Consider the following 221171-nt stretch of genomic DNA (forward strand, 5'->3'; position numbering starts at 1 on the left):
GAAACTGAAAACCCAGAAAAAGTGGCTAACTCATGTGCAAATGTAACTGTGACAAATGCCTCGGTTTATTGGAGAATAAATTAGTATTCCTGACACATCAGTACCTCCCACTGCATTTTACAAGTGAGACACTTCAGTGGTGTTATGTGTAAATAATACAAAATAACTTGCTTACACGAGCAGACATCATTTTATTCCTTCCTCCCACTTGCCAATGCTTGTCACGCTCAGCTTCATTCACTTTAATTAAAAGACCGTGAACTCATTAAAGGGAGATGACAGAGAAATAGAGGATCCCATGATGGAATTCACAATGGGTGTAAGCAAAGCTAATAGTCTCTTCCTCGTGAAAAAGCAAGCTACTAATACAATCAGCAAAGATTACGCTTTGTTTGCTGTCCTCAGGATTTTAGGTCACAAAGCATATTGCTCCCTGAATGCTAAAGCTGACCCTTGGGCTAAAAAAGTGAAAAATGAATGGAAGAAATTGGTTTGTTGTTTCCTCCCTTCTCTTGGATCTAAAGTAATGAATGCTGAACAGACAGCAAAACAAATAATACATTCTTGGAATGGAGCAACAAGAATCCTCCTAAAAATAGAATAGGAATGAATCTGGAAGACCCAAATCTTTCTGAAGGCATGAACAAAGAAAACTAATCAGTCACACTTTTCCAGTTGCTGCCAGCCGCGGTATCCAAGTGAAGGCAATATCCCATGTCACTACTCTCTCCATCTGGTCTGTACAAAGAGACACTGCTGTTCAGTCTTCCTGTTTTGCACCTTTCTCATAAGCTGACTTTCCAAGATTGGTAGAAAAGGGTCCATCGCATTTCAGATAGATTGTGAGGTAATATTTTTGTCTTCCCAAGAAAAATTCATGGCAACTGTATTCATATCAGTTGAAGAAAGAGAAAAAGGATGTCAGGAGAAACAGTTTCTGAGATTATATACTGAGGTATTATTTTGGGAATAGTAAATTACAGCAAAAGTTCCGAAAGAGGGAACATGTTCCCTTTATCTTCTTCCACTTTGCAGAGCTATACCACTCTTTGCACCTTTGAAGCTCGTGTAAGGTACTGCATCAGGCATTATTAGATCTTGTGAGACAGCGATTTTTCATTAAGAAGCTGGTGAGGCACTGGCACAGGTTCCCATATAAGTTGTGGATGTCCCATCCCTGAAAGTGTTCAAGGCCAGGTTGGATGGGGCCCTGAGCAACCTGGTCTAGTGGAAGGTGTCCCTGCCCATGGCACTGGGATTGGAACTAGATGAACATTAAGGTCCCTTCCAATCCAAACCATTCTATGATCCTGTGGAGAGCAATGTCTCCAACAGATAAAACTCTTTCTCCAATGGCATAAGTTCAAGCTTTCTGCTTTATAACAACATTAACTTATTTTATTCTCTTTTTTATTATCTTTCTGTTTTTCTTTAATAATATATTGAATTTACCATGAGCAATTAGGCTTTGACTGATTTTGGCAGGTGTCCCAACTCATTGCAAATATTTTGTTGTTGTGGTTTAGGCCCAGCCAGACATCAAGCCCCATGCAGTGTCATCTTACCACACTCACAAATCAGAGTTCTTGTATTCCAAAGGGAGCTGCTCTTTGATGATCCTAGGACTGTCCCAGGTTCTTCTGTTTTCTGGGGGAAGGAGAGGCTCTATCTTAGAATTACACAGCTTGGACCCAAGCTGAAGCTTACAGTGAAGAAGAAACAAAACCTAATAGACCTAACAGAGGGCTGGCCTGTAGGATGCAGTCCTCCCACAGGCTTTTGCCTGATTTTCCATCATATTTTTGACAATCTATGGTCAGCTTAGTCTGCTAATTTATTTAGCAGACTAATTTATTTAGTTTAAATTTATACAATTTAAACAGAATACTTTAAAACAGTGTCCTTAAAATCATTCCTTTGTTTGAGATGCAAAACATTGACAGGTATTTCTAAATAGGTTTTCACCCTTCACAGAAAAGGAGCTATAGCTCCTAGTCAGCATTTGAGCCAGCTCCATCTGTGGTGGCAGCAAAAAGCTGCAGTTCAAGTGTCCCAGAAACATATTTATGGGGAGCAAAGGTTGTACCTGTGGCTATTGGAGTTTTTAGAGGCACAAAAGACTAAATAGAAACTGAAAAGACCATTCAGGTCTCCACACTGGGCCAGAATTCAGTGTTTTCCTGAGATGAGTTTAAAAACATTCAGTGATCAGGTCATGTGGTGGAGATATGCAAACTCTTTAGGCAACCTATTTCAGTTTTAACTACATTATTTGTTAGAAAGTCTTTTCTAATACCTAACTTTAAGTTTTCCTTTTTGCTATTTAAAGTTATTACTTTCCTCTCATCCCCAGTTGATATGGAGGATACTTTATTGCCTTATTTCTTACAGCAAACATTCAGAGATATAAAGACTGCTATCATTTCTCCTTCATCCCTCCTCTTCCCTTAGCTCAACAACCCCAAATGTTTCAGTCTTTCTACATAGTTCACACTCTCCAGACCTCATGGGCTTTTCTCATCCCCTTTTAATTTTCCTCTGTACTTTCTCAATTAATATGCATCACTCTTGAAAACAAAGCCTAGAATGGGATATTATACACCAAGTACAGCGTTACAAGTGATACTCCAAAATTTTTTTTGCTTTAGTTCTATCAGTAATAATAATAAAAAAAGAGAGTAGATCATCTGAGCATCGAGTAACTGCAAGTTTTTCCTAAAGAGCTCACAAATAAACATGGCACAGTGACATGAGCAAGAAATAGCATTTAAAAAATTTTATTAACCAAAAATAGCAACACAGTGCAATAATTCTTAATAGATGCTACATACTTTACTTGTAACAGTAAACCTAAACTGAAGGTAGTGAGGAAGGCACTTCGGGGCTCCATAATTCAGAATCTGAGAAAAAGTATGTTTGGTTACATACTGTATATATATCCCATAATTGTTAAAGCATAAGGCCACTTGCTAAGGGGAATGGTACATCCCTATCCAAAGTGAACATATCACAGAAATATCAATGTTTTTGGCTGAGCTCCAAGCCATGGCACCTGTCCAAACTGATCCATCTTTTATGGACCAGTATGTACTACCTATCAAGTCAAATAAACTATGATCTAATCAAACCAGATACAATGACCATATAATAAAAGAAATCACCTATCAAATCAGACACTGAATGAGTATAAAGATATTTCCAAGAGGGACAGAAATTATTTTGCTGTGGCAGATGTCCAACTCCACTATTTGTCTTTTGTTCTAATCTTAAGGAAAGCTTCACCTGCTTTATTGAAAATCTTGCAAGGTTAGGCTTGAGTTGATGGAAAAAAATCCTTTTTGTAATCTTTTGTGCAATGAAAAATGCTTTTCACTCCATTTGAAAAAGTCTTCCATAAAGCAAGATGGTGAGGTTTATAACAGAAAGATGTTGTTTTTCCATGAGTAGTTGTAGACAGCACTAAGATGCCTTCATGTTCTCTTCTCTAGGCTGAGTAATCCCAGGTCTCTCAGCATATTCTTATGAACCCCATGTTCCAGTCCCTCAGGTATCTTACAAACCTTCTGCAGATCTTGCCCTGCTCCATTATGTCCACATCCTTCTTCTACTGGGGATCCCCAAACTGGATGAAGTAGTGCAGAAGTTGTCTCACAAGTGCAGAATAGAGGGGACAGATCATTTCCTCCAACCTTTTCATACACTCTTCAAGTACAGCTCATGACATGGTTTGACAGAGCCCTACGTCTTTTGCGCACAGAGGATTCCTTTTAGCCTTGCCTTTCAAAGAAGATCCCCATTTTCTTTCCTACTCTTTACTTACACACAGTTTCTCCTTGAAGATTTAGGGAATAAATCCCATCACAGGAAAGCCAGTTTGATTAGTTGTTTTTGAATTCAGTCTTGAGCAGTTTCTCTTACTGAATTTACCATTAACTGTTAATAAACTCATAATTTCCATAAAGAGAACAATAAGGGACAAATCTCTTTCCTATAGGAAGAGATGAGACAGAGGAGAGCATCTGTAACAGACTTCACTCATAAACCACAGTAGAGCTACATTAAGTTTCTTCATACTGAGTACTTTTGATGTTTTATGTTTGTTTAATGATACTAATTTATGAACCACAAAACCTCTGGCTTGCTCTCCAGTAAATCAAGTCCAGTCTTGCTTCTCATCTCGGGAACAGAAGCAGAGAGGTTTCATGTAATCTCAAACACAAATAATTTATTCAAGAGAAAACGTGTATGGAGCTTTTTATTTTAACTTGTCAACAGGAAACATCTAATACCATCTGAAAGCTGATTACAGAAAGACATCAAAACTCTCACTTTCTTGGGTCTCAGCTGCACAGACATGAACATGGCATTAAGCAACAGCCTAAAGCAACAGCCTTTGTCATAGCATTATGTAAGTACATACCTAAAGATAAGGACAAAGTGTTTCACATTTCCCTTTCAGGCAGAGATGGACCAGGGTGAGAGATACTTTCGGACCCAGATTTTATCCACCTTGAAGTTTCAAGGTGCTTTGGATTGGAAATTACAAATGAGCCTGTCATATTTTTTCAAACCATTTTGCAAGACTTGTTTAGATCTTGTTTAGGTATGTTCATTTATATCCAAGACTTTGACACTTAGAGCCTGTCCATTCACACTACTCATGTAATTTGCTTTAGACATGGAAAACATTTTTGCAGAGATCAAAGTTTTTTGTAGATTATTTCTGAAAAAGAAAAGGTATAGATCAATTATGCTGTTTGCTGTAACATTTGCACACCTCTCCCAGAGTCTGGCAGGTATTTATTGTGACATTTTAGGGGCTGTGGTGCTGAACATTCAAATATTTAAATTTAACCATTTACTGATGTAGAAACTGGAAAATACGTCTTTACCCCCTTAGTTGGTGCTATAGCTACTGAATACTGAGTTTAGTCCTTCATCACTTGGTCTCTTGATGGCAGTGAAGGGACTCCATGAGAAAGAGAAGGAATAGTCTGGTCCCCAGTAAACCATTCATGATGATCAGGAAACTCTCCAAGGAGAGGCATAATATGTGCTTACTCTGGCAGCAGAGGAAGTATGAGTACTTTAGGTGGTTTTCAGGGAAAAGAAGGTACTGCTGCTGTTTCATGTAGTATTTTATCTGGCAGGCATGGGCTGAAACAAGAGTTTGAGCCCTGTGACTGAGACAGATGGCCACAGAAATGCCTAGCTTGTGAGTCTGCACAGCAACTGGATGGACATGCCTACATTGTCAAAATGAAGGTGGCTCTTCCTCTGTCCAGAAGGAGATATTTAGGGAATCTACAACAAAGACAGACATTCAAGCATTTGTAGAAACTAAGCAGTGTTTTAAAGGTGTAAGACATTGGGCATAGGATCATATCAGCTAGTTTTATGTCCAAATCTGTCTTTTTCCATCTTTTTTAGAGTCTCCCAAATACTAAATTAGATTATTTTTGACAGTTATTTGCTATACTTCCTCCTCAACATGATACATGAAAGAGGGTAGATTTAGGTTAGATATAAAGAAGAAGTTCTCTACTGTGAGGCTGGTGAAGCACTGACATAGGTTGCCCAGAGAAGTTGTGGATGCCCCATTCCTGGAAGTGTTCAAGGCCAGGTTGGATGGGGCTTTGAGCAACCTGATCATGTAAAGGTACCCCTGCCCATAGCAGAGGAGTTGGAACTAGATGAACATTAAGGTCCCTTCCAATCCAAACCATTCTATGATTCTATGTAAAGAGAAAATCTACAGAGATGGAGGGAGCACAATAGGGTGCCTGATCACGGTCAAGTAGTAGGAATATGGCCCTGTAGGCCATGGGTTCTGTGGTCACACTAAGGACTGGTGCTATATTTTATGGGACAGCCCCTCAGATCTCCTGAGTTGGTTACATCTGAAGTCCTCAGAGCAAGACACTAGTGCCTCAGAGCAGGGGACTCCAGGCATTCCTTAAATGGCTGGACCAAGTATTACTGAAGATGAATGTACACACCTACTTCAGGGGGAAATTGGGTTATTATTGTTCTTAAAGCATTTTGGAGGAACAGATTATCATAAATACTTCTTTTTTAAGTGACTAGAATATTGGAATTTGGAAAGGTAGGAGGGGGCAGTCATTCATTTAATGAATATTATATGCACTACATATTCTCACATACTTAAAAATGACAATTTTGAAATATGTACCCCAAATCAGCTACATTGGCAAATAAAATTTAAATGAAATTCAGGGTTTTGAAAATGTAATAACATGAATATATATGCCTACATAGTATATTGTATAAAATATATATAATATTTTATACATTATATAATATATTATATATATTTTATACGAAATATAACATATATAAAATATAAAGTTTATATTCTACACATTTATATTTTATATTATTTTATGCATTTCTTGGAAAGGTGATAAATTATCTTGTGCTTCCACCGTCCAAGAATTCAGGTCCTCTTTTTGGTGTCTCAGGTAGACGTCTTTAAATCCTTGATTTCTTCTAGAAAATAGGACACGATAAACAAGTGGACTTGTTTAATGTACCAGTGCAATTTTTGAAGTAGGAATTCTGTTCAGGAAGACCCAAAGCTGAGAGCCTTTTAACGAAAAGTGTCCTGGAGATACAGATTTGAGATACTGTCAGGTTTAACAACCCAGCTTTCATCACTTGTCAAATGCTGTTGTAGGGAAGTCCATTTAGAAATGTCATGTGGTAGAGCAGCTGTATAGGACTACACTGGATGTCAGACCCTGTTTCATTTACTGTCTTTCCTCAAAGTCCTCATTAGGGGACTACAGTGACAATCTTCTAGCATTGTAATTCTAGGTATTAAGAGGTATTTATGTATCCAAATTAAATATTTTTATTCTGTGTCAGATGAGAATTGTACATTTTACAAACTGCAATTCAAAATAGCATTTACTGCAACTTCATTACTGAATCCTAAGTGGAATCGCTACATCCTGAAAAAAAAACAGTGCACGCAAGAAAAGTAGCAGGAGTGAATGTATATTTTTGTCATACCTGGCAGGTCTAAATAATCATCATGCAGTCAGGACATGATCTGATTCCATTTCTTATTTTTCCATGAGACTTACAGAGAAAGTGTTGTTTTCTGCACTACCAAAAGCTCAGTCTCACAACAGTGTGCACCATTCTTGCCCTGGTTGTTATTGGTGTTTGTTCTGGGTGCTTCCAGTGAAGGGTTTGAATAACACCCTGGCACCATGTAAACAGAACTGTTCTACTTCCTCTAGTGGTTTTAATTCAGTTGGAGAGGCTGCTCAGTACACCATAGCAGGTTGCTGGTAGCGGGATTTAAGGCAGTTGTCTCTGTCTCCCCTTCCCAGATAGTTACAAATACTCACATCTTTGTCAAACAGCCTTTTCAATACCACTTCTAAAAGTTAATTCTGGATACTGCCCATATTCTAAAAGCACTTCGGTGGTTTTGATGCTGATTTTCTTGTATTTCTGAACACACTAAACTTAGCAAGCTTCATTTGGGATTGGATATAGCAGAAGTGCTTAATGAGTAGGAATATATCACTTGTTATATGCCAAATTCTGTTACATTCTGCTTCCTATAAAAGAAAAAAACAAGTGTCAGAAGCCTGTAGTGGTTTCTTTTTGAACACCACAAGTTTGCCAATCATTATTAAAATTGAGAGAGCAAAGATTTTCTCAATCTGCCCAAAACCAGAGAGTTTTTCAGAATAACTTCCCTCCTTCCTTCCTTCCTTCCTTTCTTCCTTCCTCCCTCCCTCCCTCTCTCCCTCCTTCTCTCCTTCTCTCCCTCCCTCTCTCCCTGCCTGCCTGCCTGCCTTTCCTTCTTCCTATCCCAGTAATGCAGTTTCATTCCCTAGTATTAAAACAAACACAAATAGAAAGTGCACTACCTTCTCTTCATGGCTTGAGGGGCGTCATTAGTTTATTACAGATGTTGCAAATTAACCTTCTACCCCAATACAGCCAGCTGTGGTTTTACACTGTGCAACTTCAGCGTGATATTATTTGCTTTCCAAAATCCAGGACATTTTCTAAAGTAAATTATCATCTTGGTTGTATCATCATGTATTGGGAAACCTTTATGAGTGTTTATGAAAGGGGCAGGAAATGAGAGGTAAAATTGTCTCTGTTTTAGAACAGTTTATAGTTTATCTAAATTTCCTGGCCTTGAGGAGTTTAGTGTCTCTAATTCAGCATTGCAATAAAGTTAATTGCCTTGGATATTCTTTTTAATGTGAAAGTAATTCTCAGACAAATATAGCTATTAAGAGACCTTGTATTACTGGGTTCATGGGTATATCCACAGTGCCTGAAAATCTTAGGCGTGGGCTGGGTGTCTAATGCACCAGCCAAGGTTCACACAGCCTATATGTGGTCTGCCAGGCTGGTATTTCCCACATCACATTCAGCACTCCTGGTTCTCTGCTTGTACGGATTGGGAGCCCTCCCAACTCACTTTTTTCCGGAGGACCCACTGATGAAAGGGCAGGGAAAGAGGTAATGGCTAGTGCTATCTGGTTTGTGCCATCTTGGAGGTTTATGCAGGATTCCACAAAGGCACACCAGTACATGGGCAGCAGTACCATGCTCCCTCCTCTACCATTACAGCACTGCACAGAGAGCAAAATGCCTTCCCCACTTTGCAAAGCTGACAGGCTGAGTATCTTGGGAACAGATTTTAATATTTACTTGCTATTACTCCATCCACAGATTACTCTTCTCTGGGGAACTGTCATCAAGCCTTTAATGCAATATTCAAGCTCATTAACAGCCTGTGTAGACAGTGCAAAAGAAAGAGGTCAGAACCGAATGTTTGAGTGTATGATGTCTGCACCTGAGGAAAAATGCAATAACCAGAAAATATCCACTCTCAGAAACAGTCTGCTTGTTAACAGGAGCCACGCTTATGGCACAAACAAAACATAAATGAATATATTCTACATTTTAAACGGCAAACCCCAAAGCAGAATTTTTTAGCCAGAAAGCAAAAGAAAGCCAAACTCTTTATGAAGTCTGATAGAGACAGCTATTGCTATCAAAGACATGCAGTAAAAACTAAACTAGAAGAGTAATGACCATGGACAGCACTATAAAACTTCCAGACAGACAAACAGATAATACCTTACAGATAAGGGACAAAAGGGCAAAAACCTATTTTAAGGTAAGAAAGAAGGGGTAAAAAACCTCCAGAGAAATTATAACAAAATACTAAATAAGTAAATATAATAAATCAGTCAACTAAAGTCACAGGTCATAGTTTTGCCCCTACAGCATAAATCTGCCTTATGTGACACCAGTTAACTAATTCTTTCAACCTGACAAGATCACAGAATTAGAAGAGATCTCAAAGGACCCTCTCCTCTACCCTACTGTGTAATGCAATCACTTTGATAGAAGGTTCTTCAGTCTGTTTTAAACTCGTCCTATCATCAAAATTTCATATCCTTCCTATGAAATCCTTCTGTTTCAGTGGCCCCACCACAAAGATGGCTAAAGCCTATCTTCCCTGTGGCAATTTAACCACATATTCCTCATCCTGTTCAAAACCATCATGGAGAACAGACTGTCCTTCTGTAGTGGGTTTACATGGAAAGGTTTTGACAGCAGGATCTCTGGTGTCTGTGAGGAGACACCAGGAGCTATCCCCACATCAGACGCAGCCACTTCCTGCAGGCACCAGTGGACCTGCCAAAGCTCAGCCAAAACTGAGCCCATCAACAATGCTAGTGGGTGCCTCTGTGATAACTTATTTAAGAAAGGCTGAAAAATGCTGTGCAGCAGCTGTGAGAAGGTGTTGTGAGAAAATATGAGAGAAGCAGCCCCACAGCTCCACAGGTCAGTGAAGAAGGCAGGGAGAAGGTGCTCCCTGCAGGGCAGAGATTCCCCTGCAGCACGTGGTAAAGACCATGGTGAAGGAAATTGTCTCCCTGTAGCCTGTGGAGGACCACGGTGGTGCAGAAACTCACACTGAAACTGTACCTCTGGGAGGGACCCCCAATGGAGCAGGGAAACAAAATGAGGAGAAAGGAGCATCAGAGATGAAAGATTGTAAACTGACCACATCCCCATTTCTATCCCCCTGTGCATCTCAGGGGAGAGGCAGAAGAGCTGTACTGAAGCTGAGCCTGGTAAGAACAAGTAGGAGAGAGCAGAGGGTAATTTTAGTTTTGTCTTTTCTTCTCACTATCTCAATCTATTTTTAATTGACAATAAATTAAATTAATCCTCAGTCAAGACTGGTTTTGCCCATGACAGTGATTGCTAAGCAATCTCTCTGTCTTTATCTCAGCTCACAAGCTTTTTCATCTTATTCTCTCACCCATCCTATTGAAAAGGGAGAGTAAGAGAATGGCTTGGTGGTCATCTGGCAGACAGTCAAGGTCAATCTCCCACATCTCCTTTAGAGAATGTTATTACATCATTTTCTAGACCAGAGGTACAGTATCTATCCTCTTCAATCTTAAATGAAGTGAATTTTAACTAAAGGTAGCTTTAGAAATATAGAAAACCATGAGCAATAAGAATTATAGATGACCTAAGCTTTTCCTTAGAATTATTTAGCTTAAGTAAAGCTTATCAGAAAGAGAAGACCAGGATAAAACTCTTCAGAAGCAAGAGATAACTAGAATTTTCCAGACACACAGTGAGCTTGATTACAAATAGCAACATTATTAGACCCACTTATCATACATAAACTAGAACAGTTTTATGTTACTGGTATGGTAAGCAGGAAGAGCTTCCTTTTCAAACAGTGTTCCTTGGGAGCTGAATTCATGATTAGATGGCTGGACACAGAAATTATTGGGGCTTCTCAGAAGCTTTAGTTTTTGGATGGCAGGGAAGTTAGCAGAGTTTTCAACTCAGATGTACTAACCATTATTTAGTGATTCCTAAAACACATAACTTTCTAAATTCCTTGCTTTTAATTACTTTTTATCATCCTAATTTGTACACATTAATTTATTAATGTATTGTATCCTACTGTTTTTCCCTTTTTCAAATTGGAGATTTAAGATAAGGTTGGTGGGTTTTTTTACACATCAAAGGCTTAAAAGCCCAGTTTTGAGGGTAAGTCTCCTTGAATTCTGCTGCTTCCCACTTCATAGCAGGGAATCAATACTCTTCTTCACTGTCACTTCTTTAAACTAAGTAGATCCCATTGGTCTATTTCTTGGATGACAACACTGAAAAGTGAATAATGTATTTGAGTTGAATCTTTACCAATGAAGGGTATACTGGAAGAAATTATTTCACATATCTTTGAAGTTTTACTCTTGACAATACATCCTAGGATGACAATTCCAATTTTTGTAATGATATGACATGGTTGACCAAAGACCAGTTTATGACCTTACTTGACCAGAGTTTTTTCTTCAAAGCTGTTGAAGAAAGTTGCTCCCCATCCTGTATCACTAGGGATGATTAATCCCACTTACGTATCATGTCTTTGGATAATTTTAATTTCATTCTAGCTTCCTTTTAATTTCATCCTATTTTTAAGTCCACTTTCAAATTTTCCAGTAACATTTTTGAACTCTATTTTTATAATCAGAAGAATTTCTGTCCTTGGTTTAGTGACATCTCCAATTTTAATTTAAGAATTAATTAGTAGAAACTATAAACCATCATCATTACCACATTACAAGATGAATCATGGTTTGCAGTCCCTGAAAAGAATCAAGATTTCATGTCATGCCACTTCTAAGTTGTAATGAAGGTCACACACTTTGGACTGGTGCAATAGGAAGCTGTTTCTTTGGTGTCTCAGGCTACCCAAGGGTCTAGCATGTGCAAAGGTCTGTCTTTTTACCCCAGAGTAACATGCAAATGAGACCAAAAGATAGGAGTTTAGTCTTGATTCTATTCACCGTTCATGTTATTGTGGGTTTTTATGTTTTTAATTATTGTATTACTATATTATTACTATTTATATTATTCCATTGCCCAGTAAATTAAGTTTGCTATTAACAGATGGATTTGATTCACCAGGCATGCATTAAATTAAGCAGGGAATTCACAAAATCGCACACATGATCACAGAATATTCTGAGTTGGAAAGCACTGACAAGGATCATCAAGTCAACTCTTAAGGGAATGGGGTCCTTTCAGGGCTCTGTCTGCCCTTTTCATTACATGATAAATGGAGTTATTTCTAAAAATGGTTTTACAAGTTTTGTCCATAATGCATATTTCAGTCGCTAAGTTATTCAGCAATATGGAAAAAATCAGTTGTTGTTCAGACTTCTGAAAGTAAAGGCCTATTGATTAATACAGAAGTTCTGGATGGATTTGGAGTGGCTCAGATTCTGTGTCCAGTCCAACAGGGCTTGTGCTTGCCCATGTGGGCTCCTCTATGCTACTGGAACCCATTTGCCAGCAGAGTGAGAGCTCATGAGAACATTTTTCTACATGGGGGATGCCGTATGCCTGTAAGATCCAGAGCTGTTGGCAGGAAGGAGCAGATTCAGATTTGGATTTCAGCTTTAAAAACAGAAACCTATATAATTTGATGCAAAGATACTGATCTCATCATTCTTCTTTGAAGTAATTTGAAATAATTTTGGAGCTAATTTCTGTGCATAGAAAGATTTTCAGGAGTGGTGTTGTCTGTGCATTAAAAAGATTACACCATAGGGCCATAATCCCAAAAAGCCTTGTATCTTTGCTTTACTGTTATGGCCTCAATGGAATTAACAAGGATATTTACATAATTAAAGTCGAGTGCATGAAAACAACCTCTTGGTATCAGAACCAAAAGTTAAATATACAAAGAGGGGCAAGAGGAGATAATCATGTTTTTAAGCATATTGCACCTGAAATAATTAGCATATTTTCTGCATTTTCTCTTTTTCTGAGTGACAGAACTTGACATTTAACTGGGTTTTAAGAGAAAAGTGAGACAGGAAGTAAGGATGGTACCAAAACCCTGGGGTCCCTGGAGCCCCTTGTTCCCAAGAATCAGCTTTCAGGAAAGCTGATCTTTCCATCAGACTATAAACAAAAATTCTTTTAGAATTTTGCTTGAGTTTTTTTTTTCAGGACTGAGCTACTAATACAGCTAGGCATAATTGTATTAAGTCATGTGCTTACATTTTTGTTCAAAGAGAATTTTATGAATTTGAACGCTAAAGAAATCCAGGGTAGGGAAAGCCAACTCTGAGCTGCAGACCTGATTTTGGGCTGCTTCTGCCCTCTTGTGACCATTGTGACATGTTTTCTGCAGTTCTTTGCTGCGCAAATACACCACATTTATTCTTGTTCACGCTCTCAACTCTTCCCAAAACAGGCTGCCAGCGTGCCAGCAGGTGGCTGTGGCTACACAAGCAGAGACCTCCCCCATGCCTGGGCTTCCTGCCCAGAGGAAAGCGGAAGCCTTTGGCCCTATAAATTTACTTAGAAGAGGAAGGCGCGGGGGGGAGGAGGGGGACACACAATCAAAAACCCCAAACTCACCTCATAAAACAGATTTCTGGTAACTTTGGTTTTCTTCAGCTGCAAAATAGAGGGTTTGCATTATAATATAATAATAATGAAAATAATAACGGAGGAATTGTAATGCAATGTAATATAACACAATATAATGGTTGCCTCTGCAGATACCCTGTGAGAGTGGTGCTGTGCAGGGTCTCCTTGCTAATGTTGCTTATATTAAAGCAACTTTCAAACACAGTATGGTTTAACAGACATGTCCTTAAATATCACAAAGCTTGGAGCCCAGATAAGCCACTCAGTTGTGATTCATTCCAGTGAGCTTCCATTACCATTTTTGAATATGTGTCTGCTCAAAAAACATCAGAGATTTGCTGCTTGCACCATCTTTCTCCCCAGCACTTATAGGGAGAGGCTCTTTAACTCCTTGGGCTCTGGGCCAAAGCCCTCAGGCACATACAGAGTTGCTGAAGTGAGATAGATTGCAAGGCCACACCATAACAGCCTCAGAACATCACATATATACACACACATTTCACATTTACCACCCCACGCAGCCCCCCCTTTTTGTCCCTTACACACCTGCTTTCATGTATATTAGCATAATCTATCAGAACACAGACTATTTATAAAATATTGATGATTCTCTCTACACAGAAAGTGGGAAAGTAAAAAGTGGAATTTTTTCCTCAGGTAGAATTTCATTATTTTTTTCATGATTGTTGGAAAAAATCATTTCTCTTGTTCTAATTTACAAAAGTGTAAATTTTTGAAAGCAAGACAGGTTTTTTACATTGCAAGTTGGTAATGTCAGGGTCCTTATGTAAGGTCCTGCCCTCCAAATTTTAAATATATTGTTCAAAACTCAGTAATGATAATAATACACAATGATTTTTTTATTATCATATGAACTTCTCCAGAGCCACTATAAACCAGGAATTCCTTAGTGATCTGCAAGTCACATTACCAAAATCCTTTCTGCATGATAATACCATGGAGAATGAGAGTTTAGACAGGGAAGGGGAAAGCTCAGCCATTCCAGCATCACAACCTTCAGGAGCAGGGAAAACATTCATGGGGGTCATTAAAGAAGCTGTGATTGGCACAAACAGGTATTGTGATGTGCATGAGATGTGCTCACCACATGTGGCAAACAGCCATCCTTTTGTGACTTCTGCAGGTACTTGAACACGAACCCTGTTCCATTTTTCCTCCTAATATCTGAAATTATTACAGACATTAATGTGAAGGATTTTGCTTTGAGTTTGAAATACCAGCATTTTTATCCTGGCTGTTCATACAGGAATTGTGTACTAATTGTGTTATTCATACAGCATAGTTCACTGCAGCTAGGCAAGCGTATGGTCTATATTTTGGCTGTGCCTTAAAACAAGTATAATTATTGTTTTATAGTGAGTTTTCATAATTATTAAAATTTTAAATTCATCTCCATAACAAATTTTACTCCCAAGGTGCATTATCATGTGTCTCTGCAAACAAAGAGAGGGTAGCCGAGGGGCTGATGGCTGCTCCCTCTCATTTCGGGCCCTTCCCTCCAGCCCTGGATCACGAGCTCCCTCATCCACCTCCAATGCACCTGGATGGCACTCTGGCATCAGCTGGGTGCTCTGCAGGATTCCTTTAGCACCAGCAGATGTCCCTACCATGTAAGAAATCACCATTCAGATAATCACCTTAGAGGAGAAAACCCTTATTTTTTGGATCAACTGGAGTAGTGTTTCCAAAATGGGAAGAAATACGAGAAGCATCCTTCCTGCCTGCCTCTCTCCCACCCTCTCCCTCTCTCCCCGAGCACAGCCTGTGACAGAACAGAGATGGTTTGTGTGGACAAGAGTACAGGCTGTCACAGCTTTCCAGCATTTCTGTAACACAGTTACTACTACTGCTCTTGTCACATGTGATCCAACAGAAATGGATATGGGAGAATATTCTGATGAAACCTTAGAATGTGATGGTGACCATGAGATACTTTGCAAAGAAAAGTAACCTGGTGCTCTACCTGCCTTCATTGGTGACTCTGGGAGTGTGTGTTGCTACTCCACTGGGAATTTCCATGCACAGCATCTTCCCTTGATCCTCGATCCTCGGAATAAGCCTTAAAGTCCAGATGCACGGGGTGAGTGCAGAGATCCTTCCAGCCCTGTGGCCTCTTCCCGAGTCCCCAGTAGCAAATGTTTGAGGAAGGAATATAATAATACAGAAATACAAAATAATCTTTTCTCCTTCCTATCCTCCCAGATTCCAATTCTCAGTAAAGCCTTTCCTATGCCTTCAGAGATGCCCTTTCTGTGGCTTTTTATATTTCTCTATTACAAAAGAAATATTTGAAACTACTATCTTTAACTGACCTGTGCAGTGCCACACCATAGGTATCGGTGGATTTAGTGAAATAACATATATTCAGTACTGATGGGATTTATTAAGTTTCCTGTTCTCAGCTCTGCTCCTCTTTTCCCTGTGAATTATGGCAGGACAGATATGTACATCCAGGTCATGGGAAAGATTCCAGAAGATGATGAAAATAAAATAGAGGGAACAGCCAAGAGTTTCCTACCTGGGTTAGCTGCTGCATCGAACAGTGACTGTCTACCAGAGCTGGATTTTTCCTCTCAGCCCAGACCCACCTGCTCATCCCCTCTCCCTGCTGGAGCTCTTGGTGTTCACACAAAAAATAGTCACATTCCAAGTTGATGGGGCAGAAACTTCAACCTTTTCTAGCATGAAGAAAAGACTGCTGAAGCACTAAGGTGTCTCTTAAATATGAGATCTTTTGCAGGTTCCTTCAAATGTTTGCTTCTCTATTCCTGATTTCCATATTAATTTATTTCTATATGCCTATCTCCAACTCCTTCTTTCAAAACCATTGATAAAACTCATTGCTAATGCACACCCTACATATCTACATTTTGAAATTTGGACATAATTTATCACATCATGTTCCAAATATAAATCTTACTACCATGAAATTATTATTTTATTATAAGAGCTTTCTACAGTGTTTCTACCAAAATATTTACACTTAAAAATACCCTGCTGCAAAGTTACTATTAATAGACCCAGTGTTTTTAGATGTGAAAGACACATTAGATCACTGAATCTGGCAGTTATAAAATACATTTACTCATGTGAGGGCTTAAAAGGAAAGTAGGTTTTAATTTAATAGCACACAAGTGAAGCAGAGACATTTAGAAATAAATCATAATAAAAAGTTGTATTCTCTGAAATGATCATAGTGAAGGATACCTGTAGTTCTGTGGACACTCTGTCCAGTGCCAACTGGAGGCATCATTTGATGCTGGACACTGTTTCTCTTCTTTGCCAAACAAGTTAATAGGTAAATAGAAATGCACAGCCTATGGATACCTTTACTGTAATGTGCCTATCTGAATGACTCCCAGCTGCCCCTCCCAGCTGCCCTTAAGCAGACAATAATTCCTTGAGGGAATGAGATGCCTCATGGTAAGCACATCACTGCTTCCCTGGACTAATCCAGAGTTGTTCTGTTTGCAACACTTAGCACTGCTCCAAGAGAAAATTGAGACAAGCAGGTTTAAATTCACTTGGAACTCACATCCCAGTGGTAAAGGGCTCTAAAACAAGATAGAGAAGAAAGAAAGAACGTGGGATGCTTTAGTGAATTTCTACTTCTTCAGGATCTAACATATTTCTTCTGTTGTTTAGGCTTTTAGAAGTGCTTCCAGACCACAGTATTCCTTTGGGTGCTGTAATGGCATTTATGGAGGCCAGAAGGAAACTTCAATGTATAAAACTTTCAGCAAGGGTGTTTTAAAACCTAGAATGATTTTGTGCCATATGAAAAGAGTATCATAGGAAAAATCAAGACATTTTCCTAAAGAGGGCTAAACTTGTAAACCAGAAAATGTCATCTTTATTTCTTGACATTGATATATTGCCGAAACATTGACAGAAACAAAGTAGCTGCAAACTGGCTTTCCAATAAATCCAAGATATAGTTGCAGTTTAGTGTAGCAAATCCCCAGACAAAGGCTCAGCAATGAGACACTTTGGAAACAACATCCCTTAAATGTTTTAAGCATGTCCTCAATACTCACTCTATAAAGAAATCAAACAGGCAGAAAAATAAAAAGCAGCACAAGAAGAAAATCAGAAAATCAAGGGGTTTTTTAGCTGAAGTCATTATAAAGAAAATTTTCACTGCAGAATTCCCGTCAGACACACAGATAGCAAAATGCGTACAACTGTGTGCTAATCACAGCAGCATCCAGAAGGAATGTCATACACCAGGAAAAGCCCTCTGCTCATGTCAAAGGGAACAGAGATGTTGGAGTCCTGCTGAGCAAGTAACAGCCCTTTCTGGAGTCTTTCAATTTTAGTTTAATTTTGAGTCTCAGTGATTGGGACATACAGAAACAAAACTTTCTCTTAATCACAGTCAGGGACCTCAGGGAAACTCAAAGATCTGTCAAAGACAAATGTAAAAAAAAATTAGGAGCTGGGTTTCCAATAGATGTGTATTATTATATCGTATGGATAAATTTTGCAAGGGCAGCCTGCCAAATGAAGGTCCCCACTGTACTAAGAGCTCAGGAGCAACAGAAGTCAAGAGAATCCATGTGAGAGAGAGGCTTTATTAATGGCACAGCTGCAGGACAGAGCTGGCATCTTATTAGGTACTCCTAGTCCCATCATGAAATAGGAAACTGTAATGTTCATGCAGCTACTTGTTTTGTGTTGCTGCGGCTAAGGGAAAAGAAAACGTGTGGGTGGATTGTCTGGTGGATGCATATTGCAACTGAGATAAAAATTCTGATTAAATATTTAGACTTAGGGAAAACAAAGGTGATTTGGGACATAAACTGAGCTGTGTTCTTGATTAACAAGGAAATGTTAATGCTTCCTTCAACGAGTAGATGGCAGCAGTACCATTTTCTGCTTAAATACTCTCCTGTAGACTGTGCTTTTGTAATAGGTGGACAGAGAAGAATGAAAGTCCCTGTTCAGGAACAGGCAGCTGGAGGCAAACAAAAGAGGGAACACAAATAAATGTAGTTCCTCTAGCAAATTCAGCTCAAGGAACTCATAATATTGCTATTTGGTACATAAACAAACATCCATGAAACAAAAACATTTTTTCTCCCAAATAGGACTTAATTATCTTCTGCGCATGAAAAGAATGAATTCTGCCTCGGGTCTGTCAAAAATATTCTGGCCATTATGAATCTATATGGAGCCAAGAAGAACACATACAGTGCTTGCATAATAGAGGCAATAATCAGGCTGTGTGCTCTTTTGTTTCCATTACAGTGTATAGCTTTGCCTAGACCAAAGGTAAGAACATGTCTGGCATGCACGAGTCTGTGCATAGCATTGCAACAGTTCTGATAGTTCTGTGGATTTCTGTGGCAGAATGATAATTATTTATTTGATATTCAACCAGATTTGAGAATTTGTTTTCCCATTCTGTCTCCAAAGGTTGTCTCCACTCTCTACATGTGAATGCTTTTTCTGCTTTAACAGCCAAGAAATAAGTAGCCTTCGGGGGTTGGAAGCCTGACTGCTGTCTCCCTCAGAATTTGGAGGACTGAAGCTCTGACTCCTGTCTCCAGCTGTCAGCCCTGTTACACACAGCAGAGAGGAACAGATGAAGGCCAGATAACAACTGGAAGGATCTGCCTGTATTAATCCAGCAAAAAGCAGCAATGTTTTTGGTTGTTTAGAAAGTTTGAGTATCATGGTTTATGAGTATGGACGTAGTAACACAATGGCTCAATATTGGAGCTAACTACCTTCATAGTGCCTAAGTGGCTGAGGTTGGGGGCTGTATGCCAAAGAGTGGCTTTCAATTGGAAAACTGCTGTGCTGGAGTCGCCAGCACACAGCAGCTCAGTTTACCTTCTCCCGCTGTGTGCAACAGTAGTGGTGTGCAGGCACAAGGAGATGTGACACAACTTCCAAAGCTCACTCCAGATCATGGTGTCCAAGACTGTGGCTTAGATTTCTCTTGTATCACATTTACATTCATATGTAAAGACGTCCTTCCTTTAATTTATATCATAAGCAAGTCCCTGGAACATAGACACAACAGTTTTTGGGAAAGCAGTTTGGGAGAGAGACATTTGGAAGATTAGAAGCCAAATAGACAAGAAGAGATACACTGGGAGATACACTGGGAGTCTGAGGAAGAAGCAGCTTTCAACAACCAGCTAACCTAGGACACAGGGCAGATATATGCACTTTTCACAAGGGAGGGGATATGTCCTGGGTACCAGTGAAGGATAAGGAAGGACAGGGCTTTTGATGAAACCTGCAAAAGGTAACTGGGGGGAAGGCAGTATTAACAATTGCTGCAAGAAGAGCACAGTACCAGTCTTAATGTGCTTAAAGCATAAAAATTTTGCTTGAGAGAGCATGCATTTCATTTTAAGATGAATCAGTGTTGTTTTAGGTGATTCAGTTCTGCCTGTGCTGTTCTGGGTTTGACATGAGACATTTTCAGTAAGTTGTTCAATATGAAGTTTTGTTTTCATTCTTCCTATAGAAAGAAAAAGAAAACTGTGATTGCAAAAAGTGACACTTGTGTATAAAACAATCTTGTGATCTGTTGAGCATGCTGTTTTCTGTACCTAGATCAGCTGAAACAAACCAAGGGCTCCTTTGGACAGTGTAATGCTTAGGAAAAGTTTTCTGTGGTTCTTTCACTTGAGGCTTATATCTCAGACCTCATTTTACACTCCTAAATACGAAATCTGGAAAATGTTAAATTCGATCATATGAATGTAGACAAGGAAATTTCTATGATGCTAAAATGTTGCTTATACCCTGAATATTTAGCTAAAGAAAGAAGTGATCCAAGAAGTCTCTTTGAAAAATTAGAATAAATGAAAAGGCAGAAATCCAAAGTAAAGCATGAAGAGTGTTAAAAAAGGTTTACTTGAACAGGTCAAGGTGAAATATGACAGAAAATCAGGAAGGAGAGATGCTGACTGTATAGATTACTTTTCATTTTTTTATAAGGGTATTAACTGTTGTGTCTTTTGATTCAGCCATTCTTATTTATACATACAGAAAGTCTTATGTAGATTGATATACTGCCAGAAGTCTACAGGTATAGACCATACAGGTCTATACATACAGGTATAGAGTTAGCCCATATGAGCTTACAGATAGACAGTGGTTTGGCTGGGTGGAGAGCAATACCAATACATCCACTGGGAATGGGAAGGACTTGCTACATGAACAGGGGCATGGGGAAATTTGAGGCACAATGCATGCCATACTTGTTTCCTTTTATTTTTTATCTAGTAAAGAATGACTAAATGTAGTTAATCAGGATTGCTCTGAGGTTTGCAAATGGCATTTTCCTACATTATCCCTATTAAATTTTTCTCCACTTTTTTTTTTGAGAAAGAATTCTGCAGAGTGAAACTAAAATTACCAAAGATTTAGCACATGAACAGCCCAGACATACCAAAAGATAGAAGCAGATGGTTTGTTCATAAATATGTAAGAGGATTCCCATCCTTTCTTTCTTAATAGTTTGTTTAATTTTTTCTTCCTATGTTTATAACAGAAATGGGGAAGTACTCACCAGTGCTTAAATTAAATCTAACAAAAAAGGTGTTATCACAACCATTCAGCATCCACTGATGCCAGGCTATGGTTTAAGGCTGACCTTACCTGGCCTTAGTAGTGGAATCATTTAAGGATTAATGAAAGGCTGTCTTGTCACACAGGAGGAGGGGAAGCTGGTCAGTATTTTGTGCAAATCAGTGCTTTCACCCATCATTTTACCACACATCAGCCTAATCAATTTTATCAGTCTTATATATGCTTATCCTGGGCCACACACAAGGTAAGCAGTTGCCTCAGGACTAACAAAGGATACCATGTTTGAGCTTGCCAGAGTTCTTTCCCAGTGCTAAAAGTTTCTGTTGTAAATCAGGCATAGCAGTGACATCTCAGACTGAACAATGCCTTCAATTTGTTAATGGACTTCCGGACTGCATGGTGTTAGCAAAGTCATGGAGGTTTCAGTGATTTAGTGAAGATAATGATAGTCAAAAAGGTAAGAGACTCATAGTTGCCCTTTTGCTCACAACTCTGAATTCAGATTAGAAATCACAAAGGCAAAGCTTTTCCATCATTACCTCTTTCCCAGAATTTCAATTTCTGCTTAAAAAAACCTTACTGCATCATGTTTTAGTTCATCTTAATCAAAAATACAGCATCAATGCATGACATGCTTACCAACTGGAGCCATGCATTTGGTAGGGCATGAAGAGGTGAAATTCATACTGAAAGGATGTCTACCATAGTAATATTAACAGAACAGCCTGAACACTGCAGGCATCACTATAATCTAGAAGAAAATAGTGGAATACACAGAAAGATGCCTGGTGAGTTTCAGATGAGAGTGGCTGAGCAAAAATGGGTGCAGCAAAAGGGGTATCTGGCAGGGAGGGGCAGAGACTTTGATTTCTGGAGGGACCTAGTTTGGTGTTACTTGATATCCACAAATGCAAACTGTTGAAAAATTTGCTAGTCTTCAAGTTTGTAACAGTCCACTTAACATCCATTTATTGAATATAGATCCTGCAGGTCTGCCTGAAACATTACAGCTCTTTGGTACCATCCATCTGGAAATGATCACTTCCAATTCAGGTCAGGAAGGCACTCCTGTTCCTTTTAAGGTCTGCCCCTAAAGCCCACCATGCTCATCCTTCCTCCTTTCTTCCACACACTCTTTACACATTTGTATTTACTTCCCCCTGCATGAAACCATACTATTTAAGTACTGTTTGCAGTACTCAGAGATTTGAAATACAATGATGGTAAATTATTTAGCAAACAATTAGAGGAAGGAGTGCAAACAGAGCCACTAATTTCCAAAAGTATCTTTAATCGCTTGCTTCAGGCTCAGAACCCCAAGCAAATATTAAGATAATTAATCGTTGTCAACTTGTCAGTCACATCAAAAGCACCTTCAGTCAATTATGCAAACGTGTCCCTCATACTTCAGAAGGTGTGAGCACAGCTATCTGCTGTTTCTGTCAAGGTCACACTGAATTCACAACACTTTTCCCATAGTGTAGAAGTTCAAATCTATTCTGATGGTTCCTTTAGGATTTTCAAGCCTTTGTTCAGCAATCGTTATCAATGAATGAAACACTTGCTTTATATCTCCAGTGAGTACTTCAAATATAACCTTTGAATAACCTCCAGTAATTGGTTGACAGATGACATACATGTGAGTTTGGATGTAAAAATTGTTCTAACAAAATCCAGACAAGCACAGAGACATAGAATTCATGATCAAAAAGGCAAACCAAGGCACCTTTCCAGAAGGCAGCTGTTCCCATGTTATGTTTTTCAGAAAAGATTTTAGCTTATAGAATTTAGGAGTACCTTATCACTTGATAGCAACATATCATGCCTTCAGTAACTACTTGAAGCATTAAATATAACTGCAAATTGCTAGTGTTGGGGCTCCTTGGGATTCCTGACATCCTGTGAGATGTGCTTTCCCCCACCCCGTTTGAGCAATAACCACCAGTGGGTGTGGTGATGGCTGCATCCAGCTTACTTTGGACTCTGGGGGTGGATGGCAACATGGTAGCCAAGGGCTGTCTGGAATGGTGACCCAGACGTCTTGTTGGTGTGCAAATATGACTATAAGTCACTTATTTTACTCTATAAATAGCGGGTAGCCCAGGGCCCACTGATCTCTTCTATATGGCAGCAGGCTGCCTGCCAGCAGCAGGCTGTTCTCCTTTAACAGGAACACCTCCCAAGATCACTACTCAAGCTTGAGAGATCCCTTCCCACAACAGATCCTCACTAAGTGATTAATAGCATGATGAACTTTGACATCTTAGCTAAGTGGTATAAAGGATTGATTGTGCACACACATAATCCTTTAGACATAAACTGTTGACCAAGTCAGGACTAGGAGTAGGATCCAGCTGCACCTAGATTCTTCTCTGAGAACAGTTTTAGAAAGCAAGAAGGTCTATTCTGAACCCCATGACTCAATGGGAGGGTCTCCCTGACAGTTTTGTCTGACCCTGTTCTCTCTGTAGTAAATAATCAAGTGTACCTTGCCATCGAATCTTGTCAAATCACTGTCATTTCCCGTTGAACATTTGCTCACAACTTTGTATGGTTGCTTCTGTCTTACGAGTCAAGCGCATTGCTCCATGCAAGACACATGCATATCAATCAATCAATCAATCTATCTGTCTATCTATCTATCTATCTACCTATCTATCTATCTGAGAAAAAAACCAGAAGCAATGTTGTTGGAAGTACAACAACATCCCCACTGGGAGAGCACTCTCTGGGAGGAGTGCAACTCCAAAGACCCATCTCCATTTTGGTACATCCTCATAAACCTCCCAGGAGGCAGCAAGTAACTAAACTTGTTCCTTTACTGTCAGTTTTGCTAACTTAAAGCTATAAACCCACTTTAGGTCTTTTGCTGGGCATTGTTGAGCACTACATGTTTGTACGTAACAATTGTTGCTTTTAAATACAATGTAAGTGTGGTTTAATGCATTTCTGTGGGATTTCATTCTGACTTCTTAGTGAAGGAAAGCAGCATTTTCAAGATGGAGCTGTACAGTTTGTCTTCTGGCACAGGACTTGACACAAATCCTGGCATCATTATTTGCATGTGGAGTGCTTCATGTATTAGTGCTAAATATAAAGACAGGCACAGAGTGCCTTACTACCTTTCTCAAGGAGAGCATGTCCGTGTGGCTGCTGCATAAATACTGTGACCTACAAATGGAGAGTGCAAGGATTAGGTTTCCCAAAAAATTAGGTTCACAAAACTTATTTTAGCATTACTTTGGCTGTATTTATCACATGAAATCCTCAACCTCCAATGCTCAGGCACTTCTAGCATTCCAATGGCCAGCTTTATGCGTTCAGACTTGTCTCTGATCAACTCATTTTCTACCTCTAACAGAAGGAATTAAAAAAAAAAAACAAAAATAAAAAAAAAAAAACCTTAAAGCATCTAAGTTTAAGTACCTCAGAGCTGCTTCACAGGGCTCTGAAATGATTCTGTATTTGCTAACCCTGGAGCAGGAGGCATTGGGAAGCAGAGTATGGCCTCCCCTCACTGCCAGCCCATCAGGCTGGGGAGAGTCGGCAGCATATTTGAGGGTTCCTGGGCCTCACTTGCCTGGTCCTCTGGCAATGTGTTGGCTTAAGCCTCTTTTTGCTCAGGACCTCTGCACTGCACTACAAGGAAGCCCAGCCCTAGGAGTGCAACTTTGGAGACTCAGTTGTGTTCTGTTTGCTTACTTTTGTGAGTCTCGCTAGAATGCTTTGCAGTTGCATCCTCAGAGCCTGGAGGCCATCCAAAAGAAAACAGCATTGAACCTAAACTCCTTTTGGGCTCTGGAGCTGATGCTGCATTTTGGGAGCTAGCTCAGGCCATTTGCAATGAATGGCCATTTTATGCCCTGGAGCAGATTTACTGTGGGATTCCTTTCTCAGGATGAGAAACTGCCACGGTTTTAAACAAGGGGACACATCTCTTTGGTGTCTGTATGCTTCTAACATCAAGAATGGCAAGGGCTCTCTAGAGACAGGTTTCACTGTACATTAACTTTTGCAGTGTGTCAGCTTTACGGTGCAGTTGGAGAAGTCACTATCCGAGCTCAAGGTGTTAGGACAAAGCATACCAATAAGATAATAGAATTTTCTGGATTAGCTAACATGAGCCAGAAATCTGGGTTGACTCTTCTCTGCTAAAGTCATCCTGCATGTTTACAGGTCACAACAGCTTAAAAGGCTGGGGTGGCCACTCACATAGCCATCAAGAGGTGCATTTGGCCCAGAGACAAGTTGGAGCTCCCTGTCGCTGGACAGCAGCAGAGGCAGCAGCTGGGACAGATGGAAAGTCATGCTTTGAGGTTAACGCTGATCCATGAGAAATAGTTTTGCACATACCGCAGCACAGTCAAGTAGTTTTGAAACTTTCTAAGAGATTAGAGAAAAGATCAAGAACAAAACTGAGTTTCCAACACATGAGGGACAGTAGGCTGGCTTAGGATGCTCAACAGAGAGGTTGGATCCATACTCTTATGTGACTGTGGCATGCAATTTCAGAAATAGTGTTTTTCCACACTGAAACTGCATATCTGACCTACAAGTTATACAAAGCAAAGTAGGTAGCACTGTCATCACTGGCAGAAAAGGACTAACCAGGAGGCTGGAGAGAGAAAGACACTGAGCAAAGTCAGCTCAGACAGTAGATATCATGGGAAAGGAGTTCAGCTGCCTAAAAACCTGAACTGGAAGCACCATTTCTCCAATAATCTCAGAAAATAGGGGCAAAAAAGGGTTTAAGGCTGCTTGTGACTTACAGTGAAGAGATGATCATTTTATTTTAGTTTGTTAGCCTTTGAAGAAGCAAGAAAGCTGTTATCACTGTAGGGCCAGGCTACCGACTTGGGATCTCACTGTAGTCCTCTAGCAGATAAAGTGGAGTATTGCCTAAACATTGTATAATCTGGTACTCCAGTAAAAAGATGACCTCCTGTGAAAAGAATTTATTGCCAGATTACTGCTCAATGAGACCTCATTCTTCATATGTGTTCTTACATGTGTTCTGTATTCACTAAGAAAATTGCTGCAGTTGGATGAGCCCTCAAAAATTGTCTTTGTGCCTTTTTTCACTGTCCAAAGAAGGGGACATTTTTAAAACAAGTGTATCTCAGAAAGTATTTAATATAGAACATTACTCTTCAAGACTGCACATGCATCATTCCGCACTATTGAGTGGCTACTTCCCACTCTTGTGTGCAGGCTTCAACAGTCATTTCTGTTTAGGTCATGCACTTAAATTACATTTACATTGTCCTGTGAAGAGAAGGGATTTTGTAAGGGCACTGAAATCTGCTATGCTTGCTCTTACTTTCTTAATGCAGCCAGAATGGTATAAGGAACATCAGTGTACACTAAGTTTAATTTGTATTAAGGTGTCCATCTTCCTCAGAGGAAAAGATAGATTACTCTAATATGCACAGTTTTGTAATAACAAGATGTCTCACCTAAAATTGTAGCTTAGTTGATAGATTGGTTAGAAAGAATTATTCCCATGTAGATTCTAACATTGTATTTTAATAAATGTTTTAAATAAAGGGAAGACTACTTCTCATGCAGTTTTGCTTTGTTCTAATGAAATATTTACCATGCTGTAATTGCAGTCCATCCCTCAGGCAGAAGGATACTGCCAGCCATGTAATAAATATTCTACTATGCCTCAGCTAGCCTTTTTGAAAAAGAACTTCTCTTGGTAGGTAACAGTTGTTTGATAATTGTTTGTTCTGAGATGACCACTAAGGAATTAGTTCATTAAATGGATTTTAGAAACAGCAGGGGTATAAGATTCATCACATCTCATCACATTTAGCTATTCATTTATATATTCAAAAAACTTTACTAACTATTCCTCACAGAGGAGAAACAAACCACATGAGTCAAATCACCAGGTTACTTCTGAACTGCAAAAGTACTTCATAAAATCACTTCCAAAAAATACAGGAAGCTCTTCTGAAAAACCAAACCAAACCAAACCAACCAAAAAAAACCCTAAAAACCAACCAAAAAAACCCAACCAACAACTCCCCCAAAAAACCCACAACTCTCTCCCAAAAAAACAATACCTCCCAAAAAAAAACCCACAAAAAAACCCCAAAGAAACAAACAAACAAACAAACAAAAACCACCAAAAAAGACCAGGAAAGCTAGAGAGGGCAAACGTGCAGAACTAGATCCTCCCCCACTGCCATAGCTCTGCTACTCGACTTTAATCAGCTGGCACAAAATTTAATCTAATAATAACAAAGGGCATCAAAACAGGCCTGAGTGTAGTTCCACACTTGAAATTCTGTAGTCAGTGTCCAAGGACAAGGATAGTGCACTCATTTTTGAGTCACTTCCACAGATCATTCTCACCTCTTTGGCCACTGCTGCCATCTTCCACTAGTGCTGAAATGGGCCCAGCATCTTCAGAGTCATGTCAATATTGATTTCAGTTTACATAAACCACCTGTAAGTATTCCTGTAAAACCAAGTTACTTGCAATAGTGGAAATCCTTGTAACGCTATAGAGAAGACAGAAAACCTCACAAGAACTCCCATACTGCTTCCTACCTCTATTACTGATCACAGTTTCTCTGTCGTGGGAAAAAACATGGTGGCAACAGGCAGGGAGAGAACATGCAGCAGGAGCAAGAGTGAAGCTGTTCATTTCTCTCAGTTCCCTCTCTTATTCTCTGCCTTTCCTTTCTGGGTTTTGATCTAATACTTCGATCTGACAAATGGAAAAGAACAGAGGATCGCCAGGAGGTAGCAATAAATATGCAGCAGTACTTTCCTGCCTTTAGTTTTCACCTTCATTCATAGTAGAAAAATTGCCTCAACATATTCTTCCTTACAGAATGGGGAGGAGGACACTTTATGCCAAACAGAGATGTATTTGTTTCCTCTTAAAAGAAAAGATCAGCCTCTTACTTCTGTATTCAGAAGCATGTATTTACAGAGTTGTTACATCGCCTACAACCAGACTTTAAATATTTATTGCTTGTGTGGTTTAAAAATAATGCAATCAGATGACAGGCAATCTTCCACAGATTCTCCCTCTGACAATATTTCAAGCCATGGGGGAAAGCCAGTAAGCTGGCTGGCAGCTTACTCCACAGGCAGCTCTACAGGGCCAGATCCTGCTTGGATGCTGGGTTCCTCCACAACTGGGAGAGGAACACAAGCCTAAGAAGCCCAGTGCTTCGCATCTCACAGAAAAGATCCATAGGCTCCCAAACCAAAAGAGGGGAAAAGGATCAACAGGATAATAATTTTCAGTTTTGAATACTCTTGATGTGCCCCACAGAGGGCTGGCTGGGTAGGGTAGGGCTTTTGGACTGCAGAGCCTGTACCAGCCAGCTGCCAGCCCCCACATCTCCCTGTATTTCCATGAAGGAGACATCCTGACCATCAATGAAGACAGAAGTCAGAAAGAAAGGGAAACATTCAGCTGCCCAGACTAATCCCCCAACTTGACAAATATTTTTCTGTCCAGGAACAGCCACCAGTGTCACTGCAATAGGAAGCAATATCACAGGAATCTGCAGCATGTCTCAAAGGACCATACAACACTTTCAAACAGCTTGTGTGTCACCAATGCTCAACATTCACTTTCAGGAAAACACTGCTGTATTCATCCGAATTAGAACTGCTGCTAAAACAGGCTAAGTCGTAGGGACCAATCAAACCTTCCCCCAAACACAGACTAGCTGTACAGTGTGGGCTTCCTCCACAGTCAAGTACCATCTGGGAACTGTGGAATACTTTCTGCTGATTTTGTTAACTTTACGGAAGATGGAGTCAAATGCAAAATTCACTTCAAAAGTTTCAACTAAAAATACTAACAAGCTTTTAGATCAAGGCTTCTAGCTTCTAGTCATCTTTGTGGGAAATGGCAACACTTAACTTTTCTGTTTGTTGTGATTCAACTACACCTCAAACTTAGCTCTGTAAGGATGTTCAGTCTCTACTGAATTATCCACAGTGCATGCTGCATTGTACAAGCATCTTTCTGAAGTGGAAGCTCTGAACCAGACCGTTAAACACAGGAAATTTATCTTTTTTTTTAATAAGTACCTGCAGAAAAGTGTAGATGAGTAAGTAACATCTTAATATATATGATGTCAGGAAGCTTTTGTGCTACTAATTTGATCATTCCTCTTGTGACTGTAGATAAGAAAAGTTTATTTTATTTTTTGCCTCATGTCTTGGTAAGTTCAACAGTTTTTCCAATTTTCCTTGTCTGGGTCCTGCAGTTATGGAAGTCCTGATTTACTTTCATATAGAGGGAGATCTTTTTGTGCAGCACATGGGTTGCCAGAGGCTTGTTGGCTTATTCCAGGAAAGATGAAGTCATTACCTGGAATACTCTGTAAATACAAAGAGATGAGATCCAAGCACATCATTCTTCTCACACATGGGTGGAGACAGACCAGCTGAAGTTACTATGAAAAGAGTATAAACAACTCTCTTAGCAGTGATGCAGCACTCAAGACTCACATCCCTAGCTGTAACTATAGGGATACTGAAATAAATGTCAGAATTGCTAAAGGCCTCTCCTGCCCTAACAAAGGACAGGAAAAGTTACATTTTCCAATGCATTTTCACTCTTACAAAACATGCAAGAATGCAGAAGTGTTATTTATGGCTTTTAAAAGGCTAGAACAAGCAAAATGTTGGCAACAACTCTGCACAGAAAGAGTCAAACCCATGTTATGAGGTAGCCATAGAGAATGGAAATAAAAACCTTTCTTTAAAGGAACAATATCAAAACATCTTGATTTCCCAGACACTGCAAAAGAAGAAACCACAAAAGAAAAAGTTATATGCTTCAAAGCACATCGGCTAAACACAAGCCAAAATCAAAAACACTCAAGAGGAAAGTAAATTTTAACATCTCTTGTAAATGAAAGGCTAAACCAGGCAGCAAACAAAGGTTGAGAAGAGCAATGAAAAACTTGAAATAATGCCAATTAGATGGCAGGGAGAGAGGACAAGGGGAGATGGCCAGCAGTGAGCATCCTGTGCCCAGAAAACATGCTGGGAAAATGCCAGAAACAAGTGGCAGCTGGGATTTTCATTCTGCTTAAACTAGTTTCATTCCTTGAGAGACTCTATTGTGCTGAACTGGATTATTTCAGTTTTACTCCTGAGAGTAGGGGCATTCTCAAAAACTCTTTGTACTTCTGACAGAAAGCTGGTATGCCTTAATTTGCCCAGTTTTTTCAGATGTTGGTTTAATGGCACTGGATCTAGGTGAGATAAGGGGGTTCACAGACTTGGCCAGAGCTGCCCTCATGCCTTTGCTCTGGTGGTATCCCAGCCTGGACAGAGCAGACCCCCTCCCACTTGCTATCCACCACATGCTCAGAGGGCAGCCACTGCAGGAGACTCCAATGGCACATGCTCATTTACATGAGGAAAAGCCAAAGATTTTAATGAGTTAAACTCATATGCAACAGCAGTAAGTATATTAATAGCTAAAAGTAACACTGTAGTTTACTGCAGGAAGATTTCCTCTCTCCTTCATGTCCAAGGCTTTATTTCACAGGAGAGCCATGGGCTGCTTTCACCTTGCATGAGTAAACTGTATCATCAGAGAATAACTTTAACAACTTATGTTTCCAGAAAAGTTAGAGCTCTCTTCTCATGGGTAATGGGTAAAAGAGAACCAAAACCCCCTAGAAAAGTCCCATGCCTTGTCTAAGATACAACCTTTCTCCTGATGGCAAAGGTAAATCCTATCATCTTTTACTTCTGTTTGGACAAAACAGTTTGCTTTCTTCCTACTCCAAAGAATTCAGTAGTCCTTTGTCTCAGGTTTATCCCTGTGGAGATGAAGGAACAGGGAGAAACAGGCCCTTGTCCCTTCCTCAGCTGCCCCCATAGACCTCCAGCTACCACGCCACACTTCCAGCTCTCCTCCTCTGAGACCACTTCTCTGTGTTTGCACTTTGAAACCGGCTTTATACATCTTGTTTTCCCAAGCAGCCCTTGCTACCTCAGTGTACAGGTTTCAGCAGCATCTCAGCTCTGTCCCTGATGTGGCTGCCCTTCCCCAGGCTGCCCTTGCCAAGCAGGGTGCTCATGTGGCAGGTTCCTGTTTAAGCAGTTGTCTGTCTCCCTATAGTCAGGGGAGGGCCAGGGCCAGCACAGCAGATCCCAAAGCTGAAGCATCTCTGGCTCTGGCCTGACCAGGAGCTTCGGCCTCAGATACAGGTGTAGGATGGAGTTGTGCAACAGAACATATAATTTTCATCACAGAATACCTTCAGACTGTTGTCTCCAACTCAGATTGCTTTTAAGGGCAGCCGCACTCACTGTAGTGTTCTTCAAGGGCTTCCCACTGCCAAAACAGCCAATGACATTGCATGATGATGTACCCAGAAAGGACAATGACAAACAAATCTAGTCCCAGATGAAACACAAAGAAAAATTAATTAAACATGGGTATAAAAATAATTACATGCTACATAAAGACACATGCAAACTGACATTTTACAGATGACTCATACTTCCTTGCTTTTTTCCAGTGTTTCCTTGAAGCCTGCCCTTAGTCATCTTGAGGAAAGTGTATTTGCTTATGGAGCCATCTGCCTTCATTAAGAGCACTTGCCTGATTCCAGATCCTCTTTACCACCAGCATGACCACATCTGCTGTAACAGAGCACGTAAGATCTCAAGATCATCCACAGATCTGCCTGTGTCTTCCAGAGTTTTTCCAATACCCTGAAACAAAAAACAACTCAAAACCCATAGAGAATCACAAACAGACAGATTTATAGGACAGCAGCTTCTTTACAGACTGCTGCAAATGTTCGATTAGATTAGCTGTGACCTTGTGAGCATGAAATCAGCTTGATCACCATCACTAGTTCTGTAAGTAGAGACTAACACTGCGGGAAAAATGGGATTGTACCAAACAATAAACCAAAGTGATGTCTTTTTTCTAAGTAGCTTTATCAAAAATCTCAGAGGCCTCATTATAACAGACTCTGACATCCCCACCCCTCAGCTCTTTCTCTATTAACCAAAGTGTGTAAGGAAGGAATTTTAGAACTCCTTGCAATGCAGCACTCATTACATCATTGCAGTCACAGACCGTGAATACTCATCTTCCTTTGGGGCTTACAGCATTTCACCAGGGGCTCTGATGGCTGAACTTCAATTGTAGTAGGTTGACCCTGGCCAGACACCAGGTACCCACTAAAGCTGCTCTCCCACTCTCTCTCTGCAACTGGACAGAGGACAGAGAGAAAAAAAAACAGCTAAGAATTAATGAGTAGAGATAAGAGCTGGGAAAGGTCAGTGGATGATTACCTTCACGGGCAAAACAAGACTCCAAGTGGGGATAATACTTATATTTATTACTAACAGGATAAGAGCCAAAGAGTGAGAAATAAAACAGTCTTAAAAACATCTTCTCCCACCCCTCCTTCCTTCCATGTTCTCCTTCCTCTCCCCCAGCTGTTCAGGGGGAAGGGGAATGGGGGTTGTGGTCAGTTGTTGTTTCTGCTGCTGCTCAGAGAGAGGAGTCCTTCCCCTGCTCCAGTGGGGTCCCTCCCACTGGAGACAGTCCTTGATGGACCTCTCCAACATGAGTCCATCCCTTGGGCAGCAGCTCTTCCCAAACTACTGTCCCGTGGGTCACTCCTCCACAGGGTGCAGTCCTTCATGAATGAGCTGTACTGATGTGGGTCTCCCACAAGGGCCACAAGTCCTATCCGGGAAAAACCTACTCCAGTGTGGGCTCACAGCATTTCACCAGGGGCTCTGATGGCTGCACGTCAGTTCAAGGGATTCTGGTAGCTTTTACCACCCTGCAGAGTCCTCTCTGTAGCCACCCTGGTACTGTGTCTCCCTCTCTAGCCTTTTTTGTTCCCAGACAGAAGAGCTGTGGTGAGGGGTAACTGTAGTACCATTACAAGGTGTGGATGTATTTCTGGCAAGCTTGAAATAAGGGAAGGAACAGAGCTGGTAGAAAGAGCAAAACATGCCAGGTATGGAATAACACCCCACAGCTGATTTGGCTGCGGGAAACGATGATGCTCAACACAGCTGGTGCCATTGGGGGCTGAAATGGGACCAGAAGATAAAATAGGGCCTTGGGCAAATAAGAGGTGTTCAATTTAAATCTAAGGCACATAAAGCAGAGAGAGGTAGCAATTTAAGCATGACTGTTTAGCTGTGATGTTTTGTAAGAAATCAACAAGGCTGATGTTAATAGCCAGGAAACCAGGAGAAGGGAGTTGCAGAAAGTAGGAGAGGGACTGAGAGGGAAATGAATGAGTGCTCTGGGACATTTTTTCCCTTCTTCTATTTCAGAGAAATACTTCTTTCAAGTTGTAATAACCTCCCTGAAAAGCAAATTGGACTGAATGCTTTAGTGCAGCTACAGGATGCTGCCCTGCTCCACTGAAGCACTTAAGCACATACTTACTTTCAAGCTTATGGGCAACCCAGAAAGCCAACAGGACTATGCACTTTCTTGGAGAGAAATATGAATATAAATGCTCTGCTGGATTCAGACCTGGAAGCTAGATTCTGCCTTCAGCTTCAGTCATGTAACTTCAATAAAGGCTGGACTGACAGCTGGGAAATACCACCCTGTGTATACATGAATGTAATGAAAAAAACCTTACCAAAGGAAAGCCACTGAATTGAACTAATACATTTAACTTTTATGTAATAAAGTTATAATTTTTAAAGGTAGTTTTCAAAGAGCTCTTGAATATGTCCTGTACATCCTTCTTCTGCCACTCTTCAGGAAATCATATACATCTAAATGTACAATCTAAAAAATACTTATTTCTTACAAGGATCTATACATTTTGTTCTGTGTAGCTTGAATTGGTTGACACAAACAGATCTCTTTTATTTTTACAGCTGGATTATTTAATTTCTTTTCTTAAAACTACTTCTCAGCAATGACATATCAACAGTTGTATCACACAAGGCTTGACAAGTAAAAAGACACACAGAAGGAAGAAACCATCTGGTTGAAAGGAAGACTATCCATCCTCTGTACAGGGGACAAGACTATAAATAAAAAATTACTGATCTGAAAAAATATTGGAAAGTACCAGACAGACTGTTTTACTGTTAGCCACACTTCAGTACATCCTCCTGCAAACCCAGCATGGGCTAATGGAGAAAAACTCTGCATGACTATTGATTTCTTTATTTAGTTTCCAGGTAGTGGAATTACAGCACAAGGATCACTGTTTTCAGCTGTTTTGCTTTATTCTGTGAAGTGACCAAAAGGTATACGAAATTTTTGAGCTCATTTGGCAATTACAGAGATGTCTCAGAACCAAAACTAATTCTGAGCTGGTATTAATTATAGTGTTTTAATAACATGAGATTTTGACCATCTTCAGGTTTCATGTCATCAAAACAACCCTAATGCTAATTTTGTGAGGACCCTTTCTTTTCAGGTAAGCAACAGTGTTTGAATCAATTCAAATTACTAACCTCTACCCATGAAGGTCAAAGAGGTTGTAACCCCCCTGACAAACAATGCTGGAAAACTGGTAACAACAAATTAGAAGGAGGCTGAGGTACTTAACAACTCTTCTGTGTCAGTCTTCAATGGCAACCTCTTTTCCCACACCTCTTGAGCGGATGGACAGCAGGATGGGGGCTGGGGGAGCAAAGTCCCTCACACTGTAAGAGAAGATCAGGTTTGTGACCACCTGAGTAACCTGAATGTATGCAAGTCTATGGGACCTGATCGGATGCATCCCAGAATCCTGAGGGAATTGGCTGATGTAGTTGCCAAACAATATATCATTAGATTGCATAGGAAGAAATTCTTTACTGTGAGGGTGGTGAACCACTGGCACGGGTTGCCCAGAGAAGCTGTGGATGCTCAATCCCTGCAAGTGTAGAAGGCAGGGTTGGATGGGGCTCTGATGTGGCCTAATGGAAGGTATCCCTGCTTACGGCAGGGGGGGTTGGAACTAGATGACTTTTAAGATCCTTTCCAACTCAAACCATTCTATGATTCTATTGTGATTATTAGTATTTTATTTCATTTAGTGTCTCATATGATGGGAGTATTCCAGAAGTTACATGAAGGATTTTTGTGCACTCCAGGCACTGTGGATGAAACATGCTACTACTGTAATTCTTACACCATGTCATGAAAGTCACAAGTCAAATAGGACTCATGACTTAAAAGCCAAGCTGTACTTAAAAATTATCCCTAAACGATCCAAGAACTTAAACCAAATAGAAACAAATTTTAGACAAGAGTATCAGCTGGATTCCCAGACCTTCACCTGTGGTCATCCCACCCACACAGTCACATGGAGGTGGCAGGAGTCTGGGAAATACAGATGCAGAAACCCTGTCCCTTTTCAAACTCTACCAAGAAGTAAGACAGCTCCTATGAGTACCAATTAAGGACTTTGGGGTTGTCTAGTTTGCAGAAAGGGAGGACGAGGGGAGATCTCATTGCTCTCTTCAGCTTCCTGAGGAGGGAAAGTAGAGAGGGAAGTGCTGAGCTCTTCTCCCCAGGGTCCAGTGATAGATGGCCTGGGAATGGGTCAAAGCTGCACGAGGCAGACATGTCATTAGGGAACACTTTATCAAGAGGGTGGTCTGGAACAGGCCTGAAACAGGCTTCCTAGGGAGGTGGTTGATGTCACAAAACTGTCAGCATTTAAGAGGCATTTGAAAAGTGCCTTTAATAATGTCTTCTAGTTTTTGGACAGCTCAGTTGGACTAGATGGTTGCTGTAGGTCCCTTCCGACTGAAGTATTCTAGTCTAGTCTAAACTAGTCTAGTCTATAGGAAAATACACATACAGGAAGACATGGAGAGTAGGAAACTGCAGCATCACACAACATCCTCAGAGGCGTCAGCATGGTCCCATTCAGGAAGACACCTTTTCGGTCCACTCGAGTCAGACAAGTGGTGACTTCTGGGAACGAGGATGACATCAGGTGCTGCCAAGGGCCCTCCAAAGCTCATGAGACCCACTTCTCTAAAAAAATGTGTTTTGAGGAAAGACATTCAGGACCACCATAAGAATTCACTGTCTGCTTTTCTGTTTTATAATACACATTGCTTTATTTTTCCTTCTTCAGCATGGCATTAAAAAACCCAGCCAAACAACAACAACAACAAAAACCAACCAACCAAACAGAAACAAACCACTGACAAACAAAGATGTGACAAATTTTTCTTCTGGGAAGCATGAAATGGGGAGCTCTGGTACCCATGGATGATAGATAAACTCCATGGAAGAATGAGGTGGCCACTGATTGCAGCAGGACTTCAGTGCTGAAGATAAACCTTTCAAAGCCCGTAGACACCCCAGCCATTGTTCTCTGATGCCCTGGGTTTTGCCATAGTCACTCTCACCACAGCAAGGCCATCAGAGCATGGGAAAAACGTGCATGCTCCCCTCACTCCCCCCGAGAGCACAAGGGATAACATGGCCAACAGCCAGGCATGGGGAAGAGGAGGCTGTGTGCTTGCACGCTTAATTTTGTACCTCTGAAGACTTGCTACAGTCTTGTCAACAGCCTCTCCATTCCACCTCTCCTTAGTGCTCCCAAACTCATGGGAGAAGCAGTCTGACGCACAAGTTATGTGGTGAGGGGTGGTCTCAGTTTATGAAAGATTTATGAGTGACCAAAAAACCCACAAAACAAAAGGCGTGGGGGGGAAAAAAAGCATTCATTGCTGAATAGTCTTGAATACTCTGCTGATTGACATAGCAAGTTTTATAAGCCAACTTTCAGCCTCCTGCAGCCAGCATTGCCTCTTGCTGAGAAGTTCTGTTGTCTGTGGGACAGCGTTTCCAGGGTGGATCAATGTTGGAGGGGAAGCAAGGTTGGGGAGGTTCCAGCTGCCTGTATACAGGCTCTGGTTTGGGCTCCATATCTAGGGCTTGCCCATCTCAGGGAGGAAACCATGATGCTGGAGTTAAAGCACAAGAGCTATGAGGTTTATTGCTGTACCTGAGAGGTATCATCTATTTTTGTGAAATTAAGTGGAGAAACAGGAAAATATAATGGAAGAAATCAAAGAGCATTAAGAATCTTTATTTGATACCTTCTACCACATACAAGGACTACTGATGATTGAGAGAGTTCATCTGAACATTGTAATCCAGGTGATTTTCAGTGAGCAAGTGATAATTCAACAAAATGTCAGGGGTTTTTTCTCTACAGAATTTCTTTGATGCCAATGAAAATTCATACAGGAAATGGGTGGGCAAAGGATTACAGTTTTTTGGAACTGAGTTTTGATTTTAATCTGAACCAATTTTTCAGTCTGAAATTAATTTTTCTATTAAAAAGAAAAACCACCCAAATGTCGATATGTTTAAAACTTATAAAACCAAATTGCAACAAAAAAATTGTTTGTAAATGCCATTCTGTGATGGTCTCTGAACGTCCGAAGTTTTTCTTCAGCTCAGGTCAAAAACCATTGCAAAGAATAATAAATACTGAGTGGGTAGAAAAAGCATTTTCTTAGCATCTCTGATGATAGGAAGTCACACCAATGGGAGGAAAGCCCCAAGTTAGTGTGTTTTAACACCCAAACACAACAGCAACAGTTTTGCATTGAGTGGTACCAGTGTTTGGTTATTGCCTTGATAATAGCTTTGGTGGTATTTTATGCCTTTGCACCAATGAAACCAGACATGTTAGCAATGGTGATATTTCAAATTTTGTAAAGTTAATTACCTGATTATTATTGCCTTTCATGAAGTGTACAGGGCACTGGGTCCTTGGGCTCTCAGGGTACACCAAGGGCTGCTGCCCCATGGGGGAAGGTCAGCCAGGAGCTGAGCACTGTCTGTGGTCATCAGATTTTTTGCTTTGCTCTGTAAATTGCAAATATAGTGCAATGCAATGCTTCAAGGAGTTTCACAGCTGGACTCTTTTTTTTCTAGGAATAAAAGAATTTAATATTGTTCTCAGCATCATATCAGGGTCACTTGGGCCATATGAACAGGCTCAAGAAATAAGACTCCTTCTTTTGTGTAAATGGCTGTATACTTTCAACGTAAACTTGTAGTGAGGCTTGTATAATTGTACAGTGCTCTAGGATGTGGTATATTTCTCTTCTTGATCTTTAAAACAGGAGATGGGTATATATTAGGAAGAGGCTTGTAAAACTTTAAAAGCAGCAAAGGATGCAAAATCCATTTGCTGGTGTTTGCACAGCTTAGTGAAACTCTACATAAATATTATTATACAATCAAATAGTGTGTTGACTGATGGTAAAACATATAAAGGAAAATGTTAAACATTCAGCACTGACATTTTTTAAAGCTGTTTAGGGAAATGCTTCGTTTCTGATAGAAGATGTAGATTGAATAATCCTCCATCGTCTTTAGTCTTTCATTGGTTAGGCAGGCCTTAGCATCATTCTCATCAATCACACAGTCTGAAACAAATCAGCTGAAAATAAGGTCAATGAGGCAAAGAGAAATAGCTCGTTGTACAGGAAATTTCCTATTTTCTCCTGTCTGATTAGTTGCATTTTTGCTACAGCCAAGTTGTCAGCTCTCAACTAATGCCCCAAACTGCAAATACATATTCATATGCATATTAACTGTAAAGGAACTTAGCCCCTTAGTCTGAGTTATGTACATGCATAGTCTTAGCAGAGTGAGCTTCTAAATTATGGCCTGGTGTGTGTTACGCAATGTCAGCAAAGATGTAATGAATGATAGTTGTGGGGTCTCACTTTTGAGTTTGAATCTGCTAAAAATGCATATGTCTAACATTGTTTTCTTTTTGTAAATGCAAAAATTTCATATGCTTCTCAATTTGCTGACATTTGTTTGAATATACACAGATCTAAATGATGAAACCTTGTCCCATAGAATTCCTTTAGACTCCAGAAATAATGCTATCAAATTATAAAAATGCTGCTAACAGTTTGTACTGGATGCAAAGAAAACCACTTGTCCTGCTCACAAGTAAAGATTAATAAAACATTGACAATATAATCTTCACTCTTTCCTTTTGCATCCAGTACTAATGCTTTTGCATTAGCCATCGTTATTACAGAAACAAGAATAGTATCTGCAAAACTAAAATTGAATTGCTTGGTAAAGAGGAAAAAAAAAAGCAGCACATTAAAATTTGAAAACATATATAGTAAATTTTAATTGATATTTTAAATTGACAAAGCCAGAATTATTTATAAAGCCTTTCCCATTAAGTTTGCAGGAAGTAAAGGCGAGAAATCATGCCCTGCTACACAAACATTTTATTACATTTACCCACCACCAATGTCAATCCACCATTATACCATTGGTCCTCAAGAAGGTAAGTATTGTGGAAAGCAGCCAGCCTCATCTGCACTGTCTCTGGTACCCGTGGCTTCCATATGGTGTGTCTTGCTAAGGCTGGTCCCTTAATGCCTTGCTGCCAGAGACTAACAATGCCTGAGACTTGTTATGGTGAGGTCTTAACGATTAAGATATCAGGACCTTTAATATGTTCCTGAAAACTTGGCTCTAGGAGCTGTTTGAGCATAGCAAGGTCTCAGCATCACAAAACAAGTCTTCCTGAACAGTGACTGAGCCTGTGGAGAAGCTGGAGTCCAGGCAACTAACTTGCATTTCCCAGACTATGCGGGATGATGGGGAGAAAAAAGGTTCCCATCAGTGCTCCAGGCAGGTGATGTTGTCATTGTCATCAGGAAATGGATGCTCCTGCTGCTATTTCTGCTGCGTAAGAAGGACTTTGTCCCTTATTCTAGGAGACTAGGGAAGCCCAAAGCTGTTTACTTCACTCAGGTGGAAGGAAGCTCTGCAACTGCCACAAGCGGGTCAGAGTGGTGCAAGGATCACCTTCACCTGAATTTGGACTGGTTGCAGAAGAAAGGATCCTGGTGAGCATAGCTAAGCACCTCCTATGAACAAGGCAGGATGTCCTTTTCCTTTCACTCTACAGAGCTTACTTGGGATCCAGGCTTTTGTACAAAATCCTGCAGTATGGGCCAGCTGCAGCCCAGAGCGACTCCCTCACTGTCATGATGCTCTGTCAGTGTGAGACCACACACGGAGGGTGGTGTGCTGTGTGCCATGCCCAGGGCACTGCACAGGCGTGTTTCAGGAGGAACAGGCACCTCTCCAGGAAATGGCTACATTATGTAAAGTTGTTTCATTTGAAACAGGGTTTTCAGCCCTACAAATTGCCTTCAGCATCTGAGTCCCCAGGTGAAATGCAAGTAAGCAAACCTAATGCTTAAGGCAAGGAAAGTCTTATTGGACACCAGATGGTTCATATGTAGATAAAGGCATATGGATGCATGTGGGATTTCAACCTGGCGGGGAAGGTTCCGCGCTGAACAGGTTTTGTTTCTCTTGGATCAATGGTGGGGAAGAAAACCTTCGCTGAGTCTATAAGACCCTTTGGGAGGAGCCTCCAAAACACACAGCCAGGCATGGAATCAGTACAGGTTCTGCAGGGTGTCTGCAGCATATCTGGCATATCTGCTGGAAATAAAAGTGAACAGCACCTTTTGTTGTTGTTGATTGTGTAAAGTACTATTCCATAAATTTGTAAGTCTTTGTAAACCCGTGCATTCTGTTCCAAACAAGACAAAGCCTCTCTGTAAACAAGAGGTGCTTACATGTATGTGCAGTGTTGCAGAGTTGCCAAACACTACTCTTGGGAAGGAAGCCAGACACTCAGAGGCCTGGTCAGTGTTTTTCTTGGAAGATTGCTGCTAAAACATTTTCAATGAGGTTCTTTCTTTGAATGAGACATATTCCAGAAAACTTCTAAGGAACAATAACATTTTTTCTCCAAAATCTTGGCTATATAGAAACAAAGTACTCCAGCCAAGCCTCAAACTAATTAGTAATTTCTGCAGTGTTACCTCCCTGGAGTTTTAATTCAGTTAATTTTTGTCCCTGTTGCCCACTCTGGGCTCTGTGTGTGCCATAATTCACACTGAAATGTGTGAATGAAACTCTGACTCAGAAGCAATGAGACTTTCTGACACAGATGAGACCTCGGGGCATTTGGAGTGAGCTCCAGGATACAGATTAATATAATATATGGAAATACAGGAAACATGGATTTAAAAAAAGCTTCATACTAAAGTTTCGTCATCATGTAACTGAAGCTTTCTTTTGTATTTGGATGCCTGTTGAATCAAAATTTTACCTGTGGGACAGGGGAGGGATGGGTCTGGGAATTCAACTAAAGTATCTCCTAGATTATCAGACAGTAACAAGATGGTGATTACTGACTGTCCTTAAAATAATAAAACTCAGCCCCATAGTAGACCTTTGCACCACAATGAACCCAAACAGCTGCTTCCAGAGGCTGCCAGGCTGGGTACATGTTAAAACTCTCCTAAGGCACAATGAGCTGTGCACTGCTACAGAGGTGCAGGTGGAAGGAGCAGAAGGTAAATGACTGAAAGGACTGCCCTGACAGCCAGCACACAGGATGGTACATTCCTGCATGAAGATGTGGTTCCTGAGATGTTGTTTTCAGTAGCAGTTGTAGGAATCAGAGAAGACAGTAGAAGCCTGTATGTCTGCTTTCTCCTCACTTCGTTGCATGCATAACATGATTTAAATATTTTCATCTTCTTCCTTCTTAAGAGTCTTCTGTACCCACCAACCAACACACCAGACACTAGCAAGGAGAATGTCACCTTCCTGTCACCTCGGGAAAATATTTTTCGTTCCCATAATACAAACCATCAAAAACTAAATAGGATAATTTAAAAATACAATCATATTCTTAGTTGACTGAAGCAAAAGGTGATGCTTTAATAGCTTATTAAGATATTGGATATTAATTTCCTTCTACTCAAATGCAAACATGGACGTTCCTGTCACCACTAATGGACTAATATTTTATATTAATTTTTTTTTTTTGGAAACTATTTGCATCACCTACAAATCAAGCCAAAAATGAAACTACCAGATTTTTCCTTGCCAAAGCAGATTTACCATTCAGCACCTGTAATGACAAGTTTTATTCATCTGTTTATACAGCAGTTACCGACTGTAATGTATCCATGATATGTATGTTACCTTGTTGAATATTTCTTACAGGTGTATGCTGAAAACTGCTCACATAAAAAAAGCATGAGGGTAATTTGGCTTCAGCTGGCACTCAGCCAAGAACAGGCCTGCCCACAGCTGCCTGGGTAGGCACACCTTCAGATCTTTGTATAAAATATTCCTCTTCCACAGTCATTCTTGAAAACATACTTGTCCCATATCAGTGTTCATGAATACCAAATAAAAGGTAAAGAAATTGCCCTCGAAGGAAACTCCTCATTTTTATTTAACTGAATACTTAATGAATCTACTTAAGAACTTGCTCCAGGATATTTCTAGAACTATCTGTGAACAGAAATCTGTAAAATTAAAATATTAAGTGTTAAACTTTTTATAGAATGGGATAAACCTTCCTTCCTCTTTCAGAGGAATAAAAGTCATATGGCAAAGCACATAGCATGTGACTGCTGCTGGTGAAGTGTGAACATGCTGCCTGCATCAAGACTAGTATGCAAAATAAAACAGAGTAAACATGAAGTCCTTAGGCTTTTTATCCTCCAGTTCAGTTTATTTGGGCTCTTTGCAGTGGGAGTCTTGGTGAAGGTTCTAGCCCATGTCTGAATGAGTGCAACTGTGATGAGCGGCAAAACTTCCTACTTTACTTTGGTGGGTGAGGTGTTCTGTATTGTTTTACAATGCAGAGCTTTAATTTGTAATATTAATAGAAGCTCTTAATGAAATTTGATTCATTAAGCATCTTCAAGCCCACAAGAGGATGACAGGTCATCATTTGATGCAGAGAGAGGCAAAGAAATATCTGGCATGAGAGCTCATCTCTTGACTCAGACACTGCCCTTTCCAGGCTTCCCCTCTAGAAGATGAGTACGAGCCTCAGGCAGATTGCTGCAGTGTTTGCTGGAGGAGGAGGAGAGGTTCAAGAGGAATATCTGCAGAGAGGATCCTGCCAGGCAAGAGGCAGGCTGGAGATAGACAGGTGCCTGGAGCATGTGCAGGTGTGCTCTGGGGCATGAGCGCCAACACCATTGCCACAGGCTGTGCACAGCAGTGGTTTAAACAGAAGAAAAAATGCCAAGTGGAGGAAAATATATTTTAGCTATCAGGATGATCAGAGTGAGCTATTTCCTTAGAATTATCAATAAATAACTATAAGTTCAAAACCAAGATCACCCTCACTCAGCTGCACTAAATGGTGCCATTACCGTTTCTTGCCCTCTCTGAGATCTGCAGCTCTACCAGCACCATAGAAACACAAATACTTCCTCAGCTATGCTGGTATGCATGCCACTGTCTTTCTGCACCATTCCCTGTTTTCAATCTCTGCTCATTTTTTCACCTCTCTCATCATGTCATGCTTTCATTAACATGAGATTATTTTTACTCTTTTTTCCCTTCAGTCTTCATACTGGATTTACTGACCTTTTCCCTTCTCCTAATGGCTTTGTTATTGAATGTATGATACCACAACAGACTGAACACCTCTCTTTATAAGAGGTGCCCCTCAGGGTTTTCCAAGCTTGCTTTTATATCCTGCAATGAAATTCTGTATTTTTGAGACCATTCCTAGCCCCTTGAAACTGCTGGAAAACTTATTACTGATTCCTGAGGGACATGACTGATCACTAAAATCAATGATACTTTAGGATCAAACATTTTACAGCTCCAGCTGACTTCAACAGTAATCCTCCTTGTGCATCTGAGGATGCAATCCAAACCACAAGTCAGTAAACAATTAATTGACCTATTTTTTAAGAAGATATGTCAGAGTTAATGGGCAATGTACTTAGGCAGCTTGAGGCAGAATTGAGGTCTCATAATTTTAATGCTTTGTATATTTATAAGTACTGAACTCTGAAGAAAAATGTTGAGCATCATCATTGCACATTCCTGTCAAAAACACAAGTCAGAGAATTTCACTGCACCAACCTCAGTTAAAGCACATGTCAGAAAAGCGAAAAGAGTTAATGATCCTCACATTTAAAATACAACTCTGTATTTACAGTCTGGATTTCCCTTAAACCCCTTACTATAGGCTCTCTAAATTTCTCTTTTCAACTGTAGAAACCTCTACTGGCTTCTCTCAGCATAAGTACTTAGAGAACGTGACCAGATTTTGAAAGCCATAAATTCTATGAATTTCGTAATATTTTCTGAGACTCCTCAATATTCCTTTCATTTGCTTTTTCTTTTTTTAAGTAGAGCCTTCTTTCTGCAACCAGTCTCCAAAGGTCACCTTACAATGTTTTGCTATTTCCCGTATTAAGCAGCAATGCTTTTCAGCTGACATTCCAACTTCAAGTCATGCATATGAGCATGATGTGAGCTTGCTTCAGACCAAGTGAGAGGGCTGCAAACAAGACTGCTGTATAATTGCTGAGAAAAACAACATCCATTGTCAAAAGGGGCACTTCATCAAACAAAATTTAGCTGCATGAATACAAGTGTCTCCAAATGTTTGGTTCATGCTAAAAATATAGCACATTTATTAAAAATATATATTTATAAACATTGGTATGAACAGACACAGATGTTAAGCAAAAGAGAAAGGAAAAATAACCATGTAATGTATTTCTCCCAACATTTTATCAGGTTTAGGCAGACCTTGCTCAATGGAATTGTTTTTTTCATGATTGCACCATATGTTCATTCTAAATAAAAGGCTTGTCAGATCCAATGTAAGTAAAAGCAAAAACCAAGAGAAAAAAACCATTTGACCTAACAGACACGTGATCTGTGCTATGAAGCTATCTCTGAGTTCAGTCTTTGCGGGTATACAGCAAACATTTCTAATTATATATAGTGTACAGTTTCTTTATTTTCTTTTTTTTCTTTCTATTTTTTCTTTTTTTTTTTTTTTTTAAATTGTGTTAAAACAACATATCCCTGGTGGATTTCTTCAAAGCTACAGCTTACATAACTGCAGTCATTCTCCCCCAAACTGAAAACCAAACCGAAAGGGAGAGGGCAGGATAGAAGAGTTAAGCTTATTACTGTGTGAAAAAGTCTTGTTAAATTAATTGTGCTTCAGTCTTCGCTGCCTGCAGGCAGTGCTTTTATGATGTGTTAATATAATACAGAGTCAATTCTGATTAAAGAACTTGTCAATAGTCAGCAATGTTTGTTGTCATTCTTAATGGCCATTTTATCTGGTCTATTTGCATGCCTTCTAGTTTACAACGTTGTGTAAATATACACAAAAATGATCACAATGAGGTTCAGAATTGTCCCAATAATTCCAAGCATTGCCAAGATGGTTTCTTCTTTGCTTTCCTTTTCTTGACTCCCTTTATCTTCTTCATTTCCACTAGTGATTACCATCTTGGTGGCCAGTTTCTTTATCGTCCCCTTCAGGATAACCTAGATTTAGGAACAAAAACATCAAAATGGGTTGTTAGTTTGAGTTTCCAAACTCATATGAGTAGTGGAGCCAGTTGCCGAATTTTTGCCCAGTGACACATGGGGTTGATAGTTTTACTAGCTATTTAGTAAATGCTTAATTAAAATCATAGTTCAGCTAGCCTGTAGTGTACTTATAACCCTCCACAACACCCTCTGCTTAAGTGACAGTAATCATTCCTAACACACATAACTCATCTGCAGTGTCGTTGTAAAACTGGTTAGAAGTGTACTGACAAGGTGTGACTCCACTGGCATCAGTGGGGGTTTTGCCTGCACTGAGACTGCAGGAGACCATCTTGTCACATTGTGGAGACCCCAAATTTACACTTCAGTACCAAGAAGCGAGTAAGAGAAATAAAACTAGAAAGACCTTGTTTCTTTTCAATAGGAAATCACCAAAGACAAAGGCATTTTGTCTCCTGACGAGAAGGCAGCAGTGACTTCCTAATAAATAATTCAAAATAAAAGCAAAACCAAAATAACATCCATCTTGGCTTTTATTTTCCTCATTCTTAATGTACGATGAAAAGTTACTTGCAGTGCAGTGAGCTGAAATGTATCGATCTGCCTGCAGGGAGAAAACAGCCATTTCCCAAGCAGCAACCCTAGCCTCTGAACTGCTTAAAAAAAGAAGATTCCTCAAATGTGGGATGAGACCTTACTCCCAGCACAGCTGCAACCACAAACAAAGAAGCTTCCTTGGTCTTCCAGCCATGGGTAAACATCTGGTTGTTTGGATAAATTCTATGTATCTGTGTTTATCTACTGCAAATTTTAATCACATGGGCAAACCAGAGTGTCCCAGAAAACTGAGAAAGGTTGGCTGATTTCCCAATGCCTACTGATCTGCCAACATCTGGGTTCAGGCAATGTCCTGCTGTTGTCTCCCAAGCTATAAACCATCTCTGCTGTAGAAAGCACTGGTCAGATGTAGGAAAAGAATGCTCTCCTAGAGCTCCTGCCTATAAGGAGGGATTTGGTTTGGTCCTTTAGTGGACCCTCATTCCTCCCTCCACTAACTCACGGAGCAAAACCACTAGATCCCGTGCAGTGTATATACTGAGTGGTGATGGCACCCTGAGAACAGGCCACCACCTCTGTTGTCACATGTCCTCTCCAGCTCATATCACCAGAGGGGAGCCCTGACCTGCAGTTCCTCCAAGCTCCAGTGCTGCGCAGTCATGGAGCAGCAACCAGAGTTCTGAAAGGATGGAAAGGACTGGGAGAGGTGAGGAAGTCTTGCAATGGAGAAACTGAGAGGAAAAACAAAGAATCCAGGCAAAACAACCTGTATTTTGTCATATCTGCAAGTTGTTCATATATAGGACAGTGAGTAACTGCTGGCAACTTCTTAGGAGTGGTGGAATCAGAGCAGGTGCAAGTGACTAGTGGTAAGGCAGAAGTGGGGCTCTGCAGAGGTGCCACTGGCCTTTGCACTTACACTTGCATTAGCATTTATGTGTTTTATCTTATTGTAACCAAGGAATTCAGGGGGAAAAAAGAACAAGGGAGTCAGTAACCGTAGGGAACCCACAGCAGACAAGAGTCAGTGGGAGCAGGGGGCACCAGGTAGAGTGGTACTGCATCAAACATCAAAGCATGCTCATTCACCGGGTCTTGGGATAACCTGCCCCAGGAGAGCAAAGTTTCAGAGGCACCAGGTGCCTCCCAGGGATACTGGTTCCTGCTGCCCCTCTTCAGGTTTCCTTCCAACCCTTGGAAACTCCCTGGAACACAATTCCTTCAGATACAGCCACCTGCAACTCCTGCAGGACCTACCTCTTCTAGCAGCAGAAGGGTTTGTCATATTTACCCCCAGCTAGTGTCCAGAGGAGGGCTTGGCTGCACCTGGCTGCCTCCCTATCTTATTAATTGCAACTGTGCAGTCAATCATATCTTAACAAGCAACTTGTGTCTGGGAAGTCACAGGAGAATTCCTACCAAAGCCATTTACAATAATGTCACAACCCAAGCACATCCACTCCATGCAGCATCAGACCACAAACCCACATCCCAAGATATGACACGCAGCCATTACTTCACCCACAGAGCCATGAGTCATTTGGATATTGTGTTCTTTTCCCCTTCAGTAAATGGAGGTTTTCCCTCTGGCCAACTGTTTGCATTTCACCGTTTATTTGAGAAATCAACTGGGATTACAAATATAGTCTGATAAAAACCCCAGGCCTGGAATGCAAGGATTTGAGGGGAGAGTAAAGTTCTTTCTGGCTGGTTCCCACAAGAGTTGAACATTCTTAATTCAACACTCCAGTTCCCATAGAAATATGGTCACACCCAAGCCCTTCTGTATAATATATTTCTCTACATCCCATGGTTTCCTGTTCAAATCAACACAAACTCACAGGAGTGGTGCAGAGCCCCAGCTGGGGTGGCTTTGCACATGCACTGCAGCTGCTGGCACTCTTAACTTTGGTATGGTGACCTTGCACCACATGCACTGGGCAATCCTATTTCTAGGATTACTGTGAGCAGAGGCAGCATGGGGGTTCAGACAGCATCTGAACCCCTGTCTTTTTTTCTTAAGTAACACAAACTGCAGCATGAAGTTAGTGTCAAACTCTTTCTTGCAGAACACTAGATCCTAAAATTAACATAAATCTAAAAAGTACCTGAATAATTCACAAAGAAAGAAAACATATCAAAGGCTATTAGATACAAAGACAAAGCCTCTGGCTTAAGAAATCCTTGAGTTGTGAATTTTTTGGAAGCTCAAAAACTATTCTGGGGAAGTACCACCGCATCCTTGCCTTGTTATTAAAGTCTTTCTCAGGCACCCATTACTGGCTAATGGGAAAAGTGGGGGTCCTTAGGCTTCATGATCTCTGTTCTGAGGTTGTACAATCACTTTTTTCCTCTTTGCAAGCTGTGTTTATTAGCAAGGAAATACTGGGTGGTTTCAAATTTAAACACTACCAACACTAATTGAACTGCCAGAACATTTCTGTCCCACTAAGGGACACTTAATTCCCCACTTAACTGAGGGAGAAGGTCCTCAGTGTGATGCAGTGAAATATGGACAGAGAAGCTGGTGGCTGAAACATGATGAACATAAAGGATCAGCAAAGAGGCATCAGTAGCTGAGAGTTTATACGTGGGCTGATGCACAGTGTGATTTGTCAGAGGTCATCTCTGTGTGCCTATGTGCTGTGTTTGGCTCGGGTTATGATGCAGCCTGGGACAGCATGAAACTACACCCAAAGATGTGCTCCAGGAGGTCTTTGTGCACTATGAAAACTTCAGTCCATGACAGTAGGTTTCCACACAGAAGCTGGTGTGAATTAAAACCCCCAAAACATGTGCTTTGTGGGTATTGGCACCACTCGTTTCTCTGGAGAGATTGGTCCAGAGGGTCCACACTACTCTCTATTTTATACATTGCCTAAACTACAAGAGGGAGTACAAAATGGCTTGGTATAAGAGGAGTTTAACATTCAAACAGAACATGACTGAGACCAAATACAATTATATTAATACTTTACCAAATATAGCATGGCTGAAATCAAGGTAAGCATTGACTTTGAACTGTGAAGAGACCAAAATCAAAATTACTTCTCCATATGTAAGGACTGACCTTGGGAGAAGAGGAGCACCCTCCTAATGGCTGACTCAAGTCTTTAACCTTCACAGATCTTACGCTCAGAGCGGTATTCTGACTGGCTGGGGTTTGTGGGTGTTTTTTGCTATTGGGGAAATACTTGCTGTCAGTTTTAGTATAATTACCCCAATTAAGAAGATAAAAAGTCATCTGGCTTTCTGGGTACCTTTTCTCAGCCTTTATTATTCTTTTCCGGAAATTGATTTCATTTCTTTGACATTATTTAATATTTTTATGATTCTTATGACACATTTTTCCTTTTATATTTTTCTGGTGGTACTTCATGCTTGTCAGAAACATTCCTTTTGGTTACTCAGAACTGCTGCTAGAACTGCTGAGATAGGAGGTCTAGAGAGCACTAGATTTACCTTTTTTTTAAATAACTATACTTTAAAATTACTACCTCATTAGGAAAGTGCTTACCTACCACATCAAAATTAATGTCTTTCCTACTTCATTTTGTAAGATTCATCATTAATCTAACATCAGCCTTTTGAAAATATATGTATTCCAAAAAGCTATCCATTAAAAGATGGATATTCCATGTATTCTGCATTATACAGGGAGACGAGGACAGTTCAGTGATTAGGACACTCCTTGCACTATTCATGTCCTTGCACTACTGCTGACTTCTATATCTCTAGAAAATCCAATTAGTCTCTCTGCCTCAGTTTCTCGTCTATGGGATTCTTTGAAGAACAGACTGTTCAGTCTATGGTAGAAAATGATCCATAATAAAAATGAGGTCCCAGAAAGACTTCTAAAAGAGGGAGATGCTAACATGAAAAGTTTCAAACCCAACTGTGCTATAAAATACACCTGCTATCCCAGATCTGTGGGCCCTGCTGCACATCACTGCCATTGCAAAGAGTCCAGTAAACTGGCAAAAGCATTTCTAGCAAAAGATCCTTTTTGTGTCTCTTCACTCTCAGTGTGACTGATCTAAAGGTGATGGCTTGATGGCAGGGCTTTGGAAAAGGCAGCAGCAAGTGCACATCTGTGAATTTACTGCAGTATGTTTGTCACATCGAAGATACAAAGCACATCCCTCACAAAGTACCTGCCCTGACATATCTGACAGCTTTTGAATATGCTGGCACCTTGACTTGATCTTGAAAAAGTTTTGTAATCTTAAATCATTTCTCTTCTAAGTCATTATTTATAAGCTCCCTGAAGAGGCTGTGAGTGCAGGGCTCAGCCAGTAGAATCTGAGCTCCTGGGAAGTCAGAAGAGAGGAGGATGGTCCAGGCTCTGCCAGGGGCCCTCAGCACTGCCCCTGATCAGCCCCATGCTGTCATGTAATGTCTGGCACCTTGAAAAACAAGAATGGAAACTTCTGAAAAGCTCACAGGGTCAGATGCTCAGCAGCATCTCTCTCCCAAGTTCAGCTCAGACACCTACATTTACACCAGCTGAGGATCTGGCTCCTTGTTTTCAATCTACCTTGAATATCAGTGAGCGCAAATTTTGTATTCTTAATCCATAATCACAGACAATCACCAGCCAAATTGTTTTGATATTTAAACTTGTTTACAGTCCCCAGGCTATTAGTTGTGATGACACATTAAGAGATAAGAGAGCTTTAATTTTCTGAGGATAGTTCCACCCTCTGGGGATAAGAAAATGCAGTGGAAACTTGTTTTGATTAGCAAACTGAAGAGGGCACAGAAATCAGACTAAGTGGAGTGTGAGTTCAGGTGCTGCTGGAGTTGACACCTTCCCTTATCTCACAAAGAGGTGCTCGAATTACCAAACAGCGAGGAGAGGCTTCTCGAGGATTTAATCCCACTTTAACATCATGGCCAAGTGCAGTTTTTTTCCTTTCTTCCTAACAAGTAACCTCATTTTCCTCCAAGGGCAAACTTGGGTATTTGGGTGCTTGGCTCCTGAATAGTCCCCAAGCAAGATGCTGAGCAGGGCAGTTAAGTGCTATTGCTCGTGATGTGAGGGAGGAAGGTGCACTTGGCACACACATTTGTGCTCGTTTGCAGTTCTTTTTCTAGGGATTAGATTGGCGTAGTCTCACTTCTGTGATGACTTTGTATCCACTTCTGATCCTTGTGCTGTTTTGACTGGACAAGTCCTCTCCTAAACTCTAGTAATGCAGGATGTTGTCAGCTATCAGTCAAGATCCTGCTCAGGGAAGTGCTGGCAGGTGCAGGGACACACATTTGCATTTATTTTTAGAGTTGGATTTCAGGGAACTGAAAGGCACCATCTAAATGCAAGATAAGGCCAAGAGAAGCTCTGGGGCCATAAGAAGCTTGACTAAGAGCTCATTCAGACACAGCAGCATGCACAGGTAGTGCACAGTATGTATGAATAGCAGATGAATTGAAGTGGAATTAGCATAAACTGATAAACAGTAGAAATTAGTATACCCATGAAAAGCAAAGACCTGCCATAAGAGAAGGGAGAGGGAAAAAAAGGAAGGGTGCCCAGGGAGAGGTCTTTCATTAGAGATAAAAAGATCAGAAAGAGCAGGAATGAGAGCCAGGTTCAATAACACAGCCCAGGAGCGAGCAGAGACCAGTGCCTAAAGCGAAGAGATGTCTCAGTGGAGAGAGGACACAAGCACTTATGTAGTCCTCAAGCAGGAAAATAAACCCACATCAGCCTGCTGCTATGCTGCAGGTTTTAGTCAGTGGGAAATTCTTGCTATTTATAGCTCTACAGTTGGTATATTTCCAAAGGTCTCAGCAATGTGAGACCCCCACTAGAATAAAGGGAAGCACTCAGCAGCAAAGAGGTTACTCTGAGAGGGTAGAATTCAAATAAGTAGTGTATTACAGGGCTCATCCTGCTCTCCACCTTGGGTTTGATCCAGTTTGTTCTGGCAGCTCTTTTTGTCCCCCAGGGCAGCTCAGAACTCAGTGGAGGCATAGGACTTGCAGCCAGTTTTACAGCTTCACCTTCCTTCTCCTCATTTATGTCCCTGGGACCACTCTCAGCCCTGAAACGCTCAGGATACCTAAGCTCTATTGTAAAGAAACTAGATATGTTCAATACAAATATCCTTATTGTAGAAACAGAGCTCTGTAGCAGAATAATGATCCTCAAGCACCAGGGAGTTATTATAGACCCTTCCTGCCTCTGTGCAGGCAGTGCTTTGGTTCCTCCACCTACGCCAAAGCCTTCCCACATCAGGATTCATAAGGCTTCACGAGTCCTAGTTTGTGAAAGAAACAAACCTGACTGAAGTGAGAATAAGTCACCCTTTAACCCATAGTCCTCTCCCCTTTCATATGACATGCACTGTGAAGAAAGAATTGTTATTGATCAAAATTAAGTATTTTTAAAACACAGCTTGAAGTATTTATGTTTAAAAGCCAAAATTTAACAAATACAGAGATTATTAATTTTCTGGTTGGACCTAAAGAATGGTTACATTTCAATATATTTCTGTTTGGTTTAGATTGGCCTATTTTGTTCACAACCCATTTTCCTCATACACAGCCCTGTGCTTGTTGCTTGGTGCTAGTGCTCAGAAGCAGATATGTTTGACTCTCAGTGGTACTGTAGCACACACTTGCCTTTTTCCTCCTTTCAAATACTCATTATTTCTTTTCAGACCCTTAGACTTCCACAGTAAAAGTTGTGCAAGTATTGCTCAGTTTGGCTAGAAAAAAGTCAGATGGGCCAAATTCTACTTCTATTTACTGCTCATATAGAGGAAAATTAAATCCTGGCTTGTTGGAAGGTAATGACAATGTTCTCTCACATTCACTGAAATCAGAGTTCATGGGTTGCCTCTCACAAAGGTGGAAATAAGAAAGTCTGTAAGCTGAATAGATACAAAAGTTGGTTGAGGAAATGAAAAACAAGGAACTTCATCCCAAGAGTAGTCAGGAGTTAGAGAATGAATAAAGTTATTTTTAGTAGCAGCTTATTCTTTGACTTTGGTACCTGATTGTTGTATTTTTATTTTGGGATTTTGCAATCCAGGCTCTTCTATAAACCTGTCCCCACAGTATCCTCTAGCAAAGAGGTCAAAAGAGAATTAGGGGACTTCTGAAAAACTATCCACTTGTTATTTCAACTTGTTTCTTCATTCCTCATTATGCAATTTGAGAAACAGTGAATAATTGGTTTTTATTCTTCAGGTCACCCAGAATGGTGTAAGTCTCTTACTATGTCCCTCTAGCCATCTTTTTTCCAAGACTCAAAAATCCCCATCTGTCTAGTTGTTTCCTCATACAGAAGCTATTCCATGTTTTTGGTTATATTCTTGCCATTCTCTCTGACTTTCGTAGTTATGCAAAGGGTTTTTGAAGCAACAAATGGCAAAACCTTTCTGGGCTTCTGGAATTAATGTAGAATCTGTGTGCTGAAGATGCATTGTCCTTACTCCAAAGATTTTGTCATTTATACATGTCAAGGTTGACAGAAAGGACACTTTTCATTCAAAGATTATTAAAAAAAAAAAAAAGAGAAAAAAAGGCTAATATCTCTCCCTCCCACACATGCGAAATTATGATAGAATAAAGATTTGAAGTTTGAAGAAGAATTCTCTTAGTCTTTTGCCCATCTTTCCTGAGGTTAACAGAACAGAATAATAAAAAAACTATATTGAGCACACCTCGATGCTGACAAATTCAGTTTAAAAACAAACAAACAAACCAAAACAAAAGAGAAAACCAACCAACCAACTAAAAAAACCCCACAAAAAACCTGTAGAAACCTTAAAATTTGCAATTTTTTTTTCCAGATAACAGTTTTTTCTGCTGAAAAAGCTATGTGGAAGAATGAGATGCTAAAATATCTCCATCATGTCAGGGCTCAACACCTATTTTTCTATTTCAAGGGCATCTCCAGGGTTCTCTTTTAGAAGCAAAAATACATTGAAGCCTTGTACAAGGAAAAAATGCAATATCCAAGTCTCAGAGTAAGACAGGTCTCCGTTATCTGCCAGAAGGCACATAACCTCTGTCATAAGCAATTTGAAGATCTGCCCTCAGCGCTGCACGTTGGAATGGAAACCGAGCTGCTTCAAAGACATTTAAGAAATATTAAGAGAAGGAAAAGTGACACAAATTTATATTAATTTGTTGCTATATAATATCTCTAAGTTCAGCCAAGGCCAGGAGACAACGTGGTGTGTAATGGATCAAACTACCTTAACCTCAGATGTGACCCCTCCCTACAAAACAAACGTACACCAGAAGAGCATTCAGAAGCCTGAGGGATATAACATTAGAGCTTCCCCAGAAAGGAGCTGTTAGTGTGTGGGGAAAAAAACAATTTATAAAATCTAAAATCTCCACTTTTAATTCCATCTATATCTTTATTCCAAAATTAATTGTTAATTATGGCTACATTAAGGGATGCTGCAAATAATTCAAGCCAACTGATGCTTTCTGATTTAGGAAAGCTGTGTTCAGGGTTTTTTTTTATAACTTTCTAAAATTTTAAGTGTTTGGTCTGAAATTATACATGCCAGCCCTTTGTCCCAGAAAAAATATTTTGTAGGAAAAAATCCCCCAGTTTTGCTCTTTATAAGAATGATGCTTGGAAACCAATTGTTTTATCTGCATAAAAATCTGACAACCATTTCTGTGAAATACTGAAGTATCTTTACTTTGAATCAAGGACTGCATTCTCAATTTTATTGTGGCTGAGATGGCTTGATGTAAGTGCTGAAGGTGGGTTTGTGCATCTGAAAATACATTTCTTTTTAAGTGATCAGTTTTGTAAAAGACATTACCTCTCTTGTAATTTACCTCTCTTGTAATTTCTTTTCCTGTTTAATTACTCTCTTAGCTCAATGTATCTTTGCAGCACTCCAGTAGGTTGAAATGACAAGATGAAAATCTGAACAGCAAAAGGGTTTGATTTTGATTTTAAAAATAAATTCTTTGGGTTTTTTATAATTAATCTACTGTCCAAAAATACCACAGTTAAAGGTGATCCAGAAAGAATTCAGCCTCCTTTTGTTCATATGTTGTTAGCTAGGCTTTAACAAAGCTCTGAATTTCAGCTTCAGTCAAAACACCGTACATTTGCCATAGAAGAGGAGGGAAAAAAAAGCTTTTGCTCATAGGATGCTTCAATTTTTTTTTTTTTTTTTTTTTTTTCAGAATTTAAATGTGTCAGAAGAATCTGAGAAGAGGAGCAGCATTTTTTGTCTGCAGGTGTGAGACACTGTTCTGAGGAACAGGACAAGTTGTTCACACCATGTTTTTCAAACCTACCACCCTGTTCTGTGTTTCTGGGAGCCTGCCTTGGGCATCGAGGATAGAATATCTGAAAGTGGCAACTACTGGCCAGTAGTGTAAGAAAAGCTAATGGGAGTTGAAGCATGGGCTGCCAGGTCCTCAAAAAAATTGCATCAGGCCCCCACAATTATGAATACTTGTAATCTTGCTCTTTTTTGCCTTAGGTTGCCATCTGTAATAGGGAGTAATGATACTCAGAATTGCTATTAAGATGTTGTAAATGGAAATTAGTCAGTGTTTGCATGTGGCAAGGACCTGCACGGTGGAACACCCTGGAATGCCCCAGCAGGAAATAATTTTGTCTTCACAGCAGAGTATGGACTATGCATTGAAAATAAAATCAAATATTGAACTCACAAACTGTGTCATCTATTATGCGCACCAAGTGAGACAGATCCTGGGCAAAAATAGCCTATGACTGATGCACCTATGCAAGGTGGCAAATTAATGGAGTAGAGACAATTTTGCTTACAGCATTTCTTAGCTTCAAGTGCTGAGCTGTGCAACCTTGATAATGTTCTTTTCGCATACTGTTTTGTGTGTAATTATTACCTGTATCAGCCCAAATTTAAAAATAGATCACTTCTCTATTGAATGCCTCTTTTAGGACATAGTTGCAGCTGACTCTTAAAGGTTCCAATAACCTGCAACTCATGCTGAAGGCTACTGGCACTGTCACAACAACGCCATCCAAACTCTGAAAATTTCAAAGCCTCTTTCAAAGCCCTGAGATGAGCACTCCAAAAATGGAGGCAGCTGAAAATCCCTTGCCACTTTTAAAATACTAGACATAATAAGATAAAATAACAGATGATTTGAGGGAGAAACTAGTTTCTAAAACAAAGTTATCGAAGTAGGGTAACACTCCAGGCAACCAACTCCCACACCTTTTATCATCATCCTTAGTCATTTATATTGGAGCAGCATGCAGCAACCCCTGCTGACGTCTGGGCTAGAAACCAGACACAGATAGCAAGAGTGATACCTAGCCCAAGCAGCTTACAAAATTACAACAGTAAGAAGCATGGGAAAGGGAGGGAGGAAGAACAGAAGGTTGAAGTGGGTTGCTGAAGGTCGATTTGCACAAACCAGGCACAGCTGGGAGAGCCAGGGCCTTGATCCATGGGAGCAGCTGCCTCTCTGGCGCCTGCTCTGAGCAAGCAGGGCATGAGAGATGGCAGCTCAACTTGTGCAGGTGCCCTGCTCCTGGGGAAATAAGCTGGTTGTGCCAGGAGTAACATATTTGGGAAAACACAAGAGTGAGATGACACATGTCCTCTTCAGGGCTTGGGGTGGCAGAGCAGAGAAGTGGGATTTGGGAGTGAAAAGGTCACGAACTCAGCAAATGCTCTGGCAAGGCCATTAGAATGGGCAATGAAAAAAGGAGCATGGAAGAGCTGGTTTTCCTAACCCTTGTGCGCTGGCACATTGCTATAGCAAGTATTTGCTGTTGGGAATTGCAGCTATCACAGAGTCACAGAATGGCTGAGGTTTGAAGTGACCTCTGCAGGTCACTTGATCCAACCCCCTACTCATTCAGGGTCACCTACAGCCACTAGCTCAGGACCATGTCCAGACAGTTTTTCAGTATCTCAAAGAACGGAGACTTCACAACCTCTCTGTGCAACATGTTCTCCTGCTCAGTCACCCTCAGTTACATGCTGCTTCCTGGGGTGCAGAGCTTTCCATTGTTTGGAAAACGATGTCACCTGGCATATGGAGCAAAGCCACAAAGCCACTTGGATTCTTTTTTTTTTTTTTTTTTGCCTATGGCTTATTCTTATTCTCTTTAAAAAGATACAACAGATATGGTTATGGATCTGGAGAGATTATTTGCATATGTCTTCCAACTCTATACAGTATGCCTAACAACCCATGTTCTTCCTCTCTCTGTAGTGGGTACTGTACTATATAAGGAACATATTTTGATAGCTAATGTAATACAACATACACATCATGTTGCCTCAAGGTCATGGTAAATCGTATCTGTTTATATGATACATCTTGACATACTCTAATGTAGTGCCAGTAATTTAAAACAGTGACCATATAAAATGTGACTAAGACCAAGAACATAGCTTGAAATTTCACTGACTTTTTTGCATTAAGAGTATTCGCTAGCATTTTGGTAATTCTTCATAAGGATTTAGGGAAAAGAATGTACATATTGCTACATTCTTCTTCAATGGACACCAAGACAAGTTCCATTCACAAAACCTTGAGTAAAATTACTGCTGAAAGGAAAGCTGATCTAGATTTATTCCCCCAGAAAAGAGCCAAATTTCATCCTGATTTTTTTTAAACATATAATGAATTCATTAAGAATATCACCTGCAATAAAAAGGCTGCTAACAATAAATAAAATATTCATAGTATCTGAATTATGCAAAATTGGTCACTGGAAATTATTGTGTGTAAGTCCCAGAACCCTTAGAGAGCACTGAGTCCCACTGAACTAGTGTGATAATTAAAAAAGCAACAGCTTGCCTAGAAACAGTAGATTGGATAATGTTTCTTTCAACTTTATTTTCAAAGCAAAGTGTTTATCTGTTATGAATTGTAGCCCAAGATATTCTGCACATGTTTAGACCGACCCAGGTTTAATTCTAGCAGCTGTCATACCATCCCTATAGGACCCATGCTTTCTCCATTAAAACACTTTTCTCACATTTGTAAAGTATCCATTTGGCTCCGCTTGTATTTTTAAAGTCAAATGATCCTCTAGGGAGATGTTTAACCATTTCTTTCCCTTTCATGCTCTAAGCCAGCATCAAGGAGTGGTGGGATGAGCTGACTGAGAGAAATGAGAATAAGAGTAATAAAAAAAAGCTTATGATCATGGACTATGTAAAACCCATGGAAGATGGAAACACTGCTCTTCAGGCTCTGATGAGGGAAAGGACTTTCCTCACGAAGCAAAGTTGGGAAATGAACACTAATCTTAGCAGAGACATTCAGGTGTTTTCAGTTCATGACATTTAAGGAAATTCTAATGAATAGAAAAAAAAACAGATTTAAAAAAAATAAAAAAAGAAAAAGACACTAAGACACTCAGGCCAAACTTCTCCAAAAGCTAGTTGAGGGCTAATTTAAAAGACTGAACTAAATATTAATTCAGGTTAACCTGAAAATGGTGATTATACTCTAAGAGAATATCTTGATTTCTTCACTATGTAACAAAGAAATGGAAGGCTGCTGGATGGACAAAACTCAGTGCTGCTTCAATTCTGGACTGAGAGAAGACACATTCTAGTGAATACTCACACTGGTAAACATAATTAACCTATTCAAAGATACAAGAGCATTCTTAGATATTATGATTTCAAAAACTATCTCTAATGTAAATTAAACAGGCAGTTGTACTGATTAATGTTAGAGGTGAAAGGAAAAAGACTACATGACTGAAAAATTGAATGTGCAAAGTTCTTTAAAATACAATCTCTCTACTACCCATCCAGAAAACCTGAGGCAGAGCAAGATGAAAAACTTTATCTAAATTCATGAAGCTGCCCACTGAAGCTCCAGAGAACCAAACTCTTTTTCTCAGTTTCCAGATCAGCACCCTGTTCTTCGGACCACATTGTCTCTCTGAACCGTATGGTTTAAACCGATGCAGCTCAGCTTCAGTTTATACTGGTTGAATTCTTGCAGCATAAGCTTTTTAAGAAGTCACTTTGCAGCACCAACAATTTAATTCAGCTTAAGAGACACACAGAAATAGAAACAGTAAAATGTCTTTTGACCTTTGCTGTTGGCTGCAATCAAACCCATGCAACAAAGAGAGCAGAGCAGAAATGCTGGACATACGTTCAACATGAAAAAAAATGTTTGGGGCACTGAAGAAAACATTCAGAAACAATTCATCATGCTGATAATATTATTCCCATAAGGCTGAAAGGGTCAGTGTCATGTTAGATTATGCATTGTACAAGTGCCAGCTATAGAAGAAGACCCACCCACAGGCCCTACACTATTGGGTAGAAGGTCACTAAACACCAGCAATTGATCTGTGGCTCTAGAGACTCCGAGCAGGGGCACAAAAAAAACATCAAATAAAATGTACAGGTTTCTTTTTGCTATTATACAGACTATTTTGCTAAAGAAGATGACTAAAGCACTAATAATGACATTGTCCTATCAATACTATGTTAATCAATGCCAATAATAGATGAAAATTATTTAACACAACTCAGAAAAACATTCTTAAACTAAATTCCTCTCTATTTCCTCCTGGTACAAAAACAGCCTTCCAAAGATTTCTCTTTGTTCAAAGTCATTTTTCTCCAAAGACTTCCTAGCTGGTTAATTGCTTTCACAACAGCCTGTCTTAACTTAAGAACTCAAGGTAAGTCCTACTTTTCTTATCTTATCAGTCCTTAGCTCTTCCCAGATATCACCAACACAGGTAGCACATCTGACCCATATTCTCATAGCACTGGGATTTTGGGTCAGAGGTCACCCTCTAAACGACTCTTTTTTATGCTGACACTGAAAGCCATGTCGTGCGTGCCACGAGTCCAACAGGAGACAGCCTTTTGTCACCCATATGCTTTTTCTGTTGAGTTTGGAATGGGCATCACCTCAGTGAGATGGCAGACCTGGCTCTGCATCTCCAGAAGCCTTTCAAGCTGCTGTCTGAGATTTGAACTATCCTTCTCAATTCTTTAGAACTCTAGATGCCAAGCACACTCCAATAATTCACATAGAAACTCTGCACAGTGACTGGTGACTGAAATGCAGCCAGCTCTGGAGTGAAGCACAGGTAGTTACAAACCAAAGAGCTATGCCAAAAGGTCAGAAGGAGAGGAAGGGATGAAGATTATTCTCTGAAGACAAAGAATATGGCAAATTTAGACTGGGAAATATCTTGCTCCATGAATCAAAAGACATAAGCTCTCTTTGCAAAAAAATGGGGAGCCTAAAAGCTCATAACTCTACATTAGTAAAGCAATTATATTAGCTTTCCTGTATTTAAAAACCCAAGACAAAACTTTAATGCTTCTGGCTTTGCTTTTTAAATAGAAACTGAAAGTTACACTAGACAAACTCCAATTTAAAATCTCAGCCGGCCTGACAGCTGTGTTGACAAAGAAAGCTTTTTCCACAGTACCTAGTTTGTGGATTGATTTTAATAATGGACATTTTCTTCCTACAGATCCAATATTTATATTCCTTTTGTTATTTTGAAAACTCTCTGGGGACACATAAATCTAACTGTATCATAATTACACTTATCTTTGTTTCATACCTGTAATCAGATTAGGACCTATGGCAGAAGCCATAGGAAAACTGGTCAATCTATTCTGCATGGATAAGGGAGACTCCAGGTATTTTTCCGAAAGGATAATCTATTTTATGGAGAATAAATAAACTTTGTCAATTTTTCAGGAAGATAATGTTTTGTCAGGAGCATTTTTTTGGCTTATTTCTGAAAGAAAACATTCAGAGGACTCCTGAGTCTTTCTTCTCAAGTTCATGTCTCTCTTTCTTCCAGTTGCTCCCAAATCCTTCTTCCTTTCCGCAGTCCTTGCTTCCCTGGAGCTTGCAGCACTGCTGAAGCTCATTGTGCTTAGCAGGGGTAGAAAGGAAGAGTGATGTAGGCTGGTTGAGTCCTTCCAAGAGAAAACTTAGGGTTGTACAGCTCATAGCTACATTCAAACCCCCACAAAAATCCAAGAATCAGGCTTTTTATGGAAACCCACTGGCAGTGTTTTACTTCGAATACCACTGCTTCTTGGACTACAAATGTCAAAAGCGTATCTGTAGTGATGCGCTGCTGCAGGCTGGCTTTGGGAAACCCTTCATAAAAATCTGTCAGTGAGGCTGGGTAACTTCCCTCCTCTGATGAAGTCATCCATTCTGATCACAGCTACACTCTTCACTCTCCCTGGGGCTAAAGTAAACATTACTGAGGAGAAAATGTGCATGACTTACAAATACACAGCACTTCACGACATGCAAGTACTTGCAAATATTTAAGAACAGAATAGCTTTCTCATAGGTATCTGCATGTACACGATGCTCAACCAGCATGATGACTTTGCTACCCTCAGGACACTGCACAGCCAGTTAAGAACAAACTATTCTATATTGCACTTGCAATCATAATTTTGTTGGATGCTGTTGCCTATCTCAGGAAGGATGGTTAAGTGGCCAAAGCACTGGGTGGGGACTGGAGAGGTAGGGCCTCTGGGGTCCCAGGGGCACTTTCACAAGCACAGGGACACCCTTTGCAGTTGGGAAGTCGGTCAGCATGAATAACCCTGCCTCTGAGAAACTGTGTCTCTGTCCTCCCTGCACATTAGCACTCTCTCCCCAGTTATATGCTGCTGGGACTATGTTGTGCAGAGCTGCTAAACATTTCATTAAAGCACATGATTCCCATCTTGTCAAAGCACTGTATGGGCTGCCTCTCTCTCAGTGTTGCCAGGTGGTAATTGCCAACCAGGAAAACAGGGATTTGCAAAAATTACTGTGCTTTATAGATGGTGCATTGCCCTCTCTCAAGAGCCATAATTCCTCTGTTAGCACATGTATCTGTTGCCTTCCTTCTGTTTTCTTGTTCCTGATTTCTTGTAAATGCTAATTTTGATTTTTTTTCCTATGTCATTTTGCTGTCAAAACTGTAAACACTAGAATATTACTAGGCATCCTGTCAAAGGAAGATTTACAGATGTTTGGTCTTCATTATTTTTTAAAATTTTACACTTTTTTTTTTTTAACAGCACAATAAACAAGGTATTTAAAACCTCCCAAACACGGCTTATAAATTCATCCTGTTCCAGCTTGCAGTCATTTATAAATGACATCAGCTATTTCTCTGCTACAGTTACAGGACTGCTGCACACATAACTGTGCTGGAGGTAACTCCCACAGAGACAGGTGGGAGCAGAAGTAAAAGGGCCTGCACCCCTCATAAGGAGCAGCTACCTGAAACCACACCCATGGGATGCACTCCAAAGCCCGTGCCCTACCATCCTTCCTCCTTTTGCTTAATCCAGCTTGATCAATACCAGCTGGGTACATTTATACAGATTGTGTAGTGCAAGTGTAAACAAAGACCCAAAATGGAGCTGTGCTGTCATTTTACAGGGAGAAAGAAGAAATCAGTTCCTTTCATTATCAGTCATTTTCATAGAGTTTTGTGGCTGACAAACAGGCTGCTTGAGAAAAACTAAACAAGAAGTGTGCTAAACCTTGGAGATACCCCATTGTGGAGCAGCTCTTATACCAGTGGAGATGTGTCTGCAAAGGCATTGTGCAGAGGCACAGAGATATGCCCTGAACATTTGCTGAAGAAGTATGTGGCAGGTAAATATCTGAAGCAGAAAAGGAGTGGAAAATAACTTTCAGGTAAAGAAACAAAGTCCAAAGCCACAGTATGTTCTTATTTTCTTCGGCAGCAACTTGTATCAGTAGGTGTGATGAAACCAGCCAGTGATGTGAACCAGCTGTGGAAGAAAGCAGTGGCACAATTCTCACTGACATCACCAGGTACCGGATTAGGCTTCAAAAGCAAAAGTTGCCCAGATGAGCAATAGTGATAGGAAAAAAATATACTTTTTAATAACTTAATCACCTGAATTGCTAACATATGTGTTGATGCCATATCCCTGTGTCAGTCCCTGAAAATGACCCACGTAGTAGGTTATCAGCTCCAGTAACCTCAAAGAGGAGTACATGACAGTGAAGGTTCACAACAAATCCCTTTATTTTATCTGTCCTACTCTTGAATAGTAACAGGTTGTACCAAGAACAGCCCCTGCATCATGCTGCAGCATCCCTTTCTAGTTTAGGTATTAAAGCAAAAGTACAGTTAACCCAAAGAGACATCAGTAAAGATCAGTGGCAAATTATCTGTTCTGCAAAAGGCATCAAAGATAAGTACTAATCATTAATACCAAAAATCAGCATAAAAATCCACATGTAATTCTGATAACTGGGACCAAGTATGTGGTAAAGCAGCCAGGGAAATTAGTTACTGTCTTTTTGGCATTTTATGTGCTTGCAGAATTAATTTTAGAAGTTCACTTAGGATTGAATTCTCTAGAAGAGGCTCCTTCTCTTATCATTTGTATGTACCCTGTCAGACTGACCATCTCAATAACTGATATTAGCTGCAATCTATTTGATAAGCACAACACAAAAAGTCTCCCAAATTTTAAGCACAACTTCCTCTTGGGTAGGGTTCACATTCTCAGAGGAGCTTGTTCTGAGCCTTGCAGCTGTTCTGAGCACCTGCATCTCTTGCAGGTGCAGCAGGGCCAAATCCTGACAACTGCTCACAAAAGCAGCTTCTGCTGCTGCCTCTTGCTCATAGCCAAGGAGAGTAGAGAGCTCTGCTCTGCCTCACTGCTTTCCATGGGTCCTTCAGGACTTGAGTTACACATGTGGTATAATAGATCCAAGAGGTTTCCTTTGAGCTCATGGTCCTGTACAAGCATAAATCAATGTCTGTATTGTATTCTATGTGAAAAGCACCAGTTTTGCATATTAGCTTTATCACTCTATCAGTAAGCTAGAAGTAGTAAGGCTAAATCCTGAGAGGGTTAAGCCAGTCAAACTACATCAGTGAACACTGCCTGAAAGTGTAGACATTGTTTGGCATATATCTTAAACTGTCAGGAAGAGCAGCCAGTGAGCAATGCAGTACTTGACCTGTCAGCATGATACAGATCATTTACATAGCTTTTTACAAACATTAACAGATTAATCCTCACCTTGGGACACACAAGCAAGGTTCAGTAGCCCTGACAAACAGATCTGGAAGCTAACTCGCACAGTGGTTGTAACCTGATTTCCAGGACAACCCAGCACCTTTACATCTTGTAAAAGCAGAGTAAGAGGGGATGGGATGTTATACCTCCAGACCAGGAGAAAAAGAAGTGTGAAGCAGATAGAAGCTTTGGCCCAGCCTCTTGAGTCTGTGAGGAAGTGGGGCTGTGGGGACTTTCTTAAGTGCTCTATCCTGGCTCGTCTTCAATTCACACCAGCTGTGACAGTCACAAGTAGGATGGAAGCTCTCACCCCGGCACTGAGGACACAGGCCCGTTCATGTGCAAAGCACTGCATTTCACGCCCAAAGTGTAAAGCAAACCAAGCAGCTGAAGTGGAAAAGTCCTACCTGATAGCAATTTCCTTGCCCAAACAGCTATTCAAAGCATCTCAACTCATCTCAATGGGATCTGTTTCTAAAAGCGGTAGCAGTCATCACATGAGTGAAAACTGAATACTGAGCACAGAGCTTGGGCTTTGCATTGAGGAGCAGGGAGGATCTGTGATGGATACAACCCACAAGATCATACTGACAAAGAGACCTAGACACAAAGTGGGACATGGACATGGACATGGCCCATGAGGCCATTCTGGCTATTTTATTTAATTACCTGAGAGACTTCATTTGTGCACACATCATTTATGCAGCTGAGAGGTCTGGTCTTAGTAGTATCACCAGGGACTGAGGAGCTGTCCATAAGCCACAGGGGGACTGGGAGATCAGGTCCCTGGTGAGGCAGGACAGGATGTGATCCCACAGGTGTGACTCTTCACAGGAGGGGCATATGCATGTGTGCAGTGCAGGGGTGAGAGGCCCAGTTTATACACACGTGCAATGAATGGATGTACCCAGGTACACTGTCACGAGGTTTAGCCATGGATGTCCACGTGGACAGGAATAGACAGAAAAAGGATCAATGGAAGATGTATCTGTACAGGCATCTTCTAGAGAAGTGTGGGCAAGGAGGACATGACACAAGATTTTTTAAATATACAGTATTTCTTGTGTTGTAACTTGGTAAAAAGTTTTAACCGATGTCAGGAAGGTTTCTATTTTATGAAGGAAATTGCTTATTGATCCTGTCTGTTTCCATCATTTTCACACTGTACTATTCACATGCTTAACCTGCAGCGATCCAGAAAAGTTGTTTCTCTCTTCATGCGCGACTTGACTTCAGCAAGGAGATGCTGCACCTCCATGTGAGGCTCCAGCAAAGGCAGGTGGGTAGGAAGAAGTTGTGAGGTAAGGCACACTAGTGTTCCTGATGTTAAAATCCCTGTGATGCCTATTTAGTGTGCCTTTTTTAAGTCGTAAATTTACTGAAAGCCAGATGAGAGATCACAAGTCAATTTGGAGATAAATTCAGCAACACTATTGTCCCATTATACATGGTCTACTTTTGGGTTTTTGGGGGGTTTTCGGTGATGCTTTTGATCTAACTCCTCTTGTGAAACATTGCAGATGTGATTTGTGGTCTTCTACTAGTTTATTAAAATTCAATGAGGATGGAGCAGATATTCTGTGGGCCCTTCTTCATTAAACATCCATCAAATGGTTTTCAGAGTGGGGCCAATGACTAGACCAAAAAATAACAGTGATTCCTTAAAATACCATTTGAAAGCACATGAAGAGATGCAGAATTTAAGAAATAACAATTAGGAACAAAAGTAATAGAACAACCCTTTCTTATTCACCCCTGATGTGCTAGTGATGTTAAAAATACAGAACAAGGTACATCACATTACACAGCCAGGGTGTTCCCAGTAATATGACACATTAAAACATGCTGAGCATTACCTTAAGTAATATCAAAGATGCTGTTACCTTTATACTGAGTCAACAATACCTCAGAATGGCTCCAAAGGAGCAGGTACAATATACATTGTCATACATTTCCACAGCAGTGTTTTTTCAGAAGTTGTCCAGCTGTGCCAAGCTTCAGAGCATTTTGGTACAATATAAAACACTTGCTATGGAATGAAGCCACAGGAACTCAAACCAAATATGACATCACCAAAATGCTTCCTTAAAGGAAAGTTTTGTTTTCCAGCTTTCATTAATACAATACATATAGAGAACAAGTACTGTGTTCAGCAGCACAGAAACAATATTGTCCTAAGGCCCTTTGTGCTCATCCATTAAGAGCCACTTTCAGGAATGCTTTAAAAGCCTTTCCAAAATCCTACCTTCTCCTGCTAAGTATTTTATAGTACTTCTCTACTCAGTGAAAAGTTACATTTACTGTGAATACCTGAACAAAAACCTTTTACCAAGTTAAAGTTTTTATTTAGACACAAGGTAAAAAAGGAATTCCAATAATACACAAGTGACAGGTCTTAAACAGTCTTGTCATCAGCTTTCCCAGTCAAAAAGTTACATGGTTTTGTTTTCAAACATTAGCTTTGTCTTCCCTAAAGGAAAGTTTCTGGCGTTCTTATCATAGTTCAGTGAAATCTCACTTTGCAGACACTTTTGCGAGGTTCTGGGATGTGTCAAAGGAAAGTCCTAATTTTTCTCATGAAATATATCCCAGTTTCACATGGAGGAGAAAGTGATGCTTTTCAACATCTAAAGACATATGCATAAAATGATAAGTCACAAATTTTCAGAAGTCAGAAGTTAAGAATATGGACTGCATTGTATCCTCTGGGGCTCTTACAATGAATGAAATCCATTATTTATTCTTCATTGTTTATGTTGATGGACTTCAGTTGTTCTCCAATATTTCTTAGCCAAATAAAACCCACTTTACCTGTCAAAGTTCAGTAATTACCCAACTACAATAATTAGATTTAGTTTCCTGACCTATTAATGTTTTAGGAAATATGCAAATATTATAAATCCTGTGCTCAGATCCTCAAAGGTATTTGGATACCTTACTCCCTCTGATTTAAAAAATAACTAGGAGTCCTGTGATATGTTACGTTCTTAAACACCAGCATGTGGTGTTCAAGGTTACATGGAAAAAAATTGTCAGCTTAACTAGAAAAGACTTTTAGGTCTTCTTTTATGTTATTTACAGATAACATTAGTTTAGGAGGGAGAGCTGAGGTAGACTGGGGACAGCCCTGTGCACCATCACTGTGGATGAAGTTGGAGTGCAGGTTATCCTCCCAGCTGCTCTGAGTTCTGTCCACTGGAGAACAGTATTTTGAAGCAAGTTATGTAATTGCTCACTATAAAGGAGTATGTATTGACTAAAGCATTCCTTTCTAACATTTTTCCATTGTAAGCCAGTAAAAAGTTCATGTCAGAAAAAGTAAAAGTGCATACTTGATGCAGTAGGGTGCATTTTATGTTCTCTTCTTAACAATTCTCAGGAATAAAACCCAAGTGAGATGAGATTTCCAATGAAAGTACTGTTTTTAATCAGACTTTCATATTCTTCAACATTAATATGTCATTGGGTAATTGGGTAAGTATAGTACCTGTCAGCATCCAGAGGTATGTAACACCTGGAGCTGCACAAATAGACCAAAGTGAAGCAGATACCACTTCAGCTTCTGGGATATTCTGCTACAGAACTCATTCCAAAACCCTGGAACATTTGCAAAAAGCTATTTTTCCTGCTTGACATGTACAAAATTTTTCTGAGTTTGTATTAAGATGCCAAGTCAGATTTTTTTTCCCAACTTCAGATGTAATTTTAGCAGCTAAGTACTTCCTGTAGAAACCATATTTTCCTTTTTCATAAAGAGGATAAAAAACCAAAAAGATTACCTTGGACAGAGGAGGCATATCAGGGTTAAGAAGAATCACCATTAGGTTATATATTGTCTTTTTCATCTATTTTCCCCACAATTGCTGGATTCATACTGACCTGTGTGAATTCATCATCAGTCTTTTTATGTTTTCAGTGGAATTTTTTCTGTGTTGAAATTTGATTAATTTACCAAGAGCCTTCAAAACCACTACATAGCCCCACAGCTGTCCCTAAACCCTGACAGCATAAGCAGATACACATGTATATCCCCCAGAACCTGTATGGCATGTTTAGGATATTTCTATTAAGTAATTTTCTGTTTAATATAAGATCTACTTCCCCTGTGTAGTAAAGCAATTACATAATTAATGGTTACATTCAAACAGAATGGCTCAGGAGAGAAAAAGGAATTTTTAGGACAACTGGAAAGGAAGTACGCATCAGTAATTCCCTTTCACATTTGATACTTCAACTAGTATTAACTTAAAAGTCCAAATGCAAGTCATTAAGCAAAAAAAATGAACAAAATGAAGAGCAACCTTGCAGGGACAGTGATGAACTGAGAATAAGGACATTTGGGTTCAATTCCGAACTCTTCCCTTGGTAGTATAGCTTTGGGCAGTTTTCTTTGTTCGTCAGTTCCTTATCTATTTAATAAGGATATTAATACTCGATTAATTCTACTCCTTGCCTGCATGCCTTTTGAAGGCCTCTTGAAGGTTTTTGTAGTAGAAAGCACTACTTCTGGTATCTGTAAAACTCAGCAAAATAGAGGCCTGCTTTTTGTTGAAGACAAGAAGAATTAAAGGAGGGAAATGCCCTCAGAGATTATGTCTACCATAGATGTGGTGAGAACTGCTGTTCAGTATCAGTAATATGGGGCTATGCAATATGTAGTGCTAAAGATAACCCTTCAGAAAGCTTCTGATTAAAGAACTGACTCATGAGAGCCAATAAATATTGGGACAGCTATAAAAGATCTAGTTATAAAATTTACAACAAAACATTTCACTTCAAAAAGAGAAATAAAGTGTTGCAAAATTTAACCGAGAAAAACGGACAAGCAGATATCAGTACAATTTCTTGTAACAAGTGAAAGTCTGATTAAAAATTTTAAAAGGAAGTGTTGTGTCACTTTTAAATCAGTATTTACAAACATATAGATTTTTAGATATTTTAATTTTTTAAAAACTTTATCCCTCTTCCATTTTTTATCCTGGTTTACGAAAAACACATATGCTGATCTATGGAAATTACTTGACCAATAAATATTCCTTCTATGGACATTAACATTTAAAAACCCAAAACTTAAAGACCAATTTGGGGGTTGTTTTGGGGCTTTTTGCAAGCCTTTCAAAAGTCAGGTTTTTGCTGGATCTTGAATGAAGACAGCTCAAGGCATTCCAAGTACAGGAACTGCTTATGTGCTATATTTTTAAAACACATTTATCTTGACTAGAAATAGTTGCTGCAAGTGTTGAGAGTATTTCCACTGCTCAGTGTAACTTCCCTGACAATGCAAATGGTTCAAGCTCTAATTCACATAGTTTATCTAAAGAAACAGTTCAATGGACTGAAATGAAATGCAGGTGTTCTCAGCATCAAACCTTTATTGAATAGTATCTTAAAAGAAAAGGAAATTACTAATTTTACTTGCTTTAGAATTGAAAGAGAAAGCTAAATGCAGGTGTTGTGCAAGTGTTTAAATTATTTAAAATGCAGCTAAAGAAAGAGTTTTAAGTCACAGCAATTCATTGACAAAAATATATGATAAAGACAATGGACATCCGGTATCAGGTAAAATCTTCTCTCTCAAAATAACAAGCTCTTTAGAAAAGAATCCACTATTCTTGCTATGTATATTATAGGGATAAAAGAAACAAATGTACATATTGCTGCATTAGTGTACTGGTACATATTAAAGGCTATCATACTTGCTTTTCTTAATATTTTTCTTTCTTTCATAATGCACAACCTAGTGCAAAAAAAAATCCTTTGCACTGTATTCTGAAAAGGAACTATTCTTTACAAATAACAATGAATGAAATGTTACTTGTTATGTAATATATATCCTAATAATATAGACATTTATAAGCATGCAAAATTGCACAGGGAAATAAAATCCAGATGATTTTATCCTTCCTATTTGAATATATATCTATATTCTGTAGGAAGTTTACTATAATTACGATTTCATATTGCATTTCTATACCCTAAAGATAAGCATATTCCTGGATCAACTAAAGAGCTAAACATCATGTATTATCCAAAAAATGAACCTATTTAATGTAGTAAAAAGCTTGGTAAATATCCTTGAACCCAATAATAGTGAGTACTTTTATAAGATCAGTGATGTTTTAAATGAACTATTTTTTTTAATGGGTTCCTGGAAAAATTGACAATACCTAGTAGCAATGTTAATACTGTCAGAAAAATAATAAGGCAATGAATGATTCCAGTAAGAACGCTGCACTTCGATTTGGAGGCCACTAATAAAGGTAAAGTTTTGCATATTCTGACAATTTTTCACTAACAGTGTGTCTGTACAGTTGCTTGATCTTTAAGAATGTAATTAACCTATTTTTCTCGGCCTAATTACAAGGCAAAAAGAATCGCATAGGTAAAAGGAAAAATTATTTTGTTTAGAAGGGAAATACAAATTATGCCTGAAGCCTAATAAATCTGTTACTATGACAATCAAAGATCCTGGTCTTATAAAATTTTTCAGAATTTATTCACATGAGTAGTTCTCACTCATTGTGCTAGTTTTGACCTCTCCTATCCTGAGTGACCACCATAAGAGATGGAGCCCGAAGTCATGGACTAAATGAACTCAGTGGACATTTTGTGTGCATTTCTGGACATTTTACAAGGGTGGTCCATAGAGTAAGGGATTTATATCTGCATATTAAATATAAAGATGGGAAGGAGGATGGTGGTTAATGAGGATGTATTGAATAGTGTACGACCTCAGCATGATGTAAATAGTATAGAATGAGGAGTGGAGAATGGGCTGGCTTTGGCTGGGATAGAGTTAATTTTCTTTCTAGTAGTTAATATAAAGCTATGTTTGGCACTTGAAACAGTATTTATAATACAGAGATGTTTTGGTTCTTGCTGAGTGCTTCCACAGAGCCAAAGCCTTTGCTGCTTCTCATTCCACCCCACTAGCAAGTGCGATGGGGGTGCACAAGGAATTGGGAGGGAATACAGCTGGGAGAGCTGACCCCAACTGACCCAAGGGATATTCTGTACCACATGGTGTCATACTCAGAATATAAATGGGATGAAGAAAAAGGAAAAGGTGGGAGAGGAATGTTCACAATTATGTCATTTGTCTTCCCAAGTAACTGTGATACATGATGCCACCCAGCTTTCCTGGAGATAGCTGAACACCTGCCTGCCCATGGGGAGTGGTGACTGAATTCCCTGTTTTGCTTTGCTTGTGTGCATGTGGCTTTTGCTTCACCTATTAAACAGTCTGTGTCTCAACATATGAGTTTTCTGACTTTTCTGATTCTCTCTCCCGTCCCACCAGGGGGAAGTGAGTGAGCAGCCATGAGGTGCTTAGTTACCAGCTGGAGTTAAACAATAACATTCACGTGAGTTGTCCCATTGATTGACACAGAACTGCTGGTGTGAGGAGAGGTTTGCAATGGGAGACTTGAATTTAGGATGCAGTCCTTGTTCACATAGTGATCTGAGGGAATGACTTCCACAAGCAAGAGATTCTTTCTAACACTGCAAGTGACATTTATGGTTGTGTTGTCCTTCCTCAGTTTTGCTTATTTGCTCTTACACTAGAATGTAATATTTCAGATAGTAAAATACACAAAATATCTACTTTGATGCACACATCAAAGGTTTTGAACCTTTACTTGTAAAATCAAGGCTGATTCCTCTGAACCCTACTGAAATACTGTCACAGTATGGAATTGTGTTAGTTATCTCTGTTTCCTCCTGTTGCAGTGATTTGAAGAAGCTGCATTACTATTCTCTCTTTAAAAACTGCCTTATGGAATCTTTCATCATATAAGGAGGAGATTTGTTGGGAACTATCACAAAATTACATCTTTTTGAATACTATTTAAGCTCTGATTCTTGTTCATGAGTCCTGCTGTGGCCTGGCCTTTTTACTTTGGCTCTTTTCATCCTTCTCACCCTCAAAACCTGCTACCAGGAACCCATCACCTCCATACCCAGCTGGACAGCCTGTGACAACTGGCACACAAACCTGTTCCTGTTCCATTTCCAACCCCATTAAAAGCAGCCAGATTTGTGAGGGGTTACCCTCAGAGCAGGGGCAGGCCCTTACCACAGTTTACCCCTCAAGAACCACTCAACTTTTTGTCTTCCAAACTCAGTGATCAACCAAGATGTGTAAGAAAATATATATATTTCACATCATGACTTTCTCATCGTTTAGTCTACCCTAATTTTTGAAACAGAGATCCAAGTAAACCAGGTTTTCTGGAAAATAAATCTGCTCTTCCATCTCAGTACATTCACTGTATAATTCCTGATCAGCTTGGCAATTTTTTGACAAAGACCCTAAATTTTTGTAGGTTGGGTTGTTAGTTAATAATATCTCCTTTCATCCAGGAAGATGAAACCATATTACACCTGTTAGTGAAAAATATCTTGCAACACTCAGTGAAGCCATTTCTAGTAATTCTCAACACTACTCTAATATGTGACAAAAATTACTGGATATGAGAACATCCCATACAGGGTTTGCTTATTTTATGAGCTGGATCATAATTCACAGTGGTAGTTTTTTGGCTTTCTGACGTGTGTAAGAGGATCTGCCTCTCACTGTATCTAAAACACAGATCCAAGTCTGCATTTGATATTTGTTTCCCATGGAAACAAAATAGAGTAAATCTTTGGTACCTGCCAATATTGCAGACATTCAAAACTGTTCTATAGCCTTCATTTGCTCAGATAAATATTATTCAGGACTATTCTTACATTGATATGGAATTTATTTTACCTTCCATTTTTGCCTTCTAGCGGTCAGTGCACAACTGAGGTGTGGGGAAGGTATAGCACCATGACCCCAGAGAAACAGACAGAGCAAGAGAAAGGGGAGGTAGGAGGAGGGGAATGGAGGGAGGGAGGGAAAAAAGAAAGAGAAATGTCAAAGCAAATTCCTAAACATCCTCTTTAGCATGAAAATATGTACAATACAGCTACAGATGTTCCAGTCCGAGGGCAAATGATAGCACAGGTGGGCACAAACACACACACACACACACACACACACACAGAGTCACAAAGCAAGGGAGAAAGACAGAAATGATCTTACATAGCTGCTGCAGTAATCAGGACACTTGCTGCTGGAAACAACCATACAAACAACCATTCTTTTGTTACCTTTCTACATTTTTTTCAATTTTCATTTCACTATTGCTATTATTTTATACCTCTTCACCGTATCAGAAAGATGGTTATTATTAAAAAGAAGGAAAAAGGCCTTACCATGCAGTGCATCAGGAAGAGATGAGAAGCACAGAGCATGCTGCAGAGATTAAGCTCAGCATGGCATTCAGATATCCTTTGGAACTGAAGAAAATTGTCCAACCCATTCTTCCTAACAAAGCGGACAAGTTTTCTCTAGGCTTGAATTTTTCACCAGAAGTCAGATCCTTATAGTGCATTATATTTTCTTCTTCAGGAGATATATTTCCTCCAGTTAAGTTTCAGCTCCGTAATGCCATTTCCAATCAGCTCTAAGAAGTTCTTCATTCCCAGATTCGTGGTGTCATCAGACGGACTCCAAAGAAAATTAAAGAAAGAAAGAAAAAACAGAAAATAATACCTTACCAAAGCCCTGAAATTACTATGCTGAAAATGAGAAAATATGAAAAAACCACAACACCCCCCCAATTGTTCTATTATCTAAGTGTTTCACAACAATTAATACTACCTCTTTGGTCTCATATATCCAGTGCTGATGATTTGTAATAAACGGAGAGGCAAAAACTTTCCCAATTCACACATGATGCATTTTCATTGCTGCTGCTCAACTGTGTACTACCAAACAACCCTTTTCATCCTGAGACATCTTTTAAACTGTCTGACAAAAACATCAGCTATCCCCTTCCCTTCCCTTCCCAAAGAACATAAATATTAGAATTTCTAGAGAAGTATTGGAGGTTTGACAAATAACCCAAAAATACAAATCAAATCTAAAACCAAAACCCTCAAAGCAGAAGGTTTCTTGAGCAAGACGGTACTTTGCCTGAAGGATTTGGGGACACACGCACTAAATATCATAGGGAAGGAGAGAGGGGGAAAGAATGATGGCTAATGGAGTGTTTGGAGAAGATGGGGTGGGACCAAATGGGTGTCAGGTGGGAGTGGGATCCTGAGTCACCCTCAGCCTCCTGCCTGCTCGCTGACAGCAGCTCGGGCTTCCCCTGCACTTTCTGCAAAGCATATTAATTGATTCTGGTTGCTGAGCAACTAACTCTGGGGAACCACATCGACGGCTCCGGCTCCAGCACAGCTTCAGCAGCAGCAGCAGGGCGAGGGGATTGTCTCCTCCGCCTCTCTCCTCCTCTCGGGATCGGTCAGCCTACCCAGGATGTCCTTAGCTGCCCTGCAGGGAAGCTTTGCGAGGAAAAGGAAAAAACCCCCACTAGGGCAGCAGAGAGAGGGGGTGGGATGCTCCCCCAGTCTGCGCGGCACCGGCAGGACTCGGGCGAGCAGCCCTCCTTCACGCTGACAGCACCGCTGCAGCCCCGGGGGCATCTCCCCGCTGCCGCCCTGCGTGGGGTGCCCGGCCAGGGGGGCCGGTGTAGCCAAGGGAAACCCAAACAGGTATGTCGAAAGGTAGGTGAGCCAGGGTGGTGCAGCTTCTGTCTGAAAAGCAAACATCATCTGCAAAGATGTTAAAATGGCAAGAAAGTTCCACGGTTATCGTAGAATCATAAAATATCCTATTCTGGAAGGGACCCACAAAGATGATCAAAGTCCATCTCCTGGCCCTGCATAGGACAGCCCCAAGAATCACACCATATGCCCAAGAGTGTTGTCTAAATGCTTCCTGAACTCTGTCAGGCTTGGTACTGTGACCACTTTTCTGGGGAGCCTGTTCCAGTGCTCAGCCACCCTCTGGGTGAATCCAACCTAAACCTCCCCTGACACAGCTTCATGCCATTCTCCTGGGTCCTATGTGAGTTTCCAGTTGCAGCTGTGGTCACTTATGTTCTGTCCCTGCAATAACAGAAATTGTATTGCTTATTCCTTACCTCTTTATCCTGTTGCACTTCAGACAGAGCAGACACTTGTCTGGTTGAAAGGGCGCACACTAAACCAGAGCCACCATCCAGAGGAATTGCCCAGGTGTCTGACAGATACTGAAAAATGGAGCTCTCTGACATAACCTTTTAATTGCTTTAACTGATGTGTGTAAGTTCCACGTAAAAGAGAAGCAGCAATGAGGCCATTTAGTTTTGGCCCACAAATGAAGTAACTAGAGCTGGCTTAAAGGGGTTTCTCCTAGAGAACCCTGACTGATGGCCCCATAGGAGTGACACAGAGGATTTCTGCAAGGTTGACACTGAGGGGATGGATTCTGAACAGGGCTGGACCTCTGTAATTTGTGGCAGGGCTTCTACTGACTTCTGTGGCTCTAGAGTCTGAAGGAAATACCCAAAACACAACAGTGTCTGAAACATGACATTTCTCTTGCGCTGTTGTTCTGTATAAATCCTTAGTCAGATCATGGCGTTTGTTCAGCACTGACTAAGCTGTCTTTCCATTGCACAGGTAAGATGTAAGAAATAAAAAGACCTAAAGATTTCTCTCCCCGTGACCTGGCAGTAAGTGCAATATCAGATCTTGGCCAAACTGCTCAAGCATGATTACTGTCAAAGACCTGAGCTAGATCAGCTCTTTATTCTGTTATAGTGATAGGACAAGTTAAAGGGCAAGGCCCTGAGAACTGCCTTAGCTTGCAGTCACACAGCAGAATTATCTAATTCTCCCCTTGAAGAACTCCAACCTGTATCTCATAAGCCCTATCTAAATGGCAAACACCAGGTCTTTGTGAAAAGGGGACAGGTTATCTTTAGGAAGACAGTAACTTTTCTGACAGTAGCTTAGCTGCACCACACTCTGTTTTCATGCTTTATAAAGGAAGATCTACAGTTTAGCCTCATTTTCTTAGCAAAGCCAGATGCTTCACATATATTCAAAGCTCAGGAAGGACCATTAGATCCTGTTAGCAGAGCTGCTCTGTGAAACAGATTGCAGAACATATTCAGTTCATCCAATATATTTATTGATATGAACATATACTGGGAATTCCTAATCCTCCAAATACAACATACAGAGAAATATGGGAACATTTAGACTGAGGGAACAAAGAGAGGTGGAACAGATTGCAGAACATATTCAGTTCATCCAATATGTTTATTGATATGAACATATACTGGGAATTCCTAATCCTCCAAATACAACATACAGAGAAATATGGGAACATTTAGACTGAGGGAACAAAGAGAGGTGGAGAGATTTCCTAAATACTTACAAAGGAATTACTGAGTCTACATGAACTTATTTCACCATACACATAGTAAAGAAAGATTTGTTTTAGCATGATAAGCTGTAGTTGTTTTATCTTTTCCACTATTACTCCTTTACATTCTTGCCGATGCCTGTTTTTATCCCCAACAGTACAATCTTTAAAAGAGTGACAACAAAGTATTAATATTTTAATGTGCTTTTTTTGTACTTTATTTTTTACAAGGCAGAATACTAAACAGTATTGAAGCTCTCTGTAGTGGAGGAAATATCATTAAAAGTGCTAGGGAAGGGAGTTGAAGGGCAAAGCAATAAAACAAAACAACCACAGAAAGAAAGCAAGTAACCAACAGGTGATTTCAGAATGAAAGCAAACTAGCATGTAAGAAGGAGCTATCAGATTATTAAAAATATTTTAGGAGAGGTAAGTTTGGAGATGTCAAAATTTGAGCAGCTTTTTACTTTTTTTTATTTTTAAATTCAAAGTTGCTTAGATAAAATTCAGTCTCTTACAGAAAACAAGTACAGTATCTCCCTTTCACTTACACAAGACTTGAATTTAATCTCATATAAATGCTTTTTATTATGCATTGAAAAGGCTGACTAATGCACTCATTCCGTTCCTATTCCATTTTCTATTTATCTTTTCTCTTCCCACCTTTATATCCTTTCAATAGTAGCATTATCCTCTCTGAGAAAATGAGTGTCCTGTGAGCCTAAGGACCAGAGCAAGCTAGGACCCAGTCAGCCTTCGTTCCCTAGCCCTAGTGTTTGGTACAGCTGGTGTCCCATGAAAACCATGTTGGTTAGTGCAGCTGAATCAGGCAGGCAGCATTCCTCCATGTTCCAGCCCTCCAGCCAGATAGGCCCCACACTACCGGACCCTGGGCATCAAAACAACAGGGATGTGCAACCAGCCATGGCAACCGGTTGGGCAGAAGCCCATTTCAGATCTTAGACTGCCTCCTCTGTATTGCTGAGACCTGATAGCAAGAGAAAGCCCCCAGACAAATGGGAAGAAAAAAGACCCTTCTCTCAATATGTTCTAGTCCAGAGTGTAGGGGAGGGCCAAGTGGAAGGATGACACTTGAAGAAGGCAAGTGAGTGCTGTAGCAAGCGCGAAGTGGTGGCCCAGGCCAGGGAAACAGTGCCTTTCTCTGGCCGTGAGTGCATATCTGTGCCGCAGGGATGGAGGGCAGTCAGGATGGGTGGGCTCCCTACTCTGCTGAGCAATTACTCTACACCAGCCTGATGCAGAGCAGAGGGGACTTGGAAGAGATTTTCAGACTTTAAGAAGCTGAAGCAGAAAAATCTCCCAGGAATCTCCCTGCAAAAGTCGGGAGCAGGGAAGATAAGGGAACTTGAAGCAGAGGTGGACCAGCATTACTCCTTGTGTGTTCAGACCACCTCAGGAGCCCCGCTGTCATCAGGAGATGCCTTCCCACAGGGCAGCACAGAGGCCACTGTGAGGACTGTGAACTGAGTGACATGGGACACCTTCTCCCCAGTTCACACAGCTGCCCGCCCCGGTACAGCCTGGAGACCAGAAGTAACTGAAACAACTTGTTTACCAAAACAAGCCTTCATCACAACCATAGTTTAATACTACAAAGACCATCACTTTACTCCTTGCAAGCCACACCTTTTCCAGTATCTGTGATTTGATAACTGAATTAGATTTTTGAAAGTAGTATTGTATGTAAAGGATACAGTATAAATGCAAAGATGTGCCCAGATTATGAAAATTCTTTAACATATGAAATTAAAGGTATAATTCAATTATGAACCAATTTTTGATTAAAAACTTGTGAAAATGATTTACAAATATATTTTCTGGGTATGTTTCTCACTTTGACCCTTCAATATCCTGTGTCTCAATTACTATTCAGTCAATTACAACACAAACAACTGAATTGATTTCTTGCTGTTTTAGTTTAAATGCCATAATACATGCAGGAGAATCAGAACTTCAGTGAGGGCATTTCCAGATCATCAGCACTTAATTGAAAAATCTAAACATAAGCAATAGACCTTAATACAAAAAAAGTATCCCAAGTATGACAGAGGATGTACATGTAGTTCCATCTATCTGCAGTATATTTAGCATCCCTAAAAACTATTTCTAACATATTTAAAATAAAGTATTACTGTAACATTTATTTTCAGTATTCTATATGGCAACTGGTCTTATTCCTTTCTAGTTTCCATCAGTGCAAATCAGACTAGAATACCATAGTTGTCAAAAACTTGCAACAGTAAGAAAATAGTGCATGGTAAATAAATGGTAAGAAAAGCTAGTAAAATGGAAAACATTTCAGATTCATTGTTCTCTTTCTTTTTAAATAAATTCTGTTTTACTACAACTTAACCACCAACTGACTAGAGAGTGATAAAAAGTTACAGCTTGTGTTTGATAATTTTACAGTTTGTTCATATTTTCATAAGTTAGTCTGAAATAAATATTAGTGGATATGATTGGAATTTCATTTATAGAAAAGTAAACCTCCTACATTCACTGGTTTCAATGAAATCACCCTTAATTTACGTCCATGTAGCCAGTACAATTGATTGCAATACTAATTGTCCATTGCAGAGTTAGCTTCAGTTTAAATTTGTTATGTACAGGTAATGTAGCACTGCTTTCTGACATCATTCTAATGCTAAAAATAGCATTTAAATACATCTACATCAAAAATTGATAGTAGACAGCCATTTGCACTGCAGAAAATACATACACTAAGTATTTTTCTTCTTCAGGAAAAGAAAACCTGGTTTGAAATTAACTTCTCAGCACACAAAAGAAATATAAATGCATAATATCAACTGATTTAAAAATTGATATCTTGACATAAACTTCCATTTTGTATAAGCAATGTGCAGTGGCAGTTGCATTTTTGGGGGGAGTCGTTGATACTGAACACAAGTGACATTTCAAAACATATGGTTTTATCCTACTTCTCTGACCTAGGTAGAAAAACACTCCCTGATTTCTATGTGAAGAGGGCTGAGCTCTTAGTCTTGGGGGACTACTACAGTTTCAGACAGAAACCGCTTAGCCTATTGCACCAAATAGAGGCAGACTTGCACCTCTAATGCTGCTTAAATAGACTAGTCCCTTTCGTACATAGAACCACTCCAGAAGACAGGTACTATTTTCTGAGAGGCAGTGATGTGTTTGCAGTGTCTGTATTGGAACTGGAATCTCATTAGAAAAACAGTAATCTTGCTGTACAGCCGTGTAGTAAGATAGGACATACAACGCATGAATTCACTGAATCCCAGGGGTGATCATCTGCCTGAAATTCTTTTCTAGATAAACATGTTCACACGTGGTAAAAAAAGCTCTCAAGCAGCAACAGTTATTACTGCTGAATAAATATTCACATTATTTCTCAACAGGCAATATACCCACTGGGCAAAAAAATTATAGTATGCTAATGAAGGATTAGACAGACTTCGGCTAAATTAGTCCTACTACAGTTCTGTTAAGCTCCTAGGTGTGTATTACATGACATTACTATTTAATACCATAGAACAAAAATTTCTCTCTCTCCCCTCATTTTTTTTCTTCTTTTTTTTGTCCCCTTTCTTCTCTTTTTTTTTTCTTTCCTTTTCATAGAAAGGGTGGAGATTTCCTTTCCTGATTTAACTGCCAAGCATTAAGAAAAGTAATGTAACCTGAATATTCCAATGATTCACACCTAGGCCTTTTAATTACTGCATCATACACAGGATGCTGCTCCAATGAATATTGCACAGCAGCCAAAATAGTCCTAAGCATTATTCAATACTCCAAAATGCAGAGTATGGGTGTTGCCATGATACTGCACAGTACTAGAAGAAACACGCTTTGAGGAATTTGACAGAAGCCAGATTTAAGTAACTGCTGGCATTTCTATTCTGAGTATAGCTGGTCTCCAGAATACCAGTATTCTGACTGGTAAAACCTTTCAAATGCCTGTTTAGTCTTTGCTTCACAACAGATTCATCAGCCAGCTTGGTTTTCTTTTTGCCACTAGCAGAGGTACCTTTGTAAGCATCTTTCTGGTGAAAGTCCCTGGGAATAACTCAGAAAGTCCCTGAAGATTGACAGAGAATGCCCCTTAGCTGAGGGGAAGAAAACTCCAGCCATCCTCTGCCAGGCTCTTTTAAATCCTTCTGAAATACTCACTCTGTTGATTATATTTTGAAAGCTTTACTGGTGAATAAAGCTTCCTCAGATTCCTCAGAGCCAAATGATAACAGCAAAATATACAAATATATATCCACAGCGTACTCTGAGGTATCGTCTTTCAAAAAACCCCAGCAAAACAAGACAAATCAAACCCAGCCCGAACATGTTAACTCTTTATGATATATCTATTTCTAAAATATCTCAATTGCTTTTAGGCTTTTCCTTGGTGCTGGTCTCTAATTAATTAATCACAGTGTTTGCACATCTTGAATGCTTTGTTTTAATGTCTCACTCCCTTCTGTGGATTTCTCTGCTGTGAGATTTTAATGAGAGCCATTTCTCATGTTTTTATGCAGAATTACTATACAGAGGAGAAAGTGATAATAACTCAGTCTTCTGTTAATTACACTTCTAATTATTCTTAGAAGTTTATTTATAATCATGTCTGCCAGCAGGATTTGTTTCAATTATCATAGCCAGATTGGAAATGGAGCTTAAATTAATTCTTTCTGTAAACAACCATATTTTAAAACAAGCAAGCAAGAAGTATTAATATTTATTTTTTAACTCAAAATGCTCCATTCTCTGATTGCTATTCTTGTAAAAAAATCTTAGAGAATCATGTAAAATCTTTGTCCTTCAATAACTAATAATACATAAGCTAGCAAATGTTCTCAGAGGACACAAAAAAACTTAATTAAGACAAAACCTATTTATGGTTAAAGGGTCTTTTTTTTTTTTTCTAAATGGTAATCAGTGCTTTTATGTTAAAAGTCTTCAAATAGAAAGCCTCACCTCTAGAGGCATAGCAGTGCCATTACTCAAAGAGAATAAGTGTTCTTTCAAGGGTGAAAGGGAAAGAAATATCTATTTTTGATGCTGTTAGATTCCCACTTGCAAGCCAGGAAACCCCTTGTTTACCACAGTGTTTCTACAATAATGCAGACCTCATCTGATAAGTAAGCTGCCAAAAGATCTCAGTTCAGGAAATCATGTTTTCAGGGAAAAACTGATCAAAAAAATCTTCAGAAAGTACAATCCTATACACGTTATTTCATTTATCATATGGAATAATGTTGTTTTAACCAGAGGAATCAACCCAGAAGTAATTATAGGAGGATAAAACCAGTTATTTCACTATGCACAGATGATTGACATACACATCATCTTCCAATAGTATATAAATGTATAAAAGTTGCATACATTTAGGGATTAATTTCGAGTGAGATCCAGATCTCAGCTATGGAAAGAAATAATAGTTATTGTATAGGTAGAAGGTTTGTAACCTGACAGATAGAAAATGACTATGTGCAATAGTGCATGTTTAAAATTTAAGAAATACAGTTTGCCTTCATATCAAACACATTTCCCTTTGACACCAGCCCCCTGCAAGCCCCTTTCCCCTCACCAAAACAGTGGAAGAGAAGCCTGTGAGACTTACCTGTTTGCCTTACAAGAGATGAAGTTTTTAAGCATCAAAGTTCTCGTGACAATCAGCCGCTAGCACTTAGCTTACGTGAAAATAATTACATTCTCCCATCTTTTAGATTTCTTAGTAAGTGAAAGCTAGAGATGGATGCCAGCAGCCTTGTTAAAATATCACTGTAATCCGTTCAAACTCTGGAGATCGCTCAGAAAACCAAGTCATAAACGTGCAGTGTCTATAGCTTCACAAGCAGCTCAGCATTATCCAGGTGTGTACCCATCTTCCTTTTCCAATATTGTACTTTAGAGAGCACTCTACCTATCTTCATTTGAGTAGAAAGAACACAGTTGTTGAAAGTAAATTCTATGTGAACAGAAGTGTTCTACATTTTTAGGTTTTCTCACATCAAATAGTTATTATTTTAGGAAAGGAGACACCCTTTCGGTTTTTTGGTTGTTGCTGTTTCCTTGTATATCAAAAAAGGAAAAAAAAAAGCTTCAAATAGAGAAGCAAGAAGCAAAGAAAAGGATATAGCAGTTCAAGAAGCAGCAGGCAAGGATGGGTGTCTTGTGATTGCTTTGAGTTAATACTCCTCAGGGGGAGATGAAAAAAGCACAAATACAGCAAAATCTGTCTTACAGAGTAAAAATCTGTTGTATAAGCCAGTCTCTGGCAAAGTAAAACAGCATGTGCATTTACTCCATTAATTTCTAGCATGCCAGTGTGCAAAGGAAATTAGAAGCTTTCTGTTTATTAGTAGCAAACAGGTAGGAAGGAGGAAAGAAAATTCAGGATATGTAACTAGTGTAATTGTTTCTGCTCTCCTGAGAAACGTATCAGATCTATCGAAGCTGTGTGTGTGAAAGCAGTATTTATCAGCACCACAGAACGTTTTATCATTGCCAGTATTTTCTGGAGCATATGTGGAAGGTGCACATTTAATAATTCTGCATCCCCTAGATGCTAATAGCATGTTTGTGACTGCTCTTTCTATAGCTTAAACATGCCTCTAGACTCTCTGAAAAATATGACTATGAAAGCTGTTACAAGAATCATAAGTGCTGAACACTTTGGAGTAACTGACCCAATTACTGGCACCAAGCAATGAGAACTTCAGCCTAACAACCTTAATTCAAATCCCACTAAAGCCCATGAAAGTAGATTTTGAGAGGCTGTGAATAAGGACCTTTGCCAGCTGGCTCCTGTGTCCCTGGGCACCATAACACAGCTAAATCACAAAGTCACCAAAAACAACTTGGAAGGAGCTGATTGAAACGCTGCTCTGACCTGAAGCTCTCCTGGATGTAACAGGAGGATGCTGGGTCTGAATTTGCTCACATAATGTATGCAGCACAAACACATGCCTGTTCCCTTCAAGGCCAAAATGAAAACAGTCCATTTATTTGTATGATGAGTCCAGTCACAGGCCAAAATGCCACTGAGCCAAATGCTATTCAAGCATAAAACAAAGAAACTCCTCAGCTACATGAATTTACTGTCCAGCTGTCACCTTTCATACTTTCCACACATACATCCCACCTGCAGTGCCACCAAATCTTGCAGAGCACGGGGTTCTTGACTTTAAAGCTTTCTAGTTATTAACCCTGCCATACTTTGGGTCATTTGCCCCCAGAGCAGAGTTTGATCTAGCCCTTTCCAATCAGTGAAAACATCACATTTAAGAAAAAAAAATTAACCCCAATTTCCATTACTCCAGTTATTAGAGTGGCTGAAGTCAATGAGCATCTCAGCGATACACTGAAAATATGAAAAATGGAAAAAAAAACCCCAGGACCATGTTTCATATTCAAGCTTTGAGGAACTGCACATGCCAGAAGCAGCAAATCCCACATCCTTAGCACAGAACAAATCATTGATAGCTCAGGGCTTTGCCTCAAAATACCGCAGCACTTACTTTGCATATTCCCTTCTTTGCTATATCCACAATTCTGCATTCTGCTGCAATGCAAGTATCCTAAGCTTACATGTTCATGGAAAACCCCTGTCCCTTTGAGGAAGCTTTGGCTGCTGATCTTTTTGTAGGGGAAGCATTTGCTCATATGTTCCTAAGCATTAGATATGCTGCCAACTCCCTTTCTATGTCTGATGCCCAGGCAGAAGGCAAATACTCTTTCTAGATGTACAGCAACCCCACTGCCCCTGGAACAGCCACAGATAGGAAGGTGAGAACACAGATTTTTTGGCATTGCAGAGAAAATCCCAGCCTGCCACTCAGTCCAGCAACTTTCAGTGACATCTTGAGTTGTTCCAATTCCGTTCAGACCCCTCTAGACCCCTATGAAAATTTTTCTCTCCCTTGTTCACTCCTCCATTTTGTTGGGTGTTTGAGTCTTCCCACTGGCACAGGGCTGCTTTCCAACCCAACCTTTGACAGAGAACCACATGCAGCACCCCTGCAAAAAAAAGCAATAAAGCACTTGCACCATCTATTGCAGGATACGTGAGCAAACAGCACTTCCACCCAAAAAGAAGCTGCCACTGCCACTGATGCAGCATGCAGTGCTTTTTGCACACCAACATAGATTTCCCACTATGGTAGCCTGAACTGCAGATGAAGGACTACTCTAGCATTGTCACTGCAATAAACTCTTTGGTGTTATGTGGCAGAAATCTCAATGCACAGCCTGTTTTGAGCTCACATTTGACTTCTAAATATGCTTGCAATGCATTCTGTGTTTTTAGCATGCCCAGGGTCCATATTTTGGGTTACCAGCATGAGAAATCTTTGAAGAGGTGTGATGTTAATCAACTTTGGATAGACTGGCCCATTTTAACATTGGGCAGTCAGAGAAAAAAAATTAGAAAGACAGATATAAGATATCAGTAGCTTCTTCTAGAAACAGAGGTCAGTGGCCATGAAATTTGTCAATATCTTGTTAAGCATCAAGAACTTCAATATTTTGACACTACAAAGTGCACCTACCTCTAGAAATTATTTTGAATGTCTGAATTATCCCTCTTCCATCAGATCCAATAATCCTTGTGTAAAAATATTTGCCTTATATTTTGTACAAAATACTTCCAGCACTCAAAGGTATATTTTGGGAATAGAGGTCAACGTGCGTGTGTCCCAAAGGTAGGATATTAATAACACTAGAGGATCTATAGTTTTCCATAAGACATGGCATTTCAGCTACTGACTGTAAAAAATTGAATCTGTTCCAAGGATTGTTTTTACATAGGAAGGTGACACTATCCTTGCAGAGGGCTTATGGGTATTCCCTTCTCATCCTGGGAGAGTCTGAGTGTCCCAGGAAGGACTCTGAACATCTTCAGTGCCTTTTGAAGGTCAGAAGGAAATGAGTGAGGTATACAAGCCCCTCAAGGAGCCAGGATCCTAGCAAGCATGATATAATGCTTCATTCTGTCATCTGGATTTTCTTCCATACTATTCTAGCATGAAAAAAGCCTTTGACAGACTGGGATCAATTAATTTTAGAATATGTGCATGTCCCTGAGCACTAAAGACCTCCAAATATACTTTTTTTGTGTCTTGCTCACAGAGTTCTTACCAAAGCAATTCTCCCTATGCATCTTGGCAAGTTGTTTTCACTAAATAATATAACCTGCACAATTTCCTTGGTGAAATATAACCAAATGGTAAAACAGTCTCAAGACCAAAACCAAAATACTAAAAAGCATAACTACTGAAAGTTAGCACTGTCTAGGGTACAGAGTCTTGTAAGAAGAAACAATAAACAAGAAACACAGGATAAACAGGAGTGGAAACTGGGACATTTAACAATTACATTACTTTTATTTCTAACCAGAAACATAAATCCTGAGGCACTCTGTGCATATCCATATTCATATCTGGAACAAATTTATTGGTGCTTAAAGAACAAGTCCCCATACCTGGGAATGAGGAAGTTGAGTCTGCAGCTCAAGATTCAATTTGGGCTTAAGTTCAGCCATATTTTAAAATAACACTTTGTGATCACTTCTACTTGTAGCAACAGCAGCAAGAAATGAAAGAACTGTATTTAATTTTGATTAAGATCAAACAATTTTTTTTGTCACATTCAAAATCAGTTCTAACACTGCAGAGCTGGACTATCTCACATTCCCTGCAAAAGAGTAGAATGCTTATGTAAACGTCCATATCATTCCAACACACGTGTGTTGATAAATAACTTTGTATTTACTGTCCTGTGCTCAGTGTTCAAGTGCCCAAATATTTAAGCCAAGCTTGAGAAAGAGGCAGCATTTCTTTCATGGTCCAGAGACAGAAACCCCTTTATTAAAGGAAAATGACTCTAGTCTTTCAGCTGCTTTAAGAGAAGGTTGCAACACATTCCTTGCAGAAATCATTCATGTGATGAATGGGGGAATACTATAATAGGCTGCCAGGATACATAGATATAATGCCATTTTTTTCCTTGGACTTTCATGAACGCTGTAGGGTCCAAAAGTACATCACACTCTGAAGTGAGTCCATCAGCTCTTGAAAAAAAAAATTCTAAACTTCTTGAGCACCCCTCAGCACCCTAAAAATAAAAGCTAAATTACAAAATGGAGATGAAACAGAAAGATGATAATTGAAGGCCAACTCAAGGATAAAAGTAGAAGTGGAAAGGCTTAGAGCAAGGATATTGGGGGAAAAATAGAGCTGTAGGAAGAGAGTTAGAGAGAACAGAGGTACAGGTTGAGGAGAAAAAGGTATGATAAGATTTAAACTCATGTAAAAAGAAAAAAGGTGTGAAGCAAACAGTCTGGAATCCTGGCAGAATATTTGCCAAACTGCAGTTTGATCATGTCCTGAAATTAACTGCCTAGGTCAAATGCTCTTCTGATTTACTCTTTGGGAGCCAATCACTGGTAAGAATGGGAAAAAAAAGAAAGTGAGCATGATTTAATTTGATTGTCCATATTTTTAAATTGTTTTAGGCAATCTTTTTGCACTAAGATTTTACTAAGATTTCTTACTGAAAGCATTTCTTTCAGTTCTTCAATGTTTGCTACATGATGTATAGCGCCTGGCATCTGGAGAATCAAACTACTTTTTCACTGAGGACTGGGTCTAGTTCTTGTAATCAGAACTGGAGTGATTTCAATGCCATTCACAAATTAAAAGTCACCACCAACAAGCTGCCAAAGCAGCAGTTTAAGCTCTGCAGTTTTGCACTGTACTGATATGGGTTGGGTATGCTCTTATGGATGGTGACAGTGTCGCAGCTGACTAGAATGGCTATTTCCAGTTCATAGATGGTAAAAAAGGATAAATGGCAAAAAGTTGAGAATGGTAGCTTTTTAACTTCTTTTGACTCCCCAAGCCATACCAATTTATATTTTTCCTTTCTTCACTTTTAACATTATACATTGTTTTCCACCAAGTGCTATTCATTCAAGGCCTAGTGAGCGCCAGTGCTGTCCGATCAGAATCCCAAAGGGATCACAACGGCATGTAACGGCAACAAGCATGGGATAAAAAGAGGGCTTTAAAAAATAAAAGCTTCTACCTTATACAGGTAGAAGGGACCTCAGGAGGTCATGCAGTGAACCTTTGAGTCTGACCCACTTTTACCTGCTTGACAGAAGTGCCCACCTTTCTCCCAAGGTTAGCTGTAATAATGGGCTTATATTAGCGCATGTCTTGAACAGATGACAAAGACTTTGTTTAATTTCTTTTCAATTTTTCTCTGACTTCATACCTTCAAGAAAAGACAGTACTTAAATATTATGAATGTGTTATAATCATTCTCACTGTATGCTAGTCTGTAAACTTCATAAACCATAAATAAATAAGCCACAGATATTTTGTATCAGTTGCTGTTTTGATTCATGCATTGCATAGGAAAGATTTTTGGGTTTGTGAAGAAAAGATCACATAAGAAAGATTCAGCCCTGTCATCCATTCATGACATTTGCATTATAGAGAACCTGTGACCAGTCCTTTCCTGAGCACTTTGAATAGTACGTGGAGTAACATTTTTTAACCTTGTTTGAACAAAAAAAAGTATGCTTGCATCTCCTGTGACTCATTAACTCAACAAAGCCATAATATATCAATCAAGCTACATGTAAAGAGGAATATAATAGCACAATGAGTCTATAGTCCTGTTTCTAATTAACATGGCTTAACCAGACACAATGAGCAATCTCACTGTGTAAGCATACTCCTGTGACTGTCATATAAAAAATAATCTGGAAAGGTTCAAAGGATTTCAGTCCAAAAACCTGGTTACTTTTTCCATCATCACAGCTCAATTTTGTTTCAACTAGCAGCTTTCGAAGGGAGCAGTTGAGAGCAGTATTTGAAGAGGAGAACTGGTATCATTACCCATATGCAAAACAGACATAATATTTAGTTCCCAAAAAACACACTGTCATGTTTTCATTAAAATTATTAAAATGTTTTGCAATCTACAGATGGAAAACACTGTCTAAAGTCAAACAATTCTATTCATAAAAATGTTTTTGTTTTTCAGTCCACTTACAGACTGCCGTTCGCTTGCTTTGCTCTTTCTTATTCCTACAGAATATTCTGTTGTTTGGTCTTTAGTTTGTACTTCTATCCTCATCCTTGGAATCCGATAACACTGGGTTCTGGTACGGTGCTTTGCATGTTTGCCCTAGCAAGTTTTAAAGACCGCGATCATTTCATGAAGTCAGGAAGGAAAATTTCAATTTTGGAAATACTGGTACCATATACATTACAAAATAGCTTCTCTAAGTCTGTGAACTCATAATCTCCACTGAAAAGCAACACTGCTTGACTCTAGTCTACCGGATTTCTTTTATAGTTATTCTGTTTTTTTCAAGAATATCTCTTTTGTTTATCCAAGACTAACAAAATCAGAAACTTAAGACAGGTGAGGAATGAAGAAGTAGTACTGTTACACATACCTGTACTATACCAGCACTTTGTCAAGAGAAGCTATTCTGAATCTTCTGTCCTGAGGCATTAAAGCAAAGGTCACAGTAACTTGTACTCATGAAAGATCCTGTGGTTTTTCCCATAAGCTTCAGGTGACAAATGCAGAACCTTGGACAAAATCCAACTCAGGAAATTGCCTTCTAACTACATAAAATAATTTCTATAGTTTCAACTGAGTAATGTATTTTTCTCCACTCTCCATCATAAGGTCCTGTTGCTGAGCAGCCTTCAGTAACATGAACATTTTAACCAAGAGTTGTTTTGAATCACAAATACTCCTAAATACTTAAATTTCACAGAATATTTTAGCAACTGGGTTCAAAGAGCTATAGAAGCTCAATCTTTTCTATTGCCATTTTATGTTAAAGAATTAACTTCTTGTGCTAATACAGCATTTTTCTAAACACTGTATTAACACTGCTGGAAAATAGTTTCTTCTATAAGCTGTCTTGTTAGAGTCTGATTGGCAATCCTTAGCATAAGGAAAGAAAATACTTGTTTCTTTGCTTTTAACACAGCAGATCTAATGGACAATATATTTTTAGTTATATACCATAAAGATGAATTATTTAGAGAAGGACCATTGTCAAAGGCTAGATAGTTTCAGCTGCTTGAAAATGCACGTAGAGCCCCTGAATTAGCTTGTAATGCCATTATGAGCCTGAAATTTATAGGAAACATTAGGACCAAGCCTCTGTGAATATTATGGCTGAGGGTTTTAGAAAAACTTAACTCAGCAAAGATACCATAGAGCATGACCCAGGTTCACTGTCTCACAGTAATTCCATAGCTGAACATTATCTACCTCTCTCCATCAGCAGCCCCTGGGCAGTGACCCCTTCTGAGGAGGCCCCTCATCTCTGTTCTGGTGGCTTGAACAAGGTAAGGCTTCTTGGCAGTGAAGGGGGGTTTGGCCATCTTGGTGCACAAGGAGTGTTGCACTAAATCACTTTTAATAGATTTTGTTTTGCAGACACATGCCTAGGCCTGTTGGAAAACTCAAACAGTTCCATAAATTTTGAATGACTTTGTACTAAAAGATATATGTTTAAAGGCTACACTTTTTAATAAAAACATAATTTCCACACTTCACTTGTGAGTTTGCCTCTCTCTTATAACACTTAATACTGGATAAAAAGATATTTATATTCTGTGAAGAAAATATTATCTCCAGTGAAGACATAGCCATTAAAGTTCTTCTGGTCTGCAAAGCCTTATTTCTTCCTAACTGCATATATTTTTTTCTGCAGTTAGTTTTAGATAATCATATTATTCGCTGCTAAGTTTTTTGAATGATATGTCGAGTACTTATTCTATCAAACAGCTGCCATCAAATAGTCTTAAAATCCTCAAAATAGCCTTAAGATCCTCCAAGTCAGTCAGTGAAAGCCTATTATTTGCATATACTCCCTTAAGACAGCCATGGGTGTAGCAGTTTTGAATACCATTTTCATATACTATTTCCACAATACAGCATCTCCTTATGATCTTAAAAATATATGTGAAACTCAGCACAAAATAAAGACTAAGTAATATTTTCACAGATAAACTACAAGAAATGGAACAATGTTTGTCCATATATTTTGAAATTCAATATTTTTAATAAATTACAGCTTCTAATATATTCAAGTGAGGTGGGGGGGGAAGGAAGGGAGAACTGAAGGATCTTTTTGTTGTTGTTTAAATGGTATAATTACCATATTTTAGTGGATTAATTATCTATGAGGAAGGTCCCATTTACGATGAAGCATTAGCTGCTAAATGCAGCCCTAATATGAAGCACAGCAAGTTGCAAGCTAAACAGTCATCTTTGAGGTTATCAGGAAGTGTAGTATACTGGCTGTTTACACGTTCTTTCAACAGTCTTCTATATTCAAGTTTGGGTGGTTTTTTTTCTTTGCAGCTTTAGTGCTCTTCCAGTGCTTTGTTGTTTGTGTTTGGGGTTTTTTTAATTTAATTTATCATACATATGCTCATGAAGATGAAGAGAAACAACTAGGAATATTTTAATGAAAATGTATTTTGTTTCATAGACTGAGAAATAAATTAGACTGAGGAATAATTTAACAGGTATACACACATACCAGGAACAATTATCTAGTTCTGTAATTTATTTCATTTATTACATTCTAATTCTTTTTCTAAACACCTACTGCACAAACTTTTTCCAACCTATTCTCATAAAGTACACCACCATTGCAGGGGTGATCATTATGAAGAATTGTATTTCTGATTTAAACTACTTCAAGCTGAACAAAATAAAGCAAATTCTTTTCTCATTTATACTGTAATGCATAATTTTCTTAATAACTTATTCTTTAGTGGAATTTCGCAAAGTTTTGCAATGAAATCCAGGGCCTCAGTTATAACAAATTTACAGAAAGGTTTACTCCAATATGCCCATTTCTTACAATGCTGTTCATTTCATGGACTTTACACTTTCAAATACATATATGTCATGAACAACAGTGGTATTCATAAGCAAACCCAAGAAAATAGATATTTTTCCACTTTTTCTTTTGTTATCTTTTTTTGAGCTTTGTCCTTCAGCAAGTTATTTAAAACTTCAGCTTTTTCTGCTCTAAGAACTTATTTATTCTTGTCTCTCCTTGGTGAAGTTATAGGACTAATTTATATGCAGCAAACACATAAAAATTCCACAAGAATCTGCATAAATATTTCTCTATCCTTTTATACAATATTTCATTGTTACAGTACTTGATTTCTCTACAGTTTTAACAGAATACATGTTCTATACCTCTTAATAAATCATAAGAGAATACCTATTAGATAAGAAGCAAGAAAAGTTAAAAATGCTGATATGGCTTTCCGAAGCAAAAAAAAAAGAAATAACTCTTTAAAAAATACATTCTATCAATCTAACAGTCCTAGAGCCCATATTAGGCATAGTCAAACTCAACACACAACACAGATGCCTTGCCCATCAAAAGCTTGAAAGCTGGGTGGTTTTCCACCAGACAGGCATGATACACAGAATAAGGCAACATGCAAATTTCATTTTAACAGGTTTTTGGTCTATGCTGGAGGAAATTATAACCAATTCATCATATTTTTTTTCTCAAGTCTGATATTTCCTATGCCTTCAAAAATGATTATAAAGGTTTTTTTCAGGCTTTTGCATAAAAGAATAAAAAAGTAAGAAATACTAATTGCTCAACTTAAGGAAATACAAGAGTTTCTAAATTATTGTAAAGTAGGGCAGATACACCAAAAGCACTTTTGGAATGCTTACTGTAAGTTTTCCTGTTTCAGCATTAAAATTTAGAGATTAAATTCTGTTCTATTTCCCTCTAGTGACCACTTTCATTGAAATAGGAATTCATTCAGATTTATTGTGAATAGCGGAACAGGAGATGACCCCTTAAGGCAGCCACTCATTCCTCTTGTAGCAAATGATGTAATTCCTGGATTTGATTTCCAGTGCACATGAGGCACAAGATGTGCTTTAGATAAAAAGAACAGGGACAAAGATTTAACATAGAGGAGGGCTTTATTCAAGTGCTCTGAAATGGAATTTCCAAAGACGTTTTCAATTTTGGTATCTGCTGCTCTGCGAACGTGCTTTTAGAGATCAACTTCTGTGAATTCAAGTGAGACATCATTTTTATGCTGTTAAGTTTTAAACAGTATGAACCAATTACTTCCACATAAAAAGGTGAACACCTATTTAAAATGCACTTCTATCTGGGGTGATGCTTTTGCAGGCATTGGAAATTTTGCTACAGTTGCATGAGCTTTGAGAAATTTTCCCTATTTTTTCATTTTTGATGGTGGTAATCTATATCTCAGATTAGAAGAGTAAAAAAAACAATTCTAAGAAAAGCATTGCCAGAATTTTCTACCTGTCCCTTTTTCTTCTTATTACAGCCCCAAATTTTATTAAAATAAAAAAACAAGGGTGGGGGGGAAGGTTTTACAGGAAAACAAAGGCTTTTTTTCCCCCCTGTTGACAGCAAGACACATTTAGCAATTTCCATATAGAATAATACGAGGGAATACAAGTGATTGTGTGTTCAGGCCTGGTGTCATTACTAAAGCTAATCTCTTGCTTTCATTGAGAAATATCTTTGAGATCAGCTCACTGAATTTAAGGAAAGAATCTTTAATTCTTTGCACAAACCCATGATGCTGTGCAAACCCACAAGCCCAGACACCAGCACTGAGTGCAAATACCTGTTTCAAAGCCGTGGTAAGTGCTAATTCCTAGGTCATCCTTTCTATGCGTTCCTGAGACTTCCAGTCAAGAGATCACCTTAAGCCATAAAATGTTCTCCCTGGCACCATGCCCTCTTCTCAAGAAAATTTATTTCAAACAGTATAAAGGTGAGAGAAACAAACTCCCCTTTGCACAACTTAGTAGACCTTTCCTGATCACATTTAAGACCCAGAAGACACAATTGATCTTTCTAGGTATTATGCCTTTAATCACTGTGGCTGAATAATCTTTCCCCTTCAGCTAAACAAGTTAAATCAGAATGAAAGCATCAGTAATTCAGTTACGTAGGTTTTTCTTGGTTTGTTTTGGTTTTGTACTAAACAGGAAACAGTACAAACAGTACTCCAGGTTGGACACAGAATTTTCCATCCTTCCAGCCCTCACTGCATTCAGTTTGCCTACAGCCCTAATACATCTTCAGCTACCAGTGAATTAAAACATGATGTATCCACATGCATCTTTGCCTGTCTCTTGTTCTTCCTATAACAGAATTATAGGAAATACTTAACAGAAGACTCTTTTGTAGTGAACCCATTATCTTCCAAAATGTCTTTATTTCAGTGCAACGGCCTTTCCATTCACATGATTTGTATTTCCTGTCACAGTCTAAGGAATTTCTATATTATTTCCATTTCATAAGTCCATCATATAAGAAAGTCAATAATACTATATTTTTTTTCTCCATTCATCTTTAGAAAGAACATTTTTTTTGGACTTCTACATTAATGATGAAAAATTGACTGTGGTTTTGCAGAAGAACTTAGTTATTAAAATCTAAATTAATCATATAAAAGGGAAATCCTCACTGCCTTGTAATGTAGTGTGCACAAAATCTGAAAAGTTATTCTCTTTGTTCTGCGGTTTGCCTTTGCTCTTATAATCTTGTTTTTTTTCCTCTGAAATACTACTATTTATGGCCTATGAACCACCCTGAATATAACATTTAAAGAAATAATTACATGGGTCAGAAAATGTGTCACAAATGTTTTGTGATTTCTTAAATTCAAATCAAAACTTAACTTCAGATTTTAAGAAAACACATATATTTTTGTTTACTTTCAAGGGGGAACTATAGGTTATCCTCTGCTGAAGAAACCCTATTGAAGTCATTTGAGTTACACCAACAGATAATTTGATTCAGAAGGTACCAGCTGCAATACTGCTTAATTGAACACTGCAATACTATCTAATTTAATTATTTAGAAGAAATAAGTCTCTATATCATGTTCAGCTCTCAGTGAAAAATAAAACAAAGGACATGTTTCTCTGTGTTTCAAGGGTATATTGATACTATTCTGAATCCCAGGAGACAAAGGAATAATAACCTGCTAAAATGTTGAAGGTAAAAGGATACGGTTGTGCTTTGGATCTGGTCACAAAGATGAGGTGAATGAGGCATTTTCTGGGCAACAGCAAAAACATGAATAACACAGGACAGATTTGAGGTGGACTCTTTCATCATCCAGACAACCACTGGGAAAGGAAGGTAGTATGAACAAATTGGCAGCAAATTCATATGTTGACATATCTATTTCTATAAAAGGTGAAGAAAGCAAGTAAAGGACAAGGTCTTCTGACTATCTTTCTGGCCAGCCTGAAAGAACTGGTTGAGAATGTGTAGCTACAAAGCAACCTGTGAGAGTGACCATGAAATAGATGACAGAACTCACAGGCCTCAGATGGTTAGAAAGGAGAACACAAACACCATAAATCATGGAGCTTAGGACAGAGTGCAATAAACACTTGGAAGTGGATGTGCTAGATTTTTACATAATGTCAGTAAAAAGTGGAAAAGGAATTGGGGAGAGCTGGTAGTGCTGTTAAAACAAAAAAACCAAAAGGAACAAATGAAAGGAAGGACAATTCATAGGCACAAAGTACCCTGATCCTGGAGTATCAACAGCCTAGGGATATAATGAGAAAGGCAAAACATAACTTTTGAGAAAGTAAAATATAGGAGAAAACACTCCATATTTATGTTATTAGTATCAGAATATTAAGAAAAATGCTGATCTGTTCCTCAACAGGAATCTTGAGAAGGTCACAGTGTTAATGACATCTTTGCTTCTGTCTTCACTAAAAATGTCAACGTGATCTTACGAGCTGAGACAATGAGCTGCAGAGATAGAGATGAGTAATAAAAACAGAACAGTGACAAGCAGATTGGAAAACAGGTAAATGAGAGTTTTTAAGATAGACTCACTGGAAATTCTCTGTAGGTATTTTCATTCACCCAGCCTTTTATCCCAGGGATGATAAATGATTATCTTTTGAAAACTTGTCAAAAATAAATAAGGCTCCACAAAACTGGAAAGGCCACTCCTACATCTAATTATAAAAAAAGGAAAAGAGAGGGGGGATAGGCTAGAGGAGAGAAAACCACTCAACCTACTTTCAGTTCGAGAAAAATCCTGGAACAAAGAGTCAAACCAACCATTCACAAACACCTAAAAGTCAGAAAAGTCATACGTGACTGCCAGCGTGGACCTTTCAATACCAAATCGTAAAAAGTAATCTAATTCTTTTTATGGGATCAGAATTGTTAAGACGTAACAGTGAAAAATAGACAAAAATAACCTGTCACGAGTGGAGTTGTTGCTCAAAAGATGACACCAGGTTGGGGCAGAGTGTTGTTCCGCTGGAGGGTAGGAAGGCTCTGCAGAGCGATCTGGACAGGCAGGATTGATGAGCCGAGGCCAACAGTATGAGGTTCAACAAGGCCAAGTGCTGGGTCCTGCACTTGGGTCACAACAACCCCCTGCAGTGCTACAGATGGGGCAGAGTGGCTGGAAAACTGCCCAGTGGAAAGGACCTGGGGGTGCTGGTCAACACCCAGATGGACACAAGCCAGCAGTGTGCCCAGGTGGCCAAGAAGGCCAGTGTCATCCTGGCTCATATGAGGAATAGTGAGGCCAGCAGGACCAGCAGATTATTTCCCTGTACTCAGCACTGGTGAGGCCATACCCTGCTGTGTTCAGTTTTGGGCCCCTCACTACAAAAAAGACATTGAGGTGATGGAGTGAGACCAAGGAAGTGCAACAAAGCAGATGAAGGATCTGGAGCACAAGTCTTCTGAGGAGCAGCTGAGGGAGCTGGGGGTGTTTAGTCTGGAGAAAAGGAGGCTCAGTGGGGAACTTACTGCTCTCTACAAGTACCTGAAAGGAGGTCATAGCCAGGTGGGTGTTGGTCTCTTCTCCCAAGTAACAAGCAACAGGATGAGAGGAAACGGTCTTGTGCCAGGGGAGGTTTAGATTGGATGCTGGGGAAAATTTCTTCACTGAAAGGGTTGTCGTTGTCAAGCACTGGAACAGTCTGCCCAGGAAAGTGGGCAGACCTTGGAAGCATTTAAAAAACATGTGAATGTGCCACTGGGGACATGGTTTAGTGGTGGGCTTCTCAGAGCTGGGTTGATGATTTGACTTAATGATCTTAAAGGTCTTTTCCATCGTAAATGATATTATGATTCTATAAGTCAAAATTAAACTTCACTGAGCTGAGTATCCTTTCTCTGACAGAAGCCTCTAGCAGGTATCAAGAAAAAACATGAAAAAAATATGGTAAATATATACTTAACTTTTCTGTGATAGGTTGTCCTGGTTTAACAAATACTCAATGACTTTTGGAGCTGGAAGTTGATTCAACAGCTATTTTGGACTATTTTATTGAAAACGAAAGGATATTTTAAATAAAACATTGCAGAATCTTCTATTATAACATTTTCATAAATCACTTGTATGACATTATAGATACAAGATACTTGTTAAATATGTCAATCATACCAGAATTGAAGAAGTTTCAAGCCCTGAAAGGTCTAGGACTAAAACTCCAAATAATCCTAACAGGTTAGAGAACTCTCCTGCAAAATCAGGATTCATATTAGAGGGGGAAAAAAGAAAGTAAAGTTATACACTTAGATTACACTACACAAATAGAGGATAGGGAATGACAGATCTGTTCTGCTGTAAAAGATCTGAGGATTAAAGTGGATCAGATCTGAGCATGTGCCAATAACACTGCCAAAAGCAAACATACTGCCTAAATGAAAGGCTGCCTGTAAGAGCTGGTGCAGCATCCACTGGAGTAGGTTTCAATTACAAGCACTGCTCCTCAGCATATGAAAGAAGTTAAGAGAGCAGAAAGAACGACAGAATTCAATAACATGTTTTTTGGGAAGGGGTCATATAATCCAAAGGGTCATATAATCCAAAGGATAGAAATCTGAAAGGAAATCTAGAAGTTTTCAGATGTGCAAAGAGTAGCTGTAAGGAAGAGACTAAGCAATTCTTCATGAACATTAGGGACAAAGCAAGAAATTTCACACATAAATATCAACACAGAAAATTCAAAGCCAGGCCCTAGAAAAACTTTTGGACCACCAAAGTTGTCCACAAAATCAGCAGTCTCCATCACTTGAGTTTACCAAGGCAAAAGTCAGGCAAACACCTATCAAAAAAGGCTTAGGCATAAATGACACAGCTTGAGGTTAAGTGGGGTGTCTTCCTGTTTTATTTTCTGTGCACTTACCAGGTTTTTTCTCTCTATTTTTGCATAAAGGCAGATAACTACTAAAACAAATCATCAGAGGATGTTGTAGATTCATAATTTCTTCTAGTTGCATTTAAAGATACAAGCCCTTCCTATGAAATATATTGTATTGCAACAGATAATTATTTGGCTTTATACAGAAATTACTGACAGTGACTTCATGATTTTTTTTTCTCTGAAGGAGATTAAGCTACCTGGTTCTAATGTTTTATTCTGGCTTTACTATCTGGGCATCACAAATAGATTAATTAAAAAGTCACTCAGGGTGCTATCAAAGTGACTACTGAACTTTTCGATCACAGTATTGTACAACAGTATGATACAGGAGGCTCAGAAGGGACAAGAAGCAATGGTCTCAAACTAAAATACAAGAAATTCTGTTCAAACTTTAGAAGAAAACTCCTTTACTTTTACAGAGGTTGAATACTGCAGCACATTGCCCAGAGGAGTTATAGAATCTTCAACCCCGAACAACCTGCTGTAGTTGACCCTGCTTTGAGAAGGGATTTGGACTGCACAGTCACCAGAGGCCTGTTCTAACCTCAGCCTCCTGTGACTCTGTAAGATCCTGTGAATTCTAGATTTCGACTACATGGAATGCATCTCATCATCATGAATCAAGTGAAAACTCTGAAGCATTCAAGAATGAAAACAAGAAAAACCCATGTGAAGAGAATTTTCTCTTCTGTCATGGTCCACGTGGATTTTTTTCTGATGTATCCAAATTATTTTTGTTCCAATTAGATAGTTTTTCTAATGAAAATGAGATTGTTTTCTGCTATTAAGAGTGTGGGAAATGCATCCAGTGAAAAGCTGAGTTACAGTCTCTGTAAGATGCTGCCCTATATGTATGTGATAAGCAGTGATGCAAAAAAGTAGAAGGCGGCTTGGTAAAAAGGGAACATGATGAGATGCTCCACATGAATTGGAAATTATAAAGACCTATTTAGCACAATATTTTAGAGTAGATAATATAACATTAAAAATGAGGAAAAGAGAAGTTTGCAATGGAATATACTTCAAAAACATAGAAAAAATACTGGAAAATGTTTGGTGTGCATAGAAAGACAGGGAATGGAGGCAAAGCCAGAAGGAATCATCTTCCACAGCCCAGTGAGGGCTGTTGTCAGATTCCAGACCCTCACCACAGAAATCTGGAGTTTTGACATATGCAATTCACATCTTGAGACTGATATAAGCCCAACCATTCTGTGACTGAGGGTTCATCAGTAATGATTCTTTTTAAAGGCTCTTGCCTTTATTCCCAGGACAGCAGAAGCAGGACAACCTAATTAACCCCCTTCTCCATTGAGCCCATATTTTCAGAATAAGAATCACCTCCCTTGATTTATCTGACCCTTCAGGAGAAACCAGAGACAGATAGTGCAAACAAGCTCTTCTCATGATGCAAGGAAGAGTTAGATGCTTCTAAATGGGAGTGAGAATCACAAGTAAATACAGTAAGCACCGTGCTAATCAGAGGTAATAGTAACAAGATGACATGGTGTCCCCTTGCTGAAACTGTGCACTAAAAGCTAGTGCAAGTCAGACACTTAAAGATTCAAACCACCTCTTGTATGTTGGCATTTATGTCAAGTATTTTGGAAACAAAAGACTGAAAAATGGCTGAAAAATGGAAGTGGTGATTATAATTTATGTTATAGGTTTGAATTTAAGTGCTCTCATGTAGGAAATAGAAATTCTGAATACAAGACCTTCTCCAGCCTGCTGGTTCAAACTCAAAATTTTCACCTGCCACCAGTATGGATTATCATTATTTTTAAAAGGAAGGTTTGGATGGAAATCACTTTCCTACAGAAGCTCTGTCATCATGCAGTAAAGAATTCACTGTTCTCATATACTAAGAAATTTACTACTCAAATTTACTAACAAATTGAGAATGTAATTTCATTTGAAAATGAAAAATAAAGGCAAAGTCAGTGTTAAAGAGAATTCATCTGTAAATAGCAAATTGCCTCCTGGAGCAAATGCACTCATTATTGCTCAAAGAAAGGATGAGATCTCCCACAGTTAAATAAAACTAGTAGGAAAAATAATTGCTTGATAAATCAGAGTAATTAAATTTTGCACATGTGAATGCTACTGCACCTCTGTCTTCAGTACAACAAGGCCATCCCTGTAGCACAGAAACAGCATATAAAGCTCAGCCTTTACTCCCTGGAAAATCTATTACTGAAAGAAAGAGCACACCTTTTCCCTTTTAGCTCTTCATTAATGAGGAATGGGCAATCATGGAAAATGCCCCACAAAGCTACTGGGATCAGAGCAGTCAAAAACTGTGATGATGCTGTCTAGTTCCAGTTCAACTTCTACCAACCTTCCACCAATCATTAGTGAGTCTTTTAGCATTTTAAAAACATCTTATTTTAAAGCAATAGACTCTGTTTTCCTTTAGTAACCTGCCTGAAAGGTAATTTGTTAGTTGGTCTGTCTTATATGTTAGTTTTTGTATACCAGGTAAAGAACTGTTTCCCCTTATAACCTTCCACAGGACAAATATTTACCCACGAGACCTTTAAACCTTATTGGTGCTCTGCTTGCTCTGTATTAGTTCTGGAAGAAAGCTTCTGCCATTATCTTTTCAAATTCTAAAAATTAATTCCTGACCATTCAAAATATTTTTGTGTTCAGGCTATCTAAACACAGTTATCTACATGGAGGCACACACAGGTTCATCCACCGTTTGTCCTTCTGCTACCACCAGCAGAAATCCAGTCAGTGCAACCTAGAGCACGATTCACTTCACCCCAACCAAGGGAACCAGCAGCTGCTGAGCTGAATCACTCCCTCAGCTCCACTGACTCCAATTCTGATCTTAATATTGACTCTAATAAGGGCTTTGATACTGAGGGCTCAATCCATTGCCCACACAGAGGGAGCCCATGCCATTTGAGATGAACAGCATAACCTGCCTGTCCTGCTGGCAATAAGTCTCCCAGAGCTGTCAAGGTGCCTGGCATACTCTAGGGCATCTGAAATGCTAGTAGTTCCTGTGGGGGAGGGACTGAATTAAGCCTCTAGGCCACAAACAGACTTCTACATAATAAATTTAGGTATCTCAGTTTCCAGCTGAATGTCTGGAAATTTAGGAGTATGAACAGCTCTATCTGGAAAGGCTGTGTTATTGCCACAGTATATGCAGCGCTCTTATGATGGCTTATGATGGTTTCCTTCCTATTGTTCAGGAGACTAACAGAAGAAAAATACAGCAAAAGCTCATTCATATATATTCCTTAAGAGTACAAGGATGTGTTGCATACCCTGTCTTCAGAACCAGTCAAGCAGAAAGCACCAGTAAGTACTTTCAAAAGGGTTACAGAAGAGTGATTTTGGGCTTAAGGGTCATTTTAAGGCATAACAATATGAAAAACTTTAGATGGTCATAAGTTAACTCCACATTTTATGTCACCTTGGGTTTTCAAGCCATCTAGATGCATTATCACTGGATAGCATTTGAACTAAAAATTTACACCTCTCAGCGTATTCATGCAAGCTCAGTAGATGGCAAACTTGGCTGCACTCCAAGCTGGAACTGGCCTGTGCTGCAGAATCTTGGGGCAGAGATGGCATCAGCTACTAACCTTTGAGCATTTAGGTATATTCAGACATTTTGGTGCAGACCCTCTTACTGCAAAATCACCACAATTTGGGTGAGACATCAGGAAACAAAAGACCCATGAAGCGATGAGACAGTATACCTACACAGAAACACATATCCAGCTTCTGACAGCCTATTTTTGACAAAAGAGAGGTTGCCTTCTATTAAGAGAATCTAAGCAAAAAACAGTAATTTTGCCAATGGCCCAATATTCTATAAAAATCAGTTCCCTAAACCAAATTCCCTAAAAAAAGTTCTGAAAATCTTATTACTCGTGTGGTCTTTGTGCATTTAGTCTCATTTTAACTTCTCTACTGCAGCATTTTTGTAGGAATTGACCATAGCAAATGTCAAGTACAGGTTATCCATTAGGTGGTTCTATCTATTCTATTCTTTTAGATTAGATATTGCCAGATGACCGAGTAAATTCTCTGAGCTTCTTCCCAACATACCTCTTGTGTGTATGTGTCATGTCTGGCAAAAACTGTAGTGTCCACTGAGAGAAAGAAGACATGTAGCAGATGCTCGACTGCATTTCTTTTCCTGCTTGACTGCAGTGACTGCTCTGAGAAGTAAACAATCCACTCAGTAAAACAAACTGCTGCAAATGCTCACTATGGGTTGTATCATTCAATTATTGCCTTGCTTATTCCCTTTCCCTAAACAGCTTTATTCAAGTTCCTGTACCAATCTATATACTCCTGAATTTTTATCAGCTATATCTCTTCTCTCCAGGCAGAGCCCACATTTCCTTTTTGCTCCAAGACTGTTTTATCTATATGCAGGATTGGATTTTTTGTTGTTGCTTTTTTGTAAGGTACTTATTCTTGGAATTAATTTCTGCTTTTTTACTAGGGGATGGCATTGCCTATAAAGTATTCAGTTTCTAAATCAGACAATGAGAGAAAAACATATGATGTCTCCCATTTTCATAATCAAAAGAGCAGCTGATGTCAGAAAGCAAGATAAAAAAGGTGACCTTAAACCAATATGGTTCATGAGGACACTGCCTTTTAGTCTCAGTGTCCAATTTATCTCTGCATGTGCAGGGTGAAGTCTGCAAAGTAAGACTAATGAGTATGGCAGAAACATATGCAGTAATTCATCATTGTAACAAAGCATAACACAATTATCAGGAATTTCCTGTAGGCTTGCCATGATTACATGGAAACAAATTGTTTGGTCCGCTCAGTTAGAAGTGCAGAAATGCTGGACCAAAAAACAGAAACGGATTGTTGCCACCTATATACACAAATCATCCTTTTAGGATATGACAAATGTACAATTTGGCTTTCTTTTTTGGTTTGTTCACTGAAACTGTATTCATTCAGTGCCTGGCCAAATAGGTCTCCATATTCTGCAACAGCACACACCTCAGAAAACAGGAGGAAGAGGTAGTTGGCTGCAGGGGTAGAGGAGTTAATGGATGTAATCACTACACCTTTCTCATGCTTGCCGAAGATTTCAATGCAGCAAAAAGTTCTCAAGTAAGACAAGAAGGAAGGGAAACCTTTAATTAGTTGAAATTTACTTACTTTAAAAAAAAATTTTCTGTGCTTGGTGTATCTTCCTGGGAAAAGACTAACATCAGCATCACTTTGTGAATAATTGGGTTTGGTCCTGTTCCTGGTTTTCAGCTACCTGGAGTACAGTTTAGGCTGATGTTTATTTGACTTTCCTCCCAGAGGACCACTCTTCTGTAGGAGAATTAAAGCTGTGCAATGCTTACACAGACATTTCTTGCACTTCTCATAGAGAACAAGGCCTATTCTGAGTAAGCACTAATAATAGACAACACTGCAAGTAGCTGCTTGGGGCTCACATGCCTGAGAGACATAATATTAAAGGTGAAGCCACTGCTGAAAGGAGTAGATAGATTGCATTTGCTATCACAGATCTCTACTGTGTTTCAGGGATCATGCCACTTAGGTAAAGTGGGACTTTGAGAGCTAAAGTCTAATTAAAATAAGTGGGCGTTACATAACCATGCTTGGAAGGCAAATTTTCTGCAATATTCCTTAGTGACTAGAAGCTGTCTTTAAACCATTTATACAACTCAGCTCTAGCAATTTAATGGTTGGGAGATGATGAGGAAATAAATTAGATTTTGGTACACAATGGCCAAATTAATTTCAAGGGTATATGTAACTCTTAGCACTTAGGACCCATAACCACATCATGACCCATATCAACAGTAAGGTCTCAGTTTTTCAGGGAAGGTTGGGTAGCATACATCACACAACTGCTTTCTAGAAGGTGTTCTCATGCATCATGACAAAAGCCATGTTTCAGGGAATGCCTTAGCTCCACAAGGATATCCATTACAGTCAGGGATGCACTGCTGAAGCCCCAGGGATGTACCTGGACAAGAGAGTGGATTTGCCCCTCTGTCCTTACTTTTTTTGCTTTGCTTTAATTGCTTTGTCTCTGTTGCTTTAATGCTTTTCTTCCTCACCTCATTTATTTTATTGATCTTGTCTTTCCTCCTGTTTCTCTCTTTCCTGGTTACTTCTAGATTAGCACAAGGTTGGGAAGTCCCACAGGGAGCCCCACTTGGCCCCTTTTTGCTGAGTAAAACAGCCTGCCAAAGTGAAGATATTCTTGTCAGAAGTAGTAGGGAACATTGCTGGGAGGGCCTACCTTGGGTGTCACAGGTATTTGGTGATAATCTGTCATGCTACTGCAGAGTCCAGGTAACAGTGCAGTAATTGTGCTCCACCACTACTTCTCTAAATTACGCCAATGAAGGAACTATATAAGGTGCAAAGAGAGTTAAGCTCCCTCATTATGTCTGAGCCTGGTTTGCCAGCACTGCTTTCTTAAGGGCTGCTGCACAGAACTCAGTCTCCAGCAAGGGGGAGCCTGCTGCAATCAGTAGACACCTTATGGAGGAAAATATACCAGCTGTTAAAACCAACCTCAAATTAATTTCACTGTATGGATGAATTCTACCAAGTTCCTTGAATTTTCACAGCCCAGTTTCACCTACCCTTAATTTACTACTCTTTAAAATGCAAACAACTTTCAAATAAGATTTTATTGCATTTGAATATAAGTCTTGTCATGTTCTTTACTTTTCTACTTCATTTCAAAGAATGTTGTTATGATTAACTCATGCATTATGGGATGCCATGTGTAATGCTCCCTTGTGACAATAACTCAAATTGCTGTTTTCGTACTACCTCCTGTCTCTCACTCTTGCTTTATTTTTACTCTGGTGTAACTAGGAGATCTACACCCTCACTCATTTGAGTAGAAATATTTTCAAGAAGATATTTCTATCTCCTTTTCCCAACTGACTGCCAGCTCACACAGTCTAGGGCAATGGCTAAGTGAAAGGATCCAGCTAATACAGCTTTACTTCCAGTTGCTACAGAGCTCACTTTCCCAGGAGTTCTGCTGGACCTTCATCTGTAGAGCTCAGTCACGCATCAAAACATCGGCAAGTTGTATGTGAACTGTTCAAATGCCTGGTTAGTCAATGAGGCATACAGCAAGGATTCAGTTCAAACAAGCAAGGAGCAAGGTCATATCTTTACAATTTTATTTTTTTTAAACAACACAGGTTGACTAATTACTGAGTTTCACCTATACCATTCAAAATAAGAGGCAGCACTATTAAATCTTCATTCTGGATATCAACTGAGAAAGAGAGCTTCTGGACTAACTGATTTTTTATAATATTAATAATTCTTAACCTGATTAAAGATGCAGAGATCCATTTCATTTTACCATTTGAGTAGAAGAAATAGGGTTGAAGCTTTAAAGTCCCATAATACTGACAGTGATATGAGAACTCATATAACATGCATGGAGAACCTACAACAAGGGAAAATTCTGAAAAATCTAGGAGAGAAGAAAGTGGCAGCAGAAGACATGCAATCAAGGGAGATTTGAGGCTTTTCTTCCATCCTATCTCTCCTTGATTACACCAGTAGTAGCCTGTAACTGTTCACCAACTCCATATCCCAAATCTATCTAGAAAATGGTAAGAAAACTCAGGATAGGAGAATTCAGCTATCAGGAGCAGGCACAGATTGAGCACTTATTTTCTCCCAAGTGTTCTATGCACAAGTGTCCCTACAAAGAAAAACCCAGAATGAAAACAGCAAGGTCTGTGCAAATAGATGCATGAGGTTAATAACTTTTTTGAACCTATCCAGGGCTGGTACTATGAAACTCTATCATCCTATAACAAGAAATACAGTCTAAAAGGATTTATTAAGATTATTAAGTCTGCATCCTTGTGAGAGCAGGACTGTTCTCAAAAATACTCAAAGCAGTAGTTTCTAGTTTTGCTTTAAATACACAAAACAATGGCTTTACTATTCCTTGTCTTGAAATGTATCCAGTACTCAGTGGCTTTTTCTGTTCTCCACTTGCAGTTGCTATAGGTACAACAGAAAACCGCAGTTTACATTAGGTGGCCATATATGATATGTTCAATCAGTAAAAACATTTTCTTTTCTGCATTTATGGGTTGTATGGTGGCAGCCTTCAATAGCTGCCAGATATTAGGATGGAAAAGGCCTTAATCTTTCACATCACAACCTGATCACCTGTTCTTTTATCCTGTTACTCCCACAGACTGAGCACCCCAAGGAACATCTCCAAACAGACTCTCTCTCCTTGCTGTCAAGGTCATTTATGGACATTTGCAGATATTCATCTATCCTCAGTCAGTAAACTGAAAGACATTTCACTTTCTTTGTACATCCTCCTCTAATAATGTTTCTCTCCGAATTGCCTCCAGTTTTCTGCACTGTTAATTAACTTTTATGCATTACCAGAGATGGATGCATCTTAGTAGTGACTTAAGTGATTTCTCTATAGCTTGTGTTTCAGTTTCCATTCATAAAACACTTCAACCTACATTAGTGAAATTGTTTCCCCCTTGTAATACTTTAGCATTTCCACAGTATCTCTCATTCTGAAGTAATAAAAGGGCAGAGCAACAGAGGAAGGTCAAATACCAGTATTTGTCTTTGCATGAAATACTCAAGTTGGTTAGGATAATAAAATATTTTCTGAGTGTTTGTCAACTCAGTATTTTCTGCATGTCAGTTGCATTATTAAGTAAGAACAGCTGAGCCTTACCTTAAATACCAGTATAATAGGACCTTAGTCATTTAGTAATATTGTTTCATAGAAAAAAAAAACCCAAACAAAAAAACCCCCAGCTCAAACCTTGTAACCACATGTGTCACTGTGGCAAGGATTTCTTTAACAGACTGTAAACAGCACATAGCTTTTCACACACATTTTAAGGACATATCTAGAATTCACATACACTTTCACTTTTTATCACCGAATTATTAGAGAGACAATTTGCAAAAGTAAACAGTTGGTACAGTGTCTGAACCTCTTAGTGTTACAATGAACATGGCTATAAAATTATTTTGTTATATAATACCAGAATGTGTCTGACTTACACAAATGTCGAATCATTTAGAAGTGTGAAGCAGAGGTTTCCCAAACTGGTGGTCTATAGACTCCTATCAGTGGTCTGCAGCAGAAGGTTTATGGCTGTCTGGTTACGTGGTATTCATTCCCTATGGATAGTGGGGAGAGAAGAGATTAACAAAGAACGGATATTGACCAAGAAAAATATTTCAGTTTATCAACATCAGTAAAATATTTTTTGATAAAGACTGTTGCCCCACAGTTTCTGTTAATAACTTTTGCATTTTATTATGATTTTATCAAACAGATTGCCTTTACTGAAATTTTCTCTTTCAGATTGTTTCCTCTTTTCCAGTCCATCCATTTATGGGAAAAAACATTAGAGAAGATGTTATTTATAGGGTGTTTTTAACAGGCAAAACACTTCTTGATCTCAGAGACAGGTAAAAAGTGAACTGTCAGCTGGCTTAGGAAGTCTGATGACACTGATGAGGGCTAAAATGCAAAAAGTGAATGTACGAGGAATGGAAGCAAGAAGAGGGAATAAAACAATTACAACTGCATGTTTTCCACAAAATCAGGAAAGCCAAAATGATCTGATGCTCAAAGGCTTCATAAAGAGGGATTCTACAAGTCCATGAGCCTGCAAAAATAAGCTGCAGTGTAAACGTGGGTGTGTTGACCGGCAGAGAAGAAGAACTAGCATTGAAAGGTTATATACCTTTTTTCCCTTTATCTTCACAGGCAAAGCCTGCTTCTGGACCTTTGTGTTTTGTAGAGTCTGCAAAGAAGAGGGGCAACCATCAGTAGGGGAGCAGTAGGCCAGGAGCTGCCCACAGCCTGGACATACTCGAATGTAAGTGGCTCCTTTGGTTGTCCAGAGAGGCATTCAACATGACTCTGAGGTTACTGCCTGTCACCTGGGAAAAACTACAGCAGTCAGAGGATGTCCCTGATGACTAGAAACAAGGCTAACATACATCTATTTTAAGGGAATTATGTTTACAACAGATACCAAGCCACGTTTCAATACACGGGGACCTTAATAGACTCAGGAACTGGGATGGGAGAAACCTCATGAAATTCATCAAGATACCAGCTTGGAATTCTAAGCAAAATAAATTAATATATTTTTTACCACTTTGGCCTAGAAATGTTATTAGTTTTAGGGTAGCCCCAAGTATGTTTTTGAAACAAATAAGCTGTTCAACAACCTTATTATGTTCTACTCCAGGTAAACCACGCCATATTTCAGTATATATAATTTCCATAAACAGTTCTGAATTTGGCACAATTATATACACAGAAAAGCTTTGGCCTTGTTTTTGTTAGAACTGCTTCTGTGACTTTCACAATTCCCTTTTATTTCTCTGTCATTGTCTGCTTATCTTATTTAATTCATTATTCTAATTCCCATGCTAATAAACCCACATTAAGAGCCACAAATAGAAAGGGGAAAAGGGTGAATTACTGCAAATCACTGTCTCAAAAACACGTTTCAGACTACTTTTTTTTAAAAAACCTGTGATGGCTAAAATCAAGTTATACATTCAAGGAATACATTCAAGAATACTTGTTTATTAAAACATAAAAACTTTTCAATATCACAAAATGGAGACTCAATTGCTCAAAGATCATGACTAACTCCAAACTTTATGAGGTCTAATGAAAGCTCTGCTTTAACTGTATTAGTTATCCAAGTAGTACAACTTGCACTGCAAGATATAAAAGATTCATGTCAGTAGAGATTTAAGCTCAGGAAAGTAGAACAATACTAAATGGTTAGTGAACTGCATTGGAATATTCCTTAAAGCAATTTCTTTTTTTCTATGTCTACATTACAATGCATTTTATTTTATCCAGCCCAGGTGAAAACAGGGTTTAGTGGTACCCCAAAATTCAAGCAAAACTTGTGGGCATCTAGATTTGCTTCACAGAGCAAACTGGTTCCAGAAAAGCAAGAAATTTTTGAGAATTACTGGTTAGCTTCAAGCTTATAAGCAATAAGGAAAAAGAATAACTCCAAAGAAAGCAGCAAATTCAGTAGGAAGAACCTTTCCAACAGTGTAATTCTGGATGCTGAAATACACTGTAGTGAAAAGCAACCTGCATGAAAGGTACACTGCAGTTCTTTCTTATGGCTCTGTTTTGGTTTTTGCCTGAGACAACAGTGAACATGGACACAATAATTATATTGGCTTCCTATATTTCTGGTCTCTCAATAGTTTTTCCTCTCAAATATATAAAGCCACAGCTGCATTCTCTGAATATTTTCAGCTTGATTATAGAGCTCCTACAACCTGTTTTGTACTGTTTGTGCCAGGCAGTAACCAAAAAGAACAAAAACATGCTAATGCTTGGAGAGATGCTATGAGCATAGCTACCTAGGCACATGCACATAACCGGAATTCACAGTGCTATCCATGAAACCTGATGCTTGGGAAAGTACAAAAAGCTTGATTTAGCCATCAGTCTTTTGTCTGAGTTCACCATAAATTTTCAATTTCCTCCAGTTACCTTAATGTTCACAGGAAAGAAGCTTGTATTCCGTTGCTTCCTACCCATTTTTTAGGCTCTTTAGATTGTGCTGCAGCTCTTGGCTAACATACAGTGGGGTCAGGTAGGTCAAACCTTGCAAAATTGGTGTTTGCCAGGTTTGATGGACAACATCAGAGTAAACAATTCTGTCCTCCTTAGCCTATGGATTTCTTTTCATTGTCTATCTCTATGCTTTTCACATATATCACACTTATCCATGTATATTTTCAAATAAGCATACTTGCTTGGGCTACAAGCCCCTGCTTCAACCTCACTCTATCCCTCTTCCATGTTGTCAGCACCTGCCTATTGGGACTACTGCTCCCATTTTAATCTAAATCTGTTTTGGTAGACACAGTTCCTCCAATCTGCCACGTCCAAAAACCCAGCATGTTCCTATGCTACTTTATGCTGCCACAAGAATTTTTGCAGCCCCACACCCAAATCATGTCAGGAAACCAATGCAGATGAAAGCTTAGCAAGCAGAAAAGCAGTGAGCCTCTTTCTTCAACAGTGTTGGATTATGCCATCTTCATGTACATACTGTGGGATCAGCATTAAAAACTCTAGCTTCAGAAATTCTGACCAGTCCTGAAGTATGAACAATTAATGTTCTAAATATCCCTTAAAATACAGGTCTTGTTAGAGATCATAGTGTCTGAGGCAGGAAAGCTCTTTTCTCCCCAGCTTGTTTGTGTGCATGCAGACCAATTTTTTATTCCCAAGACATGTCTAGGAAGAATCACAGCATGTGAGCTCTTCTCTGTCAGTGCCTTCTCCAAAGGGGAGGGTGATGTGTCAAAGGCCTGGGATCCCTGGTTCAGTTTAACCTGAAACACCTCAGAACCTACTCCCACGGGTTCTCAAACTGATCAACATTTTCTTCTTTCCTTATACCGTCTGTTCTCTTTCTGTGAGCTGCATTTTTAAACATTCTTGAGACAGACAAGCATCACAGGCCGTTTTATTTTTGGACACTGGCGTGGATGGATAGAAGAGAGACGTATATTTTGATCTTTCTATGGACTTCATTTTTGTTCTTTAGCATTTTAGTCTCCTAGTTTAAAGCAATTTGAACTTGGAGCATCTGTTGCCACAGAAGAAAACAGGATCACCATCCCTCTAAATATTCTGCTCATGTGTAGTGATCCATACCAGGCCTTATACTTCAGAAGGCTTGCATATCAAAATGTTAATTAACAGATATAGTCCATTTCCATATGTCTTCCTCTAAAGGTTACTGCAACAACATTTCCTGAATATCCTTTAACAATCTAATGGCAGCCTGGCAGTGGTCTCATGACAAATAAATTTAAGTGACATACAGGTTGCAGCGACAGAATACAAAGTATAACGAAGCAATGTACTTCTTATGGAGATGTGACATGAAAAACATTGACCTGTGGTCCTAAGTAATTTTCATAAGACAAAAGCTTTCATGGTAATAAAAACAAATCAGTCAATGTGCTGAAAGACTAATATAATAAACCATCAGAGAAGCTATTCAGCTGTGTTAACTTCATTTAACAAAACAGGAGTCATTATTATTCCAACTTTGTACTTAAAGTTTGGTGATAACATTAGCTGCACTATAACAAAGTAGCCTTCTTGATTAATGGGAAATACCTCCAGAAATAGCAGTGGGATTCAACATAGAAGTATGTGCTACCTTACCGGTCATATTGAGCAAAACCAGCTTGACAGTAGGAACACGGGGCTGGACACGGGAGATTATTAATTGCAGCAAAGCTGAAGATGGTGCAGTGGCCCTGCATGAAATATTGCCAAGTCGGAGACTTTTTGTATTGACAAGCAACTAGAACATGAGGAGGATGAAAGAGGCGTCAAGAGTGTGAATATTTTGTATGAGAAGGAGAAAAGAAAAGAAGAAAATGTATTTTCAGTACAATCGCAAACTGATTCTCAACGAATGGATAATATGCTGCTTTTCAAGAGAAACAAAGCTGTGCTTCATCATATTTTTTACAAGGTGAATTTACATTTCTATAACCACTGAGAATGGGAGAAATTAAGTGAATTACAAGCAATTTTGGATACAGGTAGAAAAAATTCACAGGCTATGATTACAAACCATGCTTTCTAACTCTAAGCTCATCCTTACACACGCACTCAGCAGTCTTCATTTCCTGAGGAGCTGAAATGTCTTAATGATTCTTTTCTTTCTGAGCCTCACTCTCATTTGCAAGCGTCTTTGCCATTCTGGTTTATAAATTAGACAGTATTTGGAAATATCAAAGTATCAAATAACCTGCTGGAAGTTTTTCAAAATACCCAGACCTTCTTTTAAACCACTCCTTTCCTTATCCTGCAGTGAATTTTGGTGATTTTACACACTTAACAAACCAGCTTTCTCCTAATCTATACCACAAGCAACTCTACTAAACCCAGTCAGGATTTTATCCAATTGCACAAGGTCCAGTCAAGTAAGCATAAAAGCCAAACAAAGGCTGTAAGCTGGGACTTTGTGGAATATACCACAGAAAAATCTGAACTATTTATTTGAGAAGAGGATAAATGGACATGCAGAGCAGGATAGAAGGGCAGAGAAAAGGAGGTAAATGAAAGAAGCAGATTATACAGGCACAGCTGAAAAAGGCATTACCGGTAAAGATATGCAACATCTCTTCCTGATTAACAAAATATAAGGTAGTCAGTCTATAACTGAAAGGGCTACAAGTTCTTCAGAAGACTTTGTTCCTGCTGATGCAACATGAATGGCTAATTATGATGGACATAATACTGAGAGATCCCACTTGAATTCAGGTCTACCAGGTACCGCACAAGCAAATTGGTAGACAATTTCATGCCCTATCAGCTTAAGATATGAAATAATAGGGATGGACAATGAAACAGAACTGAAAAAAAATAGACTATACTCGTTATTAGATCTGTGTGTAAAACTAGATTATGAATAAGTCTACCAAGAACAGCAGCAGGTACCACATCAAAATATATTATAGTAAGAAAACAAAGGACTTCACCCCCACAGAAGACAAAGCATTCAAGTATTCCGGACTGCAGGAAAAAAATCCAGTCTCAGCAGAGATGAAAAAACTACTATCCATCTTTAACTGACAGCAATATTTAATTGTGACTCCTCTTTAAAATCTGAATGGCTTTTCAAGGGGAAATTTTAAATACTCTAATATTCAAGTCATACATCTTAAAAAAATAAAATTAAACTTCCAGAGCAAAACTGAATTTACATAATCTAGATAACAACTGTAGTTTCAATTCATAAACAAGAACGAATATAAAAATAACACTGTATGATTGTAAAAGAAGTTTGCTTTAAGAATTTGTCACTCATTCTGTTTTTTAAAGCATTTTATATATTTAGATCAGTTACTACCACTTGGATACATTTAGGAGACCCTGTGCATGCTCATAGTTGCTCAGAATTATGGTAGCCAGTATAAAACTCTCTGTGGGTTGGTTCTTGTGCCTTGTCTTGCTAAGGAAACGAGGCAGTGGGTCCCATTCCCAAAGGTCAGCCCTGTGTCCTGTTCCTCCTGTAGAAGTAAAACCAGCAAGCCTGGCTCTCCAGGGCTCATTATCTCACTGTGCAGCATCTTCTTCCATATCCTTTTTGCTACCTCTTTCTTCCCCATGGCATGAGCAGCCCCAAGCTCAATCTAGTGGGCAGCAAAAGTCAGTTTTGCTTATGGTGCTAAGAAATCTTGAATCAGCTCCATTTAGAAATATTATTCTGTGCCTTTCTCCAAAGGGAATGAAGAAAGTGTGTGATCAGACACACTCTTGTCTACTCTTCAAAATGAAAAAAATAAATAGAAGTGTTAGGTAGATCTTCTTTTTTGACACTGTCATAGCAACTTAGGGAAACTGTATAGACAAATAGAATGAAGACTAAGTGAACCCCTTTAGTCTGGAGGGATTTATTCTCCCTTGATACCCTCTGAATTTACCTTGAGTGGGAGGAGAGGTGAAAAGGTCTCATAAAGTCAGATAATCAGAAATAAACTTAGCAAGATAAAGCAGATGGATGCTCGTCTTGCCCTTTTGTTGATTTAGTTTTAACTTCTGCCCAAAGACCTCTGCAAAACCTCAGAAAATTCAGCCAAGGGTAGTATGGCCACTGACCCCATTAAGGGAGTACAAGAATTGTGATGCATTGAAGAGTCTCAATTCCCCGGTCTCTGATTTGCAGATAAGAAGAGGAGCAGTGGGACATCCTCTCTCCAGGCAGTAGCTCCTTCTAGAAGGTGAATCACAGTATCATGGCCCCTGTCAGAGTCACTCTGCAGAGATGACTTCCACTGCTTCTTGAAAAACACTTCTCAAAAAAAACATTCCTCTTTGTCATAACAACCTTTTGTAAGAATACACAAGAGAGTTAGTCAAAACTACCCACAGTTATAGCACAGGCCCTCTGGATCTTTGTGAAGTGCAATAGGAAAAAAGTGGCCACTGCCATAATAATGAGATTTGTCTAATATACGTTCCAACATCAGGAAAGCTTTGCTCTCTCCACCACAATATACTCTATACCTGTGACAAAGCAACAGTCTCCTTGTGCCATATGACTCCTTCAGCCCAGTCTACTTTATGCTGAAATTCAAAAGATACTATTTTAATTGTCCCAGTTCAAACACTACAAAAACTTAAGAAAAACCAAAATCAAAACAAAACAGAAAACAAACAAACAAACCAAAACGAAACCTTTAAAAATCAATCTTAGATATTCTACTGACTAATTTGACCTAATATCAGCCTGATTAATTCCCTTTCCAGAGGTGTCTGTGACATTGAGATGTTTTAAATTACCCACATTATAGAGGGGATGACTGTTTACAGGATATTATGTATATAAGCAGTTTTGCTCTTTTAGTCTTGGCTCTGTGAACAGGGCTAGCCCTAAGGCAAAGCCTAAGGCAGAAAGTGAAATACATTTTTTAAAGGATGTTTGTTAATTGAGCCCTAAACTGCTTCCCTGTTCCTTGCCAGTTTTATCCTAACATAAGAACAAGTCAATGTTAAGGCACTCTGCCAGATGCTGGGCAACTCAAACCTCCTCAAGCCTCCTCTCTCTTCCTTGGCAGCTGATATCTCTCAGCACTATTCAAATTTTGCTCAGATCTAAATGGGCTGCAATCTGCAAAGGAATATTTTAAATACATGCTGCTGTACAGAAGAAAAACAACCAGCTAAGCACAGGCAACTAAACTAAAAACTTGTAAGCTCTGTGACAGCAATAGATTTATAAATGCCTGTTTATTTTGCTTTGGGCATCTCTCTGAAAGGTTGTGATTGAGGGCACTGCTAGCTAGTTGCCTTATTTCAAGAAAGAAAAGTGCAGCAGTTTTGCCAGAACTTTGCTGCCCTCCTGTAGTCAGTGCACAAACTGATGAGAAAAAGAAGGAATTTCTCAGACCACATGCCTGATATTCACCCCTTTCCTGAAGACCATTGGACTGAAGAAGCATGATCAGTAGCCTTCAAGAAAGAAAAAGACTGCATCTGGCAGGAAGAGAAAGGCAGAGAAGTGGTTGAGTGCCAGCCAGATTCTGCTCTCAGACCTGCATCAAATGTCCTGGAGTGACATGAACCACTCAGCTCCTGCCTACTTTCCGTGGTGAGACTGCAAAAACAGGCTCTGGTGGGGCTGGAGCCATTCCCAAAAGCAGAAATTCTCCAGGCACCCTATGCTGGCATTTCACTTCCCCTCTGGGACACTGTGATTCCCTATGTAGATCAACAGATACCTTTCAGATTTTCTTTTGATGAGTGAGGTAATGGCTTTTAGCAACTAGTGACTCCTTTGTCATTCCCATTGTCTATCTGCCCAGTGTCCACACTACTACAGTGCTCCACTTGATTGACATCTTACACGTTACAAAAAAAAGAATTTCAGTCTTCCCATTTTATTGCATGTGGGGCTTTCAATATACTCCTGAGATTTCTGGGTGCCTTACAGATTCAAATGCAGTTTGATGGCAGGTTCTTCCCAGTTGCATATTCCTGTACACGTAGTTCTTCAGCATCCTAGAGATGCTATTTCAGCAGCTCTGTTTCAGCAGTGTCTGTTTGTCATCTGAGAACTGCCTCTGCTAAAGACAGGAGACCAGGATGATGTCTCCAACCAATTCCAACTAAAACTTATGCCTGGTATTTCAGTGCCAGTATTACCAAGGTTCCAGCATTCAGTGCCTATTCATTTATTGTAATGGGTAGAGTGTAAACATTTTATAGGTAGATTCAGTGCCAGCCTACCTTCTGCTCTTGCCCATGACAGTAAAGGTGAATATATCATCCAGTAAGCATCCAATACATAAGAGGGCTTTTTAACTTCTACTTCTGCACCGGTAGAATTTGGCCTTTGCTATACAGTTGGACTTGAATCTTATGTTCATGGTCATGAAGATGAATTACAAGTAAGCAGTTTTAATGATGTCTTTCTAGATCACCAGGATGATGATGATGATAATGATGAATAATGATGATGATAATGATTATGGATCATCATTTCAAGAAACAGATCAAAATTTACAAAAGGGTGAAATCTAAATCCAATGTCACGTGTTGGTGCCAGCGTAGAGGGACAGCGTTGAGGGCTCAGCTGTCACCATCAGGACATGTCAGGCAGCCAAGTGGTAGGGGTGCAGGCAGAGAAAGGGCAGCCCAGAAAGGAGCCAATGGATTAAGGACAACCAGAAGATAAAAGAGGAAGAGCCAGGAATAAAATAGCATGAGGGAGCTTTGTTGAACGGGCACAACCTAAGCCATAAAGGTGACAGACCAGTAGTTATGGGGAGTCTACATGGAGATGTGAGCTGCAGTAAGATACAAGGAGATGGTGAGGCTGTTAGGATGAATGTGAAAATGGAGTGAGGTGACCCTGGCACAGACATCTGTTGTCAAATGGTGCCTAAGAAAGAGCTTGATTGAATAGCTGTCCAAATACCTTGACTGAACAGAAAGAGGTTCAATAATCCAAGAGGAAACAGTCTAAAAGAAGTTTTCAGTATTTTCTCCTTGAGTCTCGCTCTGCAGAAATAATATTTTCAAACATCCTTCATCTCTTTACCAGCCTACCAAACAGCCAGGCATAGCTGTTGTTTGGAACAACAAACATCAAGGTGATTTAGGGGGAAAGAGAGAACTGCTTGGCTAGTTTTCCTTGTCTTTATTTTTAACTTAGCAACAAAAGGGAGGGAAAGTTTCTTGGTAACAAAAATAAAAACAATAATGCCTTTCAGAGCTGTTACCAGCTCAAGAAAAGAGCTAGGCCAGAGTGTAGGTAAAAGCTGTTGAGACTCTTCAAAAGAGAAGGAATCTGACACTTGCATGACATTTTCAGTTTAACATTGACCTCCTACTTCCCTGCTACTGAAAGGTTCATCAGCTACTAGATGCTTTTAAGAGTTTGGGGGAATGAAATGAAATATTATTTTTCCTGTCCAGATGCTCTACTTTAAACCATTTACAATCATACTTTTTTCTGTTAAAAGCCACAGTACTTTGCTTTAAAAAATCTTCAGGGTTGCCAAAAAAAAAAAATCAAAATTCAGTATCATCTGCTTTTCATCAAAATGCTTCTGTATCTCCTAAAAGCTTTGATGAAACTGATGAGAGACAAAGGTTGAGACAGAGACCAAGTGAATCTCAAGTACGTAGTAAAGTTTTGTTCTCTCACCAAATAAATTGTGAGAGAACTGCGTTGAAGTTTGCTGTAAGTCTGATGCTTGTTCATCTCACTAAATCAAAGTAAATTTCACAATGTGTGGTCACAGACTTTTACAGTCCATTGGTTTTACTAGCCTTTATTGCACGCACACTGCCTCTATGCAGAGACCTAATAAGATCAAAAGAACTTCCACATCTAACATAAATGTGAGTATAGGAAAACAAAGAGACCTGAATGTTAGGATTTCTAAACCAGTGAACTATTTATGAGTTTGGACTGTGTCCCCACAGTCTTGGTAAACCTATGCTTTACCATCATGGAGAATCATGTCATCATAAATTCAATTCTTCCCATCTTTGGATAATACATTCCTCTTGGTAAGATCTTGGATGTCTTTATGTAAGTATAAACAGCAGTGATTACATAGGTCCTCTGTACTGTTCAAGACAAAACATATTAAAACATTTGGGTCACAACAACCTGGGGCATTGCTTGGGGCAGAGTGGTTGGAAAGCTGCCCAGTGGAAAAGGCCCTGGGGGTGCTGATTGACAGCAGCTGAACATGATCCAGCAGTGACCAAGTGACTAGGTGACCAAGAAGGCCAATGGCATCTTGGCCTGTATCAAGAACAATGTGGCCAGCAGGACCAGGGCAGTTATTGTCCTGTTGTACTCAGCACTGATGCAGCCACACCTGGAATCCTGTTCACCTCTGGGCCACTCACTACGAGAAAGACACTGAGGTCCTGGAGTGTGTCCAGAGAAGGGCAATGGAGCTGGTGGAGGGTCTGGAGCACAGGTCTGATAGGGAGTGGCTGAGGGAGCTGGGGGTGTTTAGTCTGGAGAAGAGGAGGCTCACAGGAGACTTCATTTCTCTCTACAACTACCTGAAAGGAGATTGTAGCAAGGTGGGGGTCAGTCTCCTCTGCCATGTATCAGGCGAAGGCACAAAAGAAAATGGCCTTAAATTGTGCCAGGGGAGATTCAGATTAGATGTTAGAATATTTTTTTTTTTAACTGAGAATGCTTAGGCATTGAAATAAGTTGTCCAGGAAGGAGTCACCACCTCTGGTACTGTTCAAAAAGGCATCTGAATGTGGCACTTGGAGATATTGTTTAGGGTTGATTATGCTGGTGCTGGGTTGACAGTTGGACTAGATGGTCTTGAAGGTCTCTTCCAACCTTAATGATTCTGTGATTTAAAGAGGTGGGGTTTTGAAGCTATAATAAATAGCAATAGATGGCCCTGATGTGAGTATATGGCTGAATACATTCCAAGGACTCTCTCTTCAAGATGTCAGATTTAAGCCCCTTGAGCAAATGACTTCTTTTGTCCTCACTCTATGGCCATCAGTTAAGCCCTCATATTCATCAGCAGTAGCAATCAAAAATCATCTAGTACAGACAGAGACAAGCAAACTTAATCTCTGGATTCAGAAGTGTTTGCAGTCCTTGCCAAGAAAGGCCTATCCCTCTTGATTTAGCATCAAGTTGCAAGATAAACAATCCCACAAAATTGCCTTTCTCCACTTGGGCACTGCAAACAAAACCCAAATCAATGAGTGTTTATTAGAATGAGCTTGACAAATAATGACTTCCCACCAACTGGCTATCCATGTTTTACCCTTTGCTATCTGGGAAATCTCCTTAATAATGTACTTCGTTACACAGAGATTATTGACAAGTTGCCTAATGGTAATAGGTGTTCTTCAGAAAGGACTTGCAAATGAAAATTGTGATATACATATTCATTTTCAAAAATCCAAATTGTAAAGATTGAATTAGACACATGAGTTACTTTGGTTTTACTTGAAGGTTTTTTGGCAGAACTATCTGAATGCAGAACAGTTTCAGTCTTGAAAATTGGCCAAGACCTGAAGAAAAACAACCTAAAGCTATGTAGTAATAGTCATGCAGGACTGAAATCTCTCTATCACCACATATATTCCTAATTTTTTGATGATACAGTCAGCATGTTCTAGCATTTGAAGTGAAGCTTGAACAAGTATCCTCTTTGCCACAACTTTTTGGTGACTAGTTTATTTCCTTCTATTTGTTATTTTGTAAATGTAATGGGTTTCCAAGACATCCAGCATCTTGCAACATATCATTGCATTTTTCCATTAAGAATGCTGAAAATTAAAACTGGCAGCTAAAATATGTTTTAGAGTCAAGTTTACTGGTCACATCCCACTGATCAGTGTCAAGGTCAATAAACTGTGAGCTCACTAGGTCCACAAGGAACAACTCACCAAATCCAGAACATTCAGATGTGGTTTAAAGCAGTTGTAGGGAAGAAGAAAAAAAAAGAAAGCACTGTGTGGATATCAGTTTCTCCATGTTTGTACTATGCTCAGAGTTTTCAAGAGAGAAATTGTTCTAAACACAAGCAACATGAGAATGAACTTCAGAAAAGGGGAATAGCTAAAAGAAAAAGCTTCCCAGAAAAGCTGCTCTAACTCAAACTTACTTACAATGATCCATTCTCTTTGTTGAGACTTTTTAGAAATGCAAAATAGAAGACATGCAGACTTCCAGACAGATCCTTGCAAAAAGTCCAGCAACAAAACACAACTGATTTTCTGATTATCACAATGGGACAACTGATTAAAATTGCGTATAATTTCTGTAAATTTGAAAGGAAAATTCTGAGACAGAGAAGTTGAAGGAGACAGGGATCAGCGTCTATTTCTCACCCTCTATTACCTCCTTCAATGACTTTTAGTTGTGGGAGACCTTTAACTCTAGAGAGGGATTTATCTTATATGGATGTCACTGATGTGAACACCTCTGTCTAGAAATGTATCTTGAGCTAGTTGCCTTAAACTCCCTAGACTAAAGAAATATGTATTTTTAGGCAGGACTCACCCAACCTATTTTGCACATCTGCTTTAAGATATATTCAGACTTCAGAAGAGTCCTGTTCCTTATATATTGTCTGTAAATGGAATCTCAGGGATAACTTCAGAAGCTGAAGTTTACACTAGAGATCTCTAAGATTAGATATGCCAAAGCTTACTCTTAGGGTCTATCAAAAAGCATGCAAACTTCTCTGGCATGGAGGAAAGTGAAATCTTTGCCTGAGGAGACTGTAGGAGTGTGTCATAAAAAGAACTATTAAGTTTTCTGTCTGATGCCTGCAATCAAGGTGACATCTGGCTCACATTGTGCAATTTACCTGTTTGACTTGAAGAACTCAGATCTACTTCTTGCCAAGCCCAGGCATTTGGTCTCTAAGGTGTAAGTCTGAAAGAGAGGTTTTTGGAAGGTTGAGAAGGGCAAATCTGAGTCTCTCACTTACCAGGCAAGTAAACTCTAAGTAATCCTTTAAGGTGGTGATGGCAGGGACAGCATTGTTAGTCATGTAAACAGAAAGAGCCAATACTGATTGGTTATTTTTGAAAGAACAAAGCAAGGTCCTGGCCCAAGAAACATACTAGGATGGAGCCATCAGTGCTGAAAATTAGGATGTCTTTCATAATGTCCCTGCACTTACTGGGAGTTCACATTTCTGTATTTCATTTTGGACTGCCATGTCTTCCCAGGAAAGCCACTCTGAATCACTCTCTGCAAGACATTTACTTTACCAGGTATGTTCTGTGAGACCCAAGTCCTTTACTGGATGTAGCCCAAACCCCACCTGTGGCTTGGACTGTCCCTGCACTAAGTTTTGGAAATAAGATGTCTATGGATATTTGAAAACTGTGTCTTTATACACATTATGAAGTCAGGAATTTCTGTCAGTAGGTAAACAGAGAAATTAATACAATCAAATTTTTATTCCCATCCTCTTTACGCCCATACAGTATGTTTAAATATTCCCTCAAGTACATTATCAAAAACACAATAAAACCATAGCCAATGATAATGATGAGTGATGAGAAAAAAGTGTCCTGGCAGATGTCTAACGGAACGTAATCACTCAACAGGAAGTGCCCGGTACGATTTAGTATCAATATCTCTCAAGATCATTAATTTTTTCAGATTTCAATATCCAGAAGTCATCCATCCCATTTTTTTCCAGCTAATAAAATTTTCTTTCTTTTGTCCACAGTTATTGACAAGACTATTATCTAAATGAGTATTAGCTCTTTCTTAATTAGCAGGCAATTCAGCTGTGAATTGCACACAAAACCTTGTCTATTTTAATAAATGGTTACATTGCTTTACCAGAGCTGAGCAATTAATTAACTCAGAAACTGCATTCTGGTTTTCACACATTTTTCTGGCATTTGTGTTGTGTACTGACCAATGCCACCATCACGTTGTCTAAGAGTCTTATTCCCAATCTAGATTGTTTATAAAATATCAAAAAACAGAGTCAATTAATAGCTTGGAACAGGAATTCTCCTCTGCCCCCAATTTTTCATACTCTTCAAGAACAGCCAGCTGACATCTATCTGCCTAAGTGGAGTCCAATTACCTGTACACATGTGTAGAAGCCTGTGCATCTCAAAGTAGCATTTAAAGACCTCTGCTTTCAGATCATTCCCCCCTGATTTCTTATGCTTACTTAGTATGTAAAAACAAAGCCTGGGGCTTCAGACCTGATTCTTTACAGTCATTCACAGCAGTGAATATAATGCAGGTCTAACCCTTCACAGAAGCTGCCCAGGATGTTTGTCAGCTTCAAGAGGGCTGTACTAACTTATAGCAGCTTCAAACCTTGCTTGTGGTATTTTACATTCACTTTGCCATAGCACGCACAATTACACAAGCTGCAGGGCAGAAAAGTGAATAATTCAGGCCTCTTTCCTCCTCCGCCCACATCTTTTATTTGCATGTAAAACACCTACTCTGTTGCCAGAGAAATATAGCTAGGTAACATAAGCAAACTAATGAGGTGTAGCCTTGAGGCGTGTCAGCTCTATGTGCCTCAAAAGCACCTACCTCTTGAAACACAGAAGTGCTGTTCAAATATTGTTCCTGTTTTTGTTAACTAATAAAAACCACATGAAAATATAACACCATGTCACCCACTGTTTATAAGCTAAAACAGTTCCATACAAGATTAGTAGGTAGCCTGAGTGGGCAGCCTGCACACACCCTGTCCTGGGTACTAGGGTTTTTAGGATCGGTTTTTTATCATGCATCTCAGGAAATGTTTGTCTTATCAATGAACACTATGCATAGGCTGTCAAAGCATATTGCAGTCCCATGTCACATAGGGTTGTTTTGACTTGTCAACTAAAGTAGAAGAATGCAAGTAATATATATGAGCATTTTGCGTTAGAGCATTGAATGCATTCTGGTTTTGATTAGGAGGACCAAGAATTGGTTTGCAACAAGATCTAATATGCCTCTTGCAGCACAAAGGACATTAAGGATTCTCATGCTAAAAGTGGAGCATTGCAACTGATTCTGGTTCATGGCTGTCCACTCTTCACTGGACCCTTCAGATCCTTAAGATGTGAGCTTCCCTTTTATCACCGTGGCCCATCTTTCTCCTCTCTGCATCCATTTACATTCTGTTGGGCTTGAAGCTTGTCCTGTATCATTCTGCTTTCTCAGTCTAAGGAAATACACACAAGTTTTCAGAAGACTCAACGCTTAGCTCCATTCCAAAGTCTGAGCATCAAACAGTTTTACCTAAGGTGAAAGAGTTAACATGGGATGTACTCATGCAGCATCCTCTCACCAGCTGTCTATCTTGTAATGACAACTGCTCTATCTTTATCAGTCACACATCAAACCAGTAACAAGCCTTCAAATAGTGTTTTTCCACTAAACATTTAAGAGTGCTTCATAAACCACAGATTACATACAGATGCAAAAACATGCCCTTGACAGTTTGTAATTTTCAGATAACAAGTCTATTAGTTAAGAGTTTTAGTGAGATATTTAAAGTTATATAGCAAGCCCATAGCAGAGCTAGAAATAGAGTACATACATTCAACTCCTAGCATGATGTTTGCTACTTAACGATCTTATCTTTTTACTCCCAGAAGCTGCCTGAAACAGTATCTTCAGTGCGCAGACCTGGTTTTGCTCTATTCCGTGTTCTCTTCTACTCATAAGCAAACTGCTAACAAATCTCAAAAAAAGGATGGGGTTACATTCTCAGTAGGTATACCCCAGTAGGTATAAACCACTCGAACTCTCGAACTTCATTATAGACAACAGCTAGCTTGGTCTTCAGCATAAGTAAAAAGATTATTATTACATTTTTCCATCAGGCACATAAATATAATTTAGATCCTTTTTAGAATGCCCTCTTTTATTAGGATGACAAGGACTTTATGTAGATGAAGTCCTCACTAAACTGTCAATTTATTAGCTAATATAGGCATTCTTATTTGACTGATACAAGGCTGATCAAATGTTCTTTTTACCTAACCACCCTATTTTTATTTATACGTTAAATACTGTCTCAAAGATCGTTTACTTTCAGAGTCACAGTATCACAGAAGATTCTGAGGGACCCACAAGGATCATCAAAGTCCAACTCCTGGCCCTATAGAAAAATCGCTATTTACCATCAGAATAAGCTTTTCTAGAAGATTGACATGCAATACTTCCTGAACTGGTAGACCGATTGCTGATAAAGTGAATAACCTTAGAAATTTTGTGGAATTCTCCAATAAGCCTCACTAAAGTTGTAGCATTAGCATGCAGGCACGTGTACCCTGACCCCACAGCTGCCACTCAAATGAAATCCTGGTGAAATAATGATAGCTGCAGTGTTTCATCAAAATGTAAATTCCATGACAAAAGACTGCTGGGATAAATGACACGAGACAAAGAGGAAAGTCTGCATGGGACCAGGCTAAGGAACTCTGACTCTTTCATTTGTAGCTGTTATCAGTACAGAGGTACTAAGCCCTATTATTGGGATAGACTAACAGAGACCAAGAAGCTCCTTGTCTCACCCAAAGCTAGGGAGGGTTTGGATTAGGATCTTCAACTCCCGAAGCTGCATTTAAACAAACATTTCTCCTGATTTGGAAGCACGACGTGAAGCCTCTCTCCATTTCCGAAGCAGTCACGTTGCCTCACTCGCAGGCGCTGGTTTGTCCTGGTTTTGGCTGCTATTGTGAAGGTGGCCAAGAGAGGGCACCCGGCCCTTGGCTACACAGCTCCCCCTGTGCGAGCTCCAGCCGTGGTGCGGGCACAGCCGGCTCCGCTCCTCGGCGGCGATCTCGCCAGCACAGAAAACTAATGCGTCCATTGATCCGCAAGAATCAACCAGCTATTATGCAGCAAGCGCCCCAAATGCTCTGGGAGAAGGGAATTTCTGGCCTGGCTGCGCAGGTGTCCCTTATGAACTGGGTCCCATGCACGGATGAACGGGCACATAAATTGCTTTCTCCAGAAATATCTGTTTTTATTTAAAAGCGAGATGAATCAGAAATAGCCCTGATGATTTTCATGCCTCAGGTGTTCCGGGAAGCAAGCATGTGTGCTGGTGCTGAGGCTGACAGGACAGGACAGGTTTATTTGCTTGCCCTTCTTGATATAGTAAGTGGCATTTGATAAATCGTTGTCAGACCACTGAAATCTAATAACATGGATCACTACAAGATGATTACAGCCCCTGAACATTACTGGTACTATATGAGTGAATAACAACCTTGCTGTCTTTGACAAGGGAATACGTAATCCTCTGGGTATTCAGGGACAAGGTGTGATTTCCACAACTTGGTCAGGAAAGGCATTAAAAATTGTAAAGTCATTGGCTGAGAAGCCCTCCCTGTGGATTTTAATGATTTGTGATGATGATAAATAAAATCACTCTCTTAATCAACCCTTTTCAATATCATTTATGAATGTCATAAATGTCAGCATATCATTACAATATGGAAGAATATTGGTGTAGAGACACATCGATGCATACATACATTTTAAAATACAGATATTGCCAGTCCAATGATGAGATGAAAACAAATCAACATAAATTACATCCTCTTAAAGGCACTCTAAAAATACGGTTTCTTAACACAATGTACCTGCCAAAGTATTCAATGGATTTTACATCATGTCAGGGAATAGCTACCAACATTTTTGGTTGCACAGAAAAGCTAGTAATCAATGAGAAGAAATGCAATTCACCATGCTTGATAGGTGAGCTAGAAAGGCAGCTATACTTCTGAGAAAATGTCAGGAGTGATATGTGGACACTCCTTCTGTCTTGAGTGCAGAATCAAGACCTGCCTTCACAGTCAAAATGACACTATAATTATCAGACTTTTCTATTGACATCAGGCCGAAATTATCAATCACTGTCCAGCAGAAGGCAGGTAAGATTGCCCAATAAGTATACATTTCCTCATATTTTGAGCTGCAAGAAAAGGATATTAAAGTTAGATTGGTTTGCATGCCTCAAAAACCTTTTCATCAATTGCAAAGAAGAGAAGACATAAACATATGAAGATATCTCTTGCAAAAGAAGCATTCTGAAAGTAGCTACTAGATCTAATTTTAAATCCTGTTATTTTTAAATACTATTCATAGCAGAAGTAATGTGACCACAACACATTTAGGTAAGAACTAGAAAAATCACTAATCTGTACAAGTTCAAGTGCAGAAATCATTGATGTGAGACCTCAACTGTGAGGGTTAAGTTTTGCCTGAAGCAATACCTGCCAGCAGTCCCACTGAAAACACAGTGTACTCTCAGAGAAATGTTATTAGGGGAATGAGAGGGGAAAAAGAAAAGCTTGAACTTTAAAGCATTCAGTTTAAAATTCTCATCATGACTTTCACAGAATAGCCCTGACTGCTGTCCCAAGCTCCTACCACATGTCCCAGCACTTCTTGCCCTTGTTAGAAATGCTGTTGTTCATCTCAACTGCTTCTCTTCCCTGAGATCAAAGACCTGCCCAAGACCTGCTCTAGCTCAGTATCAGCACCCACTCAGTCTCCTCACATCACTGCCCCCAAAACCAGTCTCAGCAGTGTTAATTGTGCTCAGAGAAATGCCACATAAGGTCTCAGTCAGTGCTCCGTTTAGGACACTGCTTGGCTCTCCTATCACACCCACACAGGCTATCTGGGTTAGGAGCTCTACTTTTATTCCCATCACACTGTTAACACAAACCAAAAACATGACTGCAACATGGGAAGCGTCATTTTGACCCTTTTTTGTGTGCCTCAATAACACTGTAGAGTAGCTCAATGATTAAATTGTGACTCTAGGGAGAGGTTTGACCAAAATGCAAAGCCCACGACATGGGCTGACCCTGAGAAACCCCTCAAGACAGAAAGTCTTCCCAACGCCTGAAAAAGGTGAGAGAAAAAGGCATTTGTCAGCTGCTAATTATGAGGACACAGCTGTACAGTCTTCCAGGCCTGTCCTTATCCAAACCCTATCCCATTCCTTTAGAGACCAACCAAGCCAGATGTTCCTGTAGCAAAGTTTGGCCACCGGACCCCTGCAGGTTGCTGGTACATCATGGCAGCCATTCATACAGAGGGAAGATGCACGGCAGAAGGGAGGCAGAGAGGGGCAGACCAGGAGGGAGGCCTGGCAGGGCAGGACAGCGAGGAGACAGGGACCAGGCAGTGGCCTCCCCCACAGATACAGTCCCAACACCTCTCCTGAGAAGAAAGAGCCAGGGTGAAGGCATTCACGAAGGTCCTGTCCAGATTCAAGTTCCACCTGAGTGGAAAGGCCTGTGGCAATGTTTTCAGGCATTAGGAAGAGGGAGGTGCAACCCTGGGCAGCCTCTAACTCTCCAGAGGTGCTTCCTGTCAGAGAGGATGGACTGATGTCTTGTTGGCCAACAGCTCATTCATTGCGGCAGAGAAAAGATCCTTGTCTGATCAAATCAGGTGCCCCCATGCCTCTGCCACTCTACTGTGGATGTATCTGAACCCCTTTATTTAAAAATACCTTGGGTGCTGAAAAAACCCACCTCAGAACACCTTTATTTTCGGACAGGAGAGCAGAGAGACAGTCAGTTTCCCAGGGAGTCAGACCTTCATGGTGGGAGGGCAGAAAGACACTGTTCTCGTAACCAAGTTGAAATGCTAGAAAGAAAAAGGCAGCCATGTGCTGCACTTCTGCAAAGTGATATCTGAAATGCACCCAACTTCTTTATAACAGTCAACACAGGGCAATTATCACTAAACAGTTTATCCAGAGCTGCCAAGACTGTGCTAAAATCAGTTATGGAGACTATACAAGCAAGGAAACAATGAGAGCCCCGAGGACAGCAGTGCAGGTGCTTAGGATTGTCATGGAAAAAGGTCAGAAGCTAAAGCTGCAAGGGCAGAATAAACACAGCTATCTACATTTTTCTTTTATGTTTTCCTAGATAAACACATCTGTAGGTATGTGTCAAAAATCGTCTGCAAACTCACAGCAGGCATGTCCTTGTTGTATCCACACAACATAAACAGGCTTCCTTTGTAGGGTTTGCTTTCATTTTCACTGAAGTTGAGACAAAAGCTGCAAGCTGCTTTATCAAGGAATTAATCATACTCGGGTCTAAAGATGCATCTTCTACTTTGCCACTGTCTGACAGGTGTCTGGTACATTTGGAAAGGGAAGGTTACTGGTTGATGAGAAGCTCAGTGTGACCTGACAACATGCGTTTACACCGCAGAAAGTCGTATGTATTCTGGGATGCATCAAAAGAGATGTGACCAGCAGGTTGAGGGAGGGGATTCTGCCCATCTACTCTGCTCTTGTGAGACTCCACTTGGAGTGCTGCATCCAAGTCTGGGACCCTGTTAGAGGCATGGACCTGTTGGAGTGAGTCCAGAGGAGGGCCATGATGATGATCAAAGGGATGGAGTACCACTGCTATGGAATGGGGCTGAGAGAATTGGGGCTTTTCTGCCTGGAGAGGGAAGGTCCCAGGGTGACCTTATTGTGACATTCCAGTACCTAATGGGGCTATACAAGAAAGTTGGAGAGGGACATTTTACAAGGGCATATAGTGACAGGAAAACAGGGAATCTCTTCAAACTGAAAGGGGGCAGGTTTAGATCAGATAGGAAGAAGTTCCTTACTGTGAGGGTGGTGAGACACTGGCACAGGTTGTTCAGAGAAGCTGTGGATACCCTATCCCTGGAAGTGTTCAAGGCCAGGTTGTTTGGGGCTTGGAGCAACCTGGTCTAGTGGAAGATGTCAATGCCCATAGCAGCAGGGTTGGAACTAGATGATACTCAAGGCCAAGATTAGGTTTGGTGTAGCTAGGGGCTTTAGCTTGCACAACTGAAAACTGCTGCTGTATTGGCTACATCCAGCTGGGGATCTACAACAGTGTCTGATTCTGAGTACTGGAAAGGAGAAAGAAAATGGAAAAAAAAAATACAGTCTCTACAGAAATTCAAGTTATCTGCAGCACCAGAACAGCCATTTGAGTGGAAGCAATAAATAAAGGAGCAAAGTTACTAATGGGAACTCCGGCCTTCCAAAGTACTTCCCCCACAAACAGCTGCTTCCCTCCAGCACCTATATGGGAAATGTGATGTGGCTAACTCTACTCTCCAAAACTGCACGGCAGCTGAATGCCTAGTGAAAGCAGTACAAAATTCCCATACAGAGCTGAACAGATTCTTGCAGATCACAGAGGATGAGGTCTATCTACTGAGGCCATTCTAGCTGAGGGTTACTAAGGAACTTTTAGATTTGTTGCAACTGCTGCTATTCCTAGAGACAGCAGAATAGCATCCTCAAGAGATAATTATTCAGCTCTTCTTCCAAAGGATTTTACCTTAAAGACCTGCTGCTGTGTAGTATAGGTGTGAAATAAGGGAACCTACAGTGTTCTCTGAAGTTTAATTTAAAGAGTATGAGTGGAAAGGAAAACAGCTTTATGTCTGACTTGAAAAACATTTCCCTGCAGTTTGTAGCCCAATTCAGCACAGCACTGGCACATTTTATTCAGGAACTAAACTAAAGAAGTTGATTTCTTGCCCAGGGAGAACAAAACCAAGAGTTTCTGAAGATAGCTGTGAACAACAACAACAAAAATTTTAAAGTCCTTTTGGTTTGAGTCATAGGTGAAGTACTTTCGATAAGAAAGATAAATGTGTGGGCTGTGTGTCCTGATCCCTTATCACGCCCTGTCTTGGCTGGTAGCTGATGGGAACCCTGATCCTGGAGCTGGTTTGTGTCAGCCTGAGGCTGTCCCAGAGTGGGATCTCCCACGTACAGATAGTTGTGCCATGGGAAGTCAGAGACTGTACTGACCAGAGCAGGATAAAACCCTGAATCTCCAAGACAAATCTCTCTTCCATTCAACAGACACTGGGAAATAGCAGGGGAATTGTGTGTTTCATGTTTTTAGTTTAGCTACACCCTCTTTGAAGGCTCTGAAAAAAAGGCAAAGAGCTGATCTGTGAACAGACTACCTAATTTCACTCATATAATAACTTCTCTATTTTTATTTGACCCAGACAGTTACTTCAGCTTAAAGGAGAGACAGAGAGAGTTCTCATGGTTATTAAATTTTATATCCATGCCAAGCAAGCTGTAGTTTCTGTTTTTCCTTATAACTTTTACTAGTTTTTGAAAGCACTACAAAGGAAAAAGGTCATATATATGGAAGGAGGCAATTTGCCACAAACAGGATAGAGTAGTGCTTATGCACAGTAGTGCTGCTTATGATGGTTTTTGTTTTCACTGAACAATGCATGAGCCTGTGCTACGAAATCTAAATTCTACCATTGAGATACTGTGGTGGTACCAGCTACAGGCATCCCAAGCTCTCTCAGTATACTAAAACCTTATGAAAGCCAGACATATTTAAAGAAGCTTTTAAGATACTAGCTGCTAGAGATTGCTGGCAACATTTGTAAAATATTAATTGCTTTATTGCTAATATTGTTTTGATTAATATATTGTTTAATTAGGATTTTACTTAGGAGCAGATGGCTGTCTTCATTAAATCATAATATATTCTACCCAAATGGAAGTAGCTGTTTTTTTGAATACACTATAATTTATTTCCCACATGCCAGAAACCGCTCGAAAGGGAATCCAGATTGTAATAATTCAGTTTGTTTTCATTGGAGCTTGTTTACAATAAACTTCGAAAGTTTTTAGGAAACAGAAGTCCAATGTAGGTGACATTTGTTGGTAAGACCAAATTTCTATTATTGAGCTTGGTACTAAATCTGTATTCATGGAAGTACTTCCAAATATACATAAATGATAGTCTTTGCATGCTATATGCTCTATACAGACATTGGTAAAAGAAACCAACATGCAAAGAGCTTCCAAAATATATAATAAAACAGGCAAAGGACAAGGGAAAAAAGATGGGGTTTGTTTTCCCATTTATGATGAAAAACAAAAAGGAAACTTGGAGGATAAGAAACATTGTTAGAGTCCCAAAGACTCTGGCAACCAGGAGAATGAATCTGCCCCTAAAATCACCTCTTCTTTTCCTCTTACAATTTCACTGGAATGAGCTGGTAGAACAATTGGCAAATGCCATATGCACCGATATATTTTGTAATTCTTTTCAGTTCATTTAAGAAAAAGTTTTTCTTAGGAAGGCTTTTTCTTAAATTACTGGGCTTCAGCCTTCTCCCTACAAAAGAGAGCAGAGTGAAGCTCCCAGATTACATTTTTATTACTTCACTTACTATGCATTGATACGCAGAAGTCATTGGAGAGCTCCGTTGTACAGGTGATGATCCTGCTCTCCTATGCTGAGAGACTTCTGTGGTATAACCTATGATCCCTCTATGCATCTAGAATTTCAGATGCTCCTCAAAGCCTCTGGAATTACTGAGGAAGAGTAGGACTCCAGATGAAAAGTTCCAAAAATATACTGTTTAAATGAGTTGATAAGTAGGCACTTATCTTACATTCTTTGTAAAGTATTACTCCTTCTGGATCCTTGTTCATCCTTCTCTGTTTTCCCTACTGTTTCCTGCACCCTACTTCATGTCTCATGATTTTCTCCCCTCTTTTTTAACTATATTTGAGTTCAAACAAATTCTCTACATACCTTTTCATATTAAGTTATACATTATGAAGACAGTAACTACTCAGTAAACACCTAAGCAGGAATTATGAATGTATGTGTGTGTGCACTAAATTTAAAAATTAGACAGTCAGCATTTGTCAATATCCTGGACAACCCTGGCTAGAAGAGTGATAGAAAGTCTTTACCAATGACAAATTACATTTAGATTCCATATTCCTCTCTTAGGTTTGAAAAGAAAGTAGCAGCAGAGAAGCCATATCATAATTTGTCTAATTTTCCAGAAATATAACTACCTCATTATGAAAGTCCAATTTGATTTGGATGAAGCCAGGACCTCTATACACAAGAGTATGTCAGAAAAGCATATACTGTGATTCAATGCAAATAGAGACAAGAAAGCTCCTGGAACTAGAGCAGGCATATAAGGGTGTATTTATCCACCAAATTTTTCCCCAAAGAACCCACTACTGAGTTGCCTTAGTGTGCTAGTATTTTCCACTTTCCATTTTCCACTCAAATTCAGTTTAGAGAGAAAATATTGTTTCAGCTCATGTACTTGTTCCCAAATTGCCTAACCCAAAAGCTAGAAATTCAGTGACTGACTTATAAGTCAGCGTTCAGAAAGGGGTTTTCAAAAGAATTAGATTTTCTTTTGGAAACGAATTTGATTTGGAAAAAGTTATGGGACAGGAAAGCCTATTAATCTAAACTAAAGGACACGAATTATTTGGAGGGAAAAAAACTGTAGTTCTCAAAACATGGCATGACCATGCTAACAGTTCACTGAGCCTTCCATCACTTTGTCACTGATCCTATGAATGTGTACCTTTTACCATTCCTTTTCTATCAAAATCTGAGAACAAAATTTTTCAGACTTGCATGTGTAGCACGTTTCTATACCATCCCTTCTATAGAAGGGAACAGCATAGATAGACCATGGCATCTAGCTTTGCTATGGGTAAGAACAACAGTAAGCAGGAGTGAGGCCGGAGGTTTTTGACTGAGACATACTGAGTATTAAGCAAGCGAGCAAGTGTCCTATTACATCCTCCTGGTTGTCTGCGCTGGGTCTCATTTATGAAACATAGGCCTTCTCAGCCAGTAAGAAAATAATACTTTCCTCCATTCCTGTCTAAACAGCAGAATTGTCTTTCTCTACCTGGCTTTCAAAACAGCTCTTAAAAGGAAAGGTATTACCTCAGGGAAGGTACCAAGCTCAGGAAATTTCTGTTCCCAAGATGACAGTTTCATTTATTTACAAACAACTTAAAAGCAGAGGGCTGTGCTTTGCAACTGTAACCATAGGAACAGAGACCAGCTCCTGCATTAATAGGAAACTGGGATTCCACCCTGCATAAATTACTTCAGCCAAAAAATGCTTACCTGCTGAGGTCGTGCAATTAAATAAACATTATTCCAGTATCTTCTTACGTCAGTGATGTGGAGCAGTCTCTTGATGTCACTGACAGAACTAAAACCTCACAAACTTGTGGCTCTCTGAGCCCCCAGATTTGCTTAGCTTAACAGAGAAACCACCTCCTAACTGTTCTTCCCCCTATTCTGTTTTCCCTTGTCTTTCTCTTTTTGATTCTCTTTATTTTTTTCAGCCATATTCTTTACACTCCCCTTTCCTGCACTTCTCCTGCTTCTCTGCAAGTAATACCAAGGAGTAATTATCAACCTTTAGGTCAAAACTGACTGTGGGGAGGGGGCTTTTAAAGTGACTTCCCTACTCAGAACTGCAGCTGATATCATTCCACATCATGTGCACTATCCTCTCTTAGAATGCAAAGGATGATACAGTGTGCCATGTCCTGACATGCGTCCCCTGTACTTTAAGGTTTTTCATCTCCACTACTGGCTGAGGCACCAGATTGCCAGTTTTCATGCCTAACAATGAAATGGCACCACATGCCCTAAAGCTAAGGGCTCTATTAATGAACAGTATGCATTATGTGGTACCTGCAGCACACAGAACATCATTTTGTTCAATTGAAAAAGTTGCTATTTTGGATTAGTTTTTTTGATGGAGGATGGATGTGAAAGTAAATAAGCCCCACCAACCTTCTTTCAGAGATAAATTTTCTTGTACTTCATAGTAATAAAAATGTAACTGCATTTTTGAATGCATCTGGCAAATACAGATAGAGTGATAGTAAAACTGACATGCTGAAGTAGCAGTGATATGCTAAATTTGACATCTTACTCTCCATAATGCATCAGGGCACTGGAACCAATCATTCATAAAGTCTCTTTTGAGATTTGTGGAGATCAGGTTGAAGCAAGAGTCTGTGGTTGCTGTTTTACATCTATTAGAATGTAAAGCCAAAAAACACAAGTGTGCAAATACAAAGAATCTACTAAGCAAATTGCATTGTGCAACAAAAACTAAAAATAATTTTAAATATGATTCATACAATCCTATTTCCAAAGAATCAGCATATTCACAAAACATTCATCTTTTGAGCTGCTTTTTCATGCAGCCTAATATAATATCCAGATATTTGTCATGAAATGATTAGCTGATACAACTCCTTGTATTTTACATTTCATATTAGTTCTTACTGCTGGAAAGAGTCAGAGAGATGGATAGAAAGGCTGACAAACAGCATCTACTCTCTCAAATAAAATAGGGTCACTCTTCAGTCCCAGTTTCTGATCACCTTGCTGCGTCATATTAATTTACTCCAGTACTTTTTTTGGAAGTAAACAAAATACTTCCCTCCAAGATAAAACTGGAGCATAGTTCGGAGACCATTTCCCTCCAGAGACTGGTTGCTTCAGGCAGGAGGAGCAGGATTGTGCCCAGCTGGGATCACTCCATCCTAAAGAGTCCTTCAGTCATTTCCCACCAGGCTTTGAAATGCTGTGTACTTTAATGCCACCTCCAAGGGCAGGCAACATACACTTTGATCTTCAAACTACAGGAACATGCCTCTGGCACACTGTGACACTCCTTGGAGTATTTCAGGAACTCTAGAAAAATTACCTCCAACACCCTTCTTTTCATCTTCCCTCAAGAAAAAAAAGACATTTTGAAACAAGCAGGGCATAAAGAAAACTGCTGTAGATGGAACTGCAGCTGTTCATACAGTGTTGGGTACCATTCAGCCCCAACACCTCCTCTCATGCTCTCAAACCCAGTACTATGCATGTGGAAAGATGTTTTTAGGTGTGTACATATATTACTGGAAACAGCAAGAGGATTCAGACTGCGTGCATTGTGCTGGTACAGTTCTCAGCACAACAGAAGCCCAGTTCTCCCAGGGCTTCTGAAAGCTGTCTTCATTAATCCATTCTTCAAGTCTCACAATAGAAGCAACAGACCCTCTGCATAGGAGATGTCCATTCTTCTCTATCCCACAGATAAATGGCTTCTTCTCACCACGTTGCATACCTATGGCACATGGATAAAAGCTGTGCTTCCACACTGAAGCTTCAGTCCCTGTGCATTCATAGTGGTTGTTAAGAGGTCTTTATAAGAAGGGGTTATTTTAGGATATTTTCTCTTATCTGAGAGATGGCCATTTTCTAATTACCATCAGTTACCTGATATTCTTATGAAACCACAATTCTCGGAAAGGGACGGTTGTAACTCCATCCTAGCATCTCCCATGAACTCTTGATCCAGATTTAATACAGATTCATAGAATGTTAAGGTTTGGAAGGGAACTTAAAGTTCATCTAGTCCCAGTTTGCCCTGCCATGGGCAGGGACACCTCCCACTAGGCCAGGCTGCTCAAGGCCTTATCCAACCTGGCCTTGAACACTGCCAGGGTTGGAGCATTCACAACGACCCTGGGCAACCTGTTCCAGTATCTTACCATCCTCACACAAAAGAATTTCTTCCTAATATCTAGCCTAAATTTTACCTCTTTCAATTTGTACCCATCACTCTTTGTCCCATCACTACAGTTCCTAATGAAGAGCCCTCTCTGACTTCCCAGTAGGCCCCCTTCAGATACTGGAATGTTGCTATGAGGTCTCCACACAACCTTCTCTTCTCCAGACTGAACGGCCCCAACTTTCTCAGCCTATCTTTGTAGACGGGGTGCTCTACTCCTCTTACCAACTTCATGGCCCTCTTCTGGACTTGCTCCAACAGTTCCATGTCCTTCTTATGTTGGGGACACCAGAACTGTACACGGTACACCAGGTGGGGTCTCACAAGAGCAGAGTAAGCGGGAGAATCACCTCCCCAGCCTTGCTGGCCACGTTTCTTTTGATGCAGCCCAGGACACATTTGGCTTTCTGGGCACATTTCCAGCTAATGTTGAGATTTTCACCGACCATCATCTCCAAGTCTTTCTCCTTAGGGCTGCTCTCAGTCACTTCTCCTCCCAAGCTGTAGTTGTGTCTGGGATTGTCACAACCCAGGTGTAGAACCTTGGGCTTCACTTTATTCAGCTTCATGAGGTTTGCATTGCCCCACCTCTCAAGCCTGTCCAGGTCCCTCTGGATGGAATCCCTTCCCTCCAGTGTGTCAGTTGCACCACACAGCTTGGTGTTGTGAGCAAACTTCCTGGGGGTGCACTCAATGCCACTATCCTTGTCACCAACAAAGATGCTGAACAGCATCAGCCCCAGTACCAACCCCCGAGGGACACTACTTGTTACTGGTCTCCCTGTGGACAATGAGCCATGATCATAAAACTTTGTGTGTGGCCATCCAGACAGTTCTTTATCCACTGAGTGATCCATACATCAATTCCATGTGCCTCCAATTTAGAGACAAGGATGTCATGCAGGGCAGAGTCAAATGCTTTGCATGTGAAAGACCAAATGCATGTGAAAGGTGACATGCAGGGGCAAACAAAGCAAAAATAATAATTAAAAAAAAAATTGACTGCCTTTATATTCAAATGCATGCAAAGCTAGAGCAAAATTACCCAGAAAAAAAGAGATCAGAAAAATCACAAAAGCCCTTCCAAAGCTGACACCATTCTGTTCTTTGAATATGCATTGATCTAACTCATATTAAGCAAACTGAAGGAATCAGGAATGACCCCAGTGGGATAGTGGGTTCACATCAGTAACAAGATTTTTTTTTTTAATTACTGTATTTATTACGTTGGTTTTCTGAGCTCTCTCCAAGCTAAAGATGCAAATGCCATCAATCTTTTTGCAGTTCAGTGCAACACAGGGACTATCCCAGTTGGAAGGGCCTCATTTAAAATACGCTGGCTAAGATCTTGTAGCCCCTGGTTGCACTGGGAACATACAGCTTCAAATTAGCTCCAAAAATGCTGTACAAGAATACCAGAGTCATCATGTTTACTACTTTGCTTTGCTGGGGCTTTGAGTGACTTTGTGCTTGCTGTTGCATTTCAAAGCGTACCTTGTGGTTTTAAGTCCTGTTTCCTGAGCTGACTCTCGGGTATTTTCCACACTGCTGGTAAGTTCAAGGATCTGATTTTTATTACCTTGGGAAACACCTAGGTTTACCTCTGGCTTTTACAGAAAGAAGCTGAGACCTGAGTTCCTACTGAACATTTCCAAAGGTTGCTAACAATTTGTTTCATATTTCTGAACCAACTTTCTAAAGGCAGTCCTTGAAAGTAATATTCTATTTTCCTTGATATCTCAGGAAAAACTCATAACAGCAGCAATAACAAAAGGAATATGACATGACTGAGCATGATACTGCTTGAGATGTCTTAATTTTCTGCATCACAAACAAATTTTTATTAAGTGCAAGTTAGATTAGGTATACAAAGAAGGTGCTACCCTTGCTGATTAGGGTTGCAGACTGAAGATGAATGGTGATATACTCTACTTTTGGAAATTAAGGGCAGTGGCCACAAGTAATCACATCACTTCTTAACAGGTACTTAATGCATAGACTAAACTTTGGTAATTGCCCATCTGAGTGACTCTCATTTACCCCAGCTGCAAACAAAAAATATCGTGATGGATTAATTGCACACCACTTGTCAATTGAGCTGATACCTGACTATTCATATGATCTTATGTGCACCCTAATTGTGAATCAAAATACATCACCTTAATCCAGCTGATATCTTCTCACTGCATCAGGCCAGGAAGAGGACTTTGGTAGATTCCATAGCTCAGCTGATGTGGGTTAATTCATCAAGTCATGGCAAGACCAAGTAGTTTTTGTCTATTCTCTTAGAGCCTATGAAGGTTCTGTCAGACTAATTTATTCCACATGGAACATTACGTGTAATGCTCTAGCTATGTTTCAGTTCAACTTCTGCAAATGAAAACAATTGTGTGAGAGGCATCGTTAACCCAATCCACTCAAATATCATGGACCAGACTCAAAATAAATTAGAAGATTGCCAAAAGGTTCTGATTTTTCTTATTTGCCTTCTGGATTATTTTTGGGTTTTGTTTTTTTTTTCCTAAATCCCCTTAGAAATCTCTTTACATTTCTCCCCCAAATCCCACATACTAAAGTCCTGTTCTTTAACATATGAACACTGAGATGCTTGAATTTTCATCCAAGAACAGGGGTTTGTAGAAAGCTGTTAATTGTCACGAGGCTTTAGGTAAAGCATAGAGGTTATAATTGCAACAAACAAGGCACCCTTTTAGTAGCATGTACTTCATCAAGTCAGATGTGAATGGGAATTAGAAAAAGTAGCAATTTAGAACAACAGCAGAGGATTGAAATCTACAGCTAAGCATGACATTTTCTTGCCTGTGTTTAGGGGACTAAGACAGTAAAAGCAAGGCTGATTTTAAAAGGTTAGGATTCTAGTTCACAGAAAACCTGTGAAAAAACTTGGGTGAACATTCTCAATTTGTATTTCCGTAGAAGTAAATGGCAAATCAGTGATGAAAGACAAAGTGCAGTTAGCCAAAGGAGAAAAGACAGTCTCCAGCTCTGGGACACAGCCTGAATTTACATCCATGGACATTCATAAAAGCCAGGTTTAGCACTGCAAAGTTAACTTCCCCATGCAAGAGACATAAGGCTCCACCAGCAGGATCTAACGTAGCAACTCTTTTCAGGCCCTTGGAAATCCTTTTCTGTCAGGAAGGAAGTCTTAAATTACACTTACAAGACAATTAATGATCATCAACTTCTGAGTGACCTGAGATAACCCAGTTAAAAAAGGCCACCTATTTAACATTGTTGCTTTAATGGTGTTACTGGTTATATGTCAGCATAATTGATGCTCTGCCACTTTAACTTAATAAGTAGTATAATTGATGCATTATTACTTTAATTATTCTTCATTATGAAGGTTATTAAGGTGCGCTGTAAGTTAGAGTAATTGGACATTTCAATTGAATGGTTAAGGAGTCTGGAAATAAATAGCTCTAAGATCTAGCACTGATACTTGCTTTTGAAATGTGTATCAAATTTATATACATAAAAATGGGTTGTTTTGGCAGGGGAGAAGAGGTGGAAAAATATGAAAATAAGATGGTGTGTAACTTTTTGGATTCTATTTCATGTAAGTTTGCAATCCATCTCATTTGTTCATTTGTAAACCTCCGTGAGTTTCTAAACACTTCAGAGATGCTGCCTCTCTGAAAGACTGTGCAATAGAGATGTACTTTTCCATTTTTCACTGATAGCTCAGTACTGTAAGAACTAAGCATTGCAGTAATTAAGGATCTACCTCCTTTTGCTCTGTGAGTAAAGATGACCTTGTCCTGTCCATCCTCTGAGTTCCCAAAAGAAGCGTGACCATGTACGCCATACTCACGGCACCTCACTAAAGCAGTCAAAACTAGTTGACTCCAGACTACCTGCACTATGGTCTCAAATATTCACAGTTCCATTCCCCAGAGGGAAGCCACCAGACCTTGATCAGCTACTGAGGTTCCATCTGCAACGTGGGAGACCAGACCAGTCACATGTTTCAAATGACATCCTCAAGAAGGCAGCAGTCTCAGGTGGGAGCAGACCAAGTGGGTGCTGCACAAATCTGACTAAGCACCACATATCAGTCCAGTCGTAAGGACACCAGCTGCATATAGAAGCCTCCAGGTTTCCAAGACTAAGTACAACAACTTTTATGGCAAACCAGAATGAAGCAGCAGCTGTGGTATGAGAGACTGTCAGAAATGGTATGCTTACTGAAAAATTTGTGTTTCATCCCATTTCATTTGGAAAAGGAGATTTTACAGGTTGATTCTTATTTGAAGAGGCAACCCTGCCACAGGGAATTTCAGTGGCAGCATTGAAGAAGTTGAAGACAGGAAACAATGAAAGAATCTTCTTGATTGAGAGATGAAAGACTTTCAAATTAATCATCTTCCTTTGTTGACGTTGAACTGGAAGGACTTTCCTGGCTTCTATGTGGAAGAAAAGCAGGGAGATTGTGTCTTTTCACTGCCCTATGATTTTTTTATGCCCCACTAGTTTTCCTAGACTTTAAGAAAGAACATAGAAGTCAGCTTATGCAGCTAAAGGACACTGGTCATTGTAGTGAGAGAAGGCTACCTCTCAAGAGGATCACACCTTCACACAAAATGGCTAGGAAAAACAAATAATGGGGTTTGACCCCACAAGTAAGACTTTATGTAAGTTAGCTGACAATACTAAATGATCTATCTTCATCTATTGCTCTGTGGCAGGAGAATGAAGAAGAGGAACAACCATATTATCTGAAGATGCAGTGAGACTGGATGGGATAAATTTGTCTGTATCAAAATGCTACTGAATTCACTGATGAGTAAGGAATAAACTCTTTAAAATAAACTCTTTGCAAGATCTTTCATCAACATGTACTTCATCTTTTGCAATTGTGAACTTGCAGTAACACACACTAGCAAATATATTTTAACACCAACTGACACCAGTTCTTTGTCCATGTTTTAGATTTTATCTATCATACCCATTTTCCTGACAGCTGAAATAGGTAAGAGGGTGGAAATAGAGAACGCTTTCTCAGAAACTAATTCCCAAACATCCCTTAGTGCAAGAGGAGAGGTGCACTCCAGCTCAGTCACAAAAAACTTGAATCATGTCCTTGTATCACAGGTTTCTGAGCTTGCCAGAACATCATTTAGACTAACTGATAAATGGCAGAGACAACTAGTTGTCTGTGGCAATGACTTAGTTGCATAGACAAATTTATTTGAACTGCCTGAAACAGCCTAACTCAATCTGTGCTAGATGGCCAAGCAGATTGCAACAGCTTTCCCCAACATTCATGGCTGACTCAGAAACTTGCTGTAACAGAGAAGATCCTTTCTAAAATTTCTTGGCTTAATTGTAAACTTCAATGGTCAGGGTCTTTGCAGCCATCATAGCTGAGGCTACAAAGAAACATTACTCTTGCCAAGGTGAACAGATCCCCTTTTCCATCCTGGTTCTCTTGCCAAGATTATCTCATTTTGTGACAATATCTGGGCAATGGACATTGGTGACAGACTGTTTTTTCCAATTATTAGTCTGTGTAAGACTGAAACACTTCAGGAAAACTGTGGAGTTTGGCTTAACAGAAATATTTGTAATACTATCATCAAATGATCTTCAGATGATCAAACAGACCTGAAAGTATGTGTGACTTTCTGGATATTTTGGTCCTTAATTTCTGCAAAAGTGGAAAGTAAATGTTGGCCACATCCTGTCAATCTGTTAAGATATTAATAGAGGCTACAATGCATCTTCCAGTAACGCAGCGAGCAATCACAGGCTATAATTTTACTAGTGGCAGACTGCATAAAAACAAGAATATGTTAGCATTGTGAGATTCTAAGTCAGCCCAAAAACTTATTCATTCTGTCCTAGTCAGACTTGTTCCAAGAATTTTTGAAAACAAGGAGATGGCTCTACTTTTTGTTGCCCCCAAGCCAAAATACACCAAGTGGCTATAAAAGTATTTAATTTCATTCTAGAATTAACATCTCCCACTAAGCATTTTGAGAATAATCCTACCCTAAAAATTAGCACTTCAGCTTTTTGTGGTCCCATTGGTCTACTTACTGGATCAGCTTACAACTTCTATATGCCACAGGAATATTCATCAAACAAAAAATAAATTAAAAAATCAACTCTCCAGGAACAGTGATTTACTATTTGCATATATTATAGGATCTGAGCCACTGAAATTACACCACAGGAAAATATTAACTCTATATTTACATAAAGCTAGGGTTAGGGAGCTGCCCACTTGCAAAGAGAAGAATGCAGCTGGAGATATCCTTTCCAGCAAAGGCTTCTCAACTTGTTTGGATCATTCAAGAATGATTCTTTAAAATACTGTTTCTAAAATTATTCTGCAGGTAGTTATACCAGGAAAGAGAAAGAGAGAGGCATAAAAGCTATAATAACTATTTATGTCCAATACAGACTAATACATCACAACTATTAGAGGGGAGAAAAAAGAGAATCAGATGGTGGTCGAGAGAGTTTATAACAAGACAGTAAAAATATTTCCATCTGTAAAATTATAAAGCTACAAGAGTTGTAACTTTTTGTTATTTGGGTGGCATTTTCCCCCCAACATTTCTACGGCAAGTTTCAGATTTTCCCTGAAAACTATACGTGTGAGTTAAACACTGTTTTGGTTTGTAGTTAATTTGCCTTGACTTTGTCTCCCTTCATGCCTCAGAGAGGCTTTGGGGATCAGTGGAGTCTAAGCACAGAGCCAAGCCTTCTGAAAGGACTGGGCTAGTGTAGGGGGGAGTGAGGAGCACTGGGAGAAGCATTCTCAAAAACACACTCTGCCTTACTTTTATGGGGTTTTAATATTCTGTGGGTTAGGACTTGAAACCACTCTCATTTTCCAGCATGCACATATAAGAATAACTCTGTGGTTCAAGATAAAATGCTTCAAAAAGGACTTCATGTCATTTCCTGCTGAAGGGTAAAGGACCAGCAAAACCTTCCAGCGTGAGTCAAGACTCGTTTTATAAATGCAGCTAACAAAGGAGTGAATCCCCTCTGACAAGTGCGTGAGGTGTTTGTGCTAGACAAATTAGAGGTACAAAGCTGTGTGTTTAATTCTGACTGAAAGCAATTGAGAGGTACAAATTGTACCAGAGGAACTTTCTAAATTGAAGGGAACGTAGGAAAGAGACTCAAAAAAAACAACACTAAAATGACCTCCACACAATGACAGTTGGGAGATGAAAAAAACTTATCAATTTGGAAGGAGGGAAGGGAACAAGGCAGGCGGGAGGACAGGCAGAGAAGTACTCTGGAAGTTTTTAATGCATAACTTGTTTTTGAGAACGTGAAAGCCCTGCTGCCATGCCTTCTTGGATTATTTCCAGCGTTACAGACAAACCCGTAGCTTAGTGGATACAAAAGCCAGGACTTTTTGCTTTGGTCTCCCCTCTTCTTTTTAGCACAAAGGAAGACAGCAATCATGTCAGAAAAGATTTTGTGGCTTTAATTGAGCTGCAGTTGTATCCTTTCCTGTGTTTTCTATCATGTCAATTTTCCAAGTGGCCATCAAGATTTTGTCAGCTGAAACAATCCAAGTATACAAGGGTGACATTTAGAATAGCTCCAGGATTTGCCTTCCTCCTGGCAGCACTATCAAGAAGGGCTTTAAGCATGCTTAAGTTGACTTTAAATAAAGATGTCAGTTTTGAAATCAGGCTGTCTTTGGTGTTCTTGTCAATAATGCTGAATTTGATTTAAGCCCTATACACCTTCATGCATTAACCAGCCAGTATTTGAAGCTATGTTCCTCTTATATATATCACAACCTTTTGTCCTTTACTCAGGATTTGGGACCTTTACAGTTTGAGAGGGTGAAAGTGTTTTCCCCCTTCTCCTTTAATGGGAAAGCACAAACGCTTGCCCATGCAAGGAATGCAGTGGTGAGACAAGGGAGAATAGATTTATGGTGAAAGAAGTTAGATTTAGAATGTATATTAGAAACAAATTCTTTACAATGAGGGTTGTGTGGCCCTGGAATAGGTTGCCCAGAGAAGTTGCAGATGTCCCATCTCTAGAAGTGTTCAAGGCCAGGCTGGATGTAACCCTGAGGAAGATGTCCCTGCCTGTGGCAGGGGACTTGGAACTGGGTGATCTTTAAAGTCCCTTCCAACCCAAACCATTCTGTGATTCTACAAAATGTTTTTCAAGTCTTAGTTGGGGGGGGTGGGAGGTGTTGCAGAAGAACAAGATCATGACAAAAAGTGGAGATATGTAAGTCTGCATAAGTGTGTTTATGCATCTTTGTGTCTATTCTGTGGCAGAGTTGAATGCAAAAGTGTTTCCCATCACCAAACACCCTCAGACACTTTATGCATTTATTGTGAGATGCTCACAACGCATAAGGGCCAGAAGAAAAGAGTCAAGGAACTCTCTGTAGCAAGTAGCTTCTAGATGGACAGACAAGACAAAGGTACCAGATTATACCTGGTATTGCAAAATATCTCCCACATGCATATAGGAGTAGCATTCACAGTGATGCTGTTCTAAAAACATCATCACTCAATACATTTATACTGCAATAACTTTTGCAGTTAATGGCATGGTGCAGACAAGTTATTAAAGCAAGAAATTAGCCATCATTGTGAATAGAACTAAAATATTTTTCCCATTTTGGATTGAAAACAATGAACTAAAAATATTTCCTTTTCTATACAATTGTCTCATTTCATAATACCCAGGAGTATTTTAGAATATATGAAACCTTAGATATGGATATGCACCATGAAAAAACTTTCTTAGAAGTCAAAGAACACCCCAAAAAGTGGTAAGAAGTGAATTTTATAGAACTAAAATCTGACTATGAACATTTAGTCAAAACCATAAAAACTCATTTTTCCCAATCCTATATGGAAGAGAAGCACTAATCTTTCACTAGCATAAAGCAGGATATGAGTAAGAGGAATCTGTAGCCAAATGAAAGTGAACTGGGTTATAATATACAGGGTAAAACTTTTAAATAGTAAACCTAATATAGTTCTTGCAAAAAAAGTTCATCACGATTTCATGGAAACATTAACTGACTTCTCCAGTCACTTTATTTAGTGAATTCCCATTAATGTCAGTTTTCTCATCAGAACTGTTTATGGCAGCTTTTTCCAAAATGACCTTTGAGTATTCTGCAGGACCTCTTATCTAACTATTACATCAAATCAGCCCAGAAATAAGTCATGAGACCTAATTGCCATTATTATTAGGAAAATACATTTGAAAGAAATGTTATCTTTCCAATACCCTAGGAGGACAAAAACATACTAAAGCAACAAAACAAAAGATTAAGCCCTTAACTAACACCATGCAGCACAATTCAGCACATCAGCCTGAACTGAGCTCTCCCATACACTCATGTGTGAGGGTTAAAATATCCCAGTTCTAGTGGCTGCCAAAGTGGACAATATCTGAAGACAGCAGGACCATAAAAAAAGAAAAAAAGGGTTTATCAAGCAATTGTCAAAATTGGTGTTGCGAGACAGGCATACTCAGAGCAGTGACTAATGTGGTGCTTGCTCTATGTACAGAAGCAGCCTTGGGATGGAAATTTGTACCCAAGGCAGAGTCAAATGGGAGGACTTGTTTTCTCATTGCCTTACTTAATGGGTTCTTATCATTCACTTAAGGACTTCAGCTTCTCTATAATGAAGTGCAGTGAAGATGGGAACTGGGGTGAAATGTGAATGGTTGAATCTCTGGAGAGGCAGGAACGCAGCTGCTGCAAGCAATGTGCTTACTTGCCAACAGCTCACATCAGTTGCTTCACAGGAAACTCTCCTTGTAACAGAATAAAATTTGACAGTAGAGTAGCTTGTGCCAGGGAAGAGTTTGTGTTCTCCTTGCATCTACCACTCACATGGCATACAGCACCACACACAAAGATTTTTTTTTCTATAAAATAGGTGAAACTTCACTACATTCCACATTTAAAGCCAAATAACCCTCATTTTACTTCAGTGAAATTTTTTTGGTGACCAGATAGCATGCTTAACACTGCACTAAATAAACTGAAATTTTAGCAAGCACACAAATCTGAAAATTGTCTTTAGCAGCATGAGGAGAAACAGGGCAGCCTTCACAGAATCAGAGGCTATTAAAGCTGCAAGAAGCATGAAGCGGGCATTCACACTTTATAAGATCATAAATTTGGCAGGCAAAGACCTCAAGAGGTTGCCAAGCACACACAAGGATGGGACACAAACGATCAATTACATTAAAACAAACACACGTTCATTTACCTTGTACCTAAATTTCTCCAGAGATGGAGACTCCTCTGTACTCAGCCACCTCCCTTGCTATCCTTGTGCTACAAGGGGGTCAAACTTAGAAGGAACTTAAATCTCCCATTTTACAATCAAAACGTATTCAATTTTTTTTATCTCTCATACATAAACCCTTTTCCTGAAATCTTTTAAGCTCATTTCTGTTGTGAGACAGCTGTCTGGACACCTTCCTAATAGAAACCATCTCTTCCCTCCTCCGTATGAACTGATGTCCCACCTTATATTATCTAAAGGGCAAGAGTTTGGCTTTTTTTTTAATTGCAAGGCATCGTGTGAGCTCATGGCTCTTCTCCAAGTAATAATAATGCATTCTCTTGCCATTCTCTTTAGCCATTTAACTTTTAACAGACTTTCAAAGTGTCTAGTGTCCTTCTGAGCTGTATCATGTACAGCACAGCAAAAACTTTCTTGTGGAATATAAAGCTGTGTAATTTTCCATTATAAAGTACTGATGCTGCAAACGCCTCCACATTCTACCACACTACTGGGAAAAGCATATATATTGTTAATGTGTTTCATTTGGACCATGTGAGCAGCGCTTTTGTAATCTCTTGCATACATATGAGTCCTTTTAAGTACATTAGCTTGATTTACAATAAGCAATAACATAATAGGGATATAAGATTCTGAAGTTAAATTAAGTTTTCTTAATAAAGTAAATACTAACTCTGATCACAGGTGGGGAAGACTGAAGCACAGGATATCTCATCTGAAATGACATAACCAATGCAAACACTAGAGAAATGTGTAATTCTGCAGACTCGTTTTCATATCTCCCCTCTGTGGCATCTGCCCTTTTAAATTAAGAAAATAAGTATTTTTAACATTTTTAATTAAGGATTCCTGGCATGCACTTTCATGAGATAAGAGAAAAAAGTTGGACTTTAAATTTCAAAAGCACTCAAAAGATAGCTGAAATGGTCTCAGAGTTTTGGGGAAAAAACCAAAACCAAAACCAAAACCAAACAATCAAAAAAACCCCAAACAAACAAACAAACAAACAAAAAGTTTAAAAGCATCTATTTTAATTAGTCAAGGTCAATTTTGACTGGTAATCAAATATAGCACTTGCTACTTGTTTCTTAAGGAAAATGTTTATATGACCAATCAAAATGCAAAAAGCTCCAAGATCAAGCTGTCATTTAATCTCATGATTGTACAGGTGGGACAAAAATACCAATGTTCTCCCACATAAAGATACAATAAGGAAGAAGCATATTATAGAATACAATTCTATATGGCTAGGTAAATATAAATTATATTAGTTCTTAAAAACAGTCAAAAAATCCCAGGAATGAAGACAAAAGCAAAGCACTGCAGTCCTATAAGTCTCAGATCTTCAGTAAGGCATAATTGTATTTGCTGGTCTTACCTTCCTGAGAGGTTTGCAAGGTTGACCCATGCAAAAGGATGCAGGGTGTGGCTCTCCACACCTCGAGGTGAGTGAGCTCCCTGGCACACTGGGCAGACAGCAAGCAGTGTTCCTGCTAAATTAGTCCCAGAAGGGGCCAACTCTACATCGTACAGCATGAATCCACCACTTCTTACTCCTCTCCTAAAAATGCCTGGCTATAACACCATGTTTTCAAAGATGTCACTGCTCCGGGAGAGACCTATTATGAAACTGGACTGTGGCAGGACCTGTTAGTGTTTAAGTCAGGGAAAGCTAGAAAGAAATTAAGGAAGGCCTTGGTCGCAATAAATGACAGAATACAGTGTACTAGAGAGGCAATCAGCTTAAGGAACGAAGTGTTGGGACTGATCATTTATCTCCATAATATTGAGAAAAACCCAAAACCAAACCCAAGCATTTTCTTTATGCAAAAAAACCCCTTCATTTGAACAAAGACCATCTAGAAGACCAGACTATTTCTGATCTTTATCCATATCGCAAAGCACCAAACTGCAAAATAGCTCTGGGACCTTTTCCAAGAATCAGACAAAAGTCCCTGCTCAGGATCATCTCAGTTGGCAATACCAAAAGGTATGCAACAGATAGTTGCTACAAGAAATAGAAAATGTGTCTGTAAGATATACCATGAGTGGAGCAGAAGTATGCAGTTCAATGCAATTATAATGGTGTAAATCAACACAAGGCACCAGGAGTTAGGGAAGGAGCAGATGCTGGCCACCACTACATCAGGTGCTGTAGTCTAAAATGGATTGTGAATAAAAGCTACTCTTGCTTTCTGCAAGTTTAGATTCTGTAAACCTCAAAGTGATGCCAATGAGGATCTAGTTTATAACAAAACCAAATTCCTAGTTCAAATCCCAATGTAGAACCCTCGTTGAAGGTGGAACTGCCACAGAGGCTCTTTTTTGTCTGCTTAAAAACAATAGTTTAAAACCAAGCACTCGGTTGTATCCAAAGCTGTTCCCTTCAGGAATGCAAAGGCTAGAAACACTTTGCTCCTTATACAGCCTGGTCTGGGAATGAACTTTCTAAATTCTCAGTGCTAATGAGCATTAAAGGTGGGATATGGTTATCTGTATTCAGAGATTTGGAGCAACAAACCTCTGTATGAAATGAGAAATCGCTGCCTCATGCACAGGGAGAATTATAGAGACATTGCTATCCAGTCAGTGGTGTGCCACACTCAAGGTTGCTTCACGTGTACTGTTCATCTCATAGAAACAGAGACACACAAATACATTGTGCCCAGAGGTCTTTGAATATAAAAAAAAAAAAGGAAAACTTTAAAATAAATACAAATTTTAAACCAAGTCTTATATTCTTTCACATCTGAGTGACCCTGTCAAACCATGTTCTATTAGGATACCTGTACTGCCTTTAAAAGCTTGAGAAAGATGATGATTTAGGGTAGACTTTTAGAAAAAAAAATCATAAAATGGTAAGTTACTTAAAAAAGAAAATTGGTGTTAGAATGAAGCAACTTCCTGATGGAAAGAAATTATTATCACTTGATATTATTATAAACTCTCCAGACCCACATGCTTTTTATTAGTCAGAAAACAATGGTAAATTGAATTCTTGTGCTGGTCATCAGTGTCTGGCTTCTGCACTGGAGCCCAACAGCCACCCACTGTGAGGGCACAGCAAACCTCCCTCCACAGGCTGGTTCCAAGCAGACAGGAAGCTACTTGGGAGCTAATTCCCAGTTGAAGTTTTCATACGGTTCTAATTATTTTTTGTGAAACCTTGAAACACAGAATTTTGCTTTGTATGGGCATTAGAAGACCTTCTCTAGGATAAATGGTTTACCCCCAAATCCTTGCACCTTGCTCACATGTGCCCTGCAAACAGATATGTTGGCTCTACTACCCTTGAGGATCTGATTTTCAATTTTCAGTTAATCATAATTCTTTATATGAGTACAAAGTGGATGAAAAGAGAAATTAGATAAACTGTTTCCTTGGTCTACATTTTTTCCTACTAGCAGCTAGTCCACACGTGACACTACTATTTTTACTCAGGCAGTCTGGTCGTAATTTTTCTTCTTTCTATGTCTTTGTTGTGTACCAGAAAAACATTTGTTGTTCTAGCTTTCTCTCTAATGCCTATATTTTTCTTTCTTCTTACAATTCCACACCAAACTGGGTGATGTTTGTTGCCTCCGTATTTTCCCCACCTAAAGTATAAATTTAGTAACATCCCTAGAACCCTTACAGTCAAGTTGTCTCCTTAAACTCCGTAAAAATAAATGGCAGTGATTTCAAAAGTCAGTGTTTTGTTTTGGCATTTTCAAACTACTACTGCTCATTTCAGCATGTCCTTCCATTTTGAACACACTAAAACCCCTTTTTCAAAGTTCCCATCCAAATTCAAATGTTCCGTCCATCTCATACACACACACACACACACAGACACACCCAGACACAGTTCACAACTCCCAGTGCACTGAAAAATTAATTACTCTACCCCCTAGTCCTGCACAGGACTTGGCACTGTCCCACTAACACAAGAGGGGACTAAGGAAAGGGGACTGGTGAAAGTGTGCAGGGTGACTGCAGGGCCAGGGCAGCTGGAGCAGAGATGCCTGATCACCACAGCCCCACAGTCCTCTGCTGAGCTACCAAGCCCTGGGTTGGAGCAAGGCTTATCAGCACAGGCGTTTCCTATCCCCAGATGTCAAGTCTCTGTGCTGACTTTTAGATGATTAGCAAGTCCTGGAAAGCACAGCTTATTAGGCCAGAACTTCCAAGCACGCTGCGGAGGTCTGGTGGCTCTGATGAAGTGAGTGCTGACCGAGCTTTGCTCGCCATGCAGGGCTTGCCACTCTGCATGTACCACTGTTATCTGCCTCGAGCCTTTTCATACAGAGTCCTTTTTCAGGTGGAAATCCCAGAAGGCCAGACATCGATGTTTTGAATTATACAACTAGTCTCTGCTTTCCACAGCGAGGGGTCAGCTCCCTGCCAGCAAACTCATTTGTAACGCTGCACTTGTAAACTCCCGATAAAAGGCTCTGATGGAACCACGCATCACTGGGTAGTGGCAATAAAACCACATGGCCTCCTTTACATTCTAAAAAGCTTCCAAAAGCCTAACACTTCAGGCTGAAGCTTCAATGTGCGATGGATATAAACCCATGAAGCTCCAGTGTGTCGATGGATATAAACCTGTACAGGGGAGATTTACTATAAAACCTGCACTATTTTTAGGTGTTATCAGCCTACAGGAAAACACCTTTAAAAGTCTACGGGGGAATCTCAGTGATAGGATGAAATGTTAAGTTCATGTTTCTTTACATGTTTTTCATGGGATTTCAGTGCATTGATTCTGACCACAGGGGTCAAGAATATCAAAAGAACAGTATGAGGGGAAAGAAAAAAAGTTGTCTTATTCCAGGGGCTTGCCTTAAATACATGACAGAAGTTATCACAAATAATTAGGCTGATATTTGCTTCGAGTTACAATTGCCTTTTTAAAATCTCTAGTCTTGTTGTAGTCAGTTTAATGGGGTGACATATACCACAAAACTGCCTCTGGGACATGTAAGATTGTTTACATTCAGGTGCCAATGCCACCCTGGAAACAATCAAATGGTAGATAAAGACTGGTTTTCTAAAGAAAGAAAAGAAAAGAAAATACAAAAACCAAAACGGAACCAATAAGATAATGCTGACAAAATTTAAAACAAATCAGTGAAAGGGTGAAAAATCAATGAGTTTTGAAACACTCCTCTGGAAGTTAGTGGGCACTGGCCACATTGATGATTTACGCTGAGTGTAAGGGAGACCCTTGCAGATCTGTAAGCACGGTCCTGGGTACCACTGAAGCAGCATTTCCAATCATACAGCATTGCCAGAAATGCCCAGAGTTTCTCAGTCAGCTCATGGTGGGTAGCTGCCAGCAGGGCCAGCCCCTGCCTAAGGGTGTGCATAGTGCTTTGACTTGCACTTAGTGATCATGAAGGCAGATCTTGGTTTAAGTTTTTACTTTCTATTTCTCCTAAAAAATATATTTGGTTATCATATAGATAGAAAAATATACCCCTTCCTTCTAGACATTGTCATCATTTCCCCACCAGACAGTCTGACTGCCTCTCCTGAGCAGTCAAATAATTTTCAGGCAGATCATTGTCCCCTGAGTGGAGGAAATTGGTACAACTGTACACAAAGAAAAAAAGATAAAAAAAGCTAGGCAACACAGCCAGAAGACATTTATAATGCATATATTTTGCTTCAAGAAATGTGTTTTATGGAAGAGAGGGGATAAGAGACAGGCCCTAGAGACAACATCTCCCTGTTCCTTATTCGTGAGCACATGCCTTTAAAGAGATGCTCAGAAATCTCAGGGTTTGACTACATGGAATCCTGCTCTGCATGATCAGACCAAGTGTTTATCTTGTCCTCAAAGCAATATCCCAATGGGAAGACTCCTGCTCCAGCCTAACAGAAGGGTTTCCTCATGTTTCCAAAACTTCATTAGGATACACTGGCACTCACAAATCCTTGTACACTGGGTCAGCTGTCTGCAGGGTAATCAGGGATGCACAAGCCATGCTACCACACATGCACACACAAAGAGAGAGCAGCTCGGCAGCACACAGTCAGGTTTCTCCTTTGGCTGCCCTGCTCCCATTGCAAGCCCAGGGCAGCTCCTCTGTGTTAGGCCCTGCACACCTGTGGGTGCAATCCACACTGTCATCTTGGCATGGGGATGCCCGTCTGTCTCACCCAGGATGGCAGAGCAACTGCATCACACAACTTGCTTTCCCATTCAGCTCCACGTGGCACACAAAGGTCTGGTCTGTGTCAGTGCACTGAGATACATAAAACATTTATAAACACCAGCTGCCTCGAGATTTGCTAAAGATTGTTCTTTTAGGGGTGTTCCTGTGTGTCTGCATTTACAATTTACACATTTTAAAGGGTCAGGATTGGTTTGAAAGATCGCAGTAGGAGAGTGTGGTATTTACACAGGGCATACTGGTACGCAGTGATGACTATATATAGGGAAAAGTCCTAAAAGGCCTGTTTCCTGGGTGTGAACCTGCATGTCACAGAGTGAAACTCAAGCATGGCTATCATTTAATCTAGGAAAACTTTGTAATAGATGACCCATGCATGTCCAGAGACAATATCACCATAATATAAACATCATTTGATGTGCTGCCTGCATCCCAAATGCCCTTTTGTAGAACCTGCTTTGTGAGCCTATTTGTCCCACTGAAGTTTCCCGATGTGCACCTGCCTCAGCATGAACATTTGAAAATTCCCAGCAAAATCATGCAACCTTTTTGTTGACCTTAAAAAAAAAACCAAAACCAAAACCAACCAACAACCAAAAAACCTATCAAACAGAAAACCACACAAACAAAACAAACAAACAAAAAACCCCACCAAAACAAACAGAAACCAACCAAGACCACAAATTCCTTCATGATGACACGTTCATAGGCTTTGTTCTCTAAAAAAAGCAACAAAAAATAAAGCTGCTCACTTCTCAGAAGGAGCTTTGTTTGGTTTTGGAAGAGTATTAAATTTTCCTATTTCCAGGAAAATATGCCAAATTTTATACAGTTTCCAAACTGAGAAAAGTCCTCTTTTACACATGACTACTAAAGGCTTATTTGAGTTTGGCAGCTGAATGGTTTGGAGATTCCATCTGGACTGAGCATCCCCAGCCCAGAGCTGCAAAGGTTCTGCCGAAATCTCTCTCACCAGCTGCTCAGGGTCACTTCTAACACTGGCAAAGTTCCTGTAGGCGTTCAATATGCAGCCTTTTGACTAAAAAGGGAAGGTATTTGATCTAAAAAATTGGCAGTGTGACACACCACTCACTGTCATGCCTCCAACAGTGACTTTAAAGCTGTGTGGAAAAAATGAGTTTGTGCCTAGTACAAGGCCTTCATGATACTCAGATGGTAAAAATAGGAATCTGTGCCCTAGATTAGACATGGAAATGAAGAGAAGTTAAAGGAAAAGTAGCAAAACATTAGCCTATGATATTGTTTTAATATAGATAAACACCTGCTTTAAAGTATTGCTTAATTGGGACAAATAACTAAGCTACTATAAGAGATAAAAATCTTCTGAATGGGACATGGATAACGGACATCTGGGCTCCCACAACAGTCAAGGATGGGAAGCAGGTAGGGCTAGAACACAGTTCACTTCACCTTGGGGTATCTTGGGGCAGATACGTAAAGCAGAACAGGTAAGTGTCTGTTTCCATGGACTCTCCAGAAAGCTTCAGGTGATCAGCTAAGATGGGACTTGTAATACACACATCTGAATCTAGGAAGAATTTCACCAAAGCAGCTAAAAGAAACGGGGAAAATTAACAGAAATTTTTAAAATAACTGAGGTAGGAACATTCATTCACTTCAATCAAAAGAACAATATTGCAGCAAATTTCTCAAGCAACCAAGACTTTCCCACTTCTGTCCTCTACCCTTTAGCCTTCTCAACTCAAGTCCCCATGAAACTTCTCCATCTGTACTGTTCAGCAAGTGCTGAGAAGTTTTGACTCAGGGAAGATAACTGTGTTGATTTTTTAATTTTATTTTTTTTGTGTGTACCTAAGCACATAGCTGAAAGAGCTTGCTCAGGGCCCTGTAAAGATCTAGTTCCCCCAGGGTATACTTGGAAGCTCAGCAAGGTATTAACATAACCATTCCTCATACTGGTAATTTGATATTTCTCCCCTTCTCAAATTCTTTAATTCCTTTCAAGTACATTTGCATCTTTACAGTTTAAACTGTAATCAATCAAATGATTATTTTAAAATTTTCAGGTACTTTTTTGTCACATTCATATCTGTCTTTCACCATGATTCACTTCTCCATGCCTGACCATCAGCAGGTTTCAGCTGGTTGATTAACAAATGCATCATTGTGCTGCCTGGCAGGGAGCACTCCAGCCATCAGGTTTGAAGGGTCATGATGGAAAGGAGGAGCTGCACAAAGCACCACTACACCCCACCATCCAGTCTAAGCATGTCCTCCAACCAGCAGTGCTGCAGGGAACATGAGTCTGCCTTAGAGTAAATCCCCCCCACCTCTCAGAACATGGGTTCCTCATATAGGAGGTCCGGCTTTAGTCTGACAAATGACTGAAGTTTGGGGCAGGAGACCTTCCACATAGTTTAGAGGCTAACCATGTAGGCTTCCCTTGAAATTAAATTCTGGGAGCATTTCACAGCCTGTGTCAGGATCAGCCAATTTTCTCTCTCGAGTCTAGGCAACTGTCTTAACATAAGCAAATAAAACTTGAATGAAATGGATCTCAGACTTCAGAAGTCAAGATATTAATTTTCATTTGATGTTGTTCATAGGGATGATGCAGATTCCAGTCCATTGACAGCCTATAGTCATTACTCCTTTGCATCTTCAAAATTTCTGACTTTTTTGTCCAACGTATCCTGAAATTTTACATTCCTTGAGAAGAAGTACTATGTAAGTACCAAATCCTAAGGAAAGTATGGCAGAAATTTATGTTCCAACTTCAGTATTTTCCAGGCTCTCTAAAGCCACCACCGTCAGTCTCTCATGTGAGGGTTGAGCCTGCTGGCACACCATGTGTGTAAATTAAACTTCTGTCAGTTCCTGGAAAACCCTGGAGTAATTCTCATCCTAGAAAACACCTTTAGCGATCCAGCTAAGAGTAGCATAAAGATTTTTTTTTTTTTTTAAAGTGTCAGTGTGAACACTGGCCACTCTATTTTTCCTAGTTTATAAGAGCAAACCAACTGGAATATACTGTCAATACAGTTCCTAAAAATACCCAACATATCTCAAAATGTGTGACTTGGTCACTGAATTTTTCCTTTTCAAAAGTTTTTCCTTATACACATGAATGTTCTTATTCTAGGAGAACGTTCCATAGCTCATCACGTATATTTTCAAGATTTTTTTAGAGTTTGCAGTAAGGATGTATTGAAAGAACAATAGCTACACAAGATTTCTTACTGAAGCCAGATAAACATTTCAGAGACTTCTCAGATTCAAGAAGAGTACAGATACACCTGGAGGTTGTGAACCCATTTTCTAATGGATTCTCCATCAAAATCTGATAAGAGTGATAACTAGACAAGAGCTGGAAGTCTCTTTTAACTGACAAGTGCTCTGAGTTGCTTTTGTGGAAGAAAGTGCTGGGCATGAAAGCAGGGCAATATCAGAGACAGTATCTTACAAATACCCTATTAGTAGGAAAGAAGGATACACAGAGAACAGATACCCTTATCTATGAGGAAAAAAATTAACAGGAGATAAGGGGAAGGGGCTTGGATAAGGTTCTGAAAGAAAAAGAAACTGAATACAAGGCTTATTTGTTGCTGAGACCTTCACACTGTAAACACAGAAATGAGAAATAAGAACTTACAAGTTCAAGTGGTTGCTCTGTGACCCTAAGCAAGAGATACAATCTCTGTGCCTTCCTTTTACAACCTCTAAAATGCAAGAGTAATAAAAAAAAGTTCCTTCCTGGACAGAGATAGTATGAAAATTTTACGTTTTTATGAAACTGTTTTAGAACCTTGGATTGGTCCATACTATTATTTCCATTTTTACCTAAATCACTTGATTGTATGTCTATGTTTTTTAGGTCATATGCATTACTCAATAAGATTAAATATGAATAACTATCTGGTCTCTAAATCCCTCAGGATTCCTGCATTTTTATTCATTAAGATGCTTGTAAACAAACTACTAATCTGCAACATTTCTGGGTAGGTGAAAGTTTATGGTATTTTTTTTCCTAACGATTTTTTTGTTGTAATGGCACTGAAATACAGATTCAAAGTTAGAACCCTCCCGCAGAGTGGATATATTCAAACTTGATACTCCACTTACTTCCACTAGAAATCAACAAATAGTGTCATAAGTGGCATAACAGCTGAGATACTTACATATCCCCTGGACCTGATAAGATCAGACATGCATAAAAGCCCCAGAGCAATATTCTTTAGAAGAAAAGCAATTTCAGACATACCATATCAATTCACCCACTTACAATTTGTACTATGACAAGCTCAGCACCAGCAAAATAGTCATATCAAGCACTGTGTGTATTCAACAGGTGACTCAATTTATTTGACTCACTGGGTCTCTTCATGCCTTACAATAAGGCTTTGAATGTTAACCTTGACCTTCATGAAAAAATTAGGAGTGTAAGAGGAGCTATGACAACATGTGTAGAGCTATTATAACATGTTATAGACCCCTGAGTAACAACACAATTTGATGTAAAATGTAGGATAAAACACATATGGTTGATCTAGAGCATTTCCACATTTCCTCTACAAAAGATATCAGAGAACATCAGCAAATGAAAAGATTTGTGAAAAAATTTGGAGGTGAGACTTGATTGTTCAGCAAATCTCAGAGGGATATGAAGACCAAAGCCAGAAGTAAAGATCTGCTGGAGATAAGAAGAATGTTATGCAAGAATGTTATGTTATCCTAACATAAGGATAAGGGGTCACCTTGTTCTTATCAGAGTCATACCAAGGTGATCAGATTCTGGGATCGCAGACAAAGTTCAGTGCAGTGATTAGCACCTATGTAGTTTTCATAAAAACACAAAACAAATCAATGAGATTAGGAGCTGTCAGGATCTTACTTGCCGTAGATATGAATACTTCCTGCACTAGGGAAGAAGCTGGCAAATACACAAAATATAGAGGTAGAGCATTCTGATCAATCTACATCCACTGATACATCACAAACCAATGAATATGGCCCTTTTCTAATCTGACAGAAAAAAGTTATCATCCAAATTGATTTTTGCAATTGATGGTTAAGTCACTAATTTATTTCTAAGTAAAAGTAAAAGATTTTTCTGTGAATTTGTCTGTCTGTTTAGCTGGTACATCTTCAACAGGAAGGTGTAGATCCTTCTTTCTACAGGAAACGACAGCTGAAGAAGAACAGGCCCAATGCATACCTTAGAACATAGTTTACCTTAGTTTAGTAAGAGCAGGGAGAATATAAAAATGCTCTCAAGCCCATATTTGCAAGTCCATGTTTCCACTTTGTAGATGAGAGTTTCCCAACTAATAACTGGAAGATCCTAGAATAACTAGGAGATCCTTTCTTAGATGACATTTCCCCAGAATTTCCTAGACTTCAAATGTCACATACTTCACTGGACTCCAAGTCACAGTTAACTCAGTAGGTTCTAATGAGCACCAAAAATATTCTGTCCATGTCTAAGCAATAAACATACATCTTAGCAATATAGCTCAGTTATTATTTACACACATCCCATCAGAACAGATCCATCAAACTCTCTTCTATACTGACTGTATTTGTACTTATTTAAAAGTGAGCTCAATTTCCACCCACCCCATACAACATATTACTGGGTTGTAATCTGCCTACTTGGTACAGATGAAATTGGAATCCTTCCCAGTTACTTTCAAAACAAGTCGTGCCAGTGTTAATATATACCTTTTCTACTGCTTGGTACTTCAGAAGGTTCTTTTATACATCTATAAAACTCATATTTACACTGAGATTGCAGACATATAGATCTCTTCAGCCACTGAAATTCAGACTCACCAATATTTTTGCGGATGAAGCATCTATATTAAAGTAGAAAAAAATTAATAGACTAACTGGACTCTGCTTGACAAATTAATTTCACTAGTGTCCATGTGTGCTGCAGGCATACTGCAGTAAATGAAATCAGTAATTGTTTTGTAATCCATTTGTCCCAATTTATTTATCCTTTTGAGCCATTCCCCTTTCTACTGAAGTCCGTTCTGCATGTCTCTTCAAAGAGCAGAGCAAAGCCACTGGAACTTAGGACCTCTGAACACTACTTGTTGAGAATAGATATTCTAGGATGTTGTTTTTAAAAGAAGCTCAAACAGTTTCTATTTAATATTTCTAAGTGGGAATGTAAAATAACATCTGACTACATTTAACATACACTTAAATAAGGTGTTTTAGGCATGGAAAAGATCCCTGCAATTTTTGCTTGAGCTATAGCTAGAAGAAAATCCCTGGCTGTTGCTCATATGAAGGCTATTCCCTTAGTAGTTACTGAAGAAGGAAGTAAATACTTTAGAAGAACACTTTAATTCTTTTCCTGGCACAGGCTGTGCTTCAAATAGAAATTCATTTGTGCCATTTTTCTATTTGGTGCCTGTTTTTATTAGCCTTGGCTTTTCAGAGAGTAAACTCAGTAGAGATCATTGTCTCTTCTATATTTCTGCGATGCCTAAAGTAACGTCAGCCTTGAGAGAAGCCCTTAGCTATATAATAACTTTAAATTATTAACTGTCATGACAAACATTTCAGAAGAAAAATATTTACTGGGAACAGAAAAGATGACCAAAAAAGTGCAAATCATTATCTGGCACTTACATTTATAGGCTTCTGTGTCTTTTTTTTTTTTTTAAAGGATTGCATCTGTCAACAGCTCATAGTTACAAATACAGTTGAAGGAAGCTTTCTTAACAGACTACCTCATTCTTACTAAAGTGATTTTAACATCTTTATCTCTAGTTTCACCCGCCTACCCCCATCCTTGCAGTTAATTTTTCCTCTGCTGGGGTTGTCAAGATGGGTTCGTCTAGAGTTTAAGAATATAAATGGACTGTGTTACTCCTTTTCTGCTGTTCTTAACCACTCCTTGGTCTCTTGCAAATGAAGCCTGGAAACTTGTTTGCTTTTGGAGTCGTACTCATACATGATAGATGAGGAACCATGTCCTGGGAGGCATCAGGCAAAGCATCACCAGCCAGTTGAGGGAGATGGTTGTCCCGCTCTGCTCTGCACTGGGGCGGCCTCACCTTGAATATTGTGTGCAGTTTTGTGTGCCGCAGTACAAGAAATATATAAAGCTATTAGAGACCTTCCAAAGGAGGACTACAAAGATGGTGAAGGGCCTTGAGGGGAAGCTGTGTGAGGAACAGCTGAGGGCACTTGGTCTATTCAGTCTGGAGGAGACTGAGGGGAGACCTCATTGCAGTTACAACTTCCTTGTGAGGGGAAGAGGAGGGACAGGCACTGATCTCTTCTCTGTGGTGACCAATGACAGGGCACAAGAGAATGGTATGAAACTGTGTCAGGGGAGGTTTAGGTTGTATATTAGGAAAGGTTCTTCTCACATAACATGGCTGGGCACTGGAACAGGCTCCCCGGGGAAGTGGTCATAGCACCAAGCCTGACAGAGTTCATGAAGCGTTTGGACAATGCTCTCAGGAACACAGTGTGATTCTTGGGGTGTCCTGCATAGGACTAGGGGTTGGACTTAAATGATCCTTGTGGGTTCCTTCCAACTCGAGATATTCTATGATTCCATTATAAGAAGCCCTTAGAACTTCTATTGCACTTGGGTTTGTTATTCTAAACAGTAGTAAGGCATTAACCATTGTATCAAAGCTAATGTACGTGCAGATCAAATTAACAGCCCTATACATCAGAGGGCTTCAGGGATACAAAAGTAACTTTCTGTTTAGCTCAATGTTAGTATGATCTCTCTTTGAACAAAACACATATGATATTGACTCAGCAGTCCAGATTTGGCTTGTGTTCTTTCTCCCATACCTTAAAGCAGCAAAGGACTTGAGGAGCCTACAGGGACCACAGTCCCAATACTACTGTTGGGACTGTACTCATGAGCACAAGAACCGGCCCATTTTATAAAGCAGGAGCGGGTGTTATTATCCAGGGGATCAGCCACCATCTCCCCAGTATCACAACACCCTTGAATAGAACCATCAGCCCTAAGGGGAATTTCAAGACACAGGAGAACCTACTCAGAAATGAAAAGCAGGGAAAATTAAAGATCCATCCAATTTTGGTGTGAGAACTACAACAAACAAACAAAAAACCCCAAACCCTAACAAAACCAAAATAGGGGGAAAAAAACCCAACCAAACAAACAAAAGCCTAAGAAAATAAGTAGGCAGGACATGTTTTGACTGAGAAGGGGGGCAGGGGAGACTGAAGTCAAGACCCACACAGCACAATGATGAATGACCAGAAAATATATTCTGATACGTTTGCCCCCATATCACTGTAACACAAGATAGTTTCCATATCAAAATTGAACTCTTGGGTAGAAAACAAGGAAAAAAATAATTGGCTTTCATGAAAGTGGCCAATTTTAGCAGATTGCAATTGTTTCTGGTATGTAAATCTATTTCTCTCTCCAGATAACAAGGAAAACAATTACTCACAGAGCAAACACTTTTAAACCTGTGTCTTTTGCAAGATAGGTCTCCAAAACAGCTTATTGCATTGAGCCTAAGTGGTGAGAGAAGCTAATTATTTCCATCAGGAATCTGTAGGATAACAAACCAACTCCTCATCTAGTAAAAAGCTTCAGAAATTCAATTGACTATTAAAAATTAATTTATATTTTATTCAATTGTACACAATAATCTGGAGATTATTCTGACTCCAAAGCTATTTTCAATTTAGCCTGGCTGGTTACAACAGTTGTGCAAAGATACTTGGAGACTGACTTCCACCTGGGACAAGCTTGGCACGTATAGAACAGATTGGAGGAGGGGCAGACTACTCTTCAATTCATCTTCCTCCTTACAGACAGAAAAATACATTAACTCATATCTCAGCTATTCCAATATTCAAGGTATACACAGGCGAGGGATTGTCTACTGGGCACTTAGTTTAGCTGCTCTGGGAGACTATTAAGCCCAAAGACAACTGTGAAAGTGTTGCACACAAACTCCAGAGTGCAGTTCTCAAACAAGTTTCATGAGGAATAAATTTTCTTGCACAAGAGCGACGTGCTCTGTGTTTTCACAAACAGAAAACCTTTTGTTTCACCACTTACTTTAAGGATGATAACCACATTTGCTGTAGTGAGGTATACTTTGTGTCCTTAACTTTCACTCCATGATCATATAAGGGGGGTTGTCTTTTTTCCTTCTTTTTAAGCTTCACTAATAGAGAAAGAAAAAAGCCACACCCAAAGACTACAGAGTCAAACCAACAGAGACACAGGCCGTCAGTCAGGTTTAACACCTCAAAAAGCATCCCTGAAACACAGTTACACTGAGTCCCGGCAGCACTCACCACTGCTGTTATCACTGTGTTTACCAAAGCACAATGTATTTCTTGTCTTGTGATCTACTACCCCACATTCCATAATGCGTTTCTCTGTGGATCAGGATTTCTGACTATCACAGCAGCTCAGAGGCAAAATTGTAAAATAGCTGCTATATCAGTGTCCTCAAGTTTCTTTGCTGACTTTTCTTGAGTATGTAGCTCTTTTTCCTGTGGGAAGCCCTCCATGCATTGAAGAGTCTCTGACACACCATTTGGTTTTAAGTTAATTTCTTCCCTGCACTCATCCACAGTCTTCAGCATTTACAAAAGGGTTATTGAGCCCCTTCACTGCAGGAAAGGATGGCTCATGCTTCAGTCAGACAATGTCAGACATGGGCAAACTTAGCATAAGGAACAGGTTGCTCTTTACCACCACAAAACCTTCTGTTGGGAAGCTCCTAACTGTAGGTTTTCAGCAAAAGGGAATTCCTCATGAGTGCCATGAAAGAACAAATCTATGAATGCACCAGAAAAGTTTGTGTGGTGGATTTTGGTTTTTAGTTGTTGTTGTTGATCTGTCTTGTTTAAAAGGTGCAAAAGCTGTTTCATTACAATTTGTTTTACACAATATTTCAGTAAATAGTTGACTGATGCACAAACATTGCATCAGCTACAAATGCATCTTCTTTTCATTCCAGTACCAATATTTTATGTGATTACGGTCAAGTGGTGGTGGAGTTAAGAACATATGAGAACTTGGAGATACCTTAAGACATTTCGGGCACCTCCTTCCAGTGGATTCAGTCCAAGGAGAGAAGAGGAGTTCAGGGGAAACTAGTTTCTCCTCACCTTTCTATGACGAATTTCTGCTGCTCTGTATGCCCCATTAAAAGGCATTTAAAAAAAATAAGGCTAGAGTAATTTCACAAAACTTATTCAAATTAGTCTAGAAAGTATCCCTTAACACCAGGAGGTTATTAAAGCCACGCTTGATTTCAGATTCCATTGCATTGCTGAATTCCAGCTTCAATACAGTTACACATTTAAAACGCAATTTAAATAAATATTGAGGATTCCAAAATCCCACAGCATCCACTCAGCTCATTTAGCCCACCCTTCATGCTTATCCATCAGCAATTAAAGACAAGATACCATGGTGACTAAAAGAGGTTTCAAAGGTTTTATTAGCAACTGCATTTTCTTCAAGTACTTTTATGGTTTATCATGTATTTTCATTTTAAATGAGGGAAACATAAGACCAAAAATGTTTCAAGTCCATTCTACTGTACTGTAGCATTTGGTTCTGCCTCTTAAGTAGTATTGAAGGGCCCTGCAGTTATCTCAATTCCTGCCTATCAATTAAATAATTGCAAAATCTGGAATTTGTTGTACATGCTTTGGATTGCAGCCGACACTAGATCCTTTTGTTTCTGATGAGGAGTAAATGTTTAGATCTAGAAGAAAAATGTTCTCTGATGGGAAGAGGAGCAACATTTGCCTTCATTGTTTAGTCTGACTGCTTTTCTGTACTGCAGATAGAAATAAATCTTTGCAGCTGGAGGAGAATAAATTTGGATGCAAAGAACAGCCCTCAAAGTAACAAGGAAAAAATAACACTCCATGCAGCAGATCCAAATGGGGATGCAAGATACACAAAACTAGGGGCAGGGTAGTACCACACGAGACAAAGTGTAATAAAGGATGTTTCAGCATAGCTGGAAAGATTAAGAGGAAAGAAAAAAGAAAGACTTTACTAAAACTATTCCCTGATATGCATCCAATCATGCATATAAACGTGCTTTTAATTTGTAACACTATAGCATTTCAAATGTTTCATGACTTGTGAAATTTAACAAGAGCTATGATGCTTTAGGCTGAATCTGTTTTGGTTTTGCCTAGATTACTGAGCCAAACACAATGAGCTTCAACTCAATGCAACATTCATGTGCTAACAATTCCCTAGTTAATGTTTTCTTATGTATGGACTAACAATCAGTGGAAGTGATTAAACAAACCAATTATTTGTCTGCTACATTTGACTGCTTCTCCTCATCCTTCAGGAACTACACAAAGTCTGATGCAATGTCTCCCCTGTAAAATATATCAGTCGTTTCTGCATGCACACTTCTCCCATGTGGCTCAACCAGTGGAGAGTGAATGACACCAAGCTATCTTCTTGTATGGACTTGCCAAACGGTGTCTCAAAACCATTTAAGACTTCAGAAAGTGGTACCACAATATGTTTAGGTTTTAGACAGAAGCAAGAAGCTTTGCAACAGGAAATGTCACCATGTCAAAGTTTAAGGCACCTGTGGTATATTATCTTCATAGATCTATCAAAGTATTTTAGTCAACACAGGTAAATCACACTGTTGTTCATTAATCATGGAATTGTCAAATTGTTAAAGTTGGAAAAGACCTTTAAGATCATCAAGTCCAACCATCACCCCAGCACCACCACCGTGTTCACCATTAAACCATGTCCTAAAGTGCCAAATCCACACTTTTTTTGAACACTTCCAGGGATGGTGAGTCCACCACTTCCATGGGCAGCCTGTTCCAATGCTTGACAACCCTTTCTGTTTAAAAAAATCCTAACATCTAATGCTTCTATCAACACAGCTTTACAAATATCATTTCAGTCTACAAGAAAAGTGAAGACAAAAGAACTAAAAATTGCCAGTGAAAAATACATTTAAGTCCCTTTCTGTATATTTTGTCATACACAGGAATATGAAACTTACCAGAAGAGGAACTCTCGATAAGTTCAGTTTTACAGCTGAGGCTTTAGACTAATGACTATTAGCAGGCAACTGATATGACCTTCAACTCTTATACAAGATGCCACTAAAACAAATTATTCTTGCTTAGGCAGTCAGCGGAGAAGCCTGCCTGGAAACCCAAACAGTTCTAGAAATAAATGCTGATAAAGCATTATTCTTAACAGATAGGTATAAATATAGTAACCCATCACTCTTCCAGAGAGTACAGAGCAAGCTGGTGACCATCAAATTGCAGACCAGCATCCCTGATGGAAAGATCAGAGAATTGCTCCCATGTTGTCCTGTTGGTAACTCTTACTCCCTAGCCTATTTTAAAACATGCCTGAATATTATTCTAACATTAATGTTAATGCTAAGACCACAGAGATTGAATTTACTGGCAGCAGGGGAAAAAAAAAAAAAGAGCTAAAAATATTAAGACAACATAAGGCCAGATTCTGATTGGAGCTATACTGAACACACGCATTAACCCCAGTGACTTCAGAGTAATTACACAAGGTTGCTAAAATTAGTAACTTGCCCATAGCACCGAGCAAATTAGAAATGCATAGACACAGATGAAAGGAGAGACAGGAACTAAGAGCAGCGACTGCTCCCATGAACAGTCTTTGCTATGTTGCTGACAATCAAAAGGAATTCAGGAGAAAAAGCCATTCTATCCCAACTGCTCCTCGGGAACCTGAGCAGGAGGGTGATGGGGTGGAAGGTACCTTTTAACAGAAGAAGGGAGTGTAGTGGAGAGCTCAGGAAGCCATTCAAAAGGAAAGACAGCCAGTTTGCCTGCCAGGCAGGTTTTTGCAAGATCTCATCATTCTATTTATAACACCACATGCCATGTTACATTACATCACACCACGGGAGATGCACACCACATGCAACAAAACGCATTAGAAACACTGTGGGTTCTCTCCAGAATAAATGCCTACAGCTCACAGTAGCAGCTCAGAGGCAAGTTTTCCAGGAAGGATTTGAAATTCCTTGGCAAAAATTTGTAACCTATGGAGTTAACTTTCACGTTCTGCTAGCTCAGCAGTTGAGAACTCACAGCATCTATCAACACTCCCCTGTTTTCCATTCCCATTTTTTTAATTTGTTCAGGGTTTATTTTTGCCTTTTTTTCTCTGAGAACCGACTGCAGGGAAGTCTTTCTTACATTTATCTGAGTTTTTTTCCTCTATCTACCCAGAAGCTCATTCAGGCATCCTGTTTCACACCCTTAAAGCAAACAGTCACAGGTAATGCTGCAGTAGATCTGGGGTGTCCCAGATGTTCTGGGGCAATATACGGGCTTCACTGCACTCAGGATGGTGATTGGACATAACTTTGGACAGACTGAACTAGTCAGACCCATTTTGTGGAGAGGGTTGGGTTGCAGTTAATGACCTCTGGAGGTCCCTTCCAGACTGAATTAGGATTTTATGATTCTCATTATATTTCCTAATGATGTAGGAACCGTTTGCCTACAAAACCCATTGATATAATAGCCACGTGTATCATGTGAATTATTTACAGTACTCAATTTACTTTGATTTATTGGGTTCAGAGTTCTCTAAAAGTAGAGTACTATAGAATTCCATGATTCTGTGATTCTAGAATAGGCAACAGTAGCTGATTGACTTTTACAAGTGATTGCCTCTCACAGGAGAACATTGATAAAAATGAAAATGAGTCCAAGGGTTCATTTTAACTTCTGAAACCTGAAAATATCAGCTGTAGAACAACAAGATGAGAAATTTTATGGAGGCAGGAGAACAATTGCATAAAATGCTTCCCATTGGTATAGAAGTGAGATAAGATAGGAATCGTCAACTGAAGGAGAGAGGTGCCATCTCCTTCTAAGGCCTATCCAGATACAGACAGCTTTGCACTGGTATCAGTTATGTCCTTAGACAAAATGGGAGGTAAACACACAGTTAAAAAAATTATAACTTTGAAATCCTTAGGAGATAATGCATGAAAATCCTTATTAAATACATATTATTTTTGAAAAAAGTACTGTGTGAGCACAGAATTAACTGAAAACTGTATATTTTCTATATCACAGTAAATCTATGCAATGGCACAAAAGAAAGATAGCATGGGACACACTCAGTTGTTATTCCCCAAGTTCTGTAAGCTTGTAATTTTAAATTTGTTGATATTTGTTTACTACAGTATTTTTTACATGAATATTATTTTGTGTAGCATGTCAGAGCTCGCCCCAAAGCAAGGGCTCCATTTCACTTAAGAGGTGGAAAACATGGAAGAGGTAGTAAATTTTAGCATGAATTTAGGAAAAACCATAAGGTTGCTAATAGTGCAACATCAAGAAAATTTTAATGGCAAGAGAGAAAAAGTGAGCCCGAAGTTATACAAGGAAAAACAAACAAACTGGTTTCAGAGATACTTTGGAAAAAGCAGCAGAAGGATTTAACTCTGGTATTTTCCGAACATCTGTATTTACTTGGGTGAGTCAAGTAGCCAACCATCAGCCTCAGTTCTTGGTGCCTATTTAGTGTTTGAGATAAGCTGTGTTTAGTGTGCAGTGTTTGTTGATTCTAAGCATAAAAGGATCTCATCTCTCCACTCCAGTTAATAGGATTATATATGCTGGGCAATTTGTGATGTGTCAAATGCCACATTGAAATCTTTACTGAAGTAATTGTTTAGTCTCCAGACTTTGAATCATAATCATAGATAATTTTTTGCCCAGAGCTTGTCTTACGGAAAAATAAATAAAGTCTTAAGCTACCAGCAGAGCAAGTGAAAGTAGATTTGTAATCAGTTGATTTAAATTTAAACCATCTAAAACTATACCTGCTTACATTTCATCTTGCCCAAAAGTATATCCAAAGAAAATAAGTGATGTCCCATGACAACAGACAAGATCATGACAGCTTTTTTGAGGAAGTGCCATGGCTCAGTGCCAATTGCTTGGACTTTCCATCATATCAGGCCTAATACTACAAGTTCATTGGAGTGGAAGAGCCTCAAGGAAGCGATGATCCATTTCTGGGTTAGACAATAGTAGAAATTCAGAAAAAGGTATCAAGTCAAGGTTGATGTTTTCCCTTTCTCTAGTTCTCTATACTTTGCAAGTGTTTTGGAAGAAGACCAGGTGTGTTCTGGACTAAAGGCTGGTGTTTGAATCTAAGGCTGTATGTCCCCTATTGTATGCGCAGCAAATGTTGCAGCAAGTTGATACCATTTAAGATGATATTCAGGACTCTAAACTTCTGCCCATGTTTGCATTTACATCAATATTTGAACCTGACAAAGACTCTTTCAAAAACAAAATCTATAATATCCAAACCGACACGAAGTGGATTGCCTGGGTGTCTGCTGCATTTTCAGAGCTCCACTCCGTTATTTCACTGATAGCTGGATAAATTCAGATGTCTCCTGCCTCTCCCAATGCTGCTTTCACCCGAAGCCCACACTTCACACCACAAGCGCAGAGTGGTGAAAGAGCACTTCCCAGCCAGACTTCTCATCCCTCTTGCTTTCTGCGCGTTTCCTGCGCGTTTCTCTCTGAAACAGGGTCATGCAGACAGAGCACTGAGCATCCCTAAACTGCTTCCTGCAGACTGACCCACTGTCACACTAACTCACTGCTGAAATTTGTAACCAGCTAATGAGACCACGAGCAACAGCAGGACATTATTCTTGGCTCACAAAGCTACAGGACAGTGAAATGCACAATTCACCTGTAAATAGATGTGGGCTTTCTTGGTTTCAGTGTTCAAGGAAAAGGGAAGTGTCCAGCAAAACACACCACAGTTCCCTACTGGCTACACTTCTTAGTCTAGAAAAAAAAATAAAGTTGAATTGTTTCTCTTTAATCTCATCACCATCAACAAAAACTTGCTTGCAGTAGGGTGCCCTACAAATTCATATGTTCTTCCACTGAGATTTGTCTGGGGGTAAATCAAGAGTCTTGTTGCTTCTAAAACACTGGATGAAGCCTCTATCCAGAAGCCCCACTTTAAAAGTTAATTTAGCTTGCCAATCAGTATTCAAAACCAAAACCAAAACCAAACCAACAAACAAAAACCCAAAAACAAATCACAAACAAAACAAAACAAAAAAGTACCACCAGCAGTGTAGATAAACAGAATAACATACAATATTTGCTTCTCAAACTATAATATTAATTTATTTCACAATCTTTTTATCTAGATATTTAACGTTACTGGGTTCACCAATTGCATTTTACCCCTCTTAAAATAACACTGAATTCATAGTTTTAGGTTGCTGAGTCTTGCAGGGTGGTGATGCCCAATGTGGATGGACACCAGTGTGGTGACAGGAGCCTCTTCAGCTCCGCAAGCCATTCCTGGTTTGTGAGCAGCCTCTGCTCTGGATCACAGCACCACAAGCAGTACAGCCCTCGAGTATGGAGGAAATTCCTCAAGGGCCTCCACAACAGAAGATTTCCGTAGAAAGCCTCCTATTCCAATTTCTTTTAGGTTCTAAACTTTTCATCCTGATAAAGGCCACTGTTGCCACATGTTTAAACAAGTGACCTCATGCACAGAAGAGCTCAGCTAGACTTCACGTATCAGCTCCTCACTATGTAGCTCACTCCTTTCAACCAGGTAGAATTGCTTCTCAAGCACAATAAATCAATACTGAAAATACATATTTCCAGCCTGCCTGACCTTTCCTGTCTCTTCCCTTGCCCCTTCACCACATCCCTTAGGCCCTCTCTCACACAGGCTGCTCTCCCCTGGGGGGACCTGACTGTGGGAATTTTGCGTTTGCTTTTAACTCAGATCTTCAGGTTTGAACAGGGCTCTGAGACCTTGTACTGGTTGCTTTCATACCCTTCCTCCACACATACAGGACTGCAAAGGAAGACAGTGTACAACATGTCTTTCCAAATGGAGGAAAGAAGTAACAAACCCAGCTTTTGCAGTGAAGCTCACTAGCACAACTCATGCTTCAGAGTAAGGAGCTGAAAGGTGTCTAGTGTAAGGGCTTTCAAAAAGCATCCTCCTACTAGGCAAGCCTAAAGCAACCTCCTACTTCACTCTCACATACAGATACGACAAAAGACTAAGAAATCTGTTGTTGCTGAGGTCAGCAATTTTGCTTGAGCTCTCTCCCTCTCGAGGGATGCTTGTACAATTGGTGGAAGCTTTCTTATCATTGCCATGTCTCTCTTAGCAGAGTTTATCAGCAAAAATCATTGAACTATTTGTTTTGATGGAAGTTTGGTTTAGTACTGCTTCTGTTTAACAAGCACCAAGATTTGCATTTCTATCAGACAGCTTTAAGTGACAATGAGTCAGAAATACACAGAAAAGTCAAAGGATTAACACAGTCTTAACGTACATCCACAAGGTCCTGAAGTGGAGATTAAAAACTTTTGTTCATGTTACCCTTGCGCAACAGAATCTGCTTAGCTGATTGTCTTTAGCCAAAAATTACATTATAAAATATGTAAGTGAACTCCTATGGTATTTTTAGCTATTGCAATTTGCATGAAAATTTTAATGGCAATAACCATTTGGAGAAAACGTTGAGACAAATAGGATGATAAATATTTTTATGTATCATCCATAACTGCAGAAAGAATACACCAGATGCTTTAATATGTCTTTGCCAGTCAGTGAATAAGCCATAACGAGGTAAAAGAACAAGTTGTTTGAGTTGTTGAAAGGTCTTTCTTCTGATCAAACCCAGCTACACCTCTGTCAGTGGCAGTATTTTTTCCCAGCAGCTCCTGCAGGTGCAAACATAATTTAATCCCAAGTCTTTCCTTCACAGCAATTCCTCTTCAATAACTTCCTAGCAACTTTGCCTCCATCTCCTGTGTGGTACAACCAGCAGAGAGCAAGCCCTGGACATTCAGTGGGAACACCACCCCTGCCCTGCAAAGATACAAGCTCATGGAGAGCTTCACCCTTTGCGGCGTGTTTTGCCTCTGGTCAGGGAGATGTGGCCACAGGCATAAAGCCAGTGAACTGCACAGAGCAGTGACTAATAGCAAGCTGAACTCAAGCCAGAAAATATTTCGCATGACTAAGTACTACTTCAATAGGAAAATAAACCTTTATTCAGAACCACCCAAAACCACTTGTCTCCAGTATCACATGGCTCCTATCTTCAGTACAAAGTGGGAAAGGAATATTATCCCCATTTTGGGAACCAGTCAAGTTACCAGTACTTGGCAAGGCCCCATCTGCCAATGAAGCTGCAGGTACTGTCATCACTTGTCACACATGCAAATAAAAAATACCTAAAATCTGATATTTTTAATTGAAGCTTATACTTTTAACCTCTTGCAAGTGTGAGGTAAAAAACATGCACACACTTGGTTGACAGATAGTAACCTCAGGAAGCAGCAGTTCAGCTGGACCTCTGAGTCAGCATTCAGGGAGTCAAGCTACACAGAGACAGACCACAGGTCACACAGAAAAGCCACAGACAAGGGAAGGACCCAGCATAAATTTCTCACGTCTTCAGTCATTATTCTAACTATGTGGTCTCAGCTTCAGGTTTGAAGGCACCTTTTAAACAATTACAACAGAGGCAGTTTTTATTACATTGTTTATTTCTCTGAGAGCTTTATGCTGCACATTTTACTGAATCAGTGCTTCCAATATTGTTCTTCTGGACAGCAACTGATGTTTTTATAGCCAACAAGCTATGAAGGTCTTTTAAAAGCATAAGTATATATTGATACATAAACTTACAGTTACCTAGTACTTTTTAAGTGGTCTTTCATGATCCAAATATTCTATAAGCTTTTTCTTATTTGTTGAAATACAGAACCATAATGTAAACCTCAGATATATTTGTAGAATTTTGAGAATTAAGACCTTTTCATTACTTTTATGTTATTTCATTTCAGTGCATTTGTTTTAGATTTAATCCTACAGAAAGCATACATGGTATATGTTTGTTCTTTGCTATAGATTATATTTGGGACTTGGAATGGTCTAGCCCCGCAACCTCTGGCAAAACATTTACCACTTTATCACAAGTTACACTCGAACCTCCCTTTATAAATTATCAACACTTCGAGGTAAAGAAGTTCATAAACTAAAGAAAAAAATCCAGAATTATTCTCTAGTCTGAAACATTGAAGTGAATGTAGATAACAGAGAAAATATTCAATGTTGCAAAATACACCACAAACAGTAGGGTCAGAAACCCAGATCCCACACACCAAACCCACAGGCATTTATGTACATGGACCAAAAACACCTACTGATAAACAATTTGAGATGGACCATTTTTACTGGCTATATGAAACCTTACAACCCATGTATGTATAAGTAACAACTTTCCACTCAGAAAATCTGCTTTAGCACTTTTATTGGTTCACCTCTTTCCCCTTTAAGATTAATCCCAGGTCCCTGGTATTCAGTTCAGTGATCTATCACAGGAGAAATCCTAACTTGCATAAGGGCAAACAGGCATTTAAGGCAGTATCTGTCTGGCATTTTCAGAAATGCTCAAAACCACACTGGATATATTTTTATTATTAAAGTCACTATGTAATCCCACACTGACATTCTCTTCTCTGTTATTTTTAGATCTAGAGCTTTTCAGGTGGGAACAGAAGTTGCATAAGGGCTGGCAAAAGGGGATTCCTGGCTCAATTTAAAATGCAGTGGGGATTTCTTTGCAAGAGCCAAGGTTACATCTGACCTGTCACACTCTTCAGTTCTCTACTGTCATAATCCAGGCTGCAATTTCTGCAGGTGACAAAACATCAGAGGAACAGTCAAAAGCCACATGCTGCTCTGTTCCAGGCATACACATTGTCCCAATTCTTTGGATCATTAAACCAAAGAGCACAAGTTAGACAAAAAGATGGCTAAGGGCATGAAAGTGAGATCTATGAATATTGCAACCTTCTTAAATACCTTTAAAGTTTGTAACTTTAGAATTAGGCACTAACAGAATTAGGCACTGGTGTAATCCAAGTACTGATGCATCTGCATGTTTTATTCCAACAAAAGACATTAAGTACACAGAGAAAATGGATGATCCAACTTAAGCCCTAGTTTCAGCATGAGATGGGTTTATCCTGCTGGCCTGGTCTCCAGGTGCACACCATCCCCATGTCCTGTCCTCAGGTCAGGAGGAGAGATGGTCACCTCTCCTTGTGATCGCTGCGGTCCCTCACATGAAGAGACTCAGCCACATGGGGAGGAAAGGACCTCCCCTCTGGTCCAGGGGAGAGGGATCAGGGGGATCAGGAAGGAGAGTTGTCTCACTCATAAACCAACCGGTCACGATTGCAAACCCCCGTTGGCTTTGTGTGGGCTGATCAAACAGAGGACAGCCTGATCCACTGTGGCACTGAAAGCAGTCCTGCTCAGTGGCACTTGGGGTACTCATTAATGAAGCAGATTACACAGAGGTGTTCAACTCAAACAGTCTCCAATTGCAGCTTGCTTTTAATTACACTACAAAGACTTTAGTAGCACAGTGGTTATGACTGCTAATGTTGTTTTCCACAATCAGATCTTAACAAATTTGTGAAACAAAGTTCCCTGATAAAGAAAGAAAAAAGAAAAAAAAATTAGAAAAAAGCTTTGAAGAATTCCTTAAGGAAGGCTCAAAAAAGATTCACACCCTGAAAAAAAACCCTGCATCAGAGAATAAACTGCAAGGTGAATAATAACTACACTGTGTTCAGAAATTAAAGGTTGGATATCACTCTAGGGCTGTATTTAGGAAGCTCAGGCAGAAAGCAAGTGCTGACAGCAAGGAACTATAACTCGGATGAGATGGTTTCAGATGGGCCATCTGGCCAGCAGAAGAACAGACATGGCAATTGGCCACTTGATTATAGCACATCACAGCTGAGACTATGACTCTGTTTCCAGCTCTCCTTGAGAAAGCTTGCCCAGACACACAGAGCCCAGGCAACAGCTACTATGATTCCATTTCCACCTAAGAAGTTTTGGCTGCCTGCACTCTGTCTCAGCAATGTGGGAACTTGGAAAATAAAGGCAGTGGCTGTCTTTGTGTGGGTGATCCATTGGGGGCTGCACTTTCTGTCACCACAGTGCTTCCATGCAATGTGAGCTGAAGCAGAGTGCCAGGCACCAGCACTACACTACTGGAGAAAGCACCTGCCACAGGTACCAGGAGGGTGATAGGCATTTCTATAGGCAGAGGCTGTTTAATCCTTTCTAGATGAACTCGTGCTTATAGGTAGCCACCAATGGTTTCGTTCACAGCTGACATTTTTATTCTCTCACTTCTTTCCCCTCCACATCACGTTTCATGCCACAGAGGGACTAAAAAGGAGGTTGGAAGGGAAACATTCAATGACCTCAAAGCTGTGACTCATATAGAATTTACTCTATTATTTACACAGTGAAGGCATTAACACATAGTTAACTAAAGTCTTACAGCACACATATGCTGCTACACTGAAACATTCCTTAACATCAGATGAATTCATGGTCTTCAATAATATAATATGTATTTCTTTATTTTTTTTTTCATTTCTTCCCAGCTGTGATGCCTGTCAATGAAACTTTTTGTAACCACCACATATAGACTGAAGTTAACACACTTTTGCAAGGCAAACTTTCTCTAAAACCTATGAAACACTAGCATCTATTAGATTTTATCTGTTCATCAAGTTTTTGTCTGTGCCTTTGGGGACACTGTTTTGTTTAAGAAGAGAAGAAGTTGTTCTGTTCATTTTCTTGGCAGTGTGGAATGAGGAGGAGGGAGGGAAAAGGGAAGGAATGACGGTTTTCTGTCATAGAGTCAAACAATAAAGCACTACACATAATCACACAAATTTAAAAGAGCCTAGAGAAGTGAAATCATACTGCTCTCAAACAACAAATTTTAAAGAATATGGGGATAAACTCATTTTTGTTCAGCACTAAGAACCAGTTTGTCATATCTACAAGAGGTTGTTTGTAACACTGCTTGTTTCCCATGTTTAAAGAATACAACAGATCTCTACCTTGACCTCACTGTTGTATAAATAAGCTTTTTAAGAAGGTGGGTCAGCATACATTTTAATAACTGCCACTCCTATGTTCTCTCACACTGGGAATGAGAAAGGTGGGAAATGTGTTTCTGCTGGGATGTGAGGCAGACTGTAGCTCACCCCTCGGAGCAGCCTGTCCTCTTCCACAGCAGGCAATCCGGTGAAAGGATATTAGCATTAGCGTTTGCATTCACCGCCCACTTCGGAGCCACAACACAGACCTACCTGCTTATGGATAGCAATGAGGACTGGAATTACCGAGTCACTGACCCTTTTTCTGTCCTCCTGCAAGTTGATTTAGCTTTTACCCTGTGAATTAACTTTAAACCAGGGGGGAAAATGCATCCTAAATATCTTTGAGCAATCATGTGATGAAATTCCCAGTTGTTCTTTTTTTTTGTAAACTTTCCTTTGTGTTCACTGTTCTTTCCTTACATGATTTAATCTCCTTGGATGCTCTTCATAATTTATCTTTAAATTCCAAGCATTTTTACCCTTCCACTGATTTTTATTATATGTAAGATTTACACTTCTTTTCTGTCCAATGCAGATGCATAATGCATTACTTGAGTTGAAAACTTCTGCAAGTTCTCCAAGACCACACGTCTAAAATAAACTGATTTGCCACACTAGTCAGACCAGAAAATTTAATGCCTCAAGCACTGTAATAACATGGTTCTAAATAGACTGCTGAAATATTAATCTTAGAGCTCATTATTCTTTCACTCTGCCTCTATTGTTTGACTTTTCTTCTTTCTGTCTATGTTTCAATATCCTCTGGACATCATCACATCCAGAGGATGACTAACATGTTGGGAGACCTGTGCATTTCAAACCACTCTGTGTTCCAAAGGAACACATTCCTTATTCTTCACATGGAGCCAGTTTCCTTTGAAACACCTTGCCCATCTTTCAAAAATCACTTCTTTGAGTTTAAAGATATTTATATTAAACTTTGTAATACTTTAGGTACCTTAGGTGACCAAACTGTGGCGTTATCTTTTTTCTTTGGGCTTGTTATTCCTCTAGTTGCTCTGCCAAGTCACAAAAAAAGTAAATCAGCTCTCTAGCAATTCCCTTGGTGCAGGGAAGACATCAAACTGAAGAGAAGGAGATTGTGAAATGGGATAGCAAGTATAAGCAGCAATATTGAATCATTGAACCAGTGGCACTAGAAATTGAGAAAGATACTATTAAAGGAAAGACTGTGTTCATGCAATCTTCTGTAGAAGTTTTACATTATATCCCAAGATGGACTGGCATTCAGACTGAGCCTAAATTGGTTATTTATTTTTGATATGCAATTATTAAATACATAGAATTTTGTTATGTTAATAGTATAAAAATATTTTTGTAACTACAGTTGTGTGTCATCTATCTGATTTAGTCAAAGGGTTATAAACTGCCCATGAATGTCATAAGGGTAAGAAATGGAAAGCCTTCAAATCACCGAGGAGACAAGTTCTGGAACAGTCACAACTGGGGAAATGGGAGGAAAATTTCTGGTAGCTAACTTCCAGGCAAAGACACTTCTGCAAGAGCAATGGAAGTTGCCTCAACTTGCAGGTCCACAGGTTTGGTAAGTGGAAAACTCACCCTGCTCCTGATTTTGGTCAGAATATACTTCATCCAATAGAGCCAGAAGATGCAAGACTGTGTCCCTTTGGAGGCAGTACGTACCTATCATTCTAAGTGCCTATTTCAAACTTAAAGATTTTCCAGTATCCAACTTAGTCAAACATTCAGGACACTCATCTTTGCTTTTCAATTCTTCAACTAGACTACACACGTATCCAAAAAAAACAAGCCAAACCAACAAACAAACACAAAAACCAAACCAAACCAAACCAAATGAACAAACAAAACCACACAGCAACAAAAAAATCCTAGTGACAAACAACCTAACTGTGCTTTGGAGAAAGCAGCTTGTAGGTCTGGGCAAGTTTTAGGCTTCACATTGTTAGTAACAAAGATAAAGACTGAACTCCTGAGCGCTGTTGGCAAATGTCCTTTGGCTCCAGTTGAGCCTCCCCTCTGTTCTTCCAGCACAGGCCCTATGCCCTGCTCCAGGCATCGTTTCTGGGGTGTAAGCACACACAGGTCATCCTAGACTTCTTTGAAAGACTGAATTTTGTCCAAATCCAGTGTGCAAACTTGACCTTGACTTGTGAATTTGATCTCCACAACAAAGAAGACATTTGGTGATTCCTGCTTGGTTGTTTCACCAGGTGTTTCTCCCTTGCACGAACAGGCTGTTTGATGATTGCCAACTAAAAAAAGATATTACTTTTAGCTACTAAAAGGGATCTTTAATATTACACCACGCCTTGGTGAGACACATGAAATATTTCTTCCTTTCCTTAGTGTTTTATGCCCTACACAGTAGGGAAAAGATTAACACAGAGATTAATGTAGTAGAATATCACTTTTTACTCAACGACTCCACACTGCAGTCAGATGCCTGGGAACAGAAAACAAAGATACCAATCCAGAGAAAAAGTATCTCCTAAACTGAGCCACCTGGCTAGACAAGCAGGAACAGACAAGAAATCAGGGAAGAAAGTAAAAGATATTTTCTTTTACTTTTTCTTAAGAGAAAAAATAATAGAATGATTCCACTGGATTATTTTGGTCAAAGGGATTGGCATTCATATTCTCCTCAAAGCAATTTTATTACCTCTGCATACAGGTTTCATAATAACCAGTAGAGGAGAAAGGAAAGGCACCATAAAGTTCCAGGTCTAAAATAGTTACAATCGGGTAACATAAGGGCTCTTTCTATCACTTATAGATTCTGCTAAGGGGTGGAAGGAAAAAAGTAACAGACTTTAAAAAAAAAAAAAAAAAATTAAAAATTGGAGATAGGTGCACTTAAAATTTCCAGCCACAAGCAGTCAAGTTCAGTTTTACTTTCAGCCTGCAATTATCTAAGACCTTATCTCATTTATATGGTAATAACTTGTCTCACGTCAACTCGACAAGCAGAGATAGCAGCTACGCAGCGCCAGCTCCTGGAACTCTCTGCCCGGCTGAAGCCTCCTGGCGTGGGCGGACGGACCCCGCTGGGTTCACAGCGTCCATCAGAATTGCCAATGAGCCGGGCTTCCAGGGCTGTGAGGAGCATACAAAGGCAGGGAATTTCTTGTCGCTATGCATTTAACGTAACTCTCTTTACTGTTGCGCACACTCGGCAAAAAACATTTTGAGAGATAATTATTTGCCCAGGGAAGAGGAGACTTTACTGCTGCAGTTCGGAGAGAGCTGTTCCTCAATAAGGAGCAGCAAAATTTCATGGCAAGGTTCAGAAATTATTTCAGGATGATTACTACAGCTGCAAAGCTGCATTTTCTCTAAAATTCTAATTAAATATAGATAAAGTGTGAAAAATAAGCCAAAACAGATCTGGACATTAGTGAGGGATAAAGGCTTTGGTCTTTTTCAATTTCAGAGGTAATTACTAAGGGACGTCTTATCCCCTCACCAAAGCAGAGGAGGTGCAGAGGGACCTCTGGATTCCAGCTAGCCCTAAGGCTCTCAGATATAATAATTTGATGTTAGACAGGTAGCAAACTAGCAAACATCAAGACAGAACTATGATCTGGAATACAGGTAGCCCATACAGATAACAAACCTCACATCACTCTCCTTAATGAAAGTCCAGCTACTCTAACGAGCAATTTCCTCAAAGACATTAACTATGGTTTTGCCTATAACCCATTATCCATTTTAAGAGGCAAGAGAATGTTTCAGTTCAACAAGTAATTTCCTATCAAAAGCTAGTGAGGTGTGGTGATTGCACTAGAACTCTGATCAGGGCACAGCGACTTCAGTCATCAAGTACATACTTCCAGCCCGCCCTGAACAGAAAGGATTTGACTTAAGATGGGGGGGTTCATTAAAGTATACCTTTAATGAAAACCAGGCAGCACATGGTTTGCAGGCATTACTTTCTAAAGGGGTTCTATGCCACTCATTGGAGGGAAGAGTATTTTTTTTTTGGAGGTAATTTAAGAACAATAACACACCTATTGTTTTTCGGGGGAAAAAAATCGGAAGGGAAGACCAGGCTTTGGCTTATGCCCCTGTGATATTATTACACATCATGATGCTTTTTTCTCTTCTAGATGATACAGGTGGATTTGTGAAGGATAAGGTCTCAGTTCACTCCCTCACTCTTTGGAGGTTACAGGAAAGGGAAGCCTGCTCAGATCACACTGTTGATGGAGCACTGGGAGTCAGTGTTTTAGAAACACTGATTTAAAATGCTTTGCATTCAGAACATTGAGTTTCACGTGGGATTTACTTACTGTATTTAAATACAACAAGCAATTTGTACTGAAATACTATTATATATCTAGGATCACCAATGTATAACAAAGGATTTAACATCCATATGTTTGATGACCATGTTAGCCTTTTACACAGAGAATGTTGTACACAAATGCTTTAATCCCCACCACATCACAGTAAGCCCTGAACCCCACAGTCCACAGTCTTTAAGATACCGCTTAAAGTTTCTGATCATCAGCAAAAGTTAGGTTTGCATCACTTCATCTCTAAAAGCATCTCTTTAGCCACAGGTGCTTCAAGTCTATGTTAAGAATGTAAAATTAATGTCAGCAGTTCAGAAAAGCTCTGAAAGAGATCTAGAAGTTTTTCTGTAAGTGCAGCTCTGTCCACCAGCAATAACAAAACCCATCTATATCCACCCCAGCAAAATCATAATACCCCCAATCTCAGTCATATCACACACTCCTGGAAGTGCTGGATCATGGACTGCTGTGCTGGGACATAGGGAAGTAAATGTCAGGGCAGAGGGGATGGAAATACTTTTGTGAAGAATTGGTACTAAGATGCTAAACACCAAAAATCAGTTTTGGACAATCAGAAGCAACCTTGGGAGAAATATGTGAACAGTAGACAACAGAAATTGTTTTGCCTTACTTGATACAGTGCTGAGTTTATAGGCAGAGGCGAGGAGATTCAGTTTTTAACCCTAAACACAGAGAATTCAGTCTCCTGCTGGATCAAGAGCCTAAGATTTTTCATAATGAGCAGTTGCAATCTATGCCAGCTTTTAAAGAGCAAAAATAAAACATAAAGAGGCATAAAACAGTTTATCAGTTGAGAACAATGGCATCAGAAATGAAGTTTCACTATTAATAAATCCTGCCTCCAGAGCTTTTCCAGAAAACTTAATAAATATTTCATTGTCTTTCATTCTGAGAAGTAATCCAAAAGAAGACTCTGAAAATCTTGAGGATGTGTGAAGAAACTGTTTGAAGTGTAAGTTTTTGAAATGCTAATAGCTATGAAGAAGCATTAGTGCCGTTTAGCTCTGATTGCATCGGCAGTGGAAGGTCTATGAGAGCGATTTAATAAGCAAGACATCCAATGTAGTGCTATTAAATGCTTCTCAAGCATAATAGGGTAATATTCCAAAACCAATGCAACCATGACACTGTTGTCTTCAGCAGAAAGAGCACTGCCTCGGTGGAAATTCCCCCCCACATCCAACATGGATAAATTCAAACCTAAAATGTTACACACCATGTCCACACAAGGGAATCTCATGTCACAGAAAACATCTCAATACTGTTACCTTCAGCATAAAACAAAAAGCCACACGCTCAGGGCTGAAAAAAAAAGCCAAGGCAAGTATCTTACAGTCTGGAAAGTTAAAAAACAATGAGGACAAACCTCATTTGAAGTTGTAATGAGCAACTTAATCTCTAAAGGCTTTAAATGAATATGCTCAAACGCACTAGTAAACATTTTAAATATGTATTCACAGTCCTGTTGGATTCTAATGCTCCTCTGATGAATAAAACTGATTCTCCTCCTCAGTAAATAATTCAGTAGCAAAGAATAGCTTGGCCTGGAAAAGAGATGAACAATGGGTCAAGACTTTAGATAGTTGCTCTTTTCTGAGAGATTTTGGCCTCAATTTTGACATTGTGGGGAGAGTTTTCTGCAAAAGAGGAGGTCACAAAATAAATTTGAAGTGTTTGTATTCACAACTGCAGTTTAGTATCTGTATTTTCTGACCTTTATTCTGTTAGTGAAAGAAGAAAGAGCTGATGGCATGAAAAGAGAACCCAGAAACACCACTTATATAAGTTACTGCCACAGGAGAGTAATTTTCTTATTCAAGGACAAAGTATGGTTTTGTTCTAGCTGTGGTCAGAGACATTCCTCTTGTGATACAGTATGCTGGTATTAGGCAGTTGGGAGTGCAAGATACCCAGGAACTTCATCTAGAGTAGGGTCCAGAAAGCAAAATACTATTCTGTGCTTCCGAGTAGAGTTTTTTTGTTTATTTAATGTTAGTCCAAAGATGTATCTAAGTACCAAAGAGCAATATGATTAGGACTGAGACTAATGCTAATAAGGCAGTCCTAAAAAAATGGGCAAATCCACTATCCTCCCTGCTAAAAGCAAGTATTTTTAAACCAGAGACTTTAAAACAGGGTAAAACCTTTCCCAGGTTAATTTCATTAACTCTACGGGTCAGAACATGGTTTATCCTAACACACCAGTAGGTCTGATCCAAACCCCATGAGAACCTTTTGGATCAGACCCTAATAAGGAACACAGATGACAGAAAAAATACATTCATTCTTTATATTAAGAAAATGCAGGAATTTGAGCCACTCATGTTCTCAATATTACTTTTGTCAGATAGTTATACAGATCAAGGAAAGGCACCAGTGAGTCTGAAACAACAATCACAAGGCAGAAACCTCTTGGCATGCACCTGAGCCTTCCTCTCCAGGCAGCAAAATTCCATCCCAACAAGCTTCTCTGAAAAATTGAGATATTCACAGGCATTTGCAAACTAAAAGCACAAGATCCTACAAAATACTAAAGCAACCCAGAGAGACCCACTGCTTAAATATGAACACATAGTCAAAAAGAGGATTGCTCTAACAGAAATGAGATGCCTAGAGGCATGTTAAAAGACTGGTAACTTTTAGCAGCTAGTTTGGAACTACACTTTAAATCTTCCCAAAAAAGGAAGCTTTGCGTACACCTAAAGCTGGGAGGAAACTAAAGACAAGATATCCTAGGGTCTCACCTCATTCATCTTATATTTTTATCAAGTTTAACAGGGTTTGTATCCAGCTTGTTTCTAGGCAACTTTAGGAAAAACCTTATTTCCATACAGCATTTTCCACAAATAACTCTTAAAAAAAAGCACAAATAAAATATTTCTCTTTGTATTATTTCACAAAGAATCTTCCTCCTAAGTCAGAAAACTACATATATCCAAAACTAAATATATATAACTGACCTGTTTTGTTTAGAGCTTTCTCCATGAACAGTTTGCTTAGCTGCATGAACAAATCTTCATTGGTGACCCTTTTGACTGTGATCTTGGCACTAGAAACAAGGAGTGACACAACAAAATGCTTCAATCTGGAGGCATAATACTAGAGATTTAAAGTCTAAAACAGATCAATTCAAGAACTGTAAGTGTAAAACAAACTTTAGAAAAAAGTAAACAAAAGCAGCAATCACTAGACAGTACCTTCTAATGAAACAATTTTGCACAAAGACTGAGTGCAGTTACTCACAGCTGCTACATTTTGTAAATGGAGGCCATCACCAGTTAAATGCAAGGAGTATCGACCCTATCTAAACTACCCATCTGACTACTTCTGTCCCTAACCTTTCCCCTTTATCCCAGCCCCACATCACAGCAGCAGCAAGGTGGTCACACCTGTCTCTTAGAGACTAGAGTTTGCTCCCGACCAGAACTATCATATGCTGCCCTATTAATTGCATTTAAATGCACCTCTGGTCTCCCCTCACAGAGAACACAGTCACATAGCCAAGGCAGCCCAGTACAACTGCCTTGAGCCTGCAGAAGGGCAGGTAGCACTTCACACTAGCTGAACCTTCATCCTGTCTCCTCTTTGGCAGCAGCAACTTCCTCTCATGTGCTGATCCTTGTGACTGCCAGGATGCCATGAAAGGGCACTTCTTTGGGCCCCAGTACCTCGGGTTGGGCTACTTTGCCTCTGCTGAGTGCTGTTCTTGCAGCCAGCAGCTGTAAGAGAGCAGAACATGGACAGGTGGACAAAGGCAGAGGGGCAGAGAGGACAGCAACACAAACAGGGTGCCCCATGCTCAACCCTCAAAGTGGTTTCAAGCATTTTCTTGCTTAACACTCTTATTAAATCACAGCTGTACAGCAACTCACACACCTTTTTTTTTTTTTTTGCATTGCCTTATTGTTTGATTTTGTATTTTACTTAGACAGGTTGTGGCCCAAGAAACACTGACTTTTCAGCTGGATCTTCCTTGTGTGTTGGTGAGTGGAGGACAGAATGATCTTTGGATATCGCAAGCGCATGTAATGATGTATTTTTATAAATGAGCAGGCTCAGAAAGATTCTTCTATTTTTGAGGGGACAGGCATTTCTGTAAAATTTTTTGCTGGAACATCTTATACACAAATCCCATCAGGATACTGCACACCAGAGCTCACATCAAAACAGGGGCATGGAGGGGCCTATGGAGATGATCAGAGGAGCATTTTCCCATGACAGAAGACTAGAAACTTGTTTTGCACAGTAAAACACAGACTGAAAGAGGAGAGAATTGCAGTCTGTAAGGTATCCAGGAACTAACCACCAGGAGAGGAAAAGAACTATTTAATTTAATAGAGATATTTAGATAAAGATACTGTATGAAAACTTACCACAATCCCATCCATTCTGTAAACTAGAAGAAAGATTCCAGGTGTTAGGAGAATAAAGTTGGGGAACTCTCTTCCCAAAAGTCATATTTTACAAGGAGGAAAATGAGGCATAAAAAATTAATCCCTCTACTCAAGTTCATACATAAAGTTTGTGTCAGAGAGGAGAATCAGATACTGTAGACTTAAATATAGGTGAAGTGAGAAAAGAAAACCAATGTGAGAAAATGAATTGGATTTTTATAATATTAATAAATTGATAATAAATAACAAGTAAATTGTCAGTGGTAAATCAGTACCACTAATCTTTGGAATGATTAAAAAAATACTTTCCTTTAAAGAAAATATTTACATTTCTGACACAGAGGATGCACCTCAGGATGCTGCAGAATTAATCAAGATGTTTATAGGCAGTCTTTTTCTTCTTTTGCATGACAGAGAAAATAATTTATGGATAACTCAGTGTAATATGGTCTTCTGGGTTGTTGGTTTTTTTTTTCTTTTAAGTTTTATTGTTGGAATCAATACAGTCACATCCCTTGGGAATAACATCCATGACCGTAAAGTTCAGTTATAAGCAAAAAAGCTTTGACATGTCTCTGACTACTGAACTCCTTTTGATTTGGGACTATCACTTGAATGTAATCTACTTTTTTCCCTCACACAGTGCTCATCAATCGGCAGACCTGGATTTTTCTTTCTCAGTTCCAGAAGAGATCAATGAGGGTTTCTATTCCAGGATTTCCAAGAGTGTTTCCCTTCTCAGTTTCACTGCCATGCCTATTTTACCTCAAGCCCTACACACTACTTGCTTCATCAGATTTCTCTAAATCCTAATTCCAGTACCAAAATCCCACATTTGTTACTTCTCAGTTAATCTTCAGATGCTCCCTTTATGCAAACAGAGAGATGTGTTTGCTATTCAGGAGCAAAGGTTTTTAAAAATGGTGTTTGTTTGGTTCCTCAGGTCCCCATTGCCCTTCCCTGCTCTGGGAACAGGGACTGTGTTCCTGCCATAAACATGTTGCCACTGTCTCCAGGAGGGACATGGTGATACAGGGTCATGCACTCTCCTCAGTGTTCCCTCGTGCTCACAAGGATGTGCATCGCCTGTCTTGGGAACCTGGATTCCCAAACAATATTAAAAATGCAGTCCCAACCTTCTTTTCCCCTCGGCCTTACATGAGGCAGAATCTCTCACATTTTTCAGCAGCCCTACTTCGTAAAATGTCACCATTCTTCTTATCTTCTGAGTCACACTCAAGTTAGAAAGTTACCTCTAGTAAGAGCGACTGGATCTGTGCTCTCATCTTGAACTCCTAAAACTGGAACCAGAGAGTGCATCCAATTAATCCAGTTGACAGTGCACTGGACTATATTTGAAAGAGAAGCAGGAGGACACGCAGGCAGCTTTTACAGGAAAGGTTGGTCCTCAACTTCCACAACTACACTATTTACATTCCTGGCTTCTCTGTAGCCGTTACTGTTCTATAGCAATTTCTGTCACCAACATTTCCTGCCTTCCATGGGACTTGGTCTGAATTACACCATGAATTACCACTTTTGCTCTTTTGTTCCAAGCAACAAAATCCTTCATTTTCCCCTTTTCCAGCAAAATTGAAAGACCAGTTTCTCATATTCTGTTAGTGGGACTGGAACAGAAATTCCCCAACATAATGCAGTCCTAAGGCAAGACGTGCAGGGATGAAGAGCTGAGGGTTATTCCTTTCTTCATAGTTGATGAGTTCTTCTGTTTCCTTGAGGAGACACACGTTAAAACTTCTCTATCTCTCTACCTGTCTATCAAAGTGCTGCCATTAACACCCAAATGCCCTGTCTCAGCAGCTGGAGAGCTCCAGTGAGTTAATAACCACAGCAGCTTTGCAGAGAAAAACACTTGAGAAGAAATACATCAGTGGAACTTAAAGGCTCAGACTTTTAAGAGGTATTTAATTGGCATGAGCCATGGAAATATTCCAGCATGATTTCACAGCACTCCCCTGAATCACTGTAAACCTACACAGTTTGCATACATTTCTGCCTAAATATCTTCAGAAAGTTGGAGCAGAAATACTTAAGTATGTCTTGCTCTAAGTTCTTAGGTGATTTGGGGCACTTCTCTGATACAATAATGCTGAACTTGGACTTTCAAAATCAACATGTGGTGCTGTTAAAGGATCTTTGCATACTGCATAGCTTGGTCCCAGCACATGGCAGAAGCTACTGGGAATTTCTTAGGGCCCCCCCATGCAGGAGCTGGAGCATCTTCTAGAGAGACAGACTGCACTGGGAGGTACAGGACTCGTATGTGTATGTGATGGCAGGAGGGACAGGAGAAGAATCTTGCTGAGGCAAAGAAGTGAGGGAGGGCCCCATACCCTCTGCTGGCCCCTGGGCTCTGCCTGTTGTGAAGGCACCAGCGTGTTGTTCTCACAAGTGCGTTGTGCACGTGTGGAGGCAAATTTCACATCCCTGCTCGCAAAACCTGGTGTCATGCTGGTGCAGTACCACAGAGGTAGAGCTCCACTGCTCGGCTTGAGCCGAGAATTAAATGCTGTGCTGGGAGCTGCCACCGGGCACACTGAGCTGTCACTCTTCAGAAGGCTTGGTTGTGTAAGTGAACCAAGGGAATCGCCAAACCACAGACAATGAAAACAGCTTTAAATGAGAGACTAAATGAAAAGAAAAAAGTTGTCAAAATGTCAAGGTTAATGTTTGCATAAAACTAACCTGGGAATGGTTAGATGGTATGAGTGTAAACCTTAATTAAAACTTTTAAAGTGTGAATACAAAACTAACTTCAGTCTAGACAGTCAATAAATCTATTCTCTTTAATGAAATACTGGTCCTTTTGGTATTTCCGGTCAATCTTCATCCTCATCCTTGCGACTATGTGTAATATTGATACTCAGATTCCTGTCTGTCAAAACCAGAGGAGCCCTGTGGAACAGGACCACAGCCTCCTTTCAAATACTATCCCTCCTGGTGAATTTTAAAAGGAATGTATGTGTGCTCTGAAGACACACAGGGCAGTTGTATTTTCTTTCCTTCCTTCCTTCCTTGCTTCCTTCCTTCCTTCCATCTGTCCGTCCGTCCTTCCTTCCTTCCATCCTTCCATCCTTCTGTCTGTCCGTCCTTCCTTCCGTCCCTCCTGCCTTCCTTCCATGTTGCTTATACTATTTTGTGTTGTGTGCACAGGCAGAGTTTGGTTACGCTGTAGTGGAATCACTACACTTTTTGCTTAGACACTCAAACCTCCCTTAGGCAACCCCTCTTCTTTCACCTGTTTATCCTTTGTCAAGTTTATCATTGCTTTCCTAAAACAGAAATTCCCATTTTGTGACCAGCAGGTACTCTTTTTTTTAAATATGCTGTATTCAGACACAGTTTGCAGCCTGTGCTGCCAGTGCACTGTGGCTTTCCCTGGGGCAGAGTCTGGCCTTGCACTGTGCTAAAAACCAACAAAAGTAGGAAAAAGGGGAGGGAACAATTAACACATTAATAACAAAGATTGAAATCACTGGCTCTGCCACCCACTCCATCTTATAGTCATAAACTCAGACAAATTTGCCTTCCTCTGTCTGACTCCCCCTCAGCATGAACTCCACAGCTGGACTCTCAATAAGTCCATCAACATCATCTCAGCACCATGAATAACAGTATGCTAAACTAGTATTGTGGCTCTCTAACAAAATAAGGATATTGAAATCTTACATCAAAGACATTTTGTTAGGGAGCCATAATATTAATTTAGTATTCTGCTACTCATGCCCCTGAAACAAGGCTATTTCCCAGGGTCCAATCCACAGAGAGCAAACAGACACAACCAGTAATGCAGCTGCTCATGAGCAAATATGGTCCTGGATATTTAGTGAGAATAAGTAGGAAGATTATAGTTTTTTTCAGGAATGTCACTAACCAACCAGATTAAATTGGAAACTCATGGTTTTTCTATACAGAAAAGATAGTCTGAAGTTTCATTTCATTTTCATAAGACAAACCAAGAAAGTTATTGGAACATATAAAGCCAAGAGCATATTACAAATATTCCAACAAAAGAAAAGCATAAGTTAAGAGTCAGGATTCTTCAAATGAATGTCAAAATGTTTTGACTTATGTATAGATTGTAAATTACCAAAGCTACCCCTATTAAAACAATGTAAGATCTTACTTTCTTCCCAAAGCAATTTCAAAGCAAGCCATTCCTTTCCTCCAGCACATAAAATAATGGACTTAATTCAAGTAAATCCTCTCCACTTTTTCCTCAGGAATCTCAGACATGCAACAATGTGTGACAGAACACTAGAGAAAAATAATAGTCTAACTCTACAGGAGATATACCCTGACATAGTAAATGAGCACTGGATCCTCTCAGGGCTATTGCCTGCATTCATGGTTTTCTTTTATTTTACATTGTTTTGTTAAATTGAAACATGATAATGCTTTTTAATGAAAACCTTCGCTCAGAAAGGGTTTTTTTTCTACTCTTTTCTTTTTCTTATGTTTTTCGGTTTGGTTTTTTTTAAGATAATTATATGCTTTTCCTAGCTCTGATGGCAACTCTGTGTCATATAATGTGCCTAATGCTAAAGCGTTAGGGTTAGGGTCATATAATGTGCAGAGTTGAAAATCTTACCCCTGCCACTGAGACAAATTTCTGAAGAAAAGGGTCTATAAATTCAGTGTCTGGAAGGTGATCTATTCCAGTTCAAGTACACTGCTACAGGAGAGATCAGTCTCAGAACTACAGAAACATCAATAGCTCCTGGAAATTTTCAGAAGGAAACAGGACAGGGAGTACAGTTTTGGGCAGGAGGTACCCTGATAGGATATGGTCACTGTTTCTCTGCCCTTGGCATTGGGTCGGAGGTCATCCCAGAGAGGAGATTAGAGCCCTGATAAAGAAGATCACCACCTCAAGCCTCCACAGCACAGGAGATCCCCGGTGCCTGACAGTGCTATTGCAGTGAATGCTCTATCACCATGTGCAGCAGGACAGATTTCAGAGCCCTGCCATCCAACCTCAGCATCCCCATCCCCAAGGCTGACTTTCAGTTTAACAATGGTCTTGAGCCACTAAAAGCAACTGCAGCTTCCTCAGGAACTGCTCCTGCAGTAATACCAGAAAGTAGCACTTTGGACCCAGCTTCCTTGTCAGGAGAGCAAACAGCAGAGCAGTAAACGACGATTTACATCTGAGAGACTGGAAGCTCTTAACTCCCCATCATTGATCCCCTCACAGGACCTGGCCACAGATGTGTCTGTCAGTTCAGTTTGTGGGAATCACACATACACAAAGCCATCTCCAGACCTGCCTGGGCTGTGGGCAAAACTCAGTGTTACCCTCCTGATGGAGAAGGAACAGGCAGAGAAAGGGAGGTGATGGCAAGCCAGCAAGCGAGGAAAAGCGCTGGAGAGTACCCCTGGTACAGCCTGGGAGGCATGGGAGAGAATGCTTGCAAGAGATGCCCCAGCCCTCCTCTGCCTCCTGGAAGAGCTGAGGCAATCAGGGCTGCTTCAGCACTTCCAGCATCCTGCCATCCAAAAACTTCTCTTGCAGAGACCTGGCCTGGGATATGCAATCACTTATTGGACTGAGTTCTGCATTTTGTTTTACTAAGAATTGCTTGACTTAGGAGAATTTATACTTTGATATTAGAGAGACATAAAAAGCCATAACAATTCGAGCTCTGCTTGTACAAATGATCCTCTGATGTGTGTTAAATGCACTCTATTGCTGCACTGAAATCAATTTGCAATTGATCATATTGCATTTCTAGTGTCAGCAGATATGAAAACATGTCATTTACCAATGCTTAATGAACCTCTATGCTGACAAGACATAAATAACAATAAACAGCTCTCCAGTTAAGGAGGTTAACCAGCAAAGTACTCAGTGAAAGCATTAAAGAGGTAATCATCTGGCAATTGCTGTATAGATGGAGCAGCTGCCCTCAAGGATGACTAAACCTATGCAAAGGACCATTACGAGAAAAAAGGAGGGAAAAAAAAAAGAGGCGATTAGCTCCATGTTAGAAGCTGAAAAATTCTATCTGAATGAAAAGAAGTAATTGACTTTCTAGATTGCATTTGTAGTCTTTTCCACAAGTACTTGAGGTAATCTGCTCAGTGGGGCTCTTTGACTATGCTCTTTGACCACCTTTTTCATTTGGAAAGGAAAAGGCAAAGCAGCAAGTTGCTCCAGTGTTGTTCCTCTTAATTCTTCCTGGTAATGCTGCTCCCTTCTTCTCTCTTTTTTGAATCTTTGCATTGCTTTCATAGGTATTTTAGTCGTGAATTTTTTTAATTTTTTTTTTTTTTTAGGACAAAGCTTTCAGTTTCCTGTAAAGTCAAAGGAACACAATAAAAAGGAATATTACCAGTGCTTAGAAGCATTTCATGAAAGTAAAACACATCAGATTTAACTTTGCTTTATAGTTAATGGAGCAATTTAGCAGTAGCTACATTCACCACTGGACTGAACAGAAATTTCAAGTTCAATTCAGATTTTAAGTAGATGTAAATGGTGTTTATATTTCATCTATGAAGCCCAAGGCAGTGGAGTTTTCTGAGCAACCATGGGAGTCCAAAACAGTTTAACCTCTCATGGCTCAGATATACCCAGTACTCAGAGGGCAGGGTACACACGATGTGCCTTCTCTGCCCATGAAAAGGGGCCTGTTCCATGCAGTCAAGGAAAAGGGCAGTACGATTGAGGGTGGTGTTACAGAGTGCTGTTGACAGAAATTACATCTCCTGTGTGAGATCCCTTGACCTGGGCACCCTTTCTCCATTTCCCATTCCAGGTAGATATCAACTATCTTCTGCCTGCAACAACCACTGTCCCATACCCAAGCCACTCGGGGGGGCAGGGGTCCCCCAAGCTGCTTTCCCAGATTACTCTGGCAGCTGCCTCACCACACCCCTGCTGCTCTGCCCTGCCTCCACGCTGCCCAAATAGCATCTTGCCCCCTGGATCAGGCTCTGAGCTGATAACCCAGACATGAAGCCTCTCACTGTAAAAATCAGAGGACCACACCCAGCTCACAGAGAGCCAGGCCGACTCTGCTCGTTGGGGAGGAAAGGCTTATGCCTCTCAGGGGCCAAATTTTGACCAATGCATTAAGTAAATTAAGCATCTTTAAAAAAAATCAAAAAAACAAACCCCAAAACAAACAAACAAAAGACCAAAAACCCACAACCATAAACAAACAAAAAGCAGTTGTATATTGCCTTTAAATGCAGTCCAGAGGGCCAACCAGAGGGCTGCATCAAAAGCATGGCCAGTAGATTGAAGTGGTTGATTCCACCCCTCTACCTGCTCTTGTGTGACCCCACCTGGAGTGCTGCAGCCAGGTGTGGGCCCCCAACACTAGAAAGACATCGTCAGCCTTTTGAAGCTAGTCCAGAGGAGAGCCACTAAGTTGATCAGAGGGCTGGTGCACCTCCCCTGTGCAGACCGGCTGAGAGAGTTGGGGCTGTTCAGCCTGAAGGAGTGAAGGCTCCAGGGACACCTTGAAGCACCTTCCAGAACCTAGAAGGGGCCTACAGGAAAGCTGGAGAGGGACTCTACACAAAGGCATGTAGAGATAGAACAAGGGGGAATGGCCTTAAGCTGAGGTAGAGTAGGTTTAGTTTAGATATTAGGAAGAAATTATTTACTGAGGGCTGTGAGTCACTGGAACAGGTTGTCCAGAGAGGTTGTGGACTCCTTATCCCCGGGCATATTTGAAGACCGAGGCTGGATGGGGCTCTGAGTAACCTGGTTTAGTGGAAGTTGTCCCTGCCCACGGCAGGGGGGTTGGAGATAAATGATATTTAAAGTCCTTCCAACCCAAGCCATTCTATGATTCTATGATTTGGAACAGTAACAGGCCAGCAGGTTTTGGCAGTGCATCATTCTGAACCAGCACCTCAAAACTTGCAGCTGCTTTAGAAAACCACCGAGTGGTCACAATATAAACATTTACCTGAGAAAAAAGGAAAACTCCAGTAAAGCTGAAGGAAGGAAGAAAGAGAATCATCCCTTCCTGCAGAAGAAATGACCAGGGATGTTCAGAGATAGAAAGCACCTAAGGAGGTTGCTGCCTTTTGTATATTCATTTACGACTGACTATGCTAGTGACACAGATTCCCTGATATTTTAATGTATTATCATGCTAGCTGTGTAAAATCACCACATGTATGAGACCAGAAAAAGGGGTTTGTACATCAGAAGAAAAGCAATTAGCAGGAAATTGTCTGTGGTCTTGTACAGACTTTGCCATAAATGCTGATCAGGTACCACATAAATCCTTCTCATTTCAGGTATGCTCTCCAGCAAAAAACTCATCATGCAGACCCAATCCTCCTCTCTCCTGTATACATCCTATCCTATTTCAATGCAAATATGTTGCCCCTTGATAACAAAAATCCCCTACAGCTCTCATATCCCATTTTTCATCGGTAGATGTAAAAGTAAATATCAAATCAACTGAGGTCAGTTCATTGACCCCATTTTGCAACGTCAGAAAATGAGGAATGGGAGATGTCCCTCCTAGCAGGTTGAAGCCAAAGTAGGGCTTCAGCACCCAGGGATGCTCCCTTGTGATCCTTAACCTCTGTGTTTGCAGCCTGGGCTGGACAAAAGGTCAGATTCCAATGGCACAGCTGTACTGTGCATGTTCTTGGGGATGCATCTCAAGGTGCTCAGCACAGCTTCCTCATCTAGGCACTGGTAGTCCCAACTGTGCTCAAAGGAGCTTGTCTGGTTCTCCCTCTAGTTCCTGACAGTGCCCACACAGAGTTGCACTGGTTTGCCTCTACTTACATCTGTCAACATACAGATGTCAGTTTTTCATACACAATTAGAGTAAACATTTTCAAAAATTGAGTAAAAACTAAAACCATTAGCATGGTTACTTTTAAACTTTCTTTTTTTAAGCAATCTGATAACTTCTTGATGGCCACATTCCAAACCTCAAGTACCAAACATAAGATGTAAGGGAGATGAGACAGAGGTTTCCAATATCTGTGCACATCAACTGTTGGTGATGAAATTCAGTATGTGTAATTTTGTCCAAGAGTTTCAAAATGTGCTTAAGAATGCAGTATGAAATAAAGCAAAATGTCACAGAAACCTTGATTTCCATTACTAACACTTAAATGGATCCCAGCTGCTGTATGGGCAACTACAATTTGAACAAAATATGAAGAATAACCAGAACTGCCATCAGTAACACCATCTTAATATTAAATTAAATATATCCTTCACATTGAGCACAGTTATACACAAATAACTCAGGAGCATTCTGTGTCACACAGCAGTAATCTAAAAATACATTTGCTTTCAGATAGGATTATGGATGGCCGAACAGTTTCTTCATAACTCACACCTGAACTTAGAGATTTTGCCCACTACAGTAAGCTTTAATCAAATTAAAAATTTGCTCCCAGGTATGATTATATCTCAACCTTATAGAGAGATCTTATCATTATTGCTTCTTTGTGTAGAGAAAGAGGAAAAAAAAACTTTATGTAACTCTGTGTTTGATTTTTCAGAAATTAAATAAAAGAGGAGGTTTCATTTGCACTGAAGGATGAGATTTCCCTCTGGATTTGCTGCCCTCTAGATATCTTTCAGTATAAAACTGCTGCTCTTTTTAAATGGATTTTGCAATAATCTGCTTTAGCTGAGGATGCAGTGGGGAGGGGATAAATGAGTACAAATGTGGGGAAGAGGCAGTGTTTGAAGAGTTTGTCAAGATGCTTTTTACAGAGAGAAGGTGTCTTCAGATGATGCCCGTTGTCCAAAGGAAGGGGGTAGTTATATGTGTCTGTGGGGAAGGCAAATCAGTGCTAAAGTGGTGAGTGGTTGCTGTTATGGGACAACATGCTCCATTTGCTCTAGAGAAGGTGCAGTGACATTATCAGCACACCATTCCCACACACTGCTCCACCAATGGGTGTTAGTGCTGATGTGAGAAAACAAATGTGGAGGTGTATTTCTTCCCCAAAACTCCCTTGTTATGTGTCTCTTGGATAATACAGCATCACAAAGCTTTTCTCAGTGATGCTGAGCTCTGGGTTGGGAGTGCCACCTCACACATTCCAAATTTGTTTGACTTCTCTGCAGCAGAGAATAAATATATTTCAGTGACTTTGATGGAATCCTATTTGCTAAATTCTCTGTTTCCGGGCTTGCAATAGTTCTGGTCCTTCTGTTAAGGATCTCAAAGAGATCTATGCATGAGCTAAAGGCACATAGTGCAGTAGGAATTTAAGAAAAAAATGTCACACAAAACAAGAGCAGGACTGTTGATTATTGTAAGATAATATTAGCAAGGTAAGGATTAGGTAAGCAGGGAAGCCTATTAATAACTAAATTCAGGAAAAAGAAGTTCTTCAGATTACCTAGAGTAAAAAGACCTCTAAAGGTCCCTCCAAATGAGATGAGACAAATAAATTGCTTCAATTATCTCTCTCTTCTGTGTCATAACCAGGGTGTTTACTTCAGGAAAGACTTTTTGGGGAAAAAATACCCACTTTATTATTAGATGGAGAAAAGAGCCACTTAACTAGTTGATGGAGAAAATAAGGCTTGATTTTTGGAGCCTCAATTCTTTGTGCATGTATCCTATGCAGCTTTCAAGTAATTTGGCTCATACACAAATGTTTGTATAGACTTCCCCCCAGGCAAAGTACTGTTAAAAAAAAAAGTACTTTTTTTCTCAGGCTAGACATAAATAATCCTATTGGTCCCAAAGAAACTGCCATTGCAGGAAGCACTGCAGGATCAGACTCTGTGATCTGACACTTTGACAAAATTATAAGTTGGCATGTAGAAAGCATCATTCATCAAGGGAAACTGAGGGAAAAACAGTTATTAACTCTCAAGGTCAGTGTAGAGTGATCAATATTATTAATTAGATGTGGATAAGTTGAGACAGCAGTTCAGCACTTTAGCAATTATCTGAGATTCAATACAAGTATTAAATACTAACAGTATTCAATCATGGGTGGTTAAGAAAAGAAGTTCCCAATTCTGATAACCTTTGTAGGTGAAAGAAGAGTTCCTCCAGACTACAGTATTGCTGGATACCCTCAGCCCTGTGCTCAGACCAAGTATGTCTGGCAGTCAGAAAGGTGACGTTTTGTTTGTACTGTGTTTCTTGACACTGGAAACAGAATTTTCCAACTAGCACAAAATGCTCTGCTTTGGTGACATTTCCAGCCTTACCATGAGGTGAAAATTCTCAAGTCCACCCAGACAGCCTGTTACCAAGAGATTACAGTGTGACTTTATCTGTGTTGGGACAGGAATCAGCAAATGTATATGAGAACATGCATGTGGGTAAGAGCAAACAGAAACTAGACATGCTTGCTTACACAGCACAAGTAATAGAGACATTTCTGCCCAGGGTCCTGCCAATTAGTCAGAAAAAAATCCCTCCTGAATTTCCTAACTTTATCATACACTACATCCTAAATTCAGGCTTTACTTATCTGTTCCACATCAGTTCTAAATCCTATGTTTTTTAAATTCTACTTTTTAAATGCATGAACATGTTAAATTCTACAATTTTATCGTAACAAAAGTGTTATTCCCGTCCTATTGTCATACCTTCATCTGATTTCATAATCCAGTTTATCTGATTTGATTACTCTGTTCCTGGGCCCCAGCTTTTGTTGCTAAACACTTGTTATGGATATTTGCTCATTCTGTGGCTTTGGGAAGGGACACTGAATCTGTTTCCTATACTTGATTAACCTGGGCCAGCCAAGAGCAGACAAACTCCCAAACAAAAATAATTTGTATTAAAATTTACAAGTGTCCTCAAAAATATCAAACACTTCTTTAAGTCCTTGACCTGAAGGGCCAGACCTTGGCTATTTTCACTGAAACTGCTGGGAAGAAAGAATAAGCACTACAAGGTTGTTAGTCATGTCACTTGTTGCTTGCCTGAAAAGTGCTAATTTGCTATGGTGATAAGTAGAAATGAGGAACCTGAGCAGAATAAAAGCCTTGCTCTTGCTTTGGACCAGAATCTCAGGTGGATATTAGTATTTATGAATTCAAAGACTGCCACTGGTTCAGAGCTAAATTTCAGGCATTCATCCAAATTAAACCCAAAGCTTAAACCTTTTGACATGAGCCTTGCTCTCCACCAAGCATTTGTGTAATTAATATATCTTTTTTTTTTAAACCCTTAAAAAAACCCCAGCAACCCACAACTCAAAACTGTATCAAATGAGCTGGAAAAGTACAGAGAAAAGGAGGCATTCAGTGAGAGCCCAGAAGCCATAGCTCTGACTTACATAAGCGAAGGACAAGCAGTGTCTTGTATATGGGAGAGTTTCTTTTCCTGTCATGATCCAAACTAATAGTGAAGGTGGGTATGCTTGTCAGAAGCATTCCAAAAGAGGGACGACATTTTCTAGTGACAGCATTAGCCACCCCCAATGTGCATGGAACCATCATTTTTCCTCCAGTTCTACTGCCAACATCAACTGCTCTTCCCATCAGCCTAACCTGAGTGAAATCTCTCCTTCCAGCAAATAATGCCTGCTAAGGCACCTACTGCCCTGAAGCAGGATGACTGATAGGTGAGGTTGCCTACACTTTGTCCTGACGTATTAAAGCTGTGAAAGTGTCTGGAGTAGCAAAGAGATGGCAAGAATCAACTCAAACAATTACAAGAAGAAGTAAAAGTGGATGTGAAGGTAGAGGTGCTTGATTTCTGGTTATTTTAATCAAATTCTGCCTGTGGAAATTTGCAAGTAAGAGATATTGGTGCTGGTTCAAAGAAAGAAGTAGAGATGGCTGAGCTGAGGGAAGCACATGTGGAGGGATTAATTAGAAGTATCACACCTGGTCTTGTTATCTCCCACTTCAGGATGCCAAAAGTATTATCCCTGTTGCCTTCCTCTGGGCACTTACCTTCATCAGCTTCCCTAGGATGGGACACCCTCCCAGGTGTTTCCCCAAGGAACACTGGGAGCTATTCATCCAGCACCATGGCCTCTGCTCTTATTCCAAGCTCCAGGTCATGACAATAACCTAGAGATAGGGAATACAGCCGGCTCCATCAATATGTTTTGCTGACCACTGACTGCCAGGGCCCCTCCCAACAGAAGATTATTCCTGAAATGGATATGAGCTCAGTATCTTGCTGGCCCCAGTGGAAAGCAGTTCACTTATGGGTTCATGCTGTACCCTATCAATCTAGCTGATCTCCAGAACTATTAAGTTGTGATGGCATTGCAGTCTATTTGCACAGAGCAAACTTTGATAATAGCTTCAAACAGCACTCATGACTGCAACAACTACTATATATAAAGGGAAACCTGGAGTGTGTAGGTGATTGCTACAGAGAGCCTTGTCTTTGTGGAGAGATGAGACCCAGGAATCTCAACACTGTTCTTGCTTTTGCCAGAGGGCTCCTGTGCAAATCCCCTGCCAATGCTGGACTGCAGCAGCCTGGAACTGTTTCTGGCATCATATTTGTTGTGAACCTCTCTTCATTGTACATGGTAAGATCATTTAGGATCTTTACAAACAAGGCACCAGAGGAAACAAACACCAAATTGTCAGTGTCCTGTTGTTGCTTGATCTCCTTAGAAATTCACACATGCTCCTCTTCAGAGATCTCAGTGCAGAACAGTGACCATGAGGAATTTGCTAGCTGCCAATATCTGCTTAGCTTTTTCATCCCAATACCTCTATGGACTCTACTTGATAAATAAATACACATTTTTCCATACATATATATGGAAACCAAGAATAAATAAGTGAGCTCCGTTTAATGTTTGGATCATTCTCACAATCTATATACAGATAAAAAGTAAAACTAATCAGAATAGCTGCAGAATGTTAGATTCTGGACAACTATAGATGCAAAATAATATTATGTAATTATATATCAAGTTGACACTATTGGCTGCTCACCAGAGCCATCAGCCCACACTGATGAGAGTTGGATTCTAACTGATGTAAGTAAAATTAATTCCACTGGAATTAACTCAGTCAACACCCATTGAGATTTACTCTTTACTTTTCTACAATGACTTCCATATTCCTATGTCCCCAGAGTGATCAGTGAACTGTGGATTTACACTGTCTCTATAGCACTTTTCAGACATCCATTGTTGCCACACTTTTTCAGTTGTCCCAGTTTTTCCCCTCCCACCTCCTTTTAAAACTTTGACCATGTAATTCACTTAAGCTTCTAAATGAGCTATGTCTATAAAGAGCTTCTGGGTCAGCCAGACTTAATTTGAAAATGTCATTACTCCCACACTAAACTTCCCCCATCAATCCCACAGCAGCCATCATGGTTTGTATGTCTCCCAGAACAACTGAAGTGAAATTGTGGCCTTTTCATCTTTCGAAAAGAAAGAAAATAGAGGGAAAAGATAAGAAACTACCACCCAGGTGGTGAAGACTGAAATTGTCCAGGGAAACAGAGTGAGAAAGTATGCCCATTTCCACAGACATTTTTTGGCTGTAAAGGTGTAAATTTTTATCTGGAGAAGTGAAAACAGTAAGCTTTTAGCTTGTGCATAGCTCAATTCTGACGACCTTTAAGTCAACTTCATTTTTTAAAGTTCAGAAATATTCAAGATGCTCCTGAGGCTCAGAATATCATTACTTTTTCTCCTATATGGCCTTTTCTGTGGTTAACTGAAAAAAAGCTGTTTCTGGGTCACTGGAGTTAAAAGGATTACATCTGAATTAAAAGTGGGAAGCTTTTTCCTTTCTTAACCTGAAAGTTGAATGGCTATATGCCTAGTGTCTCTCTACAGTCAGTTTGATGAAAGGCAGTTTCAGAGGGCACTTCTTTTGCTCCTGTAATAGCTATTAAAAACAGGCTGAAAGTCTTGCCCTCTGGAGATGCTTACTTACTTATTTAACTCTAAATGTCTCTGGAAGCCAGACTTGTATCTTTAGCCATAAGGGGCTGGATGCAGCTGGAGCTGAAGGCTCTTCCACCCAGATGTCTACATGTAAGTGCTGTGTCCAGGTTACAATCACTTGGAGATTTTGCCAATACAGTAAGTAGACCCTTGAGAGCATTTCCATCTACTCTCAAGCAGACTACTGGGTTTGATTGTGTAAATTGACAGATGGAGGTGTCTGGTGTGGCCTGGAGCTGCCAGAACAGCAAAAGTCCTGTGCTAAATCTTCATCACTCTGGGGATGTCCCAGTTACTCCAGGGCATCTCAAGTGGCACCAGACATCGAACTGTGAGCAACTGAACTGAGCCCCTGGTGCTTGCACACCTCTCTGGACCACTCTGGCAGGAACTGACAGACCACCATTGACTGTGATCTGAGCACAGACAGCTGTTTCACATGTAGACACTTCCACACAGATGCTAGTGGTTACCTAACTCATGTTAAAACCTACACAGGTTTTATGGCCTGGTTGTGACACAGCAGCACCACAGCAAAGAGCTTTTTAGCCTGTGTATTCCACCACTTACAGCCCATTTTCCCAAGGAGGACACAGAGACAGCACAAACAAACCTAGTTTCTCTGGCCACTTGTCACTGGCGCTGCAGAAATAGGCTCAAGGACAAAGTCTCCTCTGTGGGTTAATATGTCAGTTCATTGATTAAAAAAATTAAGTTAAATCACTGATGTAAGGGGAAATAGAATCTGAACCCTGGAGGAAGCATCTCCAGCAGAGTCAGTAACAGAGCTTAAAGAGTCTCATGATTCCTGCTCTGGTGTCATGACCACAGTCCCTGTATAAACTGCTGTAAAAGGTAGGGTCTCCTCCTGAACTGTCTGCTCTGCCCTAATTACAAGCAGAAGAAAAACCTAAGTGCCTCTTCGAATTTCAACAGAAAGCATAGGGGTTTGTATTATCATGGTAATAAAGGTAATATACATTTGTTGGGCTCCAGTGGGGTGTATCAACAAAAGCATCAGTATGTTCTGAAAAACTGTACACCACTTTCTTAACAGCCACACTAAACTTTGGATGCTCTCAGCTACGCTTTAGTGTGGTAAAGAAAATAGATACTTTGGCTTCAAACTTAATATTGTTCAACTGCCTGTTTATAAAGAAATGGTAGAAGACATTTAAAATATGAGTGCAAGGACAGGCTCTTCAATCTCATGAGCCAATCTAGAGTTAAGTGAGTGAATCACTCATCTGCTGTGCGAACTAATAGGAGGAGAAAATAAACTCTGAGAAACCAATTATAGTTCTATACCTCCATCCTCCAGGATGTGATCTCAAAGTCAAGTAAGTCTCCAGAAATCAATCTCCAGGATTCACTGGGAAAGTTCTGCATGCCAAAATAGGGTAAAGTTGTTTTCAGAAGATCTAAATGGAAACATCCAAACTGAAAAAGCAAGATGGCAACGTAACATGGTCAACTAGAAGCAGACATATAAAAAACAGGAGGTAAAATTACAGTGATCAGGTTAGCTTTAGCATTTGAAATTCCAATCAAAGCAGGACAGTGAACAGAATGAAGTATTAACCCAACTACACTACAGTGAAACAAGGATTTGCCTACTAATAATCCTCAAATTGATAGGTTCCTGTCATCTTCTCAGGCTACTAACTCCCAGTACTCTTTAAAAGAGATGTTAAGGGCTCCATCATGCACTCTTTATGATCTCCACAAGACAAAATGTAGTGTCAGATAATAATCTAGAGGTGGCTCAGATGCAGTGTCCTATTTGGAACTGCATAATTTTGTGCTAACTTGGAGACTGCACTCCCTGGTGGAACAATTCTAAGTGGGAAGGACTTTAAACACCAAGGTTTCACTACTTATAGTCCTTGAGGTCCTTGAGGTAAGAGGGTCCCTCTGAAAGAGAGAAGCTCTATTTGATCCTCTGTACCAGAGTTACTGCATAAGTCACCATGGCCCTTTGCCTGGATTTGGAAGCCCTGGGCACGATTTTCAAAGAGACCAAGCACCTAAAGTTCCAGTTGAAGTCAGCAATTATGGAAAACAAACACAATAGCTGACCAGACAAAATAATGTACCTCTTCTGAGAAAAATTTTCTTTAATTTTCCTTTAATTTTGGCTTCTTCAAATAGAAAAATATTTAGTAATTTCTCCTTGACCTGAGATCCGAATCTTCACTCTCCCACTGCAGTTTTGTGAGGTAAAAAATGAAAAACAAATTGTCCACCAAATCAAAGACCTTACCCTTAGCCATGGTGAAAGGGGATAGGGAGAAGAAAAAATCACATACTGCATAGTTATAATTTGTCTTATTCTGTCAAGATGATCAGAAAACATATATATTTTTTTCTACTAGCTGGAACCTAGCTGAACACACACAACTTGGACATCTTAGAAGAGTTCCCAAGATGTTATCAATAATTAACACCAAGCTTTTCCCCAGGACTGCACCTATAATCTTTATTTCCCACTCCACAGTCCTGCTACTGAGAAGGACAATTTTCTTTGTCTTAATGATGAATAAAGTGGGTTTGAGAATTGCCCTAGGAAACCATCACCAACATATTATTGTTTTATTTAGCCCAAAGTAGTTTCGGGTAAGGGAAGATGTGCCAGAGCTGTCTGCTATTCTTCTGATGTAGAAATAACAAGATCACTGCATGTTAGTCTGAGACTTAGACATGAAAACCAGCTCAAAGAAACATTTGCTGATGGCATTGATGTGCAAGTGGTTTGGGTTTTTTGTAGGTTTTTTGTAGGGTCTTAGTTCTCTTGAGCTTTGACAGTTATTGGTGTTTTCATAAATGGAAAGGAAGGACCCAAACCTACTGACCCTGAAGCGTTAGCAATTCAACTCTACTGTGGATTTTGCATCTGGAAAAGCCCACAAGCCGGTATATCATCAAACTGTCACATCAAGCAGCTGAATTACTGTGTGATGGCATGAGCTACAGTAACCCATGGCACCAGAGAGAGGAGACTTCTCGCAGAAAAGAGCATTGAAAAAGCTGAGCAGTGGGACCCTAGGGACTGTTGGGGAGCTGAGTGAATCAGCCATGCTGCTCTGCTCCATGCTGCCATGGCAGAACTGACTTTGCATCTAAATTAGCTAATTTAAAAGTGTCCTGGGCACCTCTGCACCATCCTTTCCTCCCATCTGTGACTGCGTAGAAAATTTAAAGGAAAAGGCAAAACACAGTCTTTCTAAAATCTACAGCCTAGTTCACCATCCATAAATATAGCACTTCTCCAGGCAACTCATGGCTGATATTCTTCCCTACCAAATACCCACTGAAATCCTAGAAGTGCTGTATACTGGAGCTTACAGATATGAAAATCATTGCACAGAACAGAGCAAAGAGAAAACCAGTAGGGTTATTCCAGAAGCCTTTAAACTAGTTTTTTTTTGGGGGGGGGGGTTTGTTATCATTTTTTCATTACTATAAATCAGTATTTTTTTATCAGCAAAGCACCCTGCCATGTTGAGCTTCACAGATCTCAAGGGTGAGGCATAGCATCCTGTGCCCTCTAATTAGCTTTGCTGGTCTAATTGACTCTACCTGGGCACCAGAGTCAGTACAGCTGTGAGCTGACAATGCTATGAGGAGGCAGGAGCAGGTACAGAGGAAGATGAGCAACAGCAGCATCTGCACACCTGGGAGAGGGAGGTGAGAAAAGGAAGATCCTAGGGTAGAAGTAAGAATATATGGAAGAAGAGATCAGAAGAAATGGAGAAGGACTGATAGGCAAAACCAAGGGATAAAGAAGTAGAAAGAAGGAGGTAGTTGTCTGTCTAAAAGAACAAAGAACCACTGGCTGAAGTTAATGAAAACTGTAAATTTTTATTAACAGAATGTATTAACATTTCTGAACATGAAATACTTCTTAAGGATTTGGTTATTTGTTATTTTGGTTATTTGTTATTTCGTTATTTGGTTTTTTAAGCTATTCTACAGAATCCTACTGAGATTTTTTTCCAGGTGATATAGTCAGTTTATCAACCTTTGCTGACAGCACAGAAGCAGGGAGGAACCTTTGAAGCAGGATGTGGGAATAAAGAATGTAGTGAGGAGGCCACAGATAGTCCCAATTTGCATAAAGTTAAGATGGAAAAAACCTACATTTTTAAGGGGAAACTTATGGGTTATGGTGACATTTTCCTCTCAGCTCATCCAGTGTATTCACTATAAACATACAGGGATGTTGTTAAACAATGTTGGGATTAATACGGTATCTACTTAATTCATGCATAGCATTGGAAGGGGAAATTAATATACTCCCTCTTCTTTCTTCTCCTGAAATTAGATTCTTTGCTATATTAGTTTTCTATTTCCCTAGCACCAAATTCCTTTTTTTTTTTTTTTAATTTTTCTAGGTGTACCTCTAGTGAGTGACACTGACAGTGGTAAAAAGCATTCTGCCAGCCAGCCCCTGCCTTTACCTAACAAGCTGGAGGGTCTTAACTTTTTGTTCATATTTTTCTTTCCCCATGAATGCCTTTAGCACAAAGCTGTTAACTCAATGCTACCCACAGGAAGAGCTTCCCACCACAGCTGCCACTGATGCTCCTCAACTCCTGGTTTCTACCCTCCTGCAGTTCCCTTTACATCCTCTGTAGGACTTAAAATTTAAAAGCAGTGCATAAGCTTTTTCAACAATGTTCACCTTTTCAGACTTGTGGGCTAACAGACACACAGAAACAACCTCCACTAAGCTCTCTCAGAGGCTTTCTTGGTTCCTTACCTCCCAGGGCAGCTGAACACAGGGCTTGGTGTCACACAGGTGGGATAACAGCATTACAGATCAGGAACAAGTCACAGGCATGATGCAGCCTGGAAATGCCAAGGATGGTCAGGGCTTTTTTGGACATGCAGCCTGACACGGTCACGTCAGCCAAGAGATATGCAGTAAACTCCTCTCTTATTGTTTCACAGTATCCTGCCTAGGCCAAAGGTCCTTTGAGATTTGTCTAAATTACAGTAGTTGCTTTTTGTTTGCCCATGACAAGCCTGTCCCAGCTGGAGTTACAATAGATTAATGATGAGGCATGACTTTTCCCTGCAGAAACTTTGCTCTTCAGATCCTATCTTCTTTCTTTTTTTTGTTCTGGTTCGGTATTTTTCTCTACTTTACATTCTGTTTTCAAACAGCTCATAGAACAGAAATGTATATCTGGGTATATAGCGTGCTTCCTCAAATTATCTCAATCCCATTTTTAACTTTAGGTACAATTGTTACGTTCCACTTCTCCAGTGAAATAGCTGGTTTTAATTAAAGAAGGCATATTTTTGCTGCAGATCAGCTATTTCATACTAAGCTACTTCAAAACTTTTCAATGTACCATCTGGAGCTGATGATTTGCTGCTTTTTAAATTATCGATTTGTTCCAGCTCTTCCTTCTGACACATCTTGATTACCAGAAAAGAGCAAGTCCCAGTAGGTATCACTCTGATATTCTCTGTGCTGAAGAGCTCTGCAAACAAATAATTCAGATTCTCAGCAATGTCTTTATCTTCTTTAATTTCTGCCTTTAATCTTGGGTGATCCAGCTTCTGAACTGCCAGTTAATTTTTCCTACTTTTCTGATTGATAAACCTGAAGCATTCGTATTTTATGCCTTTAGTTTTTTGCAGTCTACCACACTTCCTTTTTATTTCCCTTTCATCTGGTCTTTACACTAATTAATAAACCAATGTATTGGAAAGCCGAGGTTAGATTTTCAAATTTGGAAAGGGTCCCTGCCGTTAAGTTCTACCGATTTCCTCTTTGCTTGCCTAGTATTACTGTTGTCAGCAACATATGTGCTCTCCAGACTATTACTGTTCTTTAGTGAAATTCATGGCATCTGCCTCTACTCTTCCCTCATGAGTTTTCTTGACAAACCCTCTCAACAAGACCAAAACCCAGGTTCCCTGAAGTTAAAATTTCAGTCACTTTTTTGTACTTTATTTCCCACTAAGCTATTGGATCACATCATATTAATATGTCTGCTAGCAGCTTCAATTGCCTTGAATTCCTCCCTGCATATTGCTTAAGATTAGAACCAAAAATCAGTATGTCAGGATCTAAAAATGGGGCATTTTGATCTGAAATTTCATACCTACTTATGGCTCTGGACCAAGCTGGACAAAAAGGTACCTAGCCACTGATTTAAGACTTTCCAAAAGCAAGAATTGGACAGTAGCTGGCAAACCTGGGGTGTGTAATTGATATCAGTAGCAACCTGGTGGTGGAAGGTGCTTGCCTGCAATAGTGCAGTGATTTAGTGATTAGAGTACTTGCTTCCAGACATGAAAAGGCTGCATGGGAGGGAAGTCAAGTCAGCATTACCCATCTCAAATGAAGCACTCAGCCACCAGGCAGAGAAGAAGGAACACTCTCCCACTTGTTGGGGCAGGGGTTCCTGGCTCAGAAAGAATTACGAAGTTTCTGGGTTTGAAAGGAGGCCTGGCACTAGGGCTGGGTGGTTTGGGGTCTCAGAGGAGAGGGGTCTCCTAGGTTTGAGTCAGTGTGCTGATCCTTAGCACTTTATTTTATCCAAGAGTCTAGTGCAAAACAGAATATGTAACTTACTGCTTGCTGAGATTTTTCTTTAATACGTAGGAAGAGCTTATCTTTCTGAGACAGAGCTGTGCAGGACCATTTTGATCAAGTTAAAGTTGTGGCCTGAGCTCTAAACCAACTCCGGCTCACAGCGCTCACTCCTCAGGCCCAAGCAGCATCCAGCTCCTGCCTAAAAACTTGGCACTTCCTCAGCAGAGTAAGATGAACTGTACCTCAAGTTCGTGTGAAAAACAGAGGTATTTGAATAGGCTTGCTTCAGACTACTTAATTTCTATGTTCCTTCCTAAATTGTTGTTCTTCTGTATTTTCTTCTGGTTTCCTTCTGCTGACACACTTAAATACTTCTAAACAGCAGGGTTCCTAATTCCTTCCTTACCTAGCTCATGCACTCATGCACTGCCAAACCATTACTCATGTAGCAAAAGCCCCCACAAAGTGTCAGCTGAGCTTTAACATTTATTGTTAAAAATAAATTAAAAAAAGAAATCCTACCTCTAGCCATTTAATTGCTGTTAATGATTTAGAAAGAGGAGTTGAAATGCAGCACAACAGACCTAATCCTCAAATCCTTATACCGCTGGCCTGCCCAGTGGGTCCACTCCAAGGGTGGTTCATCCATCCTCCCCGTGATAGTTCTTTCCTCACCGACCACTTTGCTGCCACCGTTCAGTTCAATCACAGAGAGATATGGGCAACAAACTCAAAATGGCTTCATAGCAGGACAGTGGCTGCACTTAGTGAGGCCTTGTAACCCCCCCAGATATGTGGAGGAGGCTTTGCCTTTGGCATCTCTGCCTGCATGTAGGAAGACCTAATTTTGGTTATACCCATTCAAAAAGAAAAGAGCTCCAGTAGAAGAGTTGGGAAGTTAGAGTTGCTGATTTATGTCACGTACAAACCCCTGACTATTGCCTGGTTATCCATGCAGAAATACTTAGAGACACAAGCCCTCTTGCAGCTAGGGAAAGGCCTTTTGCTGATCCCTTCCATTAAATATTCTGCAAATGCCCAGTCTGATGACTTTTTGCTGCTACAGTTGGTCATGGGGCATCCTCTGACCTGCTCCAGATTCTGCTTGATCTTTTCTGGCCAGATTTGAAACCACTGAACCCAAGGAGAGGATGGCACTAAAACAGCAAATCAACCGAAGACATCACCACAACCCTCTGACCTCTTGCTCTGCTGAGACTGAAAGAAACCCAAATTCCCCCTTGCCACCCCAGATTCTCCCACCCTGAGCCACCCACAGACCTGTGCACCCCCAGGGCCCCACGGGTGCAGGAGGGGCGTTGGTGCCTCGTGCCCCAAGACATGGGGAGAGAGTGCACGGGCGCTGAGCATCCCGTCGGGAGCCGCGTGTCCCATGGGGTGCTCCCGGCTCCCCTGCCCGGAGCATCCCGCACCTGCTGCACGCCGGGGGGCGAAAGCCCGGCTCGCCCCACGCTCGGCCCCGGCGCGTCCTCGCCGTGCGGCGGCAGAGCCGCCCTTGCGCTTACCTTTCCCAGGCACGTGCGCGGGGGGCCAGGCCGCCCCGGGGGATGGTGCAGGGAAGCCGGCAGGCGGGGGGTCCCCGAGGAGCCCCCGGGAGCGGGAGTGCCGCTCCCCACGCCGGGCGGCGAAGCGCGGGCACGGGGAGAACGCCTGGCTGTGGCACGGCTGTTGCACAGCGCTGCTCAGGCGGTGGCTGCGGTGAGGGCAGCGAGCTGTGAAGCTGCTCCCCGCCTCGGCGTTACCATCTCGCCAGCCACGCAGTCCCAGGGAAAAACATCGCCTTCAAACACTGCCGTCATCTCCACCGAGGGCGCGGGGCTGGCTGGCTGGGAATGGCATCACGCAACAGACCGGGATGCGCTCCGGGTCCAACACAGACACCTTCTTCTCCCAAAAGAAAACGAGGACCCCCAAGAGTAACATGCAACACAGATGGAAAACAGGGAGGACTGCATTGAAAGATCCTTCTGGGTCAGGGCTGTGCCGCTTCTCCGATCCAACAGCACCATCTCCTGGGTGGCCTCGGCCGGTCGCCCGGCTGCCAGCAGCTCATCCCAGAGCGTCTCCTCAGGAAGGCCACCCAGCCGCTTTCTTCTGCCGTCACCGAAAATGTTTAGTTTCTTTGCTTTCCTTTCGGGCATTATCAGTATTTTTGCAACTGTTTCCTTTCACATACTACTGCTTGTCTCTCGTGGAGAGGCTCATCATCACAGATTGATGAGTAAATACATGAAATACTGAAGAATTCCAGATTATGTATATTTTATTCAGCAGTACAAGACAGCCTGAAAAACAATCTTTTGCGAGCTGAGAAGGTTTGAATATGTATCCAATCTTAATGGAGCACATCCTCTTTGAAGTAATCAAAAAGCTTTGTTTCTTAGAGAACACCTATATTTTCTTTAAGGAAAAAAACAAACAAACAAAACACAAAAACCAAAACACAGCAACAACAAAAAACCCCCACCACACTAAATCTACTTGAAGAGCTGTTTAGAGTTTAGACAAGTGAAAAGAACAGAAATGGTAGGTGTCATAGTATTACTCCAATGGCAAAATCCTGTGTGACAAGTAGTATTTCAGAGATACTCCTTGTAATGTGTATTTGAAAGCTCTAAAATGCTTGTTGAGATGACCCTGTAAAAGCTTGTGGTTTTCACTCACTAAATTGTAGGTTTAAGACTAAACACTCCAAAACTTTATTCTCTCTATAGCTATTACTGTACAAGCAGCAAATCACTTCTCTATTTCAGTTTATATTAGTATACAAAGATTTGAGTGTCCTACTTCACTGGTTTGAGGTTAAATTGTATATAAAACCCTTCAGGCTTTGAAGACTGTGCTTATATAACAAGCAAAAAAAAGTGTAATTCAGTGATTTTTTTCCAATTCGACACTCCTCCAAAGCTCCTTTTGACTTAATTCACTGTTAAATGCCAAGTAAAATTTTACAGAAACTCATCTCTAAAAGGTGGTAAATAAGGACCCTGCGCAAGCTTTAATTTAGAAGGGACAACATATAACTACAAAAACAGACACGTGCCTGCACCTCAGTGTCTGTGCAGGAGCGGTCTCATGGCTTTTTATGTAGAACTGCTGCAACAATGAAAAGAAAAAAAAAATTGTTTTCCCTGTTGTTTGCTAAGTTAACTCCTTTCATTGGCAAGGCTGTTTCAAAATTAATATTGAACTTGGCCCTTGTGATACAGGAGAATTTGATCTAAGCAAGCAAGGAGATAAAATCAGAACATAACTCTGCAGTAGAACAAAGCGGTTTAGAACAAGTTAATTCTAACTATAGTACACACAGCTATAAAGTGAGGGGTGTACTTAGATATACTGACAGAAAGCAAGATGTTCCGATAGAAAACTTAAACCAGAACAGATTGGCTCAAGAGATTGGAAAATTATATGTACCTGTCACAACTGTGCATTGTACAGGTGGAATAAAAACGGAAGGATTTTTCTCTGATGGCACATGGTACGTGGTGTGATCCCCCAATAAAGAATTCAATAAAGAATGCTTGCCTGCCTTCTGAATAATCACACTGGTTTCAGAGGGCTCTATTTATTTTCTGAGAATTCTGTAACACTTGGATTATTTAGATCCTTATAAACCATCACCATCTGCAAATATTTAATGTAAAAAAGGTACTTTGGAGACGTATTTCTACATGCTACAGAAAAGTTTCTAGTGACTGCCTCCATCTTTTAGGAAGTTGAATATTTACTCTGATTCTAAAGGTTTTAAAAGATTAATATCACTAGAAATAAAAGTCACCCTTAAAAGGCTTTGTTTATTCCTGAGAAGGGAGTATAAGCCAGCAGCTTGCTGTCCAGCAAGTGTTTCTGCTGTCTTGTTAAGAAGTGATCCTCAAAAATGGGAAGATATGAATGCTTGTTGATTGGATACAGCATTGTGCGTTCCTCTCAGCTACACCCGATGACTACCATGGATTTTATATAGCACCACGGCCTTTCTAACTAAAACCCCTTTGCTCCTCACCTACTCCCTTACTTCCAGAGAAACAAGGCATGTGCAAAAAACTGAATGATAAATTAAAAAAAAAAAAAGTAAAATAATACCTGAATCCACTTAGCTACATCAGTCCTATTTTCTCTGTAATTAAAACCTCTTTTCCCTAGGAGATTCCAGGAAAGGGTTCAAGTAGTTAAATCAGTGAGGAGTTTCCATAGCCATGATCAGGCCATGTCAGAGACAGCAGCACTTCAAGACAGAGCTATTAAATGAAACAAGCAGCATCCAATGAAAAAGTCCAAACCAAATAATGAACAACAGTCCCTTAAAGAACAGTGTGTTCATCTCAACCCTTTCAGCCAAAAAGCAAACTTGACCCCATCACCAAGAACCATTAACAATCCAAACCCTTTCAACTCTTTTTACCTTTCGTAGTGTCTTTCCACCTTTGCTCACAGACTCTTTAACAGGTAACATGTATCTTGTAACTAATGAGTGGTTTTTTCTTATGCAATCCTTTAAAATATGGGTGTTGAAAACTCCTGTGTTAGAAAATCTGGTTTCTGCAGAAGGGACATGCAAATCAGATTAGTCAGGAATTTACTGCTGAGGCTGCCAACTCTGCTTTTTAATATTGCCCTTCTTAGATGCAGGCACAGCCAGGGCCTTGCTGGGATTCTTGGTCCCAGCTCAGGAGAGATTTTCCTTGGTACAATTCCTTTATTTCATGTTTCCACGTTTGATTGTTTTTTATGCATTTTGTTAGTATCAACAGGCTCCCAGAAAAGTCCTGCCAAATATTTCTAGCCCATCTTTTAAAAAGAGCCATAGAACTCAGTGAGAACATGAAAATAAGTCTCAATGTTGTCAGACCTAAAATGGAGGTACTTACGTATTTCAGGACATTTAGATGGTACAAACTTATTTTATTGGAGCAGACAAGCAATGGAGAATATTGACCACAACCAAAATTTGCTAGTAAAATTAATGCAAGGAAACGGTCATTAGGGCTGAGAAACACGTTTACCTTGCAACTCATTAATATGTCCCAAGCTGTTAACAGATGTTTTTTCAGGGTTAACTTCAGGAGTAACTTCTGGGTTAACTTCTTTTAATTCTCCCAAATCAATGCTAGCAGTGCAATAACATGTCTTTGTAACCTGCCTCCTTCTGCTCCTCAGGAGGACCAGTTCTAGAAGAGCAAAGAAACCCTAACTCTTCTGGTGAAGGTTTAGAATATGAACAACCCCATTTGCTTAAACCAAAGCACCTTGCTTTGTATGTAAGAGGCAAGAAGTGTTAGAAGATGCAAAGGATTATCTTAACTTATGATCTCGTGAATAGGTTGGTCCACTCAGTTCAGCCTTTCAGCACCAGAGCACCGAAGGCATCCTCATAATAAAATGTAAATAATTATGGTAATGGTTTCCAGTTTGGCATACATTCACACTACAACCCTATAATAACAAAATAACAATTCCACATAATAGTTTACATGCATTTACATACACCTCACTGTAAGCTCTCAGCAGGACAATACAGAGCCAGAATGGGTCCAGAAGCATCTCCGTGGAGGAGCAGCCAGCCAGAACGCCTGCCCAGCGCAACACAGAGAGTACAAAGAGCAGGAATGGGCCTGTGTGGTATTTTGGAGCTGGCAGCTCCAAACACCCAGCCTGGATCTGTGGAAGCCCTGCAGGTGGCAACAGTCATGCACAGCCCTGACACCTGACTGACCCCCACAGACCCAACTCAAGACTAGGCAGCTTTGCTTCTCTCTTCACCAAAGATGGCAAGGGCAGCTCCCCATCTTTGCTCTTGGTTGTCCTTCCCAGCAACTTCAGCCAGCCTTCCCAGGGTGTATTCCTGACCAGTTACCTCTTCGGTCTTCATTTTACAGCAGAGGAATCAGGGAAGGACAAGCAGCAGCACCAGTGGTTTTTCCCCCATCCTTCCCCTTACGTCCTGTGACAAGCTGCTCCTCCTGGGGGGGGAAAAGTCACTCTTTCCTCCACAGAACCCTTTGCATCTCTTGAACCAGGATCCTCGTAGATCCTTCCAGCTCACACCAGCCCCCAGTATTAGCTCAGCACATCCACTGATTGTCACCACATATTCCAGTATTAGCAGTTGCCTTCTCTCATTGCCAAAGAGCATGAGAAAAGCAGATGCAATTCTCTCAAGGAGAGGCACAATTTTTTCCTCAAAAAAATCAGCTCATTTGCAGGGGCATCCCTTTAGGATTGGAAGCACATGCTCTGTTTTACCTCTAGTTTGAGAGACAGTAGAAGATGATGAGCAGAGTGTAGAATACTGATCACCTTCTAAAATGATCAACCTAACAGAGAACTAGTTTCTTAGGGAAAATACTTTCAATCAACAACAAAATAAAGCTCTTTGTGAGCATGTGAAGTTTTACAATGAAAGCAGATGGTGATTTTTTTATTACAGTTGGATTAACATGAGTGTTTTTACATATGTGAAGCAATTGCTCATGCAGATAGAGGCTGGAAATGTATGGTTTGCACAGGAATGCAGGCAGAAGTTTCTATACCCACTCTGTGGCTTTGTCACACACACTTTATGGAATCACTGCTGCTTTTACTTGCTCAATCATGTTCCAATCAGGCAAAGGATTGATAGAAACACTACTATGTATGTTATGCAAAATTTTAACCAAATGATTAAAAACAAAAGAGGAAAAGAAAGTAGAGAAAGTATAAAAACTTTCACAGCTTTATTAAAAGCAGAAACTTGTGCTGGAAGAAAAAAATTGCTGCTTAGAGGAGAAAGACCACCTTATGATGCTAAAGTTCCCTTTATGTTAAATTACTAGCAGATACTACTGAAAAATAATCAACAGAAGAGTAAAGAATAGAGATCTACAAAACAGCAAATCTGGGGGGTTGTTTTAATAGATTTATTTAGTAGCCAGACTAAGAGTTAACCATTGAAACAGAAATAATCAAATTTTCTTCATTACCTTATTCTTTGTTTACTGTGTACATTCATTTCAATAGGTCTTTTGACACAACTAAACAAAGACTTTTGAAATTCACTTATTTTTCTAAACGTTGTTTTACATTCCAAATGGTAAAAACTACTTGTGAAAGATTAGCTGTAAGAAAGGTCATTTAATTTGAATTCAAATGCTCAGAATTAACTTTCATCCATACCTAAAGCTTTGCATTTAATGAATATGGTGTGGTCCATGAACAGAAGAAATCATGCACTCATATCTCCTTGCCTAAAACCGCAAGTGATTGTCCCCGAGTGTAACTTATTCATAGGCAGTGGCCATTCAGTCACCTCCACTGGCACAGGGCAGCTGTCAGGGACAAGGGAATACACAGAGAACACAAGCACTGTATTTAATCCTGGTGATATGAATTGCATTAAAACTAGACAGTAAGCTTACAGTGATCAGTTTGGCAAATTCTGTGAAGAATGTACTCACAGAGTTTTTCCACTTGCTTATGTAGGCAGGAGAGATTTAGAACTGGAACTTTCATCAAATCTCTCTTGTCTGCAAGTTCCAGTCCTGTCCTCCTCTTCCACTGACCATTCACAATTTTTTCTTTCTCCAAAACACATTTTCTACCTTATGCAGTGGAAAACATCTTGGGTTTCAAATCAAAAGTAATATCAGTTTCATTAGTAATTTAAAATAAAGAGCAACTATTGTAGACAATCAACATGAAATACAGTTTATTTCCAACCATTTGCTTAATTCACATGCAAACTGGTTTATTTTAATAAAACTGCATTTAGAAACAGCTTGGTTAGATTTTAACCTTAGCAGTATTGCTATAGAGCTGAAGCTACACTGGTTAACACAATTTGTTTTCACTCAGGGAAATGTAGTTAGATAGCTATAGACAATTCAGAGACTTTCCACAAAGAAATATTTATCTATTCAGTAGCCCTTCTGCTGCACTCATCTTATCCACATGAACATTTCATCTGTAAATTCCATGTTTGAAGACTATATTCTTTGAAGCACAGCAGTCAGGAGAGAAAACACTTGGAAACACAAATGTATAAAAAGATAACTTAGTAACTAGCAAATAATACAAGATTACAGTAATAACTGAAGTGTTCTCCTGTACTATTTCAAACTGGAATACTGAAGCCTGAAACAATTCCCACATTTGAGCACTAACACAGAACTACAACACACAAATTATATAAGCAGGGGGAAAAGCTGCTTTGCAAGAGGTAGAAAAGGTTTTATAAAATATTTAGGCACAATGCTTAGCAGTTTTAAAAGCCATCAGAAAGTTACAAAGTAATAATGACCACTATACATGTATTTGTACAGGTCTGTTTATTTTTACCCTTTGGAATAAAAGCATATTTCATGCACTCTCATAATCTTTTTTCTCCTATATTGTTGGAAAACTGTTTTTCTCCTATATTGTATGTGATTACACAAGTTTTACAGGCTTTCAGGAAGTCTTATCACCAGGAGTTATACAGAAAAACTGATGCACTATTATTTAACGCTTTTCCAAGAGAAGAAAGGGAATGAAATGCTCTTTGTGTAGGTTCATGTATCAAAGAAAAGAGAAACACACACTCAAAATTCATAAAAATATTATTAGTTCTTTTGGTTTACTCCCACCTCAATTAAGAAGAGAACGCTTTAGAAGTGAACTACTTCTTTTTCAAAACAACAATTTCCACAAACATATGTTATACAGTGCAGTGGTTATATTCAAATTTTCACAATATCCATAAATCATAATACCAAGATCACTACATTTACCATGAGCTAAGAGACATTCATTTAGTGTCAGTTCAAAAAGATGCCTTCTTTGACCTAAAGTACGTAAGGCTTTATTGGTAACAAGTTCTCATCAAAGATTTGCTTTATTCCTGTCACAGCACTTTTCTTTTTTTGCTCATTTTACTTTTTTTCTTGGTCTTTCTCTGCATCCAGTAGCGCTGAACGGATTCCTAGTTTCTTCAGCTCTTCTACAAGATCTCCATTCTGGTGCATCTGGAGCAGTATATCACAGCCACCAACGAATTCACCATTGAGGTACACTTGTGGGATGGTAGGCCAGTTGGAGTAGTTTTTTATTCCTGCATAAGATAAAAAAAAAGTATTAAAGGTTTTCCCCCCTCTCCGAATAGAATGGTATTTTAAAAGGAATGCATTGCTTCCCCAGGACAGTACTACTGATATTTTCTTTCCCATTAAGGCAAAAATTTATCTACATAACAAGAGCAGTATCAGAAAAAAAAAAAACTATGTTAGAGTTATGTTTGGTTCTCACTCCAACTCAAAGACATGGGTTGAAAGATATGGAGTCAGCTCCTATACTGACTTCAAACAGGAGCTGGAAAAATGTAGTTTCTCTTCTCCCTCCCAGGAAACAAGCAAATATGATTTTTCAGTCAATTACAGAAATGAGAAGTATTGAAAAATACTGATAACTGTTTCCTTTGCTTTATGCTTCCCAGAGGGACTTTAAAATACTTTGTGTTCTTACTGAATTCATAGTTATACTTGCTCCTGTAATTTCAACTGCAAGATATATTCAACCCTGTAGAAGCCTTATGAATTTCAAACTGCTTTATCTTTCAATGCCAGACCTTACAGCCCATGGGAGGGGCAAAAAGGTTGAAGTCTCTTTAAAAGTACTCATTAAAGAAAACAGAGATCGAGCCACAATTATGAAGTACAGAATTGAAGTTTAAAACTTTACTTCCTAGAAAACAAATCTAAGACCACCCAAAAATGCAAACTGATCGGCTGGTGCACATTGAAACTCAGCTTGCACTTAAAGGCATGACATAAAAAATTATACAGAAGAATCACTGTATCTAATTTGCCACTTTTTAAATGACCCTTCACACAAAGCCATTATTTCTGTAGCACAGCATACAGCTAAATCCTACAGCTGCATGCTTTTATACCGTGTCCACCAGCATTTGATTAGATAACAAGTTTTGAATTCAACATTTTTATGTATTTTCAATATGCAATGCCTGGAATTCTTCTGCCAAAGGCATTAAAGCCCATATAGCAAAGTTAAGCCTACAGACAACAGAGGTGCCTTTTCAGAACATCAGAGCCCATTCACCTTGGAAGTCAACCCTCTACAGTGAGCTTTAGCATAGTTGTCAAAGTACTAACAACAAATATTAGATCTGTATAGTTGAAAGCACAAGGGAACTTGTTTTCTCCTTAGAAAACATTTTAACCCCTAAATACTGTACAGATAAACCCCCAGATACTCCAGTAAAAAATAACCATATAAGTAAATTATGCTTATTTTATTGGAACTTACACTGCTTTCCTTTTTAATAAATATGTCTAAGTGCACAAATATACAGTGGGATTATTATTTTAATGTATAAAAGATAAAACAGAGCTAATAATTCCTCTTGGTAAAATATCAGTATGTTTAAAAAAATCCACTAAAATAATAGCAACTTAGAAAAAAAAATGGCTGTGACAAAGTATTCCTAAACACAAAGTACACTGTCAGCTAAGAGATTCTATTTTGCCTTCAGATTCTGTGGACAACCAATGTTTCAAAAGCCAAAAAGAGCAAGTTTAGCATATAAGTCAAGGCCAAAGGGAACTCATAACCATCTAACTTAACCTTCATCACCACCTGTAACTTCTTCCTTAGTATTTCATTAAAACCTCTCTCAGTTGTTTAGATACCATTTGCAGAAATTTTAAGCTTTGATGTCAACCTGTATTTATCAATACTTTTCTTAAGAGCTCTTGGGCCTTCGAGTACTCTAAACTGCTCAAATTGTCCTAAAGGTCTTTTAACCCATAAAAGTTTCAATGAAAAACTGAGTTCCAACATTAAGACGTGTTTGAGGATGACTGTACTCAAAAGAGCAGATATGACATGGGGTTTGTTTTTCTTGAGATATTGCAATGCCAAATATGAATTGAGAACCAAGGGCTCTACATAAAACCTACTGCTAACAAGCATTCCAAGGTAACACCAATAATTCTTTCACAGAAATATTTTTTTCAAGGACTCAACTCCACAAGCACTGATAGTACTTTCAAGGACAATCAACTTCAGATAAAAACAAGAATACGATCAAACTCAATTGCTCTATGTGCTGCATTTCATGTATTGGACAAGCTGCTTTAAATGCCTTTGTGCCGGGACTCAATCAGATTACAAACTGAACACCCCCTCAGCTGGCCACACAAATCCTGCCTTAGTTACTGTTACTACTCCAGTAGTGTTAAAGTCAGTCAGCCTTGGCTACTCCTGCTGCACTCGGGATGTGCGTTTGTGATGATTCCTTTGGCAATACAGACATCCCAAGGGATCTCCATCCCCCTCTCTGCAGATCGTTTACTTGCTGCGCTTCAGAAGCTGCAGCTTCTGCTCTGAACGGTTTGCTTTGGAAAACTACATTCCACAGGCCAGTGTTCAGTTTACAGCTGTGCCAGCACACTTTAAGGTGACTGTGAAACCAGGATTGGTGCAAAGCATCACTGAAAAGGGTACCCAGCACACTCGGATCCCCTTCCCCAATTCCAGTTACCAATTTTCAGCCTCTCTTGCCAGCACTAGCACTAATGAATGATGCCCACATAAAAGAACTGACTCAAGCAACACTCATTCCTACCACACTTTCTCCAGAAGAGTAATGTTTTCATGGAGATCACAGAACCATTAAGGTTAGAAAAGACCTCTAAGGTCACCGAGTCCAATTGTTAACACAGCACCATTGTTTACCAGTAAACCACATCCCCAAATGCCATATCCACACGCCTTTTGAACACCTCCAGGGGTGGAGATTCACTGCCCACTTCCCTGGGCAGCCTGTTCCAAAGCAAGTATGACTAAGGAAAGGCTGGTACAAGGGTGAGAGCAAGTATCAAGACCACCTGCTTAGTAGCATCCCATGCTTTGGTAAAGCAACAGTGAAAATAACCTGAAGGTGAACCACCACAACAGTTTAAGCTAGTTTAAACCACACTTTTCTAGTATGTAATCTCAAGCTTCTCTGCCACCTTGGTGACCCGAACCAGTCTAATGCTGCCCATCAGCTGAGAGCAGGATGGATAACTTCTGGAAGAGCCAGCTTCAAGAAACCTGAAATGCCATGGAGTCCAAGAGCATGCCAAGCTTTAATAAGAAGGATTTGTGTCAGGGAAGCTTATCTTCAGCTGAAGTTCAGATAAATCACATGAAGTACCAGTAACTTTAGTTTCACAGATCCAAGCATGCTTTTAGGTGAAGAGGCGAGTAGGGGAGTTGTACTGCTTTTACAGCCTGCCATATTTTAGCACAGGGCATCTTCCAGCAGTTGAACTATAACTACCTAAAAATAAGGTGTTTCAATACATACAGGCAAGAAACCAACAAGCACTTCAGATCTGCCTGAATCGCCATCTCTCCAACAGTCTGCTCTTACTACAAATGTATAAGCACAGATATAGGCCAACCCTTAAGTCAGATTCAGGTGAATACAAAGCTAGTGGCCAGCTCACATACAGCAATCTCCTTACAGATCAGTCTGTGATATTTTCACAGCTAAAGGCTCTGCATCCCCTCACTACCATGCAGCGCAGATCATGGTCACTTTTGAACACCTGAGGCCATATCCTGGCCTTCAGGCAGTAACTGCTGAACTACACTTGGCAACTTACAGAACTACAGCTTTGAGCAGAGCTGTCCTCTCCTGTAAGAGACAGCCATCCATAGCAGCAGGCACATACAGGCTTTTTAGGGTGTAGTAGGTAATAAAGACGAAGCAGTACAACAGTCTGCTGGCCTTGAAAGTGGCTGTGTTGTTCCCCAGCTCTTCAAGGCTCCATTCTTGGTGCTGTCTCTGGCACTCAGCTCACAGTACAAAATGCTAGTTCATCTTGCACACCCAGTGTTCCAGGTAATAAACTGAGCTGGCCCTCTGTACAGCTGGACAGGTGCCAAAGCTGGTGCATGGAAGGGAACAGAACAATTTCTTTAAGCACCTGGGAACCAGCAGGATATTGTGCAAGTGTACACTCCATAACTGCATTCATCGCTTAGCCAAACAGTTTGAATCAAAACACTAATTTCAATTTAAAGCTCTGGTAGCCATGAGAGCAATAAGCTCTGGGAATGCTCAGCACAAGCCCAAATTCATGTAAAGGAAAAATTTAAAGTGCTCAAAAGGAAGATGTTCCTGCTACATACAAAGAAAATACTATATATTCATCTGGTCAAGTCCCCAGAGACTATAACTTACAAATGCATTGCTCATTCAAGGGCTCACAAAAGCCCCCTCAACCAAAAGTGAAATGTTGATGGTTTGATTTCAAGGTTTTGTTTCCCTCCTTTTTAGTTTATGAGTCTGTTCTAGTAAACCATACAATTAATAAATTCAGATATGCAAATAAAGTTTAGAAAACTATCATAATTTGTTCACCTGCCAAAGGCAGTAGAAGATTTACTTGAACAAAACCAACATCCATTAACAAAATACGTCATCACACAGAAATTCTAGTAGCTAAGCTTTTATACCATACCAACTATTATACTTGTGAAATGAAAAGCAAACAAGGACTAGAAAAATCAGCCTTTCAGCTAAGAACTAATGAAAGACTGAATTGGTCAGATGACACCAAAAACACAGGAGAAGAAAGTCACCTGATACACACCAGCATGTGGCTTTAAAGCACATTTTAGTGTGTTCTGGACAAGAACTGTTAATGCCATGCACCTGCAAGACTCATTACTATGTACATGTATGGGGTTTTTTTTGTTTTAAAACTTTTTCAAATAACCACATAGAACCTCAACAGTCAGAAGAGGGAAAGATGACAAGCATTACCAGAACAGAGTTTCCACAACTGGCAAAAAACTCTTATACAGAATAGCTAGTACCACTTGAGCAGTAATGGCGAAACTATTACTAAATATTTCTTGTGCAAATGATTAGCATAACTTTTTACTTTATCAAAAGAAGCCCAGAAGGCAGTACCAGCTGGGAATCAAGTAGTACCAGTCCAAGCCACACATGAAATTTCACCATGCTGTTTACAGGGAAGACAAAACTTGATAAAGTATTTCAGAGGTCTCTAGCACAGCTCTGTATCTATGAACTAGGAAAGGCAGCATGGCAGGAAGAGCCTGATCTCAAAGAGTCACCCTACACACAGAACTGTGTTCAGCTGATAACCAGGATGTCTTGGACATGGGGAGGGTCACAGAAACCAAACCTGGGCATCTGGGCAGGGCAACCTCAATGGCACATCTCTGTGATATGCTTCAAATTCCACTAACACACAGATGGAACCACAGAATCCATCAGGTCAGAAAAGACCTCTGAGATCATTAAGTCCAACCTATGACCCAACACCACCACATCAACTCGACCATGGCACTGGTGCCACATCCAGTCCTTCCCTGAACACCTTCAGGGATGGTGACTCCACCACCTCTCGGGGCAGCCCATTCCAGCGTTAAAACACCCTTTCTGCGAAGAAACTCCTCCTAATGTCCTACCTAAACCTCCCTCAGCAAAGCTTAAAACGATGTCTTCTTGCCCTGTTGCTTGTTGCCTGGGAGAAGGGATCGATCCCCACCTGCCTACAACCTCCGTCCAGGTAGCCGTAGAGAATAAGGCCCTCCCTGAGCCTCCTTTTCTCCAGGCTGAACACCTCCAGCTCCCTCAGCCGCTCCCCATAGGACGTGCTCCAGACCCTTCCCCAGCTCCGTTCCCCCCTCCCCTCGATCTGGGCCTCCTTGATAAAAAGATCCCAAACCCGACCCAACCCACCCAAAAGCGAGCAGAGGCAAGTCACGGGTGGGACCAGCGGGCAGGGGCCGCCCCGCGGCTCCCACACTGCCCGCGGCCAGGGGCGTTGAGGCAGCCCCGACCTCCCGAGGGCCCTTCCCACAGGGAATTCTACCCCGACAGCGGAGCCGGGGCCGGCCCGGGACGGAGGCGGCGCGCAGGGGTGACCCCGGCCCGTCGCGGCGCTGACCTTGGCGGAGGTCGGGGTCCTGCAGCACGTCGTGGGCGCGGTAATCCTCCACGCCGTGCAGCCGCAGGATCTGCACCACGGCGTTGCTGAACCCGCACAGCGGCTGCGCCGGGCTGCCTTTCATGAACACCACCACCGGGTGCTCCCGCACCAGCCGCTCCACCGCCTCCCGCGACCCCGAGCCCGAGCCGCCGCCCCCGCCGCCCTGGGCCCCGGCGCCCTCTCCGGCCCCCTGGCTGAGCGGGCGCCCGGTCCGGCCCCGCAGAGCGGTGGCGGCGGCCCCGACCCGCCAGCCCGCCCGCACCGCCGCGCTCATCGCCGCACCGCCCGCACCGCACCCCCAGCGCCCGCCCGGCGGGGGACAGGGACCGGCCACCGCGGAGCGCCCCCTCCGGATAGGCCTAAGGAACCGCCAATCAGCGGCAACAGCCAATAGCGTGAGGACACAGAGAAACTCACCCCGCCCAGCAACCCCGCGGCGGCTTCGCCTTCCTAGCGGAGGGATCCGAGCCGCTGCGACCACATTGGGGGACGGAGTTGTCAATCTAGTGCGGATTGGTTGATCCCGCCCTCCCCGCGGACGCGATTGGTCAGACTGCTTCGGGGAGGGGCTTTTATGGGGAAATCGCAGAGGGGCGCGTGATCGGCGTGTGGTTCCTTCCGCTTCCGGGTGGTGCTGCCGACGCTCGTGGTGCCGGGGATGCAGGGGCCGCCACCCGGGCCCTCCATGGGGAGAATGTGCCGCCCTTCCCCTCCGCCGGGGGATGGGTGTGCCGCCCTTCCCCTCCCAGGCCTCCCGTGCCCTCCGCGGGGGGCGAGGAGGACTTGCCGGGCGGCCGCCGCCGTACTGAGCCGCTCCCTTCAGAGCCGGGAGGGCGCGCCGAGGGCCTGCGGGGAGCTCTGGGCTGTGTTTGGGCGCCGCCTGCCCTTGGGCTGGGTCTGGGTCCTGTCCTGCCGGCCCTTTGTTGGTGCAGGATGTGGTGGAGCTCCCTGGGGCCGGGGGTGTTGAAGGGCCAAGGGAGATCCGGGCAGGAGGGGCTGCACTGGCGCATCGGCCGCCTGTGCGGGGCGAGGCTGCAGCGGTGGGGCGCGGTCAGGTTCGGAGGAGGCAGCGGTGGGACCTTTCAGTCAGCACCTCCTGTCCCCATAGGCAGCGGAGGCTTTAAATGAGCAGCTAGTAAAGTGCTGGCTGGCTCTGCCTCCCTGCTGGCTTTGGCCGTTCCCAGGGGTCGATTTGACTGTGTTCAGTTGCCCTGTTTTGGTTGATTTTTTTTTTTTTTGGTGGGATGAAGCGGGCCATTTGTATCACTGAGGAAGAAGCCGTTCGTTGCATGCTCAGCTCTAGTGCTGGGGGGGGAACTCGAGCAGCTTTGCAGCTCGAGTGGCTGCAGGATGGAGAGGTGGGAGCAAGGTTGGGCCGGGTGGCTGCCCGTGCAAAAGGGTGCTTCAGTCGGTGCTGGAACACGGGCAGAACTGCTGAATGTTAGCCAGGGAAGTGCTGGATTTGGAGCATGTCCTGCAGTTGGTGTGTGCAGCCAGCTGTGCCTGAGCTCCGGGGCAGATCCTTTATTCTTTCCAAGACCTTGGTGCAGAACATGGAGATCTCCTGAAGCAACAGGGCCCATCCTGTAAGTAGAAGAAAAACGTTGGAAAGTTTTCCTCTGTACTGAAGTACAGTCTCTCACAAATAACAAGTCAAAGTGTATTTCTGAGTATTAATTTCCATTGCACCTGTAATATCCAGACTTTTGGTATATTAATGGCCATTTGTCGTTACTTGCATTTGTAAGGAATATAACTTTTTCTATCCAACTCTGCTCCTGCGAGAGCTTTACAAACAAGATTGGCTTGTCTTTAGCATTCAGAAGACTGCTTGCCTAGCTTTGTTTTTTGTGGTATTGTGATGGTTTCACTCTGGGCCTTCCTGGAGACCAGCTTGTAACCAGGAAGGAACTAGGAAAGTGATCACAGAAGTATCCCATGCTATTCCTTTACGGAACTTGAGGTATAAATAAAGTCAGCAGGAGGGACCTTGCGCTCTTCCTTTCCGGCGAGGTTCCAGAACGGTGGGTCCCTGTCTCGGTCTGGCTTATCTGGAGCTGAGGCCTGCAGCGACTGCTGTTCTCTGCCACACGTGAGGGGAGAGCGCTGGGCCGTGTCCAGCCATCCTGCTTGTTCAAAGGGAAGTGGTGAGATTTTGCTAATTTACCTTCAGTTGGCTGGTTGACTTGCTTGGTCTTTGTCCCTTTTTTTTGTCCTTCTCCCTTCTCCCTCCCCCTCTTCCCTTTTTGGGGAACTGTTTGGGATTTCTGGAGTTGTGGTGTATAGTATTCTCATTGTATATATCTGTCTCATATGTAAAATATATATATATATATTTTTGCTATAGCTTTGGCTGCTTAAGTCGTTTCTTTTCTCTTCCCTCTCTGGGAAGCAGGTCCTTGTTGTTGAGTTTCGGGGACTTGGCAGGAAGCCAGCTCGAAACTTGCACAACATTTTTTCCCCATTTAACCATGGGGATCTCCTTTACCAAACCTTCGATGTCAAAATTAAAGAATGGAAGCAATTCGTTCCATCCATCCTCAAGGTCTGGACGTCTCCCTACAGGGTAGCCTAAAACAGGTATAAAGATGGCTAGAATTATAAGACAAATTAATGAAACAGCCATTGTTTTTGTTATTATTTCTTCTTGATCCCAAACCAAACCTTTGTTTATATAAACAAAGTTTTCTTGGCTGCTTTTCCAGACTCTGGCAGTGTTCCCAGACCTGTTCCCAAAACAATAGATTGGTTTGCAAAACAACACCGAGCTTGGCTGTCTTCCCGAAAAATGTTTATCAAAACAAGCCAAACTTAACCAAAATATCCCACTTCTGACACCAAAAAAATGTTGTGCAAGTTTCGAGCTGGCTTTCCGCCAAGTCCCCGAAACTCGACAACAAGGACCTGCTTCCCAGAGAGGGAAGAGAAAAGAAACGACTTAAGCAGCCAAAACTATAGCAAAAATATATATATATA

General features: G+C 40.1%; 1 protein-coding gene and 1 long non-coding RNA gene across 3 annotated transcripts; both read right to left on the reverse strand.

Moving 5' to 3' along the window:
• Window positions 1–44527: 44527 nt before the first annotated feature.
• LOC127479465 (uncharacterized) lies at window positions 44528–205164 on the reverse strand. Of its 2 annotated transcripts, XR_007907570.1 has the most exons (5): window positions 204711–205164; window positions 180327–180415; window positions 106646–106765; window positions 73264–73558; window positions 44528–45430 (listed from the first exon to the last, which is right to left on the reverse strand). It is a non-coding gene; the product is annotated as an uncharacterized LOC127479465 (long non-coding RNA). The 2 variants fall into 2 exon arrangements; XR_007907571.1 differs by lacking the exons at window positions 106646–106765; window positions 180327–180415; window positions 204711–205164 and adding an exon at window positions 73712–74226.
• Window positions 205165–210877: 5713 nt separating this feature from the next.
• Window positions 210878–218503, reverse strand: GLRX5 (glutaredoxin 5). The gene is made up of 2 exons (XM_051806455.1): window positions 218154–218503; window positions 210878–212272 (listed from the first exon to the last, which is right to left on the reverse strand). The coding sequence occupies exons 1-2, from the start codon at window positions 218467–218469 to the stop codon at window positions 212094–212096; spliced, it is 495 nt and encodes a 164-aa protein (XP_051662415.1). The 5' UTR covers window positions 218470–218503; the 3' UTR covers window positions 210878–212093.
• Window positions 218504–221171: the final 2668 nt, after the last annotated feature.

This window comes from Manacus candei, unplaced genomic scaffold (assembly GCF_025592945.1).
Source record: "Manacus candei isolate 608988 ecotype Guabito, Panama unplaced genomic scaffold, ASM2559294v1 h1tg000067l, whole genome shotgun sequence".
Taxonomy (NCBI): domain Eukaryota; kingdom Metazoa; phylum Chordata; class Aves; order Passeriformes; family Pipridae; genus Manacus; species Manacus candei.

Coding starts and splice junctions, on each gene's coding strand:
- GLRX5 (XM_051806455.1), bottom strand. CDS start 218,469: ATGAGCGCGGCGGTGCGGGCGGGCTGGCGGGTCGGGGCCGCCGCCACC. Junction 212,273..218,153: donor GGACCCCGACCTCCGCCAAG/GTCAGCGCCGCG, acceptor TATCTTATGCAG/GAATAAAAAACTACTCCAAC.